The sequence below is a fragment of the Panthera tigris genome, chromosome D4, assembly GCF_018350195.1.
Source record: "Panthera tigris isolate Pti1 chromosome D4, P.tigris_Pti1_mat1.1, whole genome shotgun sequence".
Lineage (NCBI taxonomy): Eukaryota > Metazoa > Chordata > Mammalia > Carnivora > Felidae > Panthera > Panthera tigris.
This window is the reverse complement of record NC_056672.1, coordinates 59,901,669-60,145,461: the sequence shown is the minus strand read 5'-3', so window position 1 is coordinate 60,145,461 and position 243,793 is coordinate 59,901,669. Positions and strand designations below refer to the sequence as shown.

Sequence of the window (243,793 nt, the reverse complement as noted above, 5' to 3'; positions counted from 1 at the left end):
AGGAACAGTTACTGTTTCCATTTCACCTAGGGGGAAACGGAGGCTCGGGGAGTCGAGTCCCCTGCCCCGTGCCGTGAAGCGAGGGAGGGGTGGGTCCGCCGGGGCCCAGCCTCCGCCTGGTCGCCGGGCAGCCCGCCCCAATCTCTGCGGCGTGTGCGCGCCTGTTCTGTGCGCGTGCGCGCGCCCCAAGACCAGCCCCGCGGGCCAGGAGCGCGGTCCGGAGGGTGGGGAAGGAGGGGTGCGCCCGGACCCGGGGCGCACGGGCGGGGCTAGTGCCGGGCCCCGGCCCCGCCCATCGGCCCTGCCCTCCCGGCTGCCGCGGGGGGAAAGAGGCGGTGGAGCTGCGCGTGGGGACTCGGCGGGCGGTGAGGAGCGCGGAGCCGGAGCCGGAGCCGGACGCCGCCGCCGCCGCCGCCACCTGCGCTGCCGTCATCAAGGTAGGGCGGCCCCGCGCTGCCAGCCGTGCCTTCTCGCGGTACGCGATGTGTGCGCGCTGCGCCTCCCGGCTGCAGCGCCCTGGGAGGGATGCTGGGCTGGGCGAGCCGCGGGGGACCCGGCGGGGCGCGGGGGGCGAGACTTCCAGCACCTCCGCGTGAGGTTACAAAGCACCAGCCCTCTCCAGGCCTCAGTTTCCCCACTGGGATAGCGGGCGCAATGGTGGCTCCTTCCGCGCCGCGCCGTTGGGAGAGGCCGCCCTGAGGTCCAAGCTCCCGACGGCTGAGGGGCCGGGATCTGCACCGTTTGCACCCGCCCACCCCTCCCGCCCGCTGTGAGGGCCGCTCACCCTGGGTGTGGCGAGCCGGTCCCAACAGGCCTCCCTTGTGGCTTGGGTGCCCCTCTGGAACCCTGTCTGGACTCTCCCCCTCCTGACTAGGTGACCTGCAGGGCTTCAGCTTCCCCATACGGGAAACAGGAGGGGGCGACCGCCGGAGATACCTATGGAGCCCGCCTGGGCGTGCAGGGTGGGGCGGTCAGTGTCGGCCCGCCAAGTCGGCCTTGCTGGGGGGAGGCCTCACTGGGGGGCGATGGGACCATCAGCTGCAGACTTGCCTGGGCTAGACCCATGAACCTACCTGGATTTAGAGAATGGAGTGGCACGTCCTCTTCCCCTTCCATTGCCCCACCAGGTATGCTAGGGCTGGATCACGTTGGGGGGGGGGGGGACCTCAGAGGCGTGACAGTGCCGAGAGAGCTGTGTCTGGGTGGGGTTGGGTCTGGGACAGAGTATGTGTATGAAGGACTGTGGCTCTAGGGTCTCCGGGTGAAAAAGATCTCTGGCCTCTGGCTCAGTGCCTCGGTAAGATCCCCTCTGGAAGGTCTTGCTTCCCCATTGCACACCTCTTATGATGGGGATCTTACTAGCTGTAAACAGCAGGAAGCTTCTCGTCCTGCTCTGGGCTTACAGATCACATCTTACTCCTCTTCCTCCACCCTGGGCGTATCATTTGGCTTAAATCTGCTCGCTTCCAGGCTGACCAGCCCCAGGCCCAGCACTCTTTCTGTTGCCAGAGCCAAAGCGCGCAAAGGCAAGAGGCAGGAGCTGAGGTGTCTGCCCCAGAGCAAGTAGTGGTCAGCCTGGGGCTTGTTCAGAACCCACCTGCATCAGGACTGGAATGTGTCCCCTGCATTCCCTGCACTTCTAGAGCACCTTTGGGTTAGCAGCTGCCTTAGAGGTCTGGAGTGAGAGGAAGGGCCAGAGAAGCCCCCCTCCAGGCCTCCCTGCCTCCAGTGCCTCTTCCCCATCTTCTCCTGTTGCCTGCCCTGACTGAAGGAGTAGTTTCTGAGAACCACGTCTGGTCTCTCTCGTCCACTTCGTGACCTGCCCCCCGCCCAAGAGCTTTCTTACTGCCAAAAGTAGGGAGAGGCTGCCTGGGCAGGTGGTGAGCTCTGTGTCATCAGAGGTATGTGAGCAGAGACTGGGTGAGCACTTGCTGGAGTTGAGCTACCTTTGACTGCAAGTCTGGGATTCTCAGGCCGACTGAGAGTGACCGTGACTGTGCCTTCTGGTCATGGTGGAGCCTCACAGAACCTGGAGCTAGACCACAAATGAGTATTATTACCCCCTTGTAAAAACAGACTAAGTATATGTGCTGTCACTCGAACGTAGCTCCAATGCACACGCTTAAGTGCTACCTAAGTCTCCTCTCATCTCTAGGTATGTATGATCTGGGCTCTGTTTTCCTGCTCAGCTAGTGCAAAGAGGCACCCATTTTGGCCTGATTTAGGGGCATGGCAAATTCTGGCTATTAAAAAGTCATCCTATGCTAATAACTGAAAATGTACTGTGGAATTGTGGAATATCCAAGCGGAAAGGGATCTTAAGAGATCATCTCTCCAAACCCCTCTTTGTCTAGATAGGCATCCCCTAGCCCCAGAGGGGATGTGACTTGTCAAAGTTCACACAGCAAACTAGTAGCCAAGCCCAGGGATCCTGATTTTAAGACCAGAGTATTTGTTTATTTGTTAGGAAACGCATACCATGTATATGGTAAGTGAAAGCAGCCTGTATTTATTCCTATAGAATTAGCAAAAATAAATGCAAAAGGTTAAACCTCTTTGTGGGGATTCTCCAGCAGCATTTAATTTTGCAGGGCAATCTGGCAGCCTGTTACAAAAGTCTGTGAAAATGATCCTAACTGCCCTTTGCCCCTAGACTTCTACTTTGAGGACTTTACCCCAAGGAAGTAACTATGTAGAATGATAAATGTAATGCTGATATTTATAACAGTTTTCTTATAGTGGAGCTCTTGGTGTTTTATCTGAGGTTTAATAAACATTTCATTTGAAAAGTACAGCTTAAAAAATAGTAACACTAAAGCTTACATTGCCAGCGTCTGGCCAACGTAGAAGCAGTGTGGTCCATCCAGAGGAGAGACCACAAGACTAACGTCAGCAGGCATAGATACCAGGATGAACTCTTCATGTACCCCACTGTGTGACCTTGAGTCAGTCCCTTTCCCTTTCTGGACCTCATTCTCCCCATCTGTGAAATGGGGTAGATTGAGGGATTGCTGAATTTCTTTCAGCTCTGACAACCTGCCTTCTGGACCTAACAGACCTCTGTAACTGAATCCTGTATTGGAACAGTGAACATGGTGATAACCAAAGAATGTTCTAGCCTTCCTCCCCCATCATTAAATGAATCCCCTTAGAGGTAAGCAGCTAGCCTTTTCCACCCGGGATGGGGCTTAATCCAACCTTAGACTTTTATTAGTTCTGAATGGCCAGAACCTGGATTGTTTTAGAATATAGCATAGCTTTGTTTTTATTTTCTTTGCCAGATATCAGGGGACAGAGATTTTTCCAGAGGACCAGGAGATAATGCAGCAAGATCCTCTGTTGGCTATTTTAAGTCTATAGGCTGTGACTGCTCTCCCTCAGACTGGATTGGGGTGTTTGCAGTCCCACCTAGTATGAAGGGCCAGGAATAGGTGACTTCACTTTTTGGACAAACATTTATGGGGTACCTACTGAGTACTAGGTCTTGAGGTGCCCCCCAGAGTCCTGCAGGCTGCCATGAGAAATATATTAGGTTGAAGTATGTGAAATGGCCAATATCTGCCTGCTTTTGACTTACAAGAAATGGCAATTTCATTCACTTCAGCCTAAATGGAAAAAGATATCATTGAAGAGCACTGTGCTCCCTGCCATAATTGAGAGATTGGCAGGATACCGTGGAGACTAGGAAAGTATGATTTTGAGCTTGGAGATGTCCAGGAGGAAGGGCATGGGAAACTCGCCTTGAAGAATCAATAAGAGTAATAACAGCTAGTATTTATTGAGTACTTACCACTGGCCTGATTCTCTCCTAAGTGGTTTATATTCATTCATTTAGTTATTCAACTGTTCTTTTATTAAGCATCTACATTGTGCTAGGTATTCTCTGGGGTGGGAGCAGGAGTCTTGATAGTAAATAAAATAGACCAAAGAATCTGTCCTAAAGAAACCTAAAATCTAATACAGAAAAAAGACACAATGAGCAAAAAGTAAAGCAGCAGGTGATAAGTGGGACAGGACAAGTAAAACACAGGAGTATGTTTCGAGTGTGTGACAAGGAATGGAAGGAGGGGGTTGCGATTTCAAGTAGGGTGGCTGGGGGGATCACTGAGAAGGTAACTTTTGGGCAAAGTCTGGAAGGAGGTGAGAAAGTGAGCTGGGCTGATTTCTGGAGGAGGAGCCATCCAGGTGGAGGGAACAGCCAGTGCAAAAGCCCTGAGGTAGCACCATGCCTGGTATGTTCATGGAAGAGCAGACTAGAACAGAGTGACAGAGAAGACAGAGGAGACTGGTAAGAGGCACCACTGATGGTCAGGTTGTGGACCCTGCCCTGTACATCAAGGAATCCTCTAAGTTTGGGGGGGGGGGGTGGGTATTGTTAAATAAATAGGCCTAAGTAAACCATAAGGGTTTAACAAGTGGGGCTCAAACTCACGACCCTGAGATCAAGAGTCACATGCTCTCCCGACTGAGCCAGCCAGGTGCCCCAAGGGGGGTACTCTTTTACTCCTTTTTTCAGTTTAGAATACACAGATACAGAGACATTAAGTAGCTTGCTAAGACAGTGTCTCACAAAGGAGCTAGATCTTTTAGTAGAGGGCATTGAGGAGCCATGGGAGGCCAAGGCAAGAGCATGGCCAAATTTGAGTGTCAGTGCGATTCCTCTGGGGTACAGAGAGAAGGCTGTAGAAATAATCCAGACCCAGGGTGATGAGTTGGGCCCCGGCAGTGAACCAGTGAATGTAGGGGCAGAGGATCCACGAGCTCAGTGCTGGGAGTGAGAAGGGGGGTCCAGCCCAGGTGAGCAGGAGGAGGAGGAGGAGGAAGCCAGGCTGGTCCTAGGCTTATTTATGTAATAAACATTTAATAGCACTTCTTATGCTCTAGGCACCATCTAAAATTTGACATACATTAACTCATTCAATCCTCAAAGCATCTTGGAGGGTAGATAGTCTCATTATTATTACTACTTTTTAAAATGGGCATATTATATTGTCAATAAAGTTAATTTACAAAGAAAGCATATTTGTTTTTTTCTATCATAAATACTTGATGGTGATGGAGAATTTAGAAAAAAAAGAAAACAGAAAATAAATTACTCATACCTTCTCTTTTCATCTCAGGTAATCAATATAAATATTTTGGTGTATTTACTTTGTCTTTTTTCTACCACTGTCCCCATTTTACAGATGAGGACACTGGAGCCCAGAGAGGCTGGGCAGTTTGCACAGAGTATGACATTTGAACCCGTGTCATCAGACTACAGTGTCCAGGGTCTTAATCACTGTGCTGTGCTACCTGGAATGTCAGTTGGGGGGTTCCACTGAGACACACACCCCTCCACTCACCCCACCCCAGCATATTTCACAGATGGGGAAAGTGAGGCCCAGTGAAAGGCAGGGCCTTGCTCAGCATCTCTCACCCAGTTGGGAACAGATATGTGAGGTCCCATTCGAATAAGAAATAGGATGCTGAGAACTTGTGCAGGGTTGATGTGACAGCTGCCTTCAGCCTGGCCTTGAGCCCAGAGCTTGCAGGGGGCTGGCAAGCGGCGTGACCCTGCCCAGAGGGAGTGCCAAGGACTGCCGGGGCAGGCCTGTGTTCCCTGAGCTCAAGACTCTCATCCCTCCAGCCGGCCCTGGATGGGAGGTGGCCAGGAGATGGGGAGGGAGAGGCTGGGGCTGTGCCAGGCCTGCAGGCCCCCTGGGAGTTGTCTCTTGTACTCTGACTGTGCATTTATTTCTGGCTCTGGTGCCAGCAAACTCCTGGGGCCGCCTGCTGCTAGGGATGCAGTCCTGGCATCCAGTCCCAGCACAGCTACCAGGTGAGCCTTGGGCCAGGGGCTTGCCCACCCCGCCCCACCTGCAAAACAGCATCATAATGGTGCCAGCTGCAGGATGAAGTGAGGTGTAGGTGGAAAGTGCGGGCACACGGAGGTGCTCAGTAGATGGCCAACCGCTGTTGCTATTTCTAAGGCTACCCCAGGGTGTTGGCTCAGGCTGGGGAATTGAGCCTGCCCCAACCAGATCCCCCTCCACGACACTCCCCTTCACACCTGGCTGAACCAGGTAAGGCCCAGCCAGCGCACGAGGAGACGGAAATGAACCTCGGGCAGTGGCTTGGAGTCCAAGATTGCAGACAACAAAAGACGCAGTGGAACGAAAGAAGCCATACCTCTGAGGAGGGAGACCTGACCTGGCCAGTAACGTGCTCTGTAGGCAAGTCCTGACCCTTCTTTATGCCCCTTGTTCTCACCCATAAAGTGAGGAGAGTATTTCACCCCCACCCCCTCCTGGAAACCCAGGAGCTGTGGGCCCTCAAAGGGGCATCTGACCTAGCCTGGGGTGAGGCTGGAGGTGGGGAAGACTCCTGGAAGAGGTGATGTCTGAGCTGGGTTGTTAGTGGGATTAGAGTCAGCCAGACTCTGGAGGGGAGGAAAGCAAAGAAGGTCATTGGGTAAATGGCCCACCTCTCTGAGCCTCAGTCTCTTCATCTGTAAAATGGCTCAAATGTCAATACCTGCTTTGCCTAATTTTTAGGGTGGTTGTGAGGCTCAAAATTGGGTAAAGAGCATGGAAGTGCTTTTGAACTATAAAATGCCCCAAGCACCTGTTCATTGTTCTTTATTGTGATGTCTGGAGCCCGCTGGGATTAGGAAGTACAGGGCCAGCATCCTTCGGGGTCTCAGAGGACATCTGGTCTGTTTTAACAGGCCTCCAGTCGAAGTCCAACAGGGACAGACAGCTTCCGTTTACCTCGCACCCCTTGATTTAAGAGCTCAAGAGTATTTCTGTACTGGGGTGTGGCTTTGCTTCCAGGAGGCCTGAGGGCAGCCGTGACCCAATCACAGCCCTTTCCCATGGAAGGGGGACAAGTATCTGCAGAAGGCCATGAGGCCATGAGCATGGGCTGGGCCTCGGGGACCTGGCTGAGGTGGACTAAGGCACCTGCCAAGGGAAGGGATGGAGGACAGGGGAGTGCCGTGAGATCACTGAGAAGAAACCCGTCCGTGTGGAGGGTGGTCTGCAAGGTCACGTTAACTGGAAAAGCAAGGAAGAGAACTGTGTGTGGGGACTGAGCCTGTTAGGGTTTGAATGTGGGAGAAGAATATATCTATGCACCGTGACTACGGATACAGATGGACACACATCAAGCTGGTTGATTATCACTCTCACTTTTGTCTTTTCTATATTTGAAATTTTTATGTGCTATTTGACATTCATTTCTAGAACAATTTTTCTGTATGTAATATATGTTACAATATAATGTAGATAGTATAACAGTCTGACCTCACCAGGCTGGAGGGTTTACCGAGGCACCCAAGGACTTGGATGAGGCCTGAATGACACCCCCCTGCTGCCCTTCTAGGACAGTTGAGAGCAGAGTCCAGGGATGGCTTGATGAAGGAGTCACAGAAGAAGAAGTCTCTGGGTTAGGTTCCAGGACTCTTTGGGACAAAGACTGGGGGTTTTAGGCAGCCGTAAGCACTGTTAGGGCTGTGACCAGACTGCACAAGCCAGGGACCGCAGGCTACATCAGCAGGAGCACAGGGTCAGATCCAGAAAGGTTAGGATTCTACTGGAGTTTGGGCCACCCCCTGAGTGGGACCGGGACAGCAGGGACAGATCCGGAGGGCCAGCTGGCTAGGGAAGGGCCTATCTTCAGAGTTTGTGATGCTTCAGGGTCCCGCCTCAGTATGCCAGACCCCAGCAGACCCTTTTCCCTCAATGATGCACTTTCTTGGTCTTCGGTCCATGGGGCGCTCACACACCTTCCCGTCTCTTTGCAAAGGAAATAAAGAAACTAAGCTATTGTCATGTTTTGTTAAATGCAGAGTACCTTCTGTTATGAGATATACCATTATTTTAAAAACCATTAAGAAAGAAAAACAGCAGACAGTTAAACTATAAATTGCATCCCAGTTTCAGAGATGTTACATGTTAAAAAACTGTGTGTCTTAGAATCAATTAGATATGATATGCAGGAGGCCCCAAACTAGGCTCTTAATGTGCATATATCCATTTAATCCTGTATCAACCTCCTGGCTAGATAGTTTTGTCCTCTTTTTACAGATAAGAAGACAGGGGTCCCAGAGAGGTTTAGTGACTTTTGCAAGGTCACACAGCCACTGGGATCTGAACCCTGCTCTAACTAGACTCCATTACTTTTTCCTCATCCCACCCCACAAAGAAAAGACTCCTGAGTCCTGGCCCTTGAGAAAAAGAAAGTGTTCACACTGCAGAGTAAACATATTCCAGTTCAGAAATGCCCCAGTGGACTGGTCATTACCGCCCAGGGCTATGAGTGATGGGGGAGTCCTAGAGGGGAACTCAGGAGATAATGGACAGGAAAGAGCTTTGAGAGCTTTTTGGCTGGTTCATTAGCCTCATCCTGTTAAAACCATTACCAGGAGGAGTAGGTTGACCTATGGCCCACGCGCCTGGAGAAAGACCACAGAGACCTGCCCCACACAGATTATCCTAGAGTCTCACCCAGAAAGGCCCATTCGTTCATTTCCTACAAAGTTATTTTTCAATTAACTTTTTAAAATGAGATCTTTATTCGTGTATTGGTTACTGAGTGCGAGGGATACGGAGCAGAGCAAAACAGACATAGGTATTGCCCGGGTAGGCTCACAGACCAGAGAAGATGAGCAGTAATCCTAAAGTCCCACAAAACCTGGAACAGGTGCCTGGGGGAGAAGAGAGGGTATCAAAGCTTGCCGAGCTGAGAATGTGTGTAATTCAGGGTCACTGCAGAACGCTATTCTAAGGGAAGGACTTTTGAGCTGAGATCTGAAGGATGAATACGAGTAATCAGGTGGAGGTGGGAAGGGGAGCATGCTGGACAGAAGAAACAGCCCTGAGGCTGAAGGGGTTGGACCTTTGAGGAATTAAGAGCACTGAGTGTCTACAGCTCTGATTCCTGGGCACAGGAGGCTGGAGAGGTGGAGTGGGCCAGACCCTTTGGGTCCTGGCGTAATGGCCATGGAGTGGCATGCTCAGATTGACATCTTTGGGGGGAAAAATGATTGGTAGGTAAGACTAAGTGTGCAGGTGAGAGCAGCTGGTAGCAGTGGGAGTGGAGATAAGTGGATGGTTTAAAAGGTTTGGGAAGGGGGCGCCTGGGTGGCGCAGTCGGTTGAGCGTCCGACTTCAGCCAGGTCACGATCTCGCGGTCCGTGAGTTCGAGCCCCGCGTCGGGCTCTGGGCTGATGGCTCGGAGCCTGGAGCCTGCTTCCGATTCTGTGTCTCCCTCTCTCTCTGCCCCTCCCCCGTTCATGCTCTGTCTCTCTCTCTGTCCCAAAAATAAATAAAAAACGTTGAAAAAAAAATTTAAAAAAAAAATAAAATAAAATAAAAAAATAAAATAAAAGGTTTGGGAGGGGTGACATTAGTGATGGATTTGGCTCTGAGTACAAGGAGGAGGAGACCACACAGGCGACCCCTGGGATCTGGCTTGCCTGGCTGCACCCTTGCCCTCACAAGACCTGGCTTGCAGAGGAAGGGCCCCGGAGAGAGAAGAGCTGCGCTGGGAAAGCCGTCACCCCATTTGGCACTTCCTGTTTGGGTTTTGTCTGTTTTTTCCCCGGCCCTAAGTAGGTATGCTGGTTTGTCCGGCACCGGAGTTGTGCCGGATAATGGGGAAAGAAGTCAGTGGGTGAAGGTTTCAGGGTGAGGGTGAGGTGATGGACCGTGGCACCTGTGGGAGGAGAGAGGAAGAGACAGGTGGGGAGGAGGTAGAGGGGGGCCAGTGACGGGTCATCTCTCAGGTGCAGGCTGTACGACAGTGTCCCGCATTACTGGGCACAGGAAGCAGGCATCATGGCAGATGGATGTCTCATGGCCCAGACACCATCCCGGGAGCTGGCCTTTCAGAAACGCTGGATCCAAGCTTGGTGGCAGAGTCAAGGCAGAGCCAAATGGCTTATGTCTCTCTGGAGAGCGGTCTGTGGTCCCGGGCTCTCTCCTTGGGCCTGAACCAGCACCTAACGGGTGCTGACGAAGGCCTGCTCACATCTGGCAGGTGACAGGAGGCTGAAGGTGGGGAGGTTGTGGCCAGCAAGGGGGCACTTGAATTAGTGACTATGGAAGCGGGTGGCACATTTTCACATGATGACAGAGTGCAGGGTATGGCCAAGAGAAGGCGTGACTGAGGACAAGGAAAGAAGGTCATTTGGAGATGATATGGTCCTTGTACAGGGGGAGACTGAGGCTGGAGGGGATCTGGGACTTGTCTGAGGTCACACAGCAAGGAAGTGGCTCTCCTGGTGTGCTGTGCTGTGGGTCCCAGATTTCAGAGGGTGGTTCCTTTCCTCAGTCTTCCACGGGGAGACTGCTGCTGAGTCTACACCCTGGGCTGGGTGTCAGGAGGCCTAGGCAGGGGGTCGTGGCCAGGTAGGAGGGAAGGTGTGCGGGGAGCCTCTGAAAGAGGGAGCAGCTAAGCTGAGCCTTGTAGCAGCTGAACGTGCAGAGAGGAGGGAGGGACTTTTTGGCAAAAGAAGCCGCACAGGCTGAGGGCTGGCGAAGGGGCGGATACTGAGCCTATTGGGGATGTAGCGAACATAGGGTCCAGTTTGGCTCAGTCTAGGGAATAGTATCAGGTACTGGCCAGTTGCCAAGGGCAGGGAGGTAGGAGCAGCCTGCCCTGGCAGGGAAGAGTGTTTTTTCATTGACACTGTTTAGAGTTGCAGGCATATCATGATAATAAAAAGTCAGACTTTTAGTCGGTCTTATTGTTTTTAAGTTCTCTATAGAAAATGCACCCCCTATTGTCTGCACCCAGGCCTACTGCCCTTGTGCCCCCATTTTCTCTCCCCACCTTGCCCCACCTCTCTTCTGGGTTTACCCCTCAGATCTCAGCTTTGAATGCCCAACTGAGAAGCCATTGAAGGTTTTGGAATAGGGGATGCTTCCGTCTCATGGTAGCCCAGGGGGGACTCAGCTTAGGAGAAGTCAGAGAGAGGGATTAGAAGGACAGTCTGGAGGAGGCAAGAAGGTTATGGGAGGTGGGGAGGATGAGAGTAGGGGGGAAGAGAGCCGTAGAGCAGGAGCGGGATTTCAGGCACGCCCCAGAAGGCCCAGGACCCAGATCCACAGCTGTCTGCCACCACACCAGGCCTGGGCGGGCACACCTGGGGGGCCACTGGGCTGCAGAGGCTCCAGGTCCTGCTGTATCCAGGGCTGTAGCTAGCAGTCAGAGGCAGAATTCTCAGGCTCCAGATCTCAGCCCCCTAAACAAAACCTTCCAGAGTGTAAGGACAGAAGTAACACCCCTCAGGGGCTACTACCCAGCCTGCAGATGTCAGCAGGACCTCATGGGGTACCCAAACAGCAGTCCGTGAGCTGGGTTTGATGGGTCCCATTTCACAGATGCAGAACCAAGGCTTCAGAGTGAGACAGAGTAACTCCTGGAACCGTGGCCTGCCGACAGCAACACGTCCCTCCGTTGTGCCAGCATTTGTGACTTTGCTGGGACGCACTCCACCCTCAGAGCCAGCAAGTGATTCATGCCACAGGGGACACAGCTGCAGAGGGCTGAGAGGTGCAGGGACCTGCGAACGGCCCAGTAAGAGGCTGGACTGTGGCCAGGACAGGGAAGCATCCAGTGTCAGCATCTAGAACTAGAGGTTTGCGTTCTCTCTGGGATCTGCTACTGACCAGCCAGGTGACCTTGGACAAGTTACATCCCTTCCAGAATCCTTGTATCTTCATCTGAAAAGTGAGGTTAGACCAGACGATCTCTACCGTCCTATGCGGCCTAAAAATCCTCTCTGATAGTTTCCCCAGCTTCTGTTCTGGTGGCCTCCAAAGTGAGGTGTGCATGCTCATTGGGGTGCAGGAAAAAAATAATATCTGACGGGAAAATCACTCAGCTTTGCTCATGTTTCCCAGGTTTACACCTGCTGACGCCACTCAGGGTGTCAGCCTCATGCCTCATGTCTCCAGAAGTCTCGGGAGAGAGGGGGAAAGCCCTCTAAGAAAGGATGACCCCTACTCTTTGATTTGTTTTCAGCAGTTTATTACAATTAATTTAACCTGGTTAATGAATCCAGGTTAATCCAGACTAGTTAATCCAGATTGGATTAATGGATTATACTAACCAGTTTTAACTAAACGAATCCTCACAAAATGGACAAGTGGTTTTAGAAGATTCCTATCTGAACAGTGGGTTGGTTGGTGGTGGTTCTAATAATACCAGTAAGAGCTGACAAGAGGTTAACCCTTGGGTTTCCAGCAAGATTCCATTGGCAGCCACAGATAAGGGGAAAAAAAACAATGACAAGCTAATCAAGTCTGATGAGAAGTCAGCCCAAGGTGTTTTTAAATTTGAGGGACATTATTTGAAATTTGCAGTCACTCTGATTAATGATGAATCTTGCTGGGGCGCCTGGGTGGCTCAGTCGGTTAAGCGTCCGACTTCAGCTCAGGTCACGACCTCGCGGTCCGTGAGTTCGAGCCCCGCGTCGGGCTCTGGGCTGATGGCTCAGAGCCTGGAGCCTGCTTCAGATTCTGTGTCTCCCTCTCTCTCTGCCCCTCCCCCGTTCATGCTCTGTCTCTCTCTGTCTCAAAAATAAAAAACGTTAAAAAAAAAAAAAAAAGAAAGAAATACAGACCTGATTTAAAAAAAAAAAAAATGATGAATCTTGCTTCATGTGTATGTTGTGCCTCACAGCTCCCAATGGTAGTTACTCGTGTATAATATAAAATATTGGCAGGGGTGGGGACTCATTTTTTTTTCTCTTTGAAAGGAGCATATGATTAAAAAAAAAAAAAGTCCCCCTGCTCTAACCTCCTGGTCCTTTTCTATGCAGCTGCCACTTCTAACAAACCACCACATTTGTGATCAAACTTTGTTCAAGTGGGGTGTGATTTCTCCGTTTTTCTACCCATTCCCAGGGCAGCCACCCCATGGCTACCTTTGAGCCCACAGATGCCAGCACAGGGTCTGTCTCCAGCTGGAGACGTGGAAAATGTAGGGTGAGTCGATGTGCCCCGATTTACCTTTCCCACTGTGGGGCTGTTGCCGTGTTAACCTTTCTAGCAGCAAAGACTTGGGGGTCTGTCTTCTCTCCTGAATCTAAAGAGCCCCATCTTTCTTAGCCTAAACCACACACTGGAGGAATATAGCCCACGTTCCAAAAGTCTGACCTCCAGGAGGGTCCAGCTAGGGTGAATGACCCCCCAGCTTCACAATTAGATTTTTCTTCCCCTGTCATCCTTGGAATTTGTCCCTCTGAGGACAGCAACACAGATAAGAAACAAAATATTTGGTGCGGTATCCAGACACAGGATCAAAGGAAACTTTGTTTCATGTTTTAGAGGACTCTCCTGGGCTCAGGTGCCAGAAATCTGAATCCCATTCCTGGTTCTTCCCTGTATGGATGGCCCTGGGCAAGCTGACTAAGTTTCTCTTTCTGCACCCCATGAGTTCTTGGGGTCTGGCCAGTGCTGCTATTCTAAGAAGTGAATCTGGGATCTTTGGGGGGACCTGCTCTTCTGAGTGTTTCTCAGCCGCCATCTGGAGGATTTGAGTACAGTCTGGGCTCCGAGCTGGGTGAGAGATGGAGAGCTCCCCACTGGAGCATAACGGGGAGGTGACCAAAATGGGGAGTAGTTAGGAAACTTAGCCACACAAAAAACTCCCCAACCTGAGTAGAACCATCCCAGAGGCACGTGGTCAGGGGCCTCAGATCTCTGAAGGGTTGGCATGGGGCAAAGGCAAAGGATGTGGTTGGTGGGGCTCAAGGGATGGAAGAGGGCAGTAGGGGAAATTGTGGATTTCCTCTTTGTAGAAGGAGGAAGTGTAACAAACAGTTGAGTTGCTCTGTCCCCGGAAGGAGTGCGCTTTCCATCACTAGAAAGGTACAAGCCAGGACCCTCAGACTTTTCAGACAGAGTGGTATGGAAAGGGAGACAGAGCTGGGCTGGATGCCCACCTGGGTCCTTGACACTGGGCAGTCTTGAAATACTTTATCTGTTTTTTGCCCCAAATGTAATAAAATCATTTGAGAGAGGGAGTTAGTGTGCCTGGCTAAGAATTAGATTAGATAAGAATTAGAGCTTTAGACTCTAAATCAGCACGAAGCGGGTGGCAGAGAGACACAAGGCTTTCTGTTTCCAGACTGTGAAGATCTAATACTTAAATCTTCAAGTATTGCCACTTAGAGGAGAAAGAAAGGACACGGACACTTTGTGTTTCTGGTTTAGTCTGTAAGTCCTGTTCACCTTATTCATTTTTGCTAAAGGTTCATTTCAATCCCTCAATACAGTCAAATACCTTAGAACAGTGCCCAGCTCACAGTGAGTACTCAGTAGAAGTTGCTATTATTGCTTATTTTGAATTTATCTTGAACTTGCCATGTGCCAGGCAGTGTTCTAAGTACTTGTCAGATATGAACTCATTTCCTATTACCATCCCGCTTCGTGATGACAAAACCTGAGGCCTGGAGAGGTTGATGAGCCTGCCCAAGGTGTCCCAACTGGGTGTGTGGTGAGGCCTGTGTTGGAGCCCAGTAGGTGGTCCCCGACCGTGTCTGTCACCATCCCTGCTGCCTCTCTGTGTAGTCACATCGTGCAATAAAGAAACAAAACACCTTTGCCTCCACTCCCCCTGCAGAGCCTCCCCAAGGCCTCAGGAGGGTGACAAGCAGGGACACACATTCCCATTGCACAGACAAGCACCAGGGCCCAGAGAGGGACAATGACGTGAGTGGGGTCACACGGCAAATGAGGGCAGAGCATCCTGGAGCGGGGCCCCTGGTCTCAGAATGTCTGTGTACCTTCCCTGCACAGAGCGGAGCTCCCAGCTGAAACCGGAGGGAGTCCCGGTTGCAGGCACTGCCTCACAAGGATTTTTCCTTCACCAGGAGCAGCTGGAGCTGGCTCCACAGAGGGACAGTGAGCAGGAGGGAAGTGGATGGCAAGAGCCGCCCCTCTGCCCGGGGAATGGTCCTCCGGGCCCTTCTTGACAGCACCTGGGAGAGCCATGAGGCACCCTACAGCACCCCTTCTGCCCTGAGTGGCCAGGAGTGAAAGAATGTGACCTCCACTGGGGCAGGAGGACCAGCCCCACCCCCCCACTCCCGTCAGGGAAGGTGTAGCAGAAGCAGAGGTGGAGCTGGCCAAAGGTGCACCGAGAGCCGGGCCGTGATACCTAGGTGCTGCTGGCTCTCTTCTTCCTTTTTCACTGTGGCAGAATATGCATAGCGTAAAATTTGCCATCGTAACCGTCTTCAGTTCTGTGACATGGAGCACATTCACACTGTTGTACAACCAGCACCACGAGGATTTTTGTTTTTATTTTTAATTTTTTTAATGTCTATTTATTTTTGAGAGGGAGAGAGACAGAGAGCGAGCGGGGGGGAGGGGCAGAGAGAGAGGGAGACACAGAATCCGAAGCGGGCTCCAGGCTCTGAGCTGTCAGCACCGGGCCCCACGCGGGGCTCAAACTCACAAACCGCGAGATCATGACCTGAGCCGAAGTCGGACGCTTAACTGACTGAGCCACCCTGGAGTCCCTGGTTTTTAAATTTTGACGTCACAATAGCCTAATGTATTCTTTGACGGTTTTGCTGACACGTATTAATGAAAAGTGTGCGTTAGGTGCTAAAATTATCATACTTGACAAAAAGGACCGTGTGTAGGAGCTTCCCCCATGCCAGGCATGGCTTTGAGGCATTTTAAATTAATAAATTCATTGAATCCTTGCAATTTCCCTATAAGTTAGGTTCTGTTACTGACCCCAGTTTACAGATGAGAAGACAGAGAGGTTTAGTATCTATCCCCAAATCCCTCCCTGGCTCTTGTCTGGGCCCTCCGGTTGCTACCATTTATTGAGGACTCACTGTGTGCAAGGCTCACTGCTCTGTTCAGCCTTGGCCCCATTTCATAGCAACCTGGCAAAGAGGTAAGTGCCTGTGTGGTTCCAAGATACACAGAAAGCAAGTCTGGGTTTATATCTGGGTCTCTGACTCAGAAGCCTGTGTCTTGACCAGCAGGCCTCGGTGCCTGCTGTTGAGACAGTGAAGCTGTCATCATAATACCCGCCTGGTTCTTCAGTGCTGGCCTCAGCCCATGTTTGTATATTGAGAATATGTGAGTGGTAGAAAGCCAAGAATCACAGCCCCAAGTGGCCCTGAGCTAGGAAGTGGTTGTGTGTTCATGGAATCTTTGTGTATTTGTGTAACCTCAGAAAATTGCTCTGAGCTGAGCACAGCTTGTTGCATCCATGAGATGGGGGTACTTCTCCCCACCCTCAGGAGGATGTAAATTCTGCCTCCCCTGCAAGGTGGGAATGAATTGAGCAGTGAAAGGGAAGGACTGTGCAGATCGTTGAGCAGGGTTGTAGAGCGGTGGCTCTCAGAGTGGTCCCCGGACCAGCTGCATCATTGTCACCTGGGAAATTGTTAGAAATGCAGGTTCTCAGGCTCCACTGCCGAATTGCTAAATCAGAAACTCTAGGATGGGCACAGCAGTCTGGAAGTTAATCAGCCTTCCAGGTGATTCTGATGAACTCTCAGGTGGAGACCCACTGCTAGACATCATCCCGCAGAGTGTAAATTGAGATACTGTCACCAGTCCTCGCAGAGAGTTTGTCTTGGGCCAGAAGCACGTCTTCAGCCTGGGATGCTGACATCTTTCCTGTCCCCTTCACCCTCACTCCTGTGCTCCCTGGCCCACAGGCCCAGTCTGAACAAATGATTGGGGGGAGCTCAGGGAGACTGGAAACGGGGAGACGGTGGCCTCACGGTCCTCTCCTGGCCACTGTTGCAGCCAGTACCTAAAGAATTGATTAAGGCTGAGCGTTTATCCCCACGTTAATAAGCAGGGGAGGGAGAAGCAGGAAGGAATTGCCCAATGTGTGCGGCTCCAATGTGTGTGGCTGAGCTGGGAAATGGAGTCCTGGGCTGTCCCGGCATGTGCAGGAAACAGGCAGCCCCTCAGTCATATCTGGAGACTCCTAGCACAGCGAAGTGGGCTGAGGGAAGAAAGGAAGCTATCTCCTGAGGTAAAACCCCAGCTGCTGAGATGTGGCCTCCTGGCTCCACTGCTGAATCAAATTGCCAAGACCTGGGGAGGCAGAGCCGAGTTTGACTCCTGGCCAGCAAATCGGTGGCTCTGCACGCTCCCCTAATCAGGCATGATCTTCTCCTCCCTCCCCCCGCCTCAGAATGAGAGAGAGAACACAAGCAGGGGAGAGGCAGAAAGAGAGGAAGAGAGAGAATCCCAAGCAGACTCAGCGCTGACAGCACAGGATTCGAACCCAGGAACATGAGATCATGTCCTGAGCTGAAACCAAGAGTCAGACGCTTCACCGACTGAGCCACCCAGGCGCCTCCTCCCGAGTCTCAGAACTATCACCCTCTTCCTCTTCACCGTGTTCCACAGCCCCTCCAGCCAACTGGAGCCGGGCGGGAAATAAAACCCACTTCACACACTTATTTCTTCCTTAGACACAAGCCCAAAGTGGAGGAAAGAAAATACTTTCTCCAGCCAAACATTCTAACTACCTAATAGGAGGAGCTAAATACACAGCACCTCTCACCTCACCACACCCCTGGTTACAAACTTTGACATCTTCCCGTGGTCTCAAGGGCCAAGTCCTTGAGCCGGTATTCAGAGCCCTTGCTGGCACCTTGCTGGCCTGGCCCCCACTGCTCCCTTGCGCTTGCCCAGACGCCAGCCAGACTCCACCTTTGTGGTTGCCACGCCACACACCCCCTTCCACCTGGAATGCCCTCCCTTCACTCTGGGCTCAGCTCACTTTACTCAGCCTTTGAGACTGGCCTCAAACCGACCTGCCCAGAGGCCCTCACCGACTCCTGGGATTTCCACCTCCCTGCTGCAGCCTGCTCAGTCCCATTCACCCTGAATTGTGCTCGCTGGTTGCATGTCGGCCTCTCCCATCAACCTGAGCCCTGAGGGGCAGAAGCCCCTGCCAGGGTTATCCTTGCCTTCTCCCACACAGTGCCCAGCACAGGTCAGGCTTCGGGAGGGCCCCAGTAATGCAGGTTGAAGTCACCCTTCAGGCCCCAGGCCCCTGCCACAGGGCAGGTGGGAGCTGACTGGTGGGCCAGAGGCGAGAGCCAGTGACAATAGAATGCAGGCCCCCTGGCAGGTGCCATCCCAGAACTTGGACTATAGGGCTTCTTCTCACTGTGGAACCCTGAGCCAGGCACTCTCCCTGTCTGGGCCTCAGTGTCCCTCTCTGTCCAAAGATAAATTCAGAAGCTTTGCTGGGGAATGGATGGTGAGGAGGAAGTAGAGACTCCAGATTTTCAACCTCCTGAAGGTGGGTTTAGAAAGTCCCCAGTGACCCTTGTCCCTTGAAACTCTCAGATAAGGAGATTGTGGGGCAATAAATCTGCATGGAGTTTTGGTCTGGGCCTGATTTGGGGGAATAAATAGGAAGAAGCTGTGTTCTTTGTCTCCAGAGGAGCCAGGCAAGAAGGGTACCAGGCTGAAACTAAGGACTGGGACAGCTGATAGGCCCTAGCTGATAGGTGACAGCTCTGTCACCCTCACAGTCCTGCCTGGGCTTTGGTGTGTGTGGACTGGAGAGCCCTCAGCAGACCGTCCTCACAGACGGGCAAGGTAGGAATATTACCTGCCTGAGAAAACACAACCCGAGAGGGGATGAGATCTGCTCAAGGTCATGGAGTAAATTGGCATCAGAATCAAGATTCTCCAACCTGACCAGCATGCCTGCTATGAAAGTGACAGGCCCAGCCCCCTCCCCCAAATGCCCAGAGAGGGTTCAGGAGAGGCTGGTGGCATAAGTGGAAGCTGGCCCAGGAGCCAGGTCGGTCTCCCCCTGGGTGCCTGCTTGTGGAATCTGACCTGAGTGTGGGCAAAGCAGAGGGGAAGACCCTTCGGACTTGGCGGTCTGATGGGTGAGTGGCTGGATGAATGGATGGAGAAAAGTAGGAAGAAACACAGGCAGCAGGACCAGAGAACGGAAGAGGGCAACCATAGCCGAGCTCTTAGTTGGTACTTGACGTTTGCAAGATAGTTTGCAGCCATTATCTCATTTAATCCTTGGCAAGACTCTGAGGTAGATATTAGGGTACCCTTTTACAGATGCGGATGCTGAGGCCCAGAGACAAGTGGAGGTCCAGGATTTCAACCTGATTCTTCTCTTTTCCTGCCCTGGGCAGCCTCACAGGAGAGAGAGCGCTCCTCCCTGGTGGTGGTACTATTTGAACTGGGCCCAGGAAGTGGGAGTGAGAGGAAGGGCATCCTAGAAACCCAGCTAAGTGCCAACCATGCGCTTACCTGGGCTGATTAAGTTCGAGGCAGAGCGAAGGGGGCATGATCAAAAATGGCATGTCTGGGAAAACACTATGCTTTGAGGGGAGAGCAGATAAACCAGTTTGGCTAAAGGGTGAGTCTGTGGAGATGAGGAGAAGCAAGCAGATGTGGAGATGAGGGGAGGCAGTGGAGGCAGAATGTGGGGCCCCACAACCCTAGTCCAGCAGAGAGCTTTCTCCTAAGGACAGAGAGGACCTAAGGTGGGCCTTAGGGGAAATGACAGTGTCAGAGTGAGGGCAGGAAAGGAGCCCTGGGCTGGGGTGGGGGAGAAATGGAGTCGCCCAGAGAAAAGGCTGCCCATGCTTTGCGAGGCTTGAGGGAGGGGGAGAACAGCTGGGGGCCGTGGGGCAGGGGAGGTGAGGCCATTTCAGGAGGTGCCAGGACCTGGCTCTGGGGAGTGTCAGCTGTCAGGAGGAGGGGCTCCTTCGGGCCTAATCTTATCAGGAGGAGAGAGGCATTTTCTTGGTTCTCTCTCTGACTCAATCTGTATTTCCTGGGGCCTGTGGGGAGCCGTCCGTGCTGGACTAGAAGGACCGGAGACCTGGAGGAAGGGAGATGGGGGCAGAGGAGGGTACGCATGGCAGAGAGAACGTGGAGGTAGGACTGTTTTTACTTCTAGCTGCAGGAACCTCTGCCTTCACTGCTGAAACGACCCCGGAGGAAGTCTGGTGGGGGGTTGCCCTGAAGCGGTGTCCCCAGTATCCTGTGTGGCCTGTGTTAATGGAGAGAACCAAGGGCTGCCCCTGTCTTCCCTTCCACCCCCACCGAGAGCCTCCCCCCCTCCCCCACCCGCCACCTCAGCAAGCGGCTGAGCTAGGCGGCTGGTTTCCACCCCAAGAGTCCTGCCACAGAGACGCACACATAACACTCGTCGGGTTCTTCTTGACCAAGATGGATTATTGGTTAGCTTTTCATGGGTGCTTGTCTGTTCCCTCCATCAACGTGGTGAGCACTGGGGATGAGAACTCTATGCCTCGCGTCTGTTTTGCACTTTCTGGTTTGGGATTTTTACTTAGATCCCCCAAATGTTGGGCCTTCAACACGGACCTATCACATACTAAATCAAATCTTAGTGTCCTGTAAACATTGGGACCACAACAGTATTTTTTTTTAATGTTTATCTATTTATTCTTTAGAGAGGTGGGGGAAGGGAGAGAGAGAGAGAGAGAGAGAGAGAGAGGGCTCCAGGCTCTGTGCTGTCAGCACAGAGTCCTATGCGGGGCTCAGACCCATGAACGGCGAGATCATGACCTGAGCTGAAGTCGGACACTCAATTGACTGAGCCACCCAGGCACCCCAAGGGACCACAACAGTCTTAACAGCAAACGTGTAGAGCACTCAGTACGCACCCAGCATCACTCCATGTGCTGTGTGGATTCTCTCATTTAATCGTCTGGACAGCCCTGTGAAAGAGTGTGGATCCAGGCCTAAACAGCTTGGCTTCAAATTCCAGCTCAGCCGCCTGCTAGCTGTGTGATTTTGGACAAGTTGCTTTGCCTCTCTGAGCCCCCAGTTGTCTCATCTGTAAAAATGGGGGGATAATAGTACTTGCCATGAGGATTAAGTTAGTACGTAGAACATACTTCATACATAGTAAGCAAGTAAGTAAGTTAACTATTATCTATTACTGTGCCTGATTTTACTGGTGAGGAAATAGATACATTAAGTTAGCCTGCCCAAAGTCACACAGGTGTGGTGTACATGATCTGTCAATACACTGTTAATTGAGTACCCAGTAGCCACATGTGGCTATTGAGCAGTTGAAATGTTGGTAATGTGATTGAGGAGGTGCATTTTATATTTTTGTGTGTGTTTATTTATTTTTGATAGAGCTGAGCATGAGCAGGGGAGGGGCAGAGAGAGAGAGGGAGACACAGAATCGGAAGGAGGCTCCAGGCTCTGAACTGTCAGCACAGAGCCCAATGCGGGGCTGGAACTCACGAACTGTGAGATCATGACCTGAGTGGAAGTCGGACGCTTAACCCACTGAACCACCCAGGCGCCCCTCTTTTAATCATTTTGACTTTAATTTAGAAGCCACAAGACCCCCGTGTTGGACAGAACTGGTGCAGAGGTCCCACACCCAGTGATCCGATGTAAATGATTCTCATGTGCATTTGAGGTCACAGTCCACAGCCCTGTGCTTTACCAGTTTAAGATCGTGCCGTGTCCTGTCTTCCTGCTCTCAGCCATTTCCTCAAGAGGTGTAAACATGTGGAGAGCAGTGACAGAACTGCCCAGCCCTCGCTGCCCCATCTCAATCCCAACACGGGGCCTGGCCCAGAATAAGCACTAAGCCAATAGCGAGTGGAGATTGCTGATTGAATTAAGCCAGGTTCACCTCCCTTTACAAACCTCGTATTTTTCTGCTTTGAAATGTTCTATGCTCTGGTTCAGGATGTTGGGCTCTTTAGGAAATTGGTTCTAGAGCCTTCTCTTCCACACAGCAAATTGCCAGAGTCAAGGTTATGAGTGACTTAGAATAGAATCATTGCATGTGGGACACCTGGGTGGCTCAGTTGCTTAAGCATCGGACTCTTGATCTCAGCTCAGGCCTTGCTCTCGGGGTCCGTAAGTTCAAACCCCACATCGGGCTCCACACTGGACATCGAGCCTACTTAAAAAAAAAGAAAAATCATCACATGTGAATCAGATAATGGTTCTCTGGAGATCTCTGTGGTTGGTGGGGGATGGGGGTGACCAACTTGTCCCCATTTGCCTGGGACTTTCCTTATTTTAGCACTGAAAGTCCTGCATTGGGAATATGCCCCTGTCCCATACCCTACACCTTAGGCAAACCAGGACAGGGGGTCCCCCAAGTTCTGTGGAGAGCAACAAGGCCTCTTCTTGCTCTGAAGAAAGGGAAGAAAACTAAGCCTGCGAAGTGAGACCCTGAGGCTCCACGTCCCTGCATCCCAACCTTTCACTGCAGACCCTGTTACTGGCCTGTGGAAGACGAAAATAGACACTTTGTGCCAAGGAGTGACAAGTACAACAGGGCGTGGCCTCAGACAAGCAGAAATGACTGTGGATAAAATTCTCACTAGCAGGAAGTCGCCAAGACCTGTGGTTTCTTCTTTCTGCCTGGTGGGAAGGACGCCTCCAGGTGAATGGCTGGTTAAGCAGAGACCTATGTCAGCCACAGGGGCCTTGACCTCAGCTGGGCCTTGTTTCCAGAACCAGATATCCCACTTCTGGGGTGGGTCACAGGCCCTGATAAGGATTCAGGACAAAAGAGAATGGTTTCCAGGCAAGTTTGGAGCCAAGGTCAGGATCAGGACAAGCCCTATGATGGGTAATAGTTGGTCAAAGATTGGAGTCAAGATGAGGGACCCGCCCATAATCAGCTGTGTGTTGTGTTAACTCTTGGTCTTTATAGATCACCTTCAAATAGAGTGTTCTTTACTCTTACAGTAATCTTTTCAGTTTTTAAACCGAAGAAACTGTGGTTCTAATTCCCCTCTATTAACTGCACTGATATAAATATGGTGGTTTAGACCTTCTCCCAAGGCAATAGGGGGGCAGCTCACTGGCCACAAGGTCAGGTTTTAAGAGAAAGAAAGTTAAACTCCAAATATTGGATGTGGAACCCCAAACTTACAAAGGGACAAGGGTAGCCAGCAGCACCAGACTCCTACCCACCTCCGACGGCTAAAACCAAATTAGATAATTTCATTCTTTCCCTGAGGCCAGGAACAGACAATTAATGAATAATCTATTATGCTGGTTCGTACCACACCCAATTTGGGTTTGGTTTCATTCACCCTGCAGCTTACCCTCGTCCTGTAATGATGCAGGGCTGGGCTGCGAAGACAGGCCTTTGGGGGCAGGCGGGACAGTCTCTGTCTGTGTGTGTCTCTCCATCTCTTTCTCTACACGTCAGAGAGGAGCATGTGGCAGGAAGAGGGACCCCTGGGTCAAGCCTTGGCTTCTGCTTCCCGCCTCCACTGCCCCTATTAATATGATCTTGGTCAAATCGCTTCCCTGGCACCTCAGTTTTGCCCTCATCAAATGAAACAACTATCTCCACTTACCTGCAGGAGAGCTGCAAGGGATGGGGCAGGGAGCAAGCCATTCCACTGTCAGGCATTAAGAAGTAAACTCAGTGGGACGTTAAACCCAGAGATGACTAAATCTTTTGGTAGAGGGGGCAGGGAATTCGGAGTCCACAAAGCCTAATCCCATGGCTAAACACGCATGGGATAGCAGCAGCAGCGGAAGTGATGCCACCCCTGCTTTGTGCCCCAGCGGGCTGGCCGGCCACACCTAAGAAGGCATGCTGCGACTTTGATGTGGGCCCAGCCTGGCACCAGGCAGGATGGGACTGGTGGCATGGGATAAATCTGGCCCAGATCAGCCGTTCTGGCCCAGCCCATGGGTGAGGGCCCTTGCAGTGCTGAGGGCCCGCTACAGGCTGCATTTCCAGGCAAGTGCCTGCTTGTGGGGGAAATGAGCAGGGGAAACTCTCGCTCTCTGAATTGCTGAGTCCTTAGATTCACGCATGCACAGATACACACATCCAGGCACAGATGCAATTGAATACCCAAAGAGACGCACACATGCGTGCACAGGAGTACGCGGGCACATAGGATGAACGCAGTGCTCATGCACAGACATGCACACCCAGTGCATACACATTTGCACAAAGTTCACCCACATATATGTGTGCACATGCCCATCCCGTGGGCACAGAGAGAGAGATGGCCTGCCTGGTTTGGCCCCATCCCCCACTTCTCTAAGTTTCCTTCCATGACAACAGATCTGGAAGAAACTTGGCAGTGGAGATAAGGTGCTGGGCGGGGTAGGGCGGGGTAGAGTGGGGAGAGGTGTTGGGGGCAGAGGGACAGAAGGTCGCTGACACAGAGTTTTAGTTTTCTGTCACTGTTTCACAGCAGCTGGCTTCATCAATGGAGGCAAACAGCCCTCTTTTCAAAAGGTGTCCACGTAGCTTCCTGAGCCATGTTTTAGTTAGTTAGTTTGTTTTTTTTTTAATTTTGGTGGGGAGGTGCGCAGAAGGAGAGAGAAAGAGAATCTTAAGTAGGTGACACGGGGCTTGAACTCATGACCGTGAGATCATAACCTGAGCTGAAATCAAGAGTCATATGCTCAACTTACTGAGCCACCCAGCCACCCCTGTTTTACTTTTCTGAAACGTGGGGGTGATAATGGTCATGATGTCTCCTCTTCTGGGCTGAGAATGGGTGTGAAGGAGATTTCCTCATCATGGTCGCTATCTGCAGGAACCTGGAGATGGAGGCTCTGGGGGCAGGACTGCGTCCCCGCCCCCAGCTCCACGGTTTACAAGCTGTGCACCCTTGGGTGGGTTACTTCCCTTCTCTGCCTCCACCTCCACATCTGTAATGGGGAGCAAAGTAGCACCTGCCTGTTAAATTCATGCTGGGAATGGCACCTGGCACATAGCAAGCACCCAAAAACTGTGAGTTGTCATTGCCCAGGAAGTGACTGAGCTGAAGGACAGTCATTGACCATGCCTCTTGAGGCCCCCTGACCCTGATCCTGGGCTGAGAGCCATCCCTCAGGTGTGGGGCCAAGCCCCAGGCTGTGAAGGGAGGGCACCAAGAATGGCCAGAGGGGCCAGGACTGATGCTAATGGTCAGTCATGTGGATTTCTGCAGCCGTGATGGACCCTCTCACCCGACAGCCCACAGCACTTGAGCCCGAAAGCTGGCTTATCTCCCCTGCTTGGTTTCTCACTGACATGTCTCCTCTTCTCTATCTCCTCTGCCCTATTTCAGCCCAGGTGATCCTCACCTGTCACCTGCCCCACGCTTTCTTGCTCTCAGCAATCAAGAGAGTCCTCCTAAAAGTGAGCTCTGCTCGATCCCCCGTTTTAATCGCCTCAGCAACTCTTCATTGCCTTCAGAGTCTGAGTTCTTTTACATGGCTCCTGAGGTGATCTGGGTCCTGCCTCCTCGCCCATCTCTTTCCCGCAGGTTCCTGTGCCCCAGCCACACTAAGCACAGACAGCCATTTCCCAGTTTACCTTTCGTTGGGGCTGCATGGGGCAGTGTGTTAGTCAGGACAGTAGGCTCAGCTCTGGGACAAATGGCCCCACTTTCTAACTGGTTTGCTCTGCAGGTTTATTTCTCTGTCACGCTATGACAGAGTCAGGGACTTTGTTAGGGGGAGATCCTCTGTTCCACAGGACCCCTTGGGGACCCAGGATGATGGAAGCCACATCATGCAGAACATGTGGGCTTTTCATCCCTTCAACCAAGGACAAGAGTTCTGGAGGGTCACAGGCAGGTCTTCCATGTTTCAGCCTGAAAGTGGCACACACCACTGCTGTCCCTGATCCATTGGTGCTAGAATCAGTTCCGTGACTGCCCAACAGCAAGGAGGTAGGGACGTGAAGGGAGCAATAGAATGTCTGATGAGCCCCACCACTGGCCACAGACGGGTGTCCCCCCCACCCCACCATGGCAGCTGCTGAAGGTGAGGCAGAGTTGGGAGGCACCTGGAGCTGAGCCTGCTGACGTGCCCCCCTACTTTTCTAACCCCAGCCCTGGCCCAAGGCAGTTCCTCCGCTGCCATCTAATTACCAAGACCCTAGGGACATCTCGGTCCTCATGATTTCTTTCTGTGAGGACCCCCAGGACTCATTTCCCTCAGGACCCCCTGCAGAGAAAAGCTGTGCTGCTCCTTAGCAAGTGGTGGCTGGCTAAATCCCTTTGTGATTCTGTTTCCCTTATCGAATTGGCCACTAGGAAGCTTGGAGCCGAGTCTGAAGTGCACCTGCACTGTGTGGAGGACCTGGCAACACACGTTCAGTAGCTTAACTACCTCCAAATATCAGGCGATCTCTGTGTCCCCGCATTTTCCCTTGTCCCCATTTCCTTGCCAAGGCTTTTCCATTTGCTCCTATCTTGTGTGCTTTCCATTTCTATACAGCTTCTTACACCCTTTCCGGGATCAGATGGACATTAATTAGTCTGTCCCTGCGTTCTGTGCTGCTTCCTGTAGCTCTGGCAAATGCAGCTCCCAAAAGGAAAGTTAAAATGTCTGAGCTTCACAGGACAGACCTGTCCCATGAGGCTGATGGGCTTCCCTGTAAAGAGTTTGGCTCATGGGTCAGACCCCTGATCACCGTGACCTCTTGAGGTCAACAGTCTAATCTTGTGGCTTTGAACTGAACACAGAGCAAGTGCCTTCTTTGGTCCTGACCCTGTGGGTGCCCAGCACACACATGCCTGCCCTTGGGAAGTTCCTAGGGCCTGGGTTGGGCAGAGCTCTGGGCTGGGCACTCCTGGAGCAGAGCGCCAGGCCTTTCTCTGAGGAGCCTGCAAGCAGCAGAGGAGATGAGACCTGACACCAGACTCAGGAATCAGAGCCAAGAGTGTCAAGAGCCCGAGGGCAGCAAGGAGACATGGCAGGTTGGGGTGAGAGAGAGGAGAGGAGAACCAGAGATCTGCTACTTGTGGTGTCGTGGAAGACTCCAGAGGAGGACGTGGGAGCTGGAGAAGGGAAGGTGGAGATAGGGAGATGGATACAGGGGATACAGGGTGGGGAAGGGCAGGCCAAGCAGAGGGGAAAGCAAGGGGGAGGGTCCAGAGGACTGGAAATGCAAAAGCAGGTTCAGGGAAGCTGGGGGTTCTTTATCTGGAAAGTACCCTTTAGAAGATGAGCAAGGAAAGTTGAATCTCGGAATATGGGGCAGGACCTCACCAGAAGGCCTTAAATGTTAGGCTGGGTTTGGCCTTGCTCCTGCAGGGCGGCAGTAAATCGGGAGCATCCAAGGGTGACCTCAGGAGGGTGGCGAGGAATATATCCAGGCTTGGTCCAGAAGGATCTCTCTGGTCTAGATGAGGAACATGGACAAGAAGGCCCAGTGGGGTCAGAGACTGGGGTCAGGGGCTTGACCTGGGCAGCAGCAGGGCTGAGAGGCCACGTTGTGTCGTGTGTTTGGCCACTGATGAGGCCGAGACCCTCTTCTGCCATTCATGATCTAGCCCTGCTCACCCCTCTAGCTGTGTTCTCGTCACTCACATCATCCAGTTTACGTGTGTGTGTGTGTGTGTGTGTGTGTGTGTGTGTGTGTGTGTTTAACATCACCTTGCTAATCTTACTAAACCACATGTAGTTTCCCAAACATTCCATGTTTGCTTCTGTCTCTGGGCCTTTGCTTAGGCTGTTCCATCTGCCGGGGATATCTTCCCCCCACCTTACCACTGTCCTGTCAACATAGCCAACTCTTCCTCATCCTTCAAATCACAGCTCACATGTCACTTCCCCTGGGAAGCCTTCCCTGACTGCCATGTACAAATCTCCATTATTACCTAGAGTACACTGGGTCCCAGTGGCCCGGACTCCTGTAGGGGCCTCGCTCACAGGATTCTTCACTCCTGTAAGGATGGGCTCATGCTTATTCTCTCCAATCCCCAGTGCCAGGCACGGGGCCCAGTCGTCCAGTGGTGCTCAGTAGACAGAGTGAACAAATACAGGGCTGGATGAGGATCTGGAGAAGTTCAGGATGCCTGGATGATAATATTGGGAGTAATTACTACTGTAGATCAAGGGACCTTCATGTATCATGTAATTTAGTCCTCATGACAAGTCTATGAGACAGATGATTTTGTTATCCCCATTTTACAGATGAGGAAACTGAGAACTCAGACTTAAGTCACTTGCCCGCCCAGCTGGTAAGTGGCAGAGCTGGGATTGGAGCCCAGGCAGGCTGGCTCCAGAGGACACAGTGTGACCCACTTAGCTGGGCTGAGTGGCGTGGCACGGCTGGGGTGCCTGCTGAGATGGTGGAGAGGGGGGGAAGGTGGTGAGTTCTGTCTCTTGCGTTTCTGCCTTTTGTTCTTACGCTTGAAGAAATGACAAGCAAACAGGCCAGCGATAACCATACACCGTCTCACCAGATCCACAGAAGTAGCCACAATAACAGTCTGTTCGTTTGGTTGCCCTTCATAGCACATTGTCCACCTAGAACTGACCACTGTGCTGGTCGTGCCCTCTGAAGGTGAGCTCCCTGAGTGTCCCACCATCAGGGCAGCGAGCCTCATGCCCCTTTTGTCCTGTTTGTCTCCCGCAGATGTCATGGCATCCCCAGTACCGGAGCTCCAAGTTCCGCCACGTCTTTGGCAAACCAGCCAGCAAGGAGAATTGCTACGACTCGGTGCCCATCACCCACAGCGTCCACGACAATCACTTCTGCGCCGTGAACCCCCGTTTCATTGCAGTCGTGACCGAGTGCGCTGGTGGGGGAGCCTTCCTCGTCATTCCCTTGAACCAGGTAAGGCTGCCTGCTAAGCCCCAGGTCCCAGCAGCCCTCTGGAGGCTGTACAGACAGAGGGGAAGTAGAAAGAGCCTGGGTTCTGGTCTCTTATGTGGATTCGAATCCTAACCCTGCTTATTACCAGCCATGTGACCTTGAGTCGTTTCACTTCCTTGAGCTTTGGTTTCCTCATTGAGAAAAAAAATACCTATCCTGGGATTTCAGCTTCTAGCTGAAGCTACCTAGCTAGCTTCTAGCTACTCCTAGGACTACTCCCTCACTGCGAAATGATTCACTCCTGAATAAAATGTAATTTGTGATGCATTGCTGGGCTCACAAGATGTTGGGGAAATCTCCAAGGCCACTTCCCCTCCCCAGCAAAAAGAAACAAATCTTGAGCCAAAAAATCTAACTGGGAGAGGTAAGCAGTAAGCAAACAGAAAGAACAAGCTTATCCTGCCGGCACATGTTAACAGTATAGGTTAGACCATATGCAATTGCTGATACTTAATAGTTTTTTAACCCAGAAGTGGTAATTTTGTATAGCTTAACTTAATAGCAGACCTTGTCAGGATACCGAGCCTGAATCTTCTTAAGGCTGAACCTGCAAAAGAGCTAGAGAGATCCCGGTTGGTAGTGCCTCTGGCTCACAGCAGAGGCAGATAGGAAGTTTCTCCAGAGGAAGGCATCTCCGATGTGGACAGGACTCCTACAGAGTCAGATCAGGGAAATTTGTAATCTGAGATCACCAAGCATGTGAGCCACCACGAGGGAGAGTCAGCTGAGACAACAAACTACAGACTTAGACCCCCCCACAAAGGACTTCAGAAATTAAAGTCATAAATACAAAATGGAATCTCATAGACCAGGTTTTCTGATCCCAGCGGAATTGAATTAGAAATCAACATCAAACGATACATTTTCAACTCCCATTCACTAGTATCTCACCAGGAGACCACAATGAGATACCACACAACCACAGAATTGGCAAAGATGTAAAAATCTAACAATAGGAAGTTGTGGCAAGGACATGGAACAGTGTAAACTCTCAGACACTTCTGGTGACAGTGTTAACTGTCACACGTGGTTTTTTGGGGGTTTTTTGGTGTGTTTTTTTGTTTTTTTGTCACATGTGTTTTGAAGCAAAACGTGACAGCTTCTAGTAAAGAGGAAAATACACATACGTTCTGACCCAGAGATTCCACTCCTTGGTATATCCCATGCAATGTGTTTACGTGCATCAGAACACAAATACAAGAATGTGCATAGGAGTGTTGTTAATATTATCACAAAACTGCAAAAACTCAAATGTCCAAGAATTGAATAAATAAATGATAATATCTCCATAATACGGAATCTGCACAGTCATGAAAAGAAACAAAGTATACATACATACGTACCACAACATGGATGAATCTTAACGACAATTTTGAGGAAAAGAAACCAAACAAATTACAAGCGATCTCGCTCTCTTTACCTAAAGATAGATACAGACTAAATTAAATTCTACCTGAAGGGATGTATTAGTAAGTAGAACAATTTTAAGGAAGAGCAAGCAAAGGACTGTCATGAAATCCAGGACGATTGTCACTCCCTGAGGGAGGGGAGTAGTTATGATTGGAGAATATCCATGGAAGGGGGGCGTCTTCTTTGTGTGCTGATAGTTCATGTCTTAACCTGAGAAGATGGCAGATGTATGGGTAATTTATTTTCCAGCAATTCATTAAGCCGAACACTTGCATTTCATGCCTTTTTTTATATGCTATATTTTATACAAACACATACATAAGGATGATACGATGTTCATGTGGTTTTACGGGCAGTTTCTATATAACTTCCAAGGAACTGATTATTCCAATATTTTGCAGACACTTCTAGAGAGAAGAAAAAGAGGGACTTCTCCCCTCCTTGTTCTATGAGCCAATGTAACTTTGATTCCAAAACCAGATAAGGAGAAAACAAGAAAGGAAAATGACAGCGCAGTCTCACTCAAGATGTATGCAGAATGGCTAGCAAACAAAATCCAGCAGTGAATTTAAAAAAGAATACATTCTAACCAAGCTGGATTTATTCCAGAAACTAAGGACAGTTTAATATTAATAAATCTAGAAATGTAAATCATTACATTAACAAATGAAGGGAGAAAGCCATACAGTCATCTCCATAAATGCAGAAAAATCATTTGATAAAGCTCAGTACCCATTCATGATATAAATTCTCAGCAAATCGGGAAAAGAGCATTTCACTAACATAAACAGGATTTTTAAAAACCTTTTATTTAGATTCACCCGTTGCTAACATTCTGCCAGGGTTAATTTTTATCTCTTTTATGTCTTTCTCTCCATATGTGTATGTATAGAGATTTTATGTCTGGACCAGTTGGGGTCTGGTCCCCCAACTCAGGACCATTCATTGTATTTTGTTGTCATGTGTCTTAGTCTACTTCATTTCACGATGCTAACATTTTTAAGCAGGTAAAGGACAGCTATTTTGTAGAACATTTTAAAATTTGGATTTTTGAAATTGTTTTCTCATGATTAGATTTATATCATACATTTTGGGTAAGAATATTAAACAAATGGTGTTGAATCCTCAGTTCATATGTCTTGTGACACATGTTGTCAGTTTGTCCCATTATTGGTGATATCAGTGATATTTGATCTCTTTGTTAATATGATGCAAACATTCATAAAGATGGAATGTTAGAAACATCCCTTTAAAATCAATAGTGAGTTAAAGGTCCTGGCCTGCACAGTAAAGCTAAAAAATAAGTTAAGGTAGAAGGATTGAAATGGAAGACATAAAATCACTCTTCTTTATAGGTATGATTGCCTACATAGAAACCCAAAAGAATATATGGTCAAATTATTAGAAAAATAATAAGGGTTTTTGGAAGGTGGCTGGATACAAAAAAATCAGAATACAAAAATGAATTGCATTTTTATATACTAAGAACACTTACAATATGTAAACATTTGCAGTGCAATAAAAGAAGTTTGGATATATAGGAATGAACAAACAAAAGGAGGAAAATACAGAGCATTATTGAAAAACTAGTATTAAAGATCACCTAAATAAATGGAAATGTATACCATGTTCATGAATGGCCTGTCTTTCTCCCTCTCCCAAATCTCCAAGGCATTCTTCTTTTTTGGATATAGTCTGCAGCATATTCCTTTCTTAGGATACCACACCCTGATTACTTTGAATTAGAGTTATTTGTGTTCTTCTGCTAGTACCTCCTAATGCACTTGGAATGGGGGGAGCGGAGAATGGCTACTGTGTTGACCTAAATATCACATGTTGGGCATGCAGTTGGTGCTCATAAATTTTCATTGATTGAACAAATTACCCCATGATTGTTCATCTAAATACATAGGGAGGGTGTCATTGGCAAAAGGAATGGCATCAGCAAAGGCACAGAGGTGGGACTGTACATGGAATGACCAGATGATAATGCAGAGAACAGTCTGGCCAGAACAAATGAACAGTCTGTGTTGAAGGGGAGGAAGGGAAGTACCCTGGGGACGTGGATGGGGCCAGATTAGAAGGGCCTTGAATGCCAGGATGAGAAGTGTGAACTGTATTCTAGAGCTGAAATGTTTCATGCTGGGGAGGGACAAGTATAAAATGGGATTTATGGAAAGACTTAAAGGTCAGAGCTCAAAGGTCTCCTAGAGATGACCCATTTAACCACTTGTTTTTCTCAAGCTCTGGGTGCTTTTAAAAGGCTCTATCCAGGGGCACCTGGGTGGCTCAGTTGGTTAAGCATCCAACTCCCACGCAGGTCATGATCTTGTGGCTTGTGAGTTCAAGCCCCATGTCAGGCTCTGTGCTGACAGCTCAGAGCCTGGAGCCTGCTTTGGACTCTGTGTCTCCCTCTCTCTATGCCCCTTCCCCACTCACACTCTGTCTCTCTCTGTCTCTCAAAAATAAATAAACATTGAAAAATGTTTTTTTTTTTAAGATTCTACCCACTAAACAGACTCTATATTAATGTGTTTTTCAGATTTTTATTGCTCGGTCTTTTTCAGAAATGTCTGTTTCTTTTTTTAATGTTTTATTTATTTATTTTTGAGAGAGACAGAGACAGAGAGGGTGAGCACGCTAGTGGGGGAGGGGCAGAGAGAGAGAATCCCCAAAGAGAAAGAATCCCCAGCAGGCTCCGCACTTGTCATCACAGAGCCCGACATGGGACTCAAACCCACAAACCATGAGATCATGACCTGAGCCAAAATCAAGAGTCAGATGCTTAACTAACTGAGCCACACACCCCCAGAACTAAATTTCTAACTCAGTGAACTACTGAGTATAAGTAGGTACTAACAACTGATTTAAGAAAATAAGTTGGTATGATGTGTTGGAGTGTTACCTGGGTGGGGAGGGTGGACCTGGTTTAGAAAGATAGGATGATCAGAGAAGGTCTTTCTGGAGAGGCAACATTTGAGCAGAGAGCCACCTGAAACTCTAGAAGTGGGGTATTCAGGCAGAGTGAATAGCAAGTGCAAAGGCCCTGGGGTGGAAATGGGTTTGGTGTGGGCTCTGGCTTTGGTGTGTTTGAGACACAAACTGGTACAGTGTCACAGGGGCAAGAGCAATGGGAGGTAAGGTCAGAGAGGGGAGCAGCGTCAGGACTGTGAAGGCCTTGGGGACCAGGGCAGGAGTCTGCCTATTCTGAGTCCAGTGAGAAGCCACTGGAGAGTTGAAACCCACTTGTCCTGTACAGCCTGATCCTGGGTAAAATGTGTGATTCCTTTTGGCCTTTTTGAAATATCGTAAATAGCCCAAGGACACATGTTAATTGCTTTTATCACAGACTCTTAGGAATCCAAGCACAACAGGAGGTGGAAGCCACTAATCAGAGCTCACACCTGAGTGTCACAACACAGACTCTGATTCCACGGGTCAGAAGTGGGGCTGGGGAATTTGCGTTCCAACAAGCTCCAGAGTTGCCAGATAAAACACAGAATGCCCAGTTAAACTTGAATCTCTCTCTCTCTTTCTTTTTTTAGAGAGAGAGAGAGAGAGGGAGAAAGAGCGAGCGCGCGTGTGCACCCTTGCATGAGTGGGGGAGGGGCAGAGGGAGAGGGAGAGAGAGAGAGAGAGAGAGAGAGAGAGAGAGAGAATCTCAAGCAGGCTATGTGCCCAGTGCAGAACCCCACACAGGCCTCTATCTCATGACCTGAGCTGAAATCAAGAGTCAGCTGCTTAACTGACTGAGCCACCCAGGGGCCCCAAAACTTGAATTTCAAATAAACACCGAATAACTTTTTTTTGTTTATTTTTTTTCTTTTTGATTAAACTTTTTTGTTTTGAGATCATTATAGATTCCACATGCAATTTTAAGAATAACATAGAGGTTCTGTGAACGCTTTACCCAGTTTCCCCCGAAGGTAACATCTTGCAAGACTAGAGTACAATATCAAAACCAAGATGTTGACATAGGTACAGTCTAGATACAGAACATTGCCACCACCACAAAGATCCCTACTGTTGCTCTAGCCACTTCCCTCCACCCCCACTCTCTCTATAACCCCTGACAACCACTAATCTGTTCTCTGATTTTTTTTTTTTAATGTTTCTTTATTTTTGAGAGAGAAAGAGTGTGAGCAGGCGAGGGGCAGAGAAGAGAGGGAGACACAGAATCCAAAGTAGGGTCCAGGCTCCAAGCTGTCAGCACAGAGCCCGACACAGGGCTCGAACTCACAAATGGTGAGATCATAGCCTGAGCCGAAATCAGAAGCTCATGTTCTCTGTTTCTATCCTTGGGCCATTTTATGTATGTATGTATGTATGTATGTATGTATGTATGTATGTATTTATTTATAATATGAAATTTATTCTCAAATTGGTTTCCATACAACACCCAGTGCTCATCCCAACAGGTGCCCTCCTCAATGCCCATCACCCACCCTCCCCTCCCTCCTACCCCCCATCAACCCTCAGTTTGTTCTCAGTTTTTAAGTCTCTTATGGTTTGGCTCCCTCTCTTTTTTTTTTTTTCTTCCTTCCCCTCCCCCATGGTCTTCTGTTAAATTTCTCAGGATCCACATAAGAGTGAAAACATATGGCATCTGTCTTTCTCTGCCTGACTTATTTCACTTAGCATAACACTCTCCAGTTCCATCCACGTTGCTACAAAAGGCCGTATTTCACTCTTTCTCATTGCCAAGTAGTATTCCATTGTGTATATAAACCACAATTTCTTTATCCATTCATCAGTTGATGGACATCAGTTGATGGACATCAGTTGATGGACTCTTTCCATAATTTGGCTATCGTTGAGAGTGCTGCTATAAACATTGGGGTACAAGTACCCCTATGCATCAGTACTCCTGTATCCCTTAGGTAAATTCCTAGCAGTGCTATTGCTGGGTCATAGGGTAGATTTATTTTTAATTTTTTGAGGAACCTCCACACTGTTTTCCAGTGTGGCTGCACCAGTTTGCATTCCCACCAACAGTGCAAGAGGGTTCCTGTTTCTCCATATCCTCTCCAGCATCTGTAGTCTCCTGATTCATTCATTTTAGCCACTCTGACTGGTGTGAGGTGATATCTGAGTGTGGTTTTGATTTGTATTTCCCTGATGAGGAGCGACATAGAGCATCTTTTCATGTGCCTGTTGGCCATCCGGATGTCTTCTTTACAGAAGTGTCTATTCATGTTTTCTGTATCCTTGGGCCATTTTAAGAATGTCACATAGATGGAACCATACAGTATGTAACGTTTTGGGCTTAGCTTTGGTCACTCCAGAGTTATTTCCTAGAAATCCATCCAGGTTGTTGCATGGATCAATTGCTCACTCTTTTCCATTGCTGAGTAATGTTCTGTGGTGTGGGTGCACGCCATTTGTTTAACCAGACACCCATTGAAAGCCACCGAGATTGTTTCCAATTTGGGGCTTTAGGCATATATAGATTTCTGTATGAAGATAAGTCTCCGTTTCTCTGGGTAAATGCCCACGAGTGCAGTCGCTAGGTCCTCAAGTAGCTTTACATGTTTGGGTTTGTAAGAAACTGCCAAGGTATTTTTTAGTACAAATGAAATATTGCACAGAGCATACTTATACTGAAAACTTTTTTGTCATTTATCTGAAATTTAAATATCCCTGGGCATCCTGTATTTTTATGCATCAATTCTGACATCCATACTCGCAGGTGATGCTGACGCTGCTGGTTTACAAACTACATTTTCAGTCGCTAGTCTCTAATCTAGTTCTTTTTGTAATTATGAAAGAATTTCAAACACAAGAGTAGATAAAAACAATAGTATGACTCTTCTTACCCAGATTCTAGAATTTTAAAGACTTTGCTCATCTTGCTTCGTCCATGTTTTTTTTTTTTCCCCCTGAGGTATTTTAAACCAAATCCTGGACATTTTGTCGTTTTACCCCTGTAAGTTTCAGCATGCAATTCTAAAACCTAGAGACATTTTTTGACATAACTGCAGTGCCAGGATTTGCAGCATTAACAGTATCTTCTGTGTCACCTTATTCCCAGTGCATGTGGATACGTCCCTGATTGTCTTATAAGTGCCTCTTTGCGTTTGGTTCCTTTGAATCGGGGTCCAGAAAGATCCACGCATTCCATCCGGTTGATATTTTCTTAGGTAACCACAGGCAGCCTGCTCGAGTAGGACCAGAGGAGAGTGGGAGAGACACGCATGCTGGGCCTTTGACGCAGCACTTCCAGACAGACAAGCCTGTAGGGCCCTTTTTCACGTGGTGACCAAGGACGGTGCTTATGCCGATCCCTTCCTTAACTCCTTCTGTAGGAAGTATTGCCCCATTGTACAGATGAGGATGCCGAGGCTCAGGGAGATGACTTCCCCAAGGACCCTGAACCCTGAGGGTAGGACTGGAATGTGGCCCAGACCTGGATGTGGCCACAGGGCCCTGTTCTTGTTTAATTCGTCTATGTGCTGCTTCTCAGCTTGGGCTCTGGTTTATATGGGCTGCTGGTCAGATACCAGGGATGACATCCCAGCCAGGCACAGAAAGGTGTCAGTAAACTAGAGCCATGAGAAGGAACAGAGGTACAAACTAGCTAATTATTTAATGGAGTGTATACAGGAGCATAAGTATCGGAAGGTGCCTGACCTCGCCACAGCGTCCTAGAATGTATTCTCAGATGGACTAGGCAGCCCCAGGTACTGGGTGATTCTGCAGGCAGGCTCCTTCCTCTCACTGTGACCCAGGGCAAGACTGTTTGGAGAGAGACTCTGGCAGCCTGGGCAACAAGGGCTGTGCTCAGGGAACAGGAAGGTGTGGAGACAGGCCCGCCCAGAGCCTGGGGACAGGCCAGGTTGGGCTCCTGAGCCTGGGGCCTGGCCTGCATCAAAGCCACCCCTGGGGGTGTGCAGGGTGGACTTTGCCATGAGGTGTGGTAGGTGGGGAGAACTGAAAACAAGGGCAGGCAGAACCGTGGGGATGGGCCCTGGGAGTGGACCAGATCAGAGGAGTCAGACTGACACTGTGGTGCCTGGGAGAAGGGGAGGGGCGCCTCGCTGCTGTGCCAGCAGAAGCCCCACTGATTCTCAAGCTTGTGTCTGACCCTGTCACTCCCCTGCTCGGTCCCCTCCCAGAGCTCCCCATTGCCTGCAGATGAATCCTGCCTTCCTCATCAGGCTTCTGTCTCTGTCCCAGCCAATATGTTGAACCTCCAACCTTCCGTGGAACACATTTGTTCCCTCCACACTCAGATTCTCTTTCTAGAAATGTAGGGGGTGGGCTAGTATGACATGTTGCTTCCTGTTTTGTTTGTTTTGTTTTGTTTTTGAAAGTCTCTTCCAGTTCCAGGGAGGTCCTCAGTGAGAGTCGTGCACAATGCCAATGATAACTACAGGGAGAGGGGGGCAAACGGCAGAGCAGGGAGCGAGAGGAAAGACTCCCAGTTCTCAGGGCTCTGCTGCAGACTGGCTCCGTGGCCCTTAGCACATGACTGTCAACCTCTCTGCTCCCCGACTGCTGCACCTTAAATGGCGATTCTCCCCGGGGTGGTTGGGAGCTAAATCAAATGTGAGCGAAGCATGAAGCATGGGCTTGGCACATAAATGGCCCCCTAAATTATGGTTTCTAAAGAACAACATTTACAAACCTATTCCTTACAGGCGTGGGAATGTGCTCGTTCAAGTTTACTCATTGGAATACGATCTAGGCATCACTTTATTCACGGAGGGCACCCTGGCTCAGTCACCCATCAGTTGTGCAGGGAGAGATGGGAGTCCCCTGTGGAACAGTTGGGACTCACACTGAGCGCATCCTTGGGCCCCTGAAACATTTTGAGTGACAGTAAAACTGGGTCACCGTGATTAGCTCTGACAAACTTACGCTGGTGAATTTACTGAGAGCCTACCATGTACCAGGCACTGTCTTGAAGTGCTTTACTTGTATGAGCTCATGTAATCACTCGCACCCTGGGAAGTCCTACTACTGTTGCCATTTTGTAGATGAGGAAACTGAGGCATAGACACTGAGGTCTCTTGCCCAGGGTCACACGGTTGTTAAGTGCCGTAGCAGGGACTCAAACCCAGGAAGCCTGAGTCAGCGTGCCTGCCTAACCTCTTCTACACTATGTAGCCTACCTCCACCTCTACTCGTGCCTACCACTCCTGCCTCCCATGTCCACCCTGGGCTTTTGGAAGGGTTCCTGGAGGTCGTGACACTGTTGTGGGAATGGCCGCACCCTGTTGAGTGCTGGGCATTGTGGGGACGGCCGCACCGCTGTCCCATCCCAGCAGCTGAGGTCTGCCTGCCCCAGAGTGTCCTCTACCTGCCCAGCTCAGCCTTCCGGGTCCCACAGTTCCATCCACTCAGGGCCGCCCCACTGAGACTTGGAAGTGGCATCTCTCCGGGCTGAGCACCCAGCTTCTGCACCCAAGCCAGGGTTCCCTGCAGTCTGCGAGGAGGGCGGGTGTACCTCCCCTGATTTAGAACTGCATCCCCCATAAATCAGAGGCCTGGCCCTGGCTGACTGCTGGACTAGTGGACTGAAAGGCAGAAGTGGCCTCCTGATTCTAAATGTCCCTGTCATGACAGGGCTTTTAGCAGCTCGGTCAATAGCCCATCAGGCTGGCTAATAATGTCCATTAATGTCAGACCTCAGCATAAAACCCTGTTAGGCAAAGCAACCTGCTGGCCCCAGGGGAGAACGAGCCATCCCTTGTTCTCTGAGAAGGAAGAGAAGTTGTCTGGGGCTGGGGTCTCTGCTTTGGGAGGCCTGGGAGGAGCGCTGCCCCATCTGAGCCATGCCTGGCCCCCCAAGCACCTCCTGAGTCTGAGGCTCAGCTGAGCCTCCACAGTGGTCTGAATGGAGCTCCTGGGCAGCTTGCCTCCTGTCAGCCAAGGCCAGCCTGACAATCAGCTCTTCCCAGAAACCTTCAGGACAAAACTGTGGCAGGGCTCTGGGCCAGAGAGCAACTGGGTGTGCCATAACGAAAGACCCAGCACTGTTCATGCCCTTTGACCCAGGAAATGAGCTAAGAGAAGGAAAGGCTGTGTGCACAAGTGGGGCAGGACACCAACTCAAAGAGGGCTGAGAGCCCTCAAGCACAGCAAGTACAGCACAGATACACCTGGGAGCCAGAGCCCTGGGCTGCAGCCCCACTCTGCCCTCCACATTCTCTGTGACCCTGAGCAAGTCCCTCCAGTTTGGGGCCAGCGAGAGGGCTGTAATCCATTAGTGATGCCTGCCATGGGGGCAGATAAGAGAGTTCGAAGGGTTTTTACCGGTCCTGGTCTCTGAGAGCCCTTCAAGATCTGCAGTTTTAGGGGTGCCTGGGTGGCTCAGTCGGTTGAGCGTCTGACTCTTGATCTTGGCTCAGGTGGTGATCTCATGATTTGTGAGTTTGAGCCCCACATCGGGCTTCTCCCTTAACAGCACTGATCCTGCTTGGAATTCTATCTCCCTCTCTCTCTGCCCTTCACCTGCTTCTCGCTCTTTCTCTCTCAAAATAAATAAATAAACTTAAAAAAAAAAAGATTTGCAGTTTTATAACACATTTTTGGCCGATCCTGGAAGGACCCATCTTTTCAGAAAGTTTAGACTTTTGTGTTAACAAATGTCTTTTGTTTATTGCAAAATCCACACTGTTTTATAGAAAGTTTGCAAAAATTTAAAAAAAGAAACACAGATGATAAAACTACCATTTATCCCACTGTCTACAAATAACCATGAATAACATTTTGGTGCCTTTCCTTCCAGTCTTTTTTCCCTCATTTTTTATACACACGTGGGTATGCATACACACATGTATACACATAATAACCGCTCCTCTTTTTTAAGCACCTACTCTAGGGCACCACTGTTCGGCTTTTCATGCACAATATTTCATTTTACCCTCATAACAGCCCTGTAAGGAAGAGATTATTATTATTCACATTTTACACATGAGGAAAAAAGGGCTTGCAAAATTTGAGCAGGTGCAGGACACGATCAGATTTTAATTTTTGAAAGCTCACCGACAACAGCGGGCAGAATGGCCTGGAGGCGAGGCAAGAGGTCGCTGGCCGGAGCGGTGGTCCTGTCAAGACCTGGGCAGGGCCCGTAGGGACACGTTCTCCCTCCAGGACACTGGCCCCAGGAGCAGGGGGCGTGCACCCCTCTTCTTGTTGAGAAGCCCAAATGGAACTCACACATCACTAACAAATGACACATGTCCAAGTTCTTTGCTTTTCTCTGTCTGAATGTATATATGAGGGTATAATTTTCTTTTCCTAACCATTCGAGGATACATTACCTATACCTTTGACCTTTACCCCTAAATACTTGAGTGTTTCCTAAAAGTACGAATGTTCTCTTATATAACCATATCACGTTATCAACTTCACAAAGTTTAATATTGTAACAATACTTTAGTCTACCTTTCATGTTCCAATTTATCAAATAATGTCCTGTATAGAGTTCCCCCTCCAGTATGGGATCCAGTCAAGGGCGAGGTGTCTAATACCCTTTCCCGAGAGGTAAGAGCTGAACTGGGCAGAGTATGTCTGAAGGGGAGCCCAGGACCACTACCTCTGTTTGCAGAACTACTAAGATGCATGCATAAAGCCTCCATGAGCCAGGGTCTCAGCGTCTGTGTTCGCTAGTTTGCCAGAGTGACCCAGAAGCCCTGTGTCTTTTCCCATAGCAGCTGCAGTCTTATTAAGCCAGGTCCGAGATGCTTCTGCATCTTTGCTGGATCTCAACGAGGCAGGGTCTCAGTGGTTTCTACAGAGTTGGGGAGGTGAGGTTAGGAGAGGCGGTGGGTGTTCCTTGAGCCCACTCTGTTCTTGAAAGACCTTTTGTAAAGATCCTGAGAGCATTGATCCTGCGGGGTCAAATAGTACATCCTGTGCTCCCCAGCCCCTCTCATGGGGCCTGTCCCTACATATGTCATGTAGATTTGCTGAATGAACGGATGTAGGCCATTTTTCTTCTCAGCTGTCTCTACCTCGGGAACGGAAAACTGGACTGCAGAGCATTCTGGTGGGGTCGGGGGTGGTGTTTCGGCATCTGAAGTTGGATGGTGGATGTGGACGAAGCCTGCTTTGGCAGGCAGAGGGCCTGGGGCCTGTTCTGCCGAGCTGTGCGATGTGATGTGTGACATATATGATGTGTGACATGAGTGTGCCGGTCGCTGCCAGCTCCAGGTTTCTGTAACTGAACCGACACGCTTGTGCCATGGCCCAGGAAACCCAGGTCCGTGTGCGGGTCAAGAAGTCTCAGCTTGGGACCTGTGTCCCCCTAGTGCCCAGACAGCGATTCTCAGCAGGCAAAGTGGAAAGGGAAGAAAATGCTCTTTTTTTTTTTCTTTTTAATTGAAGTATAATTCACATTCCATAAAATTCACCTTTTTTTTAAAGTTTATTTATTTATTTTGAGAGAGAGCGCGCACCTGTGTGTGCACAAGCAGGAAAGGGCCAGAGAGAAAGGGAGAGCGAGAATCCCAAACAGGCTCCACGCTGTCAGCACAGAGCCCAACACGGGGCTCAGTGTTCAGTCTCACAAACTGTGAGATCATGACCTGAGCTGTAACCAAGAGTCAGATGCTCAATTGACCAAGCCACCCAGGCATCCCTCACCACTTTAAAATGTACAGTTCAGGGGCACCTGGGTGGCTCAGTCAGTTAAGCATCTGATTTCGGCTCAGGTCATGATCTCACGGTTCATGAGTTCGAGTCCCTGTCAGCACAGAGCCTGCTTCAGATCCTCTGTCCCTTTCTCTCTCTCTCTCTGCCCCTGCCCCTGCCCCGCTTGTGCTCTCTCTCTCTCTCTCTCAAAAATAAATAAACATTTAAAAAAATTTTTTAAGAAAATAAAGTATACAATTCAGGAGCACCTCAGTGGCTCATTTGTTGGGCGTTGGACTCTTGATTTTGGCTCAGGTCAGGATCCCAGGGTCATAGGATTGAGCCCTGCATCAGGCTCTCTCAGCACAGAGCCTGCTTAAGATTCTCTCTCTCTCTCCCTCTGCCCCTCTCTCCCACTCGTGCATTCTCTCTCTCTCTCTCTCTCAATAAATAAATAAACAAATAAATAAATGAATAGGAAATCGAAGTATCAATAATAAAATACAAATTTAAAAAAATAAAAAATAAGATGTATGATTCAGTGGGGTTGTAAGGTAGTCACATGGTTGTGCAAACATCACCACTGTCTGATTTCATAACAATTTCATCACCTCACAAAGAAACTCCACACCCATTAGCAGTCACTCCTTATTTCCCCCTCCCCCCACCCCCCACCCCCCACCCTCCCCTGCCCCGGGTCCTGGGCAACCACTAATCTGCTCTCAGTCTCTATGGATTTACCTGCTCTGGATTTTTCAGGGTTCTGAATACTGGGTACCAGAAGATGTATCAATGTGCTCTAACGATGAAACCACATCTGGTCCATCATTTATGTGGAATCATGCAACGTGTGACTTTTTACGTCTGACTTCTTTCCCTCAGCATGTTTCCAGGGTTCATCCATGTTTCAGTGTGTGTCAGTTCTACATTCCCTCTTTGGCTGAAGTAATACTCCATTGTATGATATACTACATTTTGCATAGCCATTCATCCATTGATTGACATTTGGGTTGTTTCCACCTTTTGGCTATTATGAATAATGCTGCTACAAACATCGGTGTTCAGGTTCTTCGTAGGCTTGTGTTTTCATTTTTCATGGGGATATACCTAGGAGTGGAGTCGCTAGGTCACGTGGTAACTCTATGTCTAACCCTTTAAGGAACTGCCAGACTGTTTTCCAAAGTGGCTGCCCCATTTTTTCATTCCCATCAGCAGTGTGTGAAGGGAAATATCCTTTTACTGAACACCTACTACGTGCTAGGCACTGTGCTAGACCCTTTCCACACCTCATCTATGATACTCAACATGAACCTTATGAACCTACTGAGGATGGCGCCGAAGCTCAGACAAGTGATGTGACTCCCCCAGCATCACACAGAGAATAGTGGTAGGGCCTAGATTCACACTCCGTTCTGTCCCTTACATTTTCCGGTCTACTCAGTGATTGCTGACTGCCCGACTGACCAGATGCTTAAGTGCAATTAGTCCCTCTTCTCTCCAACACTCCTGGGCACTGTTTTGCAGACAGGAAAGCTGGACCCCCACTACCCAAAGGTCTGCGGGCACAAAGGGAACGTCTTAGACATCAAGTGGAATCCTTTTAATGATTTTGAGATCGCCTCCTGTTCTGAAGATACCACAGTGAGTATCAGCACATAAGGCGGTTCCCTTTCCCGAAATGAGTGGGATTGGGGCACAGGGAGATGGAATAGTGTCTGTACTTGGCTCTGATGCTCCTGACCCGCTGATCCTTCATGAGGTGAGGTCACTGTGTGGGGAGGGGCTTAGTGAGATTGAGTGGGAGAAGTTCTGGGCTCTGGGACTTGGAGCACCACACCTTTAGGCCTCCTATCTGGGACTTAGTTCCCCCCACTTATAGAATGGACATAATAGCCCCCAAGCAGCTAATGAAGATCCAAAGAGACTCCTATTCCAGTGGAAAAGCCCATCTTTGGGGGGAACTATAAAATGCTTTAAGGAGCATTTTTTATTGCGGTCAGAAAATATTGTGACACTTAATCTCACAGACAGTGGGGAGGGGAGCTTTAAAAGGATAAGAGTGGGATCCTTAGATGAATATGGGCACCACAACTTTCCCAAAAGCTTTAGCCCCACCAACTTTTTTGAGCCCCTGTTCTGGATCAGGGTCATAATCCCTGCTACCCACAATGTTCAGTGTTACTTATTTATAATTTCTTCTGTTCCCACTTCAAAAATGCCGTGAGTATGGCTTAAAACAAAAGACACAGATATGATCAGATGATTAAAATAAGGATAAAGGGCACAGTGACAGTTTATTTTGTGCCCATTGTGTTCCTGACTCTCAACTACATGTTACCATTTAAATCTGTCTTCCTGGCAGCCCCACGAGGTAGGATTTTTTTTTTTTTTTTTTAATGGAGAAACTGAGGATCTGAGAGGTGAAGCAGTTTGTCCAAAGTCACACAGTCTGAGCAAGGCTTCAGGCTGAGGCTTGATTCTAGAGCCCAGTATGTTTTCACTGAGCTATGCACTTCCCTAAGTGGCAGCAGCCACAGATGGAGGAAGTGAGGAAATAATACTCAGAATGTTGGTTTTGAAGGGTTGCAAGTGTACAATTCCAGGTTTAACTCAGAGCTGCCTGGCAGTCAAGGCAAAAAGGGAAATAGAATGTATTGTAGAAGCCTTACTGTCTGATTAAAAGGAAACAGACCAGTTCGTCAGGAGAAGCAAGTGGAAAATTCTCAGAAGACTTGTGCCAGTCGCATATAGGGGTTGCCGAGGAACGTAAAGGACAGTATCTGCCAGGATGGTTTCACTGAAGGGGCAGTCAGGCCCTGTGAGAATTGGCTTTGCCTCCAATGGTGGGATGTTGAATATCTGACTCTGTCCCCTGACTCTGACTCTGAGTCCTGAAATACTTGCCTTTTCAGGCCTGCTTTGAAGACTCCCTACAACATCTTCATGAAATTCCTAGCTCTTCTCATCTCCTGCCACCAGTTCCTTCCCAGATGCCCCCAGGGGCAGGAAGAGTGCACACAAGTATCAGGGGTGGCAGTGCCTAACCTCAGGCCCTCCCATGTAGAGTGTTCAGCTGTCTCCTCCCTGTCCCCACCCTGTGGGGCAGGGATGACCCTGTAGCTCTGAGGAGTCTGGGGGGTGGTCTCTGCCCCTCCCACACAGGTCTGCCCGAAGTCCGTCCTCCAGCAGGGCCCAGTTCTGTGCAGTAATAGGATTCACCCAACTCGTCGTCTAGAGCCCCTGGCACTCACCTCATGGGGCTGCCTTCCTGGTTTTAAATCCAGATGACCAGGAAATAAATATTTGTCGAATCAAAAACAAAGTCTACCTGAAAACCCTGGGTATCTCTGAGGGAAAAGGGACATACAATCACATAGGGGCCTGATAACCCCAAAGGACAACAAAGAATATCAGGTTACTGGCCATCCCCTCCGTAACCGGGAGCTTACTTTCTACCAAGGAAGCGCCTTCCATCCTCAACAACACTGCTCTGGAAGGAGGCCCCAGCCCCTCCTCCCAGGCCCTTACTGTGGAATACAGGCTGTGACCCCCCTGCAGCCTGGCCTTCTGACCCTTCATCTTTCCTCTTCCAGGCCATCCAAGGGGGGCACTCCAAAGGAAAGAGCTTCTCCCTACCCTATCCTGCCCCAGAGACTGCACTGGCTCCCTAGTGCCCTGACAATATATCACAAACTCCTCCTCCTGGCATTTGAGCCTTCCTCCTAGCCTATGCCTTTGGGACAAGGAAGGGGTAGACCAGTGTACTCTGAGAGATATTCTAGGCTGGGAGTCAGATTTGCTCTGACATCCAGCCTGGGAGTCAGGCCTATGGCCCACCCAGCTCCCCACAACTCAGGTCATTAGGATGGCAAGGATTACCAAGAGGGAGATCTGGAGGTCTGGGCTCAGCTCTGGCAATGTCAGCCCCTGTTTGGGCTGGAAGACCTTGGCAAAGCCTCTGTCCCTCTAAGGGTTCCCTGCCCCTCCACTGAGTGACAGATGGATACAGAGAGCACTCCCCTGGCCCTTCTGCTGGGCACTGCCAGCTCTGTGGCTTAGGGTGGCTGGGGTGCCAAGGTGACCCTCGCTAACAACACTCCCCCACCGGCTGTGTCTCCCCTGAAAGATTAAGATCTGGGACATCCCCACGCAGCTGCTGACGAAGAACCTCACAGTCTTCAGGAAGGAGCTGATGGGCCATGCCCGCAGGGTGGGCCTGGTGGAGTGGCACCCCACAGCCGCCAACATCCTCTTCAGCTCTGGCTATGACTACAAGGTGGGTCCATGCACTCAGTTTCTGGGGCCACCCTAACAAATGACCAAACTGGGCAGCTTAAGACAACAGAACTTTATTTTTACATTGTTCTGGAGACCAAAAATCTGATATCAAGGCATCAGGAGGGCCACGCTCTGTCCTAAGATCTTAGGGAAGAATCCTCCCATGCCTCTTGGGACTTCTGGTGGCTCCACACATTCCTTGGCCTGGAGCTGTATCACTTCAGCCTGCCTCCAGCTTTACATGGCCTTCTCTGTGTTTCTGTGTGTCCTTTGCTCTTTTTATAATGACACCAGTCACTGGTTGTAGGGCCCATGCTAATCCGGTATGACCTTATCATAATTAATTACATCTACAAAGATCCTGTTTCCTAATAAGGTCACATTCTGAGGCTCCAGGTGGACCTGAATTTGGGGTTGGTGCGGGGGGGGGGGGGAGTACACTGTTCAACCCATTAATCTGCCCAGAGGGGATGGGTTGGGCTGGGCCCTGGCCAGAGAAGCTTCCCATTGCCCTGTTGACGGCCAAGCTGGAAGTCTGTGGGCCTGTGGATTGGGAAAATTCACAGGATAGGAGCCCTAGATTCTATTCCAACTAAGTTTCTGCCTTGCAGTATGAACTGGGAAAGTCCCTTGTCTTCTCTAGGCCTCAGTTTCTCTATCTGTACACAAATGGAGTTGGTGTGACCATAGCCATGGCTTTTAAACGCATCCCTTCACGACATGGGGCTTCACAGAGGCACTTTGGGGGCTTCTGTGATGAAGAAAGGGTGGGATAGGAGTGGCTGGCAGGGCCTCTTCCCTTCTTGTTTTCTTTAAATTTTTTAATGTTTATTTTTATTTTTGAGACAGAGAGACAGAGAGCAAGCAGGGGAGGGGCAGAGAGAGAGGGAGACACAGAATCCGAAGCAGGCTCCAGGCCCTGAGCTGTCAGCACAGTGCCTGATGCGGGGCTCAAACCCACGAACCACGGAGATCATGACCTGAGCCGAAGTCGGACAGTTAACTGACTGAGCCACCCAGGCGCCCCAGGGTCTCTTCCCTCCTGATCAGAAGTGCTCTTTTTTCTGTTTATGTAGGGTGAGTGTGCAGGGCGCTGCGATGATTGTGCACATTATTCTGCACACAGCTCCAGGGGGTGCAATTCATACCATGGGCTATGAGAATGGATTGCCCTGGAGCTGTGCAGTGCACAACCTATGCAGCTAAACATGGCAGTCCTGTTTATCTGTGTGAGGTGGAAACTGCTACTAATAACTATTTGAAACCCCCTGGTCTAGCTCATCCCCTACCGTCCTCCAGCCATGGATGTTTTGTTGCTCCAAAGCAGATGGTGTTTTCTTTTCACCACCAGACAGCCTGACTCCCGGCTTCCCCTTTTGCCACGTGGCAGCTTCAGCCGGCAGATCCATCCTCCCACCCAAGGCTTCTTGGCCAGACTGCCATCTGTGTCTTCCCTCCTGGGGATACCATGTTTCACTGCAGCCTGGCGGGCTTGCGACTGTGGGAGCCAGGGGCGGGGCAACACTGTGCTCAGAGCCAGCTCATTGCCGTACAGGTGATGGTCTGGAACCTGGACACAACGGAGTCTGTAATCAATAACCCCGTGAGGACAATTTGCTGCCACCAAGACGTGATCCTTTCCATGTCCTTCAACCCCAGTGGCAGCCTGCTGGCCACCACCTGTAAAGACCGCAAGATTCGGATTCTCGACCCCCGGGCAGGGGCCGTCCTCCAGGTGTGTGCTGGGTTGGGATCGGGCTTGGGGACAGAGGAGCAAGGAGTGGTGAGGGGCTGGGGGAGGCTTCAGAGAACAGGGCGGTAATGCCATCAGCATTCTGGCCAAGCCTTCACATGTGCTATAGCTTCTGTCCTCCCGGCTGGGAGGTAGTGGATGTCACCCCCAATCTTCAGATGAAAAAACTGAGGCTGAAGAGAGGTAAGGTGACGTGCCCACACTGAAAGCTGAGCTTTGACCCTGGTCTAACTCCAGAGCCTGTCAATGTGCCTTTGCTCTGTCAAGAGGCATGACACGACTGTCTGTCCACTGTGTGACCTTAGGCAAGCACTTCCCATTCTCTGGGCCACTGTTTCCTTATCTACAACAATGGACCATTAGTCCTTCCTCTTGGAGGACTAAATGAGATAATCCAGATGACAGTGCCCGCCCAGCCCCATGCCTTGCATACAGTGATAGAGTGCTCAGTCATCTTTCAGAAAGAGCATGGAGCTGAGCAGAAGTTTGCCTCTATCCTGGCTCAAAAAAAGAATTCTCACCAAAAATAACAGGAGAGACTCAATGTGGATGGGATGGGAGTGGGGGGGTCTCTGGAAGGCTTCCTGGAGGTGGTCCCTCTGGAAAGATTCTCTAAGCAGAGCTGGAGTGAACAAGGAAGGCATTCCAGGTCCTGCCACAGCACAAGCAAAGGCAGGGAAGCCAGAGACCCTAGCTGCTTGCTGCCCGGGAGTCCCTGACTGTACATACTGTCCAGGAAGCCAGCTACAAGGGGCACCGGGCCAACAAAGTGCTGTTTCTGGGGAACCTGAAGAAGCTGCTGTCCACAGGCACATCCCGGTGGAACCACCGTCAGATGGCCGTGTGGGACCAGGTGAGTCTCCTGTGAGACCCTGCACCCTGCCCCTCACCATCACCCTTCAGCTGAGTGCTGGCTTCATTCATTCATTCATTCATTCATTCCCTTGCTCATTTCTCAAGCACTTACTTAGCACAGCCTGCCTGGTGTGAAGGACCCAGGGATGAATAACAGGGAGATGCCAGCAGCTGGTGGGGCGAGCCCAGACCTTGTGCATCTTCTCGTTCAAGGAGACAGTGGCCGTGGTGTAGGGGGTGGAGGGAGGTGGCCACTTCTGGGACCAGGACAGGGCAGGGGCTGGGGGGAGAGAAAGGAGATGACCTTCTGGGCAGAGGAAACAGCTGGAGCAAGGGCTTGGAAGGAAACACCAAGGCATGTGGGCAGAAGGAGCAGCTGAGGGGGGTAAGGGTGAGTGAGGGCCAGGCCAAGCAGTATTGATTGGAAGGATCACTTGGCTAGAGTTTCAAAGACTAGACAAATCACTTTCTCTCTCTACATCTCCATCATATTTCACAACAAATCATAAAACAAGCAGGGGAGGGCTGGTGTGTGATCAGGCATGTGAGAAGCGATCTGTGAAAGGCAAAATGCTGGCAAAAGAAAAGGGGTGGTCTCCCTTCCTCTCTCTCTTTCTCTCTCTCTCTCTCTCTCACACGCGCGTGTGCGCGCGCACACACATACACACACACACACACACACACACACACACACACACACACACACACATCCAGAGCCCCTTGACAGGGATTCTCATCTCCACCCTCCCCAGGAGTGACCCACAGGCCTTTCTGGCTTCCCTTCCCTTACAGGACAACCTCTCCGTGCCTCTCTCAGAGGAGGACCTGGATGGCTCCTCGGGTGTGCTGTTTCCCTTCTACGACGCAGACACCAGCATGCTCTACGTGGTGGGGAAGGTCAGCCTGTCTTGGGAGGGAGGTGGCCGCCTGCACCGCTGAGGCAGGAAGCAGAACTACCCCAGCCCGGCCCTGCCCGTAGCCAGACAGCAGCCTGGCGCCCTCAGCCTGCAGGGCAGGGATAGGAACAGGCGGGAGGTACCGCACACTCTGGCCCTCTGGTGAGCACAGCACCTGGCCCACCTTCCTGGCTCCCCAGGAACACCTAGGGCCATGGCTTTGGTCAGACACCCCAAGCTTGTCCCTCTTCAGCTCTGGATCCAGATGAGGAGGGACCAGTCGGTGTTTCTCAATAAGGGCATCTTCAAATTTGGGGTGGAGCAGGTCTTCATTAGGTAGGACCATCATTTGGCATCCCAGCTCCTACCCGCCAATGCCAGGAGCAGCCTCCACCCTCCCCAGTTATTATGACGACAACAACCAGAAGTGCCCCAGGGCACCAAGACCCGCCCGATGGCCTCAGCGCCTGCCACTTCTGACCTTTCTGTGAGGCTGGCAGTGAGATTCGTGCCTGTGCTCCCCCACCGAGCTTCTGCCTTGGAGGCGCATGGGTGGGCTTTGGATCATGGTTGGGGGGATGGGATGTCACAATGAGGCCCCCCAGTGCCTTGGCGACAGTCCCCTGGTGCTTTCTTGTGTGAAGAGGCTTTGCCAGCTCACCGCTGCGCGGCGACAGGGGCCGGGAGCGGGCCGGTGGGAACTGGCTCTGAGCGCACCCTCCTGCTCCTCAGGGAGATGGAAACATCCGCTACTATGAAGTGAGTGCCGACAAACCTCACCTGAACTACCTGACGGAATACCGCTCCTACAACCCCCAGAAGGGGATTGGTGAGTGTGGTGTGGTGCACTGAGGCCACGTGGGACCTGGGGAGATAGGAACGAGTCAGAGGAGAGGCCTGCCCTGGAGGGGCCCACATCTGGGAGGGGAGATGATAGATCAACACTGACTCTACGGGAGGCCTGATGGAGGTGTACAGGAGGTCCTCCAGGAACGTGCAGCTGGAAGTCAAGGAGGGCTTCTCAGAGGAGGCAAAACTTGAGGAGCCAAAGGGAGAACAGAGCACCGCATGGGGAGAGCATGAAGGTGTTGTAGGCCAAGGTAGAACAGTTACAACAGTAGCCAGGATGTAAGAGAGACTGACCGAGGAGAGCCCCTACTTTTTAAGTGTGTTTGCAAAAAACAAAACAAGATGCGACTATATGTGGGCTATACGAAATCCACTTCAACATGAAGACACAGATTGAGTGCAGAGGGAAGGAGAAAGATACCACGCTAACACGAATCAGAAAACGAGGGTAGAGCTCTGTTCAGAGCAGCTGGGGCCAAGCTGTGCGGGTGGTTACGGAGGGCCTTGAGCAGAGCATGCTTCCTATAAAAGCCAAGCTAAAATCACCACGAAGTCCTTGAAGGTGAGGACAGAGTCTCATTTCCCCAGCACCGTGTAGGTATTCGTTCATGAACTGTTTGTAGAGGGAACGGTGGCGGGAGGAGGGTACTCTCTGCTCACGTCCGGGTGTGCGACCTGGCTTTGCCACTCACACCGGGGCCCCTGTGACCGCGGCCCAGCCAGAACCTCTTAGCCCTCCTTGACCATCTGCCCGCAGGTGTCATGCCAAAGAGAGGTCTCGACGTGTCCTCCTGTGAGATCTTCCGCTTCTATAAGCTGATTACAACCAAAAACCTCATCGAACCTGTATCCATGATTGTACCCCGGCGGGTAAGGGTGGTGGCAGCCATCTGTGAGGGAGGCAGGAACCCCTCCTGGAGAGAACAGGCCCCGGACCTGGAGCCTGGAGCCCAGGCCCCTGGGGCAACAGCAGGGAGGCTGAGGGCCACTCCTCAAGGGGAAGGCCTTCCTCATTGTCAGTGCAGTGTTGCTGCCTAAGTCTCGCCCTATCTCTGCTCTTGAGTTGCTGTGTGACCTTGGCCATGCCCCTTTGCTCTCTGGGCCTTGGTTTCCTCAACTCACAGGTGGGGAAAGCCCGGACCCCAGCTCCCTAAGGGCCCTCCCGTCTGGGCAGCCCCTTTGCCATCCCAGCCCTCACTGTCCTGGCTTCTCCTGCAGTCGGAGTCTTACCAAGAGGACATCTACCCACCCACGGCAGGAACCCAGCCCTCTCTGTCGGCCCAGGAGTGGCTCTGTGGGATGAATAAAGGTGAGGGAGGCTGAGAAGAGGCCCGGCGCAAACGTGCGGGGAAATAGAGTGTCTAGTGGCTGAGCTCAGCTAGGGTGTCTAGCTGAGCGGGGTCTGGCCTCTAGTTGTGTTCGCCCGTAACCCTGGACAGGTGGTCCTCAACAGTTGGTCCCCAGGGACTAGGATGGTCCGAGAAGGGAGGCGTTGCCCCAAGTGGCTCAGGAAACTCTTTTCCAAATCAAGGAATTTTGTTCCATGGAAAACTTCTTGAAACTCCAGGCTGTGCAGAGTGACTGGAGAGTCTCAGCCGGATGTCCCCTGCCTTTCCTCCCATCCACATGGGTGCATTGCTCTTCGACCTGAGAGACCCTCTGGGCAGCAGCTGCCCCACCCCACCTCAGGCCCTCCTTCCCTGTGCTGACACCCTCCCTGTTCTCTCCACCTGAGGGCCAGCCCAGGGGAGGCTGTGTGTGGTCCCTAGCCCTGCCCCAGCAGCTGCCTGTATGACTGGGACGTCCCTGTCCTTCTGCCTCTCCGCTTTGGGCAACACTTGCTCTGCTGCTCTCTGGGCCTGTTGCCTCCTCTGTGACTCTGATACCTGCCTCCCCTGCTTCTCAGGGCTGCTGGGAGGATTCATGAACTGGTAGACGGCAGAGCACAATGCGTGTGGGACTGTCCCCACAGAGCAAGGGCAGAGCTTCACTGGAGGCACTCACGGTGTTTAGGGGCAGCTCCAGGGTGTGCACTGTGCTGCTCCTACAAACCGGTCATCACCTAGATCACACGTGTGCGTGTGTGTGTGTGTGCTCTCCTGGTGCCCTGGTGTGCAGGCTGGTGTCTGCGTGTGGCCAGAGCTCCATTTCCATCACGTGACTGTGCGTGTCTGCGTGTGGCAGCATCTGCTCATGGACACTCAGTCCTCATGCAGCCCTTTCCTTCCCTCCCAGGGCCGGTCCTGGTGTCCCTAAGGCCAGGCTCCGAGCAGCTGAGCTCCCAGCCACGGCTCCCAGAGAGACCCCCCTCCCTCAACCGGACAGAACAGTTGGTTTTAGAAGATGGCCAGAGGCCCTTCTCTCTGCCGGAGGGGAAGATGCCAAGGAGGGTAGCAGAACACAGGCTGGAAGAGAAGAAAACCCGGCTCACAAATGGCTTTGACGTCTTCGAGTGTCCCCCACCAAAGACAGAGAACGAGGTGTGAACGAGGGGTGGGGGCTGTGCTTGGAAGGTGGGGAGAAAATGAGGGGTGAGAAAAACAACCAGCTGTGTGCCCTGGCCTGGCCACTTAACTCACTTTGTTAATTCATTCAGCAGACAGGCAGTGAGCGCCATCTGTATGCCAAGATGGTGGGTTTGCATATAGATAGATGGTGGTGGAAGACCATCTATGAAATGCAGAGGGTTTGATCTGGCATCAAAGCCCTTTCCAGTTCTGACACTAGGATTTTCTGTGCTTTCGGAGTCAACTTGTGTTAAGTGCCTACCGTGTGCTGGGTCCTGCAGTAGGCACTGTGGTATATAACCTCCCTGAATTCTCTCCAGAGCCCTGGGAGTCAGTAGGTAGTGGGTGAAAACACAGGGACTGGCATCTCACAGCGGAATTCTGATCCTGGCTCTGCTAAGTACTGACTGTGGGACCTCAGACCCAGGGGCCGAGTCTCTCTTAGCCTCAGTCCCCACAGTGGTACAATGGAGTGCTGACACCCCCCTCGGAGGGGTGTCATTAGCATCCAGTGGCATCCGGAGATCCTTAGGTGGGGGGCACCCAACGTCCAGTTGCATTCTATACAGCGTAGCAACTATGTTAATGCCGAGGTTCGTTTTCTGGCCCTCTAGTTCCTAGAGGAGGAAATTGAAGCTCAGGGAGGGTAAGTAACTTGCCTGAGGCCACCGATTTTAGCAGTGGTGAAAAGTCCAATCTCCAGACTTCAGGGCCAAGTATCCTTTTCTCTGTGCCACAGGGGGTCTAAGGATGCAAAAAAAAAAAAAAAAAAAAAAAAGTCTGAAAGATCAAGTCTTTTAAAATTTCATTTCTTGGGTAAAGACAAGGTTTTTTAAATTTTTTTTTAATGTTTATTTATTTTTGAGAGAGAGAAAGAAACAGAGTGTGAGCCGGGGAAGGGCCGAGACAGAGGGAGACACAGAATCCAAAGCAGGCTCCAGGCTCTGAGCCGTCAGCACAGAGCCCGACGCGGGGCTTAAACCCACAAACTGTGGATCATGACCACAAACATGTGGATCGAACGCTTAACTGACTGAGCCACCCAGGCACCCCAGACAAGGTTTTATAAAAGATCTGTGCAATGGCTCCTCCCTCAGGCCTCAGCCGTGGTAATCAACTCCATCTTTCTGAGTGAAAAGGGAGCAACATTTTGTCCTTCCTGCTGGTGTTCTGGCCCCTCCCATCCTGGGGCACCGAGTGACATTTCTCTCTGTTCTGTACTTTCCCAGCTGCTGCAGATGTTTTATCGGCAACAGGAGGAGATCCGGAGGCTCCGGGAGCTGGTGACCCAGCGCGAGGTCCAGGCCAAACAGTTGGAACTGGAGATCAAAAACTTGCGGATGGGCTCAGAGAGGTTCTGAGCAGAGATGTCTGCCCTCCTCGCCCTCAGGGACACCACTCGGCTCCATGGGGAGGTCCAGAACCAAACCACAAGTCCCCCAACAACAACCACTATTTCTATATTTTTTACCAGAAAACGAAACTCTCGGTCGCTGGAAGATTCTAGTGGGAGGGACGTGGTGCCGTTTTTCTATTTGCCTTCTCAAAACAACACTGTCTGAATTGACTCTTTGTAGACGATATCTTGCCTTCTGGTTAATTCTGTTTTTAAGGGTCCACGATGAGCTGTAACTTCTCAAGGGAAAGAACATTGTACAAAGTTAGAGCTGGAAGGCCCTAGGAGATTTTCAAACTGGGGTCCATAGAACGAGAGGAAGGCTAAGCAGGAGGGCTGTGCTCCCCCCCAACCCCGTTCCAACCACACAGCTCCCCTTCTCTCTGATTTATATATTGGCTTCTATGGAATACATAATTCTGCTTCTGAAAAAACATTTAGAAGTTTGAAAAACTGTGATCTGGCCCAACTTCCTCATTTTACAGGTGGGGAAACTGAGGCCCAGAGACAGGCAAGTGATCAGGGTCTGCAGAGGGTTCATGGCAGGGCTGGGTCAAGCTTCTGGTCTGTTGGGTCGGTCTTTCTGCTGCTTCTAGTCTGAAGCAGCCCTCAGCCCACAGGGCAGAAATCCATTTGTTCTGGCCTCTTCTGTGCCCCTGACTCACTCTGTACCTCTTTCAAGTTACTCCCTCTCTGGTCTCAATTTCTCCATCTGAACTAGGGGACCCTGGCGTGTGCTGCCCTCTACAGGATCTGCCACCTGAGACAAGAAACCTTGGTCTTGACCTGAGGAAAACTAACTATATAAGGTGATGATCTGGGTCTGCTATAGGAACTCACAAGACCTTGGTGAAAGGGCAGAGGGAGTTTAACCTCTGGGAAATAAGTCAAGGTTTGGCCCAGTTCTAGAACACGGATAGGAGACCAAAACCGTCCTCTCTTGAACCAGAATCAGCCAAATGTGGGCAGACACTATCTCTCGTGTGGGGAAGCAGGCATCAGGGTGGTGCCTATGACCACTGACTGCCACCACCAAAGCCCTCAGGTCCCAGAGCCTGCCTGCTCCAGGAGGGTACAGGCAGGCTTCAGTCCAAGAGGTAGGAAGTCCCGACGCTTGGCAGGATGCCAGCAGAGCCTCTGGCCACCCACTCATGTGGGCTTCTGGAGAGGGATGACTGCATTAGGCAAGGAAGTAGGGCCAAATGGCCTTGAAGTCCCCTGCCAGCCTGAGAGTTTTTATGTGTCCCTCCTTTGTGAACCTGTGTTCTGAGCCTGTTCTCTAAGGTTCTTTCTCGGTGGTCAGTACAGCAGCCCAGCTAGAGATGGGGAACGTTGGAAGTCAAATGCCCCCCCTCCCAACCTTACCGAGCAGGTGCAGATGATGGGTTTTGCCCACTGGACAAGGTGATTGTGGAGCTAAGATGGGGACTGCAGGAGCCCACCTGGCCTGGTAGGTTTCAACCCAAGCTGTACATTAGGGTCCTCTTGAGAGTGTTCGAGAAATACAGATGCCCCGTCCCAGCCCTAGACCAGCTGAAGCTGAATCTCCAGAGCAGGGCCTGGCTTTGTGTATGTTTTTAGAAGTTCCCAGGTGATTCTGCAATACCCTGAGGCTGGAGACCCACTGCATTAGCCCATCTGTACCTATGTGTGGTACAGAGGGGGACAAGGAGCACCAGATAGGCTCTGGGACTCCAACCCCACCCTCTAAGTCCGGGTTGGAAGCATCATCCCACATCTCTCTGGGCACCCCCCCCGGCTGCAACTCGATGAGGTTTCTGTGCCCGAGTGCCCCCTCCCCTAGCCATGGCTTGGTCCCCTTGTCTGACTGCACACCCCAGCTGCCCACGTTCCCTATCTTGTTTACTCAGTCACTGGGGCTCGCCAAAGGCCAAATCCCAGGCACTGCCAGGGAAGCAGAGCTCCACTGGATGGGGTTACCTCTCCCACCTCATTTGTGGCCAGCACTTCACAGTTTACAAAGCCCTCCCACCTCCACTCACTGGCACATCTAACTCTAATTCTAACATGGGCCAGAATTAATTCCTGTGGTCAGAATAATGATACTATCCCCATGTCCTTGTCAGAGAATGAAGAAGCATCGTGCCCACAGGCACTGGCTGCAAAGAGCTAGAGGTGGGGCTGAGCCTGGGGAGGGACCCGAATGCCTCCTCTGCACATAACCTTCTCAAGCTCTCCCTACCCCTCAGGGACCCAGACCTCATGCTTAAAAACAATATGAAGGCATCCATGAACAAAACTGTTTTTGGGTTGTTTTGTTTTGTTTTTACAACTAGGATTATTTAAATGAATTTAAGTGATTTCACAGCAAGGGAGAGGGATAGGTAATTTTTATCAAATATTTTTTTAAGCCATTTTTTAAAAATTGTGTTTTTGTTTATATTCTTGACTGATGAAGTAGAACTTGCCCAGCATCTGCAGGGTCGGGCCCTCACACTCAGGGCAAGTAGAATGTGCACTCATTTCTTTACTCCATACTCTGGGAGCCCCCTGTTGACTCAGGAACTTTCTGAGAACGAAGACAGCACTGGGAGATGAGCATTGAGGGCTACCCACCTTAGCTCTACGATAATTATTCTTCCTGATTGTATCATAGAGGGAAGAAGGAAGTAAAAAATAGATCTATGCTTTTAATATGAACCCGTGCCTGAAATAGTTTGATTGTTTTAATGTTGTTTCTGAAATTCCTTTTACCTTTGTAAAAAAAATTAAGAAATAAAAGTGAAAATAGATGTGAAATCGTGCAATGGCAAGAATGTAACAAAATAATAAACATCTGCCTAAATATTTTAATACATGGAGCTTTCCTTTTCTTGATTGGTTCCACAAATACCAGTTAAGTATCTCCTTGTTTGGGCCAGAGACCAGGCCGGGAAACAGATACAACAGACTTGGTCCCTGCCCTCTGAAGTTTTCAGTCATGGTTGGATGGAAGGGGAGGGCCAGGATAGGGAAAGTGTGGGCTGCTCTGGGAGGAGAAGCAAGGAAGGCTTCCTGGGGGAGGTGATATTTCGGCAGACCCCTGAAAGATAAATAGAAGCAAGCAGGGCAAAAGGTATTTGGGAAAGAGAGGTCCCAAACAGAGAAAACTGCCTATTCCCTGGTCTGAAAACAAGTGAAGGGTGGAGTACAGACAGGGCAGGGATCAAGGGTATTAGAGCCAAGGATAGGAAATGAGAATTTTTTTCCAATTTTATTGAGATATTCCAATCTTATTGACAAGTTGTATATATTTAGGTTGCATGTGATTTTTTAAGGTGTACAAGCGTGATGATTTAATATATGTATACCTTATGAAATGATTACCACATTCAAGTTAATTAACACATCTGTTATATCACATAGTTACCATTTTTTGTGTGTGGTGAGAACATGAGATCTACTCTCAACAAATTTCAAGTATACAGTACAGTATTACTAACTATAGTCACCATGCTATACATTAGATCTCCAGAACATAAGCATCTTACTTTTTAAAATTTTTTTTAATGTTTATTTTTGACAGAGAGACAGAGCATGAGCAGGGGAGGGGCAGAGAGAGAGGGAGACACAGAATCTGAAACAGGCTCCAGGCTCTGAGCTGTCAGCACAGAGCCCCACGCGGGTCTCGAACTCAGGGACAGCAAGGTCATGACCTGAGCCAAAGTCTGACACTCAACCCACTGAGCCACCCAGGCGCCCAAAACTTAGGCATCTTATAACTAAAAGTTTGTACCCTTTCCCCCCCCCCGCCCCCCAACCCCTGGCAACCGCCTTTCTGCTCTGTTTTTAGGAGTTCAACTGTTTGTTTTTGGTTTTTTTAGATTCCACATAAGCGAAACCAAATAGTATTTGTTTTTCTGTCTGGCTTATTTCACTTAGCATAATGTCCTCCAAGCTCATCCATGTGGCAACTGGCAGGATTTCCTTTTTTGGGTCTGAATAACATTTCACTGTATATACACACAGCACATCGTTATCCATTCATTCATGGAAGGACATTGGTTATTTCCACGTCTTGGTTATTGTGAATAATTTTGCAAGGTGCCCGCCAGTGCAGATATCTCTTTCAGTTACTGACTTCATAATCTTTCGGTATATATACCCAAAAGGGAGATTGCTGGATCATACGGTAGTTCCATTTTTAATTTTTTGAGGAACCTCCATACTGTTTTCCATGATGGCTGTACGAATTTACACGGGTGGACTGGGAGACAGCCTGGGGGCAACGGGAGTTTCCAAAGTGATTCTGCCAGTTGTGGGAATGGTGGTTTCTCCTGGGGAAAGAGCAGAGAGAATCAAGGGAAAGTGAAAAGTGTCGGTAACGCACATCACCTGGGGAGGACTCCGCCAACTTTGGCCCCACCCACAGGGCTGCAGTTTTCTGAGCGTGACTGGACTCGCATCACTGAGCCGGGAAGCCCACCCCCTTTCAGTCAGCCCACGAGGAGCGAACCCTATTTCGGCGGCGGCCCCCTCAGCGCCACTGAAGCTGCCGGGACAGGCGGAGCGGGGGAGGGCACCCCGCGGGGCCGCAGGGCGCCGATGGCCGCCGCTACCCGGCCGGAGGCGTCCCCGCCTCCCTTCCTCCCGGAGCTGGGCCGCCCCGCCCAGCCCCACCGCTCAGGGTTTCGATTCTCCGCTGGAGCCCCTCCCCGACACCGCGGCCCGAAACCGAGGGCTAAATGGCGGACGCAGGGGCGCAAAGCGGGACACCGGGGGGGCCGGGCCCCGCGAAGCTCGAAGACACGAGCGGCTGGCGCTGCCCGGAGCATAGCGACCGCGTGGTCGAGCTCTTCTGTCGCCGCTGCCGCCGCTGCGTGTGCGCACTCTGCCCGGTGCTGGGCGCGCATCGCGGCCACCCGGTGGGCCTGGCGCTGGAGGAGGCGGCGCACGTGCAGGTGGGAACGCAGGCGGCGCGCGGAGGCGGGTGCCCGCAACGGACTCGGTGGGGCGTGCCGGGTGGGCCGGCCGTTTCTTTCGGTTTGGTTTGCAACCGAAGGGCGGCCCAGAGGACCTGTAGGCGGCCCACCTGCTGTCGCCAAGGATCAGTTAAGCTTCAGAAGAGGTGGGTTTCGGGAGTGAAAACTTAGGCGCCCCGACTGATCCGCAGATGTCCTTGACCTCGTCCACCACGGTGGGTCCACCACACCGCCCTTGGCCTGAAAGAAAGTCTGCCTTTAGAGAAAGTTGAAAAGCCACACAGGCATCTCTGGTTTTCTCTCCTGGAGTTCACCGACAGGGGCTGAGGACTGCCTGACTGCCTGCCCTGGGAGCGGCCTCCAGCCACCGACTCCGCCCTTCTCCTCCCCGCACGTGCCCATTCCACGCATTTAACAGCCAGGTGGGGAGCTATGACAGCCATTTTATTGATAAGAAAAGAAAGGCTCTGGAAGCCAAGGCTGGCTTTGAACCCAGCACTCCACAGCTGGATTGCCTCCACTGGCCCATTCCCACCTTGGAGCCCTCACCTGTGCATAATCCTAATAGTGGTCAGGGGCTCCGGACTCTTGTTCTGGCCTTAGGGCCAACTTGTTCTGTGACTCTGGTCAAATCCTCTGCCTCCCTGAGATAGGCAGGCCCGCCCGTTTCTGGCGGATGTTGATTCTACCACTTCCTCTTGCAGCAGTTTTTGGTGATTAATGACCTTTTTCCTCACATTGTGACAACCTTGGAGCTCCAAAGTGAGAATGGGCCCTGTGGGACCTGGTTCAGTTGGCGGGGGGGGAGTCTTGGGTTTGAGGCCTTTCTTATCTGTAAAATAACTGTAATAATAATAGCTCCTCAGAAGGCTGTTTCCAGAATTAACATGGCTGCTTCCAGAGATAGGGCTTGGGCATCTCATAGGCAGGTCCACCCACCTACCTACCAACATACTCATTTTGTGTTCACACACCTACCCACTCACCTGTTTATCCATCATCCTTCCATCCACTCATCAAACATTCGTTCGGCACACCCCTTGTGCCACGAGTTAAGGAACAGATCAATTCTTCCCTGATCAGGAATTTCCTGGCTGGTGAGGTGAGAACAAATAGTGACAGTACGGTGTGATAAGTATCGTAATTGGGGAGCCAGAGAGAAGACAGTATGAACTAGGAGCAGGGAGCGCAGGAAGACTTCCCAGAGGAGTGCCATTGGAACTGTCCTTGAAGGATGAGTAGGATTCCACCAGGTAGCATGACAGGTGCAGCACCATGTGACTGGGAGGCCCAGGCACCAGGAGGCTGGGTTATCTTTGGGTGACAGCAGCTAGACTTGATGGCTTAGAAATCACAGTGGGGTAAAAGATGTGCTCCCCGAATTTGAGGCTGTGGCTTCTACCTGCGTTACCATTGTGTCCTCACCCCCAGCCACGACCTAGAATACAACTGCACACAGTAGCAGATGCTTGTTGGGTGTTACAGTAACAGTAAGAGCTATACCTGTTGAGTACTTACTGCCTGCCAAACACTGCACCAAGCACTTCGTGTACTTTTCATTCTCTACAGCAACGCGATGCGGTTATCCCCATGTTTATGGCTAAAGAAACAGGTTTAGAGAAGTGAGGTCACTTGTCCAGGTCACATGAAAGGAGGGCCAGGAATCAGACCTAGGAAGCCGCCTGTCCCTCTGGGGCTTATGCTCATAACAGCTTGCTGGGTGGCTCCAGCTCTCCGCTTGAAGCTGGCAGCCCTTGGTCATTGTGTTTGATTCAGCAAACACTTCTGGGCCACCCCGTGATCCCCATGGCAGAGCTGGGAATGGAGCAAGCCTGCCCTCAGGGAGCTCCCAGTTGACGGGGCAGCCCGACCTGGGGCCAGAAGCTGCGTGTAAGGCCAGCTGTAAGAAGATCCGGATAGAGGCAAGCTCAAACCTGTGGGGAAGAGGCTCACAGAGCAGGCCTTTGGGAAAATGGTAATTGCAAAACAAGGAACTCTGGAAGGGAGCCATTTCAGGTGGGAGGGAGAAGGGAGCATGAACCCCCACAGACCTCACCCATGCAGGTCTTCTGAACCCCAGTTCAAGCCAAAGGGCCACAGGCTCCCTGGCATGTAATAGGTGCTTAGTTAATACTGACTCCATAAGTGAAATGCTCTTCTCCTGTCCCCAAGCTGCTTGCCTTAAGGTCCTATTTGAAAGGGTGAAAAACCAGGCCATAAGCAGGAATTGTTCTAGAAAAAAGGGAGGGGGGATCAAGGTTGGAAGAATATCTGATGTAGGATTCTGAGGATCAGAGGGACCCTCGTTCCGGCTCATCCTCCAATTTGCCACGTGACTCTGGGCCAGTCACCTCACCTCTGAGTCTCAGATACCTCAGCTGAAACAAAATACAGGGGTGGGAGGAGATGACCCCTGGGTGGCTTGTTATCTCAAAAGTCACAGTATTAAGTATTAATTTTTCCTAGCTCTTTCACATACAGAAACGCATCCAAGAATGTTTAAAGCACTTGGAAGCCAAGAAGCAGCAGCAAGTTGGCAACATAACCCAGATAGAAGAAGCTGCCGAGAAGCTCAAGGCAAGTGGACATTTCTTCCTTGTTCTAGTTGAGATGTTCACACTTCCCCTGGTACACAAGGCTCTCCTCAATATGGAGCCAAGGGAAGATCAAAACTAACCTCAAAGGGACAGATCAGGTTTGATGGGGCTTGGGACTTCTATAATGTAGGGGACTCTTTTTAAGGAAAATGACACAAGGGGCACCTGGATGGCTCAGTTAGGCATCCGACTCTTGGTTTCAGCTCAGGTCACGATATCACGGTTTCGTGGGTTCAAGCCCCACGTCGGGCTCTGCGCTGATGGCGAGGAGCCTGCTTGGGATTCTCTGTCTCCCTCTTTGCCCCTCCCCCACTCACGCTGCCTCTGTCTCTCTCAAAAATAAATAAACTTTAAAAAAAAAAAAAAGAAGGAAAAATGACACAAAATCAGGTGCAAGACCATGAAGGGCCCTGGCTAATGAGGAGCCTTAAGCTTCTGTTGTGTTAGCTTTGTGTGAATCCACTTCTGCCCAGCACCTTAGCTAACTTGCCCCGTGGCAGCTCACAGAATGGAGGAACAGCCTTTCCTTCTGGCAACCGCCAAGGCCATTCTCTTAGAGGGACCAGTCATCCATCCCCTGCACCCCAAATCACCTTAAACAAAGCAAAATGCAGCATAAGGAGCATACAAACAGCTCTTTGGGTTTTACTGCTTTGTTGAAAGAAAGAAAATAGGGTATCAATGTATTCCATAAATAAATACTTTCTTCAGGCTTCTCCTTTCATAGCAGTGTTTATTTACATGGATTCTTTTGTGGGCTTGAAATGGGAAGTTGGGGCTGACATTATTGGAAGCTGCCGTCTGACTAAAAAAGTTGCTGGGTCTTCTGGTCCTTTTATGTGAACTGAACTGGTCCCTTCCCCTTTCACCCTCAGCTGGCCCCTCCTGGAAATGAGGGCTAGGGTGGGATGCCTGCCCAGGGTCTCTGCCCCTGAGGGCTCTGTAAACCCTGGACTGACCCCTCACAAGTCAGGCAGAGAGACTGGCTCCAACCAAGGGAGTAGCTGGCACCCAGGACTTTCTGGGCCAGGCCCACAGCAGAGTGGAGAGGCCAAGACCCAAGCCAGGCCACAGAATTGACCTCCTGTTGGCCCAGCATCCACTGTCTGTGACTGCATGCCGGAGTGTGCTGGGGACAGTTGTGGTTTATACCTGTGGCCCCAGCTTCATTATTCATAGTGACGCTCATGTCTTCAAGAGCATTTCTCCGGGCTCAGACCAATAGTGGTTTGAAAAGATTTGGCAAGGGATGGGGGAAGTGCTTTGGGCTGTGCAGCTAGAACAGAATTGGGATACAGATTCACTGTCTGCAAATCTCTGAGCACGTATGGTTGGGGGCTCCCCAGGAAAGAGTTAGGACCCATGTGGAGAGTCTAAGGGGGCCCGTTTCAGCTTCCTCTAAGGAATGGAATTTTCTTTCTTTTAGTCTTCTCCTCCAACTTTTAAACTTTCATTTTGAAATAATTCCAAATTCACAGGATGTTGCAAAGGTAGTACAGAGAAGCCTTGTGTACCTTCCACCTAGTTTGCCCTACGGGTTAGATCTTACGTACATACAGCGCAGTATCAAAACCAGAATTGACAGGGGTGCCTGGGTGGCTCAGTTGGTTAAGCATCCAACCCTTGGTTTCGGCTCAGGTCACGATCTCACAGTTTGTAAGTTTGAGCCCTGCAACAGGCTCTGTGCTGACAGCTCAGAGCCTGGAGCCTGCTTCGGATTCTGTGCCTCCCCCTCCCGTTGTGACCCTCCCCTGCTTATGCTCGCTCGCTCACTCTCTCTTTCATAAGTAAGTAAATGAACATTAAGAAAAAAAAAAAAAAAAGTCCAGGGTATCCATTGTGTTCTTGTATGGATTGTGCTCTTGCTGTCATGACTGAGACTCTTTGGCTAGCCCTAGATCCCAAAGATTTCCGCCTTGGGTTTTTTTTGTTTGTTTGTTTGTTTTTCCGAAAAGTTTTATAATTTTACATTGAAGTCCATGATTCTTGTCAAGCTAATTTTTGCATAAGATGTGAGATTTAGCTCAAAGGTCTTTTTTTTTTTTTTTTCCTTACGGGTATCCAATTCCTCCAGCACTGTTTGTTGAAAAGACTGTGTTTTCTCCATTGAATTGCTTTTGTCAAAAGTCAGTTGGCCATAGTTGGCTGAGGCTATTTCTGGGTCCTCTATTCGGCTCCATTGATCCACGAATCTATCCCTCTACCATCACATGGTCTTGATTGCTAGAGGTGAGAAGTCCTGAAATAACTGATACCTCCCGCTGGATTCTTTTTCAAAATTGTTTTAGCTATTCTAGTTCCTTTGCCTTTCCATTTAAGTTTGAGAATGATCTTGTCTGCTTTGTTGGGATTTTGGTAGGAATTGTGTTCAGCATGTTTATCAAATTGGAGAGAGCTGACATCTTTACTATGTTATCTTACAGTCTGTGACCACACCCCTCTTCATTTATTTAGATTTGGGGGGGTTGACAGCATTTTGTAGTTTTCAGCATGCAAATCTGTATATGGTTTATTGGACGTACAGCTCAGTGGCCCTCAGAAGGTAATAAGAAGGGGAACCTCGGTGGCTCAGTCAGGTGAGTGTCCAACTCTTGATTTCAGCTCAGGTCATGATCTCATGGTTCATAGGTTCGGCCCCGCCTTGGGCTCTGGGCTGACAGCTTGGAGCCTGCTTAGGATTCTCTCCTGCCTCTCTCTCTGCCCCTCCCCTGTTCATGTGCACACACTCTCTCTCTCTTTTAAAATAAATAAATAGGGGCGTCTGGGTGGCTCAGTCGGTTGAGCGGCTGACTTCGGCTCGGGTCATGATCTCGCGGTCCGTGAGTTCGAGCCCCGCGTCGGTCTCTGTGCTGACAGCTTAGAGCCTGGAGCCTGTTTCAGATTCTGTGTCTCCCTCTCTCTGACCCTCCCCCATTCATGCTCTGTCTCTCTCTGTCTCAAAAATAAATAAACGTTAAAAAAATTTTTTTTAAAAATAAAAATTAAAAAAATAAAAAATAAACCTTAAAAAAAGATAATAAAAAGAATGAGATTAATGGCCAGCATTTTAATTTTTTTTTAATGTTTGTTTATTTTTGAGAGAGAGACAGACTGCAAGCAGGGAAACGGCAGAAAGAGAGGGAGACACAGAATTCAAAGCAGGCCCCAGGCTCTGAGCTGTCAGCACAGAGCCTGACCTGGAGCTTGAATCCACGAACTATGAGATCATGACCTGAGCCGAAGTCAGACACTCAACCAACTGAGCCACCCAGGTGCTGCCGTGGTCAGCATTTTAAAGCTGAAACGGGTTGATTGGTTGATCTGTATAAAAATTTAGATGTAAAAAAGTATGAAGATGTGGCCGTCCTACACCTGCGCTCCTACATGGGTGCTGTCAGAGCTGATTAGGTGCTCCCACTGGAAGGACACCTGTCTCCAAGTCTCCCAGCCCCCACCTGAGCACCTCCCTCACTGTGTTACCAGTCTGGCTCCTGGGGGCATTTATATTTCCATTCCTGGTTAAGAAACAGAGGTTTAGGGGCTCTTGCATGGCTCAGTTAAGGTTCTGACTTCCCGCTCAGGCCATGATCTCGCGGTTCCTGGGTTCGAGCCCCACATCAGGCTCCGTGCTGACAGCTCAGAGCCTGGAGCCTGCTTTGAATTCTGTCTCTGTCTCTCTCTCTCTCTGTCTCTCTCTCTCTCTGCGCCTCCCCGCTCATGCTCTGTCTCTGTCTCTGTCTCTCTCTCTCTCAAATAAATAGACTTAAAAAAAACCCAGAGGTTTAAAAATTCAGCCGTACTTAACTAGGTGATGGGGGATTAAGAATATGCCTGTAATGATGAGCACTGAGTAATGTATAGAATTGTTGAATCACTGTATTGTACACCTGAAACTAACTTAACACTGTACATTAATTTTACTGGAATTTTTAAAGATTCAGCCACACTTCAAGCCAACTACTGTTCACATTTTGATATTTTTTTCTCTGTACATGTATACGCATTGATATAGTTTGAGACATATCCTCTACACAGTTCTAATATCATATCCTCACTTTGGAGCTAAGGCATGTTGGCTCGTTTCCTTGTGTGGTTTGCTACTTGTATCTTCACCTTGCTGCCCTCAGTAGGTGTTTTGCATGGTGTCCTGTACCCCTGGGTTGTGGGAGCTCGCCTTAAGAGCCCTGAAGCCAGAGCATCTGCAGTGTACTCTTATCAGTTTCAGTAGTTACAGACCTGTTTTTATATATGAATTTTGCAGTTTTGAGGGTCTATGAACTAGGACTTGAATTCTTCTCAATACAAGCCTGTTGTTTGGTTTATGTGTTTTGCCGATGACTCTCTTTTTCACCCATGACCCTTGATGGATGAGAAGATTCCTTGCCCCTTCCTCAGGCCAGTGGGTGGAGTTTTCCCAGTGCCTCGTTCCTGGATGGAGGGGCTGTCTGTGCACCTGACTTGGTGCAGGTGACAGGTGCCCAGAGCATCCTCTGAGACGACCAGGCCCCCAGTGTGGTGTGGCTGTCATACGCTCCTCTGCCCTTCCTGGGGTCACTCAGCTCAGCTTCTGCGTAGCTCTTACAGCAGGTTCTCTCTTTGTTTCGGGCAACTAGGGGTTTCTGTTGTTTGTTGTTTGTTTGTAGGTCTGGTTTTGGTTTTTGAGCTTGGTCGTGGAATTTAAAAATTTGCTCATTTTATCAGCATTTCTATGTATTTGAACTAGGAAGGGGGATTTTCCACATCAGCTCCTTCTCTCTTATTGACCAAAACTATATGTCATTTTACATATGGGGTTTTTGTTTTTGCTTAAGATCATAACACTTCCCTGTGTCATTAAAAGTTCTTTATCAATGTCAGTATTAGAGGCTGTATATTCCATTATATGGATCTACCATGATTAAGCCATTTCCCCAGTGTTGAACATTTAGATCATTTCCAGTTTTCCATTAATGTAAAATAACACTGCAGTGAACATTTTTTACTTATTCTCTTCAGACGCATTCCTGGAAATGATTCGTCTGGCTCAGTAGGCACAAATGTTTATAAGGACTCTCAGGCATTCTGCTGAACTGTAGCTAGTGTGGTGTGTGGAAGAAAGCTCAAGGGAAACCATGCCGCTCTGTACTTGCTTTCCTAGAGGCATTACTAGGGGAAAGGTCATTCACCTGAAAATTAATCCATAAAACACCTTTGTCAACAAACTAAAAACAGTAAAGTTTATACACGGTCCAAAGCCCATTGTCTACAAACCAATGATCACGCCCAACTAACCCCTTCTTCCCAGAGAACAATCAAGAGGACCTTCCTCATTAATCCTCAACCAACACCCATTAAATGATTTTCTCTGACATCCTTGTTGGTAGGCTATTTGCTTCCCCTTTGTGGCTCCTCAGAGGGCCGGTACCTGCAGGTGGATGGAAAACTCAACACTTACCTGCTACCCTAACTCAACAGGGATGGGAGTGCTTATGTTCTTTCTGAATCTTCCCACTTTATTCCAGGGAACTTTTGATACCGTTATAAGGAGGGGGGAGCATATAAATATATATACTATATAGATAAATATGTAGTTAAGTTTGATTACCGTCTGTCATGTCCAGACCTAGGTAGGAAGTTAGGATGGGCACAGACTTCCAGAGCTGAAAGGCCCTTGGAGATGGGGCCACCCAGGAAGAGAAGTGACTTACCACCAGTCACACAGGAAGGCAGAGGTGGACCTGGGGCCACAGCTGTATCTATCAAGGCCCATCCAGGAAGACAGAAGCCACTTCGAGGGGATGAATGCAGGGAATGGAGGCCAGCGTGGGAAAGGTGGAGAAACCAGCCAGGGGGCAGCGAGGCAGTAGCATCAGCAGGAGGCACCTTTACATGTGGCCGGCAAGGCCAAGGGAAAAGATGGGATAACCGGGGGCAGGGGCCAAGATACCTTTGCAGGAACTGGAACCAGAGTGGGCCTGTCCTGTGGAAGCTGGAGGGTAGAAGGGATGCAGGAATACACCTTCTTGTGGAAAAACCACCCTGGTGGGAGGGACACCCTGGATGCTGCCTTCTCTTGCCTCCTTCTAGTCCCTCCTCCCATTGATCAGACCCAGCCCGAAGGAAGATCCTGGAAATTCAGGAGTCAGCCCCTCTCCCTCTGGAGTAGTGCTGGGGGAAGGACAGGAAATGGACCTGAGTCACATGGGCCTAGACTGGCTCCCTGGGCAGGGAAATAAACAGCCTCCATTCCTGGCTTTATGCCTTTCCCTGTGACCCACAGAGCTGCAGAGCCTGAACCACAGATTAGGGTCAGGGGACCAGTGATGTGACAGAAAGTGGCCTTTGCCAGAGGGGGAACGGGAAGATGTAGACTCAGCCATGCTGCTGTTGACACTGACGATGCCACCGGTCTCTACCACCCCTGCTGGGCATGGCCTCCCCTCTGCTTCTTCCTGCAGGCCACTGCCACATAACAGAGTGGTCGGGATGGCGTAGCTAAAGTGGAGAGGGCAGGGGTCGACAGCACGCCTGTCTTCCCCAGTGGGATGCCCCTGACAGGTGCCCACAGAAAGGTTGTCCAAAGTCCTACTGAATTATCAGCAAAACAGCTCTTTCCGTTTTCCTCACAGGCTCCTCACCCTCCACGGGACCCAGACAGGCCTCCAGGGCCCTGGGCAGAGATGGAGTCACATAGCAGCCAGCACTCCATGTGCAAAATCCCCCACCCTCCCATGAGTGCGCTTCATCGATGCCCGAGTGCCTTCCCTCCCCAGCCCGTTACCTTCCCAACTAGACTGTCAGGCGCTCACCCAGCCCCACCCGCTCCAGTGCGAGCTACAGTTTCACTTTGAACCAACGTGGTCCAAACCAGACACATACTTCCTTATCTCCTTGCCAGAATTCCCTCCCGCTTCTCTCCCTCTCCCTCCCAGTCTTTGTGTGTGTCTCTCTCTCACTCTGTCTCTCTTGTTCTTTTTTTTTTTTTTTTTCAGAGCGACAACATGAGTTGGGGAGAGGGGCAGAGGGAGAGAGAGAATCTCAAGCAGACTCCACACTTGGCACAGGGCCTGACTCAGGGCTCAATCCCACAGCCCTGGGATCATGACCTGAGCCAAATTCTTTTTAACCATTTGCATAATCAGCCTCATCTGCTTACACCTTAAGTTTTCTTATAGAGGAGTGCCTGGGTGGTTCAATTGGTTAAGCATCTGACTCTTGGTTTTGGCTCAGGTCATGATCTTGTGGTTCACAAGTTCTAGGCCCTCATCGGGCTCCATGCTGGCAGTGTGGAGCCTGCTTGGGATTCTCTCTCCCTGTGCCCCTCCCCACCCTTTCAAAATAAATAAATAAATTAAAAAAAAAAACTTTAAAAAATAAAAAATAAGTTTTCTTGTGGATGTTTTCAAACAGTTATTCCTGGAGTGAGAGTTAAAACAATGTGTTTTATAAAGTAGAGTTGTAGAGGGCATCTGGCTGGCTTAGTTTTTAAAGAGCATGTGACTCTTGATCTCGGGGTTTAAGTTCGAGCCCCACGTTGGATGGGAGATTACCTATAAAAAAATCTTTAAAAAAAAGTAGAGCTATAGAAACTGCTTGGAGCATAGCTTCGTCGGGAAATTATTTGCTCTCTTAGTTTCTACAGAAAGGTCTTCCAATTACTTACATTGCCTCCAAAATGTGTTTATAAATCAAGAGTTTGGAACACATTTTCTTTCCTTCATTTGGGTCATTCAGTAGAGATATATTTGTGTCCAGGTTCACTGGCCCATAGAAACCCTGTTGTAAGTGTAGGCTAATTCCCAGGCTAGCCCAATGGCAATTTAACCTAGGTTGCATATGGTTGGTATAAGCTAGCCTCAGAACCTAACCACTGCCTAGAGCACTGTATAGGAAACGGGACTTCAGGAACTCATCCCACAGATCATGCCAAACCACGTGTTCCTGCCCCACTAAGAGAACATGACATCACGGGGAGCCTGTCCACACCACATCCCCACCCCCACCCCCGGTGCCTCCCCAAGTACCAAAGGCCGCTATTCTGTTAGGTGTAGGAAAGAGGCCTATGTTTTGCTTTTGTTTTTTTTAATGATTTTCTGTTTTATCTTTTAATTGTACTAGTAGTGTATGAACACATGTTCATTTTTTTAAATGTTAATCGTAGTCTATTAGAATATAGTATAGAACTATAGAAACTACAAAGTGGGAGTTCCTCTTCGCCATCCCCCTAATCCTCACACCTCTTCCCAAGCATGACCAGAACTAACAGACATTGGAATGCACTTGCAGACATATATTTGCCTATACAGGTTTCCCCTGCTATCCAAAAGTAGAGTGTTCTGTGAAACCTTGTAGAAATGGCATAAAGTAAAGAGCATCTCCCGCTTTTCAAACGTTTGAGTAAAACCACTTCACTTTTACAAAAGACTGTTTTCTAACCAAATGCCTGTTTTCTAACCAAAAGAAATCTGAAGAACGTTTTCACTTTTGGGACAAAAACTATTACCACACTAATGTAGCTTTCGTAAGGTCAAAGTGGACTAACGCAGACTTTCAGAAAGCAGGCATACCTGTATCCATATATAATTTTTATTTAGTTATCTTTTATATAGATAGGATCATCCTGTATATATTATTGTGTAACTTGCTCTTTTTCATGTGGTGTCTTGGAGAGTTTTCAGTGCCAGGACATATGGATCCCCTGAATTCTTTGTGCAGGGTGTGTGTGTGTGTGTGTGTGTGTGTGTGTGTGTGTGTGTGTGTGTTAAAATATACATAACATAAAAGTTATGATTTTAACCATTTTTAAGTGTAAAATTCAGTGGGACTAACTGCATTTACAGTGTTGTACACTCATAACCACTATCTGTTTCCAAAAAGTTTTCACTATCTTAAATATAAACTCTAACCAATAAGCAATTACTTCCCTTCCCAGCAGCCCCTGGCAAATTCTATTTCCTGTCTCTGTGAACTGGTGTATTGTAGATATTTTATGAAAGGAAATAATACAATATTTGTCCTTTTGTGTCTGGCTTATTTCACTTAACATATCTTCCCGGGTCATCCAATTGTAGCATGTATCAGAACACTGCATTCTTTTTAATCACTACATATTATCGTTGCATGAATGCCTCATAATGTGTATAATAAACACACACGTATTTCCCAAAATGAAAATTTTGCCCAACTTTATCACCGACAATGCTGTATGAGCATCTTGGTACACAAACCTTCATGCACATGTGAAAATGTTTTCTAGGATCAATTCCTTCAAGAGGAATTGCTGCATCAAAGGACATATGCATTTAAAAGATGGATATTGTCACATTGCCCTAAAAGTGCATTGCCAACAGATGCTACCACCCACCATGTATGTGAGTGCCTACTCCCCACACCATTTCAGACTCTGCTATTGTCCATCAGTTAAGATTCCTCCAGTCTGATGGCCAGAAAATATTTTCTGCTTACATTGCTCACTTCCTTGATTGTTTGAGAGGCCGAGTACCTCTTCATACAGGTATTGGCACTGGCATGTGTTTGGTCCATTTTCAATCGAATGATTTCTTTTTTTTACTATAAGTTATGGATAATAAACCTGTGTAGTTTGTTACTTGTCATGTGGTTGTACAGAACCTTCCCTCTTAGGAAAATTTTCACTTTTTTTAAAAATTGTTTTAATGTTTTTATTTATTTATTGAGAGAGAGAGAGAGCACAAGTGGGGAAGGGAGACACAGAATCTGAAGCAGGCCTCAGGCTCCGAGCTATCAGCACAGAGCCTGACACGGGGCTTGAATCTATGAACTGTGAGATCATGACCTGAGTGGAAGTCGGACAACCTAACCTGCTGAGCCACCCAGGCACCCTTGTTTTCATATTTAATAAGGCAGCTCATCCTTCATTGATCTTTTTAAAAATTTCTGGCTTTTCTTGTGCTTATTCTTCCCTACCATAATTTAATATTTGTTTAATCTGCATTGTTAATTAAGACTTTGGGATTACAGTGAATTTGTAGACCAATTTGGAGACAAGTAGCATCTCTAGCCACAGATAATGGTTTTTTGTTCTACACATTCAGAGGTTTGGTGTTTTGTTTTGTTTTTTAAATGTCTTCCAATACAATTTTATTCTTCTCTTTATGTAGGTCATTACAATTTTTGTTAGATTTATTTTTAGGTGTTGTCCTATTTTTTTTTCCTCCGACCATCTTTATTTCCCCATGTATTTTCCAATTGGTGATAGCTGGCACTTTGGAAAGCTTGAGTTTTAACAAGCTGATCTTCTACTTGCCCAGCCACCTTGCTGAACTCACGTTTTAGAAGTTACAATTTTTTTCATGTTGACTATTCCGGATTTCCTGGTTGGCAATGATGTCATCTGTAACTGGTTTCTTTTTAGGCTCATGCAGAGTCGAGTAAAACCTGGCTGACAGGAAAATTCACTGAACTCAGATTGCTACTTGATGAAGAGGAAGCGCTGGCAAAGAAATTCATTGATAAAAACATGCAGCTTACCCTCCAGGTGTACAGGGAGCAAATCGAGTCTTGTGGAGAGCAAATAGACGTCATGAACAAACTCTCCAGCAGGGTCTGGAGGATCAGCCAGGAGCCCAGTCCTGTCCAGCTGCTGCAGGTAATGCTGGATTTCTGCCCTCACGGTGGATCCCTGCCACCAGCATTTCACGTTGGTCACTGGAACACAGTATTTACACACCAAGTAAATACACAGAGAATCAGCACGCAAGTTTTCTTGCCCCTACACCAGTGGGAAGAAAATATGCTTTGTTAGGAACAGTGTATACATCCTGGACTAATTAAATAACATTAACAGCCACCATTTGGGGGCAGGGGAGAGGCTCTATGTTCCCATCACTTTGTGTATCTTAGCTCTAATATTTACTAGAAGTCTGCAACGTGGATATTCTCACCCCATTTTATGAATGAGAAATTGAGGCTCAGGGAGGGTGAAGTGACTTGTCTGAGGTCACACAGCTGGTAGGTGGCAGAGCTGTGATCAGAGCCCAGGTCTGCCTGACTGCAGAGCCACGAGGCCCCACTGCCTGGCCCTCTGCCTGTAGAGTCTTATTTGAGACCCTCCCCCTCCTGGAAGGGTAGGTGTCCTTTCAGCTCCTGAGCAGGCTCCACGAGGTGAATCACAGTTTGCTCAAAGGGGAGAGAAGGATCCTACTCCTTGGCCACTGGGCTTTGTTGGAGACTCTTCCCTTATACCAAGGGAGAGTCTAAGAAATAGCCCCTGTGATTCATTGCTGTATTAGTGAACACATGTTGTTGTGAGTGGTGTTTGTGTTTTCAAGGAACCACGGGAGAAACTTCCTTCTCGCGCCAGTGCTCCCATGCAGCCTCCAGTGTGCTTGGATTGCTTTCCTCCTCATGGAACTCTTCCTGTTTCCTTCCTTGCCAAGGCTTCTGGGAATCTCAGAGCTAAATATGTTTCAAACAGCTTGGCTAAGACTTGGTGGCATACATCTTGTTCCTCGTCTCACTCTGGCTTCTAGCTTATGTTCTTATCCTGGCGTTCTCTTCACCTAATTTTCCTGATTATAAAGGAAAATCTCACAGTATTAGATAGCCTTCATGAGATTCTTTACAGGCTTGTGGGAGAAGGCAAAGCATAACTAAAGGTGTCCTGGAGTGTAATCACAGATTAGACTGTGGCTGGAAAATAAGACAGACAAATCAGTCAGTCAGTACAAAACCAGTTAAGCCAGTCCCTGGCAGATATTTCTAGTCTTGTGCCTTTATGTGGCCTTGGTCAGTTTGGCTTCCGTGTGTCATTGTTAGCTAACAAAAAACTAAATCTAAGAAAAATTCTGGGTGAGGTACTTTCCTAGGCACAGTGGATATTATGCCTTAAGAGGGGCTAGATGCACAGTGGGGTACATTTGTTTGTTTGTTTTTTAAATAATGGTACTTTGTAGGGATATCTAACACAAAAGGATGCTTCTGTGGAGAAGAATGTTTCTCTTAAAAAAAATTTTTTTTAACGTTTATTCATTTTTGAGACAGAGAGAGACAGAGCATGAATGGGGGAAGGTCAGAGAGAGAGGGAGACACAGAATCTGAAACAGGCTCCAGGCTCTCAGCTGTCAGCACAGAGCCCGACGCGGGGCTCGAACTCACGGACCGCGAGATCATGACCTGAGCCGAAGTCAGACGCCCAACCGACTGAGCCACCCAGGCGCCCCATTCTTTTATCATAGATACAGTTTCAGGGCTTTGCCATCTTTTTTCTTTATTCTCTGGTGCCAGAACTACTGATATTCGTCATTTGTCATTCCCCCCTTCTATTTGTTTGTTCACGTATTCATCAAATACATACTGAGCAACCTGTTCGCACCAGGCCCCTGCTTGACATTAAGAGCTCATGGGTCAGGAGACATACTCAGAAACATTTATTTACAATGCAGCCCAAGTAAGCTATCAAAAGTATGTCCAAGAAATGTCCAATTCTGTATGGGGGGTCAGGGAAGACTTCTAAGGGAAGGTGACAGTGGAGCTCAGTGTGGGAGCATGAGGAGAGGCCACTGGGGATATACAGAGGGACAGAGCAGAGAGGACATCCCAGACAGGAAGGAATCATGTGCATGTGAGAGCCTGGCAGGCTGGGCAGCAGCGGGGGTTCAGCCAGGCAAGGATACGAGGGAGGAGGGGGTGTTGGGAGATGCAGCTGGACCAGGAAGCCAAGGCTAGTTAGCCAAGGGCCATATGTGCCTGGTCATGGGGTTTAGACTGTCCTGTAAAGATACGTGAGGAGTGTTGTGAACTGGGGAAGGACCTGGTCGGTTTAATGCTTTTGGAAGGTCACTTTGGTGACAGAGTGGAGGATGGACTGAGGTGGCCTGGGCCAGTGGAGGGGTGTCAGGATGGGAAGAGGCAGGCAGGTTTGAGAGATGCAACAGGATTGGTGATTGGAAGTGGTGGTGGGGGAGGGGGGGAGATGCAAGATGATGCCCAGCCTCTGGCTTGAAAGATAGGACGCTCAGTTGGTTGAGCGTCTGACTTCGCCCCAGGTCATGATCTCATGGTTCGTGAGTTCAAGCCCCACATCAGGCTTGCTGCTGGCAGCGCAGAGACTGCTTCGGATCCTCTGTCCCTCTCTCTCTCTCTCTCTGCCCCCCACTCTTGTGCTCTCTCAAAAACAAGTAAAATATTGAAGGGAGGGAGGGAAGGAAGGAAGGAAGGAAGGAAGGAAGGAAGGGAGGAAAGAAAGGAGGAAAGAGAGAAGGGAGGGAGGAATGAAGGGAGGGAGAGAGGAAAGAAGGAAGGGAGGAAGGGAGGGAGGAAAGAAGGGAAGAAGGAAGGGAGGGAGGGAGGGAGGGAGGAAAGAAGGGAGGAAGGGAGGAAGGAAGGGAGGGAGGGAGGAAAGAAGGGAGGAAGGAAGGAAGGGAGGGAGGGAGGGAGGAAAGAAGGGAGGAAGGGAGGGAGGGAGGAAGGAAGGGAGGGAGGAAAGAAGGAAGGAAGGAAGGGAGGGAGGAAAGAAGGGAGGAAGGGAGGGAGGAATAAAGGGAGGGAGGGAGGGAGGAAAGAAGGGAGGAAGGAAGGGAGGGAGGGAGGAAAGAAGGGAGGGAGGAAGGGAGGGAGGGAGGAAAAGGGAGGGAGGGAGGAAGGGAGGGAGGGAGGGAGGAAGGGAGGAAGTAAGGGAGGAAGGGAGGGAGGGAGGGAAGAAGGAAGGAAGGGAGGGAGGAAGGAAGGAAGGGAGGGAGGAAAGAAGGGAGGGAGGAAGGGAGGAAAGAAGGGAGGGAGGGAGGAAGGGAGGGAGGGAGGAAAGAAGGAAGGGAGGGAGGAAGGAAGGAAGGGAGGGAGGAAAGAAGGGAGGGAGGAAAGAAGGGAGGGAGGAAGGAAGGGAGGGAGGGAGGGAGGGAGGAAGGGAGGAAGGGAGGGAGGGAGGAAAGAAGGGAGGGAGGGAGGAAAGAAGGGAGGAAGGGAGGGAGGGAGGAAGGAAGATGGATGGGTGGCTAGAGAGCTGTTGCCTGAGTTGGCAAAGCTGAGAAGCAGGTGTGCTCGAGTCCATTCCTTATTCTATCATAAATATTTACCGGGGACCTACTATGCGTCACACCTTGTGCTAGATGCTGAAGCTGGGAGTACCAGGTGGTGGCATTTGTCCTTCACCCTCTCTCCCCCATCCCATTCCACCCATCTGCCTCTGAGCCACCCTCCTGTTGCAGAGTGGCACCCTGGCCCCCATGTTAGTGCTCTGACTCCCTGGCCAGCTCTGTTCCTGGGAGTGACCTTAGGCCTGGTTCCCCACACTTACCTTCTTCCCCACCAAATGCGGATAGAGTCCAGACTGGCACCCCCTAGGCTGCACAGGGCCTAGGACCAGCCTCCTGACCTGAGGTTCTCCTGAGGTCCACCATCCTGCCTGGTGGTTTTGCCGTTAGCCTAACGGCAGAGGGCCAGGCCGTGCTCCCTCCTGAGGCGTCCATCTGCCCATCTTGCCCTGCGCAGCACCGCCCACTAACCAGGGCCTGCTCACTCAAGGCACTCCTTGCCCAGGACAGCCCTTGAAAGAGCGCAAAGTGGGCTCCTACCTGCCAACAAGAGAGTCCACTGTAGCCGTTTCAAGCAGGAAAGGAGTTTATGAAAGAACGAGTATTTGGCAGGTCACAGGATCTCCAGGAGGGCCTGAAGGTCAGGATGAAGACCAGGCGACAGGAGGAAAGTCCAGGCCACAGCACGGGGGTGCTCCAGCGTAGACCCCGCTGCGTCTCTGCTGGGCCACTGACCCAGGCACTGCCCCTGAAACCTCCAGCCCTGCTGTCCCTGACGGCTACATGCTGCTGCCACTGCCTCATGGTCACTTCCACATCCAGGCCTTAGATCGGTCACAGGCCAGCACCTAGGTGCAAAGAGGGCTGGGGAGAGGGAGTTTTCTAACTTCTACTTAGGAAAGCAACACTTAACACGGGAAGGCTATTTAAAGGGTGAAGTCCGGGCAGAAAACAGGTCAGGCCCCCCCCAGTGGTGGGCCTTCCCCCTCAGCTGGCATTCCGGCTGAACTTTCAGGGTCCTTGGCTTCCTTCTTGCAACATGGTTTCTTGCTCCCTCCTTTGGACATGCCCAAAGGGCTCTTTCCCCAGAGAAACTGGCCCCTCATCCCTTTTGTTCCCTTGTACCTCCAGCAGACCCGTCACAGTGTCTGTAAAGCTTCAGGGTCCCTTGCAAGGCGGTGAGCAACTTAAGGGCAGGTGCAATCAGCCAGCCTCCCTCCTTCCTCTGCCCCGAACGCCTAGTACAGAGTAGAGCTCAGTGAACATGGAGGGGAGGAAGAAATCAACAGTGTAGGCCCGAAAACTGGACCTCCGCGTGTCTGCCGCCCTGGGGCCTGCTGTGTGGTCTCTTCAGAGCTCTGTTCCCGGGGGCCCAGCCTGGGCCGGTCCCAGTTGCCGGGGCAGGGTGGGGCCTGTACCTGCTGGCCTGGGTTTGTTCCGGGGTGCAGCGGCGGAGGCTGGGACAGCACCCGCAGTTCCCAGAGCCACCCTGACCCCCGCCCATCCTGGCAGGAGTACGTGGCCGCTGAGCAGCAGATGCAGCAGCAGATGAGTCTGGGAGAGCTGTGCTACCCCGTGCCCCTGTCCTTCGAGCCCGCCAAGAGCTTCTTCAAGGGCCTCGTGGAGGCCATGCAGAGCATGTTGCAGACACCACTGGACGTTCGCCTCAAGGAAAGTAAGTCGCTGCGTGGCCAGCCTTGTGTCCTTAACTCCCCTAGTGCCCTTTCACCCAGAGACAACGGCAAAGACCCAAATCATGATCTCAGTCATACCTTTTCCACACAGAGGCCCTTGGCTGGGCAGTCAAGGACTCCTGGGCCTAGGCCCCACCCACCCTTCAGACTTCACCTCCTTCCCTTTCTGAGACCCTGTCCTGCCTCTCGCAAGTATACCGCTGTGCTTCTGCCCCTGAGTCGCTCCCGGGATTCTGTCACACTTTATATTTGCCTGGTTTGGGCTCCCAGCTGGAGTAGCCAACTCTCCCCCCTCCCCTTGCTCTGTCTAGCCAAGTCCCACCATCCCTGCGGTGAGCCCAGGACACTCACCTGGGAGTCCTTTCCACACCAGCCTGGGCTGGCTCTGCCGGCCATCTCCCCCTCTGCCTTTCCCCCGTCCAGGCCCTGGCCGATCTCCTGCCTGGGGCTGTGCGTGAGCTGGATCCATGAACCTCTCCCTGCCCCTCATAAATGCCGCAAAGGCAAGAACCGCTACGAGTCCTGCTCTGAGGTCCCTGAAGGGCCTGGTATAAAGCAGGTGCTCAGAAATACCTTTTTCCCATTCATTTACCTCTGTTCTTATGATTCACTCAGAGCATTTACTGAGCCCCTTTTCTCTGTTAGGCATGGCAGGGTACAAAACAAAGGTCTTACCTTTATGGTGTTCATTGTTCTGGGAGAAAGTCATGTAGAACAGTATGTCAGCAGTAAGTGCTCTGAAGAAAAATACAGCAGGGTGAGGAGAATACAGGGTGACTAGGAGGAGGAGCTATTTCTTATGGCGAAGTGGAGAAGGCATCTCTGGGAAGGGGATATGCGAGCTGGCCGAAGGAAGTCCCCAGCAAGCTCTGTAGGTCTGAAGGGCTGAAGTTCAGTGTAGTGGTTACATGCTGTGGACTCTGGAGCCAGGCTGCCTGGGTTCCTATCCTAGGTCCACCACTTCCTAAGCCTCCTTTCTTGGGCAAGGCACCTAAGTTTTCTGTGCCTCTGTTTCCACATCAACGGAGAGAATAATAAAGTCCCCTCTCATAGGGTTGTGTAAGAATTAACATCTCATACATAAACTGCTTAGAACCGTGCTCAGGCATAATAAGCAGTATGTAAGCATTAGCTATTATTGTTGCTGTAGTCGGTCCATCTGAGGGAAAGTTCTTTTGGGGCAGAGGGAGACACAAGTGCTGCAAGTGTCCTGAGGCACAATAAAGAGTAGTTTGGCACGTTGAAGGAACAGCAAAGGGGTCAACAGGAGTGAATGTGGGTGCGAGGAGGGAAGAAGAGAGAGAGAGACCGCGAGAGAGAAACCAAGGAGACTCCAAGGACTTTGGTCTGAGCAATTGGGAGAAGAAAGTTGCCCTTTTCTGAGATGGGAAGGAGGAGCATTTAGAATCGCAGGCAATGGCCCTTTTGGTTCTCTGAGCAACACCATGGTGGTTTGCAAGAACAAACACCTGATGTAGGATGACAGAAGGGGAGCCAAGAAGAAAGAGGTTGATGCATTTTCTCAGGATGATCGGTGTGATGTGAAAGCACCAGCTATGTTCAGTGTAAGAAATAGTGGCAAAACGCAGGTCACGAGAACTCAAGGAACCAAACTCGCATCTGGTGGCCTCGCGGGTTGCATGTTTGAATTGAGCTTTGTTGCAGAATGATGAAACTACATTTAGAAAATCGAGGCCAACTACTGAGGACATTCAGGGCAGAAACTGCATGATGAAGTGGAGGAAGTCGGATGCCACCTGGTCAGATGGGGCCTGGCAGGGCAGTGGCAGGAGATGAGGAGAGGAAAGGGCGAGAGGAAGTGCTACAAGCACCCATTCAGCCCCCTCCGGAAAACGGACAGAGGGGAGGCCAAGCCCTGGCTACAGTGCCGGCCAACCTCATGGGTGAGTAACAGAGACACAGGAGGTAGCAGCACCCAGAGGAAGGAGAGAGTGATTCTGGTGGAAAAACCAGGAAGCCCTCTTGAAGGAGGTGGCACATCAGCTGGGCCTTGATGAACCACTAAGGCTTCCAGAGTGGGAGAAAACAGGGAAAGGCATTTCAAACTGAGTCGAGAGAAGGCTGCAGCCTGTTTGGGACACTGTGAAGTGTGTAGCAAGGCTGAGCGGTAGTCTTTTGTTTTTTGATTTTCCAAGCTGGTTTGTTAAAGCAGATTTTAAATCTATAGATGATGTTCTCTTTGCTCATAACTTCCACTGGAATTTTGAAAACATTTTAAGATGAAATCAATTAAAAAGAAAACCACATGTCCGAATCGTAGCAGTCAATATATCTAAATGTGTAAAAAGAATAATAAATAGCCAAATATGAAAAACAGAAAAAAAAAAAAAAGAATCTTAGCGGTCAGTTTTAGGAACCTTTGGGCTTGTCAGTTTTCAGCAAGTGGGCACTGGTATGTCCCCAACCACCACAAGATGTTTCTCAGATGGACCCAAATGCAGTTCACCCACATTTACATTCTCAGTGGCCCGTTCCCAAAGAACCAGTGGTGCCTGCTGAGTCCATGATAATTGGTAACGCTTGCTCCGTGCCAGGCATTGTTCTGAGCATTTTACAGATAAATCCAGCAACTCCTCACCACTATCGTGTCAGGGTCGGGGCAGGGAGGGGGAGTGGGGGATGCCTTTATTATTTCCATTTTACAGATGAGGGAGCTGAGGCTCAGAGAGGTTAACTGATTAGCCTTACCTTGCACAGCTGGTAGGCGGTAGAGGCAGAATTCAAACAGACTCTGACCCCAGGGTTTGTGTTCTGATTTCCCGCCCCCCACCTTGCTTCCTCCAGGCCATCACCCCTCACCGACCTCCAAATGAGATCATCACTCTCATGATCACAAGTAATACTGAGAGGTGCTCACTCCCAGGAAAGACACAAGGAGACAGGGGTCTTGCAGCACCACTGCCCTTCCGGTGCCCCGCGTGCCCCTCCCCTCCCCCCCCCCTATATTTTCCACAGACACTGTAGGCTTCACAGGGCCGAACAGAATCCAACATCTTGGAGCACCTGGGTGGCTCAGTCGGTTAAGTGTCCGCCTCTTATTCTCAGCTCAGGTCTTGATCTTAGGGTCGTGAGTCCAAGCCCCATGTTGGGCTCTGCACTGGGCATGAAGTCTACTTTAAAAAAAAAAAAAAAAAAGAACCCAGCATCTTCCCCCAGTCTGCTGCTGCTTGACTCCAGTCTACTCCCAGTAAACAGTTAAGCCTGGCACTTCTGCCATTGCAGATTTCCTTAACCCAGCCCCCTCTTCCATCCCTATTGTCCCACTTCAGGCCCAAGCCTCCTAGCAGGGCCTCTGCCTCCATGCTCACCCTGCCCCATTTATCCCCCACCCGAGAGATCTCTGGAAATTCTGCTTCTGTCTACCCGTAGACGCCTTCCATGGCTCCCCGCTGTTTACATGCCACTCCTAGCACCTGCCTTTAATTAATGTCTGTGCTCCTGCTGTACCCTCTTGTTGGGAAAGCCTCCTATCCTTTTTTCTGGATGTCCAAATCTTCCCGATCCTTTAAGGGCCAGCTAAGGTGCTTCCTCCTCCACGATGTCTCCCTTGATTCACCTCTCTTCCCTCTGTGCCTTGGCTGGTAGCTCAAGTGAGCCCACCTCATTTACCTGACGGAACTGTTGAAGACAGGGACCATGGCTTGGGTTTCCCCCTGAGCCCCCTCCCACTCAAATGAGACACCAACATGACCTTTCTGATGACTTCATTTCTTGTTTTCCATCTTATCCTGGAATTTGCATTTCCGCCATGCGGGTCGCCCCATTCTCAACTATTTGAACACACAGTTGATTCTCGTGATCATCCTTGATCCTGTGGTCTCTTCCCAGGTTGAGGGCTCATTCACCCTGGCCCGAATTCACTTCCCACCCTCAGAAGTACACTTCTCCTTAGATCCAAGTATTATCCTAGAGTATTCCTGTTGCAAATTCCTGAATTTGCATTAACTGCTTACATTTGTATGTGGTTCTTGGGAGAGATTATGCGACTCTCCAGTTTTGTAATATTTTTAGTATGTTTTGTAGTTTGCTCTTGCTTAGATGAGCACCAGGCACTCATTTCTCACAATCTGTTACAGACATGAACTGCCAGCTCTCAGGCTCCTCCAGCACCAAGCTAGTTTCCTTGTTGAAAACAAGCCCCTCACCAGAGCGATCACTCTTCCTAAAATGTAAGCCCCAGGAGTGGGAGCGAAGAGAGGGTGGAGAGGGCTGGGTGCGTGGGAGGGGAGACGGGGGGTCATAGAAATAGAGGCCCCCCCTTTTTCCTAACAGACCCAACTTGGGTTTTTTTAACCTTTATTATTAGTTTTTAAATACAGAAATAATACATATTCATTGTAGAAAAATTAGAAAACAAAAACAATTTTTTAAGACCATCACTTTCTCATAGATAACTACTAGTATTATTTGCCCTGTTAGCTTTTTTTGGTTTATTTATATATACATACAAGGATATATTTAATATATTGTTTTTTACAAACATGGTATCAACTATACCTACTGTTTTGTAACCTGTTTTCATTTATGGATATGTTGTGAAAATCTCTGTTCCCTTAAAAAAATTATACAGGTAATGCATGCTTCTTACAGAAAATTAGAAATTACAGATACACAAAAAGAAAACCGTTGCTTCCCCAAAGATAAATGCTATTAATATTTTGGCATACATTTTTTTCAGACATTTTAAAAGCACACGTGTACAGATTTTTTTAACTGGGATCATATGATACTCTTTTGTAAATTTTTTATTTAACAGTGTAGCTTGAAAAATTTTGTTTCAGTAGATTTAAATATCATCTTTATTTTTAAAGGATGCATAGTATTCCATTGAATGAATATGCTGTATTTAACCAATTCATAATGCTGTGCATTTAGGCTGCTTTATATTTTCATTTCTATGAACAATGCTATAATAAACACTCTTATACATGTTAGCTGCACTAATGAATAATTGAATGGATACACCTTAGCTCATTTTTGGATTATTCTATAGGAGTAATTTCTCAAAAGGGGAATTACTGGGCATGTACTTTTTAAAGTAAACTTTGAAATATACATAAAGAAAAGCACAAAAGTCAAAGGGGTGCTGCTCAATTATTTTTAAAAAGTAAACACTCTATAACCTCCTTCAGACCAAGAAATGGAAATTTCCAGCTCCCCAGAAGCCTTCCTCATGTGGCCTTTTTTTTTAAGTTTATTTTGAGAGAGAGAAAGAGAGCATGTGAGCTCACACACCTGTGCGCAAGAGTGGGGGAGGGGCAGAGAGAGAGGCATAGAGAATCCCAAGCAGGTTCTTCCCTCCGGCTCCCCGCTGTCAGTGCACAGACTGACGGGGGGGGGGGGGGGGGTGCTCAATCTCAAGAACCTAACCGAGAGACCATGACCTGAACCAAACTGACACTTACTGACTGAGCCACCCAGGCACCCTTTTTGTGGCCTTCTATTCACTACTCCCAAAGGGTTAACTACTCTCCTGATTTCTGACACTGTAGGTTAGTTTTGCCTGTCTTTGACCTTTATATAACTAGATCATTCAAACTGTACTTTTTTGTGTCTTCTGTCACTCAACATAATATTTGGGAGATTTATCCATATTATTGTGCAGAGTAGTAGTTTGTTCATTTTCACTGCTGTATATAGTATTCCATTGTATGAATATAGCACTGTTGAAGGACATTTTGGATTATTTCCGGTTTAGCCTGTAGTGAATGATGTTGCTATGAACATTCCCGTGCATGTCTTTTGATGCACGTATGTATGCATTTCTGTTGGGTATTTACCCAGGAGGGGGAGAAAAGGATGCCTACTATAACCACTTCTATGCAACATTATTCTAGATGTCCTAGACAGTGCCTTGAGGTAAGAAAAAGAAACGAAAGCTAGAAGGATTGGAAAAGGAAGGAAAAAAGATCATTATTCACAGATGACATGATTACAGAAAATCTAAAATAATCAAAAGGTAAATTACAATTACTACTAAGTGTATTTAGAATAACTGTTGGATGTAATATCATTATACAAAAATCATATATCTATATATTGGCAGTAAACAATTAGAAAATGAATGTTTTTCTTTTTTTTAAGGTTATTTATTTATTTTGAGAGACAGAGAGAGTAGAGAGCATGAACAGGGGAGGGGCAGAGAAGGAGGGAGAGAGAGAATCCCAAGCAGTGTTGGCTCGATCTCATGAACCTGAGCCATCAGATGCTTAACTGACTGAGCCACCCAGGCGCCCCTAGAAACTGAATTAAAAATTTTTTTAATGTTTTTATTTATTTTTGAGACAGAGACAGAGCATGAGCAGGGGAGGGGCAGAGAGAGAGTGAGACAATCTGAAGCAGGCTCCAGGCTCTGAGCTGTCAGCACAGAGCCCGACGCAAGGCTCGAACTCACGGACTGTGAGATCATGACCTGAGCTGAAGTTGGACGCTTAACTGACTGAGCCACCCAGGCGCCCCTAGAAACTGAATTTTTAAAAATATTATTTTCAGTAACACTTTTTAAAAACCAGGAATAAATCTAACAAAAGACTTGCAAAACCTCACTACAGGAAACTCCAGAACTTTACTAAGAAAACAATTTGGCAGTATCTAGTAAATAAAGCTGAACATCCATGTATCCTACCACGTAGACTTTGTTTTTTTCACTTCATGTCTGCATATGTGGTATAATGCACTGAGAATGATTATTGGGGATTTAAGTTAGCACCACATTTCTGGAACACAATTTGGCAGTATTTACCAAAGTCCTTAAAAGCAAAATTATCCATGTTGACCCAGCAATTCCTCTTTTAGGAATGTATCCTAAAGAAATAATCAGATACATAAAGATGTAATTAATATTTTCAGAAGCTTTTTTTAAAGCCTAAATATGGAAAAGGGGGAGGGATAGGTTAAATTATAATACATCCAATATATCAAAATCTTAGGGTTGCCATTAAAGTGCTCTGATGAAAGAATATTATTTGACAGTGTAAAATGTCCTTAAGTATGTCAATAAATTATAAAAAGCAGGTTACCCAAGAGCATGTATGGCATGATAATGTTAAGAAAAACTATAAAATGGCAAGATAAAAACTGGAAGGATATACACCCGTGTTACAAGGGATAGGATTTTAAAATTTTTAGACATCAGCAACAAATTCCATGGATGGTACAAAATTCAGTGACATTTTCACTCCTTCACTTGTGGCCCAGCCACCTCCCCAGAGGCAGGCAGGGTTACAAGGGTGGTTTTTCATTTATCTTTTGGTGATTCCCAATCTGGGCTGCGGGTGCGAGCCTGGTCGGTTGCCGGGTCGGGGCACCGCGCTGCCCCTCCCACTACGTGTCGCCCCGGTGTCCCCGCCCCCTGCAGACGCGCGCACGCCAACTCTGGAGCCGGACACCATGCATGCACGCCTGCGCCTGTCCGCCGACCGCCTGACGGTGCGCTGTGGACTGTTGGGCCGCCTGGGACCCGCGCCCGAGCTGCGCTTTGACAAGCTGTGGCAGGTGCTGGGTCGCGACTGCTTCGCCGCCGGACGCCACTACTGGGAAGTGGACGTGCAGGAGGCGGGCGTCGGCTGGTGGGTGGGCGCGGCCTACGCCTCCCTGCGGCGCTGCGGGGCCTCGGCCGCCGCCCGCCTCGGCTGCAATCGCCAGTCCTGGTGTCTCAAGCGCTACGACCTCGAGTACTGGGCCTTCCACGACGGCCAGCGCAGCCGCCTGCGGCCCCGCGACGACCCCGACCGTCTCGGTGTCTTCCTGGATTACGAGGCCGGCGTCCTCGCCTTCTACGACGTGTCTGGCGGCATGAGCCACCTGCACACCTTCCGCGCCACTTTCCAGGAGCCGCTCTACCCGGCCCTGCGGCTCTGGGAAGGGGCCATCAGCATCTCCAGGCTGCCCTAGGGGCTGAGACTGGAGTGACTGCCCTAGGCCTTCCGCCGCTCTGGTGTCACCCGACCTCGATGTGGCTGGTCTGCCTGCTCCCTAAGCACTCCTATCATCTCCCCCGCCAGTCATGCACAGGTGCTTTGAAGGTCTCCTCTCCTAGGTTGGTTTCAAACATGCCCCAAACACAGATCCTCTGCCGAGACTGTCTCATCGGACCTTCCCACCACCAGGGCACTTACACTACACTGCTTTTAGTCCGGGTGCCACCCACATGTGAGCCCTAAGCATCCTGACCGTGTCAGAATACATTATCTTCGGCCTCGGACCTCTCCTTCATACAGCAGTCAGCAATACCCGGCACTTAGTAGGCGCACAATAAATATGAGAGAGCCATCCAGCTCTTTCTCCCTTAATGTCCCTTTGATCTGCCTCCTCCTCTCCACCCTGCTTCAGCTTATCCTGCTTACCTTCAGAGCAGCTGCAGGAGCATCTTAACACCTCATGGCCTGAACCCTCTCCCGTCCTCATCCTCCACTGTAAGGCCAGAGGCATGTGCCTAAAACTTCGCTTAACCTTAGAACTACCAGGAGGTTCCTAAGGACTACAGGGAGAAAAGCAGGCACTTTCCCTTAGCATTCAAGGCGTTTCTAGTCTGCCCGGAACTTCTTTATGCCTCATCTGGCTTCTACGGCTCTTTTCAGAGACCCTCCAATTAGAGCTGTCTACACCTTTGCCCTCTGCTACTGGCCCCATACACTCATTTATGCAGAAAAGCCCTTTCATCTTCCTTTGCCTGTTTCAGCCTTCCCCTGGCTTAACTGCCCCAGGAAGTCTCTCCCCAAGCCACAGGAATCTCTCTTACTATTAGAACCACAAGTCTGGGACCTTGCTTTCCAACTAGATTGGAAGTTTCCCAAGGGCAGCTGTGTCCTACACTCTCCCCACCCTGAAAAGTTCAGAATGTTCCGTTCCTCCCAGGCAGTGAATGACCAGCAGCCAGCTATCATTGACTCAGCAGTTGAGCTGAGAAGTCCACATGAACCACCCAGCCTGACCTCACTGTACATGTGGGGAGACTAAGGTCCTGAAAGAACGTTGCTTAAAGTCACCCTTGGTGATTAAGGGCTGGGCCATGCCCCGCTCCAGCCCCCAGGCAAGTGTCTTACTTTGGTCCCTGTCCCAGCTCTTGATCTGAGAGATTTTACTGCTTATTCATTCCTCAGGGGATGTTGGGAAGAAAACCAGCAGGTGACTGCTGCTTAGCAACCATAGGCAGTTTTCCCAACTGTCTTGGAACCAAAAGAAGAGGAGCTGAAAGTAAGGTTTGGACAGTCCAGACATCCCCATGCTCCTCAGGCCCCTCAGTTCCAGGTGTTGCCAAGGAAACCCAGAGAACCCCACTTTCCAAAAGAGAAGTGACAGAAATAGAGAAGGCCAAACCAGCAGGACCTCGCAGGCCAGCTTCTCTAACAGGAAGGGAAAAGCATCTTTCTTGGGTCTGTGCCTCAGCTCTGAAGACTTAGTATCATTGTCCAATTCCCTAGATGGTTTTGAAACCATCCTGTGTTAAAGTGTCTTCTTAGGTGCTTGGCAAGAGGGCAGTGGCAGAGTGAAGAAAATGCAAAGGTGAAACCTACTTACGGTTTCAGGGCATTAATTAGCTTGAACCACATAAAACTGACAATTTCTAACAGTTTCTGACCTAAAAATGCCACTTTCATATAGGGCAATGAAATATAAGTAGGCTACAAGGCAGAAGGAACCTTAAGAGTGCCTTCAGTTCTAACTAAATCACTTAAGACGCTAGCTGGATAAACAGCAGAATGTCTAAGCACATTGCTCCAGGAATCCTGAAAAAAGAATTCTACTGGGGATGAGCCAGATCTGAATTCTGACAGGGCATTCCTGACAGAAGGAGATGGATATACTGTGTCTCTCCCTGCAAAGACATTCCCAGACCCATGGCGGCCAGGGCCAAGCACTAACAGCACCTGCTGTTTTGTCAGGCACGGTTCTGACGCTTTACAACTATTAACTCATTTGATCCTTACATCATCCCTAGGAGGTGGAAAGTTACCCCAATTCTACACATGGCAAAACTGAGATTCAGAGTAAGTAACTTGCCCAAGGTCACACAGCCAGTGGTGGAGTTGGGGGTCTATGCTCAGGTCCATCAGGCCATACTGTCTGGGTGAACACAGCTAGTCTCTGGCCAATGCCTGCTCGCTCCCGCCTGTTTTGCCTGTGATACTTGGCTTTGGCCTAGTTACTCTGTGGGACGTGAGCCTAGCTTTGGATTATTTTCCTTGGGCTGAGATGAGGTCCTGCACCCAGAGAGGAACTTGAGAGTTTGGAATTCATGTATCAGAGACAGAGCTGGATTATAAAGGACAAAAACTGGCTCTTATCAAACGCCTACTCTGTATCAAGACTTGCACTAGCCAGAAAACTGCAGTTTCGGTACACAATCTAGTGACCTTAGGCTAGTAGTTTTACCTCTCAGAGGATCATTTGTAAAATGGGAGTAATGACCCTGCCTAGTGCTGGGAGGCTCAAAAGAGCCAACGGTTTTGAACTTGCTTTAAAAACCATACGGCACTGGACCATGTCAGGACCCATTAGCATCCCCAGTGGAATTCCTGTCGTGCCTGGCATAGTGTGGGGGCAACAGAAGCTCCCAGCAGCCATCCGGCAGTAGCAGGAACCTCCCTGACTATTCCTCATACAGGACTAAAGCTTCCTTGGGGTCTATGACTATAAAGTCACTTACCTAAATCTCTTTCAGATATGAACTTGCAGAAATTTAAAAAAAAAATTTTTTTTTTAATGTTTTTACTTTTGAGAAAGAGAAGAGACAGAGGCATGAGCAGGGGAGGGGCAGAGAGAGAGCGAGACACAGAATCCGAAGCAGGCTCTAGGCTCTGAGCTGTCAGCACAGAGCCCGACACGAGGCTCGGACTCACAGACCATGAGATCGTGACCTGAGCTGAAGTCGGATGCTTAACTAAGTCACCCAGGCGCCCCATCAGAAATTTCTTAATCCAGCAAACTGCCTACAGATATTTTTAAATGACCTTAATTTTCTATTATGTGATTTGTTTTAATAAAGATGAATACTGTACCTTGTAACCATGCTCTTCATTGGGAGTTCATGCTGCCTCAAGTACACAGCACCTAGGCCTGGACAGGGCCTCACTCACCTCACGTCCCCTCCACAACTTTTTTGTGGGAGTCAGCTCCGCTGGTCCCAGGTTCAATAGTGCCAGAGATGGGGAGTTCACCACTGCTGAAGATAACTTACGAAATTCTTCCCTATGTACAAACAAGTCCTACTTCCCAGCTATTCTATCCAAGAAAATACCATGTCACTTTTGGCATCTTTCATCTTTCATCTTTACATTGACGCCACCTGTGGTCACTAATATTTAGAGATTTCGGGGACCCTTCCTTGCCTACTGCATCTCTTGTTTCTGCAATTCCACTCTGTCAGGGAGCAGTGACTGTGATGTCAGCCTAGCAGAGGGTACACAGCGTGGTCCCTCCACCCTCTACTTGGCACGCCGAGTCTACCCACCCATGTCACACACAGGTGATTATCTTCTCTACGTGCCCCAACAGGAAGTGTGTTCCAGACAAACCCCCCCCCCCCCCCCCCCCCCCCCGCAACTCTCTCCAACGCACGATCCAGTCCTCCACACAAAAGGCAGAGTTAAGACTCATGACCTCAGGGGCTCTTCCAGGTCTGAGCCTTACTGATTCCTGCTCTGAGGGAAATCCAGCTGGCGTTTACAGAGCTTCCTGGGCCACCCTTTTAACACTCCGAATGTCTGCCAGGAACTAGAGGCAACTGACTGGGTCCCTGTTGGAAACTAGGTGCTCCACATTCTCAGCTAGAGCCCAAGTCAGGCCCATCCCTCCCTCCCTCCCAGACCCACATCCTGTTTCCAGGCCCCGGAATATCCCTCTACTACCATCCCATGTCTCTTCTTGCTAGGAAAGTCTCAGATATTTGCCTAAATGTCACCTTCTCTGCTGTTGTAGAGGAAAAGGTTATGGAATCGGAAACATTGATGATCTTCTCAAGGCTGCTTAATAGGGAGAAATGAAGTAAACACCGGCCAGAAATTGATAACTATCACACTTCAATTCTTAGCACATCAATCTGATGCATTCTCTTTTACACATGAGTACAACCCAGGATTCCCTCCCCACCCCACCCACACTTACAAACATCAGTGCCTTTCCAGAAACTGATTTGGGATCCACAGGAGAGGGAGGCTCTAAACTCAAAAGTAAAGAAACTTCAAAAGGCTAATTATATGCATCTGGAAAGAGACTCAAGGATACACTTTGAAACAAGAAGTGATAGTGAACAACGTCAAAGAAATATGAACAAAGATTAGGAATCTGGAAATACATTTGAAAAGAACTGTTCATCTTAGCACTCATTCAAAAGAACAAAGGAGAGTCCGATATGGACTCCCTGTGAAAGGGTCATGCGGTTCAATGAAGCAGTGAGAATCTTTCTTGTTAGCTGGGTTTCATTATGGATTAGGGAAGGGCTGATTTCAGCATTACCACTGTATTAAAAAATCACCACAAGCTACAAATACACCAAGCCCCACACCCCCATCTCCCTTACCCAGCCCTATTCCCCACTCCCCCGCCCCCACTGCACATAGCACCTTCTAACTTACCGTGATTTACTTACTATGCTTATGGTTTGCTGTGCATCTATCCCCATCTGAATGAAGTTCCATGAAGAAATGTGGGCTGCTCACCGCTGAATCCCAGTACCTAAAGCAGGGCCTGGCACAGAGCAGAACCTCCATATTGTTGAAAGGAATGAACATTTCTCTCTCTTCGCTCACAGATATATGCAGGCTTTTAACATTTCTCTGCCTGCAAGATCCTTGACCAACCCCTTCTCTGATGCCCACCAATCACTATACAGCTCACTGGATACAGAGGCCCAGGGCAGGGAGAGAATAAGGGCAACGGCGAAGAGACAGCTGGAGGTCAGGACAGAAGGGAGATTTGGGGTCATGTGGACTGGCTTTATAGGCAGGATGAAAGAAGGCTTAAAGAAGAGGGCCTTGTACAATGAGCTTTCGCCCCTGTGTACCCACACAGCAGCTAGACAACAATGATTTGCTTTTGAGCCCACCTCCCCTTCTGGGCCAGCCAACATGAAGCAGAGACTGACATGTTTGCTCTTTGTATCCCCTCCTATGGGATTGAGACAGGGCCTGGCCCAAAACTGTGTGTCTAGGGAGGAGGAGTAGATGAAAGCCAGGTTTCTGGAGACCATCACTCCTACCCCACCTCCCCTGACAGTACGAGCAAGGCAATTCAGAATTCAGAGAATGGCACTTTATTTTAAGACTTGATTTTTTTGCCATGATTTTCTACCGATTCTTCCAGGATGGTGTCATCTTCTTCAACAGTGACCAGGACCTTCTTGCCCACCAGACTAAAGATGTCTTCAGGAGGGTAGCCTTTGGGCTCACCCACCTTCACAGTAAGCATGTCCAACGTTAGAACAGTGCCTTCTGGAATTTTCACTTTGGCCACCACGGACTTGCCCAGCTGTGGATAAAATTAAGACTCAGTGCCAGCCTCCCAGAAGTTAACTGGAACATGTTGTTTTATACCCAAGGTCCCTGACCAGTCTTCACAGGTACCCTGGGAGCAGGGACTTTGTTCTCCCACCGGTGCCTAGAACAGAACCTCACACAGAGTGGGGACTCAGCCAGTGTGGGGTGAACTTAGAGACTCAGAGAGGGGCCTTAACAATAAAGTGTAAAGGAAAGGGCTCAGATTATACAGCCAAACAGAGCCAGGTCCAAATTCCCTTCAGGCGGGTACAAGCCGTGCCTGAGTTTCTCTGTAAAATGGGAAATAATAGTGCCTCCAGCATGTCAGACGACTACAAGAATTAGTGGTAATAATATATGTCATCTACCTGGAACATGCTCCCAGTACGTGAACATTATGATTTGTCATCATTCAGTTCAACATCTCATTTTAAACGCGGAGAAACTAAACTGAGATCCATAGAGGGCAGAAAACTTGGCCAAAGTTGCAAGAAACTGGGATTCTGACTCCTGGCCCACTGCTCTTAAGGGACACAAACCTTACAGCCACCATGCTCGGTAAAATAAGAATACGGAGGGCTCACAAAAGACCGAGTGTGCCGTTATTCAGCGGACGGGAAAAGGGGCCGCCTACGAAGGGGCAGGCAGGGACAGGCAGCCGAGGGGAATGAAGGGTACCAGAAGCTCATGACCAGTCTTTCTATGTCTTGTCCCTAAATGCTGTTGAACAAGTCACTGCACCATGTGAGGGCCAAGGAGTCAATTCTAAAAGTAAGTGCCAGGACAAAAGGTCTGTCAGCGGATGTTATCCGATCACGCATCCCACCATCCATCGCTGTTTGCCCAGGGAGCCAAGAGGCTCAAAACCAAAGTAACCAAATGCAAACTCTCCCGCATTTCTGGTGTGATTCTCTCTCCCTTTCTTCTGCAAGGCAGTCTGTTTCCTTTTACTGTTATTTTCATCTCCTGGTACTTCGCATCTTTAATTTGAGGGAGGCAATCAGGCCCCACTAGAATAAAAGATGAAAACATTCTTCACGCATGCCTGGTGTTTGGTCTTTGCCTCGACCCAGACAGCCACAGCAGATCAGGAGCGGCTGCAGTCCTGGCAGCCCCAGGACACTGGGCTGTATGACTAGAGGCCAGGACAGGTCTAGGCCACGGCTTCCAAGAAGCCCAAGTGGTCAGCAAACCAGGCAGTCCTTGGCCTCAGCGTCCCCTCTGTCTGAAGGTCAATGCTGCACAGCTCACACTGCTCCTGAGGGAAGATTCGCCAGCCCCCCCCCCCCCCCGCCAACCCCCTGCACCACACACGGCCCTGTCCATCTAGGGCCTCCTCCGTTTAGGGGTGCCTCTGTGTATCACAGGCCCTTCTCCCGGTGCCTCATGGAACCCCTTGGCCCAACTGTTTCTCAAGGCTTACCTACTCCAAGGGACCCCAGGCTTGACCACCCAGGTGCCTTCTACCCCCACCCCCTTACATGTCCTGGTGTCTACAGCACTGGTGCCACAAGCTTCAGAGACTTGGTGGGAAACCGTAACGTGATTCTAGGAGGCCGGAGAAACTGCTGAGGCTCCCTTAAGTGACAAGCTTCTTCTGCGGCTGATATGAGCCCAGAGACACTCAGACGGTCGGCCCGGGCTCAGGCAGGGTTGGTACTGACTCCCCTGGCACGTAAGCCCACTGAGGCCCCACTCAGAGCAGTGCAGCCTGGCAGAGTTGTGCAGAACCCACCTTCTCGTTGCAGGCCATCTCACAGGGCAGCAGCTGCTTGGTCGGGGAGCCCATGGCCCTTTCCACAAGGCGCACGGACCGCACCAGCTCGGCCAGCTCTCCAGGCTCCAGCGAGGCAGAGTGGTCACTCCCCTTCCAGGTCTTGTCCAAAGTTATGTGGCGCTCCAAAACCTTGGCGCCCAGAGCCACTGCGGCCACAGATATCGCTATGCCTGTTTCGTGGCCAGAATACCCTATGGGAATGTCAGGAAAGAGCTTCTGATACTCCTTTAAAATAGAAAAAAAAAGAGAAAAGGCTAAATTATGCATACAGTGCAGAGTCAGGAAGAGCTAGGTTGGAGTCCCAGTTGAGCTGCTCACTCTTTGAGCAACTACAGGCAAGATGCTGAGGCTCTCTGAGCTTCTCCTTCCTGGGATAATAGTGGTACCTGTCCAGGGCTGCTCCAGATGCACGAAAAGCACTCAGCGCGCTGGAATGCTGCCAAAATAATGGCTACCGTTATCAAGAATGCACTCCAGGAATGCTTCACACTACGCGAACCACCAGGAATAACAACAGAACCATGGCCGATTGCCGAAACTCATTCAAAAAGCAGCCGTCACATTTAATTAGCCTGAGCTGCTGAAAGCAAGTGTGCTGTATGCACACATATCGTCATCAATAATATATGCAGCCCAATCTCGAAACAATCCTTTGGTGAAAATGCTAAATAATTAACTAATCTGTGATCTATAATTCACTGAATGTAACAAAAGACATTCGTCAAGTGAGTCTTGTCATTGAGGGTGACCGGAAAGCTTAAGAGTAGTAGGAAGACCCAGATGGGGTTTGATATAAGATTAGGGCAGCTGAGTGGCAAAGGCCCCGAAAACCAGGCTGTAGGGTGCATAATGAACACAGGAATGCAGGTGACAGGGTCAAACTGCTCTAACATGGTTGTACCGGGCCCGGGACGGGGCAAGCAGGCAACTGAATCCTCAGTGTGCCCTGGTATTGAGAGAGGCCACGACGGCAGCCTGGGTGAGAATGGAAAGAGGGGCCACACTCCACAGAGAAAGAAAATCAAGGAAAATATCTGGAGTCTCAAACAGTAAACTGCCCATTATAGTGATCTCTGTGGGATGAGATTCCAGAGCACGTTTACTTTCTAGATTATGTTTTCAGAGCTGTTTGAGTTTTTTTTAAAAACCATGTTAAAATTTTTAAAATAACATGGTTTAGAGATAAGCTAGAAATGGAGAAAAAACCACCAACTGGGAGAGACACAAATTTAGGTAAAGAGACAGCAGTGTCCGTTTTCAAAAAAGGCTAATTTTTTTTTTAAGTTAAATATGAAGACTGTGTAGCAACATGCACAAAAGCTTATACTCTCGTGGAAAAAGCCAGAATGTCAAATACTGTTACTAAAAGGAAAATATAAAAGGGCACTGGTTAATTGCAGTATCAAGATTAACTGTGTGTCTGTGTATATTTGCAATTCTACTAGTATCACTACAGCGTTTCTGTATGATAATTACATATACATGTTTCTAATTAAGTGGAGCTTCAGGTGCTACGAGGCGAAAGCACGTAGGGATGGAGATAGCCTGAGACTACAAGAGACAAAGGGTTGTAGTCCCAGCTTTGCACCACGACGCTGTGAAAGCTCAGGCAAGAGTCCTTTTCCCTCTGGGACTGGATTTCACCATCTGTAAGATGACTGAGGTGGATAGACCAAATCCTGGGAGAGAGAAAGCTCCCTCAAGTCTGTCACTGTAACCCATCTGGGCCTCAGGGAGGCTCAGGATTATAGGTAGAAAACAACAGAGCTGGCAAGCAGCGCAGAGAAGGAAAAGCCAGAAGTTTCAAGAAGGTCTCCTACAGCTCAGTATGAAGAAAACCGGACAGATGTTTGTACACCACTGTTCCTACCAGCATTATTTGCAATAGCCAAAAGGTGGAAACATCCCAAATGTCCATCGGCGGACAGATGGGTAAACAACACGCAGTACATACGCACAATGGAATATTCTTCAGCCTCAACAAGCAGTGAAATACTGGCACACGCTACAATATGGATGAACCTCGCAGACATTACATTAAGTGCAAAAAGACAGACACAAAGGACACATATTGTAGGATTGCACTTAGATGAGGTCTCTACAGGAGTCAAATTCATGGAGACAGAAAGCAGAATGGTGGCTGCCAGGGGCCGGGGGGAAAAGGGAATGGGGAGTTCGTGTTTAACTGGGACAGAGTTTCAGTTTGGGAAGATGAGAAAGTTCTGGAGATGGATGGCGGTGATGGTCGCACAACGGTGTGGATGTACTTAATGCCACTGAACTGTACACTTAAAAACGGTTAAAATGGGAAATCTTGTATTTTGCCACACACATAAACACTAAAGACAACATACTAAAAAAGGGTATGAACCAGCAGTTTACAGAAGAGGGACCTCTAATGGCCAATACACATGATACAGAAAATATAGAGAGGCAATTATGAGGACTCACACCTAAAATTTCATAGTGGGAAAAATTAAGATTGGTTTTCAGAAAATTTAATTTATAATCACCCTCTTTAGAATGTATCTGCTTCCTTAACTGCACAGTTGGTTCTAATTTAATTCTATAACTATGAGATCGTGAATGGAGGGTCAAATTACACGAAGCATGTCAAGATGGGTTAGAATTTTGGTTACAACGAAGGCCCCCTCTTTCCCACAGTAAACGACCCAAGAAAAGCCATTTTGTTGTGGCCCAGTCAGACAAGGGCTTGCTCACCGTGATGATGCATAGGTTGACGTCCTCGGGGGGAGAGCGGGTACGCACTGGTACACTGGAGGAAGCAGAAGTTGGGGTTGAGGGGCTTCACAATCTGATAGACTTGCTTCATGGTGTCCATCGACTGCATCCCGCTGGAGATCACCATTGGGCGGCCTGAGTGACCCAACGCCAACACCATCATCACTTTCTCTTTAGGGGTTCTGACTGTCCCTCAAGCATACCCCAATTGCTGGTCTCATCATTCAAATGAACCCCACAGACATCTCTCCAACACTGTGCCAGCCGCTGTGTGGTGAGAGGGGAGCTTGGTGGATTTTTGCCCTCAACCCAGAGGAAATGGAGACTCCCCTCACCCTCAATATTACTGTTTGGCAAAGTGAACTGAATCAAGGAGGCAGAGGAATTTCACACTCCTCAGAGAAAGGTGAGCATCTCATTGGGGTAAGAGTGTGCACAGCATGTTGAGGTGAGCACTGCCCCCGACTCGAGAGCAGATGTGTGAGCCCCGGAGCGGCCGCCTCCCAGCTGTGTGGCCTCGCATGCCTCATCTATGAAGCAGTATGAAGCATCATAATCAAATAACCAACTTCAGTCCCAGGGCTGTTATGAGAATCAAACGAGATGATTCAGGTTGCAAACCCACTTTCCAAACCATAATGGAGGAGGGTAGAGACTCTACAAGATCAAAGTCAGAACTTCCTCTGTACTGCCATATCCTCAATTTCATATAAATCAACACAATAAAATAATTTTTAATTTTAAAAGTTCTTATCAAAACTGACTTGTTCTTAATTTCTTTCAAGTCAGCACATGCAACTGTGGAAGTATATGCTAATTGAAAAAAGAGGTTTCTAAAGTCTGTCTTCAGGAGACTTCATTAGCGGGTTCTACTAAAGGAATAAAAATGGGAAGGTTTGGACTCCCTCATTTTAGGGCAAAAATTAAACACTTACCTTTTTTGGCGGTCTTTTCCAGATAAGGAAAATTGTTAGTGTCCCCAGATCCAACTTTGAAAAACGGAACATTCAGCTCATGCAGAAATTCAACTGCCATCTATAAAAACCAAAGAAGGAGCTCTTTCTCACCACCATTCAAAATTACTGCCCTCGGGTCAGGCGAGGAGCCACAAACAGAAAACCCCCCTGGTCTTGCCCAGCAAGAGGGACTCTCGCAACAACATGAAAGCAGGCAAAGATGTGTTACCAGTCCTTTCATTCACATTCAAACCTTCTTTCATTCCTAGCCACCCATCCATCTGTCCAACAACACTGCATGCTGGCCTGTACTGGTGATGAGATGTGCCAAAGATTCAGACCCCAGGCGAGACATCCCTTCCCAAGGGACCCAGGGAGTGTGTGTTGGTGGTATAGTGGTGAGCAGAGCTGCCTTCCAAGGGACCCAGGGCCCAGTGAAGAACTGGAAAAGGGTTGAACAACCTAATCCTGACCCAGGAAACTGGGTGGCGAGAAAGTTGAATGGCTCCCAAAGGCCTCACCCTTTACTCAAAACCACATAGCCAGGGAAAGAGGCCATTTCAATCCTTGCCAAAAGCGGGAAAAAATGAAGCATTTTATGGCCCAGGCCTGACATAGTGATCCACAGCTGGCAGGGCCCATCAAACCCAAACCCTCTCAGCCCCCAAACAATGCTGCCCACAGGAAAAACAAACCTCATTCACTTTTTTTGACACAACATCACTGCTTGAGGTTACCTATGGAGGGCCCTTTACCATCGTTCACCTCCACTGGGATTCATCAGTAAGACTCAGGATCAGGAAACTGGCAAGTGTCAGTGAACACTTGCTAAAGGAATCAGTGGGCCACAAGTTTTAAAAGTCTCAGTTGGTCATCAAATTACAAAAACCCCAAAAAACTACATTTTTTACTATTTTTAAAAATTGAAGTAGGAGATCAGAAGTGGGGAGAATCAATATCTCAGAATGTTTCCCTATACCTAAGTTTGATCTATTGTAAAATGCTGCCTGGGTTTCAGAAGTAGATTTGGAAGGCCTGATCAGCTACGTCACTGCTTCTCACACTTTAATATGGGATACCAATCTCCTGGGGATCTTGCTCAGATGAAACGCAAATTCTGACTCTGCTGGGTTAAGGTGGGGCCTGAGGGTCTGTGTTTCCATTAAGTTCTTGGGTAAGACCGCCACTGCTGCTCCGTGAACCCTATTTTACAAGGAGGTAGGTCATCGTGCCTGAAAATCCAGAGGGCATAGGGTGGCCAGGAACAGCATGAGGTCATTCGGCCAGCAGGCGCTTTAAGTCAACTCGCTGCTGCCTGAGCTTCCTTCCATCTTGTCGGCAGGTGATAAGTTACTCCAATCACTGGCTGCAATCAGAGACTAACTTTCCTCATCTGTAAATCCTCTAATATCGTGAAGGTTAGAGCCGCCAGAAAGCCACACCCGGTGCGTAACCAGCCAGTGAACAGTTCAAAGGCAGTTCACAACCCCCTGGGTCCAAGAGACGCCGTCCAGTGTGGTCTGAGTTCTACTCCCAAGCCTGCTAAACTACCTGTACTGAGGTTCTCACGGTCTTCCCTCTGCTATATTTCTTCCTCACCTCTCTTCTCCTTTCCATGTTGTTCCACCTGGCCTCTCCTGCTCACGTGTCTCTCACACTGCTGACCAGCCCTATGATGGAGGATGAAAAACATTCCTTCTAAAGTGTTTATTGAACAAAGTTGACTTCCCCCACTTTTCTCATTCTATCTGGCAGATAGAGTGTTTTCTATTGTAAGAGGGAAAACCCTATGCTAAGTTTTCTTCTTTATAATGTTCAACTTCTAAGAGAAATGGCTCCTGATGAAAAAGCCCCCGAGGGCACAGAGGATGAGCCCACTCAGGAGAGGCACAGGGCGAGCAGGAGCGAGGAAAAACCAAATGCAGGAGAATACACTTTGCAGAAGCTTACCTACGAAGGCTGGAAAATCTGCTTGGAATTCTACAGTTTTCAAGTGAAGAAAGGGGACAAATTCCTCTCCAAAGGGAAAGGGGCCTGTCTGCAGTCCTCCGAGAGAACCAGTCCCACCTAGCGGTCACTCCGAACACTACCACTGTGGCTTCATCTCTGCAAAAAGGGTGCCAACCTCAGTAATGGGGAAGATCCTAGCCTTCCATCCTGAGGCTGTCTTGCCGTGCCCAGGCCCCCTGAGGCTAGGTTAGCACCGGTGCCACCACCCCCCCCCCGTTCTCCAGGGACTCCCTGGCTTCCCCTAGTCTGCCCACCCTGCTGTCCATCCCCTTTTCATCTAGGGGTACAGTGAGGCCAGGCAGCCTCACATCTCCCTCCCACCCCGCAGCACAAAGGCTTTCAGTCTGTCTGGAAGGAATTCTGCTGACAAGACCTTCCCTGGGCATCCAGCTGGCTTAATACACAGAAAAGGGCCCAACCAGCAACCTGGTTTCAGTGAAATGCTGCACTGCCAGAACTCCCTCTTACAGAGTCCCAAGAAATCACTTGTCTAGCATTTTATTTTTTTAATTCCAGTGCTTCCCAAACTTATTCAACTCAGAACCTTGCTTATTTGGGGGGGGGGGAGGCTTTATTGCCAAGAATTAATTGGTAATAATTATTATCAACGAGGATCGATAATGTGTGCCCACAGAGTCCCCTTTCTGCATCATGGCCCACAGATCTGAGGGGTAACCAAAGCAAGAAGAGGAGTTGGGATTTTTCTAAAGCCCCTTCCCCTGCTCTCAGCTTTTGGATCCTGTGGAAAAGGAAAAAGAAGCCCAGAGTGATGAGTCGTGGAGAACAGGGTCCTGGCGAGCTGCCCAGCGTGACAGAATGATGAGGGGGGAAGCATGGGACGTGAGACTCCCCGTGGCCCTGTCAGAGTGCATCACGGCTTGGGCAGGGGGGTGCCCTGCTGGTGGAGGTGGCAAAGGAAAGAAGAGAGGAGGAAAGAGGGCGCCTCAAAGGGCACCTCTGCTAGGATGGGGCACCTGTGTGTGAGGGCAGCACGTCCTTCACCACCTCGACCGTCATGGCCTCCATTTGCTTTCTCAATAGAACTCTCCATTTAGACCAAAGGAACTCTACTCATCTCAGCCCCATCCCACGAGCCTCTCTGCAGCTTTGGCCAGGTGCCCTGGTAGTTTTCTCAGCCTTAATAAAATTCCACGACACCACAACCTCTCCTCAACATATGAAGAACACCTCGGGACAGCACAAAGAGTGGAGAAAACAGGCACTCCACAAATGGCTGCTGTCCACAAGGAAGTTAAGGTGGGTAAATACTCAGAGCCACCTGCCAGGTAAACACAGAACAAGGGACCAACCTACTTCCAATAGCCAGGCAGACAGGACGTGCAGGTTCAGCAAAGGGACCTGGTAAGCAAAACAAATGAACTCTTGTAAAGGCTCTTAAGAACGCATTTCCCCTCACTGCCTTCGCCCGGGTCAGCCGGGAGAATCCTTGGGAACAAATGGCATTCCCAGGGCAGAGAAGCCTCCTTGTCCACACAGTGTGAAACAGAACAACCCCAAAGGGTTCTGCATAACAGAATGGCCATCATTCGGTGGATGCAGGTCTGGCACAGCCCTCGCACCCAACACCTCGCCACTGCCACGTGGGGCGGGCACCTTTATTATCCTGTTTTTACGGATGGGACACCTGCAGCTCAAAAAGGTCACATGAGGCACCTGAACCCACAAAGTGTCAACTTGAGAACCTGAACTCAGGCAGTGTGGCTGCAGAGCACGCGCTGCACACACCACACAGAAGGGCTTCCTGGGGAGCAGAGAGACAGGAACCGAAGGGAAAGGCTGAGGGGCAGATGCCGCCCACCAATCCCCGGGCTCTCCTCCATCTCCCGGCTGCTCCTGCTTCTAGCTCCAAGCCACCTACGAGCGAACGATCTAAAGATCTAAAGAGGTGACTTTTCCCAGGCAGCCTCACAGATGCAAGGAGGTGCCCTCTCTCCTTCAGAGTCCACATCCTGGAGCTCACATGCCTGGCGACACGGACTGAGAAGGAAAGTCCTCATTCCAGGTGTAAGTGCCCTTAGTGACCTCTTCTCCGGCTGGGAGAGCCCCTGGACGGCAGCGTGTTCACACTCGAAAGGAAACAGAGACCCAGAGAGGGAAGGGTCTCCACAAGCTCACACTTGAGATCAACTCAGAGCAGAGTCAGGCTAAGAAGCCAGCCGTCCTGACACTCGGCGCAGGTTGCCTACCTTCACCGTAGCTAATGTTTGCTAAGTGCTGGCTGTGTGCTATGCTTTATATCAACAATCAGGTTTCATCCTCACAACAACCTTGCAAGATGGGTTCAGGTACTAACCCTACTTAGCAGCCGAAGAAACAGGAGCACAAAGAGGTTCAACAACCTCCACACAGAATGACAGGCGGAACCACATTCAAACTCAAAATCTGACCCCAGAGTCCATGCACTTAACCATGAGATCAAACGGCCTGGGTATGTGACATTCGGCATGGGGTCTCAAAGGTTTACACTCTTTAAAATTACTATGGACCCTACAGGGCTTTTGTTTTTGTAGGTTCTAGCTACTTATATTTATTGAATTAAAATTACAACTAAGGAATTTGGGCTTTTTTAACTTTAAACTTTTAATTTTGAGGTAATTTAGCTTAACAGGAAACTCTAAGAAATAATACAGAGAATTCCTATGTACGCTTCACCCAGTTGTCCCCTATGGTGACATCTTGCAAAACTAGAACACAAAATCACAACCGGGAAATTGACATTGAGAAGAGTCTACTGATCTTACTCAGATTTCACCATTTTTACATGTATTCATTTGTGTGTGTGTGTATTTAATTTTATGCAGTTTTACCATGTGCACAGACTCACAACTACCAGTCACAATCCAAAACTGTGCCATCACTCCAAGTATCCCATGTATTACACTTTTACAGCCACATCCCCTTGCCTTCCTTCCCCTCCCTAACCCCGATAACCCTTCCTCTGCTCTCCACCTTTGTAATTTCGTCAGTTCAAGATTGCTCTATAAAATGAACGGTATAGTATGCAACCTTCTGAGACAGGCTTTTTCACTCAATGTAATACCCTGGAGATATATCCAAGCCACAACATGTATCAGCAGTTCATTCCTTTTATGGCTGGAACCATTCATTCACCTACCTACCAGAGAACTATCTGGGTTATTCTAGTTTGGGGGCTGTTACAAATAAAGTTGTTATGGACATGCACGTACAGCTTTCTATGTCAATGCACGTTTTCATTTCTTTTAGGAGAAATTACCAAATGACGCATGGCAAGCAACATGATGAGCACACATCTAGTTTGTGGTGGTGTTTTTTTCAGGTATGCAATAAATGGTTATTTTCTACGGAGATAAAATGGACACACAGCAATGTATTAGTTCTGAGTGTACAACATGATTTGATATACATATATATTATGAAATGGTTAGTTCAGTCATAACCCATCCCCACACATAGGTACAAAATTCTTTTACATGTCCGGTTTTATAAGAAACTACCAGTATCCTTTAAGTGAGTGAATTGTGATATGACACCATATGTGAATTGTACTAAAATAGAGTTGTTTTTAAAAAAAGGAGACTACCGGGGCACCTGGGTAGCTCAGTCGGTTAAGTGCACGACTTCAGCTCAGGTCAGGATCTCCTGGTTCATGAGTTTGAGTCCCATGTCAGGCTCTGTGCTGACAGCTCAGAGCCTGGAGCCTGCTTGATTCTGTGTCTCCCTGTCTCTCTGCCCTTCCCTGCTCATGCTGTCTCTCTTTCTCTCTCAAAAATAAATAAACGTTTAAAAAAAAAAAAAAAGGAGACTACCATATTATTTTCTAGAGCGATTATGCTGTTCTACATTCCCACCAGCTATGTATGAATGATCCATTTTCTCTGCGTCCTTCCCACCTTTGGTGTTATTGTCACTTTTTGCTTTAGCCAGACTCACAGCTATGTAGCAAGACCACAGTGTGGTTTAAAATTGAGAAATTTTTAAATCATAAGAATAGACAAGCACACACACACACACACACAAAAAGATGAATTGGACAGCATCATAATTAAAGATGTTTGTGCTTCAAAGGACATCATCAAAAAGTGAAAAGACGATCCAGAGAATGGAAAACATTTCCACAAATCTGTATCTGACTAGGGACTCCTATCTAGAATATATAAAGACAAATAACCCAATTAAAAATTGGCAAAGGATCTGACAGATATTCTTCCGAAGAAGGTATACAGATGGCTAATAGGCATATGAAAAGATGCTCAACATGATCAGCCATCAGGGAAATGCAAATCAAAACCACGACCAGATACTATTTCACACTTGCTAGGATACCTAGAATCAGAAAGTCAGATCATATCAAATGTTGGTGAGGATCTGGAGACACCGGAACCCTCATATACTGCTAGGAGGATTGTAGGTGCAGTCACTTTGGAAAAAAAACAGTCTGGCAATTGCTCACAAATTAAACACAGAGTTACCATATATCCCGAGAGAAATGAAAACATGTCCCTAAAACCTGTACAGGAATGTTCATGGAAGCATTATTCACACTAGCCAAAAAGTAGAAACAATCCAAATGTCCATCAACTGACAAATGGGTAAATAAAAGGTACTCTATATCCATAATACTGAATATTACTCATCAATAACAAGGAGTGAGGCACTAATACACGCTACAACACGGCCAAACCTTGAACACATGTTACTATGTGAATGAAGCCAGACACACAGGACCACATACTGTCTCGTTCTGTTTATATGCAATGTCCAGAAAAGGCAAATTTATAGAGACAGAAAGCAGATTAGTGGTTGCCTAGGCCTGAGGGAATTGGTGGGGATTGAGAAATGGCTGTTTACGGGTACATGATAAAAATGTGCCAAAATCAATCGCGGTGATAGTCACAACTCTGTGAATATGCGAGAAACAACTGGGGGCACCTGGGTGGCTCCGTCACTTGAGCGTCTGACTTCGGTTCAGGTCGTGATCTCATGGTTTGTGAGTTCGAGCCCTGCATGGGGCTCTGCACTGACAGCTCGGAGCCTGGAGCCTGCTTCAGATTCTGTGTCTCTCTCTCTCTCTCTCTCTCTGCCCTTCCCCACTCACTCACTTACTCACTTTCTCTCTCTTAAAAATAAACATTTAAAAAACAATAAAAACAAATGAATTGTAAAGTAAGCTTTAATTGGTGAATTGTATGGTCTGTGAAAAGAGTTGTTACTAAAACAGAGAGCATACAGCATACCTTTCCTTAGGTACTGCCAGCGGAATGGCGTCATGGAACATCATGCAGCTTCTGGAAAACTCCACTACACACGTGGGAGAGTATGACAGTGAAAAAGGCAAATCACATTTGAGTATCACTACGAAAATAGTCTGGACCTGGTGGAGCTTCTGAAAGGTCTCACGATTCCCCCACGGTTCCTGGACCACACTTTGAGAACTGCCGCCACACTCTTCCCATTACTCTCATGTGTTATTGTTGATCTCAGGTGTCACTGCTGCGGAATTCCCAAATGACCTCTTCCACTTCCCCCTTCTATGGACTCAATATTGGATACAGTCAGGTTTTAGGAAAACTGTCCTGGGGAAGCAATTATGTAGTGGAGGAGGGGGGCAAGTACACCCCCGAGGCTAATTAGTTTTAACAAAAAGACCAGGCAGGACTCAGTCCTCAAATGCCAGTGCTTCTTAAAGTAGCCACTCTGGGAAAGGCTGTGTGCTTATTGCAAAGACAACACTAGGGATCCAAAATATTTGTTGTAATCTTCTTTGGAAATTCTCTCCAGAGCTCTGTGGGCCCTACAGAAACAAACCTGCCCATTACTGACTCGTTACTAAGTCAATCAGACCAAAAGTTTCACGTTTAGCACAGGAAGTATGAGTAGTTTCCTGAACCCAAACCTGCCCTCTGAGGATGGGGGCTCAGTTGTCTCTGAGTGCCTGAGTCCTAGGGACTGCTAAACGGCAATCCCAAAACGCCACGAACCCGCAGTAATGCGAAAACAGGCATGTTATGAAAACAAATGTCACTTTCTAGGTGTGAGCTTCCTTCCACCAAGGCACTGACTAAGCAGGTACTGGCATGTACCAGGATCACTATGTCAGGATCTGAGTTCACGGTGAACACACAGACCTAGTCCTGTCTTGAGACGTGTGCTTTACACATACAGTCTCACCAGTTCCAGAAAACAAGGCCTGCATGTTCTGTATTTTAATCAATGGGTGGCCCTTTACTTAAGAGGAAACAGGCCCAGAGAGATGAAAGGAGAGCGTGGTCAGGCAGGAGGGCTCTGGAGTCGGCCTGGCTTAGCTGATCCGTAACTACTGACACCCTCCCTGTGAAATGGGGATAATAACTATCCTACCCAGGGCGCCTGGGTGGCTCAGCTGGTTGAGTGTCTGACTTCAGTTCGGGTCATGATCTCATGATTTGGGAGTTCAAGCCCCACATGGGCTGGCTGCTGTCAGCTCAGAGCTTGCTTTGGATCCTTTGTCCTCCTCTCTCTTCCCCTCCCTCATTCATGCTCTCTCAAAAATGAATAACTATTTTTTTAAAAAAATTGTCCTATCTGAAGAGGCTAAGAGGAGTAAATGAATTGATATTTTTAAAATACCTAGCACAGAACTTGGTACATTGTAAATACTCAAGAAATGTTAGCTAATAGTAAAACCAAAAACAACACCCAAGTCTTTTAGATCCTAAAGCCCACATTCTTTCCTGCTTAAACTTTTTAAATTTACAGATCGTTTAAGAATCTGATAAAAACTATGTAAGTGATGAGTAACTAAATTCTACTCCTGAAATCATTATTACGCTATATGTTAACTAACTTGGATTTAAATAAAATTAAAATATTAACTAAAAAAAAATCCACTAGGGCGTCTGGGTGGCTCAGTTGGTTAAGAGGCCGACTTCAGCTCAGATCATGATCTCAACATTCATGAGTGTGAGTCCCATGTCGAGCTCTATGCTGACAGCTCAGAGCCTGGAGCCTGCTTTGGATTCTGTGTCTCCCACTCTCTCTGCCCCTCCCCAACTCGTGCTCTGTCTCTCTCTCAAAAATGAACTATTAAAAAAGACCAAACAAAAAAAACTCCACTAACCCTTTTTGTTTGGTTCATTCATTTATTCCTTCAACAAGTATTTCCCAACCACCTGCTGCACGCCAGGCACCAGGGATGCTGTGGGGCTCGGAGTTTAGTAGGGAGGAGTTAACACACAAGAGTACACAAGAGTACACACACAAGAGTAACACACAAGAGTACGCAATTACAAAAGTACCAGAAGAATACATCTGGAGGGGCCTGAATCAAGCCAGTGAACAGGAAGAATTCCCAGAGGAAGTGCTCTTTAAACTGGGATCAGAAAAATGCCCAGCAACCTCTTTAGGAACATTTTCCATAAAAAATCTCTCCCCTTGTCCCCAGGAAAGCTCTTGGGCTTAGAGACTCTCAGGCCATCAACATCAAGGCGGCGAAGAGCAAGGGAGATGCCCAAAGGCTCTGCTGAGCTCTGCAAAGCCACACACACCTGCACGGATGCCCAGGCAGAACTGAAGGACCAGAGAAAGCACATGGTACCACACATCAGATCTGCCTTCAAGACCCATTTCCTAGCTGTGTGACTTTGCACAAACCTCCCAGCCCCTCAGAGCCTCTATTTCTTCATCTGCAGAGTGGGGCACAGTAGGGATAAAATATATTTACTGGACGGGAAGATGCTCTGTAAGCCGTAACATATAACTCAAAAGTAGAAAATTATGATTATCAAATGCAACTGGAGCTGAAGAATGTCATGCTTATGAAAGCTGCAAATTAAGGGATGAATTTGGGCCACAGAACTGAAGCCTGGATGCATCATTTCCCACAGATGCCTAGGTTCTCTGCCTCCCGACCCTTGTTAAAACTACCAACAGTTGGGGCGCCTGGGTGGCTCAGCTGATTAAGCGTCTGACTCTTGATTTTGGCACGGGACACGATCTCGAGGTTCGTGAGTTCAAGCCCCACATTGAGCTCTGCACTGACTGTGAGGAGCCTGCTTGCGATTCTCTCTCTCTCCCTCTGTCTCTGGCCCTCCCCTGCTCATGCTCACTTGCTCACTCTCTCTCTCAAAATAAATACACATTTAAAAAAAAAAAAAACTACCAACAGCCTACACTAGACTTCCGTTTCTTTTCAGCTCAATTTGCAGCCCTGTTTTGGGGTTGGAACAGTGGCACAAATGGTCAGAGAGGCCCACAGAATGAAATGGAAGTGTTTCAAATATTCTGATCAACTGAAAGAATTCCAGATGTTTCAAGTCATAAAAATGCTCATAGGTTTCATCTAATGATCCATGTCTGCAAAGCTATCCCGAGGAAACAACACAAAACACAGAAAAATGATGTCCACGTCCACGTCCAGCATTATTTATAAGCACAAAGAACTGACCACATGTCCAAAAGTAGAGAAACGGTTAGGTACATTATAAATCCTCAAAAGAAGCACTGTATTGCTATTAAAAATTTTAAGCACAAGATGTGGGGATTTATATGTCAATTATATCTCAATAAAGTTGGAAAAAAGAAAAAACAAGATATGGGTAAAAGCTGGTGATATAATGGTAAATGGGAAAAGCATGCACAACTAAATATTCACAAATGTAGCAACCAGGCAATGAAACATGTATATAAAAGACTTCAGGAGGAAATCTACAAAGAGAACCACCCTATAGGGATTATGGGTCAGTTTTCTAAACTTTCTGTGATTATCTATTTTTACAATTACAGTTTTTACATTCAAAAAAGAATTCATGAAAGGATCTCACAGAGGCAGGTCACAAAGCAGATGGGACCTGAGACTTGGCACCAGCTGGACTTTTCCAGGATGTCAGCATGCCATTCTGTGAGCAACTCAGGATGACACCAATGTCCCCCATCCAAATCACCGAAGGCCACTCAGCAAGTGCCTGACCCCTATCAGAATGGAGGTTTCCTGATTCCTAGTCCAGGCCATTTTCCACTGGGAGAAAACTGGTCTGGCACGGGTCTCCCACAAGCTTTGAGGGATTCAGGGATTCCGGTGTGGCTGCCCCCCACTCCCAAAGACAACTGGTTTGGAAACTTCTGGTATTCCTCCCACAAAACTTCACTGGGCCTCTGCTCCCATTGGCTTCCCATTTAGTGGGGCATTGATATGGTTAATGTGATGGGGAACTCTAGGTCCAGAAAGCACAAAAGTCTCAAGCAAGGGCTGGAGCTGACTCTAGGCCAAAAGCCACCAGGCCGCCTGCTGTCCCCTGGGTCTGCTAAAGTGGCAGGTAACAGAGTGGGAATCATGAGGACTCACCTCATCCATTCCAGAGGCAGTGAAGAAGATGCCAATCTCCTGGGCATATCTCTGCAGCTCCCTGTACTGGGCATGGCTGAACTCCAGGTGGCGCTTGTGCTCCCCATACGTCTTCCCCCAGGAATGCTTCGACGTGTAGGGCCTCTCCAAGGCTTTCCGATTAAACTTGTACTCCAGCTCACTCTTCTGGAACTTGGCACAATCGGCCCCACACTCCTGCAACACACAACAGGGCTCCTTCAGTGACTTGTCCTGGATTCTCACAGAGGAGAGAAATGTTGGAGCAACTGCTCTGACATCAGTAACTTTAAATATAAAGATTGACTGAGGGGCACCTGGGTGGCTCAGTTGGTTGCGTGGTTGAGCATCAGACTTTGGCTCAGGTCATGATCTCGCGGTTCGTGAGTTCGAGCCCCACATCGGGCTCACTGCTGCCAGCCTGCCGGCACAGAGCCCGCTTCAGATCCTCTGTCCTCCCTCTCTCTGCCCCTCCCCTGCTTGTGCTCTTCCAAAAATAAATAAATAAATAAGTATTTAAAAAAAAAAAATAAGGTTGACTGACAGTGGCAAAAGGGGCAGAAGGAAGAAAATCTTGAAATAAAGGCTGGGGATGGAGCTTCCCCCTATTTTTCCCCCTTAAAATGCAAAAAGGAAAAAATGAAGGCTTTTAAAATTTTATTTTATATTAGAATATTGAAAATAATTCAAGAGCTAAAGAAGATTTTAAGTTGGGTAACTCAGCAGAAGATAGCAAAATGAGCCCTAGGCCAGAATTGAGGGGAAGTCAGAATCTGCTAACCCTTGGAGAAATCACTTCCTGTCTCTGGACTCGGCGTCTCCATCTACATAAACAGCAGCTCTGGGCCAGCTCCAGGACCCTTCACCGTTCTGAGGAGCCCCTTATGGGGCAGGAAACAGACAGCTCTGCTTTAGCTGTTTTGCACTTGTGCGTTTTGCATGGCATCTTGTTTGAACAAGAGGTTCTGGAGCAAAAAGCAAACAAACAAGACTTAGAACTAAGTTCCAGTCTTACTGAACCAAAACTATAACATAAAATCTGGACTGTCCGACTCTAAAAGCCACAATTCTATTGCCACACAGCCCCCAAGCTCTTAAAACTGCTTTTAAAAACTACTCAATAGAAAGATGAAGGAAAACCCTCTGAAGTCTCAACTCACGGACATTTAGGGAGACAGAGTTATTCACGCTGCTGAAAACCTCAGCTCCGGAAATATCTGTGCTAACAGTTCTGCTCCCACTCCTGGAAAGACCACAAGATGGCATGGTCAGGAAGATTCAAAACACAGAACTGAAAGTGACCTTGGGCAACAGAGCTCTCATTGTCCACAGGAAGATCCCCAGGCCCAGAGTGACCCAAGTCCAGCTGCACAGCGAATCTCTGGCTGGACTGGACAGACTGCTTCCCTATGGCTGCAGGACAGGTCTGTCTCCTGGCTCACGACTACAACCTGACTGCAACCTGGATCTCGCTGCGACAACCAGGCCTCCAGCAAGCTAGGGGGTAGGACCCCACAGAGCGCTGCTTCCTGCCTCCTTTGCTTCTCAGCTCTACCTCAAGGAGTGGACTTACCTTCAAGAAGTGAAATAGCTTGTCTGCTCTGGGCAAACGTTTCCTTTACAGCAAGATGAGAAAAGTAAAGTGGCAGAGACTACTAAAGACAAGAGGTCAGAGAAAGTTCTACCACATTCCACAAGACAGCAGTTGTATGAGGAGGAGAGCAGAGTCTTCCTCTGCTTTCCTCAGCTTCTTTCCTAAAACTGAGCGACGTCTTTTAACTGTTTAATTCTATGGTGAACTCCAGGTTCAGAAAACACAATCCCCGTCCCTGTTTTACTAAAATGTTGATGGTTTCTCTGTTCAAGGTTTTATGGATTCTCTCCTGGCAAATGACAAGCGGCAGAACTCCAGACGGGCCAAGGTGTGATGCTCCATTTGCAGCAAAATTTGGCAATTAAAAGTACATTCAATTAGGCAACCTCTAATTATAATACATTTATATTTTATATATAGCATATAATTACAATAATATTTTGCTGTAAGAAAACAAAAATAATTGAATGAACTCAACTTAAAAAAAAATTTTTTTTTTAAATGTTTATTTATTTTTTTGAGACAGAGAGAGACAGAGCATGAACGGGGGAGGGTCAGAGAGAGGGAGACACAGAATCTGAAACAGGCTCCAGGCTCTGAGCTGTCAGCACAAAGCCCGACACGGGGCTCGAACTCACGGACCGCGAGATCATGACCTGAGCCGAAACCCGACACTTAACCGACCGAGCCACCCAGGAGCCCCTGAACTCAACTTTTAATATTGCAAATAGATTCGTTTCATGGTCTGAGCAACTCTGGGTAACTAAACATGGAATGTGACTTTATTTGGCAACAAAGACTTAAAAAAATCCTAAAATACAAAAGATTTCAAAAGATTCCACTACTGTAAATTTAAAACCAAAAACAAGCACACGCTATGAAACAAGTGACACTGAAGCTTAGAGAGGAGGAGTCACCCGCCCAAGATTATTCAGCTAGTAAATGGTTCTCTTGACTCCAGTCCAGTGTTCTTTCCACTACACCAAAGCCTCAACCTCTTCATTCTCCTCCCCTGTCCCAAAACTAACCTCCAAAATTAAAAGAGCAGGAAAACAACAACAACTCTGTTTCTTTCCATGGCCTCAACACCTCTAGGTATTTTTACAACTTTAGCATTCAGAGGTCACATCTCCACAAACAGGTTGTTCCCTAAATTAAGAGCAGGAATTTTCCCCCTAGAAAACAACGTTACAGCACAAAGGCTAGAGCCCTCTGGCTAGGAGCAAAGCTATGCAATGTAACATTTACTACCTGTGTGCCCTTAGGCAAGTCATTTCTCTGAGCCTTTAAAATGAGACCAACAGGGGCACCTAGGTGGTTCAGTCGGTTGAGCGACCCACTTCGGCTCAGGTCATGATATCGCAGTCTGTGAGTTCGAGCCCTGCGTGGGGCTCTGTACTGCTGACAGCTCAGGGCCTGGAGCCTGCTTCGTATTCTGTGTCTCCCTCTCTCTCTGCCCCTCCCCCGCTCACGCTCTGTCTCTCTCTGTCAAAAATAAATAAACATTAAAAAAAATTTTTTAATGAGACCAACAGCATCTACCATGTATATTGTATTGTGGGAATGAAATGAGATGGTGCATTTAAAGCATTTAGCCCAGTATCTGATAGGGTAAGCACTCAAAAACGCAGTTGTCACTCTTTAAAAGTGTTTTTTATGGGGACGCCTGGGTGACTCAGTCAGTTAGCATCTCTTGATTTTGGCTCAAGTAATGATCTCACAGTTCGTGAGTTCGAACCCCACATGGGGCTCTGTGTGGATGGTGCAGAACCTGCTTGGGATTCTCTCTCCCCTCTCTCTCTGCCCCCTACCCCGCTTGCTGTCTCTCTCAAAAACAAATAAATAAGCTTAAAAGAAACTGTTTTTATGATTCAGTAGACTTCCATAAAAGCAGAGTTACTCTGCAAAGAAGAGTAAGGGAAAACCTAATCACAACTGATGACATCAGGTGAACAGCTTTGACTGAAGGGAAGAGGAAAAAAACCCAGATGCAGTGAGCAATCTCTAAACCAAGGAATCACAGTGCAGACCTCATGCTGGGGGCTAGAATCACAATGAAAACACCACAGTCCCCCCACTCAAGTGTCTCACAATCTAAGACAAGAGAGAAAGAAACTTAGACAATGGCAATGCAATCTGGTGGGAACAAGGATAGGGGCCCATCCTTGAGGGGAAGGGTTGGAAAAAGCATCCAAGTAGATCTGTACAGAGGTAGAAATTTGCCAAGAGGGAGCAGTTAATAATATGCATAAACCTCCTATCGCTACATTTATTGAGTCCTCTGTGCCAAGTACTGTGCTAAGAGTTTAACATAAATCATCTCATTTGATCCTTACCACTCTGAGGTTAAGTACTATTACCAAGCCGATTTTCAAATGATGAATCTGAGGATCAGAGAGGTTAAGTAACCGTTATCCCATGTTCACACAGCTTATAAGTGGTGGCATCCAAATTTGAACCCAAAGTCCTAGCATTTTAACCCTTTCATATTCCAAACACAAAGAATGGCAAGTGAGAGAGACCAAAGCAACTTCCAGGAACTTCTAGAACTTCCTGGAAGTAATTCACTGTCGCTGAAAGATATGGGAGATGAAAATGATAGGCAAGAAGGAACCAGGTCATTAAGGTCTTGAAGTCTATGTTAAAGGGTTTCGACTCTACCCGCGGCCAACGGGGAGCCCCTGAAGTTGTGAGGCAGGGGTATGACCTGATCAGACCTGTGTTTTAGAAAGATCACGGTGCCGTCAGAAGGGGGTTAGGTCGGGTTAGGAGGCAACTGCTGTAATGCAGTCAGGAGCGTGGAGAGGGATGAGGAGAATTCCAAAGATTCAGAAACGCAACTGCAAGCTGGACGCCAGGTCGCACACGGTGCACCGAGAGGCACAGGAGTTCCCCGCCGACAGCTCTCCCGCGGCCCCGCCCCCGGTCCCCGCCCTCTATTTCGCGGGCTCTGCCCTTACCTTGGCCGTGCGGATCATGCGCTTGGCCACGTCCAGGTCGCCCTGGTGGTTCTGGCCGATCTCGGCAATGATGAAGCACGGGTGCTGCCCGCCCACCCAGCGCCCGGGACACAGCTCCAGTTCCAGTGGCATCGCGGCGGCGTGCGCTCCGGCGCCGCACTGCCCGCCGCGAGTCCGGTCCGCAGCCCAGCGGGGACCACAGGCCTGCCCAGGCACGTCAGCTCCGCCACGTCAGCCCGCCGCCGCACAGCCAATCCGCGGGCCCCACCTCGATCCCGCCAGCCAATCGAGGCAGGGGGCGGAGCCACCCGTAAGATAGGCGTTGCGGTGGGAAGGGAAAACCCAGCAGGCTCTGTTCGCGAGATCTGGGCTCTAGGCTCACGGCAAGGAAACCAGGGCCCCCACTCCTGGTTGCAGCGTACCTGCGTGCACACTTTAGCAAATATTCCCGAAGAGGGGGTGGGGAGGTGACGGCTGCCTTGGGCGTGGGGAGAGTGAGCCCTGCGGTGTAATGGAAAAAACGGATTCTGGAGGTGGACTTACTGAGGTGGGTGGTTTGAGCACAGCCCCTCCCACTAACCGGCTCTTGATCGTGAATAGTCTCTCTGAACGCTCTTTTCTTTTTTCCATGAAATGGGAAAATGATATAGATTCGTAGATGATGTATAGAAAGCCCTGCTCACGGTACTTGGCCTGTAGTAAAGTTTCAGTAAGTGGTCTCCATTCCTGTTATATGAGACGCAACAGGTTCAAAAAGTTCCACTGACTCGCCCAAAGCCACCCGGAAAGCCTGAGCAGAGCTGGGACCAGGACCCTGGACTGCCTCTCAGTCTAGGGCTGTTGCAATATGTTAAGTTGCAGACAAAGTTCAGAAATAAGAGGCAGTTTGGAGAAAAGAAAAAAACACTGATTTCCAGCTTGACTTACCAGAACTGATGAGCAAAGTAACACTAAGAGAAAGGTAAGGAGGTGGCACCTCCAGGTGGAAGGCGAGAAGACATGTTAGTATAAATATGCAGGTGAAACTGCTTACCAGGTAGGAGGAAAGGCAGGGCTGAGGCTCAGAGTAGCGGTCTGGGCCAGAGAGAAACCTGAGCCATTCAGAGCAAGACCAAGACCAAGGGTAGTTAGACTGCTGGCGGAGAGAGCGTGCAGAGGAATGAGCCTGGGCAGATGGGAAGGCAGGAATGGAGAAAAGAGACTAGAAACCGGTGATAGAACTAGGGTGGTCCTGAGGTGGGGAGACCCACAGGGTCAAAGGCCCAGTGCAGTCCAGGAGAATAAGGAAGAAGAGACCAGGAGACTTGGGGATCTGCTGGAGATAGCAGATTTGTTGGCCAAGGGAGGTGAGGAAGCAGACAGGACAAAAATAGACCTTTTCTGAGTCACATTGGTTGTTAAAGCAGATGGCAAATGGACCCTGGGCTAAACAGGGTCCCAGAGTTGAGGGGTTTTGAAAAAGTGCACCTTTGGAGGCCAGGAGGAAGCAACCAAAGGAAAGAGGGGTTCACTCATCCGTGATATGTGGGTGTGCTAGACCGGATGGCACATGTGTTCTGTCAAGTTTAACTGACAGTCAACCTCTGGGTGAGGCTGAGCAACAGACCCTGACTACAGAGAAAATTAAACGCAGCGCTAAAGTAACTCAGGAACTTCATGCTAAAGAAAACCATTATGGTTTTGAATACTTTGTGAATAAGTGAAAATTAAAGGGAAAAAAGGTGAAACCACATTTAAAAATACAACCACACCACAAAAGCAAATTAGGCTGATGTCATTTGTGATGACATAAAAGACTTCGGTAAATTAAAGTAGTGCTATATACCTTACTAGAGTAAGGAGAAAAAGACAAATTTTTTATTTCATTCTCCCTTTTTAAAAAGCCAGTTTCCAGAGCTTTCTGAGGCATTTTCTGCTTGGGTAATGAATCAATGTTCAATATATAGAAATGGGTGAGAGCATGTGGGAAGGTCTTAAAAACAAATTAAAACCAATGAGGGATTTTTTTTTTCCTGTTATTGGCAAGAGAGGGCAAGGAAGAACTTAGCTTTGCAGAAACTGGGGTAACCCAGAGTGATGGGTCATGGGGATCAAGGTAGAGCAGGGAGACCCAGTTCCCAGACCTGAGACCCCTGGGTCTGAGGCTCCAGGGGTCAGCCCTACTATGCTAAGCCCCTTCTTAAGTTGGTCCCTATAAAGCATCCTACCACCTGGTAATACTGCCTAATCATTTGCCATTCTGTGCTCTAGCTACACTGAACTATTTTGGGTTCCCCTAAAGCGTCATGTTTCCTTACCTCCAGGCCTTGGCATAGGCTGTTTTCTGAGCCTGAAGGCTTCCCACTCCTCCACCTCCACGTACTGAGCCATGACTGACCACCTTCTGGTCCATTAACATAGAAGTCACTTCCTCTCACATTCTTCTCGGGTCTCCCCAACAATCTTCTCTGGGCTCCCAAAAGACTCTTATTTGCCCACTTATTACCTCTTACGGTAACTGCCCCTCGTCTTGTCTGTCTTCTCTTTAGATTGTGAACTTCTTTGGGTTGGGAACCATTTGGAGCACCTGCTCAGCACGAATAGCCTAGGGATACCATGGTGAACAAGATAGTCCATACCTCTGCCCATATGTTGCTTAGATCCTTCCTTGAATTATAAGTGTCCTGCAGGGCCAGGAGCTCCTTGCGAGCAGACCTGGACTGTTTCTGACTATATCCCTAGCACCAAGCACACAATTTCTTAGCACTTAATAGGTGCCAATAAATATTTTCTCAGTGCCCAAGTGCAGAAAAGGAAAGATGGCATGAATACTGAGGCATAGCTGACTTCATATGTTTATTCCTCGGGCCACATTCAATCTTAGGCAAACATGACTGTTCCCTGGGTTGCTCCTGAAGTCAGCCTTCTGGAAAGTTCCTCTGAGGAAGAAGTGAATTGTTGATCCACCCAAGTTTCCCAACCCCAGCCGCCAAGGACCTGGTGGTAAGTGGCCAAAGTGTCTGATACTCCCAAGTTTCTTAGTTGTTCCATTTACAGGCACCCTTGCTAGTCACACTCCCACCCACACCTACTTCCTGCTTCCTCAACCTTGGTCCCCATCCCTGTGACATAAACATCATTTTTCTACTGTTGCTGAGAAAATAAGCCCACCATCACACCCTGGGGGGTATGGAAGGTAGAAGTCAGCTCATACTGATTCCCTCAGAGAATTTTGACCTGTGTATACACATCTTACCTGCCTCCGTTTTCCAAATGCGACCTCACCCCCCATTCAACAAATAATTTCTGAGTGCCTAGTATGTCAGGCACCTCGCCAGGCACCAGGAATAAAATGAGGAACAAAGAGTTTTCTTGCAACTTGTAGTTTACAATAAAGATCTTTAAAAAGTAAATTTGAAGATCTACTGGGGTTTATGAAACGGTTCATGAATTGGGCAGCACTCCCTCTAGCAAGTAGAGGAATTGTACAAAATGAAAGGTTTTTCTAGACAGAGAGTGGGGCAAGAAAGGTACTCATGAAAGAAAAGGATTGCTCCAGAGAAGGCTGCTTGCTAGGGAAAAACAAGGTATCTTATCGTGCAGATCACCTCATCTTTCTTTGGGGGATGGAGAGAACCCAGGTGGCAGATTTCATTGCCTCTCATGGAAAGAAAAATTTCCTGACCTGTTAAGACCATATTTCAGTGGGGGGTGGGGGAGGGTTTGAAACTGCAGTTAGATTGGGTACTAAGCCCTGGTTTGGGAACTTGGTCTATGTGACACCATGTGGGGCCTATGGTTTTCTTTATTTAACAATATAAAATCATGAATTATAATAATAAGGGCAATGAAAAAAACAAGTTGAGTGCTGGTAAGACTAACAAGGGGGGGGGCTTCTTTGCATGGGGAGTCATAAAGAGTCTTTTTTTTTTTTGAGAGAGAGAGAGAGAGAGAGTGCAAAGTGGAGGAGGGAGGGACAGAGGGAGAGGGAGAGAGAGAATCTCAAGGAGGCTCCATACTCCACACGGAGCCCGATCCCATGACTGTGACATCATGACCCAAGCCTAAATCAAGAGGGGGACGCTCAACCAAATGAGCCACCAAGGCACACCCAGGAAGAGTCTTTCTGAAGAGTTGACATTTAAGGTGAAAACCCCCATCCCAAATTCCTTCCAAATGATAACAATCTCTTCCTATGTCGGGTCACCACATGAGACTGAGACAGAACATTGTCCTGGAAAAAGCAGGACATTCCAAACAGGGTTTGGAATAAGTCAGGCCTGGGTTCCACTCTCAGCTCTGCCCCTTCCAGAGGAAGAACTTTTCAACTTCCTGCCACAGGCAGGCAAACACCACCAGAGGGCAGGAGTGAGGATTGCAACAGAAGAAATGTGTGAGACCCCTAACAACCCAGATCTGTCCACCCAGATAGTGGTCTCATTCCTGAACTCTGATTCCCTGGTCTGTTTCCACTGCCTGTGGCCTCCTGGGACCTTCCCTACCCTCAGACCTCATCCGGACAGTCAGCAGCCTTATCTCCCAAATTAGGATAGTGGATCTCCATGATGTGTCTCTACTTGCTCTTCTCACCTTTAACTTCCAAGAGTCCCCAAAGCTTTAAGAACTTTAATTCTTCTCCCCTCACACTTAGAGATGTTGGCAATCTTATCTCTTCACTGGGTTTTAAGATCTCATGTGTCCTCATGGGCAACTCCCAGACATTCATCACCAGCCCAGACAAAGTCTTCTCCCTGGTTGTCTGCTCAGCTCACAGCCCCAGTAGCTCAGAATGCCCCATAGCAACCCCGTCTCAACCATGGATACTGTCAACCTGAGGACAACCAGATTGATCCAGACACGTGCTAAAAGATACTATCCCAGGGGTGTCTGGGAAGCTCAGATGGTTAAGCATCATACTCTTGGTTTCAGCTCAGGTCATGATCTCACAGTTTGTGAGATCAAGCTCCTGATGGGGCTCTGCACTGACATTGCAGAGCCTGTTTGGGATTCTCTCCCTCCCTGTCTCTCTCTGCTCCTCCCCTGCTCTCTCTCTCAAAATAAATAAACTACAAAAAAAAAATATTAGAGAGCCTGGGTGGTTTAGTCGGTTATGCAGCTGACTCCTGATTTCAGCTCAAGTCATGATCTCACGGTTGTGGAATTGAGTCCTGCATTGGGCTTTGTGCTAACAGCGTGGAGCCTACCTGGAATTCTCTTTGACCTTCTCACCCCTCCCAAATAAACATTTTTTTAAAAAGATACTATTCCAGGGGCACCCGGGTGGCTCAGTCTGTTAAGCATCTGACTACAGCTAAGGTCATGATCTACAGTTCGTGGGTTCGAGCCCCACGTCAGGCTCTGTGCTGACAGTTCAAAGCCTGGAGCCTGCTTTGGATTCTGTGTTTCCCTCTTTCTCTGCTCTTCCCCCACTGATGCTGTCTCTCTCTCTCAAAAATAAACATTAAAAAATTTTTTTAAAAACAGATACTATTCTAGCAAATAAGCACATGAAAAGATGCTCAACATCATTAGCCACAAAACCACAATGAGATTCCAACTCACACTCATGAGGATGTCTAGAATCAGAAAGACAGATCATTACAAGGACATGGAGACATAGGCACCCTTAGACACTGCTGCTGGGAATGTAAAATGGTGCAGTTGCTTTGGAAAACAGTTGGCAGTTCTTCAGAAGGTTAAACACAGAGTAAACATATGCCCCAGCAATTCCACTCCTCACATATACCCAAGAAAATGAAAACATGTCTACACAAATATAAATAAAATGTAATATAGCCATACAATAGAATATTATGGGAAAAGAAAGGAATGAACTAGTAATGCATGCTATAACATGGATGAACCTGACACTGGGATCTCGTCATGGGGTATTCATTAGTTGAAACTTGCAAGAACATTCAAATGAGATAAATTTTGGGGAAAAGAGGTTGGATGTTGCAGGGGCATGATGGATATCATCAAATGTTTACAGGACTCCACTGAAAAAGCTGGATTAGTTCCCCCCGCCCCCCCCGCCCTCCCCGCCCCCCCGTGGCTCCATATGCCCAAGAATGTTAGAGATTTGGATAAACAAGAGTTTTGTATAGGGGCACCTGGATGGCTCAGTCGATTAAGCGTCCAGCTTCGGCTCAGGTCATGATCTCACAGTTTGTGAGTTTGAGCCCCGCGTCAGGCTGTGTGCTGACAGCTCAGAGCCTAGAGCCTGCTTCAGATTCTGTGTCTCCCTCTCTCTCCCCCTTCCCCGCTCATGCTCTGTCTCTCTCTCTCTCAAAAAATTAAAAGAAAATTTTTTTAAATCTTAGAAGTTTTTTACAAAGACTGCTTCCCTAACTAATAAAAGATAAAGATGCCTTATTATTCTAGAGATAAAGAACTTTGTTTTTCTAAGATGGAATATATTGGCTTATAAGGAGTGAGCTCCCCATCACCAAGGCATCCAACTAAAGTCAGGCATGTTACAAGGCGGGGGCTCCAGCATTAGCAGAGGGATTCAAGTAGAAGAGATCTCGTTTCTTCTACTTTAGGGAGCTTGGATTTCTTGGCATTTTAGGTTCCCATAGGTGTCTGGAGATAGAACTTTGTTAGTTCCAGATTGGTGGGCCCTGATTTTGGGGTCAATACAAGACTTCCTTGTACTGATCTGTATTATCTGCTGCCACTTTGGCCCTCTGTTCCTCAAAATATACTCATTTTTCTGGTTGGGTTTAAAGGAGGGTAAGATAATGAATGTGAATTAATACAGTTTAAAAGAGAAATATGTGTGAATTAATATGGAAGAGAAATGTGGTTTGAAATAACTGTCACACAAGATCACAAAATTGATGGGAGGCAAATCAGGGTTTGACTGTGCTCTCAAAACCAGAGTTCTCAGGCCCTCCTTTTAATCACATTGGTTGTATATCCAAACACCCAAAGGGAGATGGTGGGGGAGGGGGAACTAAGCACCTGACAGCCATTCTCTGCCCAGAGGTTTTCACAATTCACTCATTTGGTGTTATGAATTGAATTGTGTTCTCCACAAATGCGTCTGTTGAAGTCCTAACATCTAGCACCTCAGAATGTGACCTTGTTTGGAAACAGCATCTTTGCAAATGCAAGTAGTTAAGATGAAGTCATTAGGGTGGGCCCTAATCCAAGGTGACCAGTGTCCTTATAAAAAGGGAGAACTTTCACACCAACATGTACAGAAAGAGAACTCCATGGAAAGAGGCACAGGGAGGAGATGATGTCTATAAGCCAAGGAGAGAGGCATGGACCAAATCCTTTCCCCATGGCCGTCGGAGGAATCAACCCTGCTGACACCTTGATTTTGGATTTCTAGCCTCCAGAACCGTGAGATGACACATTTCTGTTGTTCAAGCCACCTAGTTTGTGGTATTTTATTATGGAGGCCCCAGGACACTAATACACTGGGTCATCGAGGAAATGTGCATGGAGTGCCAGCGTGAGGCACAACAATGGCTAGTGCACATGTAGCCCAAGCACCCACTATCTGCGGGGAAGGAGATAGGGAGCAGAGAAGCCAGTGCCAGGATGGTGAGAGCAAGTCACCAAGGCCATCAAATGAGGACCCCAGGGAAGAAACCCTGGCTGCAGACCACTGGGGAGGCTAACACCTTTGTGGAGGTTCTTGAAGATGGGGTGGGTTTTGCTCATGCAGGTGGAGGAAGAATGAACAAGTCCCGTGCAGGAACATGCAGATGGCTGGGCCAGGAAGGACGTGTAGGGACTGAGGGGCAGGGAATGAGGCTGGAAAGGTGGGGAGGTTTTGTGTGTGTCTCTGGGGTGAGCAGCGTAGGGAATGACAGGTCCAGGGTGGGACACTGAAAGATTGGTCTCAAGTGGCCCATGACGTGGGAACGTGGATTTCCTCAGCTTCATTTCTTCTTTTTCCCTCTATCTGCCACCTACTGAAGCATCTGCATCACTGAGAGCTCTAGATTTCAAAAGTTCCCACCCACATGAGCTTCTCCCAAGTCCAGTGGACCTGGTCCAGTAGCCCCCATTAGCTCTTTCACACCAGCCTGCTATTCTCCAGGAAGAGCACAAAGTGGGAAGAGAAGCCGGTCTTGCTCTGCACTCTGGGGTCTTTCAACAGTCACTCTGAGCCTCAATTTCCTCATCTGAAAGATGGGGTCAGAATCCTCACACTACCTCCTTGAGTAAGATAATGGGCATGTAAGAGCCATACAAATTGTCGTGTGCCATGAACACACCGGGGCCAGCATTTCTTTTGTCAGAAGTGGGGCTCAGGACCGGTCAGACTGGAGCCGGTCAGGGTGGCAGGGTGATTGTTGGTAGGATTTAGACAGGTAGTCCTGGGGGGCACTGGGTGGCTCCGGAAGCAGGGAAACAATGGTCTGATGCCCCAGCAAGAGAGGAACCTAAAGGCCAATCAGAGACAAGGTGGAAGATGACCTGGTCCCTGGAATGCACAAAGCCAAGAGCTGGACAGGAGTTCCCAACCCAGGAGCTGGCTGGGGTCCTATGGACTTCTCAAGTTTCCCCAGGGTCCTGCCATCCACTCCCAGAATCCCTCAATCCCAGGCTACCCCCCCTGCTAAGCTGCCTGCTTCTCATTCAACTGCTACAGCAGCTCGTAGGTGCACAGCTGGTCACATGCACACGTAGCTTAGTCGACCACAAACAGAGGCCAATGGCATAGGCTGTTCCCAGGTCTTCTGAAGAAGTTACCCCTCATGGGCATCGAGCACTTTCACACTCAGCAGAGAGAACAGCAAAGCACTCCCAATTTACAAATGGGAGAACAGAATTCCAAGATTGCAAAGGGTCTTTAGCAAGTTCACCAAAGTGGTATATGACAGGACTGCCTTCCACAACACAAAATGGTTAAAAATGGGGACTGTATTTGCAGAATGCTCAGTTTGCCTGCCCCCCGCGCCCCCCCCCCCCAAGCATTTTACGTCTCCAGCTCTGAAAACCTTATACTCGGTCCTGAATCTCTGGAACCAACAGGGTGTGGTTAGCCAGCCTCTACTTTGTCCCAGAGTGAGGAGGAAGAAATATGCCCACTTACCAGAACAGAGTCTGGAGCCAGAGAGCCCTAAAGAGGCACATTCATAGAGAGGAGAAGCTTTGGATTTGGGCATAGCTGGATTAGGATCCCAGCCAGGCTAGCTATTTACTGGCTACATGACTCTGGCTAAGGAACTTCATCTCTTCTATTTTGTGTGTGTGTGTGTGTGTGTGTGTGTGTGTGTGTGTGTGTGTGTGTGTTTTGAGAGAGTGAATGGGAGCAGGGGAGAGGGGCAGAGGGAAAGAACCTTAAGTAGGGTTCATGCCCAGTGTGGAGCCTGACACGGGGCTCAATCCCAAACCCTGAGATCATGACCTGAGCCGAAATCAAGGGTCAGATCCTTGAGGACTGGGCCACCCAGGTACCCCAGTGCACTTCACCTCCTGCTACTTCAGTTTCCACACCTGTAAAATGGGGATTACAGTTTATTATTTCACAGGGTTTGAGGATTAAAAAAAGAATCCTTTCTCAATAAATGGCCATCTGCTCCTTGACTGGAAGCATTAGTGCCCTCTAGTGGCAGATATACATCCTGCTCATGCTGATGAGTCTGCAATGTTACTTCCAGAACACTGAGTAGTCGGACTGGTCAAGGCGGATTTACCAGGATTTTTCTTTCTCTTTTTTTTTTTTATTTATTTTGAGAGTGAGGGAGAGGGAGGGAGGAAGGGAGAGGGCGAGAGAGATAGAGAACGAGTGGGGGTAGGGATAGGGAGAGGTAGGGGAGACTCAGGATCTGGAGCAGGCTCCGTGCTGACAGCAGAGTCCAATGAGGGGCTCAAACTGAGATCATGACCTGAGCCGAAGTGGGACGCTTAACCAACTGAGCCACCCAGGTGTCCCGCTAATATTTCTATTGCAGTTTTTGGAAGACATCTCACTCATCAGTCCTAGAGGTGCAGCCCACATCTGGCCTCCTCACTGGTCTCCAGCTACCGGTCTATCCCTTTTACTCCATCAGCCTAAAACAAAGCTGACATTTTCTATCAGTTCAAACCCTTACCTACTCCTTGGAAGGGCTCTGGGGTAACAGAGTAAAGCAGGAGTAACTGAAGGATTCCTGTTGCTGAAGAGAACTTGGTATTGTACCCCATTCAGATCTGTACAGCTGGAAGAGAGCTGTAAGCTCATTTTAGTTCAGGCCCTGTAATTTCAGCTGAGGAACTGGAGACTCACAGAAAGGAAGTGCGGTGGGGAGGGGGCCAAATACCAGCCAGTGGCCAGGCTGGGGCTAAAACAGGGTCTCTGGATTCTGAGACCTTCCTCACCAAGTACCACTCCTGCTTCTCTAGGGTTGAGGTGGGGCAGTGCCTTAATGGATACCCATCTCCTCACAAACCCCTCCTGCCCTGGAGTGAAGTCCCTTTCATCAGACAGAATAGCTCCAAGGGTCATTTTCTTTCTCTATATGCCCTCCCAATACCTCTGGGACAAGTTATAAGATACTTGGTCAGAGATTATGAGGCTGACCTAATTGGCTCTAGGAAGAATTTCTACACTTGCTGCAATCTTGGTGGTTTTCCTGCAGAGCAACTGTTTGGCCGACCTAAGCTTAAGTCTAAGTCAGCTGGTAACTTGACTCCCTTTTCAAACTGTCAACACAGCGGTATCATCAGCCTCATTAAAATTGATGTCAGCACCACTTGACAGGGCTGGAGAAAAGGGAAGGTCATGGCCTAAGGGTAGAACCACCTTCATGGTTCTGTCTCACCTTTCTCTGGGGGTAGAGTAGTGTAGCCCAAATAGGAATGCCAGAATGGAAACATGGGACTGTCGTTAACTACCCTCATGCAGGCACTGGTCAGGAGTCCTCATGCTGGTGAGGAGTGGGGACTAGCGTCTTACACAATGCTTCTGCATTCCTGTCAGAAGAGGCCAGCACTCTTGGGCTTGGATTCCTGGAGCAGAATGAGAAAACTAAAGGTAAGAGCACCAAGTTGAAAACTGGGCCATGTGGCTTCTAGGCCAGGTTCTTTCACTTCACCAGGAAACCTTGGGCTAGTCCTTGATTCACTTGCTTGTGCCTCAGTTTCCTCGTCTCCACAATGAGTATCGGTTCCTTTTTATTTACAAATGTTTCAGATGCAATCAAGACATTCCAACGTATTACACAGGGAGAGAGCAGCTGCTGTGGCTGGAGGGCAGGTGTGAGGAAGAGACCCACTCCACCTACGCCCCGCACAAGCAAGGTGAGACCAGCCATCCAGCCCAACACAGCTCCCACCCAGCTTAGACAGTTGATAACTCACATAGACTGCAAAAGCTGGAAGCAAACCTGCTCAGTGAGGGTCTCCTTCAGATGGGAGACAACTCCAGAAATAGGGTCCACTCTGTGGCCTCATCACCAAAATGCTTGCTTGTCAACAATTTAAAAATAATCTTTAGTCAAGAGCAGGTGAGCCTCAAGGCCCTCCCAGAGGGCAGCATGTCACAGACTTCTGGAGAACCCTATTTAAAAAAAAAAAAAATGATAGAAATGAAAACCTGGCTTGGTAATTTCCCAGACATCTTCACCGGCCACATGTAGTAGGTCAAACTGACATTTTACAAAGTGAATGCCCAAGAATGAATGACCTTCAAAGGCCCCCTAGAAGTCCCAAATTAGTGCTGCAGTCTCACCTGCCATTCCTGTATTCTTACCCATCCTCTAGGCAAACTTGCCCATTTGAATCTAAAGGTGCTTATCAGGTGCCAACCTCAGACCCCTGTTCATCATGCTCCTCCCTCCTTCCCCCATTCCTCTTCTAAACCGTTTTATTTCTAAACCTGTAGTGGCAGCATGTACAGCCGAAATATTTTTTCTAGTAGACATTCCCAATCCTTCTAGATGGATGCCACCTTTCCAGTCTCTGTATTACTCTCACACTTACCGGAGCTCTAGCTGCAGGTACTAGTTAAGTATCACTCCTGCGTCTGTCTTCTCTTCCCTACTAGTTACTGTGAGCATATCCAACAGCTCGCTTGTCTCCATCCCAGCCCTCTCCCACTTGTCCAGCTAGGGAGTCTGGCACAGCCTAAGTGCTTTGGTAGATACTGGAAAAATTCTGTAAACTTAAAGAGGCAGGAAAACAATCATCCAAAGTTACTGTTTGATATTTGGCAATATATGCAAAACCTGGGTACGGAAGAAATTGCTTTATAATGTTCGAAGATTTGCCAAATGGCAAAGGCCTTGTGGCTGAAGAAAATATAGTAGTACCTGTTAAACCAGAAATAAAAATTTAATTTTTTGGAATTTCCTTAGCAAGAAGCAAACTCCACTTTATAGCCTAGAGACTTCAATTTTAAAGTACACGATTTGGGAGTACCATTGACACTATGTAACTTTTTCTACACACTCAGATTCCAATCTTTAACACTACTTCTCTGCATAAAAACCCTACTCCTATCAGTAGCTTATAGTGTTAAGATTTGCTAAAAGAATCCTCAAATCTTCTACTACAAAAAACATTGACAACAAAGTCACGTATCTATTAAATGGTTGAGCCATTGAACACGCAGACTGCCGGACATCTTACCCCTCCCCCAAATCCCTTTAGGATCTTTAAGAATAGAGAAAATTTCCATCTTCTGGAAAAGCTGAGTTGACCTTGGGCAGTGCCTACCCGCTTCCTTGGCAAGGCTTTTCACATGTCATTCCTCTTTAGCACGCCTGTCTTGATAACAAACCATACTCTGTTCACTTGTCAGTCAAACCCTACGTGTTTTGGCCTTGATGCAAAGCCCGTTTTTTTTCTTCAGACCTTCCTGTCAATGAGGGTCACAGACCATCAGTGCTACAAGAGACTTCAGAAGCCATTTGGTCACACCCCCTCAATTTTACAGACTGGGAGGTGATCCAGAGGTCAACACAAGGTTATAGAGGAAACCACTGGCAGAGGGAGTAATTAGAATTAGGATCTCCCAGAACCCTGAGTAAGGCTTTTCCCTTTATACTTTTTGTTTTCTTAACTCACCTGTTACTTGAACCTAACATTTTTTATTGGCTTTCAGGGACTCCAGGCACTGAATTTCAAATGTTGTTTTAAAAAAGTCTAGGGGTGCCTGGGTGGCTCAATCGGTTAAGCGTCTGACTTCAGCCCAGGTCATGATCTCATGGTTTGTGGGTTTGAGTCCCATGTTGGGTTCTGTGCTGACAGCTCAGAGCCTGGAGCCTGCTTAGGATTCTGTGTCTTGCCCTCTTTCTGCCCCTCCCCCACTCATGCTCTATCTCTTAAAAATAAACAAACGATTAAAAAAAAAAAAAACCAGTCTACTCCCAGGGCACCTGCCTGGGTTGCTCAGTTGGATAAGCGGCTGACTTTGGCTAAGGTCATAACCTCATGGTTCATGAGTTTGAGCCCTGCGTCCGGCTCTCTGCTCTCAGTGCAGAGCCTGCACAGAGGATCCTCTCTCTGTCTCCCTCTCTCTTACCCTCCCCCACTCGTGTACGCTCTCTCTCTCAAAAATGAAAATTTATAAACAAATAAGTAATAGTCTACTCCCACAGTAGAGAAATGAGAATCAAATTTAAGTGTTCAAAGATCCTATACACTTGTGCATTTCCTCTCAACCACCACCTAATACATACAAATGCCAGAGAAACCAGTTCTGTAGTGTTTTAACATGAGCTTACAATTAAAGTCTAATTTAAAAATGTAAGCATACAACTAGGCTTTACCAAAGAGGAACGTGTTTATTTCACTTAAATTCTTAAAAATACTTTTTTGGCAGTTGACACACAAAATGTCCTAATGTAAAAAAAAATCTCATTAAAAAGAAAAGAAAAGCATGAAAAAACAGACCCAAAATGTTAAGATTTTATTTACAAAGCTTCTTTGTTGTACAGAAAGTAAAAATGCTGTTACAGTCTCGGTGTAACTGGTAGCCACAGACGGTTGACTCACCAATCACAGCTATCCACGCTACAGCAAGAGTCTTACACGAAAACCTAACAAACGCTTACAATTTTGTTGGGGTGAAGTCCCCAAGCTTGGTGGTGAATTTCCAAGAGGGACTAAATGGAGGAAGGTGGAATGTCACAGGAACTATTCTTTGGCTCTTTGGGTGGGTGGGTATCCTGGGGTTTGTATCACAGCTACCTTTTTTTTTTTTTTAAACAGCTACCAAATCCATATGAGCAGTCCAACCAATACTGAACAGTTCTTTTTTTGCAAGTTATTTGGGGTCTTAATCATCTTCTCCTTCATCGTCTGTTTCTCTCTTCCTCTTTTCACCTTTCCCACTTTCTTCCTCCTCTGCACAATAACAAAAATTCACTTTAAGACAATGGGAAAGGCATTTGTCTAAGTTACTGCTAACGGAGGTAACAACAATGAACTTCTGATGGTTGGGAGATGAAAAAAATGTTAAGACTGATCAAATTGGTAGGTTGTCGATTTTAAGAAGGACAAAATGCACAGCACATTTCAAATGACAGCAAGGTTAACCCAGTTTTCTCAACTTTAAGCTGCCATCTAAAAGATGACTCAAATTGTAGCAAGTTAATATTAACTCAAAACGTATTTCTTAGAATTCTTAGGTATTTGAGCCAAAAATACCTATACATCATCCTGTTCTTTCCAATTAGTAAAAATTCATGGCTATGTCAATAAAATTACTTAAATTTGCATTATGTTTCAGAAAGCTCCTTGAAGGCAGGTACTGGACCCCAACTCTTGTATCCAATGTAAAATCTGGTCCAGTACCTGGCACAGAGAGATGTTGAGAAAGTATGAACCAATGGAAAGCAGAGCAAATAATCTGGTACACTGAAACCTATACAGGTAGGAGAATCTATACTCTCAATGAGTAATAAACAGGTGTTTCACTGGTTTTGGCTGTGGTAGGGAAAAAGAATTAACAGTAATAAAACTGGAAAGGTACTATTTATACACTCTGCAAAAATTATGATCCAATTAGAAAGACTTTTTGTCAAAAGAGAGAATTCCAAAACCAGAAATCTCCTGTGTGGCAGTAACCCAAATGATGGGGTCTAAAAACACATTTAAAGTGCGGGACTGAAGGCCAGCCTCCTGCCTGCAGACAGGCATTATTAATCACCGTAGAGCAGGAGGTCTGTACCAGCACAGGCTCACTGACAGGGCTATATAAGCCCCTGTGAAGACCACCAGGACAAAGGGAATTTTATTTTGTTCCCTGTAGTTTTAAAATTCTAAATTCATGGACATTTCCCCATGACTTTTAACTTAGGAGGACCAACGTGCGTGCATCAGACCCACCTTCATCTTCATCTTCATCCTCCTCGTCTTCATCTTCATCAACTTCTCCATCGTGTCCAAATTCTTCTTCCTAAAGAACAGTAAATAGCAACCACTATTAGGTTGATCTGCCAAGCTGAGACATACAAAGAGAAAAATAACTTGCCAATAAATGTAAAAATTCACCAAGGAGAAAACTTTAATATTATCTTTATCTACTTTAATGTTCTGAGATCTGTTCGTTTTTCTGAATAAATGAATTAAAATTTTCTTTAAAAACTGCTTTTCAGAAGTAAGCATTTTATTTGCCAGACATGTTTATTTAATATACTATTTATAATGGATAATTCGAGAAATGATTAAAAATTTTTTGTAATTTTTTTAATGTTTATTCATTTTTTCTCCCCAAGAAACAGACAGCACGAGGAGGGGCACAGAGAGAGGGAGACACAGAATCCAAAGCAGGCTGCTGGCTCAAACCCACAAACTGTGAGATCATGATCTGAGCTGAAGTCGGATGCTTTAACCGACTGAGCTACAGAGGCGCCCCTAAAAATTGTTAATTTTAGAACAGGTTCAGACAAAACTCTCTGTATTCCCATCCTTATAAAAACCTTTTAGGAACTTAATTTCATTAAATACCTATGAGATTACATAAATGCTCAGCCTTACTTTTTTTGTACTACAAAGAACATGCTTTTTGATGACATTTCATTTTCTTTGCCTGTCTTCACGACCTCCCTGAGGTCTGTCAAAGTTAGGTCAATCCTTTCTCCTGTCCTCCTTGGCAGTCAGCTCCTCAAAGATACTGTATTACTGGGTGTCCCATAAACTAGACTACCTGCTCTTTCAAGGCAGGACCACATTCTTGCTTAACTCTACATCCCCAAATCTTGAAAACGGCAATCGTAGAACATATTTACCGAATCAGGCTCAACATACAAGAACAAGTTCAGACTTGGTAAACATACCCTCCCGTCCCTTCTTCAACACAACAGAAGGGACAGACCATACATCAGCTCTCAACATTTCCAGTTTTCTCATCCTATGGAATGAACACCCAACTCACTACTTCCTCCCAATAAGTTAAAGGGTTAAGACTGATAAGTCCACAGAGCCAAGCATTTCACTTAGTATTTACTAAAAGAGGGGAACAGGAATTAACCATCAAACTGTTAATGGTCTATTTACAAGTTTACTAATTACCTTGGAAGTCCTTTTTCTTTTCTTTCCTTTTTCTTAAAAACAATACAAAATAAAATCACCCACATTTTTAACTACAAATAGGAAACAGAGCAGCAAACATAGTTGCACCAACCTCCCCACTGACTTCGTCTTCATCATCTTCCCCTTCTACATCTTCGTCTTCATCTTCATCGTCTTCATCATCAAACTCTTCCTCCTCACCATCCTCATCCTCCTCGTCCTCCTCATCTTCTCCTTCTGAAAACAGTCCAAAGGAATTCATTAAACACCCTTGATGGCCCATAAGGCACACCTGCTAAGGTGCTGGGGCACTTCAGGTTGAGCCAGAGAACAAATGCTGTGCTACACCAACGTCCGGGAAACCCATGCCCCTTGGTCGCCCCCTTTCTCCCAGGCTGCTGCAACTCAGTCCCTTTGTCCATCATGATGCCATTACATCTGGAGACCAGGAGTCCTGGCGGACTACATGTATGCTACAACAGTCAGTGATGAAATGATATTATCTCTGGGATTTGCTTCAAAATAAGGAAGGGGGAAGTGGGTAGGGATGTGTATGTATAAAATAAGATAAGCCACAAATCAGTGATTGTTGAAGCTGAATGATGGGAACATGAAAATTCACTTTACTATTATTCCTATCTTTGTCTAGGTCTGAAATTTTCCGTAGTAAAAAGTTACCCCCCTCCCAAAATAAATAAATAATGAGCTCCTTCTCGGAGGGAAGGGCATCACCATAAAGCCAGCTGCCAGATGAGGAATCTAAGAGAGTAATAACCCTGTGAGAGGAAGGAAATAAGAGGCAGGCTGAGAGGTACCTGCACCCTCTGTGTCTCTACTCCATTTGGCTCAGGCCTCTAGGCAACCAGTTCTTACCTCTCCTGGTCCTGAAGCTCGCTGTGCTGTCCTGCTTCCTAGTCTCTGCATATTTTTCCCTTTCTTCTCTGCTTGGCTAACAGTGATTCAAACACCTGGGTCTCAGTTAAACATCACTTTTTTCTTAATTAATTTTTAATGTTTATTTCTTTTTGAGAGACAGCATATGGACAGGAGAGGGCCAGAAAGGGGGAGACAGGATCCAAAGCAGGCTCTGAGCAGTGAGGACAGAGCCCAATACGGGGCTTGAACACACAAACCATGAGATCACAATCTGAGCGGAAATCAACAGTTCGACGCTCGGGGAGCCTCAGAGGCTGAGTTGATTAAGCATCCGACTCTTGGTTTCAGTTCAGGTCACACAATCTCATAGTTCCTGAGTTTGAGTCCTGCGTCAGGCTCTGTGATGACAGCACAGAGCCTACTTAGGATTCTCTGTCTCCCTCTTTCTTTCTGCCCCTCCCTTGCTCGCTATCTCTCTCAAAAAAATAAACTTAAAAAAAGGATAAAAAAAAAGCAGGGGATTGGGCGCTCAACTGAGCCACCCAGGCACCCCTAAACATCACACTTCTCCAAGGTAGACTCACCAGACCTCCTAATCCCAGCTCACAAGCTCTTACAGAAGCACCTGATGCTTCTCCTTATCTCATGCTTTACTCACTTGTGATTATTTAACATTTCTCTTCTCAGTAGACAGTAAGCACCAAGAAGACAGGAACCAAGTCTGGTTTTTACCTTCAGAACTATATACCTCAGTGCCTGACACCTAAGAAATGCGCAAATTTGTTGTCTGACTGATACTCCCTCTCAGGAGCTGCTCTCCACCCTCCAAGTAATTTCCTTACATGCTCCTGCACACACAGCCATTCAACCTGTTTAAAGTGAGCTTAATTAAATAGACAAAAAGGCACAAATGGTTTTCAGGAATAACGGAGAACCTGCAAGTGAAGGGAGTAAGTGAACATTTGGAACAAAGGGAGATGTCCTATTCTGTGTCCACTTTACAACCTACATCCCATCCTTTATTACCTTGTCTCAAATCTGCCATAAAACTGCAAAAGTGCTACCAGAGTACTACACTATTAATTTGCACCCAAGCTGCCTGATAGATTTCCTCCTCTACTTTTCTTGCCCATTTCTTTTTGTGGATTTTTATCTTTAAAGAAAAAGACATTTAAAATAATGCTTCAAATACAGTAATACCAGATTCCAGCAACATCAGGAATTCTAAGAGAGTAAGTTTTCTTCATGCTGACTTACGTGAAAAGTGATCGCTCTGCTTCCTTTTAAGCCAGTGGAGAGGCGAGAAACTATTTATCCTAAGTGGCTCAGAATCAGTGGGTCACCATGCAAGGAAAGCTGCTTTATTTACATTTGGATATAACAGACATGTACCTGGTATCTACGAAGTGCTAGGCCTTGTGAATAAAGATGAAAAAGATAGTTCCTACCCAAGAAGATCGTAATAGCATAGCTCAAAGGGACAAGAACAGCAGAGAGACAGGTTATGAAAGAAGTAAATGAGGGGATGCTTTAGCACGCACAGAAACCTAACCTAGCTCACGGGCATCAGGAAGTGCAATCTGAAGTGCTGACAGAGCGTAGTTTGTGAGGATTAAGTCAGACAGTAACCAAGAAAGGGGAATAACTAGAACAGGCAGGGAGACATGAGAGATGATGGTCCTTTTAGTAAAGGGTAAACCACAATTACTTCAATATGTTAGGGCACAGTCTATGATCTCTCCAAATTCAAGACTAACTAGCTAACAAGCCATTTTTATTTCGAATCATTTGAAGGCTTCAATGTCCCAAGGGCTTCTTAAAATTCAACAGAAGTCCTAATCCCAAATTAATGGAATGCCTATACACATGCATACTATTTTTCTCCATAACAACAACATTCTGGAGCTTCCTCATGACCTTTGAAAGGCAAAAATTAGGTTCACTGGATGTTATGGCCACTCACCTTCATCCTCCTCTTCTTCATCCACACCATCCACCTCAGCATCTGAGTCAGGCGCTTCCCGATCCTCTCGGTCATAGCCATCCAGGTAGGTCAACTGAGGCAGGAGCTTAAAGACACTCTCTCGGTAGTCATTCAGGTTAGTAACCTCACAGTTAAACAGATCCAGGCTTTTCAGATATTCCAACTTTTTCTGAAGAAAAGGATCAAAAAACATACTTTCTAAACCAAAGGAACATAAGCAACAAAACCCATCTCTCAAAGAGGTAAAATTCTAGGCTCTGTTCAGTTAGCTGCTACCGACTCAGTTTTATACTCAGGAAAACATTTCAAGTCCTTTGCAACCTTTATAGTAAGTCACCAGATTTTACCTTCTACAATTTACCTTCTACATCTACCTTCTCAGAGAATGGTCTTTTTCTGGCAGCATTAGTAGTTTTAAGAAAAATAAATTTGAAAAAATATTTAAACTAGATCTTTTCACTGTGTGAGACAAATCAAACAGGTTCAATAAATTTGGTTCAAAACTTAAGTTTTAACATCTAAGTAACCCAATAGTCAGTAAGAACGTGATGGATATCAAGCCTAGTCTTCAAAGCTCTGGGGTGACAGGATGGGAAAAAAATTCACTCAATCAATCAATTCAATCTTAAGGTAGTTGAGATTTCTATTCGAAGACACAGATGTGAAACACTAGAGAACGGAATATAATAAAGCACAAAGTGTAGTGATACGGTTACTCTCCAGGAAGAGAGGAGGCAGTACAGGCTGGGGAAAGGGTGGGGGCACTCAGAGTTGAAACTTCAGGAGAGGAACATTACTCTTTTTTAATTTGGGGGGAGGCGGGGAGATCAATACTATTACCAGAGCTTTCTGATATACAATTCTTCTGATTTTACCATACCCTGAAATTTTGTGGCAATACCTCATTTGTTTAGAACTTTGTCTTCTATCTGAAACACAAAATAGTTGAGCTTTAAAGCTTGGGCCAAGGAAAGTGCTCTGAGTAGCCAAAGTAGATAAGAAACTGTCCATTTGTTTTACTCAGAGATTCATTTGTTATTACAACTGTGTACTAGTATTTCTATCCCAGCTCTACTAAGTTGTGACTCAAGGTGAAAGAAGACATTGGGAGGGCAGAGGTAGTATATTACAGGCAAGTAAGGAAAGAGCAGCAGAAGTACAGCAGAGCCTCTTAGGAAGGAGAAGAGGGACAAGTGTTTAAAAAGCAAACATAAAACATGAAGCAGCATGTAGCCTGGAGCCCTCTAGAATATGGCCAATAAGCCCGGAGGGCATATGACATACAGCTTCATAAATGTCACTTTTAATGGTTCTGAATCAGGAGAAAAAGCTTGGTATTCTCTGAGAAAGTAGTACTAACACAAAAAAACTAAGAGGATCTCTGTGTAAAGTTGAGTTGGAAAACATAAACATCGTTTGAAGGCTTTGATGTTTTATTGGGAAAACTATTTCAACGTTTACAAGAACCTGGGAAGAAATGTAGATGAAAAAAACCTTGTCATCAGGAGTGGAGGTATCTGACTAATTCTGGAGAGTTACAAAATTATTTAAAAATCTTTGCCCTAAAGCAGGGCTTGGCAAAAGTCAACTGGCCCATCCTGGTCCACTGCCTGTTTTTGTAAAACACGTTTCATTGTAACTCGGCCATGTATTATGTACAGCTTCTTTTGTGCCACAATCATGGCAAAGCTGAGCAGTTGCAACAGAGACTGTATGGCCTCAGAAGCCCAACAGATCTACTACCTGGCCCTGTAGAGGAAAGGGTGGCTGACCCCTGCACTTACAGAATCTTCATCTTCCTGGTCAAAGAGGTTCCTACACATGTTTTATTTTCACTGAGCAGCCCTTGGGAACAGACAGCCAGGCAGGGAACACCGAACAGGGTTACAGCAACAGGCAAATGCACTCCTCAAAACACCAATGTACGATGATCCAAGAGTTTATGGATCAAATAATGTGCTTATGTAAGTTAGTCCCCTGAGGTCATAAGAAAGCTGTCCCCGAACTTCTAATGACAGGGAGAGCTGCTTTTATGTTGTGTAGCTTTCAGATTAGGTTCCCCACTGGGCAGGCCCTGACCTCCAGAAGCCCAGGTAGGACTTCTTGCCAAAGAGGAAAAAAATGTCGAAATACCACCCCAGACAACTAGCTGACACACTGGGAACTCTTTTCTCGTCACAAAAAGGTTGACTCTATACCAGCTAAGATATAACCACAAGTAAATTTAGGCAGCTTTCCCAAAGTCTAAAAATTCTTTACTCAAGGAACGAGCCATTCACTTCTCAAAATTATACTCGGGAAATGGATGCATAAAAATACATACAACCCCTAATCTTTAATGTTCTACAGTGCCTCAAGCCCTTTCTCTAATTCCATCTACTATCACAGTAGACAGGCCTCCAAGGCTCACCTATTACTGAAACTCCATGTATCTGTGAGGTTTTTGGCTACTTAAGAAAAGGACCCATTATGAATAATTCAAACATGCCAAACAGTATGCTAGAAAACGAAGTGAAAGCAAATAACAAAATTCCAAGTAATTGTAGTACTCCAGAATTGCTTAAAGTATTAAAATTGTGCTTTAAGGCCCAAAATATACTACCCACAGATTATTCAGGACCCCAATGTAAATGTGTAAATACTGCTAAAAAACAAAAACAAAAAGAAACCCAAAAATCAGAATGCTACCATACCAGAAATTTGGCCTAAAACTAATAGGCTAGCCATAATAAACATTAAACATTTTATTAACAATAATTTTGCTTGCCTTCTTAGAATTTAGAAGGGCTTTGGGGGATGGTTTGGATGGCCCAGGTCTCTTAAAAAAGGTGTCCAAGGAAGTTTGAATTGATGCCTTCTTTGTCTCTCGATTAATGTCCCTGTAGCAAGCAGAGGCATTCACAATCATTGCATTGACTGTAAGAACTGGGCTCAAAGTAGACGGTGTTCAAAATGTACGTGGTTAATGAGGATGAGGATGGTGTTTTTCCCATTGAAGAAAACTTTCAGAAGACAAAATGGACCCAACATTCCCCCCCTTCACCTTCTCCTACAGCTTTTTTTTTTATTCCGGGATATAACTTCCGGAGACCTACCCTAACACCCCTAGGAATGTGAACAGCAAGTTCAGGAGAATGGCAGGAGCCCAGGCTTTTCCACGCAGGGTGTGCAGCACTGTGGCTCTGTCACTGGCTAGCCAAGTGTGTGACTCTGGACAAGGGATTCAGACTCTCCCAAGCCTCAGCTTCCTCATATGTAAAATGAGGGCCATGTTATTTCTATTCTATTTGTAGAAATATTTTTTGAGGAATACTAATGAGACAACACACATAAAGCATCTACTACAGTGTATGATACGTAACAGATCCTCTAAAAACGGTAAATACAATTATGATTATTTCTCATTCTTCACTGTCCTTGGGGACTGAGACTTTCACAACCACCAAATGGCCCTCATTCATCAATGACCAGGTCAGAACGCCCAAGAAAACAAATCCCATACAAGGTTTGCTTCTGCTCTGCCTCTGTGTGCTAGGACACTGACAAAGGCTTCTGGTGAAACATCAAAGAGGACTCGGGTTGGCATAAGAATTAGGCAACAGCCAGTCATCCAGCATGAGAAGGTACTGTGTGGCACTCTGTTCTAGAAAAAAGGTGTTCTTACGCTCACAATGACTGTGAATCGATAGGCCTATCATTGACACATAAACAATAAAGGCTTGGTGTAGCCTGTCAACTGGGAGACACCAGCACTTACTTTAGTACTCCTGTTGGAATTCCCAGTTTAAGGTCAATTTGGGTATGAAATAAATTTGTAGGTAAAAAGAATAGGTCCCAAAGGCAGTGGAAAGAATGGCAGAGTTGGATTTGAATCGCTAGATATGTGGCCACTGAGTAATTATTTAAACTCTCTAAACTTGGTTTCCTCATCTCTAAAAGAGGTACAGCTCTTCTCTTTTCTCTGGGTTCTAGGAGGACACATTGGGCAAATGTTAATGTCCTCGAATACAGCAAAACTCAATAAATGTTTGCTTAAATATTGGAAATGGGGATTGGTTTGGAGGAAAAGAATAGAACCAGTAAAAAAGGAAGGAGCCCAAGTACCTGGGGTGTACCTATAACAGAAAAGGGGATAAAATTCATGAAGCAAAGCTAAGAAACAGGCTCCTAACATTTGAGAAATATGAGCTAAATGTGGTCCACTTAATGAAACATAAAAATAAAGGGACTCAATAAAAGGCAATTTAGCCTACATTGGAGTAGAGCCTTAATTATTGATTAGAAGGGAAAAGATGCTGTAATTCTGGCAGGAAATCCTTTGTTAGAAGAAGTCACAACTTAACTACCTTCCCTTCCTTGAAATACTAATAAAGCATTCTGTACAAGTGATGTGCAACCCAAGTATTTTAATGTATTGTGACATCAGAACTGAAAGAGATAGTAGAGAAAGATGCCTTATCCTCTTGGGTTCTGCTCTTCCAGATCTTGAGACACCTCCTATATGCTTACATAAACCTCTTCCAATTAACATTTGTAAGGTTGAGTCAAATGGAAACACTTGACTTTATGTATACGTAAAAACAGTAAGAACCACAGGCTTCTTTGGATAGTATGAAACAAGCTGGAGTTCCATTAGGCATATTAAAATGGAATTCTGTATATATGCCAAATTTACAGAATATCATATTTAGAGAAATCAGTCACTTAACAATCTTAAATTCATAGAAATTTCCAGGTGGCAGCCAAACAGAACAGCTTGGGAGGCTGCCCCATACCTTGCATTAACCTCTCTCTCCAGCTTTTTTGGCCTACAATCTCCACATGGACTGGACCCCCATTAGTACAGCTTCCCGACTTACAAAGCGGAGTTAAGCATATTACCTTATTTTATTCTCAGAACTTCTAAGTAAGGTAAGGCAGAGATTATTAGCCTTCCTGCTTCATAAGTGAGGAAACTGAGGCCCAGGGAGAAGAAGCAATTTGCCCAAGGTCACACAGCGAGCCTGCAACCTAACTGGCACTTAAATTTATCTTTTCATAGCTTATCCTAGTATGTAAGACTGAGGAGGATTTTGCGGTTCCCATGCAAAACTTTAGCCAACAGCAATCCAGCTGGGGCACAAAATCAATTAGAAGACCTAAAACTTACTGGAGCTGTCCTTGGACTGTTCCACCTACAACTCAGATATGCCACCAGTATGAATAGCTTTTTCTATAAAAGTATAACAGTATAGAATAGCCTGGCCAGTCTGGGGGGAAAAAAATTAAATGTTTAAGGCTATGGTCAATATATGAAACTCAAAAAAGACAAAAAAGAAAAGAATTCCCCTGTGAAAGGACACCAGCGCAGTATCAGGTAGGGAGAGCAAAGCCATAGAACACAGAACTAGAAAGGCCCTGATCTTTAAAACTTCTCTAGAAAGTATTATAGTAAGAACCACCACTTTCTTGATCAATTACTATTTCCAAGCATTTCCCTCAGTATAAAGAAATATGAAAATGAAAATGACCAATAAGTCCTGGTTTCCAAATTCTCACATACTTACCAAAGGTTCCAAGGTGCTGATATCTTTCAGCTTATTTCCACTTAAGTTTAGATGTGTGAGATTTGGAAGTTTTTCTGCTAACATGTCCAGACCTCCAAAGATTCTATTGTCACTGAGCTCAAGCTGCAAGAGAATATACAATATACACACAAATACACACAGAGAAACACTTTTAAATACCAAATACAGTTTTTAAATATTTATCAAGATCAAATAATCTCTGTTCCTACCAGGGCATGTTTGTTCGCTCTATTTGATTAAACACAGATAAATAGTTTATAGATTCCAAGAGCATTTCAGGGGAAGAGGAGAAACAGGATGGATAAGAAGAGCTGTGTTAGAAGTTAAGAGTTCCTTAACCAGTTGCTAATTGTAATAGTTTGCTCAAGATCTGGCTCCTAATATCAGTGAATCCATTTTCTAACCTAAAAAGTGGGTCAAAGCAAATTAGAATTCTTTGAGAAGTTGTAATACTCTATACCTGCCAGGAAGGGTAAATGGTCTGTGCATTCTAAGCAGCTTATTCCGTGTGCCAAACAAAGCTCACTATGGCGACTCGAAACCTAATTTGGTCTGTAGAGTTCTGACACATTGTAGGGTTCTATACCTGGAAGCCACCAGGGAATGTTGCTCTGAAGGCTACAGGAGTGGGACAGGCCCCAAAACAAGCCCTTAAAGAAGCTCCATGACCTCAGAAAAGTGAGTGGAGCAACAGCTTCAGGGTTGCCGAAACCAACTCCCCAGAGGCCACTTCTTGCATAAAGCCGCACTAGCCTTTATAAGAACCTACTCTTATTTCTTAGCTGCAGGTCAAGTAGCACAGCAAGCCGTGTGCCAATGAAGAAAGAGCCTTCACCAAGGAATCAGAATGGGAAGTGAAAGAAATTGGAGCCTGGAAAAGTTAGACAGTTGAGAGCATATAATTCAAACTCTTCAGTTTGCGGATGAGAAAACTTAGGCTATACAACTGGTTTCAATTCTCTATTTTAAGTGCCAACGACAACGGTAACCGCATCTAACTCTTACACGGTACCTAAGTGCCAGGCAATGTTTGAAGCACTAGAGATACACGAACTCATTTACTTTTACTAACCCTATGGGGTAGGGTAGAATTATTACCCGCATTTACAGATGAGGAAAAATGAACTACAAAGACGACTCTAAAACTTGGCCAAGATCACAAAGTAGCTCTGGTGGTGACTGAGGATTCTGAAGCCAGGCAGGCTAGCTTCAGAAGACTTTGCCTTTCCCACCATGTTACGTGCAAAGAATAGCATGAAAACTTCATGTAATTTGGTCTTTGGCATGCTATGAAATAAACTACATGATGCAGAACAGAGAACTTTTAAAAACTTCAATATTTGTTGGAAGAATGACTTTAAATGACAACTCAAGTCTTCAACAACTTAGGTGTTATTAAATATTTCAGAAGATGAAACTGCAACATTTCAAAACATTTCTTCCTTCCCATGGGTTATTCCAGTCAAATTATCTAGTCATGGTCTAGATTTAAAAATACAAGTCTATAATCAACAAAGACTCAAGTGTTAGCTTTACTGAGATTTTAGTAAATCAAAACAAAGAGACCATTTCTCTTGGTTAGTTGGAATATCACACATTATGTAATGTTCGTATCCTTTCAACATGACTATCTTAGTTAGCAGAGAAACAAGGCAATCTGCCAAAGCATTTAGTGACATGTTTATTTTGAAATGAAATCAATGTGTAAATTTAGGAAACCTGTGACATTCGTACAACAAAATTTCTTTCAGAACCTGTTTCTTGTTAAAAAATAATCTGTGCTCTAGGACAGAAAGAAAATAAGGTCTCTGTCAGTTGTGAGAACATCTTATCTGCCTTTAAGTTTGATTTGTAGGATCTCTCCATTCCTCCCTAACTCTGCAAGGAAGTGATTAACAAGACTTCAGAAGAATTTGATAAAGCCTATATAGATGGTCACTGATTCACTCCTCTTCTGAGTTAAGTCTGACAGCACACAGACCACAGTACATCAGGAAAATGTACCAGGATGCTAGGAAAACAACACAAAATACACACTAGAATCATACTAGCATCAAGTTTATGTAGATACATGCCAGAAAGCCACCAGTTGTTTAATGGGCTGATCAGAGCTCCCAATGTCACCAATAACCATGTAAATATAAAAAGATTATACTTGAACCTCTAAAGTAGATGCTTAACAGAAGAAAGGGAACTATTTACCAATTTAAATATAACATGATTATTCTTCCTGAGAGGAAGCTAAGTTACCTGAAACTCATGAGGACTGCCTGAACACTTATTACCTAACTAAGGCAAATAAGTAAACATTTTCTGGTTTTTAATTCATATACTTAAACCAAAACAAGTTCCTCTCAGGACTCAAACAGACTACAGGAACAGCCTATTTGCATTTTGTCTAATTCTGATTCCAGACTTCAATGTGTACTTTTGGATGACAGTTCTGCTTAAAATCCCTAATAACGTGAACACCGAAACAGTGGAAAATTCTGCAATATTTATGTGACCACGTATCTTTTATTATATAATAGAAAAAGCATGGTTTAGGAAATAGGAGATACGGATTCTAGTTTTGGCTCTAGTACAAACCTCTTTTGTAGGTGGCTTTAGGCAAATTACTATACCTTTCTGGGTCTATTGCTATGCTTATAAAATAAGGGACTAGAAGAGCAAAGTTTCTTCCAGTTTTAACATTCTGGAGCTCAGTGACAGTTACATAGGTAAGGACATGAGAAAACATTTTCCTTGAGGGTTTTTTATTGGTAGTTGGGGGGGTCTGATTGGTTTATAATTAGACCAATAAAATATGAACAATGAGCCATCAATTAGGATAGGGAAATACAGTAGCTTCATTACAGTGATTTCCTGCAGTCACGACACATTTTATTTTTTTTAATTAATTTTTTTTTCTGAAGGAGAGAAAGAGAAAAAGAGTGCAAATGTGCTCGTGCAAGCAGGGCACACACACACAGAGAGAGGGAATCCCAACCAGGCTCTGCACTGTTGGCACAAAGCCCGATGTGGAGCTCGAACCCATGAACTGAGCCCAAATCAAGAGTCAGATGCTTAACTGAGCCACCCAGGTGCGCCTAATCACAACACATTTTAAACTTTCTTTCTAATCATTAAGAATTCGTAATGGGTTTGAATTATCATAGATTACAAATCTGAAGTCTTTACTGACACTCACCCTTAATCAACAAACAAAACATGAAGAGAGGCCCCTGTGTCCTAAACCAGAGCATACTAAGAAAAAACACATAGCTAACATATCAACAAATTTATAGCAATTAATTAGTAACTTATTCACAAAATAATTATTCTTCATAACTATTTATTGATCATCCAACATGTATTATTTCCAAACATCACAGCAATTCTGTAAGGTCAGGTGGTAGCACCAGTTTACAGGTGAGGAAATTGAGCCTTAGAGAGATTAAGTAACCTGCAGAAGATTACCCATCAGGGAAATGATAGAGCTGGAATTCAATCCCAGATATGCCCAGTTCCAAAGGCCATGTGCTTTCTGCTACACTAAATGCTTCCTTACAAGTAAAATCACCTATGTTTCCCTTCTCATAATGTTCTCTCTTTTATTGCTGAAGAAAAAGTACTTACCTTTTTCAATTTAGGTAGTTTGGGGAGATTTGAAACTGAAATCAAGCCTACATTTATTAAACTGAGGAACTCTAAGTTCACAAATTCAGCTGTTAAGCCCTCAATTTTCCCATCATTTGATTTGCAATTGTCCAGAACAAGTTCTCGAACCTGTGAATGACAAAGGGGAAAAAAGAAAAAAAAAAAAACAAAACCAAGCTTTCAAAAACATACATAAAACAAAGAACAAAGCAAAAACTACAACCATAAACACGGAGCAAAAACACCCACATACAGGGGCAGCCTCTACTTAAACCAAGATCACAGTTATAAATAAATGAAAAATGATTAAGCCTTTAGTAACAATATACTACTAGATATCAAGGATGGAATGTTACACCACGGTATAAAAAAGATTTAAACGCTTTACTTTCCAGAGACAGAAACTACAGTTCTTAAGATACAGGTGAAGAAACTATTATCTCCCTCATTCCTTTTCCCAAGTCTATTCTCCCAAGGCGCGGCTTTAACTATAAATGCAGAGAAGACCACCCCACCCCTTCCAGGGCTGAGTCTCCCTCAACGCCCAGGAGATGGACACAGGAAAAGAGGAAACATTTACTTTTCCCAACAAGATTGCTAAGAGATTTTGGCAACACGTTTCTGCATTATACATTTACTCATCTTTACTAAGGTTATCTTGACAATAGAAGGGGTCAAGACACAAGAGGCCTTAATTCAAAACAAAGATCAATTTGGGTTACATGTGATGAAGATAATTCCAGGGGAGAAAACTGTTAAACATTAAATTAGATTTTTCAGGCCATAAAATCTCCTTTGTGGATCCTGAAATTCAGAATTCCAATCCGTCCAAGGGTATCATATCTGAAGATTTTAGTTTGTTTGTTTGTTTGTTTATTTAAACTCTAAGCCCAACGTGGGGCTTGAAGTCACGACCCTGAGATCAAGGGTTGCATGCTCTATTGACTCAGCCAGCCAGGTGCCCCATGATTTTAAATACTGATCAATTAATAAACAGTCTGTGAATATCTACCATGATAATCCCTATTCCATTCCTGTTCTGTGGTTGACTCTGAAACTTGCAACTTTTAACACATTTTGGTCAATTTACAGTGATGCAAATTAGAATTAACGGCAGTAACGGCCAAAGGCATTCTTGTGGTGAATCTACCACGTTTGATAGCATTAATCAAGCAGGTACATGGAAGTAAGATACTCATAGTTCTAAAAAATATGAGCTAGTAATGTCTTCATCCTCCAGTGCAAAATCCAAGGATAGTATTCTGGTAATTGCTATCATTTACAGAGAACTTACTCATTATTCTTTGCACCACAACACCCTCCCCCCATTTACAGAGAAGGAAACAGATTTAGAGTCGTGATACACACAACACCACAACTTCTCACTTGCTTCTTCACTACTTCTCACTACCCTGTCTACTTCCTCCTCATAAGCCCTGGTTTCAGTTAGGATGCATGCAGGCCTAGTACACCTTTAAGTCTTTCTTTCCTTCATTCCACATTTCTTCACACATCTCTGCCGTTTCCCCCCTTTTTAAGGAAAATAAGCATTTCTGAAAACTTAAGGTGTCAAATGAGGAGAGGTGGGCTCTACAAACATGCCTGAGGTCATATCCTGGCTCTACCACTTACAACCTGTGTGATCTCAGAAGACTCACCTAACCTCTCTGTGTCTCAGGTTCCTCATCTGCAAAGTGAAGATAACAGTACTCACTGCATGGAGTTGCAGAGGAATAGCACCTGGAACATACTGAGTGCTAAAAAAGTAACTTCTGGGGAAAGGGAGTAGGGGTATGACAGGGACCTACCTCTGCTGTTTATTCATATTTGTAATGAGGTTTTTATAAGCATGTATTTTTGTATTAAAAAAGTAAAACCAACAAACCATAAAAATAAAGTCAACTGTAATTGCCCACACACCTAATACAGCACTACAACTAAAATGTTCTCACTTGGTTTGGGGGATTTTCTATGACTATCTGACAGAGGATCCAAATTATACAGAGTAACACTTATATGCCAAAAGCCAAATGAGGACGAATTAGATTTAGCCATATTGCTTCCCAGGTCACTGGGTGAAATCACCTTTTGGGTATTTCTTTCAACTGGTTTGTTGAACCAAACAGCAAAATAGGAATCAAGAGGAAGGAACTGGGAGAAAAAAAATGTTAAATGGTTCAAATCTGCAGGTTTAGTTGCTGGGTATGAAAGATGGTGGAGGGGAGTTGAGGTTCTGGCTTACAAAAATGGGAGCCATGTAGCTAGATGGAAATAAGCAGGGAATGGCTTTCTGAGGGGTGGATGTAATGAATACCATGAAGGCTACTGAGTTTAAGGTTCCCTTGGGAATGTGGTTTGGAATAGAGGCGGGTTGTCAGTTCTGTATTTGGAGTCATCAGGGCAGAGACCATAGTGGAAGGATGGAATCCCTAAGAAGAGGGCCAACGACAGAACCCTGAGGAACCTGCAAGAAAGACCTAAGAAAAACTGAGAGTGGTACCAATGGTGAAGTATTAGTTTCAAACATGTGTAAAGGCTTATGGAAATAAAGCATGAGAAGTTATTGAAAAAGGACCGAAAAATTAGAAAACTTAAAGGCCCATCAACGAGGGACGTATTTCCAAGATACACTGTGGGATGAAAAATGTGCAGAATGGGTATTATCCTTTATGCTACAGACCACACACTTTCTTCTATGTACAGAAAATCTCTCAGGAAGAGAAACTGAGTGGTGGGGAGACCTTGCTCTACATAACCTTATTTAGCATTTCAGTGGTGATAATGTTAACTTATTACAAGTATAACAATTTTAAAAGTCATTGTTAGACTTCAAGTTTCATGATGGGCAGGGTGATGTCTACTTTAGTTACCACTATATCTCAGTATGAGAAACAGTTTTCACAACTGTTAAATGAGGAAAACTGGTCACAGGCTTGTCAGAGTACTGTATTGGGATTTGTGTCAGGATTGTAGGGGATTGAGTAGATGATACAATAGAAAACTTGGATATAAAGAGAACCTCTTTCTGATCACAAGCATAATCACATCAATGCAAGTAATATTTATGTTTGTCACTATGAAGATTTTGGTATATTAGTTCAGCCTCTTTGTATATTTCAAATGTAATGAGATAAAACTCTATTACTTAGCTTATTTTAACAACTCTGAATATTTTTTAAATGACTAAAAACATTAGAGTATATGGATGTACCAAAAATTACTTTACAATCCTCCCTGTTGAATGTATTTCTAATTTTCCCTATCATAATAATGGCACAATACCTTCGTGTAAAATTTCTTTTGTAATTAGGATTCTCTCCTCACAATCTGTTGCTAGATGAAAGAATACAGACATTCAAGTCTCTGTTACTGAGTTCTGAGTTCCTAACTTAAAATGGCAACCAACCCATCTGTTAAATACTTTAAGTATTTAAACATATATCCAGGTATTTAAACATATATCCAGAATGTGACCTTTCTGGATATATGAAAATTTTAGGTATTTGCATTTATTTATCTTTTGCTCAAGGATACTGTTTTTACCCTAAGTGAGAAAAAAAATAACTCAAAAGAAGCATGGACAAAAAACAGACAAGCCATAAAAAATACAAATCACATTAAAAAACTGATGTTCAACAATAAATACGTATTAAAAATGAGATCATTCTACTCTTGTTGGAGGCAGGGAGCTCTTCCTACAGAGGTCAGGATGGATACAGGTATAGGGGAGTTTCTAAGCGGGAGAGCAAGAAGTTCAGGGAATGCGCACTGGAGACCTTTAATTTTCTCCGTGAGTAGAAGGTAACAGAATTTACTGGGGGGGAGTAGGGCAGAGGATTGTATGGCTCAGCAGAGAAGGCATGCCCCTTGACCTTTCCAGGAAGCTGTAGATGTAGTAAAGCATGCTATCTGCTAGAACAGAGCACCACAGGCACAGGAGGATCAGCCACTGAGGAATATGCACAGAGCAGAGTGGGAATTACTGGAGAAAGCAGAGGCCACAGGAGGGTTCCACTTGGGGCTGTGCCCAGGATAATAGGTCTGGAAAGTCAACCCTCAGCAGCCTTCCCCCAGCCCGTTTAAAGTTCTAAACAAGAGCATGGCAAAGGGTGTCGGCTCTCAGGCATGGGGTCAGCAGCATTTGAGAAAACTAAGCCTCCTCCACCTCTACACCTTGACTATGAAGGGATCCTGACTCACTTGCAAGGGAGATAACAACTGCAGAAGAGGGGGCAGTGGGTAGGGAGTTGGGGATAGATAATCCCGTGACCTCTCAATAAATGAGGGATTCTAATCAAGAAAAGAATGGTCCCAGCTTCTCCTTTGGATGTTCCAAATCCTCCCAGAGCTACTATCTAAGGAGGTAAGGATGGGCAGGCACTTGTACATTTGTGTGTACAAGTCAGGGAGCTGTTTGGTCCAAGATGAAGTTAACTGGACTTCTGCTTGAAGATGGATGGGACTTTTAAGGCCAATTCACTCATCAGCACCATTTTCTAATTAAACTATATATATTTTTTCCAAACATGAATTCAGGATAAACACTTAAAGTAATCCATATTATTTCCTATTTAACTCGTGTTTTTGTTTCCTGCAACTATCGGTAAAACAGTACTGTTTTCTAATACTTTTTCACTGAAAAATCTGAACTATACTGTAGCCAAGTTATGGCGATTGGTGCTAGGGGTCACAGAGAAAAATCAAGCAATTTTCCTTTCACCCTCTCCAACTTGCTCTCACTTCCCGTTCTCCTGGCTACTTAAAAACAAAACAAAACAAAACAAAACAAAACCTACCTGGTTTAAATTGCTTGGGTGATCTTCCCCAGTTATAAGTTAGGAGGGGGAAACATGGAAGAATTAGAGTTACCAATTCTTTTAATTAGAAAAGTAATACATGGTTATTGCAGAAAGTGAAATCATCCAAAAATGTAGAATAACTTCTGTCATCCTTGCCAATTTCCATTCTTCTGAGTTAACCAATGTTCAAACCTTTTTCCTTACCATTATTTTAAAATAATGTTTTCAAAATGACAGAACAAATTTAGATCAGTGGTTCTCAGCTGTGTTTAGGTGACAGAACTGTCAACATGAGAGAAGGAAACACTCATATCCTATTGGTGGGTAGGTAAAGAAATGAACCATTCTAAACAGCAATTTGACAGAAGATTCACATTACAAGAAGTTCATTTCAGTACTATTTAAAATGGCAAAAACCCTTCTAACCACCCCATAAGTTATGATCCATGCAGACATTAACAATAAGACTGTAAAATAATAGTGACAGAGAGATAAAAAAGCTTACTCTATTTATGTAATAAGATAATATATGCATTAACAGAATTTGACTTTGGAAAAAAGTAGACATTCTGGTAGACCATACACCAGAATGTCTAGATAAAAATCTCACACACACCTGCCCACCCTATTTTATTTCTGTTTATCCATATCCAGGATTTTTGGCTTATCTGTATCTAATTTTTTCTTCAATTTAGATTACTTATAAAGTGAAAAAAAAAACCCAACAATTAGTTGGCTATGCAACCAATCAGAATACCCCATTGTGCTCAAAATTACATTAATAGACACAAGATGGCAAAAGTTGGGGAAAAAATTTTAAAAGGCATAAAAGTGGGGAAACCGGAGATGTGTCTCTTAAGGAAAGACAATTCTTATGATGGGTGAGAAGTGCCTAGTCTTCGCACACAGCCCACCAGGGTCCCACATGGACATCCACTGTGAACCACAGAACTGCTGGGCTTTCTAACTTTGAATGGAAAACTCAAAAACAGCTAACATCAAGGCTAAGTGTGCTGGAAAAGAGTGTCATGTTTGGTGTAATGGAAGGATGAGAGCCTCACATAAAGAACACATATTTTTTCCCATTTTAGAATATAACTAAATTACATCTCACTATTGAATGCCAGTGTCTCATTTCACATCTGAAAATACCAATTTATGTAGTGTATACGGTATGTTCCAGCACTGCACAATTTGCTCTCAGTGAAGTAACTGACAATACAAATATTTTGCATAAAGTATTTCTTACCTTCGCCTATAGTTTTAAATGGTGATCTCCATTCTTTATGTAGATGATTTTTAAATGCCATCTTAGGCCATTTTTTCCACTATGAAAACACACCTGATGTGAAGAGCTCTTTTGGTCTTAGAAAAAAAACGAATTATACATTTCTTTGCAAGCACCCTCTTAAAGAAATGTCCATACTTGTTTTAAGGAATAAGGATATGGTAATAGGTGAACTAAACCTATTATCTTGGTCTCATGTATTCTGGCAAGGAACCTAAGAAGGTAAAAGTGTTACCAGGGTCATACTCAAACCTCAAGAAAAAAAAAAAAAAAAAAAAAACAGAAACAAAAAAACAAAAAAAACCCAAAAAAAACAGCCATGGGCACAATAAAAGCCCATCTGGTCTAAACAAAGAAAAAAAAATGTGATTAAACCTTCATCCTCCTCAAAGTCTTAGTTCTCATTTGATGATTTTAAGGTCAACCATGGGATGCATATATGCATTTAAGAGCTCCTGTCCATATTATACATTCAGTGAAGAAAGGGTTCTTTTTCTTTTCCCAAATGACAAGGGTCCCAGAGGCCAAGTCTGCTCTGTAACTGCTGGCCCCACAACAAACATAAATAGCCATGTGACTGAGTTTGGTTTTAAAGGAGTCATCTTCAAACTTTTCATTTGCCGCAAGGATGATTCTTTTGCGCAAAACACTGTTTAACTCCTCTTTTAGAATTTCCTTCAAAATCCACTGCATTTTTTTCCTGAAAAGCCTCCAGTTTAAGGTCAAAGCTTTCCTTTCTTAAGAACCTGACTCCTGCTGTCTCTGTCTCCTCCTCAGGTTCCCTAGGGCAGCCTTTCTTTGCCTATCCCCCAACCTTGGCAGGCTCCCAGGATGCTCCCAAAGCCCCTAAATCGCACCAGTGCAATAGGCGCCACCGGGTTCTGAGGCTTCAGAATGGAGGAGGCTGCTCTCTACTTCACCCTGCTTTTCCAGGCCCTGCCATAATGCTGGTACTCAAATATTTATTTAATAAACCAGTGGACTGCTGTAGGCTAGCTAGTCCTGTCCAATACAGTAGCCACTGATCACCTGCTGCTTTTGAACCCTTGAAATGTGGACAGTGCCAAAGATAAACTGACTTTTAACGTTGATGAAACAATCACATGACTCTGACCTGTCTTTGGCAAGAGTGTAAGGCCTAAGAGGATTACCTGAAAAGTTAAAACCTGCACCTATATACCCATTTCTAAGAAGTAACATATTAGATATCGCATAGGAAAAAATTCCATATAGTGGGAACATCATCCCAGCTGTGCTTCCCCTGATGGGAAGAACACTGCTCTTACTTTAGTTTACTACTTTAACAGCACTTTAGTTTGCGGACAAAGAATTCAAATTCCAGATTTTAAAGCGCTTTGAAGTCCCATATGCATACTTTTAGAAATGTTGGCTAAATCTAACTACTACACATTGCACTGACGTGCAGCTACGCAGTAATAACGAAAAGGTATGAAATTAACAACTCAAAATGGGAACACCACTCTTCAAGTTTTAGGGTGCGAGGAGGCTTAACCGTTCATTACACTAGCACGTGGCCGACACAAAATGTCTGACTGTGGACGGAAGGGACGGCCCTGGTCAAACCTCAACCTTAAAACCCAGAGTGCCGAGCTGAGACGCCCATCTCCCTCAGATCCTCCGGGGACGCTGGGGGGAGGGGGGGCTTGCGGGGCGGCCCGCCCGGTACCCCATTTGTGGGGACACCAGGCAAACCCTGGTTGACGAATTTCCACAAGTTAGCAACTTATTACCCACCGCTACCTGCCTCCACGAAGCGCGCCCATCGCTCGACTAGGATAGGGTGGGAGGACTTCCCCCGGGCTTCCCCAAGGCCAGGGAACGCCACTCACCCGAGGCCCCGGTCTGGCGGAGGCAAGGCCACACCGCGCGGGCGCCGGGGAACATGGCCCCGCGCCCGGCCGCCGCGAGGGCAGGAGTGGAGAAGAAAGAGGCGATTCTCAAAGCCCCGCTCGCCGCTCACGCAGCCGCGGCGGCGGGTGCCGGCCTCCCTGGAGCACGTGCGGGGGCAGAGGCCGCCGGGACTGCGCGGCCCACGAACCCAGCCGAGGCCCGCCAGTACCCCCGCTGTCTAGCCCAGGCGGAGGCGGCCGCCTGGCGTTGCCCTTTTAAGAACGGGGGAGGGGGACGGCAGCGCGCCCGAGAGGAGTCGAGCTGGAGGAGTCGGCTGCGGCCAGAGCGCGCGGCTCCCGCCAGTACGAGCCGAGCCCCGGCGAAGCGGGCGCAAAACAAACCACGGTCTGGGCCCGGGAGCAGCTGCTCGAACCCACAGGCCGGTGTACGCAGCGGAGGGAGACGGGCGCCCGCCAACATGGCGCTGCGTCGGACCGTGGCGCGCCCCGGCTGGCGCGAGGAGCCGCAGCCCGCCCACACCGAGGGGCCAGACTCCGGGCAGGGGCCCCGGGCTCCGCCACCGCGGCGCGGAGTAAAGGCAAAGCCGTCGCCGCCGCCACCACGGCTGGCCTGGGCCGAACGGGGCGCGTCCCGGGAGACCGGGAGTGGGGAAGGCCCGGAGGACGAAAGGGGAGCGAAAGAAATGGGGGACAAAGTTTTATTTTTAGGCTTGAAAAATGGCGGGAACCGCGTCCTTTTTTCAAACTTGGCCTCGGGAGGGGCGGCGGTTGCGCCACCTCCGCCGCCCGGCTCGCCCCTCCCCCGCTCCGCGCGCGCGAGGCCGCGCCCGCCCAAGCCCCCCGGACGCGCGAGGGGGCTCCTTGCCCCCCTCGGAGGCCGACAGCCCCCCCCCCTCCTCACCCCCACGGCCCCGGCCCTCAGCCCGGCCGGCGCCAACCGTGAGGCCTGACCGGAGAAGTCCCCGCCCCGCCCGAGCCCCTTCCCAGGCCGTCCGGGAGCGCTCGGAGCCCGGGCGGCCGAGCCCCGGCTAGCCGCGCGGCTCCTCGGCAGGCCCGGCCTCCGCCCGGCCGCGCATCCCGGGAGGCTGCAAACATGGCTCCCAGCGTTACACAACCCCCTCCTCCCTCCCTCGCCGCCGGCCACACGCACACGCGCTCCTCCGGGGAAGGACCCCGGCGGGCGAAGAGCTCAAAGTTTGCTTTCCCCCACCCCACTGCCTTCCCCAGACGGCCGCGGGGGCCCGCGGGCGCCAAAGAGTTAATCCCCGCGCGCTCGCTCCCCCCCTCCACGCCCGCCAACCCGCCCGCCTTCCCTGTCCGAGCCCGCGAGCTGCGCCCTTCTACGAGCCGGGGCTGGCGAACCCGCGGCCCGGGCCCCGCAGGTGGCCACCATTACATGCAAGTCATCGGGGGGAGAGGGCGCCCGACGGGGTCTCTGCTTACAGCTGCCGGAGTCCGGTTCCTCAGCTCCAGGTGGATCCTCCTCTTCATGTCCATGTTCCCCTCTTCCCCCCTCTTCAAACTTAACTTTCCGCGGCGGGGGCGGAGGGGGGAGAGGCGTCCCGGCCTGCGCAGCGAGGGCCGTCGGAAGGGGTCTGCTGGCGGCAGAGGCCGGCGGCGCGGTCCCAGGCGGCGGGCGGCGTGCGGGCAGGCGAGCGGAGCCCCCGGAGCCAAGTTACTCACGGGAGCGGAGAGAAACCATGGAGGGAAAAGGGGGCTGGAGCGCAGCGCTGGTCTCACTACCGCCGCCCCCGGCCGCGGCCCCGCACTGCGCTTAAACCGGCGACGCGGCGCGGGCGGCTGCTCGGCTTGACTCGGCCCCGCGCGGCGCTGCTCGGCTCGGCGGCCGCGGCTGCACCAAGGACGGGGCGGGGAGACGCGCGGCGGGAGGGGCGGAGGCCGGGGGAGGGGGGGGGGAGGCGCAGCCCCGGGGACTGGAGCGACTTCCTACCTCCCTCCGACTGCACGTGGGGTGGCTGATGTAAGACCTTCCTCGGGGGCTTCCCCGCCCGCAACCGATGTGAGACCCCCGCCCTCCCCCCCCCGGCCCCAGCTCACCGCGCCGGGAGGCGGGTCTCCGGCCCGCCCTTGGACGTTTGCCCGGAGGGCTGCGGGGGTCTTTAAAGCCTAGTCTGTCCAGGGAGGCTCCACCAGGCCGGCCCGACGCCCGCGAAGTCGGGAGACGTGAAGGGAGCGCGGGACAGGGGCTTTCGGGTTCGCCTTCCTCTCCCTCATACGGTGCGAAGCCAACAGCCCGAACCCCACACCCCTTGGCCTGGAGGCGGGAGGCCAGTGCTGCGGGGACCCCCGTCGGGGGCGGAATAGCGGCCGTCCCGCGTTGCACCGCGCGGCACCGGGCGGAATTGGCCCTCGCGGCCTGTGGGCACAGGGCATCCCTGGCGCCCGCCCGAGCCACAGAGGGACCGAGCGTCCCCGAGTTTCGGAGAATCTCCCTGGGTTTCCTAACATTTAAACATAGGCTAGCAAGGCAGCAATTAGCATTTCTAATGGGGTCTCGAAGTTTTACGAAGTTTTTCCGCACACTTTTATCTCATTTATTCCTCAGGGTACCCCTGCGAGGTGTGTAATTCTCGATGGGCTGCTGGGCTGCGTTTCGGGGAAGCTTGGCAGGTAGCCTTTGTAATCGTCTGGCTCAGACAGCACCCTGAGAGCCTGGGTTAGAGCACTAAGTTTGCTTTGCAGACCTCCGGGGAGTCACTTCAGGGTGTATTCAGCTTAAAATAAGTAAATATGTCATGGGTCAAGTCAGATACAATCTTAATAGACAGACTCCAAAGATTGAAAACAACTTATGAATGGAGAAAAATGCACAATTCTATGCATTAACAAGGTTTTCTTGAAGTTAAGACAGACTCAATCCCTTCCATTTTACCTGAGTTCGTTTAGTGGCAAACGAAACCACCTATACCAATTTTTAAAGTATCGAATTAAAATTTCAAAGCAAAAAAAGTTTTAGAAGCATTTTGGGAAAAGGCAAAAACTTTTTAGTACGTTGTTTCTTGTTTAAGTACGTTCTTGTTTAAGTACGTTGTTAAGTACGTTGTTAAGTACGTTGTTTCTTGTTAAGTACGTTCTTGTTTAAGTACGTTAGTCTTAGCAGACATCTCTGTGAGGGGAAAATCTGTGAGGGAAGTGGTCTTCAGGATGGCACAGGAGGTAACTATAAGGTTATGAGAACCACAGGGCCATGAAATAAAGGCTTTAATGAAAAACTAGCAAATCAGTTACATGAGCTAACAAGCAATAATTGAGCTGTTCACTTTTAGGGTTTGAATATGTTCTGTCTCATGTAATCTTCAAACCCTGTGAAGTAGACTGTGTTTTAATCATTTTACAGATGAGGAACTGAAGCTCTGGGTCCTTAAGCTGTATGGCTTAAGAGGCAGAGCTAAGATTTAAACCCAGAGGAGTCTGACTCCAAAGTCTGCCGTCTTTTTTCTGTTACACCATCAGTCCAACTGAAATGAACTCATAGCACGGGGCCTGCTTTGAACAGGAGGTTGAGAGCAATTGTAGCCAGGCTTTAACACCAAACGGAGCATGCAGGTGCCATGTCGCAGGCAAAGGAGAGATGCTGAAGGAGACTGGAACATGGCAGCTCTGTGCCAGAGAGAGTGGTAACCTGGTGGCCCATGGGAGAGGTGGTATTGATCCTTGGGGAGAAAAGGGGCAAATCTTGAGATCCTGTCCTCTCTTTATAACCAACGCAAGGCTATGAAGGCCTCTTTCCCCATGCTACATAGCTCACAGGATAAATGTCTGTTTTATAAGATTATGCTACAAAGTAATTAATAAACATAGCCACAATGTGCAAGCAAATAAAAAGAAAGCAAAAGAGCCAAAGGAGGAGAGACTACAAACCCGGTACTGTCCCTTCTGACACAGCCGGTGCTGGCATGCACCTCTGTGAACAAAGAGCATGTGTTCCAGTGACATGCTTCTTTGTCAGGGGCTTCACTGCCAGAGGCATAAATAACACAGGCAGAACAGGGTGTGTCTCATTGCCCTGCCAACATCTTCCACTGGACGGTCAGTCCACAGGCCTGAAGGGGCTGTTGTCACAGTGCCCTAGTTTTGAGTGTTGCTGTACTTAACATCATTCTGAGTATGCATCTGGGTGTAAGAAAGAAGTAGAATATATAATTGTATCTAATCTACAATGATTACCATGTCCAGGAATTTATGGATTTGAACAAGGGCCGGAAGAGAATAAGCAAAAGTGAAAACCACTTAGTTTCTTAGGGAGTCTGAACTATGGGTGAATCTCTTTTTGCTCCCATTAATGTTAACATTTGCCTAATAAGTTTTTAAAAGTCTGTCAAATAATGCCCGGTTTGGGCACTCATTTGAGTCCTAGAACTGCCCGTTAATCAGAATGTGTATTCCAACAAGCTCCAAAATGTCCGAGGAGAACACTCTGAGCTAGTTTGTAACTCCTTGGCCCTGTTCCACCCCACTGCCTCAGCAACATCATCAGATGACCGGAGCCTTCCACAAACTTTGTCGCTGTGAACAGAATTGAATAAATCTGAAGACGGGAGGAAACAGCCCCACTCGAGCATTGGTGTGACTGGCTTTGAAGCCAGTTTAGCAGAACGGGCACGTTTTCTCTTTAGTGAAGATACTATATGAAGCTGACGTGTGACGTGTGATATAGAAATCATTGTTCTTTAAATACTGAATACTTTTATTCTCCCCCTACTCTCCCATGCATATGTGCGTACACTGGCAAATCTGCCTTTTGGGTTTCCACAACACCCTGTGTGTACCTGCTACAGCAGTCAGACCCCAACTGGGAGTCGAAGGATCTAGATTCTCAAATAGACTATGAGCTCATACAAATAGACTATGAGCTCAAGTATTTCTGAGGGTATGGAGAGTAGAAGTCTGGGGCCATCTTTAGGACACAGGTGCTCTGCAAATGTGTGTTATGTTGAAAAGAATGTCACATGTATTCAAAAATACTGTCTAGGCAGCTGAGATTCTTGAAACAAAGGGAGAAAGAGGCAAACAGTTAGATGAAAATGGGGTAAGGAATGAGATCCTATTAGTCTCCAGATGGTAAAAACAGAGAAGGAGAAGAGTGTCAGGTGTGTAGGCAGCTGCAGGTCTAGTAAGGGGCCCCTGCCAAAGAAACCAGATTCCTTTCTGCTCTCTGAAACAGCTGTAAGTGCTAGGCCTTCCTGGTGCAGCATGAAGAGCTATGACTCGTCAAGTTTAATATTTATTAAACACCATCCTTATGCCAAGTACTGTGCTTGGGACTTTCATGTACATTGCATCTCAGTTAATCCTGGCAACAGCTCACTGGGACAAGATTATGATCCCCTTTTATTGTTTAGGAAACAGGTTCAGTGAAGCCAAGTGGAACTCACGTAGCCAGTAAGAACCTGGATTTCTCTGTCATTAAGGTCTCACTATAATTCACTCTTGTTACTTTGATCCACTAGTCCTCACAACTGCTTCTGAAAAAAGTTTTTGTTTTCTCTGCTTTAAGAAGATTTACATGCTCATCATGGAGGAGGTGGAAAGGAAAAAAAAAGAAAAAAGAAAAAAAAGTCAAAACACCAAAGCCCAGACAATAAAATTTAAAATTTAAATTCCTACCACTGAGACATATCCACCATTCCACCATTAAGGCATATATCCTTGCAGCGTTTGTCCACCTGTGTATTCATATTTTTTGTAAACAAACAATATTTATATTTAGTATAAGTATTAATTCTGCTCAGTTTTTCCCTTTTCAGAGAGGGACTCCATTGAGTTGGGAATCGTGTTCTATCACTTATTGGCTGTGTGCCTTTGAACAAACCACATAACCTCTCTGAGCCTCAGGTTGCTCATCAGGGGACTGTTGTGAGGATTAGACCTGATCGTGTAGGTGAAGCTCGTACCTGGCAGAATGCCTGGCATTCTCCTCTGTGTCCCGGGCACAAGTCACCAAAAGCCCAAGTCCCTCCCTTACCCTAAACAGAGACCCAGAGCTTGCTGGCCTCCTCAGAGGCTGTTGAAGTTCTGCTGTGGCCTTCAGTCCTTCACCTCTGCTCCATGTCCTTCATCTCCTGGAGGGACCCTGTGCCTTTGGCTGAGAGAAGGGCTCACCCAAACCTACATAAGTTTTCACTCTCAAAGGGGATGGGCTTATTTTCTGTTTGACTCAGTCCTTGGTCTCTCGTGAGGAATTGGGAATGTGTCCCTGAGCTAGCCTGGAAAATATCTGAGTGGCCCCACAGTGTTGGGCATCCCTCTCCATAATTAGCCAGCGTCCCCACCATCTGGACCCTCTCCTCTACCTCACAGGGATTTCCTTGTCCACACAGTACTAAGACTGATCTCAGAGTCCTGTTCCTGTTGATTGAACTTTCCATCTGTTCTGAAGCTTGCTTTGCCAGCTCCTGCCTGGCCAGGGCCCCTTGGTGGGCACGCAAGGTACTCCTCCCTCACTCTAGACTCTGACACTACTCTGGCAGTATATGTGCTCCCTAGTTTGCTAGGATTTTTTTTTTTCTTTTTTTGGTAAAGGCCGTAAGTCCCACTCTACTTCTTCCTTGAAAAGCAGAGCAGTCAGGTTCCTGGGTGGCTTATTTTTTTTTAATGTTTATCTACGTACACACTATAGAAAACTTGGAAACTATATTTAATGAAAAGAAAAAATTAAAATCTCAATTCAGGGCTAAGCACTGCTCATGTTTTGGTGTCTATTCCTCCAGTCTTTTCTCTACACACATATGGCATTTTCTAAAGTCTCAGATTGCCAGAAGCATCGTCTCATTAATAACAGCTTTTCAGGAGGGTGAGGAGGGGGGAGCCTACTACATTAAATATTCATATTGATTATGAGAGACATCCTTATTTCAGAAATAGCAAATAGTGAAAAAAAACATAGTATCTAGGAAATGCTGTATATATTACATTAAAATTTTTTGATAAGTGGGATGATACTGTAACCTGCTTTTTTTGGTTAACAATAATATATTATGAACACATTTCCATGCAACTGAAGAGTCTTCCACAATATACATTCCTTGAGGACATTCTTCTACAAAATGAAAATAGCTTTTCTTTTTCTGAATATAAAGACAATACATATTCATGTAGCAAATTCATGCAATGCAAAAAAGTATAAAGAAGAAAATACAAGCCAACCAAATCCCATTACCTAGTGGCAACCACTGTTAACATTTTTGTGAATATTTCCCGAGCTATCTCTATGAATGTAGATGCACATGTAAAATACGTAATATATAAATGGAATCCTACTCTTAAGTGGTGGTTTGTGACATGTTTTCCTTTTTCTCTTAGCAGTAAATAGCTCCAAATCAATAAATCTAGGTCTCCATCATATTTATTTGTTTGTTCATAAATTTGTTTATCTCCATTTTTACAGTCTGCATCATATTTCATTGTATGGATGTGGCATAATTTATTTACCTGGTCTTCTACTCATAGCCATTTAAGCTATTTCCAGTTGTTCACCACTATGCACAACATCTTTGTACAATTAGTTCCTTGAAATAAATTCCTGGAAGTACAATTCCTGAATCAAAGTATATATATTTCAAATTTGGATGTGCACAGTGAATTGCCCTTGACAGGCTGGATTTCTTTTATATTCCCATTAGCATCGTGTAAGATTTTCCCTCACCCTTGCCTAAATTAGGTATATTATCTTTTTATAAAAACTTTTAATGTTTATTTTTGAAGGAGAGAGAGACAAAATGCGAGCAGGGGAGGGGCAGAGAGAGAGGGAGACACACAATCCGAAGTGGGCTCCAGGCCCCGAGCTGTCAGCACAGAGCCTGACACAAGGCTGGAACTCAAGAACAGTGATATCATGACCAGGTGCATTATCTTTTAAAGATCGTTGTCAGTCAGTTTTCAACTAATGACAAGGTTGAAAACTTAAGGGCACCAAGACAATTCAATGTGAAAGAATAGTCTTTTAAAGAAGTGGTGCTGGGAGTATTATATGTCCACATGCAAAAGAATAAAGTCGAATCTCTACCTCACAGAATATACAAAAATTAACTCAAAGCAGATCATAGACTTAAATATTAGAGCTAAAACTATAAGACTCAGAAGAAAACAAGTTCATCTTCATGACCTTGGATTAGGTAGAGCTTTCTTAGTTGTGACACCAAAAGCCAAACAAACAAAAAAGATAAAGTTGACTTAATCAAAATTTAAAACTTTGTGCTTCAAATGACACCATGAAGAAAGTGAAAAGACAATGCATGGAATGGGAGAAAATATCTGGAGATCATATATCTAATAAGGGACTTGTATTTAGAATATAAAAAGAACTATTAGAACTCGGCAACAAAAAGACAACCCAATTAAAAACGAACAAAAACCGTAAACAGACATAGAAACGGCCAATAAACATATGAAAGGGGCTCAATATCAGTAGGCACTGGGAAATGCAAACCCAAACCACAGTGATACAACACTTCACACCCACCAAGATGGCTATAATAAAAATGATGGACAACAAGTGTCGGTGAGGATATAGAAAAATTGGAACCTTTGTGCATTGCTGGTGGAATGTAAAATGGTGCAGCTGCTTTGGAAAACAGCTTGGCAGTTCCTCAAAAAGCTAAACAAAGCCAGCAATTTCATCCCGAGGTATGTACCCAGGGTAATGAAAGTATACGTTCATACAAAATTTGCACATGAATGTCTATGGCAGTGTTATTCATAATAGCCATAAGGTGTAAATAAAGCGAATGTCCCTAAACTGATGAATGAATAAACAAAATATGGTATATGCATACAATGGAATTTTTTTCAGCCATAAGAAGGAGTGTGGTACTGATAGATGCTACACCATGGATGAACCTTAAAAATATTATGCTAAATTAAAGAAGCCAGACATGAAGGCCACATACGATTCCATTTATGTGAAATGTGTAAAATAGGCAACTTCATCGGGGAGAAAGTAGGCTAGTGGTTGCCAAGGGCTGGGAGTAATGGGAAGTGAGTGCTAATGAGTATGGCAGTTCTTTTGAAGTAGCAGAAATGCTCTGCAGTTTGATAATGGTGATGGGTTTAACTCATATGCTTAGTGCCATCCCCTCCCAAATGTTTAAAAGGATTCGAAAGTAAAGTTGAGGAAATTTTCCCAGAAAGCAGAACAAAAAGAAAAAAATTTACTAAAGGCAAAATAGGATTAGAGGACAGCCCAGGAGGTCCAATATTAGATTAATCAGAATTCAAGACAGAGAGAAGAATAAAATGGAGAGAATTAAGTGGAAGTCTATCTGCATCCCAAACTATGAGATATCCTTCCAACTCCCCTTCCCCCACTTAGTTCCAGAAGACTACTAGCTGATCTCCAAAGGCAGAAGATTGGAGGATTCTTTTTAGGGGAAAGTGACTGATTTAAGAGAAAATATCTAAAATAACCAGATTTGTTTTATCTTAGCTATAACATTTTTAATATCCGAGGGCTTTCTCTTCTTCTTTATAATTGTTCATTTTTCATAGCATCCTGTTTTTATTTCATTGATGTAACATCTTTTCTTTGAGGAGATAGTTTTATTATCATATCTGAATTGTGTTCATTTTCTCCACGTTCCTTTTTACTAACTCAGATTTTTGGCTCTTGTGTTAGTCTTTCCTGAGCATCTGATCATTCTTGAATATCCATATTTACAAGAGAGGCACTAAAAATATGAGTGGAAACTCTGTGTGCATTGATAGGTCTTAAAGACTAGAGGGCATCACTCTGTGGTGATCAGGAAGCAAGCTGGTACTTCCACTGAGAGACCCTCAAATGTCAGTATGTTCAGTACCTATAGCTGTAAAGGATGAACTTATCAAGCAATAATGCAACACGGTTCCTTTGGATTTTCAGATTGAAATGGCCCACCAAATCATGGTGTAATGAGATTTCCAAAAAACAGAGATCCTGAAAGTATCCTAAGGGAAAAAACACAGTTCCTTTGGATTTTCAGATTGAAATGGCCCACCAAATCATAGTGTGATGAGATTTCCAAAAATCAGAGATCCTAAAAGTATCCTAAGGATAAAAAATCAAATGTTATGGGGCTCCTGGGTGCTCAGACAGTTCAGCGTCCAACTTCGGCTCAGGTCATGATCTCATAGCTCCTCGGTTTGAGCCCTGTGTCGGGCTCTGTGCTGACAGCTCGGAGCCTGGAGCCTGCTTCGGATTCTGTGTCTCCCTCTCTCTCTGCCCCTCCTCCACTTGCGCGCTCTCTCTCTCTCTCTCTCAAAAGTAAATAAACATTAAAAATTTTTAATCAAACGTTATGTGACTTAATAGATCATGGGAAGCTAGAAGACAGTGGCGTAATTGATGCCTTATGAGAAAATTCTGAGGAAAAGGATCGTCCTCTAAGTACTTAACATACAGTCAAATGATCATTCAAGAGTGAGAGAAGACTAAAAATGTTTTCAGACATTAAAGATCTCAAAATAGCAACCCTGCATGCACTCTTCCTCATGAAGCTCCTGGAGAATATACTCCCACAAGGGTAGCAGTATGGCAGGCCTCAAGAGCAACCCAGTACAGATTGAGCAAGAGGTCAGAGGACTCCAGGAGGATACTGGAAAATGAAAACAAGGATCACCTCCTGTGTAAGCACACTGAGAGAGAATTTCATAGCTCTGATGGAGAAATGAAAACAACGAAAGGAGGTAATTCTTAACTCCAGGAAAAATAAAAAGTTGTACAAGAAATACAGTTTTTTAGGTGGCTTATCTGCAAACATGAAGTCACATTAACATAAATAACCAGTACTGAAAGGAGGGGTAGTCAAAGCTGTGCAGGAGTGAGGGTGTAAGAGAGCGAAATTCCTATTTTCCATAGTAGGAAGTCAATAGTAATAGTTAATGTGTCAAATAAAAACAAAACCCAAAGAGTAATATAACCACATTCTTTATATAAAAGGAGGCAAACACCAGAGGCAACAACTAAAAGAACGGGAAGCCCTGTCTGGGGAGAATGGGGAGTGAGCTGGGAAGGGCGGGGCAGGAGCTGCTGTTTGGGTAACAAGTGCTATAGACCTATTTGGTGTTAAAAACTGTCTGGTGTATTAAATCTGAAACAAATGAAATTTAAACAGTGAGCAAGCTGGCAGAGGAGGCTCGTGTTGGTGGCTGTGGATACTAAGAAATGGTGTTCTGGCTGCCTTAGATCTGTTCCCAAAGGGCTGGATGTCCCCAGAGTTGGCAGAGGACAGATGGTGTGGGAGGGGCCACGGAGCTTCATACCCTTTCTCAGGCATCTGCTCAGGGAATGAAAGTGGTAGGACATGGGCGCCCGGGGGGCTCGGTCAGTTAAGCTCAGATCATGATCTTGCATTTGGTGAGTTTGAGCCCCATCTGGGGCTCTGTGCTGAGGGTGCAGAGACTGCTTAGGATTCTCTCCCTTTCTCTCTGCCACCCCCCTCCCCTGACTGCTCATGCTCTTTCTCTGTCTCTCTCTCTCATAATATATAAATGAACTTAAAATTTTTTATTTTAAAAAAAGTATCATAGCCTGGAGATACCTTAAAAAAAGTGGTAGGATATGATTTTCTTTCCTTTTTTTAAAATATGATTTTCTTAATCCAGCTGCAACATGTACTTTAAAGGAGAAGAATTGATGCCAAGATGCTGGCATTGCATTTCTGTCAGATTTTGTATGGTGCTGGGAGGCTCCGAATTTCCCCAATTCTTCAGATGTTTTTTAGTGAGAAGTTGAGAGAGGGCAGGGGACTGCTAAGAAGCCATTGTTTTTCACCAGACATCTGGGTTCTTCTTTCTACAACAGCCTCTTAATTTAAGGAATAATTACATACAGAAAAATGTACAGGTGTTAAGCATATAGTTGGTGAGTTTTAACAAAGGTATACCCATGTGTGACCAACACCCCAATTAAGTTAGAAAGTACATTCCCCTGTATCCCTTCCCATGCCCTATCAGAGGCAACCCTTATCCCAAATTATATCCCCAGGAGATGATTTTGCCTGTTCTTGAACTTCATATGAATGAAATCATACTACAGGTACTCTCTTATATCTGACTTCTTTCACTCAACATGGTACTTTTGAGATTTATCTGGGTTGCTGGGTGCATCAGTAGCTCACTTCTTTGTATTAATGAAGAGTATACTGATGTATAAATACAATGCACCTTGTTTATCCATTTTCTGAGCAAGTTTCTTCTTTTTGGTGACCAGCCTTGTTTCTGAGCTGGAGCAAGTCTTTGCGTGGCACTTATGGAGTTTCTTTTACTACGTGGAGTTGAAGGGTAAAAATCTAGGCTTTTTAAAAGACCAGCATAATTTACACACATGCTATAAATGAAAACCAGATGTAATACATGCTCATTTCGGTTTAGGCTATTCCTGCAACCCAGAGGAAGTGAACTAAAAGCCTGTGACAATAACCTACATGTGGGGTAACTCAAGTCCAAATCAGGTTTTTGTGTCTTTGTTGTTGTTGTTGTTGTTGTTGTTGTTGTTTTTTCTGTGAGAGGAAAGAGGGAGGGCCAGGCAGGATAAATATTTCTCAGGAAGACTCAAAAGGGCTTTGTGTCAGATTAGAGGTATGGGATGAAGGAGCACGATGAGACAAGTCCTGTTTCAAGGTGGTCATCTCCCTGTTGAGTCCCTCTTCTCTTTATAGCTTGGGCCAATCAGTCCCTCTGCAGGCTCTGTCCTATTAGGGAATTTAAGAAGCCATGGTTCAGTGGCTCAGCCTGCCCTCCAGGCCCACTTGTACCTTTCATCCTGCTCCTGGTGGCTAAAACCATGGCGTTTTTTTCCAGGCATAGTGACATCGTGGAAAGAACACTGAATTTGGAACCATGTGGACCTAATACCTTTAAAACAAGTAACCACTAAACATAATGAAAGAAACAATCTCTACAAATAGTTGGGCATTCTAGGCCACTGAAAGGGAATGGCCGCCAGAGACTGGCTTCCTCCTAGAACCTTAAAGTCCATTAGACCAGAAGTACTGTCATTCTGGGATAGCTGGGTGATGGGGAATTATTTCAGCTTAATGACAACAAAATATGTCATCTGAGTTGCAGTGGGAAGAACTGTGCTCCAAGAGTAAAGATATCCAGATCCTGGTCATGGTTTTACTGTGTAATTTAAGTTCCTTCCCCTCTCTGTGTCTCCCATTAAATGGAACAGGACTGAATGATCTTTGAGATGCTTCCATCTCTGACATGCTAGAATATAATGCTAGAGGTTATCATGATGTGATATCTGTACAGGATTTGCTAGTGGCATCTTTATATCTAAGACAAGATACCTTTGTTCCCCTTGATACTTAAGTAAATATCCAGAAGTGATAAGTCAAGTGTATTCCATGAAAAGGAAACTGAGTCGTGTTTCAGTAGTCCTATTGGTACAATCCCAATTCTGGTTGCTGTTAATATTGGGATAAGGGTGTATCAGTGATATTTTGTGAATATAGGACATGTTCTATGGATATCAATGAATAGGATCTCAAAGATCATATACTTCAAATTCTAAGAAGACCCAAACATGAACCTTGGTGCCAAAGAATTCACCTCCTCCTGAGATGCTTCATTCCATTTTCATATTGCTCAAATCATTAGGAAACTGTTCATCAGGTCGAACTGAAATCTTGATTTCACATAACTATCAGTCCTAGCTTTGCTCTCTGGGGCTACAAACTATACCCGTGTTCTTTCTGGCCAAGATTGCAAACTGCTGAAATGTTGGGCAATGTCTTGTCGGCTCTTCATCAACATTTAAAAACATCGCAGTTAGTTTCCAATGTTAAAACATCATGAGATTCTGGCTTCTCTTGAAAGATCAAAAAAATCTGTATCATTTCCTCCCCAATATGATTTTTCTCTTTTTTATTAACAATTCAGTTTTGTTTCAGTCCCTATCCTCTCTGCTTCAGCCCATGTGCTTTGGGAGAGATTGATCCCAGCCCTGGTCTATAACATGGCGTGCAAACTAGTCCTACTTCATCAGCATAGTCCCACCTCTTGTCACCTTTGTTGATTCAGAAGCTGGCACTGTCTTAGACTGGGGTCCCTGGGAACAGAATCCAAGATGGAGAATTAGCACACACAGGTTTATTGAGGAGAGTTCTCAGGACAGACACCTGTGGGGACATGAAGAGAACAGAGTGGGCGTGAGAAGCTGACCAGCTAACTGCAGTGTAGTTACAACCAAGGCCTCAGCTGATCCCACCAGGAACTTGAGAATGGGGATGGCCTTTCAGAATTGTCCCAAATTGAAGTACAGGAGCCAGGCATTTGTATTCCTACATCAACCAGTTGCTGGCCTCAGGCTGCACCCGGGAAGAGGTAAAACTTTGTAAAACCTTGGGGGAAGTGGCTTTTTGAGACCTGAGACTGACTGCCAGAATATTCCTAGCAGCTATGCCTGCCCTGAAAAGGGGAACTGAGGAGACCTCCCCAGTATCCACTACAGGCACATGACCCAATCTAGACCAACAGAGGTTTGCTAAGGAGGCTTCCAGAAATGACTTTCACCTGTCTGGATATGGGTGAGGAGCTTGTGGACTGTTGGCAGCCAACTCACATGGAAGTCAGCATTGATGACATTGGTGTTCGGCTGAATCAAACCAACCTGGAAGCTTGAGTCACCCTGAACTTCTGGTGGAAGCTTCATTGTTAAGGCAGTTTTGGGGCTGTGTTTTGATTACTTACAAATTAACATACTTTGATCCATACTGTCAGCCTGGAGCTGGATTCCTGGCAGTAACCTGATAAGTAGGAGCTGCCTCCCTTTCAGATGGGCCACTTGGCTTCCAGTTGACTGGTGCACACCTGGTTTTTAGGGGTGGCATTGGAGAGCTAAACCCTAATCTTCTAATACTAGGAACTCAATATATAATGTCTAAAGTGGGAAAACCAAGGTAAAGCAACAGAAACGTGTTTATAAACATGGAGGTAAAAATCAGAAGCTGAGTTGGCGGTAGTTGCTTCTGGGAAGATCTATCAGGGTGATGTGGGATAAAGAGATACAGCTGGTTTTTGCGGGAAGCCTTGTGCTCTTTGGTTTGAGACTCTGAGTATCCCCTGTAGAGCATGCATGCTCTGGGGCATCTTGTGCTGCTCTGTGGCTCTCCCATCTCTTAGTTCTCCTGCCTTCCCCTGGCCTTTCTCCTGGGTAGGGGGTTTCCTTAGTGCTGGTTGAATAATTGTCTTAAGCTACCATCTCTCTCGGTTAACTTATTCACTCTCTCCGCTTCTGGGAGACCTCTTTCCCCACTCCTGATCTCCCCGCTTCAGCTCCAGGACCATGTTTCTTCCACAGGACCGCCTGGGAGCACCCCTGCCCTATCTCTAACTTGCACAGGGAGATAGCCAAGGTCCCTCCCAGCTCTAACACTCTGTGAAGTCTAAAAACTATATATAAACATTTAACAAGTCATAAGAATAGAACTCTTTTATTTACCTAATGTTCTTAGCCAGTTTTTCTTTTGCCAGAATAGGCATTTATTGAGCACCAACCATGTGCCAAGCTATAATGTGGTTTTACTGTCACGCAACTTTGCTGTTTTAACATCTTGTGCCCCAAAGTTTTTGTTTCCTCAGGTGAACCATCTATAAAATGTATGTATATAAAGTTATAAGGATTAAATGAGTCAATGTTTGTAAAGCCCTTTTAAAAATACTTAAGGGGTACCTGGGTGGCTCAGTCAGTTGAGCATCTGACTCTGGATTTCCACTCAGGTCATGATCTCATAGTTTGTGGGTTCAAGCCCTGCATCAGACTCTGTGAGAGCCTGCTTAGGATTCTCTCTCTCTCCCTCTCTCTCTGCTTCTTCCCTGTTTGCACACGTGCTCTCTCTCTCTCAAAATAAATGAATAAAAAAGCTTTAAGTACTTAATATAAAGTTATTAATTGGTACCACATTTGGAGAGCTGTGTGTGTGTGTCTGTGTGTGTCTGTGTGTGTACTGGGATTTTGGGGTAATGAGAAATACTCCCGCTCTTAAGAGTCACCTTTTAGGAGAGACAGATACATTAACAAAAAAAAAAAAAAAAAAATGATTTATTGTGAGTAACTGTGATACAATTCCTTGCATCAGGAATATGATATAAGGAATATCACCAAAGTACTATAAGAACCCAGACTGGGGGAAAGGGGCCAATTCTTCCTGGGGTAGGGTTGGGGCTGGAGGCCCAGGAACATTTCACCAAGGGAGTGTCATTTTTAGATGGGCTTCAAAGATAAGTAGTAGCTTTCCAGGCTGATAGAAAGGATAAGGCAAAAGGATAAAGCATTAGGCAAAGTCCAAAGAAATGGTTTTAAATAGCCTCGCTTGTCCAGGAAATAAGAAAAATGTTTCCTAACTATAAGAATTATAGCTATTGAAAGGGCCTCACAAACAGGAGAACTTCCATGACTAGAAAACCCTCAAGAAGCTTAAAAATTCTGCATAGGAAGAATTTCTTATGCGGGACAATCTGCAAACTTTCTCCCTCTCTCGTTTTTTTTTTTTTTTTTAATGTTGTAAAATTCACGTAACTTAAAACTCACCATTTTAACTATTTAAAAAAAAATTTATGTTTATTTATTTTTGAGAAAGAGAGAGAAAGAGACACAGAGTGTGAGCAGGGGAGGGGCAGAGAAAGAGGGAGACATAGAATCTGAAGCAGGCTCCAGGCTCTGAGCTGCCAGCACAGAGCCCAACACGGGTCTCCAACCCATGAACTGTGAGATCATGACCTGAGCCGAAGTCAGATGTCTAACCGACTGAGCCACCCAGGCACTCCCCGTTTTAACTATTTTAAAGTATACAATTCTGTGACATTTCGGAAATTCACAACCACCACTACCTAGTTCCAGAACAGTTTCCTCACCCCAAAAGGAAACTCTGTACCCATCAAGCAATCGCTCTCCCTTCAGGGCCTCCCCTGATCTCTGGCAATGGCTTACCTGTGTTCTGTCTCTATAGATTTGCCTGTTTGGGACATTTCATATAAGTTGAATCATACAGTATGTAGTTGTTCAATACTGTGAGAAAGACAAATAACACCTTAATATTATTATACAAACAATTTGGTCTTATGGACCTCCTGAAAGAGCAGCAGGATCCCTGAGAGGTCTGCAGATGAGACGTTGAGAACTGCTAGTCTAGGTCATGCAAGGCACGGGGTACCAGGTCCCCAGTACAGCTTCTAACCTAGCACAAGGTGATTATCATGGCCCCATGTCCAACCTGAGGCCCGCCCTCTCCCAGCTCCTCATCACCCTTGTAAACCCTGCCAGCCGTTTTCTGCAGAGTTGAGATTAGCAATATAGCAATGGGTTCACATCTAAACTGCTCAAACGAACCAAGCATCGAAATGGGGACACATTTTTATTAGTAATAAGTCGAACTGGTGCAGCCACTCTGGAAAACAGTATGGAGGCTTCCTCAAAAAATTAAAAATAGAACTGCTCTACAACCCAGCAATTGCACTACTAGGTATTTATCCAAAGGATACAGGTATGCTGTTTTGAAGGGACACATGCATCCCAATGTTTATAGCAGCGCTATCACCAATAGCCAAAGTATGGAAAGAGCCCAAATGTCCATCGATGGATGAATGGATAAAAAAGATGCGGTGGTGCGCCTGGGTGGCTCAGTCAGTTGAGCATCTGACTCCGGCTCAGGTCATGATCTTGCAGTCCGTGAGTTCGAGCCCTACGTCAGGCTCTGTGCCAACAGCTCGGAGCCTGGAGCCTGTTTCGGATTCTGTGTCTCCCTCTCTCTCTGACCCTCCCCCGTTCATACTCTGTCTCTCTCTGTCTCAAAAAAAATAAATGAACATTGAGAAAAAATTAAAAAAAAAAAGATGTGGTATATATATATGTATATATACATATATATATACACATACAATGGAGTATTACTTGGCAATCAAAAAGAATGAAATCTTGCCATTTGCAACTACGTGGATGGAACTGGAGGGTATTATGCTAAGTGAAATTAGTCCGAGAAAGACAAAAATCATTATGACTTCACTCATATGAGGACTTTAAGAGACAAAACAGATGAACATAAGGGAAGGGAAACAAAAATAATATGAAAACAGGGAGGGGGACAAAACAGAAGAGACTCATAAATATGGAGAACAAACTGAGGGTTACTGGAGGGGTTGTGGGAAGGGGGATGGGCTAAATGGGTAAGGGGCACTAATGAATCTACTCCTGAAATCATTGTTGCACTACATGCTAACTAACCTGGATGTAAATTAAAAAAAAAAATTAATTAAATTAAAAAAATTAAAAAAAATTAAAATCTGAATGTGGTTAAAAAGAAACCAAGAACAACAAAAAACACAAGTGTACTGCATCCTTACTTCCAATAAAATTCTGATCACTTCCTGCCACTATCATTACAGTTTATAATCACAGTAATTACCTTTTACCTGTGAGGAGAGCCGTCATGTATTTTTGAATATCAAGCAGCAGCCATGCTATAAATTGCTAGCCCCTTTCTCTTCTAATGATCACGGCTGATTTTATTCTTCAAGTATTCTCAGAGTAATTAGCATGCTTATTATACAGCATATTCAAATGTTAATGTGCATGCCATACTGACGCTATTGTGAGACCCATTTTGCTCAGGAGCTAAAATTATGTTGCCATTCTGCTTGGTGCTAGAGGTTCTGTGCTTGAAACCTGTTTTCCACATGCAAGGAGCCAAGGTTATTTAATTAGAATGCTGAGCTAGAATGAGAAGAATCTGACACTTAATATAGAACCTGCAAGCTAAACGGGGTCAGCAAGTGTAGGGCCTACACATTTGAATGAGCCATCCATCACGATAGAGACAATCCATATTTGAGCAGACTGGCTTTGGGGCATGTTTAACATTGTTCCTCCAGGGTCTCTACCAGACTCTGCCTCTGTAGATTAAACTGCCAAAAATCACAGTTCAATTGGAAATATTTTCCTCCCACTGAGCTGAAGTCCGCTTGAATTTTCACTCATTTGTTTTTTGCTCTGCCCTCTGGAGCCCCTTAAAGCATGTCTGCTCTCTGTTCTGTTACTGCCCTGCAGAGACTGAGGACAGTGACCCTGTCCCTATGGTCTGCTCTCCTAAGGCTCAGTTGTTCCAGTTCATATATGATAGGTTTCCTGTCCCTTGACCACTGTGGCTAGTTTATCAATGTCCCTCCCCTTCCCCCACCTTTTTAAAAGTGCGAGCTCAGAACCTGAAACAATGATCCAGGTGTGGTCTGATTGGTATGGAAATGAGCAGATCTCTCTTGGATAAGAACTTGCTTGTTGGATAGGATTCTATAGTACTTTCCCAGAGTATATTACCTTTCTTGGTATCCAACACTGATTAATAATCAGCAAAAAAACACCAAGCTTTCTAAACTGTGCATTGGTACATAGGTAATTAGCCATTTAGACCCAAACACAGGATCTGGGATTTGTCATCATTACATTTCGTCTTGTTAAATTTGGCCAAATGCTTTGGCCTATCAAGAGCCTTTTTTTGTACTCTGAATCCATCCTTTTCATCCACAAATGTAATCAATCTATTGATACTGCTATCTTTATACAAATCAAAGTTAAAAATGACCAACAGAAAAGGCCTCAGGATGGAGGTAAACAGGCCTTTACCTGTTACCAGAGACCTCAAATCCAAGTATTTATTCAAAGTATTTATTGTTATAACCCTCCCTCCCCACCCTCCATTTTTTCCAACTGTCCCATCCTCTAACTCAGGTTGTCAGAGAGGGAAAACATCCAAGAATAGTCCAGGTTACCAACTGGCTAAAGTGGCCGAGAAAAGAAACCAAGGAAAAGGAGTGAATAAGGCCTGTTGAAGGGCCCAATGTGGCAAGACAGGATTCTCTGAATCCTACTTTATCTAGGTATCTGTTGTGATGAGAGAGAAAATCAATAACCAGGAAACAGAACCAATGTTGGAAGCTGGACGACAGCCAATTAGTACATCAAACTGGAAGGACTAGGCAGACGAGAATAGGGACAGGGGAGGGTCACAAGGAGAATGAAGCAAAGAATGAGCATGTAAAACAGAATCTGGGCATGCCAAATGTACTCCAGAGCTGTGCTGTCCAATATGGTAGCCACTAGCTAGAGTGGCTATTTAAGTTTAAAGTAATATGAATTAAGTTAAAAAGTCAGTTCCTCAATCATATTAGTCACATATCAAGTGTTCAATAGCCACATGCAACTAGTGGTCACCCTATTGGATAGTACGGAAGAACATTTCCATCACTGCAGAAAGTTCTACTGGACAGCCCACCTTCAGAGCACTCTAGGTGCCAGACCGGGTAAGATATCATTTTAGTGCATTTGTTTTTCCTTTGCTTTCCTCCAAGACCCAGCTCAAATATCAATTCTTTTGGGAATTTGCCCCATGCTTGGTCTGTAACTGTATGCTATAGGCAGCAGAGTATTCCGAACTGTACAGTTCTTAGTGATAATGCATGAATCCAGATAGGACTTAGCAAGGAGATCTTAGCACAGCTATTTGCCAATCCTTAACCAAAATGTGGCCTTTTTCTATTTGGGGAAGACATCCTCCTTGACAAAGCAATTGGTTTTGGGACTAAGACATGTGGAGCATGAGAGAAGAAGGAAGGAAATACTGGCTCTGTCAGCCAAATCTGCTGACTCCACCTCTGCAGCTTTAAAAATCATTTGTACAAAAGAGCTTTTGACCTCCTGTCCACAAACATTCCATAGGCCATCTTGACCGGGCAGTCAAGAAGTTGGAAGTCAAGTTGATGCAAGATATCTTGTCATCTTACCTGTGGGCCCTCACTAAAATTTCAGTCTGCCTTCTTTCTCTTTTAATTTCCTGTGCCAGAAGCTCTTAGACCTTCTCATAATAAGATCTATCAACTCTACTCCCTAAATCTCTCTAGAATCCATCCCCTCCTGCAATACTCTCAGTTAATTTGTCTTCCCTCTGTTTCCCCACCCAGCCCTTACACTGAGACCTAACTGCTCAAAGAACCTTACCTGACCATGACATTCTCCTCCCTAAATTCCTTCGGTGCTTCCCATGACATCATACAGGCCTGCTGCTTGGGCCCCCACTACCTTTCTGATTTCAAGTCTTTTCACTCCCTGGTGTGCATCACACCACACACTCCAGCCTCCCTGTTACCCAGAACCAAGCTGTCCTCCCACATCTCTGCCTTTGTACTTGCAGCTCCTGCTGTCTGAAATCCCCACCCCACCCCCTTTCCCCTGGGGAATTTCTACACCCCTGTGAAGGTTCCCTTTAAATCTCTTCTCTTCTGAGAAGTCAACCCAGAGCCCTCAGCCTGACTTAAGAAGTGATCCAGCGGCTATGCCCGAACACCGTCCGGGCTTTGGTCATAACACATCCTGTGTTTGACACTCATGAGTCTGTTTCTCCCACTAAACTGTGAGGTCTTAGGGGAAGGCAGCATGTCTGACTCATCTCATATCCCCCGTGGCAAGCACAGGACCTGACTCATAACAAACACTTACTAAATGCCTGTTAAAATGAACAACAGTCTGTGCCATTATGAGGTTCCACTGTGACTGAAAACTGAGGACTAGGAGGAACCTCTCTCTGTGTGGGTTGCTACTGCTGGGCTCATTAAGGTTCACCCATGCTGATAGAGGCCTGTGGACAGGTGGTCCTTGTCAAGAATGTGGGGAGGAGCAAGAAGATGGCTGTTCCTGCCAAAAGCCCCTGTGCATGCTGGCCCTTCCTCTGCAGGTGGCAGGCACTGCATGGGCACAAGCCCATTCCTTGTTTGTCATGAAAAAGCACAGGATCCCTTGGTGAACGCTCTTGTAGGGACCCATCTGTGGGTAACTCCATAAAAAGAATTATGGGCAAGGTGAGGAACCCTGTCGTAGAATGGAGAGGGATAAAACACTGCTACTCTTGTACAGCATGGGGCATGTCGCTGGTGAGAGAATATAGAGGTAATAGCAACACTCTTTATGTTTTAAAAAGTACACCATACCTTATGGTTACCAAGACACTTCCACTTCTGTTGTCTTCTTTAGCGTGTTATCCATGCTGAGGGGCAGGCAGGAGAGATCTGGGGTTGTTATTTATAGATGCAGAAACTAATAGCCAGAGAGGTCACAGTTTTGAGCAAAAGCCCACAAAAACGAAGTGACTTTCCCAGGGTCATGAAGTAATAATCATAACTATAACAAATGGGGGTTACTTAAAAAGTCTCTGCTGGGTTTTCTTTAGCAAACTGTTTAAAATCAGAAACATTTTCTAGTAAACTGAGTCTGTAGAGGGCTCTCAGGCGTCTCTTGGGAAATGTGACCAGATGAAATTAAAGGTTTCTTCCAGCGATGAGATTCTATGAAATTTAGTGTTTACTGTGTCCCAGGTTCATACAACTCCATAAAGTACAATTACGAGCTTGCTCGTAATTCCCCAAGTAACTATCCCTCCTGCCCAGCCTGGCATCCCTGTCTGACTTAAGAAGTCTCACGCCCAGTACTTATTTATTCCACCACCTGGTCATCAATCTCTTCTTTCCACTCCTTCTACTCCCTACAACATGGCAACTCTATTACTTGATCAATGGTTCACTTCCTCTGTCAGCGATAACTGGGATTTAGAGCCAGAGGCATGATTTCTATATAAGACTAGAAAGCAGAACTGTCATCATGTATTATTGAGATCTTAATTTAATTCCCATTAAAGGGGAATTAAATTGCCTAGATTAGTGAAGGTTCACTCTATTCTTTCCTCTCAGAGAGATGACTAAATCCATTTTGGTGCCATATTTGGTTGTGGGATATGGGAATGGAGGTTTCCATAAGTCAGAGTAGGTGTGTGGTTTTCTAGAAAGGAAAGTCTGCCTTCACTGGATGGACCGATGAAGTTATTTAAGTTCTGTCTGACAGGATTCTCCCCAGTCTCCGTGCATGAGAATGAAGTATTGTACACCCATCTGAACTGGGTGAAAACAGAAGCTAATAGCAGTTCTGTGGAAATAGATACTCTATTTATCTTCTGATCCAAGAGTCCAGGCTCTATCCACTGCACCACACGCCGTTCAGGGTGGTAGTTGCTTCTTCGAGTTAATGTTTACTGAGAAGTGAAGTGCAGTGTCCAATTATAATGATAAAGGCCATATCAATAATAACATATAACCTCCTATTTCTGTTTTCATCATGAAGCCTAAGGCCCTTCAGATAGAAGAATTATGGGCAATTCTGGGTGTTACTGGCAGTCTTTGAGGATGGCTATTCCGTCTGGGTTTGTTTTAATTTCTCTCTTGATTACCAAGAACAATCTTGCACTCACATATAAGAATAAGATGTGCTTCCTGCCGATGGGGGCTTGGGGGATCCACTACCAAGTGCTGGGCCAGGACTGCCATGTCTCCTGTTGCAGTGGAGTATCAGACATTGTTATGTGACTCCCACACAGGTGTCTATCATGGCTGAGCAGGGCTGGCTTCCTTAAAATGAGATGAGTGTACTAACAATAAAGAGTGGCAATACAACACATAAAGAAGCACAAAGGAAGTCTTCATCCTCACGTTGAACTTGCCCAGGATATATGCTGATAAAATCAGATCTGAGCATATCCTGAACTCCATCTGTTAAAGGCATTCACAGCCACTTAGGAGAATGCCAGGCAAGAAAGACCTGGCAATACATTTTCTGCCTTCCAGAGTAACTCCTTCTTTTCCTTCCCCAACCTGGCTAAAAATACAACCAAAGTGATACACACACACACACACACACACACACACACACACACACACCACACGTGTATGTGCACACACACACATACACAAAAGGCAAAACAAAAAACCCCAAACACAAAAAACCTAACATTTGTTGAGCAGATTGTGACAGAATATCAATTAGCCAAGTGTTTGGTATGCAAACATCCCCAGTGCTCACTCACCCAGAGGAGGACTTGGAGGGAGGGGAATAGAGAGTGTCAAGAGAATGAGGGAGCCAGGCAGGCTCCGCCAGGGAAAGTGCTGGAGCCAAAGCTCTGACTTAATTGGCAGGTGAGAATGGTGCAGTTGCCATCTCTGTCCACCTAGTGGCAGCACCTCTAGCCAAAGTCACCTCTACCTCAATTGGTTCTGGTGAGGACTACTGGAGGCTTACCTGTGCTAGGCCCTCTGGCAGGCACTGGAGGTGGGACCATTTGGAAGGTTGCAATTCATCACCAGTGGTCCCTTTTAGGTAGGGACTCATCTAGGTTATTCCAACTCTAAACTCCAAGTCTAGGGGATAGAATCTACTGGAAGCAGGGAGTTGAAATTTCCAAATAAATGGAACTAAAGCATCATGTTAGCTTCTTAGTATGTATTCTATGCCAGAATAGCTAAAACTCAAGAGGATGAAGAAATAGCAAAAATAGGAGAGGCTACTGTTCAACTAGAGACACTAACAAAAGTAGCTGATACGAATAATAGTGGGTCAGTAGCAGGCCAGGGAGTGACGTGAGTCTTGCTTTCTTCCTTCGGAGTTATAAACCAGCCACTGCAAAGGGAAGTTTCACTTTAGGATAGATTTGGACACAATCTAGAAGTTCCATGAAATGAAAAGAGTTCACTGATTAATTACACAGGCCAGTATTTCCCAAGATGTGGTATACATTCCACTGGGGAAGTGCAGATAGTTTAGATGAAACATCTTTTATTTTAATAGTTTGGTATTTATTTTAATGTGCCTTAGATGAAATATAATTTATTATGCCACAAGCCTGTGATTGGTTTTCTGTTCATAATGGTGATATAAAATTTCCATTTGATATTTTTTAGTAAAAATGAGTGTATCTGAAGAAAAATTTTAAGTAATAATATAGAGGACATTATTACAAGAATGTGGCAAAAGTCACAAATAGGGAATGTCAACAATTGTAAAGTTTGGGAAATACTCATTAAGCCAGGGAATTAAATAGACTGATTTATCGACAGGAGAGTTTAGAATACCAGACAAGTGAAGGGAAAACGGTAGAACTCTCGAAGGATCCAGATTCCAGTTCCAACCGTCACTAAGCCTGTGTGACATAGGCCTCCCTCTGGATCTCCATTTCCTTATCCAGAAAATGACTCTATTGTTTTGCTCAGCCTTATTATCTAGCTGTTCTATTTCGCTTACTACTAGTGAGATTATGAACAATCATAATAACAGCCAGAGCATTAAGGTTGGCTGTGAGCTGGATGCTTTCCATAATTCATCATTTAAAATTTCCATAATAGTCATGAGAGGTAGGTGTTATGATGCGCATTCCATATATGAGGGGATTGAAGCTGGAAGATTTTAAGTAACTTTCCCAAGGTTGTACACAACTTGATTGGAATGAACATAGATCAGACTCCAGAGCCTGTGGTTGTGGCTCCCAGCCTTGCTGTGTCACAATAGTTAATTTCTATTCACTCTTCAAAACTAAGCTCAAGGTCATCAATTCCAGGAAGACTTCTTTGACCCTCTCTCTCCATAATGGCTAGTGTTCCTTATCTGTGTTCCCTTACTTTTCTGTGTATGCTGTTTTTTTAGATTTGCCTTTGTAGGAGAGCCTGGGTGCTCAGTTGGTTGAGCATCCAACTTCAGCTCAGGTCATGATCTCACAGTCTGTCAGTTTGAGCCCCACATTGGGCTCTGTGCTGACAGCTCAGAGCCTGGAGCCTGCTTTGGATTCTGTGCCTCCCTCTCTCTGCCCCTCCCCTGCTCATGCTCTGTCTATCTCTCTCTCTGTCAAAAATAAATAAACATTAAAAAAATTTTAGATTTGCCTCTGTATCCCTGACACCCTGCATTGTTTGGGGCAGAATAGATAGTCAACAAATGGCAAAAAGAGGGAAAACATGAGGGAGAGGGAAAAGGGGAAGACAGAAGAGAGAGGGGATTGGAAAAGAAAATAATATATATTGCTACTTTATTTTATTAAATGTGAAAGAAGTAAAATTGAGAGGTAGGAGAGCAAGAGGGTTAAATGTATGGTCTCCTAGATCCTACCCACCCAGCTGTGCCACTTACTAGGTGGGTGACTTATGGCACAGGGTCAATGCCTGTGCTTCAGTTTCTTCATCTATAAAACAAGGATATCAATAGTTACTTACCTTAAAGGATGGTGTAGAGACTAAATTAATTATATATGAAGTGCTTAAAATGGTGCTTGGGATATAGTAAGCAAGTGTTCAATAAACATTGGCTATTATTATTATTATTACTATTATTATTGTGAAATGAATTATAAAGTGAAAGAAATCCCACAATACCATCACATACGTACAAAACCTCTTCATTTCCCCAATTCTTTTTTTTTTTAATTTTTTTAAATTTTTTATTTTTTAATATATGAAATTTACTGTCAAATTGGTTTCCATACAACACCCAGTGCTCATCCCAAAGGTGCCCTCCTCAATACCCATCACCCACCCTGCCCTCCCTCCCACCCCCCATCAACCCTCAGTTTGTTCTCAGTTTTTAACAGTCTCTTATGCTTTGGCTCTCTCCCACTCTAACCTCTTTTTTTTTTTTTTTTTTTCCTTCCCCTCCCCCATGGGTTTCTGTTACGTTTCTCAGGATCCACATAAGAGTGAAACCATATGGTATCTGTCTTTCTCTGTATGGCTTATTTCACTTAGCATCACACTCTCCAGTTCCATCCACGTTGCTACAAAAGGCCATATTTCATTTTTTCTCATTGCCACGTAGTATTCCATTGTGTATATAAACCACAATTTCTTTATCCATTCATCAGTTGATGGACATCATTTCCCCAATTCTACTTGTTGACCAGTACAAATTCATACTATGGCAGTTCTGAATAAGAATTACAGCCGTAGGGTACACGATATAATATCCTTATCTTTCCACTTCTGTGGCAGAATTAGCACTCCTTTTCTACTCTCAGAACATTTGGAAATATCAATATTAAAATTACCACACTGTATTATAATTCAGATTTACTTGTTGTCTCTCGTCCTCAATCAGACTGAGTTTCTTGAGGGAAAGGACTTTTGTTTCATTCTTCTCTATGTCACCAATTCTTAGTGAAGAGGCTGGCAATAAATGTCCATTATCTGTTTGCTGAATGAATAGTGTAGCAAAGATGTATACATGTGAACAACAAAATTAAAAATATTATGTGATATTTATCATACAAAAGTTCAAATCAAGTGTGATTATAGCTCAGAAAGGAGAGATCACTTCTAGGTAGGAAAAGGTCGTAGAACAGAATGGTGAAATCTGAACTTTACAGACAGCCTACCTTGGTTTTGAGCCCTAACTCTGGCATTTATGAGCATATATATCTTGGGATATAACCTCATCTCTTCAAACCACTAACGTCCTTACCAGGGAAATGGGGATACTATGAGTTGGACAAATGAAATGAGATAATATATGTAAAATTTCAGGTACCTATTATAAAGTGACTAACATATCATCATCACCATCATCATCAAAGGCTTTGTGATGGAGGCAACTCAGTACCTGGCATCAAAGGCTTTGTGATGGAGGCACTCAGTATCTGGATGGACAGACACAGGGAGGAGCACTGAACAGTCAGGAGGTGTGAATAAAGGTACTGTGGGTGTTAGAACGAGCCACAGCCAAACAGGGAGGGCAAAGCACTGTTTAATCAGAACAGTGTGGGGGTATTTTCAGGAAAGGAATGGGAGGGAAGGTTGGGAAGTTGGTTTTAAAGGCCAGGCTGAAAAATTGAGTCTGTATCTTGCAAGTATTACTGACACTTTACAGTATTCTACAAAGAGTAGAACCGAGTACCAAGTGAGCCAGTACTGAGTCAGCCATAGGGGGAATGTTCTGGCTGTTAGTGCAGGACAGTCTGGGGAAGGTGAGGGAAAATGGAAGCAGCTAGACCATTTAGGAAGCTTTTCCAGTACTTCCAATGAGAAGTTGAGGTTCCCCTCTGGGATGGTGGCATGGGGAAGGATAAAAGGGAATGAACATGTGGGACACTGGGAAGACGAAATTCATTGAACTGTGCCCAGCTGGAGGCTGTGTCCAGTGAGGAGGCAGAGGCCAAGACAATTGTGAAGGTTTACAGCTGGATGACCAGGAACGTGGCGCCACTACCCTAGCAGAAAGAAACCAGAGGAGACTGGTCTTATGGGGAGGATAAATTTGCTTTTCGCTATGCTAAGTTTGAGGTGCAGTGGGATATTCCATAATGAATGGTATCCAAGAACACGTGAGCTTAGAACTCAGACTGATATTTATTTAGAAGATATCTGTACAGAGATAATAGCTAAAGGGATACGGTTGGATCAACCATCTAAGAAGGGTGGGAGTATACAGAGAAAAGATCAGGGAGTCATCCTTGGGAAATACCTCCTACATCTAGGGATGTGAAAGAGAAGCCTGGGAGCAAGGATGAGGAAGAGGGAGAAAGGGGAAGAACGCACCGCCACAGATGCCAAGGGCAGGGCAGGTTTCCAGGAGAGTGCAAGTGCCAGGAGGAATCACGAGCTATAGGAGGTCAGAGAGAACTGTGGAGGGGCCACTAGGAAGTCACTGATGAGGCATGAGAGAACAATATGTGGAAAGAAAAACTAGACTGCAGGTGTGAAGGAATCTAGGAGGTATGGGGTGGGGGGAATAGGTCAAGTTAGTATAGTATGAGTTTGGGAAGTTAGGGAAAGAAAGGATAGAGATGGAATGGGGGCTCAAGGTGGGAGCAGAATTGTTCTTCCCCACATAAACCACCACTCACAGCTAATCCAGAGATGCTTATTTGTCTGTACATTTAGAAATAGAAAGAAGCCTTGGGGGAGGATGCCAGAGGAGGAACTTTGGAACAAACTAAATTGAAAGTCAGGTTACCGCCATTCTAAAGTCATAGACCGTGTTATCACTGTGAGTACAGCAGCATCTGTTTTAGCAGAGACAGAACTCATTTATCATGCATCAACAGACTGTGAGAGAAGGAAACCAGAAACTCTCCCTCCCCACTTAGGAAAACAAAGCTTGATCCACACTCTTTGAAAAGAATTCAAAAGCTTTGGAAAAGGATTTTAGCAAGGAAGGAACGCTAAGAGAAATAAATGCACAATATCTTCCCTTCCTTCATTTGTCTACCCAACCGCACTCTAGGAAAATGCCTAGGTGCACCATTAGAACACTCCAATAATACTATGCACACCACCCAAATTTATGGCACTCCGATCTACACAGTGCTTTTCATTTTACAAGAAGCTCTCACGATCACTTTCATCCTCACAGAATCCCTGTGAGGTTTTACTTTTTTTGTCTTACAAGTAAAGAAACCGAGGGTTAGAAAGAACTGAGCGATTTCCACCCCTACCCGCTAATTACACAGCCAGGAAATGGTACGGCTACATACCCTTTGCTCTTTCTTGTACACATTCTCAAATACCACTCACATGGTCCTCACAGCATGATGTTCTAGGTGTGGTATGACAAACCGAAGTGTAGCAGGACTCTGATCTACCCCTGGTGTGGGGGCTTTATAATTACATCAGTATAGCCTAGAACTACATGAGCTCTGGAGCACTTTTATCAGATCACGTTTTTGACTAGATAGTATCCCGTGCTCCCCTCTCACCCCCATCATCAGAGCCCCGGGGCAGAAGTTCTTAGCAATGTTTCCTTCCTCCCACACCTTCCCAGTTCAATCAGCCCTCTGAAATGCATGAACAAGGCCTCAATATTTAAACTTGCTCCAGGGGTGCCTGGGTGACTCAGTGGTTAAGCATCCAACTTTTGATTTTGGCTCGGTCATGATCTCACAGTTCATGAGTCGGAGCCCTGAGTCAGTTGGGCTTTACACTGGTGGCACAGAGATTCTCTGCTTGGGATTCTTTCTCTCTCTCCCTTTCTCTCTTCCCAGTCTCTAATTGTGCACTCACTCTCTCTCTCTCTCTCTCGCTCTCAAAATAAGCATTAAAACACACACACACACACACACACACACACACACACACACACAAAATAAACTTGCTCTAGAGTTAGGAGGCAGGAAAGCAATTCTCTCCCTCAATACCTGGTTTGATCTTGTGGGAAGAAGGCTGGACCAGGAGGCTGAAGGCCCAGGTTCCACACTTACACTGCCAGTCTAGCTCTGTGACCTTAAATCACTCGATACTTAGCACCAGTGTCTTGATCTGAAACATGAAGATCTGTTTTATGTCTGCCGCAAGGATCCGGTGAAACACTTGTGAAATAGGGCCCTGTGTGGAGTTTAATTTTCTGCTGTAGCTGACTTGACCTTCTTAATTTTTGAAAGAGGAGCTGTGCATCTTCATTGTGCACTGGGCCCTGCAAATTAGGTAGCTGGTCCTGCCTGTATGACCTTGACCAAGTAACAACCTCTCTGGGCTCCACAGTCCGTAATTAACTGAATTGAACTGTTAGGAAAGAGACAACCCTCAACGCTTCTTCTATTCTACTCGTTAGCAAAATTCACCACAATTGATCACCCCCTTCTTCTTGCAATGTTTTTTTCCCTGTGGCTTCTGGGATACTTTACTTTTCCGGTTTTCCTCTGCTTCTCTGGCTGCTCCTTCCCTGTTTTCTCCCTAATCTGTTAACATGTCCCAAACTAAACTCCAATCATCTTCTTCAAGCTTGCTCCTCCCAGCCTTCCTCATATATTCGTGGTAACTCCGTCTTCCAGCTGCTCAGACCAAAACTCTTAGTCTTTGACTGTCTCTCACTCCACCTCCAATTTAGAAGCTACTCTAGAATCTGATCACTTCTTCACCACTCCCATCACAGTGCAAGGCTTCATCACCACTCACTGGGATGACTGCAAGACCCTTTTAACTGGTCTCCCTGCTTCCACCTCCTTTCCTGCTGCTAAGAGTCTATTCTCCACACAGTAGTCAGAATAATCCTTAAAAAATATAAATCAGATCATATCACTCTTCTCTTCAAAACCATCCCATGACTATCCATCTCAATCAGAGTAGAAATCCCTACATGGTGCAACAAACTTACCTCTCTGAACCTACTTCCTACCACCACTGACCATTTGCTGGTGTCCCTTTGCCTAGAATGCCCTCCCAGCTATCAGCCTGGCTGGCCCCTCACCTCTGTCAATTCTGTTCAACTGTCACCCTTTCTGTTAAGCCTTCCCTAATCACCCTATTTAGTTAGTTAGTTAGTTACTTTAAAGTTTATTTATTTGAGAGAGAGAGGGCAGGGCGGGGAGAGGCAGAGACAGAGAGAGGGAAAGAGCGAATCCTGAGCAGGCTCCTCACTGTCAGCACAGAGCCCGACACGGGGCTGGGACTCATGAACCGAACCATGAGATCATGACCTGAGCCAAAATCAAGAGTCAGATGTTTAACTGACTGAGCCACCTAAGCGCCCTTCACCCTATTTCAATAGCAACCAGCATCAACTTTCCCCCTCATTCCTCAGCCTGCTGTTCCCTGCTCAGTTTTCTCCAAAACACTTATCACCATCTGATATATTACATATGTATATATTTTAAATTTGCTTAGTGGTTCTCTCTCCCCACTAGACTGTAGGCTCTGTAAGGGCAGGAAATTTTGTCTTTTAGCTGCCATATCTCCAGTACATAGGATGGTGCCAGTGAATGACAGTAGGCAGAGTTCCAGAACAGATGATGGGATTACTATTATTAAGTCATAGCCACGTCAAGTCCTCTGAGTGTATAAAGTGCCTTCACAGGCTTCCTGCCCTGCATACAAGAGTGTGGACATTTATGGGGAACCACTGTGGCAGCCTCCCACTGGATTAAACTGTGGGGATGGAAAGGTGAATCAGGAGGTAACTACCCCCTAAGAGTTTGTGGCTTAGAAAGAGGTTTTGTGTATATATGCAAATAACTCTAGAACAGGGCAGCATTTGTTTAAAAATATCCACCCTTTAATTTAATGGCTAATATCTCACATTCTGGTAATGACTCCAGGGTTTTCCATAGGGAGAAGGGACAATGAACTATGGCTTGTGAACTTACTATGTGGCTACTTCTGTGTCCCAAACAAGTTCCTGCTCTGGCCTGCTTATCACATCAAAGACACCTTGCCTGGCTTCCAATCTACTTTGCTTTGAAGTCTTTCCACTGGCCTCCTCCACCCAAAATTGGCTCTATTTACTGTTAACTCAAGTCCCCACCCTCTTATAGTCCCTCCACACTCTGCTCCCAGATACAGGGAACAGGCAGGGGTGAAATCAATTTAGGAAGGTTGCAACAGGGTAGACAGTCTATTAGCTCTTTGCAATCAAGATGTGGATATATATACCTCAAGTGTACGGTGTACAGAATTCAGGAACTACATCTGTCAGTCTTTGCATCCTGACATTGTTGCTCAACATGTGCACAATACGAGGCGTTCCCTAAGGTTTGCTGAATCATTGAACTGAATGTAATAAGCCCTGAGTAAGGATAAATTTTTTAAATTTTTAAAATTTTTTAAATCTTTATTTATTTTTGAGAGAGAGAGAGAGAGAGAGAGAGAGAGTGAGCAGGGCAGGGGCAGGGAGAGGGAGACACAGAATCCAAAGCAGGCTTCAGGTTCTGAGCTGTCAGCACAGAGCCTGATGCCGGGCTCGAACTCACGAACCGTGAGATCCTGACCTGAGCTGAAGTTGGATGCTCAACCGACTGAGCCACAGGTGCCCCGAGGGCCCTTTCACTTCTAATGCCTTAAGAGTCTAGAGAAGTAGGGGGCACATATTCACTTTTTAAAGTTTTTCTCTTTATAAAGGATTCTTTTCAGATTTCCTGAGTTTCTTTAGCACATTTATTTTTTTTAAATTTTTTTTTAACATTTATTTATTTTTGAGACAGAGAGAGACAGAGCATGAACGGGGGAGGGTCAGAGAGAGGGAGACACAGAATCTGAAACAGGCTCCAGGCTCTGAGCAGTCAGCACAGAGCCCGACGCGGGGCTCGAACTCACATACCGCGAGATCGTGACCTGAGCCGAAGTCGGACGCTTAACCAACTGAGCCACCCAGGCGCCCCTCTTTAGCACATTTAAAACTATGACTTGGTTTACCAAAATCTGGTTACTGTATTTTATTATTAATAAAAGCAGCTAATACTTGTTAAGCAAGTTCAATATTCCAGGCATATATAAAATGTTTTATACAGACCATTTGATTTAATCACCCCAATAACACCACAAGATAGATACCAATACTGTCCCCATGTTGTAGATTGGTAAAGTGGCCCCTAGACTATCTAACTTGCCGAAGTAAGCAACTTTGGAATTCAAACTCTCTTCAATCCAATCTATGACTCTAGAATACTGCTGCTCCTGCATCTCTCAGAAAGGCTGCTCATAGCAGGGTGTGTTTAGTGGTCCTTCCCTACTTGAACAGCCATAGTCCTCTGTGCTTCCTTACCTTCTCAAATGGGGTAACCAACTGGGGATGGGGTAATTCCTTTGGTTTCAACTTAATTTCTGTGACATAACATGGTCATATTTTCATTAAGAAATTCTTTTTGCCCTTCCCTGGACGAGTAACAGTGGATTTCACTAGTCATCTTGAGGCACTTGTGAATGATCAGGTGAGCAGAAAAGGGTTCAGATTTGCTTTGAATTCCTAATTTGGTTCCTTGGGTCTATTATCTAAATTTCACAGCATATACACATGTGCAATTTATTTTGCAACAGATTAAGGTAATAGTGCCACATGCAGGAAAATAACGTAAGGTTAATTTCATAGCTTCATCATTTTCACATTCATGATTTTCACTTTTTCACAAGAACTCTGTAAGGTGGGCAAGTCAGCAATTATTTACCCACTTTGCAAATGAGGAAAGAGCCACAGAATGGGGAGGTGACTTATTCTAGGACATGGACTGGTTAGGTCTTACAGCTAGGGCACTTTCTACACTATGCCATTTCCATCTGGAAAAAGGACCGTCAGACTGAGGCACTTCTTGGCAGACAGAAATAAATGACTGCTGTACCGGAGGCTGCACGATGCCAGGCTGTGGCCGTGGGGCTCCCTGTATAACTAGCAACTACACTACAGGATGAAGATAGTAGGACCAACCATGCCCCCTACTCACACCTGTGCAGTGTGATAAAGATAGTAGAAGTAGTCAGCAGCTGTGGTCCAACCAGATAAAACTTTTAGGCGGGAAGTAAAGTGACAAACTCGTGTGTGCGTGTGTGTGTGTTTAACTGTTAGTTGCTTTGATATTTTTAAAAGGGCTGTTTGTGGAAGTCAGACCACATAGCAGGAAGAGTTAACAGCAAGATGGATTTGGGAAAGGACCAATCTCGCTCGACGCTCCATCAGACACCTGGTCCTCATCAAGAAGAGAACCATGTTCCAGGTAATGAAAGAGATCTTAAGAGGTCTCTACTGGCCACTAAGATGTCTTAGTGACAGTTGGGAAGAACTGGGCTGTGATTATTTTCCTAATTTTTATGGATCTGGCCCCCAAAAAGCACATAATTGAGTATGTTCATATAACCTTAGATGGGAAGGATTGGGGCTGTATAACCTTCTGAGGTGACTTCTAATACATTAAGATTCTAATAAGCAGAGAAACACAAGGACATAATAAATTCTTGATAATATATTTAAGTGAAAGATAATGTTAAAATACCCGGTACTGAACGGTTGAGGTAAAACAACCATTATACCCCTATACTTCTATGGTAGGGTAAATTTGGTATAATTTTTTGGAAAGAGATCTGGTCTACCTATTGTCAGATCTTTAATAGTGCTTATTCTCTTGACTTCCTAATCTTAGTTTTGGGTCTATCCTAAAGCAGCATTTCTCAAAATGTTTTGCAGAACCCTAGGTCTCGAGACAGTTAATTTTTTTTGTGCCATGGATCCCTTTGGCACTCTGAGGAACCTATAGATACCTTTTTATAATAAATATTTAAAATATATAAAATTAATAGATAAAATTCCAAAGGAAGCAACTGTAAGATATAGCTATTAAAATGAAAAACTGTGATATAGTAATATATATGCTTATTTATAGACACATTACATAACAAGATTATAGTAATGGTGAATCTAACAGCATTGCATCAAATCAAATATATCATCTCAAATAAATTGTGTTTTTAGGTGTCTGCAACAACTGTAATGTGATGTGGAAAAAATCTGTGATTTCTTTTGGTGACAAAGTCACTTACTGCACAAAAATTTCTGTGGTTTGTCACCTACATTCATAATTGAAGGAAATGGTAAATTAACTAGACATCGATAAAAATAGACATATAATATCCCCCAAATCCAAATTTATCATTAAGAACTTCTGTCTTAAGAACAAAAGCTGCTATGGCCCAAGGAGCATGCTCTGCCTTTTGGGGCCCTCCATGCAAGTTTGTCATCACTTTACAGGCTCTAAGAGGACCCATTAACTTTTCACAAACTCAGATGGCAACAGAACCTTTCTTTTGATAATAACTTCCCAAAGAGCTTGGACAGACATCATCCTAAGGAAAAAACTCAAAAGGAAAAAAACTGTATGCATGAATATTTATTATAGTTTGAGCTACTGTGACAAAAAAAACCCAACAGCCCATAAAATTGGCAACAACCAATACATGTGGAATGACTGGGCAAGTGGGAATACATCAACTTGATTAGAGTTATAATTATGAAGACTATACCATAGAAAATATTTCTGACATGATGTTAGGTTAATAAATGATAAAATTATGGTATGCTATCATTACAACTTTGTATAATATGGAGACTAGATATGAGAAATAAAATGAAAACAGGTTATAATGTTAAGGAAGGCAGAACACGGCTGATTTTTTTATGTTTGTGCAATATGTAAAATTATTTTGAAGAAACTAATGGGTTGACAGAACACATATGTATAAAAACTGACCCTTTCATTTAAAAATGCTTACTGAGCATTTGCTCCTAGGCATTCTTTGGAGGCATAAGGATGAATAAAATGTGGTCCTTGTCCTTCAAAAGCAAGGAGAAGAACAGACACCCAGGATGGGGTGGGGGTGGGGGTCTCCACCTTGCCATAGGACTCTTGCTGATAAATGCCACAATTTATCACTATCTCCTATAACTTCCATCTTGATCCTACAGAAATCATTGGAACTTGGAATCTGCGAAACAGAGAACAACTCAGGAAAAGAAAAGAGGAAGCACAAGAGAAGCAAACTTCACAATGGCAATTTGGGTATGGTATCATTGCAGGGGAAGAGGAATGGCTATTTGTCAAGTATATGCTATGGGTCAAGTAGTGCTGAGTGTTTTTACACACTATATTTTATCCAACAATTCCATGAATCAGGAGCTGGTATTCCTATTATACAAAAAGAAAAAAAAAAGAAGCCAAATCTCCAAAAGGTTCAATCTCTTGCCTAGAATCACACAGCTAGTGAAGTGGTGGGAATGGAATTTTATCCCTGTTCTTTTTAAATTAAAGCACCAGGCAGTTGAATTCCATTGTAGAGAGGCCTGGTGTTCTTTCTACTACTCTGGTAATATAAACATAGAAGCATCTTGTCGGGAGCAGGAGATACCTTTGAGGAGAGCTCCTGGCTAGTTTTCCAAGCTTTCTATTAGTAAAATACTAATTGAATGAGTACGATTAACCCTCCATGGAGCAAACCAAAACACTTTATGTAAATAAGTGACAGGAGAGTTTAGGAGTTTTTAAATCTCCAAGCAAAGTCACTTGTATATAATCTTAGGGAGAGAGTACAAGACCACGATTATAAGTGAGACAGCATCTAACTGCATCCGTTTAAAATATGACTATGAAAACAGAGGAGGTGCTTGGAGATAGAAAAGGAGAGCCCAAGGAGCTTGTCTAAGCCTGGGTTTCTCAACCTGGGTACTATTGATGTTGTGGATAGGATAATTCTTTATGTGGGAGGCTGTTGTGTGCATTGTAGATGTTTAGCAGCATCTCTGGCATCTAGAGACCAGTAGCACGCCTCCCACCTGCATTGTGGCAACCAAAAATATCTCCAGACATTGTCAAATGTCTCTTGGTGTGGGGGACTAAGGGGCAAAATTGCCCCCAGTTGAGAACCACTGATCTAAGCACTCTTTTATTATAACAATAATAATTATTATATTATTATTAGATTAGTAGGAGTTATATTTGCATTTCTTCATTGTTGCGAAAAATGTTTCTTTTGGTGGCAAAGATAAAATAGATATACATTAAAAAAACATACAATATAGATGTTTTAGCACTTTTCTTAAGAAAGGGCACCAATCTCCCCTGGGGACTGAGAATCTTCTGTTCTGCTATAACACATGTTTCTATAGCACCAATCAACTCACATATGATTGGTAAATAGGAGAATGATGTCAGTGTAATGTAGAAGCTGTATTGGTCCATGATTTTTCCTAATCAAAAAGGAATACAGTTAAAACCTTCAGCAGGAAAGGGAAAAGCCTTCAGCTTGGCTGCTGCATAAGCAGGGCCCCTTTCAGCCCACATCCAGGGCTCCCTCCCCAGAGGACACCACCAGCTCCCCATAGCTCTCCATGAGTAGGCTGCACTTCCTCCTGGGCCCAACCCAATGGCAGCTGGCTCAGAGCACCACCAGCATTTACAGGATCTCAGCAGCTGAAAGCCTGCGTTTAAACTGTTGCTTTTGCGTATTTTTGCTATCCCCCAGGCAGCCTTCTCATAGTAAGCTGCCTATCTGGACTACTCAAGATATCTCCCCCAGTACCAATTATTGTTTTTGTTAGTGTTAGAAAGTTGCACAAGATTTGAGTTGTTTGCTTTAACTCTATTTTCCCCCATAAGCACTGCACTTTTAGTGTAGGATTTTGCTGAAAGTGAGGTTTTTCAGGAATGCATATATTGTGTTACAGCAGAAACTTCTGTACTCGAGTCCTGTGGCAAGTGACTCTGTTGAAGAATATCCTTATATTCCCTAATTCCATACTCTCCGGGCAACCTTCTGATCATTATTTGGCTTCTCAAATACCTGCTACAGAGAAAGAGTGCATTCATCTGTGAGTGCAAGCATCCTCTGCTGTGTGACTTTGCATTTCTCACTGTTCACTTAAAAATTGGTTTTTAGGTTTATATATCAGCTATTTTCAGCTGGTTGATTAGTTCTATCCCAGATAAATGGAGCTGGTCTCAGTGTGCTGATCCAATTGGATTTCTGGGCTTGCTGGGTGGGGGGAGCAAGGCTGAAAAAGTCACTGAAGTAGAGGACACCTTGGTGAGCCTCTTGGCAGCTGGCCGGCCATGCTCTTAGGACATATCTCTGTGCTACTGAGGGCTATTCTCTCTCTCTCTTTTTTTTTTTTTTTTTAACATTTATTTATTTTTGAGAGACAGAGAGAGACAGGGCGTGAGTGGGGGAGGGGCAGAGAGAGAGGGAGACACAGAATCCAAAGCAGGCTCCAGGCTCCAGGCTCCGAGCTGGCAGCACAGAGCCCAACGTGGGGCTCAAACTCACGGACCGCGAGATCATGACCTGAGCTGAAGTCGGACGCTTAACCGACTGAGCTGAGGGCTATTCTTACACAACATACCACACGGCGAAACCTAAGTGGTTCCAGAGAGAAGCAGCAGAGTGTAATGGTTAAGAGCCTTGGCTGTTAAAGCCAGAATGACTACTACATTTGAAGCGTGGCTCCCTCACTTCTAGCCATTTGACTTTGGACAAGAACGTGCGTCTGTTTTGTCATCTGCAAAGTGGAGATAATAATAGTATCTACCTCATAAATTGAGGTGAAGATTATATGAGATAACAGAATAAGCAAATTACTTAAAACAGTGCCTGGCACATAGGAAGCACTATAAGTGTTTCCTATATTAATACGAATACTAATTTATATTTGAATAACTCATTCCTCTAAGTTATTGTATGCGATTCTTACAACGACCGCATGAGGTTGGACAGATACCATTTACTCCATTTTGCCTGTGAAGAAACCAAGGCATAGAGAGTTTGAGTGACTTATCCATGATCACATAGCTGATCAGTGACAGAGTTCAGATTAAATTTTAGACCACATAGATATATATGCATCTTTTGAAAAACTACCAGGAAGAACATGGAACATTACTCAGATTCCCTCATACAGTGATCTATGTGACAAGTTATTTAGTATTCAATATTAGAATAAAATAAGTGTTTCCTGAAAAAGTCACATATACCATCTTTTAAAAATCTGACAATTAGGACTTTATAATTTATCCTGTTACCTTTGTTAGTTGGAATTATACTTTAAAATGGTGAGGTGCCTTTCCATCATTTTTACATAACATTTTCTTGTATATTATTTCTAATATTAATTTTTGACTGTCTTATTACATGTTTACCTTTTTAATATTGATTTCAAACTGGTTTTAGGGAGGCAGTCTTTAAAAAATTTTAATTTTGGAAATTTCAAACATAAAGGCAGAATAGGGTATACATTTAAGTGCGCAAGGACTTACGAGCACTGCGAAGATAGAAAAGCACGGGTTTTATCTCGTTTGCTAACAGAAATAAGAATATTTACTACAAGAATATTTCTCCACAAGTAACAACGGTATGAGGCAGCTCATGTTCCTCACCTAAAAGCATGGCCCTCACAATAAATCCTGAGCAAGGAGAGCATTTCAGTCCCGTGGTTGGCAAGAGGAGGCTCTGTGGAGCAGGTAGCATGGAACAGAATTTCAATAGGTTTAGAAGAAGGATGAAATGTTTATTTTTAGTACCTTTTCCTCCCCACCACCAGCCCATCTGTATTAGCCATCTGTATTTGGTTATAGTTGCAGTACCTAACGAGTTGTCATTGGCCGAAATTTCCATGCATATCCTTTTATCTTTTAGATCCTTAATCTAGCTATTCATTTGGAGCAGGTATAAAATGGACACTCGTACCTTTCCACCAGGCTTCTTTACCTCAAGAGATGTTTTTGAAGCTTTTGACCCAGCTCACAGAACGTCTCATTTGACATGTATTGCTGCTCTTTAGCATTCTCTACACAAGACACTGAATTAGATAAGCAATTAGATATACATCTTCCGTCTGCAGGCTGTGCAGACAAGGAGCTGTGCCTGGATTGCAGATCCAGAAATGCAATTGTATCAGTTTACCCAGGGCATAGTGGGACTAACTCACACATGCTAAACCCAGACAGACCACTGTATAAACCACAGTGCCAATCTATTAATTTATAACATCAATTATATGTTCTCCATAACCAATCTTTAAGTATATGCTCTCAAACACACATACTCTCTGCACTCACCAAGAAGGTTCCTTGTGAGCAAGGCGTCAAGAGACAAAAAGTCCCTGCGGGACATCTCCTCTCCTGACAACTAGCACTGGCTCCTTCATTTTACAAACAAGGAGGTTGAGGCCTAGAGAGATTAAGTGATTTTTTTCATGGTCATGCAACAAGGCAGCCGGAAGACCAGCGGCTGTTATTACTAAGCATTTATTTGAATCCTGTAGGCCCATTGCTGACACTAATTCTGATCTTTCACAGAGAGAAAAAATGCAAGAGGCCAAGGATGGGAAAAGGAAATAAAAGAGGCAGAAAGAGACAACAAAACACAGACCTGAAGGTGGAGCCTCAGTCACAATTTAAAAAGGACATGAGGGAGAAAGCATTAGCACCTATGGAGAAAGAACTTGAACCGCCTAGGACTATAACTGAAGCGCTCTATCTGGTAGCCTCTCCCAAAAAAGTTGTGCCTGAGAAACAAATTTTTGCAATGGATCAAGAAGGCATTATACATCAGGCCAATTCTTCTGAGACACAAGAAACAGCAATACAAAACCACTCTTCTGAAACATGCCAAGATATGGCTGATCCTGAAGTCCTCTCTCCTAAAATAAGCCAAGAAACAGCTGTACTTCAAGGCCATCCTTCCAAAATGTGCCCTGATATGGCTGAACCTGAAGCCCTCTCTTCTAAAATGTGCCAAGAAACAGCCATACTTCAAAACCATTCTTCCAGAATGTGCCCTGATATGACTAAACCTGAAGACCTCTCTCCTAACTTGTGCCAAGAAATAGCTGTACTTCAAGGCCATCCTTTCAGAATGGCTGAACCTGAAGATCTCGCTCCTAAACTGTGCCAAGAAACAGCTGTAGTCAAAGTCCTTCCTTCTAAAACTGAAGACACAGCTAACCTGGAAGGATGCTCTTCCGAAGCATTCACCAAACCAGATGTGCCTAAAGGCTATGCTCATGAAACATACCAGAAAAGAGATGAACCTGAGGAATACAATTCTGAACCAGATCAAGGAATTGCTGAGATTGAAAGCTTCTTGCCTAAAACAGAAGAAATAGCTGTGCCTAAAGACCTTTCTACAAAAACACACCAAGAAACAGTTGAACCCGAACACTTCTCTCATGAAACATATAAAGAAATTGCTGTGCCTAAAGCACCCTCTCATAAGACAATCCAAGAAATGCCTACTGCTGGGGAATATCCACCTGAAATATACCAAGAAACACCTGAGTCTGAAGACTCTTCGCCTGAAATATACCAAGAAACACCTGGGCCTGAGGACCTCTCCACCAACACATATAAAAATAAGGATGTGTCTCAAGAATGCTTTCCAGAGCCGTACCAAGAAACAGATGGGCCCCAAGGCCAGGATCCTAAAGCACACCAGGAGGATGCTAAGGATGTTTATACTTTTCCTCAAGGTAGGGATGGTTTGTTGGGACAAGTCACTGAAACTGCCACTTAATAGGATTCCCCATTTATAATTAGAGCACCTACATAGGTATCCATATCCCTCAGAGTGATGATTTATAGCCTTCTTTCACAATTTAGGATATCCCCTGTTATCACAAGGGTATCATTCATGTCATTAGCTGGTTTCAAGTAAAAAATGTTTTTTATTCAACCAGGGCCTGTTTGGCACATTTACAAAGAATTAAAATAATTGGCAATATAAGTGTGTACACCAGGTACTTGACAGAGTATCCATTCTGGGAAACTTTAGCCAGTGAAATGAAATAAACCCAATATAGGATGAATTATGTGCAAAATATTTTAAAGAACGATTAAGTTTAAATTAACAAGAAAGTTTGATGAATAAAGTTTTTCTTGAGAATTAAAATGTCCCAGCAAACTAAAGGAAGTAAAGTCATGGTACAAGGTGCCAATGGGGTTATAAAGGTACAAGATATGATCCTGTTACAAAGGGAACTTGTTTTTGTAGGATTTATCAGGTTTGCCAAAAACCCTTTCTATCTCAGTATTTGTTCCTGAAAAGCATTCTCCTAAGCATGACACTTTTAAAGTAATGTGACCTTTCTTCAATTTGGCCTTTGCCTCAGGGATATAACTGAGAACCTTGGTTCTCTTTGTACAAAACCATAGACGGTATATGAAGTGGCCTGAGTCTAGCAGACCATATCCTTTTCTCAAGAAATCCTTCTGGTAGCTTATAAACAAATAAGCTCTTTCCTAAAAGATAACTACAACAGAGACATGGGGTTAGTTGGGTTCCAACGGGTGCAGGTTTTCAAGGGTGAAAACATTAGAGTAAAAAGCAGCCACGTGAAGCACTGTCTGGGCTGACGGGAGCCCCTGTTGGAGAAGCACTTCTTATCCACACAGGGCTCGGTTCGAGCAGTTTCATTCCTGCCAAGGTTAATGTGGGCAATTAATTCATGCTTTTCTTGTTTGGGGTTTTGTCTGGCCAAACAAATGGAAGTATATACCTTTTTACTGATTAGAAAAGGCTCATAGTAATGAATTATAAATGTTCATTATGATAAATTAAAGCAATATGTAAGTGAATATAGAATAAATCCCCCATGATCCCATCTCCTATCTCTGATCCCCATCCTGGAGGTTGTTTTCCCTTGTTTTAACAAATGACATAGTATAATACATTCTATTCTGTGTAAGCTGCATTTTTTCACATGCAATATATATCACGGCCATCTTAATGACATCTTTTGTAACAATTGTATGGTATTGTGTTATATGTACAATAATTTATCCAACCAGTCTCTGATGAACGTTTAGGTTACTGCCGAGTTTTACTATTATAACAATGTTCAGTGAACATCATTGGAACTAACATTTATTTGGCACTTTCTATGTGCCACACAAAAATCTTTTGTGTGAATTATTTTATTCAATGTTAAAAAGCTTACCAGAAAAATAATATTATCCCCATTTTATAGATAAGGAAACTGAGGCACTGGGAGCTTAAGTGTGTCTGATTATATCCATTGGATAAATCCCTAGAAATTGAAATGCTGGGCCAAAGGGTACCCACATTTAATGTTTGGATACATTCTGTCAAATGAGCCTCCCAAAATGTTTTAGCAGTCCACACAAACCAAGAGTTTATGTAAGTGCTTTTCCCCCAATACTGCACGATTACATTTAAAAAATCTTTTCCTATGTGTTAGGTTTTAAAAAAACCAAACAACCTAATTGTTTTAATTTCCACTTTTCTGATAATGACTGCTTCTAGGCATTAGTATTATTATGAATTTGAATTTCATGACTGTTATAAATTTGATTTTTTTCTTTAAAAAAAATTTTTTTTAATGTGTATTTATTTGTTTTGAGAGAGAGCATGCACATGTGAGCCAGGGAGGAGCCGAGAGAGAGGGAGAGATAGAATTGCAAGCAGGCTCCATGCTGTCAGCGCAGAGCCTGACACAGGGCAATATCTCATGAACTGCGAGGTCATGACCTGAGCTGAAATCAAGAGTTGAATGCTCAACTGACCAGGTCACTCAGGCGCTCCTGAATTTTTTCTTTTGAGAATTGCCCGTTTGAATTCCTGTTCCATTTTAAATTTGATCTTTTTGGATTGACTTAGAAAATCTCTATGTAATAGTTAAGACTTTACCTACATATAAGTTGTAAATATATTTCCAGTTGTCTATGGTTTAAATTTATTTATAGTGGTTTTTGTCACCTACATGGCAAGATTTTAATTTTAATTTTTGGTAATTCAAACTTGTCATTCTTCTCCTTTCTGGTTTCTGATCTGTTTCCTGCTTAGAAAGGCCTTTCTAATCCTAAGATTATAAGAAAATTTTGTTTATACAACATTTATGGTATTTTAATATTTAAATCTTTAATTCATCTGAAATTTGCTTTTGTGCAAGGTGTGAGGTAGAGTTTTTTAATCTAGTCAATTGTCCCAGTTGACCATTTATTTAACCTATTTTCATATTTTATTTTACAGAAATAAGAGAAAAACCCAAAGCAGAGGAACCAGAGATACCAGCAATTCCAAATGTTCCTCAAGAGATTCATCCAGAAAATGACGTCTATAGTTATGTTTTGTTTTAACGATGCTCAACCATCAGTTGTCCAACAAAATACACATCTTAGTATACGTGTGATTCTCAAAATATTGTATCTCTACAATACTCATTAATATTTTAAGTGGTTTTTTTCCCACATATAGACTACAGCTGAAAGAGTGAACTAAGGTGTTTTTTGAGGCTCTACCACGTAGATGATATCCTGCTAGTTTGTGCATGTGTGTGTGTGTGTGTGTGTGTGTGTATGTATTTTGGAGTAAGGATAGCGGTGGGGAGAGACAGAAATGGGAAAGGGGGGCTGCTGAATAACTGATTTTTACCCTCAAGAACAAACCTTTCTTTGGTTGATTTTTTTAATTTATTTTTTTCCTTGGTTAATTCTCAAAAGTAGAGAGAGTATATTGTCTGTTCATTTAAAATTTGGGGAGTAATAGTTTTCTTGTAAACTTTGTTCAATTATCAATGTAACAATAGCATCAACATTTTATTCAGGCTTTAGTTGGCTTTTTAAGTTAATTTTAACAATTTATCCTTCTGGGACTCCTTCAAAGGTATTTTGAGGTAATGAGTAATAAATGTAGTTTACTTAAGTATTTGAATTTTGATTTTCTATTTTTCCTTTTTAAATATTGCATTTGTGCAAAAAGTACATTAAATCATTATCACATGCTTCACCGTGTGGACAGCATTGTGGTAAGCACTGTGAGGGTTAGAAGACCTATAGCATATAGTCCTTACCCAGCAGGGGTTTAATCTAGTTTTATGGGGGAATAAAACAGAATATAATTACAAAAGAAAGAAAGGCTAGTGTCATTTGAATAGTACATAGAATAGAGGAAACACTCCCCTCCCCCCCCCCTTTTTTTTCTTTGCTGGAGTGACCTGAAAAGATTAAATCTCCAAAAGATGAAAAGATGAAAAAGATTTGTATTGTAGGTGAGGATCACAGCATTATTGTATGTGACACAGAGAAGGGTGAATTCGAGACATATTCAAGAGAACTACTTGCAAACTACAGTTAATGCAGGGTCCATGTGGAATAGCAGGCTAAAAATCTCATATTATTAGTGTGAACAGAATTTTCCATACCAAAGATTACGTAAGGTAATGGGGAACTAAGTAAGACTTTTGAACAATGGAGTGGCAGTTTCAGTATTTTAAGAATATCTATCTGGTGATAATGGTCACGATTAGCTGAAAATGACAAGAGACTGGGGGCAGGAATAGGAACTCTTCCAGGTGGGAAGATGTCTGAAAAACTCCCTGGGATTTGGTTGGGGGGGGGGGGTTGTTTGCAGTTTTCCCTCTGTAGAAGACTAAAGTAAAGGAGATTTCTGTGAGTAAAGGTTTAGTTTAGCAAGGGCGCAATTGCATAAGCTCTATAGGCACATAGGCACTGTGCTAGGTTCTAGGCTATACAGTGAAGAACAAGACAGAATCCCAGTCCCTCAAGCATTCGTAGTGTAGAACAGAGGTTCTTAACACTCAGGATATATTAGAACCACTGAGGTAGATTTAAAAATTACAGGGGCGCCTGGGTGGCTCAGTCGGTTAAGCGTCCGACTTCGGCTCAGGTCACGATCTCGCGGTATGTGAGTCCGAGCCCCGCGTCGGGCTCTGTGCTGACTGCTCAGAGCCTGGAGCCTGTTTCAGATTCTGTGTCTCCCTCTCTCTCTCTGACCCTCCCCCGTTCATGCTCTCTCTCTGTCTCAAAAATAAATAAACGTTAAAAAAAAAATTAAAAAAAATAAAATAAAATAAAAAATAAAAATTACAACTGTGCCTCCCCAGGGATTCTGATTTACCTGCCTAGGACGACATCCAGGCATAGGTATGTTAATTTTTTAGTTTATTTTTTTTTGTTGTTGTTTCAAATATTCTTTGAGGAATAATTTTAGAAATTAAAGAAAATTTGTAAAGATAGTACAGAAGTTTCTGTATACCTCTCACCCAGTTTATCCTAATGTTAACATGTTCTATAACCATGGTCCATTTATCAAAACTTAAATTAAGACAGGTGACATTACCATTATTTGGATTTCATTAGTTTTTGTGCTAATGTCCTTTTTCGGCTTCAGGATCCAATCTCCGATATGACATTGCATTTAGAATATTTAAAAAGCTCTCCAGGTGAACCTTGTGCAGCTACAGTTGAGGACCACTAGTGTATGGGGAGGGTACAATGCTCTTTCCTTCCTGTTTGCACACATTCCCCCACAAACATTACATTTTTTTCCTCTTGGGGTGTATGCATCATACAATGATTACTCATACTCCATTATATTACTCAAGTGACATATTGAGGGCAGAATAACCATATAATAGTCCTTTATATCTGGATGGCACTTCAGAATTTATACTTTGATATACAACTGATTTGCTCAGGAGTGTATGAAATTGGCAGGGCAGTGATTATCATTCCAGTTTTATAGATGAGGGAATAACCTCAGAGAGGCTGGGTACTCACCTAAAGTAACATCTAACTTCCTCAGTACTTTTCATGCTGGGTCTAATCTTAGAAAATCTGGTCTCAATTTCATCTGCCAGAGTGGGTCAACATTAGTCAGAAAAGGGTAGATGGAAGTTTCATGTTCTAATAGTGTTGCATTAAAGAGGAACCATAAGAGATTTGCATATGTGCCATGCACAGGGGCATAAAGGTGAAACAGATGACAAAGTAGATGGAATGAAGAATATAGAATGTTAGAAGGAGAGGGATCTTCTCTTTTTACCTTTTAGGACCCTTTCTGCTTGCCCTCTCACCCCACTCCCTGTATACACACAATCTCTGCTTTCTCACTATTCTTATTCAAACACCAGTGTGCATCTAAACATTTTCCAGTTTTCTTCTTGGCTTAAAACGTTGAGGTCACAGAATCAAAAGTTTTGCAACCATCTAAGCCCACTTTGTACTACCCTCCTCTCATGGTAGGTACAATGGTGGTTCTTAAAAATCCATGAAACACATGCTACTAAATCTAAAATGATCTCATGAGAAGTCCCAAAGCTTTAATTGTTTTTCAGGGATCCTTCATCCAAGTGAAAGATTAAGAACCATTGCAAGGGGAAGTGTTCTGTAACTGTAGGCTCATGACCACCTGTATTAGAAGCATTTAGTGTTTTTTTTTTTAATTTTTTTAACGTTTTTACTTATTTTTGAGAGAGACAGAGACAGAGTACAAGCGGGGGAGGGGCAGAGATAGAGGGAATCACAGAATCTGAAGCAGGCTCCAGGCTCCAAGCTGTCAGCACAGAGCCCAATGAGGGGCTTGAACTCACGAACCATGAGATCATGACCTGAGCTGAAGTCAGACGCTTAACCAATGGAGCCACCCAGGAGCCCCAGCATTTAGTTTTTTTAAAGGCAGATTCCTAGATTTTACCTCCAAAGAAAAGATTGCCTTATAAAGTTTTTATTTATTTATTTTGAGTGGGGAGGGGCAGAGAGGGAGAGAGAATCCCAAGCAGACTCCGTACTGTCCGTTTAGAGCCCGACAGAGGGCTCGAACTCACAAACCTTGTGATCATGACCTCAGCCAAAATCATGAACCAGGTGTTTAACCAACTGGGCCACCTAGGCGCCCCAGAAGGTTGCCTTATAAATTACAAATAATCTTACATAACTCTAGAAAGGATAATAAAAACCTCAAATCATATAATAAAAGTGTTACATATTTAAATTACTATTTTCCAGAACAAAAAATTTTACCTTTGAAATTTAGATGTGGCAATCTACATCAGTGTCTCCAAATCTGCTTTGCATCTCAGTACTTGCCACACTTGGTAATGCATTTTTTTTTCGTGATTATCATTAGATAATGATATCTAAGGTCAGGAGGGCAAATACATTTCCACACTAGCCTGTCCACAAATTAAGCAATACTATCACTTTCAACACCACCATCCAGTGGCAAACACAGCTATTACAGTGCCAGTTTCACAGAGTGTATATAGCTTAATTGTTCTCAAACTTGTTTCTGCAGACACACTGATTAACAGCATTTCCCCTGGAAACAGATAAATGGCATTTTTTTCCAAATTTTCATGGACAGACGACAGAAGACATATTTATGAATGTGATCAATTTTAAAGTGTGTGTGTATGTGTATGTGTGTGTGTGTGCATGAGTGTGTTTTCAACCACAACCTTCTCTTTCAATCTTTGGCTCCTGCTGGTTATTTTCTGCTAGTGATCTATTTATTACTCCATAACAAATGAAAAGGTTTAGCGACAGCTTTTCATGGTTGTGCGTTTAAAATCTGTGGATTTGCATGCTTTTGAATATTTTATATTGCAAGCCATTTATTCTCCCCACCACAAACAGGATAAAAAGCCCATATACTGAATTACATACGCAGAGAAACTTGATATAGGTGAGAGATGACGTTACAAGTAAGTAGGTAAAAGGATAGTATCGTTACAAGGATAACTGGTCATCGCATGGGATGAAAATACGATTCTATTTGGCCCTTTTCAGAGCTGTCCAGAAACAAAGATTACAATCTCTTCTATGTACATGGCATATTGACCCTCAATTTCATTCTCGCTTCAATTCCCGCAAAGTATGGAGCACACAAAAAACTCCCCACTTACCCCCTATTCCAGTGTGAGGCTCCCCATCCATTAGACTTTAAATAAGGTTTACTTGGGGTTCCTTGCTGACAATACATCGTTTTTACTGTGGAAAAATTGAATATACATAAGTATAAATAATCATCTGTGTATTCCTACCACGCAAGAATTTCTAACATTTCCCAACATCCGATAATTATGCTAATGTGGTAACTGCATATATCCATCCTTTTTCTTTAAAAATTCGAGAGAGACATCTTAGTGCATAAATCGTCACCGAATGTCCCCACTGGCAAGCAATGGAACGCGGAGTCGCTGACTGGCGGGGAATCGCAGCGGATCCGCTAAAGTCAACGGAGGCCCGGACCCGGGAAAGGAACCGAGGCCGGGCAATGGCTTCAGCGCTCCAACCCTAACTTTACAGGGGCCGCCAGCGCCACCCGCAGTGAGCTCGCGTCCCTCTCCGCGCATGCGCCAGCCCCTGAGCCCGCACCACCCCGCCAGCGCGGCTTCTGCGCAGGCACCAAGTTCGGACACAGGAAGCGGAAAGTCTGCCGAGTTGGGTCGGCACCTCAGTGAAAAGTAGCCATGCGCGTCTTGGAGGAGACAGGGCCTGAAGCCACAGCGACCCCGTGCGGGTGCGTGAAGCCGGCTTTGGAAACAGGTAACTTCTAAGAGACCGGCGGTTCCACACCCAAAAGAGGCCTAGGCTCAGGCCTCCGACTTCAGTGCAGAGAGGGACGTAAAATGTGAGAACTTGAATCGAAGTGCGTCATTGTACTTACCGCGAAGCCACGGATCACGTGCACCAGCGACCACGTGATTTTGCTGGGGCGAGTGGGATGATGTCATCTGTTCTGGGTAGCTGTGGTTGGCTTGGTTTAGGCGTGATGGCCGGAACAGCCACGTGCAGTGTAACGGCCTTTCTCTCAGGGGGTTCTTGAGCCTGTGGGAGAGATAGGATGTGAACGTTGGTGTTAACGCGCGTTAGGAACTAATAAATGCCCCAAGAGAGAGGCCTCCTGTGCTGTAGGAAGTGAGGAGGGAGACGTGGGAAAGTTCTGGGGCGGAGAGACGGGAAATCTTTTTAAAGTGGGCCTGGAAAGATGGGCATGGGTTTATTTTCCCTTCATCATAGCAGAATATTACTTTTAGAAATTAGAAGCAAATGGAAGAAAGTCAAAGTGCACCATCATCCAGAGAAAACCACTGTTAATATCTTGGTGTCAACCTACCATACTTGTTTCAGTGCATGCACGCTAGAAAAATGAATTGATATGTGACCCCATTGTTTTGTAACTTCTTTCTAAAACAAGTTTCATATAAATCTGTGACCATTAATAATTTTAACGGATTGCACATTATTTTTCTTTAGAGATGTGTTCTAACTAACCAGTTCGCTATTGCTGGACGTTTAGGGTACTGCCAGTTTTCATTGTTCTGAAGAAAATTGTTAAAACTAAAATCTTTGTGTGTGTGATAAATGTTTAACTTAGATTAAATTTGCTAAAAGTACTTCTACTTGGTCAGAGGTTGTGCTCATTTTAAAAAGTTGTTGCACAGTGCCAGATTGCAGGCTTATATTTTGACAGGAAGGAGCAGGGCTCAGAGGTCTACATAGCATGGGATTGGGGAGCTGTAAGTCTGAAATATTGGATGGATGGGGGGCGGGGGTGGGTGGGAACCGTTGATTGGATTCAGGATTGTAGAGAACCTTAAATACCAGTGTAAGAAATAGAAAGTCTCTTAATGGTGAAAAGTGGAAAATTTAAAGTTAGAGGGTAGCGGGGCGCCTAGAGTAGCTCCGTTGGTGTAGCTTCCGACTCTTGATTTTGGCTCAGGTCATGATCTCATGGTTGGTGAATTGGAGCCCCTCAATGGGCTCTGCCCTGACAGTATTGAGCCTGCTTGGAATTCTCTCTCTCTCCCTCTCTCTGCCCCTCCCAACTCCCCTGTGCTCTCTCTCAAAATAAATAAATAAACCTAAAAAAAAAAGGGGGGTAGCATAAAATTAAGGAACAGAGTCTAGAGGATTGGTGTAGTGTATTTTAACAGGGAGAGGGACCTGCGTGGGGGACATGAATTATATAGTAAGGGTAATTTAACAGTCCAAGCAAGAGGTCAAGAAGACCAGAATTACCTTGTGTACAAAAACTCTGCATTAATAACTGTTGGTTTTTCTCTTATTACACAATTAATACAATTGTAATACTGTTAAAATGAGGGAAAGGCCTAAGTAAGAGCTTTGAAAAACACTCTTTGCTGAGCACTTGGTGTTATACTAGGTGCTTTAAATATTTTTTTCCACGATATTGAAGTATTGTGAGATTCTTCACAACTGTTAATTCCACTATGATAAGAGTTCTTGTTGTTTCTTTTACCCAAACTTAGCTCAGTGTCTGGCAATTGTATACACCTGGAAAGTGTTTGTTAAATGAAAACAGGACACAGGGATCCCAACTTACTAGGTTAGGGCTGTTTTTTTGGCCATGTTTCTTTATGACATTTTAATGGAACTCTAGAGACTTGTTTGGCCTCAGTTTCTTCATCTTTATTTACTGTCTTTATTCCACAGGAACATGGATAAGGATAAACAAAAGAAGGCCTGTAAACATTGAAAAAATATTTAAAGTCCTCAAAAACATACACAGTATGGAAGTATCTTAGAATCATAATATTGAGAGAGAAAAAGCAAGCCTGAGAAGATAACATGTAGTTTAATACCAGTTTTTATAGAGTTCAAAGACAAAATAAAAATTATGTAGGCATGCATATACATGTGATAAAATTATATTTAAAAAACTACATTAGAAAAAGAAGTGAGTGACAAAGACCCCATTCAGGCACCTGTTTATCTCAGCGGGAAGGATGGGTGTGCCCTAGGAGAGAAACAACATTAAAAGATAACAATTTGTTGGTAAAACTCTAGTTCTTGGGATCTGTGGTGAGTACACAAGATTTCATAATATGATGCTCTAATATATATGTGTTACATATAATATTTTATATGTAGCCAATAATATAGTTTTTATAAGTGAAAAGTAAAGAAGGGTGCTGTGAGGGACACTACCAGGCCTATAATCTCACCACCTATGCTGGTAATGGAAGCTGGAAATAAAATGATGGTCTAGAGTGTCTTTATATCATCTCTTAAAAGAAGTTAGTAAAGCTTTCATGAAATGTAAAGAAAAAAAAGTTATTTGTAAATTAGCTGTGGATACATTGGACTTTAAACCTATATTGATACTGGCTAGCCAGATTTCCTTCTTTTTTTTTTTTTTTTTTTAACGTTTATTTATTTTTGAGACAGAGAGAGACAGAGCATGAACGGGGGAGGGGCAGAGAGAGAGGGAGACACAGAATTGGAAGCAGGCTCCAGGCTCCGAGCCATCAGCCCAGAGCCCGATGCGGGGCTCGAACCCGCGGACTGCGAGATCGTGACCTGAGCCGAAGTCGGACGCTCAACCGACTGAGCCACCCAGGCGCCCCTGGGTTTCCTTCTTTTGAAAGGAGTTGCCACTTAGGAAAAAAAAAGGGTTTCTAATTATTATAAAAAGTTCAAATATTCTATAAATTACAAAGTCAAATATAAAAATAATCCAAAAATCTCACTATCCATTTTACATGTTACCACATCCATTTACCAAAATGTTAACATTTTGGTGAATATCCTTCCAAATAGTTTTCTCAGCATACATGTACATATTTAGGTGAGTGTATAAACAAACTTTCATAAATGGGATTATGTTCTTTCACTTTTTCAATTCCCATTTTAATCAGGTTAGACTTAATGCTTTTTTCCATGTAACATGAATTTTTTGAGTATCTACCCCCGTGCATGCAATATAGACAGTGAACACTGCAGTAAACAAGACAGAAAAACTCCTGCCCACAGGGAGCTTACATTCTAAAGGGGCAGAGAGCTACTGGACAAGCCTAATCTGAAATCTACCCTGTGTCTAGACATTTTAGTAGTATGATCCCATGTACTCCCTTTATTGCTTAAACAACTTTGTTTTGTATGTTCTGTTTTTAATTGAATGCATCCCTATTTGGACACGTTTTCCCCACTATCCAAAAGTAGAGCATCCCTACAAAATGTTTCATAAGCTGAAATGGCATAATGCAAAGTAGTTACCATTAATTTATATGGAAAATATTTTGAGCATTCCTCAATGCAAAAAATAATCTCTCTTAGGCTTTTCTGTTACCTGAGGACACATCTTGCTAGTGGATGCACAAAACAAGATAAACCACAGATGCTCACAGACAAAGTTCAAAAATCTAGTGTCTTGATGCTCAGATGCTTCCTGGGGAAGGACCTGGGTGGGGCCGATCTCACACCTTGAGGTGCACCCTGCATCTATAACAGCTCTCTGCAAAACAGATACTGAACAGTATTTTCAATTTTTGCCTTTTTTGGTAAAAATAAACATTGGATTTCTTTTGATTAGCAAAAACAGGTACTAATGTAGGTCTTCTGTAAATGTGCAGTGGCTTAATGCAGACTTATGAAAGGCATGAGGATATCTGTATACAACCTCTGTCTCATCTTTAATTATTCTTTGCCTTATCTTTCATACTCTAGCCAAGCAAACTAGCTTGTTCCCTACATGTGCTGTGACAGTTCTCATTTAACTTTGTGTGTGTGTTATTTCCTCTATAGTAAATACCGTTTTAGCCCTGACCAAAGTCACATGCCTTAGAAAATGGTAACATAGAATTTGATTTATGGTCATAGTAGAACATCTAAAAATGCTCCCTGTCTTTCTTTTCTTAGACCTGTACTCTTTCTGGCTCATCATCCAAAGGGATATAATAATGTGTATGTAATAATGAGGCTATTTATATATATTCATGATACTATATGAATCATTTTTAATAGTTGCATAACACTTGGTAGATGTTAAAACTATGAATTCAGTGCATTAAAGAAAACATGTTTTCCTACATCTTTATTTGACATTTTGACTAATGATTTCTTACCTGATTTTCTTCTGTAGGGAATCTTTTAACTGAGCCAGTTGGCTACTTGGAATCCTGTTTCTCAGCCAAGAATGGTACTCCAAGGCAGCCATCTGTTTGTAGCCATTCGCGAGCTTGTTTGAGAATTCGGAAGAGCATCTTTAATAATCCTGAACATTCCTTGATGGGCTTAGAACAGTTTTCTCATGTTTGGTAAGTTGTTTTATAATTAGAAGTGGTTCTTTGGGCCAGAACTTGCCCTTGAGTAAAGTACTCCAGTTGAAGGCAGTCTTGGAGTCTGCCATCCAGACCATCCTTCCTATTGCATGGAATTCACGTACCATGTTCTCACACGTGATTGTCTGTATATCTTGAGCAACCTCATGGAAGCTTGGAATCCACTGAGGGGGCATGTTCCATTTGCAGTTGGTTCTGACTATAATAAATGCCTTCTGTCAAGCTGAAATCTGCAGACCTTCTTGATTCTGCCTGTGGGTACCTATTGTCTTCTGGACCAGGGGTCAGCAAGCTACAGCCCATGGACCAAATACATCTACCTCCTATATTTGTAAATATGTTTATGGGAACACAGCCACTCCTATTCATTTATGTATTGTGTGTAGCTGCTTTTGTGGTTTAGTGGCAGAGTTGAACAGTTACAACAGAGACTGGTTGGCCTGCAAACCCTCAAATATTTACTGTTTGACCCTTTACAGAAAAAGTTTGCATGACTCTACTCTAGACCCATGAAGAATTAAGTCTATTCTTCCTAAAGACAAAAGAGCTTTAGAAATCTGGATACTTTAAATAATAAAGTGTTACCTATATTAGGACCTGCGTTATACTAGTGTTACTGATTGTCACTTGGAATTCTGTCTCTGTCCATTCTTCCTCACTCCAGCATCACCAGTATGGCTTGGTCTAATTTTAAAGTGAAGACCTAAAATTAGGTATTTATTCTGAAATAGTTTATATTTCACGTTAATTTGGAGATGTGGGTAGAGTAAAAACATGAGTGTCTGACCTAGTTTGTAGGATCTTGGTTAAATTAATTAAGTTAGGGGCGCCTGGGTGGCGCAGTCGGTTAAGCGTCCGACTTCAGCCAGGTCACGATCTCGCGGTCCGTGAGTTCGAGCCCCGCGTCAGGCTCTGGGCTGACGGCTCGGAGCCTGGAGCCTGTTTCCGATTCTGTGTCTCCCTCTCTCTCTGCCCCTCCCCCGTTCATGCTCTGTCTCTCTCTGTCCCAAAAATAAATAAAAAACGTTGAAAAAAAAAAAATTTAAAAATTAATTAAGTTAAAAACATTTACTGATATAAAAAAAATAGGTCTGGATCTATATAGAGATTTTTCTGTATCCCTCCTATTTTTCTCCTCTCTCATCCTCACCCCCTTACACTCTTCAGAGATTATTGTTGTTAACAGCTTGGTGTATATCCTACCAGGCTTTTTCTTTTCCTTTTTTAATACACATAGAAGCATATACATACACATTGGGAGTGAGTGTTTTAAACAATGGAATATGTTTTCTTCACTCAACAGTATATATCATGACAGTACATAGAGATTCATCCTTTTTGCTTTGATGGCTGTCTGCTTTTGGAAAATATGGGTATACCATGATTTGACCATTCTCTTGCTAATGGATAGTTATTTTGGTATTACAGTAGTGCTGTAACAAACCTTCTTAGACACAATTCTTGACACTTGGGTATTTTTTACAAATAGGGTATCAGAAATGGATATCGAGCTAGAGGGGGTGCATATTTATAACTTTGGAGACCTACTGCCAAATTGCACTTTAGTAAGCTTAATTTATGTTTCAAAGATGTATAAAAATGACCTTTTCTCTGCGTTCTTGCTGACACTATATGCTATCAGTTTTTTTTTACATTTTTGCCTGACAGGGAAAAACAGTATTTTATTTTTCAGTTCAATTTCTAAATTATTAGGTTCAACATCTTTTCATATGGTTGCTAGTTTTTACTCTTTTGTGAGTTGTCTATTCATGTTCTTGGCTTAATTTCTTATGAGTTGTCCTTTTCTTTGTGATATGTAGGAACAGTTTATATACCACAGATATTAACTCATCATCCATTATACAGGTAGCAGACATTTTCTCCTGAGATGACATTGTGTAGTCATAAACTTAATGAATTCAAATCTGTTGTTTCTCTTCTTGGCTTCCTTCTTTTGTGTTTTGTTTAGGAATGCCTAGTCAAGTTATTTAACATTTCTGAGCCTCATTTTCCTCATTTTTTTTTTTTAAAGACACACTTTTTTTTTTATATTTATTTTAGAGAGAGAGAGAGAGAGAGACAGAGCGTGAGCAGGGGAGGGGCAGAGAGAGAGGGAGACACAGAATCTGAAGCAGACTCCAGGCTCTGAGCTGTCTGCACAGAGCACAATGCAGGCTTGAACCCATGAACCGTGAGATCATGACCTGAGCCGAAGTCGGATGCTTAACCAACTGAGCCACCCAGGCACCCCACAATTTCCTCATTCTTAATGGGGATAAATTACAAATCTTACACTTGTTAAGAGAATTAAATGAAATGAGTATAAAATTGTCTAGCATACTGCCTGGCAAACAGAAGGCATTTACTTCGTAAATTTTGCTCATTTAGGCACTTCACAAACATTTGCTAAGTTCCTACCATATGCCAGTAATTGTGTTAGAGGCAAAGGATATGGAAATAAAACTCTGCCTCCCTTCGGGGAATCAGAATGGTATTTTCCCCCTCATTGCTTACATTTTAATACCATTAAAAGCATTGTTTCAGTTCTAATTTATGGGATTAAAGATTGTTTCCCCTCAAATCATTATGATACATTAACTTGTGTTCTTTTCTTACTCAGTGGTTTGGTTTATTTTCAATAGGATTTTGTTTGTTTTTCACAAAAATGGTCATTTGAGCTGTAAGGCAAAAGTGCAGCCTCCTAGGCTGAATGGTGCAAAGACTGGAGTTTTCTCCACAAGGAGCCCTCATCGTCCCAATGCAATAGGATTGACTCTGGCCAAGCTGGAAAAGGTAGAAGGTAAAACATTTCCTTTCTACTTTTATCTTTTTATCCTTACCCAAAAGAAGTCTTCTAAAGCCAATGTAGTATTCACCACTGCCTGTTATTCAGATGATTACCAATGGTGCGAACCCCTGAGAACTATCAGACGTTGAAGAAAATGAAATGACTCAAGGAATGTTACACTTAGAAATCAGTGCTCATAGGATGCTCAGAGTCTGATTATATCATCACATATGTCAGAAGCTATTAAGTTATTTTAAAATAATGAAAGATTTCATAATCTTTACATTAGTAACCAAATTTTCTTTGACTTAGAATACAATAAATACAAAATAATTCAAAAATAACTGGTCACTTTCAGAATTAATACACAGTAACTGGTTGTATGTGGAGATATGGTAAACACACAGGGTGGTGTTGTATTATTTCTTCCTTGCACCTTTGAGGAACTGGACGTGCGTCATGGCTGTAGCACAGCTGTTAACTCTGATGTGTGGCAAAGGATCTGTGATGAATCTCACTATAATATTTAATACCTGTCAGATTGTGGAAGTACCTGTGTAGAATATCAGATTAGTCTTAACTGTGTGTTCATATATAGCCTAGTTAATGGACCATACATTTTTTGGAAGCATCCCTTTCTTTTTTTTTTTTTTTTTCTCCTTATTAAAGTATAAATGATATGTTAGTTTCAAGTGTACTATATAATTCAATATTTATATGCATTGTGAAATCATCATCGTAATAAGTCTAGTAACTATTTGTCACCATACAGAGTTACAAAAGTTGTTTTTCTTATAATGTGAATTTCCAAGATTTACTCTCAACAACTTTCAAATATATGAGACCGTATTATTGACTGTAGTCACTGTGCTATACATCACATCCCCATGACTCATTTATTTTACAGTTGGAAGTTTGTACCTCTTGGTCCATTTCAGCCATTTCACCCATCTCCCCACCCTCTTCTCTCTGGAAGCCACCAATCTATTCTCTGTATTTTTGAGTTTTGGTTTGTGTCTTTGTTTTGTTTGTTAGTAAAGCATCCTGTTCTTGAATCACTCTGACCTAATAAGCACATTTGTTAGGCAAAAGATGAAATAGGTATACTGGGAATCAGAAGACCATTCCAGGCCTTAGCTTGCTTGTTTGTAAAATGGGCTCAGGAGCAGGACCTGCCCTCTCTGGAACTCCACAGTATTTTTTAGGATCTTATGAGACAAAAGTTCTAAGAGTAGTTTTCAGTCTGCTTAGTACTAAATAGGTAAGACCAGTTATTTTGTTTGTTTTATCCCAGAACTTGAACTTCCTCCCCTGGATTGTATTCAGCTGGGCCTTAGGGAGGTTTTCCAGGAAAATTCTGTAGCCAGTTCAACTTGAGCTTTATCAGTTTGTGATGGCTAACCAGCTTGGGTAGTAGTACTGGAACATTTTATGATCATTCATGTAACCCACACATATTTTCTGAGCACTATAAATGTGCCAGGCATTGTTCTAGGTGCTGAGGTATAGTGGTAAACAAATCAGATAAAAAATCCCTGCACTGCAGAAGAACTTAAAATTCTAACAGAGAGATCAAATGAGAAATGTAAAAGGCAAATACAATAACACTGTAGACATTCTTAACAAATAAGTGTTATGGTGACTTCTAGTATTTATGTGGTGCTTGACAGTTTGTAAAGAGGGTTCACATATGTTCAGTGTCTCTTTGGGCTTGATAGGGTAGCAGTCTTACTTCCATGGATGAAGGAACTGAGGCTCTTTGATGTTTGATAATTTTCCTAATAGCATCCAGCCAAGTGGTTGTCTGACTAAATCCCATGAATTTTTACCCATGTTACAATGCCTTTCCTCCTTCTGCAGACATTGTTAGGCATAATCCATCACCTAGGAAATCCAAAGTCCTCATTCCAAAGTTCCAGGCTCATTCACAGTGAGCATGTTGTAGAAATCAGTTTCCTGTGTTGGTCATGTTTAAAAAAAATTTTTTTTTCTTAACATTTATTCCTTTTTTGAGAGAGAGAGAGCCAGAAAGGCTTTGTAGAAGAGATGTTATATTAAGAGCCTTAAAGAACATGCAGGAGTTTGACAAGTAAAGAAGAGGATGGGTTTCCAGGTAGAATGAAAAGGGTGTTTTGGTACCAGGTATCAGAGAGCCTGGCGTGTAAGAGAATTGTGAGTAAGCTTGGTGAGACATAAAAGGATGGTGTTAGTTTATAATTGTTTGCACTAGTCTTCATTGTTATTATTTCTAAGACGAGGTATTTTTCACATTATAGGTGGAGCCATATACCTTTCTGGAATTGACATGATTCATGGCACACCTGTCCTAGACATAAAGCCCTACATAGCTGAGTATGACTCACCACAAAATTTGATTGAACATTCACAGGACTTTAATTTACATAATAACCAATATAAGCACCCAAACACGCCCCGGTCCGGTGGCAAGACTGACAGCTGTGACCAGCAACAGCTCTCAAGATATGATAAACCACAACACTATGGTCACACTGAGGAGAAACTTAAATGTGCCAAAGACAGAACTTCAGGAGAAAACTATATGAAACGTGACAGCTCAACACAAATCCGGCGAAACTCCCCTAAGCACAGAGAGATAGTGGGAGATTTGGGTGTCGAATCCAGAAGTGATCAGAGTCCAAGTGTGGCAGAAGAGCAAATCGGCCCATATTTCCTGGAGAAGAGCTTCTCAGAGGAAGGTACAGAAAGGAGGCAAAGGAGAGGGAAAGAAGCAGTGATTGCACAAGGAAGTAGTACAGAGGTCCAGCCTGTGGTCCTTCACTGCCGTCCCAGGAGGGCTGATGCAGCCCACTGCAGCGTGGTCCCTGCGTGGGTGAGAGAGGCCCCTGTGGCCACCTTGGAAGTGCGGTTTACTCCTCACGCAGAGATGGATCTTGAGCACCTCAGTTCAGGAGGTGTACCAGGTACTTTCTGTTTCTTATTTCTGAATGAGAGCTTTAGTCAAATTTGGTATTTCTGAGGGCAGTCATACAGCATATTTGTCAGGATGACTGGTCGTAAGAAATGCAGGAGTATAAAATAATATTTGGGCAACACCACCATCTGACGACTTCCATTCAGCCACGTTGTTCAGTACAATGAGTCCCAAAACTCAGTAAAGTGTTTCTGAGAATGGCTATTGCCTCATGAGGTGGCTCGTGATTTAAGTCTTCTTATCAGTCTGTTACAGTAGTTCCTGGGGTTTTCAAACAGCATTCAGAAGCTAAATTATGCTTGTTCTATTCTTATGTCAATTACATTTTTTCATCTGTTTTACTGTCTGACTAGAGAAATATCCCATCTTATTCCATCAGGTGGCACAGAGCCCAAGAGTAAGAGGTAAAGGGTCTCTTAGCACAGTTATTGTCACCATAAAGTCCCAGCCCTAAAGACATACCTTTCACTGTAGAAGAGGGGCCACAGGGCTTTTATTTGGAGCATGTTTACTTTACCACATGGTTTTTAACAAACATTGTAATCTGGTTTCCCCTGTCCACAGCAGATCCCGAGCAGCAATCTAGAGTGAAGGAAGGGGCTGTTAAGAGGTAGCTGCAGTGATTCCAGTAAGAAGTAGCCAGTTAAGTTGCCAAGAGTGTGTCTGATTTCGTCCGCCACTCCAGGATGTGTTTCTCGTTCTTCCCTAATGCTTTGTGTTTAAACAAAGCATTTAATTTTTAAATTGACCTCTGTATTTAAGAAGTTCTGTTTATGGGGCACCTGGGTGGCTCAGTCAGTTAAGCATCCACCTCTTGATTTTGACTTGGGTCATGAGTGCAGAGCCTGCTTGGGATTCATTCTCTCTCTCTCTCTCTCTCTCTCTCTCTCTCTCTTTCTCTTTCTCTCTTTCTCTGCCCTTCTCATGCTTACTCTCTCTCTCTCTCAAATAAATGAATAAAAAACTTAAAAAACAATTCTGTTTATGAAAGTTGTTTCATCATTGTATACAGTTGATGGGAGGAGGAAGGTAAGTTTAAAAGGATTTTGTGATAGAACAAAGAAAGCAGTGCTGCCTGGAAGATACTTTGTATTTATACTTACCCTTTGGCCTGCGGTCATCAGTGAATGCTTGGTACTTGGGAAAGTTTTATCTTTTTCAAACTCTAGTGCTATGTGTCTGAGAGATTACAGTATGCCTTATTGATTTAAAAAAATCATTAAAAAGAATTATGAAATGTCACTTTAAAACAAGGACTGATTTAGAACAGAATTTGGAGCCAATACAGAAATAAGAAATGACCTCGGGAAGTTTATAGTCTAGAAAAGAGAAAAGATATTGAATGGCAGCGTGTTGTGTGTGTTGGGGGCAGGGGGGGGGAGGACGTGGGGATTGGTGCTGGAACGGAGTGTTGTGGGCACATGAGGCAGAGAAGGATTGTGACTTAGGGAGCAGAGAGGAAACCTGAGAAGGCTTCCTGTAGGAAAAAGTATTTGAGCTAAACTTGGAAGGTTTAGTTGGCAGAGAAGTGAGGTGCCAGGTGAACAACCAAAGGCCTGGAGCTTTTACCAGTTACACTGTTATTAAAGAGTGTGATGTTTTTAAAGCTCCTCTTTTTTGAGTGGCCCTGGAGTCCTTTTATGAGCCATGCAATAAAGGAATATTAGCACTGCATAATTGGTCCTTCTTTTTTTTGTTTTTGTCTTTGTTTTTTTAAAGGATTCTATGTGATCAGCATTTGAATTGGTTGGTCCTTCGTTTTTGACCAAAAATTGAACTTCATGGCTTTACTTACAAACTTACTTATTGGATATAGCCCAGAGTGATTTTTGGCTGTTGTCTAAAAATTGAATTTACTTTCAGAAGAATAAAGATCTACCACCACTCCAGATGATATTTTGAATAGGGACAACACTGTTTAAATCACATACCTTCCTGGAAGGGCCTAGCCTTCATTTGGATGTATGTTATGTTGTAGCTATTAAAAGTTAGGTCACAGTTGGGGCTCCTGGATGGCTGAGTCGGTTAAGCATCCAACTTTGGCTCAGGTCATGATCTCGCGGTGTGTGAGTTCAAGTCCCGCGTCAGGCTCTGTGCTGAAAGCTTGGAGCCTGGAGCCTGCTTCAGATTCTGTGTCTCCCTCTTTCTCTGCCCCTCCTTACTCGTGCTCTGTCTCCTTCTCTGTCTCCAAAATAAATAAACATTAAAAAAAAAAAAAGTCACAGTTAATTTTTTATTTGTTTTGTACATACTGTATTTTTAAAAATTATAATACATCCACAATTATATAAATGTAGGAAGTTTGCTACTTAACAGGGTTAAACATCTTTTTACCTGAAATATAAACCTGGGTGGCATGGGGTGGCTTGTTCCCTCGTGATGGTGTTCAACTTTCTCAGCGTATCTGTTTTGTCATGTCCTTGTTCCTTAGGGAATGTGGTGTTACTTTTTTTTTTTTTTATGTTTATTTTTGAGAGAAAGAGTGCAAGCAGGACGGGGCAGAGAGAGGGGGACAGAAGATCCAAAGTGGGCTCTGCACTGACAGCAGCGAGCCCAGTGTGGGCTCAGACTCGCGAACTGTGAGATCATGACCTGAGCCAAAGTTGGACACTCAACCGACTGAGCCACCCAGTCGCCCCTGGGGTGTTATTTTAAGTAGGGGTGTGACACCAACTATCTGAGGCACCTTCTCTTACCTATAGCTGGAGCTCTGGGTATATGTGGGTTTAGTCCTCTTTCTTGTGGCTTTCTGAGAATGCTGCGACTGTGAATGCATTTCCCTGACCATACTTCCTTTCTGAGAAGAAAATGACAAGGAATTGAATTAAAGTCTGTGTTGAGATTAGATAGAAGATTTTGTTTAGCACATGAAAATTGGGGGCATGCATAAGTTTAATCTAATGATAGTAAATACTACTTGAAAGTGACATTCTGTGTAATGACTGAATAGATTGGCAAACCCAGTTCATTTTACGTGATCATCAAGGAACCAACCAAACTCCACATTAAAGTTCACTGTAATGAAATTTGACGTGCATGACTTTCAGCATTAAGTTGTATTATTCTCATTGCAGATGGCAGTCAGTCTTCATTTAAATATTTTCAATCAGCAGAGGAAGCAAGGCATGCCATTGAGGCTGTGCTGTCAGCTGACCCTCGGTCTGTATATCGTCGGAAGCTCTGCCAGGATCGCCTTTTCTACTTTACTGTAGACATAGCGCATGTCACTTGCTGGTTTGGTGACGGCTTTGCAGAGGTTCTAAGGATCAAGCCAGCTTCGGAGCCTATTCAAATGACTGCCCCTACAGAGTCCTTGGTGTCTCTGGGATCGTAAGTAGCCTCTATCGTGTGTTTTAAACAGCCTAATTGACTTTGGATGGGGCTGTTGGATTATCTGTATAAGCTAACAATGTGCCGCCTTTGCAAAAAGAAGCAACACTTTGTGATCTCATTGCTTTGATTGATTTGGGTTGTTTAAAATATTTATTTGAAAAACCTATATTTTAATAAAGTGAGAGATGTAAAATTTAGAGAAATTGCCATATGCTTTTCAGTTGGTTAATGTTGAAGAATCCAAAGGTGTTGATGTCTCATTGATTTCTGAAAGAAGCTGATTATTCTTGGCACTTGGTAAAACTGGACGGAGAGCATTCTAGCAGGAACTTACAAGCTAAGGGGATCTGTTCAACAATTCATACTGGTTTTCTTGTCTGGAATAGCTTGACCCCTCTATTTTATTTTAAATCAAACTGAGTTAACATTGTTTTAAGAAACTAACAGATCTGGGGCACCTGGGTGGCCCAGTTGATAGAGTGTCCGGTTTCGGCTCAGGTCATGATCTCACAGTTTGTGGTTTGAGCCCCGCGTCAGGCTGTGTGCTGACAGCTTGGAGCCTGGAGCCTGTTTTGGATTCTGTGTCTCCCTCTCTCTCTGCTCCTCCCTTGCTTGTGCTTGGTTTCTCTCTCCTCTCTCTCTCTCTCTCTCAAAAATAAATAAACATTAAAAAAAAAATAAAAAAAACAAGAAACTAACAGATCGAACACAAGTGGTTGTAAAGATTTTTAGAGATTATACCCCTGTATATCAGAGACTTTGGCCCATACACATATATATGTATGTAGTATGCATATATTTAATCCTGATTCCAAAATAGACACTCTGAAGTTTCTCTGGATGTCTTTGTATCAGAAAAGAAAGTCACTCCAGAGGTCCAAGAAAATAACTTAATTACCGGGTTCTTTCTTACTTATTGTGTATTTACTGAAAAGCTATTGTGGGTTAGGTTTTGGTGATAAAAGGAGATAAAAACAAGATGCAGTTCTTGTTGCAAGTCATAGTTAGGGGAGGAAGAAGACGTAACCACATTATTTTATTACAGTTAGATAAATATAGTAATTAAGTCTGTTCATGGTTCCTGTGTAGTACCATGTAGGAAGCAGTTGTAAGAATGTATTGCCTATAGGTGATTTTAATGATGTGATCCCAGATAACTGAAGATTTATGATCAGCATAACCAAATTAGATACCTGTCAACATGAGAGGCTTTCCTAATCACAACTGTAAATCTTTTTTCTTTAATTTTTTTTTAACGTTTATTCATTTTTGAGAGACACAGAGAGACAGCATGAGTGGGGAAGGGGCAGAGAGAGAGGGAGACACAGAATCTGAAACAGGCTCCAGGCTCTGAGCGGTCAGCACAGAGCCCAACACGGGGCTCGAACTCATGAACTGTGAGATCATGACCTGAGCCGAAGTCGGCCGCTTAACCAACTGAGCCACCCAGGCGCCCCACAACTGTAAATCTTAATAGCTGATTGGTCATGGTTTTGAAATGAGTCCTGCTGCCTGTAGATACTTGGACAGAGTCATTTGCGGCTGATGACACTGCACTCTTGAACCAAACTGGATTGCCTTTGAGGTTGCTTATAACCTCTTGGGGAAGTATCTTTAATTTGATTTTTAAAATCTCTTTATTTTGAGATAATTACAGATTCACAGGAAGTTGCAAAAATAGTGTAGAGGCCATGTGTACCCTTCACCTGGCTGCTTCCCATGGTAACATCTTACATAAACTGTAGTATAATGTTAAAACTAGGAAGTTGACATTGGTATAATCTTTTATTTCGATTTTGATGCCTTTTCTCTTAAAATTATTTTGAGACTAAATCAGGGCTTGAAGCACAAAATGTTGATATTTAATATTGAAAAAATAGTCTGAGGATGATAACAACCAGCCTTCTAGCAACAGGACTGTTCAGTTGTTTGAGATTTTAATATACATTCTCAGGATTTTAGAACTAAAATCCTAAATATAATCCAGGTTAGTTCTCTGCCCACTTACCAGTCTCTTCAGTATTCCCAGTGTTTGGCCTTTAAGCCCCCACTTAAACCCCTGAGTGATGATCCTTCACCCCTGCTCTTTGTAGTTCATTATGTATGATAGTGCTCATTATTAAAATACTCTTCCTTTCTATGAGATAAAGTCTGTTCCCTGATAACCACTGTTATGTAGAGGGGCCACATAACATATGGCTGATAGTGCCCTTGTGTTAGCCTGTCAGATATTATTCTAGCTCCCTACCCCTCAGTCCTGTCTCTCTGCTAAGCCACCCCCCCCCCCCGCCCCGTTTCCTTCAGCTCTTTCTCATTTAACGTGATGTTAAGCCTCTCCCCACTCCCAATCTTTGAATCCCCCATGTGAGCTTTTGTCTCTAGGTATGCATTTTCAGTGTCCTGTTGTGAGGCAGTTTGGATCTCTAAGTCATGAACTTCCATCCCTCATAAAGAGAAATAGTTTGAAGTAAGTCTTACATTCCTTTTCATTGTGGGAACTTTTCCAGAAGAAGGAGGTACAGTACTCTGTATCGACCTTAAATTTTAGCCTTTGCTTTTTGGTGCCTGTAGGGGGAGCCCTTGATAACTATTTCTTTTCATTTCACTAGACTGGAGATAAATTCCAGTTATTCAAGCTGTTTAGGTAATTTTGGCTTTCAGCCCACTTGTCCCAGCTTTCCTGAATGGTAACTTCCACAAGAAATACTGATGCTTATCAATCTCTTATAGGAATAGATTAGAGGATGTGTGGCATTTATTAAATCTTTAAATTGTAGCTTGGCTTAAGGGCTGGCATGGATTATTTCAGCATGTGGAGGCTGTTCACAACCAGAAAGACTCATTAGCCAAACCCCTGAGCATGCATATACATGGTATTCATGCTTTTTATGTATTTGTGACTTTTTTCTTTGGAGAGAAGAAAATGGAGCTAAAGATACAAATCAACCTCTTGTTGGTAGTTTCCTTTTTGTGATAGAGTCCCAAAGAAGGCAGGTGAAGACTCAGTAATGAAATCTGTATCAGTTACTGAACTTCTTTCCTGTCCTTGGCATGAGGGTACATGCTTTTTCATACATTGATCAGAGGTTAAGTAACATGCTCAAGCTCACACAGCTGGTCAGCCATGCATGGAGGATTTCAACCCATCCAGTCTGACCCCAGAGTTGGCTCCCTTCCCAGCATGGCTCTGCTGCCTCCCCCTTGCAGATACAGATGCCCAGCAAACCATGCTGGTTTATTTGACGGGTCAGCAGTTTCATGTGCTTAGTAAGTGTAGGACACTTAGAGTGATGTTCATGGGAATCCAGCCACTAAATGAAGAACAGGGGGAGGAATGAGATTAGAAATGCCCATTCCAGATCTCCGTGGGACCTCCTGGGAAGTAGCATGGGAGATGTAGAGAACACTGACTTTGGCCTCAGAAACTTCAAGTGCTGTTTTCTGCTCTGCCCTGTGCTAGCTTTGTGACCTACGGCAAGTCATTTTACCCATATCCAAGTTCCCACCCTTTGTTGTTCCAAGGATAATGCTTGGGAAGGTATTTTCTAAACTCTTCAGTGTTCTACAAATTTAGGTAATAATTTTATTGTGCCTGTTATTACTGACACCCTTTCTGGCTTACCTGCCTGGACAAGCAGACTCAAGGGAACCAAGGGGTCCTTAAAATACAGTGTGTGGGTGACCTCTGTTTTGTTTTAATTACAGTTTTTTTGTTTTTCGTTTTTAGTAAGTAGACTTCATACGCAGCATGGAGCCCAACACAGGTCTTGAATTCACGGCCCTGAAATTAAGACCTGAGCTGACATCAAGTGTTGGATGCTTAACTGACTGAGCCACCCACATGCCTCCAGAATTTTTTTAAAGGACTCCTGTTAGCAAGTTATAGGATATTTTGCTAAGGGAGATATCACAAAGTGTCCTACCTTAAAAACCCAGGTGACATTAAGCCACATGCCTAGGGCAACGTCTTCCTTCCACCTGGCCTTCCCTTCTGGGATTGCACATGAGCTGCCTTCCCTGCCTGTGTGTACAATCAGAAGACCAACCCCTTTCTCACACATGATCCTCTCAAGTGTCCTTGGTCTTCTACCTTCTTTCCTGATTCCAGCCCAGATACTTCAGGAAAATCTTTGCATTTCTTTTCTTTTTCCTTCTTTTCAAGTTTTTATTTAAGTTCTAGTTAATTAACATGTATGACAAAACTGGTTTCAGGTGCAGAATTTAGTGATTCATCACTTATATATCTGTATTTATTTTATAATAAGATAAAATTGTAGTGATGGTATGAAATTATTAAGGTAAGTTCTACCTCTTTGACAAAGAAGAAGCAAGTCATAAGGATTAAAGCTCAATGAAATATGACAGGGTTTTTTTGTTGTTAAAATAAGGCTCCTGGACGCCTGGGGTGGCTCAGTCAGTTAAACGTCCGACTCTTGATTTCGACTCAGGACATGATCTCACAGTTTGTGAGTTTGAGCCCCGCATCAGGCTCTGCACTGACAGCTGTGCAGAACTTGCTTGGGGTTCTGTCTTCCTTTCTCTCTGCCTTTCCCCTGCTTGCACGTGTACACATGTGCTCTCTCGGTCTCTCAAAAATAAACATTAAAAAATAATAATAATAAATAAGGCTCCTAATATAGGTAGTCACCAAATGACTCTCCAGCATCCACTCTATTCTACTCTGTGTCTTCTCCACCTTTGTAGGTTCTAGCAGGTACAATTCACAGAGAATTCAAGGGTTAGGTCAGTGCATGTGACTGTGAACAGGCACAAAAAAAAGCCTTTTTGATGTGCATAGGAGGTAAAAATTCAGTGATCCACTCTGTTTTTTGATGGAGGGGGCCACTTGTCCAGTGAACTCTCATACCACACTAACCAGTCAGTTTTGAGTCAATGTGTGTTTGTGTTATGCTGACAAAAAACGTAGGATTGTATGTAACACAGTGTCATCTACCTGTGCTGCCTTGTAGATCACTTGAGAATTCTATCAGATTCTTTGCTAAATCATGCAATTCAAGATCTATAAACCTTTTTTATTCAGTGTTAACAGTTTCTATTTAAAAAAAAAATTACCCGCATGCTAAACACTGCAGAACTGTCTAATAATTCTTCACATTGGTAGAGACACTATGGTTTACAAAGCAATTTAAAGTATATTATCTCTTTTGGCATCTTAAACCCATTATGGGTTAATCTTGCTTCTGAGAGCTAAGCTTGGCACCTAACTGCTATTTAGAACAGGGGTCAGCAAGCTATAATCCAAAGGCCGACTTTGGCCCATGCCCTGTTTTTGTGTAACAGCCTAAGAGCTAAGATTGGTCTTTACGTTTTAAATTTTTTTTTTAACGTTTATTTATTTTTGAGACAGAGAGAGACAGAGCATGAACGGGGGAGGGTCAGAGAGAGAGGGAGACACAGAATCTGAAACAGGCTCCAGGCTCTGAGCAGTCAGCACAGAGCCCGACGCGGGGCTCGAACTCACGGACCGCCAGATTGTGACCTGAGCCGAAGTCGGACGCTTAACCAACTGAGCCACCGAGGCGCCCCAACGTTTTAAAAAGATTGTAAACAAAAACAAAAAAAACAAGAACATGTGACAGAGAGTGTGGCCTGCAGAGCTAAAAATACTTATATTTGGCCCTTTGTAGAAAAGGTTTGTGGACCCTGATTTAGAATATTACTCCTCTGAAAAGATGTTTTGAGTTCCAGAAAGGTTATTTACAAATTAAGTTTTTGGGTTATTACATGCTTCTAAATCAGGGATTACCTATGTTTTTGAAAGGACCTAGTCATATAGCCATGTGAGAAAACTTACAAATATGACATAAGTACCATGTATGTTTCAAAATATCCTATTTATATGTATAAAATGAGGTTGTACAAATCCATGTTTACACACATGTAGAACATTTCTGGAAGGATAAATAAAAATATGCTAACAGTGGTTGCCTCTGGGGATTGGTCTCTGGGAGCTCATTGGGGAAGGGAACTTTATTCTCTTCAGTATGTTGTGGGTTTTTTCTAGTCATGAACACATTATTTTTATATGTGGAGCATAAGGAGAGTAAAATGTCCTAACTAAGATAAGTTAGATTTCTACATCTAAATACATAACAGTGTGCCCTCCTCCTCCTGCCCCAAATCTGGTAAATACAGTTAGAGACATTTTTACTTTTTCCTGGAGCATCACATGTGGATCACAAAACCAGAAACGGCCCTGGTCACACATCAGCTGTGGAGCTGAGCCACTTTGGGGCAGGTAAACTGGTGGGGCCTAGACAGCTTGTCCCTAAGGGTACACTGACATCTGTTCTTCCAGAGACAGGGTTTTGGGTAAGGCATTGTGCCTATAGATAGAAGACAAGCGCCTGTGTGGATGGTGTTGCTGGCAGAGGGCTGAGCCATGGAGAGCACCTTAACCCAGTACTCACCAAGCCTGTGCAATTCATCCAGTCTGGACTAAGGGATAGGTCTCTGCTTGTAGGATCCATTCACTCATCAGCTCCACCCACTGTCCCTGTCTACTTGTATTATTTAGTAAGCTCGCACACTATGTGACTTGGTGGGGATTTCTGTTCCTGCATCCTCAGAGCTGGCCCTTACCCACTGTCAAAATGGAAGCTCCGTCAGCAAGAGAGGAGAAGCTTGGAGCTGGGATCAGCTGTGCCCACTGGGTCAGGAGGCTGTGCTGAGGTAGAGGTAGGGCAAACTAGAAGGAAGTGTAGGCTGGCGTGTTGGCAGGTGGCAGAGCAGAGCCTGTGTAAGGGATGGAGTAGGGCTGTCGACTTATTTGGGGGCTCAGGCTCTGCCTGGGTTGGGGAGGAGTTGAGGTCTGAGAGGCAGAACCAAGTCCCAGAGGGGTTAGGCAGGTTATCCAGGGGAGCTCAGGGACCCATCATATCAGAACTGCTTGAAGCCTGCTTGGGATTCTCTCTCCCTCTCTCTCTCTCTCTCTCTGCCCCTACCCCACTCACTCGCATTTTCTCTCTCCCTAAATAAATAAATTTTTAAAAACTTTAATAATAATAAAAAAAAGAACAGCTGATTTTTCTTTCTTAGTTCTTTGCCTAATGTCCTATCTTTGCCAAGATAAACAGTCACATTGAAAGATACCTTTAATATAGTCAGACAACACGAGTATAGAGTGCATGCAAATGACTATAAGGGGAAAATAACTGACATAAAATTAATGAAGCCAAGCACAAAATATTCACTGGGTCATAAGGTGGGAGGAGCTTCGTCATCAGGGCTTGCCCTTCTGTTCTTCCTCTGGGGAATCCTTCTACTGCCACGTGAACAAGCCCAGGTTAACCTGCTGGATGATTCTCTAATCACGGCTGAGTCTCAGCTGACACCGAACCAGTCACCAGGCATACAAATGAAGCTGTCCTACGTCGTCTGGATCTGAGTTGTCCTAGACCAGAAAAACTGCCCAGCCAATACATAGAAATGAGAAAAAGTGTTAATTTAAGCACAAATTTTAGGGTTATTTGTTACAAAGTGAAAGCTAGCTTTTATGTATTTAGCTACCACACTCTTGAGGGGAGCAGTAAAAAGCTGATTTATCTAACAGGAGGGGTTAACATGAAAAAGTCCTTAAATGATGAAAGGGTCTTTACAGTAGTATAGATTTTTTTTTTATAATAGTAATGAAAGAGTAAATAATGGCTAATGTTTATCAAGCACTGTGGGTCACATATGGAGCTTTACATGGATAACTCACTGTGGGGAAAGATACTACTATCTTTTCCATTGTACATATGAGTAAACTGAGGCTCAGGGACAGTTAATTACTTTATAAGATCACATAGCTAGGAAGGGGGAAGACTTAGGATGTAAAGCCTGAGTCAAACTGCAGAACCAACATTCTTAAATACTAACTTCTTAAATACTGGGAGAATCTACAAATGGCAATTCCATTAAAAAAATGAAAAAGCCAGAAAGCCACCTCTTTCGAATCACATCTCTGATTTCTGGATAAACAGAAAGTCCATGCATTTGTTTCTGCTACCTGCTAAAATCCCAATAAATGACAACAAAAAGGGAAAATGAAGCCCAAAGTAAGCAGAAGAAGGAAAATAGTAAAGATCAAAGCAGAAATCAATGAAATAGAAAACAAAAAAATAGAGAAAAACCAAAAGCTGCTTCTTTCAGAGCAAAAAATTGATGAACTTCTGGCCAGTTGGATTAGAAAAAAAGAAGATACCAGTTAATAATACCATGAATGAGAGGTGACACCTCTATAGATTCTACAGATATTTAAATGGAATATTATGAACTTTAATATAAAAGATACCAATTATCAAAATTTGCTTAACAAAGAATAAATAACCCTTGTATCAAACTGAAATCACAGTTAAAAACCTTCTCACACAGAAAACTTAAGATGCTGAGGGCTTCACTGGTGAATTCTATCAAATATTTAAGGAAGAAAAATTCTAATCAAACTCAGAATATGAAAAAGAATGTTTTCCAACTCATTTTGCAAGCCCCAAATTACCTTGATACCAAAACCAAACAAAAATATTACAAGAAAGAAAACTGCAGATCAATATCTCTCATAAGTATAGTTGCAAAAGTTCTAAACAAAACTTTAGAAAATTTAATCCAACAATATATTAAGGGATAAAACATCATGACTGAGTAAGATTCATCTCAGGAATGTGGGGTTGGTTTAACATTTAAAAAAAGCAATCAATGTAATTCACCATATTTACAAACTAAAAAAAAGCATGGTTTCAGTAGATGCAGAAAAAGCATTTGACCAAATCTAATATCCATTCCTGGTTCAAAAACCCCTCGAAACTAAGAATAGAAGGGAACTTCCTCAGTCTGATAAAGGGCATCTACAAAATACCCACAGCCAACATCATAATGGTGAAAGACTGAATGTTTTCCACCCCGAGATCCAGAACAAGGATATCTACACACACCACTTCTATTCAATATTGTACTGGAGGAACTAGATGATGCAGTAAGGCAAGAAAAAGAAAAGGCATGCAGATTAGAAAGGGAGAAATAGAAGTTTCCTTATTTACAGATAACATCTATGAAGAAAATTCTAAACAAAAAAAGCCACTAGAACTAATAAATGAGTTTAAAAAGTCATGGAATATAAAGTAAAAAAACAAAAATAAATTTATCTCTATAAGCAGTGAGCAATTAGAAGTTTAAAAATACCATTTAGATAAAATTTATAAATACATAGGGATAAAATGTATTGAAATATGTGTAATGTCTATATACAAAATTATAGGACACTGATAAGGGAAATTGAAGAAATGGAGATATCTACAAGGTTTGTGAGTCAGAGGACACAGTATTATTAAGGTGTCAACTCCTCAAATTGATTTATAGATTCAAGGAAATGAAGTAGGCCGGCTATCTAAGGCACGGTGCACTTCAGCGGGAAAACCCTGAGGCTTGCTCTGCAGCATACCTCCAATATGAGCCTCAGTCCATCAGCAATCTGCTCTTTAAGGCTCGGCTGTCCCATATCTTGGGCAACCAACACTTGGAGTGGGGCAATACTTCATCACTGGAGCCCCTTGACCACTCAGATAATTCAATTTCTGAGCATCTCTCAGCTCACTGACTCTCAGAACATCTTCCAGTTGTGACTTAGGGGCTGGAATCTTCTTGGACTTCACTATCTCTCTGGACTATTTGACCCTTGAAGGAATCCCTAAATTAATCTCCAGTAGTCTTTTCCTAAAGTGGAAACTCCCAAGAAGATGCTCCGGTCTGTGGTAGTCCCCTCCAGACACTCTTCCCTCTGTTCTCTGCCTCTGGGACACTGCTTCTCCATGGCTGGAGTCTGTTGGTATACAACTCCACTCACATCCCTTGGGTTTTATCCTGCCATCATTTGACTGGGAATGACTCTGGACTGCCTCTCTTGTCCCCCATACAGTCATACTGTGCCACAATTTGTCGATGATGGGCGAAAGTTTGTCTTCTCTTCTTGGACTGGGAGTCCTGTGTGAACCATGACTAACATCACAGGGCCTTCTGGCTTCCTTGCTCACAGCTGAGAGGGCAGGAAAAGAACTATTCAGGGTAGGAACTGAATTTTTTGTGATCAGCTTGTCTCCTGACTTGCCCAATGGTTTCGTTCAAAGAGCTAATAAGCACCCTTGGCTTAGCCATCCCTGAAACACAGTGCTGAGAGAGAAAAGCAGACCAGTGAAACTATGGTTTGGTCTCTATCAACTTAACAGTTTTACGGATTCAAGGACCTTAAGAGGTAAGTTCTACCTCTGCTGTACCCCAAACCATGTAACCTGGGTTTCTAGTGCTTATCTAATGCCTAGATCAAGGAAGGAAAGCTTCCAAAAGGAATTCAGGCAGTGTTCCTGATTCATTGAAGGTGCCAAATCTCCAGTTTCCTATTGGCTATAGTACTTCACAGGAGGGGGCAATTGGCAACAAGCCTTGAACTATGTACACCTACAGGGGCTCCTGCCAGAGATATCTACCCAACTTTTTGTCCAAGTGAATCTTCAGGGTGTTTTCCAGTTGCTTCTTGATGAGCCGTCCTTGAGACAAGTCACTTTGTCTCCTCAGAATCAGACCCTAGACTCCTCATGGGATAGCTTTGTAAATACTAGATTATTGAGGGGGGGAGGGTCTTCCTTGGGCTATGTTCCAGAGTTTTCGCATGTCATCTCTCGCTGGCACTTTGCCAGGCTCCTCACATAGCAGTTTCCTGGATGCCTCCATGTCCTCTGGGCTAGATCCTTCCCTGCTGCTTTGGCACCTATGATAGAGGGCTGTAAAGGTCCACATTTGCCCTTTGTTGGAGAAGTCCCTGCCAGTTTGCCTGGAGGCTGTGTCTGTGCTATATGGGCTCAGTGCTGGATGAAGCTTTCAAAGGTGGTGCTGCAGCTGCCCCAGGTCTCATTGCTAGGAAATTCTCCAGCAAGGGTGGAACCTGGTACTTAAGAAAAAGAGGCCCCTGTAGGAGTGTTGGGAGTTGGAGGATTAAAAATTTCCTGAGATCTTTGGGCCAAAAGAGGGTAAACATCACAAATGTTCCAGCTGCTTCTACAATAAGTGCCAATCCAGGGATTGAATTTCCTTTGGGATGAGTGACTGTACTTCATCCTGGGGTCTAGGAAAGGACACTCCACAGGCCCTAATTGGGGCTGAAAGAGTGGGAGAGAAATTGAAGAGGGGCCTGGGGTAGGGGCTGAGGCCAGTGGGGATTCTTTAGTCTGTATATGAACTGGGCCCATTAGGGAATCCACTAAATAAGACAAAGGGAGATGCTAGTGGGGGATCAACCCTGTCCAGAGACCCAGACAGTAGCCCCAAGGACTGGTGCAGACTGGGGAGACCCTGGAAGAGCTGGTTCCATTTCTGCTGCAAAGAGCCTTCTCCCCCCACCCCACCTTCAGTGGGGTTTGGAAGCTGAAGACTGTGCAGTTGCTCTGGTTTATCTATGTTACTTCATAAGGTTGGGAGTCTTCAGTGTCCTGTGTGTCAACAAAAGACTAAAGTAGTCCCAGAAGAATTCACTAATGTGCTTCAATTGTTTGGGAAGTACCCTTCCTTCTGTTCTTTCTCCTCCATAATCTGGAAACTTAGTCCCTTTGTGACTTATGTATTCGGGAGCTCCTAGATATCAGGGCTGAGGGAGAGAGGCTACCACCTCAATGCAACTGCTTGCAGAGTTCCCCAGAGATACCTCTGAGAGAGGGGAGGGCTCAGGCAGAGGAGACATGGAAGCCAAAGGGAACACAGAGGGAGCAGCATCTTCCCCAACCTCCCCAAACATCAGAAGATAAGCTTCTACAGTCTCTCTATTGATCCTCCCGGCAGGGATCTTGCTGTCCTCATTAAGAAGTTAGCCCAGATGGCTGCACAAGACAAGAGGTACAAGTTGCAGCTGGGAACAGAATAGGATGGGGGACCCAGAAGTCCTGGCAAGAGTCACATTCCCCTATATCACTTCACGACACTTCTTTCATTTCTCAAGCAAGGCTTCCTTTCACATATCCTTCCCTATAGATTTACCCTCCCATGCAAGTTCAGCTGCACTGGGGCCCTGGAATCACACAGGCCATGCTAGGAATAGAGGTACAAGAAAGAAGGAGAAGAGATTCATTAATACCTGCTTTTCCAGGGAACAAGCAGGTCCCTGTCACGTGAGCTCCTTTCTGGCAAGCTCTCCAACCTGGGACACCAGGAGAATTGGTCACATGTGGTGAAGGGAGGAGCAAACGGATCTTCCAGGAGGCTGAGTAAAATGGTCCTTTGGAGGAGGCTCTTGGGACACCAGACTCTGAGAGCCCCAAGCATTAGTATACAAGACCAGTCAGTGAAAATGGACAGACTCACGTATGGAATAGTGCTTTATACTTTATCCCAACATATCCTCATAACCATGCTGTGAAGGATGCAGGCCAAGTATATCTCCACAAGGAATATGAGCCTTAGGAAAGTTAAACAGTTTGCCCCAAATCAGGACCTAAAAGGCCAGCCTCCAGATAGTCCTAGCACTGCACCTCACACCGCCACCTAGTGGACAAGACCCACTGGCCAGCTCTCTTACTCTGCCATTCCCTTGGATGGGCCTAGCAGAGAACCCCAAAACATTCTAGGTTCTGACTCCTTCTTATGAGTTCTCCTGCTGAAAGCTTTGTTTTCAAAGAAAGATGGGCTCTGGCAGCTGACATCCTCAGAGATTTATAGACTTCAGTGAGTCTCATGGGAAGGAGAGACTAAGTTCAACCCTTGAGAGCTCTGGACTGTTCAGGCAGAAACTTACCTGCAAATGCTCCCTCTTGGCACCTCTTCTTACCCCTGCATTGATGCCGAAAGACAAGAACAAATGAGGGGCTTGGACTCAATTCTTCCTCTTTTCTCTCTAGGCAGATCAGTATTCATGGATAGTCTTTCTACAGTGCATTAATGGAGCTCTGCGTCCCTTCCCTTTTATTCATTTGTAAAGTGGATAAAAGTATTTTCTATTTTCTTTTTTTAAAAACCTCAGAGAAGGGTCTTTTCTGTAGGGTCCTCAGTTTATTTTCTTCAATTAGCAGACCTCTCCTGAGGAAGGGCACAAAATCTCAAATGGCATTTACTCTAGAAGGTAGGATTCTGCTCCATGAGGACAGCAGTAAGTGGGGTTCCAGCACCTGATTAAAAACTTTCAGAGGCTCAGCATTGCTATCCAGATTAATTGTAACACATAGGAAAGGCTGAGACAAGACACCTAGGTTGGAGGGTGACTGGTGAATGAAGGTTGAGGACTCTGTTCTCCAGGTTTTCTGAACTCTCTGAATAATTTAATTTGTGGTCCCTAAATTGCATGACTGGGGTTTTACCCAGAAACTCTGTACAGCACCCAGACAGGGGGTCTATGAGTGTTGTATAGAAGCCCCTGTCTCTACTCCAGCCCTTCCCTCCCCACAAGGGTGATTCTCTCTTCTTTCCTGAGAGTTTCCATCTCAGTTTTCTCTCTAGGACAACATAATTGATTTAGAAAAGTAGGAAGAGGGATAGGGGGATAAAAAAGACTAGATCTGTGCTGGGGGCCGGTTGTCAGTTTCTTTAGGGTGGTGGCTTGAGGGGGGACAAGATATAAGGTGAACTAGCCTCTCAGCCCAGCAGACCCCTCAAACCTCCAGCCCTTTCTAAATCCTCCCTCCCTCCTCTGTGCTCTCCTGTTCTCCAGCTCCATCTTTTCATCATGTCGGATGTATACGTCCTCATGCTATTCCCTCCCTATTCCCCTCACCTAGAACCTAGATATTAACTGGGTCCTTCATTACCCCTTGGAGATCCCAGCTTGAACCCCACAGCCTTTGAAGACCTAAAGTAATCTAAAGGTCTAAAAAATAAAGTTTTACTCATTTCTAGGGATTCACTCAGTAGCCTTTAACTCCAGCTTCTTTGAACAATCTGGTTTTGCCTTGCATCGACACAGGTGTACAACTCATCCCCACCCCCTTTAGAGTTCCCAGAAGGATCCACTTTCACATGAAAGAACTAGTGAGCAACACAGCCTTTGCTAAAGACCGTGAAGGAGTGACCAGAGGGAAAGAGGCCCATAGCAACACCATGGCAAACAACTTCAAAATCCTCTCTGATTAATTCTTTCCTCCCAAAGTCCCTTTTGTGTTGCTGTGCCCCTAAAGGCTCTCAACTCTCCCTCCTCCATCCATGCAGCATCCCACCCTGCTGACCCTTTCCCCTCTCTCCCAGGTACCTCCCCTTTCCCCAGCATGATGATTCTTCTCCTTTATTTTACTGAATGATCCCCTCTTCCCTGGCCCTGTGCCAGCCTGCACAACCCAACCCATCCTGACCTGAGGAGTAGGGGAGGCCTTCTCTTTGAGGTAGTCCAATTTTATTTTATTTTTTTAAATATGAAATTTATTGTCAAATTGGTTTCCATACAACACCAAGTGCTCATCCCAACAGGTGCCCTCCTCAATACCCATCACCCACCCCCCATCAACCTTCGGTTTGTTCTCAGTTTTTACGAGTCTCTTATGTTTTGGCTCCCTCCCTCTCTAACTTTTTTTTCCTTCCCCTCCCCCATGGTCTTCTGTTAAGTTTCTCAGGATCCACATAAGAGTGAAAACATATAGTATCTGTCTTTCTCTGTATGACTTATTTCACTTAGCATAACACCTCCAGTTCCATCCACGTTGCTACAAAAGGCCATATTTCATTCTTTCTCATTGCCACGTAGTATTCCATTGTATATATAAACCACAATTTCTTTATCCATTCATCAGTTGATGGCCATTTAGGCTCTTTCCATAATTTGGCTATTGTTGAAAGTGCTGCTATAAACATTGGGGTACAAGTGCCCCTATTTTTAATGTTTATTTTTGAGAGAGAGAGAGAGAACGAATGGAGGAGGGGCAGAGACAGAGGGAGACAGAGAATCCAAAGCAGGCTCCACGTTATCAGCAGGAGCCTGGCACGGGGCTTGAACCCATGAACTGGAAGATCATGACCTGAGCCAAAGTCCAATGCTCAACTGACTGAGCCACCCAGGCACCACTAAGGTAGTCCCACTTTTAAAGAGAGTCGTTGGAGTTATTATGAAAATATATTTGGTTAATTTTGAATCATGCTTATACTTACTTCTTCTATGGAGGATTTCTTGATTTTTCTTATCTACGTTATATATTTTTACCAAAATCCCTATTGATATCTTAATATTTTTGAGATTATGTATTTCACATAACTATTCATTTTTTTTCCTTTTCACAGATTTTTTTAAAAAAGATTTTATGTTTAAGTGATCTCTACACCCAATGTGGGGTTTAAACTCACAACCCTGAGATCAAGAGTTGCACACTCTACTGACTAAGCCAGTCAGGCATCCCTCTTTTGACAGATTTTTTTGAGGTAAATTATTTCACATGTATGACTGAGGGGAACCTGGGTGGCTCAGTTGGTTAAGTGTCCAACTCTTGATTTTGGCTCAGGTCATGATCTCACGATTTGTGGGATCGAGCCCTGTGTCAGGGTCTGTGGCACTGACAGTGCTGGAGCCTGCTTGGGATTTTCTCTCTCCCTCTCTCTCTGCCTCTCCTACACACACACGCTCACATGTGCGCATGCTCTCTCTCTTAAAATAAACTTTAAAAAATGTATAATTGGATGAGTTATGACATATACATATGCCAGTGAAACCATCACCACAATCAGGAAGATGAGCAAATCAACTAATTTTCTAATAAAACAATAAGTTCCAGTCAAGAAGTCTACCTGGAAAAAAAAGAAGTCCAATTGAAGACTCATGATAGACTAACCAGATTCATCTGAGAGTGAGGAAGTGTGACCCAAAAGTGTGGGGATGGGAAGTACAAAGTCTTACAGAAGGTCATTGGGCCTGATGGTTATTGGGGCCACTGCCACTTCCACCCCTTGGTTCCCAGGCCATCTATCCTTCCTAGTGGGGTCACACCACCATATAGGCATCTCTGATTTAATGAATACATTACATCCTAAAGGATGGCTCTCTATCCTTTCAGGGTGTTGCCTCAGAGGTGGTACCTGGTGCCTTTAGTAGGGCGTTTCAGCAATCTATGAGGCTAGCTCCTGCGGGTGCAATATGTGATATCGAGAAGTGCTTCCCATGACATTGGGCTCATTCCTATGCCTCGTGCACTATGAAGTGAATCCCCTGATCATATGCTATGCTCGGTGGGATTCTGTGCTTGTTGGTCTGGCAATCCATATGACCATAGTGGGTCAAAAGTAACAAGATGATGAAAATGGAAATCATATAGAGAAAAGAGAGTGTGTCAATATACAGCAATAGGCAAAGGGAAAGAAAAAAAGATTTTGTAGAATCAGAAAGTTAATCTTATTCTGCCAACTTGGACACAAGCTATCTATTTCCAAAATCTGTAAATTCTGGAAATTCCTAAGAACCCTCAGTCTGAGGTCTCCTAATGGAATGGATGTCTTATAGTCAGGAGAAAGTGATGTGTGTTTTTTCAGTTTAGCAAGTATGTATCCAAGGGTTAACACTTTGGAGTTTTATGCTATGTCAGTTTTTTTTTTTTAATTTTTAATGTTTTCATTTATTTTTGAGAGAGACAGAGTGTGAGTGGGGGTAGGGGGCAGAGAGAGAGGGAGACACAGAATCTGAAGCAGGCTCCAGTCTCTGAGCTGTCAACACAGAGCCTGATGTGGGGTTCAAACCCATGAACTGTGAGATCATGACCCTAGCCAAAGTTGGACGCTTAACCAGCTGAGCCACCCAGGCGCCCCGCTTATGTCAGTTGTTTTAAGTGGTTGATAAGACCCTTTCCATTGAGGTTCAGGGAAGTGTTCCTTGATGTCTTTTCCAGAATCCAAATCTCCATATTTAAGATCCTACAGAGGCTGCCTAGGTGGGTGTTTTGGCAATTTATAAAAACAAAGTAAAAAAAAAAAAAGTTTCATACACCTTTTTCTCTTGCATGTCTGTTTCTTCCACCAATCTCCCCAAAGATGGGAGCCATGTTTTCATCAGGTCTGTCTTCCTTTGTCTTCTTCAGAGACCCACAAAGGGCCAGGTGCAGATAAATATTTAGAAAAAAAAATGTTGAACAGAATGGCATTGTGCCCACCTTGCTTGCAGTGGGCTCGCTCTCAGCTAGCAGCCACTCATTCTTCCCGCGTGTCCAGCCTGGCGGATCTGTGCTGTGGCATGCACTGCTTGAGTCCTGAGAGACTGGCCAATTTCCAGGGCAGTACTCACTGCTTGATGAAGCCAGAAGAATGCCTGAAGCGGATGAGCACATTCCCATCCAGTGTGCAAATGGTAGTGAAATCACTGCAGCTTCCTGGGAGGGAGTCAAACGCCATGACCCCAACCCCAGCAGGAAGATGCTGGTGGACACAGTAATAGAAACAGATTTCCCAGAATGCAGAGTCTTTGCATCTTATGCTACCCAGGGCCATTACCATTGGAGTGTAGCTTTATTTTTTCCCTTTGACCTGAACCTGGTGAGACTGCATTTGTAAGAAAAGGTTTTCTGATGTCCTCACTTGCTCAACAGTGGAATGGCTGCCGTGGGAAGTATGAGTTCCCCGCCTGGGGTGCTGGATAACTAATTGGCAGAGATGTGGTGGAGGTGGAGAGGACTCCCAGCCCCGAGATGCTATGAGTCCCATTGTCCCCAGGATGCTGCCAGAGGTACGCAATCTGATGCAGATTTCACAATGCAGTTTTGAGGTTAGTGATGCAAGTTCATTCAGGAGAAAACTGTGGCTAGCAAGACGGACCCCAGGCTGCTGCTGGGGCTCAAAGGGCCTGACTCACGCTTCACAGCCCCTGCCAGCATTTCAGAGGGAAGCGATGTTGTCTCTCGTTCTTCTTCCTCTGCTCATCCCCTGAAGGTAGGCGGCTGGTCTTCAGCCCTCCTCTCTTCATTTCATACAACCCCCCACCCCCAGCCTGAGGAAATCTCAGCCACACCCCTGACTTCAACCCCTACCTCTGTGGTGATACATCCTAATTCAGTGTCGCCAGCCTTGACCTCATCCCTTGACAACAGACCTATCTAACCAACAGTTTATTGGACATCTCCCTCTTGTCCTACATTGCAAACACAATGTGTCCCAAATTAGGTTGTTTTCTCCTGCCTTCAAACCTGACACCGTTCACCCAGCCAGTCACCTCATACAGAAACCTTCTCCCATCTCCCTCTTAAGTCCACTTCTACCTTGTGGTCATGTTCTTATATTCCACCTCCTCAGTACCTCTTTTTGTCAGCCTTTCCTGCACCCCCCCCACCCCCGCCCAGTTCTATCACCACTGATTTCATAACCCTCTCCTGGGCCTTACAGTCTAGCCTCATGACTGGTCCTTTTGTGCCAACTCCCTCTTTTCTAACTACCACACGATGCTGCTGTCAGAGAGACCATCCTTTAGCCTAGGTGGGATCGTGTCACTCCCTCCAAACAAACTAGCATAAAACATACAAAGACTGACAATATATAGAACAACCCGAACTCCATGCATTCCTGGTGGAAGTGCAAATGGACAAAGCAGCTTTGGGATACTAACAGTGTCTATTCATACAGATATTTGCATTCCCTATGACTCTGCAATTCTACCGCTAGATAGGTAGCCAACAAATGTACCTCCACGAAAACACCAAAAGACACGCACAAGAAGATTTGCAGCCCCTATCCGGAAACTACGCAATGCTTGTTAATAATTATGATACATTTATACAATGGAATATTAGCAACGGTAAAGGAAAAACTACATTTATGTATAGCAACATGGATGAGTCTTGAGAACATTATGTTGAGTAAAAGAAGCCAAATGCAAGAAAATAGGGAAAACTAATTTATGATGTTAAAGCCAGGCTAGTGCTTTCTTTTGTGATTGGGTAATTCCTGAAAGGGGGCCAAAAGGGATTTGGGGAGTTTTAGTAATGATTTGTTCCTTTTGCTGGGTGATGTTTGCATAGGGGCGGTCAGTTTGGGAGAATGTTTACAATTTTCTGTATGTATGCTATTTTTCAAAATAAAATATACTAAAACATGCCCACCCACACATACACACCAAAACAAAATTGCTTCCATGTTCCCGGTACTCAGAGGAAACATTTCCAGGCCTTAGCAGAACAGTCAATATTCTCAATGGGATGACCCAGGCTACTCGGCACCTCCTTCCCTCCCGTGTCCTGACCCCAGTGTGCCAGGCCACCCCCTTCCTGCCTGTGGCATGTGTGCTGTCCACACTAGGTCACTCCTTAATCCCCTCACACATCTCTGTGCCCTTGCTTTTGCAGTTCCTTCTGCCTAGAATTCCTTTCTCTATCTGGCTTTTTGCTGAAAATGCCTCCTCTGTGAGGCCTCCCCTGATTTCTCAGACCAAACAGATCTTTGGTGTTGCACTCCCATGGCATTCTGCTTTCCTTCTCTCACAGCTCTTAGCTCCCTCTGCTTGCTGTGTTTCCTTGACTAGAGAGAAACCTTCCAGGTAGTAGGAACAGTGTCTCATTCGTCTTTTTGAAACATCCTGGGGCCAGTGTCATGTCTCCTACAGTGCTTGAGCTAACAAATGTTTGACAAATAATTGAATGTGTGCTCTGAGGTAAGCCGCAGTCCGTATTGCCAGAGAGCCAAGACACCCAGCGTGCCTGCAAAAAAACTTTTGCCAAGAGCCAAGTCCCTTTGGAAGTAAACACATCCTGCGGTCCTTTATTGGCTGCTGACAGCCAAGTAGATGTAAATGTGTTGTGCAGCATTGTGGGCAGGTCCAATTAGACTCGGTGAGACCAAGCAGCCCCACTAACATGAATAAGCCGTGCAAATATGTGGTTAATGACCATGTCGCTCCGTGTCAATTCTTAATCCCAGATAATTAGCAGATAGATAATTGGTGGAAGAATGGGAGGTGCTGATGGATGTCCCATCACTTGGGTGAAGCTAATGATCTTCTGTGGATTAAGACCCACCCTCTGTAAGTGTTGATGGCTCCTATTTGAAATGCTCCTTTTGAAAGGGCCTAGATCCAAGAAGAGGTGTCAGGAACTCCAGAGTGGGGCGTAGGCATCAGCGCTAATTCCTGGGCTGCTTCTATTGAAGGTGGGTGGATGGGCCTCATTGCTGCCCGCCTCGTGCAGACAGCTCAGGGTCCTGTACTGCCCCTGACTTGGTGGGTAATCCTGAGTAGATTTTTTTCTCCTCTCTAGGTTTTACCATTTGTCTCATGACAAATGGTGGAAAGGGTGGGGTGGGTATGTAGATTCGCGAACCCACTGCATGAATTTCCCTACTGTTCCTTCCTGGCTACATCGGAGGCATAGTTTGCTGGCCTGGATGATAGGATGCTGTGGAGGGGACATTCTGGAGGAGAAAGCAGTGTCTGAGAGGTGAACTGACAATACCTTACATGAGCTGAGGCAGGGCCAGCTAGCTATCCACTAAAATAGAGCACCTAGTTCTGCAGTATCGAGGCATCACTGCCGTGAAGCTGGCCAGCCAGCCACTCTGTTTTCCCTTTGCACTGAGCTGGGGTCTTGGGAGTGGTTCTCGCTAGTGGAAGGTGAGTGTAAGTGATGTGTGTCACTTCTGGGCCTAGCTGTGAGGAAGAAAGAGGGTGCTCAGTTGTCACATGGAAAGTCACCTGGTAGCCGGGAACACCCTGGATGGACTGTTCACAATATAATCCCATCGTGTTAAAACTTTTTAATTCTGGGGTTTATTTGTTACAGAAGTCAGACATCCCTAACAGACTAGGTAGGTAATCAAGAAATCAGGTTCTTTCTATGAAGCTGATACTGAGAGCTGGAAAGGGAAATTCACTTATAGTTCACAAATATTACTAAGCACCCCCTCTGTATCAGGTGCTGTGCCTAATATATGTAGGTACTATGTTGGGTGGCTGATTTGAGATAAAATGAGCCAATGTAAAGGAAAATATAAAGTTAATACTAGTATTGGTTGCGTGAAGATATGGCAAAAAACAGAAGGTGGCCTTGAATGACTGGAGGGTAGTCAACATTGACATATATCAGACTATATCTAACACATGGCAGGTGATTTTTTCTATACTGGTAAACACCTATGTGCCAGGACAATGTTAGACAGGGATACAGTGAGTAAGTGTATAAGTCACTGCTCTGTCCTCGGGGTGCTCATAGCCCAGGGCAGTGGTTCTCAACAAGGGATGATTTAACCCTTAGTGGACATTTGGTAATGTGTGGAGATACTTTTGACTGTCACAGTGGGACAGGGCTGGGGAAGAAGGGGATATGTATTGGCATCTAGTGGGTAGAGGCCAGAGATACTGTGAAATTTCCTACAATGCATAGGGCAATCCTTATAACAAAATACTGTCTGGACCCAAATCTCAATAGTGCCGAGGCTGAAAAACTGGTTAGTGGAATCCTAAGAACAGAAGGGTAAGGAGATGAATCTACTAGATGCTTCAAATGTATAGAGACAAACACCCAAGGTTGTGCTATTATTGGGTAACAGAGATCCATTTCTACTGGGGAGATTCTGTAGGGGCCTTGGGGGAGGTTGAATGTGAGTAGGTGACAGATGGGACTGCCCCAGGGGACATACAGGAAGAGAGAGGCACCTGGAGAACATCACTGAGCAACTTTCCAAAGCTGAAAGAAACCAGCCCCAATTCTAGATGCAAGTTATGTTAGGGGAAGCATTGACTGGGTGCACCTGAGATAATGGGTGTGAAGATGCTTTGTGAAGGGTAAATTTGGGGCCATGACAATAGTTGTTATAAAGAAGTGGCCTACATGTTGGAGGTTGGTTTGGATTTGAAAGTCTTAACCTTTTAAACTCCTGTGGAATAATTTTGTTGGCATAGACAATCTTTTTGTCTTGAACCCCGTGGCAAATTTCTTTTTCCAGAAGTTCTCCTCCAGTGAGCTAGTAGCACCAAGTTACACAACCCCATGGAGCACCACATGCATTGCCCGCAAGGGGATAGCAGTTCCATCAACAGTTGTATGCGAGGTGACCTTGGAGTCTTACACCCTGGAAGCTCTGAATACAATGGTTTTACATTTGACGAACCATTTATGTTCAAGAGAATGAAGCTTAAAGGAAAGTCTGCAGTGGAATCAGGTGTAGAAGAGTGACCTCTGGACTCAGGAGGCCAGTTTTGAGGCTGTTACCGTAGGTGGGAGGTGGTTAGGTGGTTGTGGTTAGGTTAGGTTGTGGTTAGGTCACAACCTTTGAGTTTTAGTTAGTAAGAATTTTATGTGGATGTGAAACCTAAGATTTCTGAACCTAAACCCAGTGTTCTTAAAAAAAAAAAAAAGATTCTAGTGAAATATATCATCCATATAAAAGAAGGAATTGGTACAATTTTCCTCCTCCTCCTGCTTTTATATCATCATCAGCAGCAGCAGCAGCAGCAGCAGCAGCACCAAATGAACATCTTTGAACCAACCACCCAACACCAGAGATCAGAACATTATCATAGATCCCTTGGGGTTCCTCTTCCCTATTGCTTCCTAATTCCACCCAGTCCAAGATAACTACTAACAAGAGTTTTGTGCTAATCATTCTCATGTATTTCTTTTTTTTTTTTTTTAATGTTTACTTATTTCTGAGACAGAGAGAGACAGAGCATGAGTGGAGGAGGGGCAGAGAGAGAGGGAGACACAGAATCCGAAGCAGGCTCCAGGCTCCAAGCTGTCAGCACAGAGCCCCACACAGGGCTCAAACTCACAGACCACGAGATCATGACCTGAGCCGAAGTCGGTCGCTCAACCGACTGAACCACCCAGGCGCCGCTAGCTAATTAAGTTTGAATTCTTTCTTTTTAAGGCTCTAGTTTTCCCTTAAAATGCTGCATCAGCTCCATCCCTCAGGTTTTAATATGTGATATTTTAGTTATGGTTTGATCTTAAGTATTTTTCTATTTCTGTAAGAGTTCTTCTTGGAGTTGTTTTGAATTGTTTTAAATTTTCCAAACATGTAGGGTTCTTTAATTATTATCATCTTTTGTTGTTATTGATTCTTAACTTAAATACATTGTGGTCACCTATGAGGCTTGTTCTGTGGGTTAGCACCTGGTCAGTATTTGTAAATGTGGCAAGTGTGCAAACAAGGAATGAGTTTTCTTCTTTTGTTGGATGCCATAGTTCATAAGTGACCTTAGGTTTATTAACTGAGTTGTTCAAATATTCCTTATCCTTACTGATATTTTTTGTTTGCTTTATCTTTTATTATTGGGAGAGATGTGTTCTCTGTGATGGTGTAGTGTATTTGTTAAAATCCCTTTTAGTTCTGCCAGCTTTTGCTCTATATTTTAGTTATGCTGTTAGATGCATATAAGTTTAGAATTATCTTCCTGGTGATTTGAAAGTGTTATTATTACGAGATGACCCACCTTATTTCTTGTGAAGGTTTTTTCTTTTTTGCCATGAAATAACATTTTTTTCTGATATCACAGCCACACAGGCTTATTTTATTAACCTGACATTTTTTAATATTAAAATTTAATACTTTTAGGGGCGCCTAGGTGGCTCAGTCAGTTAAGCATCTGACTTCAGCTGAGGTCATGATCTTGCAGCTTGTGGGTTCAAGCCCCACATTAGGCTCTGCACTGGTGGGGTGAAGCCTGCTTGAGATTCTATCTCTCTCTCTCTTCCCCTTCCCCACTTGTGCTTTCTCTCTGTCTCAAAATAAATAAATAAACTAAAAAAAAAAGTTACAAATGGGTGATGAGCATTGAGGAGGGCACTTGTTGGGATGAGCACTGGGTGTTGTATATAAGCCAATTTGATAATAAATTATATTTAAAAAAAGAAAGAAAAACTTAAAAGCATATGCACTTGTAAACTTTTTTTAAAAAGTTTATTTATTTTGAGAGACAGAGAGCAAGTGGGGAGGGGCAGAGAGTAAGGGAGAGAGAGAACCCCAATCAGGCTTCACATTTTCAGTAAAGAGCCCGATGTGGGGCTCAAACTCATGAACTATGAGATCATCACCTGAGTCAGTTGCTTAACCGACTGAGCCATCAGGTACCCCAGATTCATATGCACTTATAAGAAGTAATACAGAGATCCTGTGTACCCTTTACCTAATTCTCCCAATAGTAACATTTTCTAAAACAATAGTATAATAACATAACCAGGATAGCAAAGTTCATATAGTCAAGCTGCAGAACATTTCAAACACCACAAGGATCCCTCATGTTGTGTTTTTATATTTATATCCACTTATATAAATGGAATTATACATAATCTATTGGAATCAGCTTTTTTTTCCAGCATGATTCTCTATAGATTCTTCCAAGTTGTTATGTGTATTGATAATTAATTCCTTTTTATTGCTAAGTACTATTCCATGATGTGGATGTACCAGAGTTTATTTACCCATTGGAAGATATCTGGGATTTTTCTCTTGTGTGTTTTTGTTTTGTTTTGTTTTGTTTTGCTATTAAGAATAAGATGCTATAAGCATTCATGTACGGGTTTTAGTGTGAACATAAGTCTTTATTTCTGTGGGATAAATGCCCAAGAGTATAAATTGCTGGGTGTCTGGTTGTTACATGCTTAGCTTTAAAAGAAACTGCTGAGTTTTCCTCCAGAGTAGCATTACCATTTTGCATTCCCACTCTTACATTCCCAGCATAAGAGTGATCCAGTTTCTCTGACTCCTTACCAGGATTTGGTGTTATCATTCTTTGCCTTATTTTAGTCATTGTGATAAGTGTGCGGTGATATGTCATTGTGTTTTCGATTTGCATTTCCTGACTGGCTAATGATGTTGAACATCTTTTCCTGTGCTTATTTGCCATCTCTATATCATCTTTGGTGCAATATTTCTTTTGCCCATTTTCTAGTTGGATGTTTTTTCTTACTGTTGAGTTTTGAGAGTTATCTATATATTCTAGATCTAAATCTTTTGTCAAATATGTGGTTTGAAAATATTTTCTTCCAGTTTGTAGCTTTTCTTTTCTTCCTTTTAACAGAGCCTTTCACAGACAAGTATTTTTAATTTATTTTGATAAAATCCTACGTAGTGATTTTTTCTTCTATGGATTTTGTTTTGGTGCCAAGTTTAAGAACTTTTTGTCTGCCTTGTCCTACATCCCAACGATTTTCTCCCATCTTTTTTCTAAAAGTTTTAGAGTTTCACATTTTCTGTCGAAGTCCACTATCCATTTTAAGTTAATTTTATTTATTTTTTTTTTAATTTTTTTTAACGTTTATTTATTTTTGAGACAGAGAGAGACAGAGCATGAACGGGGGAGGGGCAGAGAGAGAGGGAGACACAGAATCGGAAGCAGGCTCCAGGCTCTGAGCCATCAGCCCAGAGCCCGACGCAGGGCTCGAACTCAGGGACCGTGAGATCGTGATCTGAGCTGAAGTCAGACGCTTAACCGACTGCGCCACCCAGGCGCCCCTAAGTTAATTTTAATATAAAGTATGAGACTTAGATTGAAGTGGGGTTTTTGTTGTTGCTGTTGTTTTGTTTTATTGCCTTTGGGTGTCCAGTTGCTCCAGCACCATTTGTTGAAAAGGCTGTCTTTCTTCTATTGAATTGTTTTGGACCTTTGTCAAAAATCACTTGGTGATATTGGTGTGGATATATTTTGGGTTTCTCTCTTTTTTTTTTTCATTGATCTGTGTGTCTTTCCCTCTACTAACACCACACAGTCTTGATTACTGTAGTATATAAGAAGTCTTGGAATTGGGTAAGTGATTCCTCTCACTTTGAAATGGACTAAACTTTTATGTCCCCTCAAAATTCATATGTTGAAATCCTATCTCCCAAAGTGAGGGTATTAGGAGGTGGGAGCTTTGGAAAGTAATTAGGCTATGAGGGTGGAGCCCTCATGAATATGATTAGTGCCCTTATGAAAAGACCCCAAAGAGCATTCTCATCCTCTTTATCCCACATAAGGAAGATACAAGGAACAGTTGGAAATCGGCAAACTGGAAGAGAGCTCTCACCAGAACCCGACCATGCTGGCAGCCTGATCTCAGACTTCCAGCTTCCAAAACTGTCAGCAATAAATTTTTATTGCTCATAAGCTGCCCACTCTACAGCATTTTCTTATAGTAGCCCAAACTAAGATCTACTTTATTCTTTTTTCAAAATCATTTAAACTATTCTAGTTCCATTGCCTCTACATAAATTTTAGAAGAATCTCGTCTATATCAACAAAAGTTCTTGCTGGGATTTTGATAGGAATTACATTAAATCTGTAAACCAATTTGGGGAGAATTGACAGTTTCATACATTGAGTTTTCAAACCATGAACATGGTATGTCTTTATTTAGATTTTCTTTTATTTCTTTCAACAGAATTTTGGAGTTTTCAGCATACAAGTTCTGTAAATGTTTTGTCAGCTTTACGTCTAAAGTTTTTTTGAGTGATTTCATTTTTAATTTTGATGTCCACATTTTCTTTTTTGTCTTTAAAAAAATTTTTTTTTAACGTTTATTTATTTTTGAGACAGAGAGAGACAGAGCATGAGCAGGGGAGGGTCAGAGAGAGGGAGACACAGAATCTGAAACAGGCTCCAGGCTCTGAGCTGTCAGCACAGAGCCTGACGCGGGTCTCGAACTCACGGACCGCGAGATCATGACCCGAGCCGAAGTCCGCCGCTTAACCGACTGAGCCACCCAGGCGCCCCTTGATGTCCACATTTTCGTTGTTAGTACATAGAAATATATTTTTTGGTATGTTTATATTGTATCCTGTGCCCTTGCTGGACTCAGTTCTAGGAGCTTTTCTCCCTTCTTCCTCCTCCTCCCCCTCCTCCTCCTCCTCCTCCTCCGCTTCATCCTCCTCCTCCTCCTCCTCCTCCTCCTCCTCCTTCTTCTTCTTTTTGTAGAGTCTTTGGGTTTTTCAAAGTAAATAATCATGTCATCTGAAAATAGGAACCGTTTTATTTTTTCTTTTCCAATCTGTATACCTCTTATTTCATTCTCTTACCATAGAACTTCCAGTACTATGTTGAACAAGGGCGATGAGACTGGACATCTTTGCTGTGATCTTGATCTCTGGTAGAAATAGTCAGTCTTTCATCATTAAGTATAATGTTAGCTGTAGGTTTTTGGTAGACATTCCTTATTAAGTTGAGGAAGTTCCCCTCTCTTCCTATTTTTCTGAGAGTTTTTATCATAAATGGCTGTTAATTTTATCAAATGTATTTTCTGCATTGATTGATATGATTGTGTGATTATTTTTTCTTCTTTAGCCTGTCAATATAGTGGACTACAGTGATTAATTTTTGACTGTTGAACTAGCTTTCCATCTCTGAAATAAACTGAATAGTCATGGTGTGTAATTCTTTTTCACATATCACTGAATTCTATTTGCTAATATTTTATTAAAGACTTTTCTGTCTATATTTATAAGGAATCATAATCTATAGTTTACACACACACACACACACACACACACACACACACACACACACACCCCTTTATCTGATTTTGGTATCTGAGTAATACTAGCTTCATAAAATGAATTAGGACATATTTGTTTCTCTCCTATTTCTTGGAAGAGATTCTGTAATTGGTATTAATTCTTTAAAAATTTGGTGGAATTCCTTCCAGTGAAATCATCTGGGCCTGGAAATTTCTTTTTTAGAAGTTTTAAAAAATTAACAATTTAGTTTCCTTTATAAGGCTATTCAAATGATCTACTTCACATTGGGTGAGTTGTAGTAGTTTTTATCTTTTGAGGAATTGGTCCACTTTATCTAAGTTGTCAAATTTATGTGTTTTGCATTATTTGTAGAATTCGTTTATTATATTTTTGATATCTGTGGGGTCTGTAATAATATCATTTGTTTCATTCCTGATATTGGTGATTTGTCTCTTCTCTCTTTTTTCCCTGATCAGTTTTGCTAGAGATTTGTCTAGAGATTTTTTTTCATTTTTTCAAAGAACCAGCTCTTTGCTTCCTTGACTTTTGTCTACTGTTTTGTTTTCAATTTCAGTGATTTCTTCTCTTATATTTATTATTGCCTTCCTTCTATTCACTTTGGCTTTATTTTGTTCTTCTCTGTCTACTTTCTTGAGGTGGGAGCTTAGGGTTATTGATTTGAGATGTTTCTTCTTTTCCAATGTATGCGTTTAGTGCTATAAATTTCCCTGTCAGCACTGCTTTTGCTGTGTCCCATAGCTTATTATATGTTGTATTTTCATTTTAATTCACTTTCATGTTTAAAAAAGAAATTCCCTGAGACTTTCTCTTTTACCCATTGAGGTTTTTGGAGTTTTATTGGATGTTTGTTTATTTTGTTTTGTTTTAATCTCTTATACCCAATGTGGAACTTGAACTCATGACCCCAAGATCAAGAGTTGCATGCTCTACCAAGTGAGCCAGCCAGACTCAGCCACTGACTTTTTAGATGCTGTGTAGTTTCCAAGTGTTTAGAAATATTCCTAATATCTTTCTCAGAGAACTTTAGAGAGCTCATTCTATATGATTTCACTTCTCTTATTGAGGTTTTTTTTTTTTTATGGCCCAGGATATGGTCTATTTTGGTATATGTTCCATAGACATTTGAAAAGCATGAGTATTCTACTGATGCTGGATGGAGTGTGCTACAAATGTTAATTAGATCCTGTTGTGCATTGTTGGATTGCTCTGCATATTTCTGTTTTTCTGTCTAGTTGTTCTACCAATTAGTGAGAGAGGGATGTTGAAGTCTCCAATTCTAATTGCAAATTTGTCTCTTCCTCCTTTCAGTTCTAACAATTTGCTTTACATATTTTGTAACTCTGTTGTTTGGTGCATACCCATTTAGAATTTCTAAGTGTTCTTGCTGGATTTACCTTATTGTCACTATGTAATATCCGTCTGTGTCCCTAGTAATCTTCTTTGCTCTGAAGTCTACTTTACTTGATATTAATATAGCCCTTCTGTTTTGGTTTGGATTTCTGATTAATGTTTGCATGATAAATATTTTTGATCCTTTATTTTCAACTTGCCTATATTGCTGTATTAGAAGCGAGTTTCTTATAGACAGCTATATTAATTTCCTATAGCTGCTAAACCAAATCACCACAAACTTGGTGACCATATATTTATTCTCTCACAGTTCTGGAAGTCAGAAGTCCAAACTCAGTTTCACTGGGATAAAATCAAGGTGTCGGCAAGGCTGATTCCTTCTGGAGGCTCCAGGGGAGAATCCGTTATTTGTCTCTTCTAACTTCTAGAGCCTGATAGTGTTCCTTGGTTCATGGCCACATCACTTCCCATATATCAGTTATCTACTGCTGCATTAACAAATTATCCCAAAACTTCGTGGCTTAAAACAATTGCATTTATCATCTCACTTTCTCTGGCCTTCTTTTTCAGGATCGCTCACAAGCCTGCGGGTGTCTCAAGTTTTGACTGGGAAGGACCCACTTCCTAGCTTACTCACTGTGATCCTGTTTGCTGGCAGGATTAGTCCTTTACTACTGGATTAAAGTCTCAGTTCCTCATAAGTTCCTCCGTTCCTTACCATCTGGGCCTCTCCATCCTGCATTTTACAACATGGCCATTTGCTTCATTAGAGCAAAAAAGAGAGAATGCTGGCAAGACAGAAGTCATAGGCTTTTGTAACCTAATCATGGAAGGGACCTGCTCTCATTTTTGCCATATCCTGCTCATTAGAAGCAAGACACTAGGGCTAATCCACATTTATTGAAGTGGAAAGAGCTTACACAGGCTGTGAATACTGAGAGAGGGGAGCCTTGTCAGAAGCTGCCACCACATTGTGCGACTATATGGAGCAGGTAGGAGGGACAAATGGGGTATGAGGCACATCAAACATGAGGTAACCATCAACACTCCATCTGGAAGGTGACTATAATAGGTTGTAGACAGAGGGCAGGGGCTTGCGTATTCAGGCTATACATGGGTCTGACCCTGGGTCAGGCACTCTGGGTCTGAGCAACCTATAATATTGGGCCCAGATCTGGGTAGGTGCTAGCCCTAAACCTCCCTAGACCCCGGCTGAGTACCACGGTGGGAGGTGACTTTCCTTCTTCTTGCTACCAAGCCACTTTCTTAGGTCTGTATGCTGTGAGCAACCACTGCAGGCAAGGCACAGTGCCAGGCACAGCATTATACCTGGGCCAGTAATGTGCTGGGGTATCCATTCATTTGCAGGAATTCATAGTGTAACAGCAGGAGCCCCAGATCAGAGCCTGACATCACAAGTCTAGTGTTGGATCCACCCTACTTGCCGGTGACTTCTCTTTGGGCTTCAGTTCTCCATGCTGTAAAAATAAGTGCAGTAACCGCCCTCCCCCCGCCCCCATATCACACACTTTGGGGTTCTTTTGAGGGCTTTATGAAATAATGACATGAAAGGACTTGGAAATAAACTACACCCTACAATTATCAAAAACTTTCACATTATGCATTTCCATCCTCGTTTCATATTCAGGGGAGGGGGACTCAGGCTCACCAAATGCTATGCTAAAGGGACACAGGAGGCCACCTGATTGTTATCGCCATACACATCTACCCAGTGTATAGATGAGACTATTGGAGACAAGAGACTGCCCAAGATCACACACAAAGTTGGTGGCTGTGGATGGGTGAGGCCATGAGTCTTTTGACTTCTAGCCTAGTGCCTCTGTAAGAACCAGGAGCCTTACGATGCAAAGTGTTATCACTCAGAAGCTCTGGTGTCTGATTGCCTAGCTTCAAACTCTGCTCCCACCATTTATTAGTTCATGGTCTCTATCTCCCAGGGGAGTTTGTGGAGAACCAAAAGCACCAAACCAGGCCTGCCACATAGCTCACTGATTATTAGCCATTGTGATTGGCATTAGAGAGGGAAGGCAGTGTTGTGTCCATTTTTTGTTAGGGAAGGTGAGGCTGAGACTTGCCTAGGTGCTGGAGCCAGGACTTGAACCAGTACTTTTCTGACAAAAGCAGGCAGTCTCTCAGAAAACAGGAAAGTACCAAACTTTGGTAAGATTTGACTGTTATTAATAATATACCATAGACTCTGAGTTCATTTCCTGCATGTGTATATAATGTACAGGGGGGCAGTGGAGGGCAGCCCAGGTTTCTTGAGGATGAATTCAGGAGGAAATTTTCAAAATGAGACCTAAAAACCCCTTGCTAAGAAACAAGGTTTCTGCCAGGGCATATAACTTATGGGGCCAGTCAACCTTGCAATAATGTTTTGGGAAAGCTGTTTATGTTAATTGTAGTTTAGGATTTGGGTGGAAAGACTGTTTCAGTTCTGGGGTTTTACTCTCCTATCAGGCCAGCTGCAGGCCCAGACGGGCCCCTGTTGGAAGGAAGTCAGCCCTCCTCCCCCCAAGGAGGAAGGGCCCTCCTGTCTGTGGTCGGGCAGCATTGTACTTGCTGGATTCCAAGCTGTCAGTCTCACGGCAGCACTCCCAGGACGCTTAGGCTGTAGATTGTTTTGTTAGGTTTCTCCTACAATTAATTTGGAAATTACCCAGCTGCCCACAGCCTCTCCCAGGTGTTCTGTAAACTAAGGGCCTGTTCCTGCAGCCTGGGCCTTGGTGGGACCAATGGTGGTGGAGCTGGGGGGGTAAGGTTTGGGTGACAGAAGGCACTGGCTGCCATCGTAGGGCTCATTTTAAGCAACAGTCAGTCCCCTTCAGCTTTAGCACTTACCATCCTACTCTGTAGAATCAGAAGCAACCAGATCCAACACACTTCACAGACATTACCTTTAAGCTTCACAGCTTGAAGAGATAAGTCAGGGGCATCTGATCCACCCCACTCAGAGACACAAAGAGAGTGGATTTCCCTGGAGCTCTGGTCAAGATCAACAGGCCAGTCCTCCGATTCCCATATCCAGGAAGGAAAAATCCTCAGACATCTGATTCATTTTGCTGTAGACTTTCTTACGTCGGTTGAGTCCCTCCCATGCCAAGGTCACGTGACCTTGAGCTTATTCTCTCCTCTTGGGACCTCTGTGGCCTCGTCTGAAAAAATGCAGCGGAAACCTGCTGCTTCCTAAGACTGTTGTGAGGACCCGAAGGATGACATATGTGGAAGTGCTTGGTACACTCTGAACACAATCACTCTTTGATAATGTCAGGATTACCAATAGTCAGCCCTGCCCCCGCAGAGCCACTTGAAGCTGGGGAACAACAATGGCATGAGAGAGCCTTGGACAGGGTCTAAGATATTAGCTCATGGCACAACCATAGAAAGTTACCTTCCCTGGCC

The 243,793-nt window shown here is 45.3% G+C and overlaps 6 protein-coding genes, 3 long non-coding RNA genes and 1 pseudogene across 23 annotated transcripts; 6 read left to right on the top strand and 4 right to left on the bottom strand.

Moving 5' to 3' along the window:
* Window positions 1-346: 346 nt before the first annotated feature.
* On the top strand, window positions 347-54,319 carry CORO2A (coronin 2A). The gene is made up of 12 exons (XM_042963361.1): window positions 347-437; window positions 28,369-28,569; window positions 43,123-43,239; window positions 45,725-45,874; window positions 47,432-47,611; window positions 48,366-48,482; window positions 49,277-49,381; window positions 50,113-50,209; window positions 50,987-51,099; window positions 51,448-51,538; window positions 52,465-52,709; window positions 53,966-54,319. The coding sequence occupies exons 2-12, from the start codon at window positions 28,369-28,371 to the stop codon at window positions 54,095-54,097; spliced, it is 1,548 nt and encodes a 515-aa protein (XP_042819295.1). The 5' UTR covers window positions 347-437; the 3' UTR covers window positions 54,098-54,319.
* A 3,673-nt stretch (window positions 54,320-57,992) lies between these two features.
* Window positions 57,993-59,700, bottom strand: LOC122232933. Its single transcript, XR_006210314.1, has 3 exons — window positions 59,604-59,700; window positions 59,165-59,294; window positions 57,993-58,409 (listed from the first exon to the last, which is right to left on the bottom strand). It is a non-coding gene; the product is annotated as an uncharacterized LOC122232933 (long non-coding RNA).
* On the top strand, window positions 58,758-85,608 carry TRIM14 (tripartite motif containing 14). 5 transcript variants are annotated; one of them, XM_042963356.1, is made up of 6 exons: window positions 58,758-59,033; window positions 61,536-61,631; window positions 72,003-72,236; window positions 77,131-77,293; window positions 81,410-81,502; window positions 84,691-85,608. In XM_042963356.1, exons 1-6 carry the CDS (start codon window positions 58,818-58,820, stop codon window positions 85,224-85,226), a joined length of 1,338 nt encoding a protein of 445 aa, XP_042819290.1. In that variant the 5' UTR covers window positions 58,758-58,817; the 3' UTR covers window positions 85,227-85,608. The 5 variants fall into 5 exon arrangements, with proteins under 5 accessions (XP_042819290.1, XP_042819289.1, XP_042819292.1 ...); XM_042963355.1 differs by having other exon boundaries at window positions 61,521-61,631; XM_042963358.1 differs by lacking the exon at window positions 58,758-59,033 and adding an exon at window positions 59,180-59,269.
* Window positions 77,300-80,266, top strand: LOC102952461 (annotated as a pseudogene).
* A 4,961-nt stretch (window positions 85,609-90,569) lies between the features above and the next one.
* On the bottom strand, window positions 90,570-112,404 carry NANS (N-acetylneuraminate synthase). The gene is given in 7 exon segments (XM_007089289.3): window positions 90,570-90,800; window positions 92,544-92,810; window positions 95,307-95,336; window positions 95,338-95,462; window positions 96,263-96,362; window positions 107,616-107,831; window positions 112,188-112,404. Coding segments are annotated over 7 exon segments (1,080 nt in total). The 5' UTR covers window positions 112,320-112,404; the 3' UTR covers window positions 90,570-90,590.
* A 134-nt stretch (window positions 112,405-112,538) lies between these two features.
* Window positions 112,539-127,746, top strand: LOC107180280. Of its 2 annotated transcripts, XR_006210811.1 has the most exons (6): window positions 112,539-112,734; window positions 115,051-115,169; window positions 123,019-123,147; window positions 123,307-123,413; window positions 126,847-126,989; window positions 127,417-127,746. It is a non-coding gene; the product is annotated as an uncharacterized LOC107180280 (long non-coding RNA). The 2 variants fall into 2 exon arrangements; XR_001511050.2 differs by having other exon boundaries at window positions 126,847-127,746.
* On the bottom strand, window positions 123,563-150,494 carry ANP32B (acidic nuclear phosphoprotein 32 family member B). Of its 3 annotated transcripts, XR_006210809.1 has the most exons (8): window positions 150,098-150,494; window positions 140,676-140,825; window positions 137,037-137,159; window positions 131,470-131,659; window positions 128,743-128,867; window positions 127,446-127,515; window positions 124,095-124,275; window positions 123,563-123,672 (listed from the first exon to the last, which is right to left on the bottom strand). XR_006210809.1 is itself a non-coding variant. In XM_042965163.1 (7 exons), the coding sequence occupies exons 1-7, from the start codon at window positions 150,149-150,151 to the stop codon at window positions 126,394-126,396; spliced, it is 780 nt and encodes a 259-aa protein (XP_042821097.1). In that variant the 5' UTR covers window positions 150,152-150,492; the 3' UTR covers window positions 126,010-126,393. The 3 variants fall into 3 exon arrangements, 2 of the variants coding, with proteins under 2 accessions (XP_042821097.1, XP_042821098.1); XM_042965163.1 differs by lacking the exons at window positions 123,563-123,672; window positions 124,095-124,275 and adding an exon at window positions 126,010-126,461 and having other exon boundaries at window positions 150,098-150,492; XM_042965164.1 differs by lacking the exons at window positions 123,563-123,672; window positions 124,095-124,275; window positions 150,098-150,494 and adding exons at window positions 126,010-126,461; window positions 147,159-147,165.
* A 10,859-nt stretch (window positions 150,495-161,353) lies between these two features.
* Window positions 161,354-198,041, bottom strand: LOC122233268. Its single transcript, XR_006210810.1, has 3 exons — window positions 197,953-198,041; window positions 197,403-197,487; window positions 161,354-162,774 (listed from the first exon to the last, which is right to left on the bottom strand). It is a non-coding gene; the product is annotated as an uncharacterized LOC122233268 (long non-coding RNA).
* On the top strand, window positions 176,088-192,880 carry HEMGN (hemogen). 3 transcript variants are annotated; one of them, XM_042965156.1, is made up of 5 exons: window positions 176,088-176,190; window positions 182,787-182,913; window positions 184,656-184,749; window positions 189,037-190,208; window positions 192,728-192,880. In XM_042965156.1, the coding sequence occupies exons 2-5, from the start codon at window positions 182,835-182,837 to the stop codon at window positions 192,832-192,834; spliced, it is 1,452 nt and encodes a 483-aa protein (XP_042821090.1). In that variant the 5' UTR covers window positions 176,088-176,190; window positions 182,787-182,834; the 3' UTR covers window positions 192,835-192,880. The 3 variants fall into 3 exon arrangements, with proteins under 3 accessions (XP_042821090.1, XP_042821089.1, XP_042821091.1); XM_042965155.1 differs by lacking the exon at window positions 176,088-176,190 and adding an exon at window positions 180,279-180,386; XM_042965157.1 differs by lacking the exon at window positions 176,088-176,190 and adding an exon at window positions 180,286-180,374.
* On the top strand, window positions 197,969-212,138 carry TRMO (tRNA methyltransferase O). Of its 6 annotated transcripts, none has more exons than XM_042965161.1 (6): window positions 198,313-198,417; window positions 199,957-200,325; window positions 202,385-202,559; window positions 205,226-205,383; window positions 207,648-208,313; window positions 211,399-212,138. In XM_042965161.1, the coding sequence occupies exons 3-6, from the start codon at window positions 202,531-202,533 to the stop codon at window positions 211,656-211,658; spliced, it is 1,113 nt and encodes a 370-aa protein (XP_042821095.1). In that variant the 5' UTR covers window positions 198,313-198,417; window positions 199,957-200,325; window positions 202,385-202,530; the 3' UTR covers window positions 211,659-212,138. The 6 variants fall into 6 exon arrangements, with proteins under 6 accessions (XP_007089354.2, XP_042821092.1, XP_042821096.1 ...); XM_042965160.1 differs by lacking the exon at window positions 198,313-198,417 and adding an exon at window positions 199,655-199,849; XM_007089292.3 differs by lacking the exons at window positions 198,313-198,417; window positions 199,957-200,325 and adding an exon at window positions 197,969-198,045.
* The last annotated feature ends 31,655 nt before the right edge of the window (window positions 212,139-243,793 follow it).

Excerpts from the sequence above, each read along its gene's own strand:
- CORO2A (XM_042963361.1), top strand. The coding sequence starts at position 28,369 with ATGTCATGGCATCCCCAGTACCGGAGCTCCAAGTTCCGCCACGTCTTT. Across the intron at positions 28,570-43,122 it reads TCGTCATTCCCTTGAACCAG|ACAGGAAAGCTGGACCCCCA; the intron begins GTAAGGCTGCCT and ends ACTGTTTTGCAG. Across the intron at positions 51,539-52,464 it reads GCTCTGTGGGATGAATAAAG|GGCCGGTCCTGGTGTCCCTA; the intron begins GTGAGGGAGGCT and ends CTTCCCTCCCAG.
- TRIM14 (XM_042963355.1), top strand. The coding sequence starts at position 58,818 with ATGGCGGACGCAGGGGCGCAAAGCGGGACACCGGGGGGGCCGGGCCCC. Across the intron at positions 61,632-72,002 it reads AAGCTGCCGAGAAGCTCAAG|GCTCATGCAGAGTCGAGTAA; the intron begins GCAAGTGGACAT and ends GTTTCTTTTTAG. Across the intron at positions 72,237-77,130 it reads GTCCTGTCCAGCTGCTGCAG|GAGTACGTGGCCGCTGAGCA; the intron begins GTAATGCTGGAT and ends CCATCCTGGCAG.
- ANP32B (XM_042965163.1), bottom strand. The coding sequence starts at position 150,151 with ATGGACATGAAGAGGAGGATCCACCTGGAGCTGAGGAACCGGACTCCG. Across the intron at positions 140,826-150,097 it reads GGAACCGGACTCCGGCAGCT|GTTCGAGAACTTGTTCTGGA; the intron begins GTAAGCAGAGAC and ends TGTCATTCACAG. Across the intron at positions 128,868-131,469 it reads TGAAGAAGAGGAGGATGAAG|AAGGAGAAGATGAGGAGGAC; the intron begins GTGAGTGGCCAT and ends GACTGTTTTCAG.
- HEMGN (XM_042965156.1), top strand. The coding sequence starts at position 182,835 with ATGGATTTGGGAAAGGACCAATCTCGCTCGACGCTCCATCAGACACCT. Across the intron at positions 182,914-184,655 it reads AGAAGAGAACCATGTTCCAG|AAATCATTGGAACTTGGAAT; the intron begins GTAATGAAAGAG and ends TTGATCCTACAG. Across the intron at positions 184,750-189,036 it reads ACTTCACAATGGCAATTTGG|AGAGAAAAAATGCAAGAGGC; the intron begins GTATGGTATCAT and ends GATCTTTCACAG.
- TRMO (XM_007089292.3), top strand. The coding sequence starts at position 197,970 with ATGCGCGTCTTGGAGGAGACAGGGCCTGAAGCCACAGCGACCCCGTGC. Across the intron at positions 198,046-202,384 it reads GAAGCCGGCTTTGGAAACAG|GGAATCTTTTAACTGAGCCA; the intron begins GTAACTTCTAAG and ends TTTCTTCTGTAG. Across the intron at positions 208,314-211,398 it reads CAGTTCAGGAGGTGTACCAG|ATGGCAGTCAGTCTTCATTT; the intron begins GTACTTTCTGTT and ends TTCTCATTGCAG.